Raw genomic sequence first — 256,802 nt, forward strand, 5'->3', positions numbered from 1 at the left:
CGCCGCACAACGGCCTGCAGCGTTCTTCATCTCCTTCACGACGTCTTGTCTGGATTGAAGTGAGTATTGCACATCATTAATGTGTCCCCACTTCTGTAATATTCTGCACCTTCTTGTACGTCAACTTGACGGTATTGTTTGTTTGTCGTTGTTGCGCTGTCTTGTGCACGTGGGCGTGTGTGTACCGTCTCCTGTACTATTGTCTGCATTGTACGGTCCCAGCGCCCAAGTCACCCCTCTTGTACCGTCTTGTTCTTGCTTTGTACCATTTTAGTGAGGGCATATGCAGCTAAAAGCTTCTACTAATAAGCCTGGACCACGTGCTGCCTTTACATGATTTTAGCCTGGATACTGCCCCTCTAAAATCCAGTGAAGTGAACCTTTGATTTAAAAAAAAGGGACAAAATAAATGTAATGATGCAGGAAAATGTTTAACCAACAGTGTATTGATCCTGCTGTGTCTCCTGACTCTGATTCTATTTCACTCTCTGCTATATATTTTCTTGAAACCTTTTCTCGTACCACATCTCTCTCGTGTTGCGTCTGACCTCTTGTCTCTCCACACGTCTTCATGCCAGCTTATCTATTTTTCTCTCCACGCATCTCTTGCTACTCCCACTCCATAGCGTCCCCCCCATACTATGTCCCCAAGCTCGATATGTATGGACAGTACATCCTGGGGAACAGAAATTGTTGCAACGACACGTGTGGGAATACAAGGGGGCACTTGTAGTGGGCAAAATGTAACATTTAATGAGTGGGATTTTTTTGGGGGGATCTAAAAATTAGGATGCTAGAAAAAATTGGTCTCTCCATTGCTCTCTTTCTTTGATTCCGTGTCTGAACATGTCTGTGACTCAAAGTAATGTCTCGCTCCGCCTCCTCTTCCTACCGCTCTCATGCTGCACAAGGTTGGGGTGCCATTGCACAAACACCGATTTTGTGTCTCGTTTTTTATCGTTTCTCACTCGGGTACCGTATAAAATTTTTAATGTTTGCTTCATTACCATACAAGTAACAGATTAGCCTACATTTTTACACGCGTTTGTACAAACCATATTTGTCATGCAATAGAAGATCCGTATCATGATATAAATAATAAGAGTTGTATCGATTACATTCGAAATATTTTGTTTACAACCTTTTGTCAACCCATTACCGGATGTAGATCTCTCGACAGTACGTCATATCGTCGACCGGTCCAAATATTTAGGATGGTATACGCTTTGTTTGGAGAGCAGATTGGATTGGGTAAAGCTGGACTTGATAATGAAAGGCAACACATTAATGTTCCAACAGAAGAACGTTTTTAATTAATCCATGTCACCTGCTGTGACATGGATCCGAAACAAGGACATTTTTACAAATTATAAAAAGTGTGAAAATACAAAGACGCGTGCTTGGAATTACACCGAGTGACACCAAGAACGACGGGCGAGAGAACATACACTAGTTGAACACGTCAGTCTGGGCTTGGGCACAAGACATCGCAAGAAGGGATCATGACCGATGGTCATGAATGACAGTGGCAGCAGGGGGGATGCAACGCATTTGAGAGGGCATCCACTATCCACCGGGGAAATGGAAATCGCGTCTTGTGCAGGTGCTCGCTGGATTGTTGCGTCACAGGATTGTGAGAGATGGCAACGGCTCTGGGACAGTTTTACTCCAGCAGTGGATAGATCATGTATGATGCCAATTATGTTTCAAACCTGTTGGCATTTAGGCACGGAGAAAAGCGCTCCAATTTTAGATCCCCCCCCCCTCCCCTGGAGTAGGAGAGCACCCATCATGTAGGTGAAGGATCTTGTACATCTCCAGCCTGTATTCTCTGGCTGTGCCAAATTTTGAAAGCAAATTTAAATGAAGGTGTTGTTTCTGCAGTAACTGGCAACGAGGTGATGACCATTGAGCTTGTTACTTGTGTGATACAGGTTACATCTTGAATGGCAGCCCGGGTTTCAAACCGAGGATCTTTGTGGGGCTGACTCATTAGTTTACAGCCAAACGCAACAAGCTATTGAAGAAGAATCTTAGCTGTAAAAGTTCCTGCTCGCCTTGCTCTCCCCACGCAAGAGCTAGCTCTGCTTCTCATTTTTGGCCTCTGCGGCTACGCTCAGCCGACTCAAATCCGCAGCCAGCTGGTCGCCCGCGCCCGCCACGGATTCCGAGGGTGTGGAGGTCGGCTCGGTGGGTGAGGCCGGCCCACAGGGGGGCTCCAGATAAACGCCACCGGCACAGCGCTTGCCCGAGACGGGGTCGACAATCGCGCCCAGCTTGAAGACGATCTCGGCGACCTCGTGGCACACGTGCTTCCCACGTCGCTCGGACAGAGCCTTGAGCAGCACCACGTCACCCACCATGCAGCGCTCCTCGGGGTCGTGCGCAAAGTACGTCTTGCGGCGGTTGAAGAACTGGCCAAAGGGGGTGAGAGAGAGAGATCGGCACGGTTGGCTACATACGGGGCGAAGGAACTTCCAGATACATAAATACAAGAAAAGCGGGCTTTGGCACAACACGCGCAAAAAGAGATCGTGACCGATGGTCAAGGATAACAGTGACAGCCGAGGGATGCAACACATTTAAGGGGACATCCACAATCAGCCGTACGGTCGGTGTCACCACACATCTGTTAATCCCTCACAGATGGCAATGCATGGTACGGTTGAGATCACAGCCGTCTTTGTAAGCATCTGTGCTTGATGTTTTCCACAGCAACAGCCACCACTAGGGCATGTCTAGCTGGAGATGGCTTGCTAATAAAAAATACATGCTTCAAAGTAAATTCGTTAAAAGCCCAACTTTAACGAACATATGGTAACAATGATACAATTTCAGTTACAATTAAAGCATTACAAACCCCAAGTAACACAATACTATAAAGACAATGGATTAGTTTTTGTTATGTTGCTATTGGAATAAGCATGCAATAGTTAGCACAGCTATTGCTCTTACCAGTTTATTGTGTCTTAAGACGAAATAAAGTTTTCCTGGATAAATCCATGACATGATTACTTTATCTTCCATAGCTCGTTAAGTGTCGTATGCAGCGGACTGAGTCTAAGAAACTTAACTGGTTAACAACATTGGCCCGTTTCACAAAACAGCTGAAGTTATTATATTGAACATGTACTACTTTAAACGACAAACGTGGAAAATGATACTCAAGGTGTTTTATGTAAACAGGCAAGAACCACGAGCCCTGTACATGTGAGTTGAAATGTACATGTTTAACGCAACTGTTTGGACCACGTTTGCAAACAATAGATTAGCTCCTTGAGGTGGGTTAACATTTGCAATAGAGTATTTTGAAAGCAGATTTTTGTTTAAATAATTTGAAGGCACCACAGTGTCAAGAGCAATTTCCACATAAGTTAATATTTACGGTTTCATCTTAGAAGGGGCATCGTTGTTGGTGCAGTATGCTGAAGTAGGCATGTAATGATGCATCGATGAAAACTGAATGCTACGCTAATATATGCATTTGCTTGTGCACGTGAGAATCAATTATTTACTATGCATGCGAATTATTAAATGACACGCTAATCTAAACATTTCTACTATTGAAGCCAACAACACTATATAAATGATAAGACAGCGTTATTACAATTGTAACCATAAAGAAACCCAACGAAAACTAATCGATTATTGGAACAAACCGCATATTAGCCGGGGAAACAAATGTGTGGATGAACAAGGTGAGTTTCCAAGGTTCTCCCCGCGTGCGGTGTTCGACTGCGGAAAGAGCTTTATAGCTCATCGGAATCCTTCAAGTATAAATATTCGGACTGAGCCACACTCACCTTGGTGAGGTATTTGTCCAACACCATCCTCGTGACCCGCACCTTGGCCGTTTTGGACATCTTTGTGCCGATCACCTTGCCGATGATCAACTTGGCGTGCACGTTCAGCACTTTCCTCACCACAGTCGACATCTGGCAAAGAGGAGCGATCAGACGAAGCTTAAGTGCTGATGGAGGGTCTCTTAAAACAACAAAGTTCCCTCCAATGTAGCCTTAACGGAATGTCGCGGCAAGCGCTGTTGGCGAGTAGCAACCTATGAAGGCCGGCACGGCACACGAAAGGGTGGGGTGACCAGCACCACGCCCGGCCGCCTTTATCTCCCCAGTGGCGATGGTTTACACATCGCACCAGGTACTTATGAGGCTGAGTCAACCTTGGGGAGGCCCAGGACCGGTACAGATAATCGTCACCGGTGTTGACCGTGAGCGGGAATCGAACTAGGGTCGCCGGAGTTCGTGGCGCGGCGCGCTTGACCACTTACGCTACCGCTTTGTTTAAAAAAACAACACACGGCCGGATGGCAAAAGCGGCGTGCGAGTTTGTCTCCTGGGTCAGCCGGCCTTTAACGCGCAGAGTCTAAGTATCCAATTTAATCACGGGGAGTTGAACCCAGATTCAAAAAAGGTGTCCGCTCAATGATGGGCCCGACATCCGAACCGCCCCGAGGTCACCCGGCAACCCACCACCACCTCCCTGTGCGATAGCTGAAAACGCATTTCTTTTAGAACTTATTTTTTGTTGTTGCGTTTAGTTTGTCCGCCCGTGCAACCTCCGATCAGCACGGTTGGCTACGTACGGTGCAAAAAGAAGTTCAACGTACACGTACGTCTCCCCCCTGGTCCAACTAAAAAAAAATCACTCCACGTGTCGCGAGCTCAACAAAACTATCAGACCCACTGACTGGCAAAGAGCTGTACGCGAGCAACCCTCTCTCTACCCCACCTAGGGGACCCGCTGCTTACGGATTTCTGCAGTGTAAGTAAGCAGTGCGTGTGGGTACACAGTGCGTCTGTGTGGGTGCGCGTTCTCCAAGTGACACTTGCACTGCAGTGCTGTATCCTGGGACGGCTGTTGCTGCTTATTAGAGTATACATTGCAGGGCATGTATACAAAGTATGCAAGTGCGCAGTGTATTGGAGTGTGTGAGCAGTAGAGAGCCTCCTCTAACGGCGAGTACCGTAACAGTGGTGTCGAATGGTGAGTGGTACTGCGCTATGCAGTGTGTGAATATGCAGTGCGCGAGTGGTACACGGGTGTTTGAACAGCGTTGAGTGGCAAGCGACGTGAGCAGTAGACGCCGCGAGTGGCACACGGCACGAGAGTGGCACACGGCACGAGAGTGGCACACGGCACGAGTGTGGCACACTCCGTGAGTGGTACACGCTGTGTTACACGGCACGAGTGTGGCACACTCCGTGAGTGGTACACGCTGTGTCACACGACACGAGTGTGGCACACTCCGTGAGTGGTACACGCTGTGTCACACGGCACGAGTGTGGCACACTCCGTGAGTGGTACACGCTGTGTTACACGACACGAGTGTGGCACACTCCGTGAGTGGTACACGCTGTGTCACACGGCACGAGTGTGGCACACTCTGTGAGTGGTACACGCTGTGTTACACGGCACGAGTGTGGCACACTCCGTGAGTGGTACACGCTGTGTCACACGGCACGAGTGTGGCACACTCTGTGAGTGGTACACGCTGTGTTACACGGCACGAGCGAGTGTGGTACACTCCGTGAGTGGTACACGGCGCGAGCGAGTGGCACACTCTGAGTGTCACACTGTCACACTGTGAGTGTCACACTGTGTCACATTGTGAGTGTCACACTGTGAGTGAGTGACACACTCCGTGAGTGAGTGCCACACTGAGTGAGTGTCACACTCCGTGAGTGAGTGAATGCCACACTCCGAGTGTCACACTCCGAGTGAGTGTCACACTCCGTGAGTGAATGCCACACTCCCGAGTGAGTGAGTGCCACACTCCGAGTGAGTGAATGCCACACTCCCGAGTGAGTGTCACAATCCCGAGTGAGTGCCACACGCCGAGTGTCACTATCCCGAGTGAGTGCCACACGCCGAGTGTCACAATCCCGAGTGAGTGCCACACGCCGAGTGTCACTATCCCGAGTGAGTGCCACACGCCGAGTGTCACAATCCCGAGTGAGTGCCACACTCCCGAGTGCCACACTCCCGAGTGAGCGTCACAATCCCGAGTGAGTGAGTGCCACACTCCCCGAGTGTCACACTCCCCGAGTGATTGAGTGTCACACACTGTGTGTCTGCGTTGTCTCTCACGCTGCTGCTGCTGCTGCCGTGGTCGGGGCACGCGCGAGGCAGCCACCAAGGTCGCCCCGTCGCCTTGTGATGACGTTCACGCGCCGCGACGGAAACCCCGCGGGGTCAAACCCTCGAGTTTACAAAACGCGAAAGGAGTTTACAGAAATATACAGTACACGTAAACTAAACGTGATAATAGGGGGTTTCCCGGCAACAAAACAGGTGTTCAGATGTTAAAACACCAAACTGAAACCTTTCACAAGGAATCATGTCTGCATTAACCACAATGCTTGTCAGAATGCAAACAAAAAACATACTCTGATAATATACGCATTGTCCTTGAAATTGATTGTACCACACCAGAGACAGCTTTCTTTTGAGCCTCGTCTCAAAGGGACTCTGTCGTCCCAACAGGTCTGTCCCTTTTACCTGAAGAAGGCCACTTGTGTTGTGGCCGAAACGTCGTGATAATTTTATTGTTTTATTTTATTTTATTCTCATTCTACGTGACTACCGAAAGAACCAAAGAAGATGAATCCTTGCAGTCACGAAAGCTTTAAATCGAAAAGATGAATATTGCTTGAGGTTTACAAAGATAATTATTTCATCAAAGCGTTGGGATGCGATGTCACGGACTGTTTTGTCACCTCTGAGATATACTACTAGCTTCAAGGCCTCGCTATTTGTTTCTTTTATATACTTTGCCGCTGACAAAAGATGCATGCTTTGCCATACACCTTTTACTGTGTATAAGCAGGCCTTGTCCCAAGGCTGCCTAGGGTCCTCTACATTGTGTTCAGTTGCAAAACTTTATAAAGTTTTTCCAACCTGGCCAGTTACCTTTTACGAGTGAATGCCGATCTGCAGTTTCTGTGATTCTGTATCTTTGGTCATTTTATAAACTTGAGTCTGACAAACATGGTACAATAATTAAACCGAGCTAGCTTTAAAGATGGGACTCCAAAGTTGTATTTAGCTGGGAATCTGGAAAGTCCAACGCACGATTCTAAACATTTCAGACATTATATTCTTGGTTCTTTCGGTAAAGTCACGTTGAAGGGAAACAATAAAATAATAAGATATATATAAAATGTTCTTGCCGTTGGTTTTCACACCTGATGATTACTGCTTGTGTTGCAATCGAAACGTCGTGAGAATTTTATTGTTTTACATATATTTAATTATTTTATTGTTTCCCTTCAACGTGACTTTACCGAAAGAGCCAAGAATATGAATCACTGCAGTCACGAAAGCTTTAAATCAAAATTTAGTTCAGACATTGTGCTAACTGAACACCAGAGTGTATTCTAGCCCCTAAATTTGGTAATAGAATACAACGCTTTGATCATGACTCATTGACTAACTTGCGTGCTCCCCAATGTCACTTTAATTGCCATGTGAATACTGTACATTACAACACCCTGAGTGTTGATGTGTGTGTGGCATTAGTTTATTGTTTAAACGCCGAACCCCAAATATACACGCACAGTATGAAAAATAAGAATAATTTTTACTCTTTCTGGCAATAAAACAGGTGTTAAGATTTGCAAACACCAAATAGAAACATTTTGCAAGGAATCAAGTCGGCATTAACCACACGTACTTGTGGCAACATGCTGCGATATCATCATTAGACCTCCTTTGCCAGTACCATAATGTAATAATAGGGTTTTCCCCTTTTTTCTGGCAACAAAACTGAAACCTTTTTACAAGGATTCATGTCTGCATTAACCACAATACCTGCAGTCAAAATGCAAAAAAAACATACTTTGATAATATATGCATTGTCCTTGAAACTGATTGGTCCACACCAAGGGACGGCTTTCTTTTGAGCCTCGACCCAAATTGGTGCTCGACCAGATGACGCCAAAAGGCGTCACACAGCTCAAAGACAATGCCACTATTAAAGTAATGAGGGCTCGGGGTGAGCATCTACATCATTAGATCTCCTTTGCCAGTACCAAAACATAATAAGGGTTTTCCCCTTTATTCTGGCAACAACACTGAAACCTTTTACAAGGATTCATGTCTGCATTAACCACAATACCTGCAGTCAAAATGCAAACAAAAAACATACTATGATGATAGATGTGGCATTGTCCTTTGAAACTGATTGGTCCACACCAAGGGACGGCTTTCTTTTGAGCCTCGACCCAAATTGGTGCTCGACCCTATTATTACATTTTGGTACTGGCAAAGGAGGTCTAATGATGTAGATGCTTACCCTGAGCCCTCACTACTTTGATAGTGGTATTGTCTTTGAGCTGTGTGACGCCTTCTGGCGTCTTGTGGTCGAGCACCAATTTGGGTCGAGGCTCAAGAGAAAGCCGTCCCTTGGTGTGGACCAATCAGTTTCAAGGACAATGCCACATATATTATCATAGTATGTTTTTTGTTTGCATTTTGACTGCAGGTATTGTGGTTAATGCAGTAAACATGAATCCTCGTAAAAAAAGGTTTCAGTTTTGTTGCCAGAAAAAAAGGGGAAAACCCCCTATTATTAGTGTTGCGATATATTCAGTCTTTGGAAACTGATTGGCGTACACCAGAGATAGGCTTCTTTAGGGCCCAGTCTCACAACCAGTGCCAGACCAGAGAACAACGCCAAAAGGCGAACAGTACAAAGACAATGCACGTGTCAGGGCATTTATTTATAGCTGCTTATGTGTCTGTCTATGCGTCTCCGTGTCTGTGTTTTGTCTCTCTCTCTCTCAAATTTAGCAATATTTGGAAGAACGTTAATCAACCAGGTAGGGTGTTGACTTATGTTAGCCGACTCTCTGTGTTGTTATTGCATTATATTTCTAAGTTTACTAGCTTTGTTTTCTCTTTCATTCGTACCTGATGATGATTGCTTGTGTTGCAATCGAAACGTCGTATGCTATTATTCAATTTTTTTTATTTCTACGTGACTTTACCGAAATAACCCAAAGAGTAATTCCTGCACCACGAAATCTCCAAATCAATGATTGCCCCTTTTACCAGTATGAAAAAATAATAGGTTTTTACCCTTTTCTGTAAATGCAACAGGTGTTAAAGATATCCGAACGCAAAATATAAACATTTTAGCAAAGGGAATTGCCAGAAAAGGGTAAAAAAAACCTATGCTTATATATTTTTATATTTTGATACCGGCAACGTGACACTGTATACGTCCTGTACTGTACTCGTTTTTAAAACGCCAAACCGCAGCGCGGAGCTGTCCTCGCGCGCCGCCGTAGAGGCGCGACCCCACCACCCACCAACAACCTTGTTTACTTTTTGTAACTTCACTCTTCGTCGCGTGGTGGTTAAAGCCCAAAGTAAACGAATTCTGGTTCGACTTTAAACCCCGGGTAAAGTCACGGCGGTAGGGCGCTGTAAGGAAAAACCCGCCGCGTTCCCTTCGCGATTCCCCTCAGGGTTTAAAATTGAAAAAAAAATGCGCGGGAAGCGTCACTGACGGTTTCGCGGCGCCCCCTCCCCCCCCCCCCGTGGCGCCCCTCCCCCCGTGGCGCCCCTCCCACCACGCGCATCCTGCCCGGAGAGTTTCGCGGCGCCCTCGCTTCCCTCTCCAACCCCCCCCTCTACGTTGGGATTCTCCGGTCCCATCCGCGTTCGGATTATAAGGCGCTGTAGAAAGTGGGACGCAAACCCCCCCACCCACCATCCACCCACCATTACACCCACCCACCATTACACCCACCATCCACCCACCCACCTGAGAACGTACGCTGAGGTGTCAGATACACTTACACAAAATCGCCGCACTCTGCACCGACTGTCGGATTATAAGGCGCATCTCCCAACCCTTCGATAATAAAACAAGACAATATTTGTATGGTGGTCCGGTGAATGCGTTGTTACCTGGGGGACGGTGGTGGGTTGTCGGGGGCGGTGGTGGGTGGGGGGGAGCGGCGGTGGATTGGGGGGGGGGCGGCGGTGGGCGGGGCCACGCGTTAGGCCCCTCCCTCTGCAGTGGCCCCGCCCCTCGTCGGCCTTGCCGCTCGCTGTTGAATCGATTCTCTAAAAAGCAACGAGGCGAGGAACTCGGAGACCAACAACAAAAACAACGACGACAACAACAACAACGTGGGGAGACGCATTACTGCCGTAGAGGGTGACGGCCGACAGTAACGCGGCGGCGGGGCTCAGGTGTCGTGAGGAGGAGGAGGAGGAGTAGACGACGATGTGTAGGAAGCGCCGAGGCGCGTACGGATTAAAAACAACCACGGGCCGTCATCATCCTCATGCCCAGGCGCTGAGACGCGGCGGCGTTTAAAGTTATCCCGTGGTTCTCGATCTCACCACCACCCCCTCCCTCCCTCTCCTCACCACTATTGTTGTTGTGACGACTACTACCACTACTATCCGCTCTTGCGTTATTGTCGGCCGCGTGCTCGCCGACAAGAAGATGTCCCTCATGTCGCTGAAGAAGAAGAAGAAGCAGCCCAAGACGTTCAACGTTCGCGTCAACACAATGGACGCCGACCTGGAGTTTGGTTGCGAGGTGCGCCGATCGCTCGGAGTTAACTCTTCGTGGGGAGGGGGGGGGGTAACCCGGTGTTTTACTATGGGGGGTAACCCGGTGTTTTACTATGCGGGGGGTAACCCGGTGTTTTACTATGCGGGGTAACCCGGTGTTTACTATGCGGGGTAACCCGGTGTTTACTATGGGGGGGTAACCCGGTGTTTACTATGCGGGGTAACCCGGTGTTTACTATGCGGGGTAACCCGGTGTTTTACTATGGGGGGTAACCCGGTGTTTACTATGCGGGGTAACCCGGTGTTTACTATGGGGGGTAACCCGGTGTTTACTATGCGGGGTAACCCGGTGTTTTACTATGCGGGGTAACCCGGTGTTTACTATGCGGGGTAACCCGGTGTTTTACTATGGGGGGGGTAACCCGGTGTTTTACTATGGGGGGTAACCCGGTGTTTACTATGCGGGGTAACCCGGTGTTTACTATGCGGGGTAACCCGGTGTTTACTATGCGGGGTAACCCGGTGTTTACTATGGGGGGTAACCCGGTGTTTACTATGGGGGGTAACCCGGTGTCTACTATGGGGGGTAACCCGGTGTTTACTATGGGGGGTAACCCGGTGTTTACTATGGGGGGTAACCCGGTGTTTACTATGGGGGGTAACCCGGTGTTTACTATGCGGGGTAACCCGGTGTTTTACTATGCGGGATAACCCGGTGTTTTACTATGCGGGGTAACCCGGTGTTTTACTATGCGGGGTAACCCGGTGTTTACTATGGGGGGGTTAACATTGCTTAACAACGGGTCTAACGCGGGATTTTACTCGGCATTACGCATGGTGTGGAACACACGAGGTTAACTTAGCCTTACGTAGGGTTAACACACTTGGGGTTAACTTAGCCTTACGTAGGGTTAACACACTTGGGGTTATCTTAGCCTTACGTAGGGTTAACATACACCGAAGTCATCTTAGCCTTACGTAGGGTTAACACACCAAGGTTATCTTAGCCTTACGGCACAGTTAACACACACCGAGGTTATTTTAGCCTCACGTAGGGTTAACACACACGGGGGTTATCTTCGCCTTACGTAGGGTTAACGCACCGGGGGTTATCATAGCCTTACGGCAGAGTTAACACACACAACTTTAACTTACCTTCAATTGGGATTATCTTAGCCTTACGTATGGTTAACACACACGGGGTTAACTTCGCCTTACGTAGGGTTAACACACACCGAGGTTATTTTAGCATCACGTAGGGTTAAGACACGGGGTTATCTTAGCCTCAGGGTTAACACACACACGGGGTTATCTTAGGCTTCCGTAGGGTTAACACACGGGGGTTAACTTGACCTAACGTAGGGTTAACACACACCGGGGGTTATCTTAGCCTTACGGCGGGGTTAACACACGGGGGTTAACTTCGCCTTATGTAGGGTTAACACTTACGGGGTTAACTTAGCCTTACGTAGGGTTAACACGCACCGGGGGTTATCTTAACCTTACGGCAGGGTTAACACACACGGGGTTAACTTCGCCTTACGGCAGGGTTAACACACACGTGGTTAACTTAGCCTTACGGCAGGGTTAACACACACACCGGGGTTAACTTAGCCTTACGGCAGGGTTAACACACACACCGGGGTTAACTTAGCCTTACGGCAGGGTTAACACACAACGTTAACTTACCTTCACTCGGGGTTATCTTAGCCTCACGTCGGGTTAACACACGCGGGGGTTATCTTAGCCTTACGGCAGGGTTAACAACACACACACACACGAGGTTAATTTAGCATAACGTCAGAGTTAACACACTTGTGCGCACACGTGGGTCTGTCTGCACAGGGAAGCTCGCTGTGTTAAAGACCACGTAGGAAGTTTAACAGGGGTCTCTCTCACGTTGTCTTTTGCCCATCAGTCCTGAATTAGTTGTTGGACTAACGCAGAGATGATTGGAATTGTCTGGATGTTCACAATACTTATGCCACGCGGCCTCACGTGGAAGGGCACACGAATGAACGTGGCTTAGTTTACTTTTTTAAAAACATTCTTAGTTTTCCATACTTTGATACTTGCAAAGAATAGGATCTCATTTTTTTTTATGGCTTTAGTTTGTGTGTCACACTCGCTGATAATGCGACCCTTAAACTGATGGAAGCCCTTAAAATTGCTTTGCTCGGGAACTGCTGGCGGGATGGGGCCTCGCTCCACTAGAGGGGTACTTGGTCTACTCTTCCACTGCACGGGGAGGGTCTCTGTCATTGTACGAATGCGTTACTGTATTCGATTTGGAGTTTGAAGCGGAATGACAGACCATTGCAGGAACGGAATAGCGGATATGATGAAGACAGACATCTTTCAACACATCAGTAGTAACATTACTTGAGTGTACGGTATTTAAAATACGTATTTTAATTCAGCAGACGCCTCATCCAGCTATCAATCACACCACACCGGTTTTTCGTACGGGTTCCTCTTCGGTCCGACCATGCTAGCAAAAAGCATAAGGTACTTACATTTATTGTGCGTCTTGTTTTAGTTTTCGCCCAAGTGGAATGACAGAACGTCTTTTGTTATCAATGTAATCATGACATTTGGAGTAATCTGTCGTTAAGAAGTTACATAGTGATAGAATACTTACTTACACAACACACCGATCTTAAATTTCACACTTAACTTGCAATTTAACAATCTTTGAAACAGCGTATTCAACCAAACCATGCGTTAATTGTGTTTTAACCGACCGTTTGTGTTGCTTTATATAGTTTCCAAATTTTGCTAAACCCTGTTTGATTTAGTGTGATGTTCCGTCTCTCTGTATCCCCTGGTATATCTGTGTTAATTCCCCCTACTTAAGATCTGTATATATCTGCGGTTATGTGTTTCCTCTACCTGATGATGATTGCTTGTGTTGCGATCGAAAGGTCGTATGCTATTATATAATTTTATTTTGTATTATTTCTACGTGACTTTACCGAAAAAAACAAAGAGTAAGTTACATAACACTCAACCTGGTTATTTCACTCATTTAATTAATTAACCTTTCTCCAAATTGCTTTGGGTTTTGATATTGTTGTCGTAGGCCAAGCCAGTTGGTGGTATTTTCATTGCCTCGACCCCACCACCACCGGGGGGAGGTTCAGGTGCGTGCCCCTAGGCTGGAGCGTTCAGGCAAAAGGGGAGGATGGGGGGGGGGTTTAAAAAAAAACGACACGGGCCGCGATTAATTTTAATGGCTCTCAAAAAAAAACGCGTTGCAAACAAGAAGCAGTGAAGAAGAATAAGTTTTGACTGCTGTGGCGTTACGTTTTAAGAAGGCAACCCAGGGTGCAGATGTAACCCCAACTTAACATAGCTGTCAACCCATAAGGTTTACCCCGTATTCTTGTACAGGTAAATCGGGTTTCCAGGTCTATGTACTATACGGCGTACAGCCGTTTCAATACGGGTTTTGTAGGAGGAACGTTGAGATTTATAAGGGCACGGGGGTGACCAATAACATGTGAATTGGTCTGTAATAAAGTAGGCACTGATTAGGGGTTGACGGGTATGATTTAACAAGCCGGGTGGATCATTTCAAACACACCGCTTGGCGCAGTTCGTCGTTGATGCAGGTTTTGTTGGCACGAATTTTTTGGCGGGGTATTGTAAGCTTTGGGTAGTTTTACATATTTGAGTACTGCCAATGAGGGCCTTTGATGCAAGCTTTTCAAAAATGAAGTTGATGGCAGTGGTTAGGTTAGGAATGGGGCCCCGTTTACCCTTAATCACGGGTGTCAAATATGGCGTAGCAATGTGGAGGCAGTAAGAGGGCTTTACTTGGCCAGTGATTTTTAGCTGGTTACACAAATATTAAGACATTTGCAAGTTGCGTTTTTTCATGGACTACATTAGAAGAACAGAGGTCGAATGTAGTGTTAAAATATGGACGTTTTCGGCAGGAGTAATATCTGTTACTATTAAAACCAGGGAGCCTAACTGTAACGACAATGTTCTTTCTTTGACAATATTTGCAGAGCATGAATTCAATATGAAGGATATTGTAAGAAACTTTAAATTTGGTTACAGAGTATCGCAAAGTTGTTGATCAGGAAAAGTAACAGTTGCAATGGGATGTGTAATGGAGGCCAGGTTACTGAGACTGGCATTGGATTTGACACACACGTTGTTGACCAAGGAGAACTTTAACCACATCTTGGGATAATGTAAGAGCAGACCTTGTTGGCCAGGTGTTGATATTGAAACAACTACAATATCTGTCTGAAGGAAACAAAAGGGAAAGTATAGTGACAGCAGTAGGATTGGTAATGATGACCGCTTGAATACTAAAAAGGGTTTGTCTTACACTTTAATAGGTTTTTTTTCCTAACTTCACTTTTGAACTGCAACAAAACAACAATTAATGCATTTTATTCATGCACATTTAGTATTTTTAACATAATGGAGAGAGCCCAGGGAAAGAACATACCCTTTGGTATGTTCGGCATTGTTCAACATTGTTGAAGAAGTCTCCGTCCTGTGTGACCAGGTTATGGAATTATGTGCGTTAGAAGGGATTCCAAATCCTCCGAAACATCGCTGTCTCTTGTAAAACGGCGGAGCTCAGGTTGTAAGTGACATGAGCATCAACCATTTAGGAAATCCACATCTGCTTCCTTCGATTCGCTCGTCTCAAGGTAGGATGAGTGGGGATCGAATGATCGGACGTACAGTTATGGAGACAAGAGATCCAGTGTGGGGAAAGAGTTGGGTATGCACGCCCTTGGTTTTAAGTGTGCGTAGTTTACCTTGCCGTTACATTTTTGCATGTCTGGGCAGGACTAAAAACGTGTTCATACGTTGGATGAATATTCTGATGGTTATTGTTGAAGGGGAACACTTGCCACTGCTAATTAATTCAGAATCAGAATATGTATTTATATTGGAGGAATCCGATGAGCAATAAAGCTCTCTTTCACGGATGTCCAGTTAGGTACTTTGCACTCCTATTGTACAAAATCACGATAGGAGTGCAAAGTACAAGAAAGGTAAATAAATCGCCCAAACAGATACAAATAAAACTAAACCATCCCCACCCAACCAGGCAAAGCCAACTGAGGTATTGACTTATTTTTCAGAAGTGACCTGGCGACAAATGATAGCTCAACAAAGTGGCTCATAATTTTGGACATTCATAGCACAAAAATAATCGTTTTTTACGCTTTCCAAAAACCAACCAATCTTGCTCTGATGTGGAGACTTTATTCCATTCCACGAAGATAATGTTTGTTGTCTGGGTCTTTGTTTAGTTGTAAACAATATAAACTATGATTGTTAAGCAACTTTACTCATCAAATGGTAAGAGTTAAATGTATAATGTGTTACCCTAAATAACCTGTTAACCCTGTGCCGCTGAACACCTAGTGCAAACAGATAGAAAGATCTTAAGCCACAGGAGGCAATATACAAAGTAGACTTTGTCAGCAGTTAATAGTTGAGCACAAGGGGACATGATGATGGCTGGTGAAATCCAAGTTAAAAACGAGGTGAAATAAAAGCGTCGTCTTGAGCAATCGTGCATTAGTCCTTAAAAAATAGTACATCCCAAGAAATAACCGCCGGTAACTAGTGTATACTGCAGCTAGAATAACGACCATGGATATCATGAGAGTGATTTCCCCCCTCTACCGTTCCAATTGCTGCTTTCTGCAGCTGTTGTGGGGAATAAACAGGTGTATTGCTGAGGCTGTGAACAGCAGCTCCCGTAGCCAGCCGGGAGGAGGAGGGGTGGTTTACAATGAGCTTTTAAAGCAGTTGCAGATTTTTTTTATATTTGCCGAAGCGGCTGGATTATCTTATGTGGTGGATGGGCGGCAGTATATATTACGCTGCCCATTGAGGTGCGCCTGACGTGTACCTTGGATAGAGGAGGCGCTCGGCCAGGAGAAACCCTCCTGTTTAGAGAGATGTTTCGAGTAGACGGGGGGGCAGGAGGAAGGAGAGGGGCGGCTGCCCTTTACTAGTGTAATATTTGTGACAAGGTACAACATTTGGCGATGATGAACATGGGGCCTTGAGAATTTAGAAGTGCCGTCTTGCATGTTGCATCTAGGCATACGGCCGAGCCCAATCCGTCATCTTTTGCCGCCCGCTTGTCCATGGATTATGGCGCTTGATGTTTTCCAAACGACTAATCGCCTCGGCGGAAGGTATATGACATTCGAACGAAATGTGATTTTTAAAATAACGAATGAAAAGTCCATCTCGACCCAGAGTTTCATTGCATCGGCAGCCTGTCTCTCAATGGCTGTGGGAATACATGCACCTTGCAAGCCAGGTTCCACTGTACTCGCCAGGGTAGGCCTCGTTATACCATAAGAGTTTATAAACATTTTAAAGAAATGCCATGCATATTCCTCGGGCAGTACTTTTGTACAGGTGATATCGGAGAGGAACTCTTTCGTTTTTTAAAGGAGGTGTCATCAAAATTGTGGTTATTGGGTGAGATTGAGAGACGATGCGGGTTGTGTTGGGAGGCCTGAAAATAATAGCCACACCCCAAGACGATGAACATTTTTGGCTGTCTGTTGAGAAACCACCAACAATCTCGTGAAATGTGACCAAGAGTCCCCTCAAATAATTAAAAACATTAAAAAGTTTGCATAACTCCATGGATTACACAGGATTATTTAAGCTGGATAACCCTAAGCCTGGGAGGTTAGCTGTTCACAGCCCCATGATGTCACCTAAAGCCCACATTTATTGCATAGCGTTTTCACACAAATGAGGTTAACAATATAACAGTTTTAACGGGTAACTTAGAAGAACATGTTTGTTCGTTTTATATGCATTGCCAATTTTTTTTAATCCCTTGTAAGCCTTATACCAAAGCATGTACAGACCTGTGGATTATTTTTCTATTTAACTTACAAACTGCTTTTATGTAAATGGAATATAAAAACATTCTCTCCTGCCAGATTGCACCATACTTGGAATGCTTTTTTTGGCATCAAATCAAGTAATTTATTGACCAGGTACTGTAAATAACTGGAAATAATGATGACATCTCATACTCATTTTAAAATAACGGCTGGTTTATACATAGCAATGAAATATAAGTGTTAAAAATGCGTATGTTTTACTATAAAAAAAATATGAAGCCTTCTCTCTTTACCTGCTTGTAACCCACTTTTTTAATATAACCGTGTTTTGTTACAGATTAAAATGAAGGGGAAGGATCTCTTTGACCTAGTGTGCCGCACCATTGGCCTGAGGGAAACTTGGTTCTTTGGCCTTTGCTTCATGGTTAAAGATACCCTCACGTGGCTGAAGATGGAAAAGAAGGTGAGGAATATGTGGGGTTTGTCTCGGACCATTGGTAGTAAAGTATACCTACAGCCAGCAACGTGCAGTTAAATTTGCATTCGGCACTCGGGTCTTCAAGTTGCCTAAGATGGTCCCATATATTTCTAGCCTTGCAAATCATTTGGGCTAGAACAATGAACTTATTCACATCGGTGTTTATAAATTAATGTATATGTAATGATACTATGTTCACATCACCCCTGAAATTACTAGACATGCTTACCATCCTCCACGATATAAAAAAGGCAACGATTTGTTTTATTGAATTGTGACCCTGCTTCACAACAGTTCATCTAATCATCGGTAGTGAATGTCTCCACCGCTACTAATCATACATTGCACAGTGGTCATAACGAATTACAGAGGTCTTTAATTTTCATGATGATGTGTCCATTATGCTCGCATAAATGATTTCGATTACAGAGTAATTCTAGAGTGATCTTTTATTTGCTGATGAGAACTATGTGCTCAACATCCTGAGATTGGATAAAAGTGATTGGTCCGATTGTTTTTTGATTGGGGTGTAATGACTTCTGTGCATTAAACTGCACTGGACCATTACCAGAGAGTGGCTTGTCACAATTATAATTCAGCTTGTTTCACGCATCGCCACATCCTCCCCATTTCTGCTCGCATTTTTCATCACGGTGCTTAATGTGGATTGTGCTGAAATATTTTTTTTTGAGATGAGGCAAGGGACTGGGGTGTTGCATTTGAAAACGCTTGAGAGTTTTTTTTTCTCACAGGAACTAAGTGATACACAGCCGTGTACAGATTGAGTCACTGATACATTGTGTTTGGTTGACATTTGCATGTTTTGCCATCTCATTTGCTGGACATAGTTAAACAGGAATGCCCGAGGTGGTTTGCGTGTATTGGGGGCCAGTGTTGGCCTGTTTAAAATGCAATCGCGATCCTCCGTTACCTTTTGTGTGGCATCCATCACAGGTTGTACAGTCGTTTGGATGAACACCCCGATGATCCAAAAACCAAGGTTCACATTGTTTTCATTTGTGTAGCCAATGCTGCTCAAGGTTGCCGGATAGGGTTTTTACTTATTTACGTTTTTACATATTGATGTACCAGCCCAATCGGAAAAATGATAGTGGATTTGTTTTGCAGTACAATATCCTTAATGTTTGCAATCGATGCAATGCTGGCATAGAAGTTTTAGTACGGTGATAAAGTATGAACAACCAATGTATGTCCTCTGACGATGATGATGACTTGTATAGCCAATGGATCAGGGTTTTTCCCACATTTACCAGTTTACTCCCATTCAAATGGAAGTTAACTTGTTCCATGTCAAACATGCCCCACTTGATGCGCCAAGCAAATCACGGCATCTGCGTTTATGGAGCTGATTCAAATTGATATCTCACTTACTTGGCCTATGTGTGCACGTGTGGGCCACATGCCGCAGACACGGCCGCGCGCACGAGTGGGAGTAAATTGGTAAACGTCTGGTATAGCGTGGTGGGTCGTGAGGACTAGAGTTTGGAAAACCCTGTTTTTGTTTCCTACTTTTCATGCATTGCGCATTGGGATCCTCGATGGAATGCTCATTATACATTTGAATAAAAAAATAGGGCTTTAATGAGATTCACTGCTGTCACCATGCAATGCTTTGGTGATTTCTAGACGGTGCATCCCTGCTGGCTTACTCTGCTGTGATGCATCTTGAGACACTTTTAAGAACATGTAAACATAGGAGTGTGACCTCAGGAGTGTCAAATGCGAGACTTGGAACATTTTAATTCGATATTAATCCAAAATAAAAGGATAGTATACTAATTGTGCATATAATAAAGCAGCGTTCTTGCACTATTTTCCAGGGGGGCCACGTAAAATTAACGTGTGCCGGTGTCATGACATCATAACGACTGTCCATACAATGACTAATCTGTATCTCTTTTTCTCCACATCTCTCATTACTTATTTATCTTCTTAATAAATATATATAGCTTCTCTACAGGTTTTCTATCCCTTACATCTCTTTCATCTTACTAATGTGTTTCCCTTTTTTTCCTTTCTCTGGGCCATAACTCGACGGGCCGCTTTTGGTTCGTGAGCCTGCTAGTTGAAGAAGCCTGTCATAAAATATGATGATCTGCCATGAAGTAACATGTCCGATATTTGAGTCAAATTTAACCCTTGTTTTAGGTGCATGCTTTTTTAATTCTATCCCTTGGACACGTCAACTTATTAATTTCTTATTTTGTGTCCAGCAGCAAACGATGCGGTGTTTTGTGACTGCCATTACCATGTACGGCACCTGCAGCAACAGTCGGTGGTGTGTGCGGCTGTGATTGGTGGTGGTGGCAGGTGCTGGAGCAGGAGGTTCCCAAGGAGGATCCCATCTGCTTCCAGTTCCTGGCTAAATTCTACCCAGAGTCTGTGGATGAGGAGCTGGTGCAGGAGATCACACAGCACCTCTTCTTCCTCCAGGTGTGTACTGTGCACCACAAAGTGAAAGGGGAGACGTGCTGTTTGAACTCCACGTCGTCGTTTAAGTGTTCAGTTTCTTGCACAGTCATTTAATTTTCTTGTTTGTTTTGACTCATTTGTTGTAGCCCTCCTTACAAAATAGACTTTATTTTGAAGTGCTCGCGCCTGCTTATAAATAAATTATAATCACTTATTGTGCCCGTGACGCAGTGGTTAGTGAACTACTATGGACACTGTAACCTGAGTTCAGTTACCAGCCATGTCTAATATCTGAACAATGAGTTATATCTAAACCAGTTTTGGCCCAGCGTTGTGAAGTATGGTTAAACAACCCCCAGATAATTGATATAGCTTAGGGAGGCCTTCATCCAGCAGTGGATTGACAAAGGGATCTAAATTATTTAAATAATATTTTATTGTATCATTTTATGCATCGAAGGCATAGTCTCCTTGAAGACAGATATTCGAGCGATTTTTACAGTGTGAAACTATATGCTACATACCTCAGCCATACATGTTATTGGCTGCCGAATATAATTTTCACGTGTTAACATTTTCCTAGGAGTGCTTCAAGATGCATCACAGCGGAGTGAGCGAGCAGGGATGCACTGTCTAAAAATCACCACAGCATTGCATGGTGACAGTGGTGAATCTCATTAAAGCCGTAATTTTTTTTTTCAAATGTATAATGCGAATTCCATCCGAGGATCCCAATGCGCAATGCTTGAAAAGCAGGAAACAAAAACATAGCCAGGGCAACTGACCAAGCTAAAGAGGGAAGGCCACTTTAAACAGATGGGTTGTCAAAGCAGACTTAAATATATCTCCCAATTCTGATTGCCTGATCTCAAGTGGCAAGGCATTCCATAGCTTGGGTGCCACGCAAACAAAAGGCCAATCACCAAAAGAGCGCCACCTAGACCTGGGAGTGCTGAGCAGTTGGAGGTCAGAAGATCTTCAGGTCCTAGATGGAATCTATAAATGTATTAGTTCCTGCAAGTAATTTAGAAATATTAAGTAGCCTTTTGGTATTATACTAACTTCTACTAACTTAACCAATATAAACTGAATTTCCTACATTTCAATTAAATTGACTGTTTCACACAGTATTTTAAGAATTAATTTATCCTTTGCCAGCATCCACTCTTTTTGTACATTGATACTGAGAGGCGTTGAGCGCCTGAAAAACTGTGATGTTCATTGGGGTGTCGTGAGAAATAATTCAGCATTTTGTATTCAAACCTTTTTTTGACAGGTGAAGAAAAAGATCCTGGATGAGGAGATATTTTGTTCACCTGAGGCATCTGTCCTTTTAGCTTCATATGCTGTACTGGCCAAGGTATTGTGTGTTATCAAGTTCATATCCAAACTGCGTACCAATGAAAATAGCTCGTTTTTTTACTGTTGTCCAAGCAGAAACTGCCACAGCTGCTTGAATGTAGTGAGGCAGAATGTCCGGAGTGATGTCACTGATAGAAGAACCACTTTGAGAATGTTCATTTGGCTAGACGCAGCATTATATTCAGCCACACTCTTGAGGGTTATAAATAGTGGCAGCTGATGCACACGCAACATAATTGGGTTTTTTCTCTCTCATACAGTAAAGCTATCTGCACAGCAGTTGAGTAGGTTCATTTGACCGGGCTGTTGGGAGAAATCTCTCTTAGTGGTTTATAAACAGAGTCGTTTGGTGGGGGTAACAGAAAAGTGATTTTCACCGGTTGCACATTGATTCTGGTTGCACGTAAGCCTTCGTGAAATAGAATTTGTTTGAAAGTGTTCTCCATATCATCTGTTTTGTTTTGCTTGCTGTCGTTACAGTATGGCGAATATGATCGGAGCTTGCACACTCCGGGTTTTTTGGCTCAAGATGAGCTACTGCCAAAAAAGGTTAGCGTGCATGGTGTACAAAATAAATATAATATATTCCATTAGATGTTTCATCCTTATTCGATTTCGCCTGAATGTATTCATGTGCATATGTAAGCTTGTCTTATGTGAGCAGTATTAAAGTCCAGCTCATATAAATACATCCATCGAAAATAATATTTTTCTAAACCAAGAAAAAATATATATAAGCTGCTGTCACCTCATTGCCGCTGATGTTGAGTTGGTAGTATTTGCTTATGGAACATTTGTCATTTTTATCTGTGAAGAAGCAATGTGCACCGTGCTCATTCTTCTAAAACGTTCTGTTGAGTGTTTTTTCATTGTGATTAAGTCGATCCATATCACATGAATGAGTAACAATTTTCAGGCAATGGTATTTTTTCACCTGTAGAATTTTTTTTTTTATGATTGGGAGAGGAACGGTCTCCTGTGTATTGCATTGGTTTTGCGTAGATGGCACGGGGTTGATTTTAACCAACAAAGTTTCATACGGGAAGATGGATAGTCTAGAGTTACATTATAGTGGTAATATATGTTGAATTCTGCCTTGAGAGTGAAAATAATGCATTACAGTTTGTGAATCGACTTCCATGCTTTTCTGTTGCTTCTTGAGTGCCTTTTTATTTCTATCAGGTTATCAACCAGTACCAGTTGACACAGCCCATGTGGGAAGAAAGAATTACAAACTGGTACAAAGGGCACCAGGGCATGACCAGGTACATTCATATGCAATATATATTAGCAACCCCAAATTAATCTCAGAATAAAAATCGTTAATGTTGGCGATTGAAACTGTTAAAGCATCATGTGGATAGCTCCGCTTGATAAGGAAATTGCAATGCATTATCGGGCCTACTGAGATTAATGTGTTTGAGACACGTTTTAAATACAATATTTTATAATGTAACTGGTAACATTAGAAACTGTAAGAGTTACATCACAACACATATGTAGCCTGCAGAGCGTAATGAAGTAGGGACTTGCGTAAAATGTGACTTACATGTGCTAATTTCCTCTAGTTATCTTCTTTGGTTCTTTCGGTAAAGTCACATAGAATGAGAATAAAATAATACATTAATAAAATAAAATAACACAATAAAATTCTCACGACGTTTCGGCCACAACACAAGTGGCCTTCTTCAGGTGAAAGGAACAGACCCTCAACTTCCTTTCACCTGAAGAGGGCCACTTGTGTTGTGGCCGAAACGTCGTGAGAATTTTATTGTGTAATTTTATTTTATTAATTTATTATTTTATTCTCCTTCTACGTGACTTTACCGAAAGAACCAAAGAAGATGAATCCTTGCAGTCACGAAAGCTTTAAATCGATTTTCCTCTAGTTAATTTATATGCCAATATATTCGCACTATTTTCCTATTCTTGCATGGTCATTTTAATTTTACAATATTGTTGAAATCGTACATTGCATTTGAAGCATTTTTTTTTATATAGAAATAGATCTCGGCACTTATAATGTGGGAAAAGTAATTGCTATATCGTATTAGTCGTGGGATTATATTTTAGTAATATTTATATTATTTTATTTGTATGCGTGTGATGTACGAATCATATTCTTGTTATTTTGTTTCTTTAGAGATGAAGCTGAAATGGAGTATCTTAAAATTGCCCAAGATCTCGAAATGTATGGAGTGAATTATTTCCCTATAAAGGTAAATGCGTTTTCCATGAAAGTAATTTGACATGGCATTAGCAATTTATCTTGACAGTGATTGCATTTGCTCCCACATTTGGATGAATGAAACTGTGCCTCGTGTGTTTCCTTGATATAGGACAAAAAAGGAGTTGATTTCTTGCTTGGGGTCGATGCCCTGGGCCTAAAGATCTTTGAACCCAATGACAAGTTGCAGGCGAAGAAGTCGTTTCCGTGGAGCGGAATCAAGAATGTGCAGTACAGTGACAAAGAGGTAGTGACACGTGCCCAGTGGGGGCACGTATTGGCTTGTGGAGAGCTTATCAGCATTTCTCACTGATGTGTCTATAAAGTGTGCCTATGAGGATGTGTGTCCACTTGATGTAAAGCTATAATAAGCTATTGTATTCAGAGACACTAACAGCATTACATTGTTATTTTAGCTCGCTTTTGGAATGGTCATGGGGGGGGGGGGGGGGTGTGGTGCGGAGTGCTTCACACATCGCAATACGAAACGGCCGACCTGAGTTTGATTTCTAGCCATGGCTATAATCAGTGGCGAATGATGTCGGAACAAATCCTGGGCACCCCACATCACCAACCTGCAATGGGCAGCATGCCCTCGTGGACCAGTACGGCATGGGGACGCCTTCAGCCCGAAATGGATTGTTTATTTATGTAATTGTCAAAAAGATACATTCAAGAAAAAATGGCATTTGCCAGTTTTTTTCTCCACAGTTATTGACCCAAAATGTTTTCTCACTTAATTTTTTCCAGTTTACCATTAAGCCTCTTGACAAGACAACCGAGGTCTTCAAATTTTACTCTTCAAAGCAGAGAGTAAACAAACTGGTAGGGGCTTCATTCACAACTTGGTTATCTTTTTTAACGATGTTAACGTGATTTTTTTTGTTTTATATATATTTTGTTATTCTGTTGTTTCTCTTCAACGTGACTTTACCGAAAAAACTAAGAATAAGATGTTAACGTGGTTATTAGACATGTAATGTTTCTACTTTGTGATTTGATGAATTGTCACGAATCGTGGGAAATTCATGATATTTTTTACTGTCTAATCTGCATTCTTTCTGATGTCTTCTACCTTGATTCATATTGACTGATTTACTCCGTTTGCGTAAATGTAACCGCGTATAATTTGAATCGTAATGACTTGATTTCTTAAATGCACAATTGATTTGGATGTCTTTTTGACCGTACGAACTGATTTTCAGTCAATAAATTGATCATTTGTTAATTAATTTAAGAGGTTGTGTGAACTGATGTACTAAGTTTAAATCGGAATTTCATTTCATTTAAAACCTTTAATGATCGTGACTTGAGTGAATTTGCTGATGTTAAATATAATGTTCTTATAATGAAAAATCAAACAACATTTGACACATGTATATTCGAGTCTTCTAAAAACTAGAAAAATCCCAAAAACCTTAATTTTTATTTGAGCCCCCAAAAATGACAGCCCGGAGTTTGGATGGTTTTAACTTTTAGGGCAAGTTCAAACTAAAGTTCAAAATGTATTTAAGTATTTTGCTAAATTATAATGTAGATCCTCATGCTTAAGGATCATACATGGGATGCTATAACCAATTGAAAGCAGGTGCAAAGCCCACAATTGGTTACAAGTATCATCATCACGACCCATGGGCAGATAGCTTGGAGGTTTCCACTTTCCTCTGTTTGTGCCAATATGCACATCTTTATGTCATCAAACCATGACATATTTTTTTCTTCAAAGACAATATAAACGTTTATACATATAGACACATTCTAGTTACATTTCAATAGCCTTAAATGTCTTATTCATAGATGCGTCAGTGTCGGGGATAGTTGAAAAACATTGAACATCCTTTTACTATAATTTAAAGCTCAAAGCTTGCGTTGGAAATGGTTTAATATAATGTGGAAGGCATTTGGTTGTATCCATCTGCTTATTTAGTTTATTTCCATGACTATATCTGAAATGTGAATTCCAGATCCTGCAGCTGTGTATTGGAAACCACGACATGTTCATGCGACGGAGAAAAGTAGATTCTATGGAGGTGCAACAAATGAAGGCTCATGCCAAAGAGGAGAAGGCACGAAAACAGGTATGGTTATAAGCCGGCTATGGATATTCATCACATGTCTTCCAGAACAAATCCTTGGCAAACGGTAACTTGGTTCCCAATCAGGTTTTAGCATTTGGCAGTACGCTGCATTGTATGGCGTGATATTTAGTTATGAAATAGATAAGGAAATTGAGCCTTATAGGTCAATAGCTCGTTTAATCCAGCTCATGAACAGCACATACTGCCTTTGTGAATCTACCGCCATTTGGCCAGATAACGCTGTGGTTAGAATGCACAATTGAAAGGCTGCGAGTTCAACTCTCAGTTTGGGGTGGGCTCAATCCATAACCCCTTGGGGTCAATAAAATAAGTATAATTTGGTGGAAATGTCAGTGGTTTTCCTTTGGATAAATTAACCTGTATACCTATTGCGCTGCATGATGGGAAGCAGAGGACAGTGCTCCCGCCTTCACCAATCCACCCTTACCAGTGTGGTAAAGTATGGTAAAATAACCCCCATACTGCGTGGCATCAGGAGGCTCTCATCGAGTGGTAGGTTGACAAATGGGCTGTATATGTACACCGAGGAATATAGAATATCCACCGCTGAATTAAGGGCGACCAGTGGAAATGAGCACCTTTCCAATGCTTGTTTGAGCAGGGAAACGCTCTCAGAGTAGCTTGTCGTTGAGTACGTTAAGAGTGGTTCCTAGTTTAAACCTGATGCACACAGTAAAGCATTTAAGTTGATGATTCTGTATTGAAAATTCCCTTTTTTGCCTTGGAGATTGTGACTGACATTGTGGATGTGATTGACGTTGTGTTTGTGTGCAGCTGGAGAGGCAGAAACTCGACAGGGAAAAACAACTGAGAGAGGATGCGGAGAGAGCCAAGGAGGATCTAGAGAGGCGGCTGTTCCAGATGCAGGACGAAGCTCGGCTGGCCAATGAAGCCCTCGTGAGTTTTCGGCAAATTACACGAGCATAGCTCTCTCCGGTCAATAAACAAGCATTTAACTCTTTCGCGTGTGCCTTGTTTCTCAGCTGCGCTCGGAAGACACAGCGGAGCTTTTGGCAGAGAAAGCTCAGATAGCAGAGGACGAGGCCAAACTGCTTGCTCAGAAGGCAGCCGAAGCCGAGCAAGAACTGGGACGCCTGCAGGTCTTCACGTTTGCATTCGTATTTAATTTTATTTTGATGTGGATATGTTACGAAGTAATCTTTGACTGCAGATGTTGTATGGCTTTGTTATTCGTCATGTTCATAGTTGCTTTTAAAAAAAAAAATATATGTATGTATGTTTGATTAGATAGTGCTTCGTGTATGCCCAAGCAAGTAATTGGAGCTAGAAACATAATTTCTGTCCCTGGGATGTAGGTGACTGCACTAAAGACAGAGGAGGAGCGACGACTCACGGAGCAGAATGCTCGTGAAACTGAGCGCATTGCTCTACAACTTGCCAAGCAGTCTGAACGCCGGTGCGTTGCCGTTTGCTAGTTTGGGTGTGTGTGTGTGTGAGAGTGATGACATTAATTTATGGTGTCCTCGTAAGCCATGATCAGTCCACTGCTGGATGAAGGCCTCCCAAAGCCGTCAGCGTCTCTCATGATGTAATTGTCCACCGAGCACCTGCACACGACCTGATTTCGTCCCCACCTCTCCACGATGGGACATCCTCAGGGGCGCGTCCCTCCCTTAGCTGCTGCGCCATCGTTATTACCGATTGGCCATCATCCCTTCTAGTGGTGTCTTACCCATGCACTTTTGTCTTAACAGAATAATGCGTTTATACTGGCTATTTTTACCAATCCACGTATTTCTCCCTGTTTTGGTGTAATTCCAGGTGTGAATCGACCCAATGCTTTGCACACTTCGCAGTTTTGTTCCATTGTTTTTGTAATGTCAATTTCTGATAAATATATGATAGCAATTAGTATCCATTAACAAGTTTCTAAAGCATTACAACCCACTCTTATCTCACGTGTGTCCCTGCGTCAAATATTTCCAACCGTTTAGTGAATTTGTCATGCATAATCTTTGATTAGCTAACTTGTATCCCAAATCTAATTTTGCGGTCTCTATTTGACTAAGTTCTGAACACATTTCAACAGGCATACATGTTATGAGCATGAATCTCCTTCATATGCCTACATTAGAACACTTTAATTGCAGAATTATCAATGTGTAGTAATTTAGAAACATGAAAAGTGCAATTTAAAACAATTTCACGCTAGCATTGGTGGTTTGTGAGACTTGCATGTGCTGGACGCGTTGATTTTTCCTTGGTTGTACGTGTGATTAGGCTGAAAGAGGCAGAGCAGTTGAAACAGGATTTGGAGGAGGCGAGGGAGTCTGAAAGGAGAGCCAAGCACAGAATCCAGGAGCTCTCTACACCCTCCTATCCAGTATGAATGTACAAACATTTGAGAGCCGTGTTTACTGCCTCCGTAAATTAAATTAAGAGTTGTAATATGCTCAGACTTGACATTGACACTCAATATACACTCTGTTCACTATGTATATATGTTGAACATCTTTTGCACCGTGCGTAGCCATACCGTGCTAATCGGAGGTTACGGGGGGAAGGACAGCCAACTAAACACAGAAAAGGAGTTCTCAAAGAAATGCATTTTCAATCTGAATGATTTAAAAGTGCAGAACTCCAGTGGCTTCCTAATATTGGAAGGAAGAGCGTTCCAGACGACCACAGAAGCGCATGCGAAAGCGCGCGATGCAGTGACCGTCTCCGTTCGATGGCCAGCCAAAAGCCACCGTGGTGCGCACACTCAATACTGAGCAGCGTCAAATTAAAACTATCCATAATATTATCCATACATTTTTTTTAACACTTCTGAGAATTTTCAACAATACCACAAGAAATGTGCCTCTGGGCTCTGGAGTTCACCTGGAAGAAGATTCCAGGCATGTGACAATGATGGCAAGCAAGTGGAGACTCGTGACTTTTTAAGCTATTAACATACATTTGTTATCATGTTACAGTGTATGATCCGTTCTTTTTTTCCATTAAAAACGATAGTCCCATATAAGTATTCATGTAAGTGTTAAAAAATGTTTGAAGCACCCTGTATATAACACATTTGAAAACATTTCCCCCCTCCCTTTCAGCAGATGCAGGGTGTGTATCCTCACCTAGCCGGTGCGGCAGTGGTATTGGGACCAGGGATGCCTGCCGCAGGCCTGGACAGTGAAGGCAGGCGGCTGTCGGTAGCCAGCGACTACAAGGACTCGGACATGAAGCGTCTCTCTATGGAGATTGAGCGGGAGAGGTGAGCATCACGTCATGTTTTCCCGCCATCGGTCACATTTGTGCTGAGTTTGTCCTTCCCCCGCACCTCCGATTAGCACGGTGGGCTACGTACAGTGTGAAAGAAGTTCACGCATATGGAGACTAATCCGCCTCCTACAAAATTGGCTGCAGTGGGATATATAAAATGGGTTTTAGGTATCAACGCATGCCCATCGAGGCCTATATCTGTTGGAAAAAAACTTCACAATTGAATACAGTTAAATCTATAAGCTGTGTTGCTAAATCACAACTGAGAATGATATTAAGACCAAAAGAGACATATGAATGGGTTATCGGAGTCAAGTTTCCTCTTGTCGCACTTGCTTCTAAATCTTCAAGCCAAATTTTGTTCAGGAAATATCCACATTTGTTAATATGATTTAATCTAAAAAATTATAATATACAAATGCAATGCAAACTGGAGGTTGTGTTAAAGCAGCATGGAACGTGCCATTCTTAGTGCTGTTTAGGCATTTAAGAGGGGCAGCTGCTCTCTTATAGTTTCCTGATTGTGTAGGATTTCAATAAAAGACTGTAATATGTGTGTGGCCAGGTTTGAGTACCAGGAGCGAAGCAAGAACCTGCAGGAGCAGCTGAAGGAGCTGAAGACTGAGATAGAAGCATTGAAGCTGGAAGAAAGTGAAAGCTTAGAGAGGGGAGAGCATCGTTACCACACACTTACTCGGGTGTGTACCATTAAAATTTTGTTTAGGTTGCCTTTTCTTGAACACATTCCTGCGGAAGGAGCTGGTAGGAACGTTGGGTTGCTCGGTCAATGGCCAGAGTTAACGGCGGCACCACGTGGTGTATTCCGCAAATATGCCCGACTGTGAGGGCGGGCACAAGCCGGCGTGAGTAGGTTAAACGTTGAGTTTTATAAGGGCACCACGGGGTGACCAGCCCCTCAACACCCAGCCCCACCCCTCCCACCCCCCGCCCCTCCCCACCCTCCCCACCCAGCCCCTCCCCACCCTCCCCACCCAGCCCCTCCCCTCCCTCCCCTCTCCACCCAGCCCCACCCCTCCCATTTTTGGATGCACGACGGATGGACGGACGGACACAATAATCCCCTGTGGGCTGGTGTAACCAGGAGGTTCCTACCAGTATAATTGTCGGAATTATGAATGTGTCGTAAACAAGCTCCTTGCGCATCTCTGCTGTATAACATGTGTTCTGCTTTCTTTGCAGATGTCGTTCCAGAATGCTCACAGTGCCGGCTTCTATGAGAGCCACTGACGGCGGCACAAGTTGGTGTCGAGCCCAGCGGATCTGGGTGTTGACATGCAATTGCGCCTGTCGTCAGCAGCTTATGGATTGGTCAGAAGAAAAGGAGACTACTAAACTGGAGTGTGGGCCTAAAGGTCATTTAATATGACCATTGTATTCGAAACTGTACGTGGTATATGTTGGTCTTGCACTACCTGTTCTTATATAATCCAACAATTTCTGGTTCATGTGTTATGGACATATGCCTTTTTAGCTCAGCACACATTGTTTGATATTATGGTACAAACTAGTGTTAATTATTATTTTGATACACATGCTCCTGGTTCCAGAAGGGGGGTCATGATATTGTTGTTCTTGAAAATACATGCCACATTAGTGTCTCGTGTTGAGATGTGGTTTGGATATGAAGCTGTGATACAGTTGTCCTTGAAATACCAGGCCAATTAATGAGTAGGATGCACTGGTTAAATCCATGAAGAGCAAATTTAGCCCATCTACAGCTTGAAATGTTATTTATATTACCTTTATATATTATGAAAGCCATATAATTTCTATTAAATATCTGTCACATTTTCCTTGAATTTATTTTTGTTTTGGCTGACAAAAATCTAGGTCACATTTAATGAAAAAAAATGTTGATAATACCACAGGAGCTTCATCGTGGGAACTTTTTGCCAGTATCAAAGTATGAAAAATAATAGGTTTTACCCTCTCTGGCAATAAAGTGGTTAAGATGTTCAGACACCCAATAGATACCTTTTTAAAGTATCGAAGACTGCATATATTATCCGAGTTTGTTTGCATGTTCACCACAAGTACGTGTGGTTAATGCAGACTTGCATCCTTTGGTGTTTGAACATCTTAACACCCGTTTTATTGCCAGAAAGGGTAAAACCTTGGTTTTTTCACTCACAAAGCTGGCAAAACCGTTCTTTCACAATTGTAAACAGGTTATTCTTAGCCATAGTATGATTGGCAAAAAAATCTCATTTGACCTGTGATGGAATGGCTTTTAATTATGTGGCCAAGGAAGAAATCAAAGAAGTAAAATTTTCCTTTTGATGTCGCAGCCTGTTTTACCTTTGAAAAAAATGTATGACGATACAAAGCACCACGTTGGAACGGCGTCATATTTGGGGTGGAGCACCCAGTTCCAACCTCACTCTAGTACTTGATTTATCGAATCCAACGTAGAACAGGTTGATCCAAGTCACTGATTCACTCCAGTCACTTGGTGGTAGTGTTCTTTTAATTTCTATCGCAACTACCATGGCTACTAGTCCCATGAATATGACTCATTGATTCCTCCACCCATGTTGAAGATTCGATCTACCTGGCTGTCTGGTCCACCTCGTCCATGCTGTGTTCAACCATCATATACTGCAGGTTAAAACATTTATTTTTGCTTTTTTTCTACACAAGTGGTTGACTTGGGAATTCCCTCTCATAGTCTTTTCCCCCCAAGTAATTTTAACCTTGCTCAATACAAGAAATGTATTGGGCATATCCTCCCAGGTTATTTCAAGGACACACTGTTTTGGAATTAAAGTACTGAAACAACAAAATGGTAATATAACTAATAGGCACTCACGTGCCTTGAGATACAAAATGTATTTAGACAGTTTATACTTCCAAATTTTATAGTGTTCTGTTACAAATGTTTTTAGAGAAAATGTGCATTTTAACTATACTATTATAACATTGGCTACACAAATCATCTGTAGGGAGCATCTGTACAGCCACTAAATCAATTTTGGATTTTATTAATCATTAGTCTGGACATGTTTGTACATTATTTTCATATGTATATAAAAGAAAGTGTAGGAAACGTTAGATTGAATATTAACAAAAATATTTTAAAAAGTAACATTGAAATTTGACAATTGATCCGATCCAATTTCACAAAATGCATATGTAGCATATTAACTTTGGGTCGAGTCGTGAATATGGTGGCCTTGATGTTATAAACATTGAGAATGAAAATATATCCATTGTCTGTTTTATAGAATATACCCTTGGATTTATTTTGATCACTAGTTCATTAGTGCCTGATATGAAAGTCCTATTATATTTTTTTCTTCTGGGTTCTTTCTGTAAAGTCACATAGAAAAAATAAAATCAAGTTATATTGTGCAACGGTTTACTAGCAGTATACTGTAATTTGTGTTATTGGAACTCATTGTTTTCTATCACGATTGCCACTGGCTACAAGGTATCACCTTTTCAATCTCATGTCATGGGTTTTTCTTACTTATCACTGATTTTACATGCTCATCAATGGCATTTTAGCTCACATGCATATCCGGCACTTGCTTGCATTGCTTAAGTAGCATTGCTTATTGTAACATAGGAGAATTATGTTGTTAAATGACACTACAATGGCAGACGAGTCGCCCTACACGTTCAAATAACTAAATGGATTATTTTGCAGACAAAAGACAACCATAAATGGGCTTTGTGAATCTGTGACAGCGTTGCATAAATACAACACACAACGGCTACAGCTTTTGGATTGGTGTGGCTTTTCAGCTGTATCTGGTGTATCCTTTGGTGTGTTTCCGGTCTATGGAAGTGTTTCTGCAGAGGTTAAGACCTCATTGCATTATAAAGTAAATAATAGCACATCTGTATTTGCTAAATTATACATAGCATTTTATTCATGGTTATAGTCCTGAAAAGTTTAACGAACTTGCATTGTCTAAAACGCGACATTAAACTTTCATGGTTTCATTGATATTAACCGTCAAAATTTAGCAACCTAAAAAAATATAGACAACTGTAAATCACACCCAGATACTGTAGCTTTTAAGTAAATGTAACACTAACTTCCCCTCATAAGACATTTCCATCATTTGGGGAAAATATGGTTACCTCTGATTCCCAAATAGATGAGCTGTTTTATGAATCAACTGAAAATGTGCAGCATATCGAATGGAAGTCTACATTTATACATTGTTCCTGCTTTTTTTTGCTTATTCTGACTAAAACAAAAGTAATCTACATACATCTATCTTTAATCTCATTGTTATAGGTGGTATACTGATAGATGTGCTTCAGGTCTTGCTTGTTGTTTGCGTTCAGAAACTACCAAAGGCCTTGGATGTTGCTGCTAGATTTCCCAAGGTTAGTCTAGGAAGCTTGTTCTCTTGTTGCAGTGCAGTGTGGTTAAGGTGTTCAGCCATATGCCAGAGTTCTCGCCTGCTTGAGAAAAATGCACCACCTTATAATTTTTAGAATAGATGCATTTTTTTGGCATAGCATAACAGTGTTACGTTATGGAACAGTCGTTTTAGTTTCCAGTGAGAGTTTCAAATCCGTAATTTTTCCGGGTGCACTGAACTCCCTCGTGAACCTTGCTCCAATTAATCTTGTCAAATGCATCCGGAACCAGAAACTATTACACCTGGTTTTTGCACATGAGATGATGTTTCATATTGTAGTGTTGAATGTACATAAAGCTGAAGTTGGCACTGCTTTGGAGAATGCATATTTGAATTTTAAAGCTGAAAACATCACTTGTTATGAGGTTTAAAAAAAAAAAACTTGCCTAATCCTTTCCATCGGAAGGGAAACTTTCAAGTATAATTATGGTGAAAGGATTACGTTATTTAGTGAGGTAGCAGTGTACTGTAAAATTAAACTAAATTCATTGATTTATCAACCAATAGTTTTAAAGTAAGTTATTAGTGGCAAGGTTTGATTTGACATTTACAAATAATGCTTTGCCATGTTTTGCTGCTATATGATATGGAAACAATAGGATCTGCTTTGATAAGATCTATAAATTTACCTTTACCTGGGGTCATTGCCAAATAACAGGTAGTGAATTGGCAAGGGAAACACTCGAATAGCATTGTCCTGATGCTTTAGAATTCGCATTAATGTAGAATTGTGATCGTTTTAAATGTAAGCATTTATATAATACAGATACTCACATTTTAAACATGCCGTGCCATATAGAGTATATTGCATATTTGTCATTGTGCATTTAAGAAATTGTGGGTTTTTGTAATTTGCAGAAGCCTAATGCATCGTCACAAATTGAATAATTGGAAAACACTTTTTTCTCATGTACAAATATTTACCTGTGAAAGACATTGTTGGTTAAACATGACGTTCCATTATGGATTTAAACAATATGTTGAACGTATGCATTTTTTTGCCGTAAATACAAATGAGATGCTTAGCTATTAATTGCTTTGTCTTGTATGCAAGAAATATGTCGTTCTGAAAGTGGAATGCAGCAAACGTCAGTCACTAATGATGGATGTTTATATGACTGCTTAATGATGCAGTTTGCAGCATATTCATCATTACAGAATTGTACTAACGTATATTCTTTGAGATCTTGGTGGATAATAAAGTAAACATTTACATGCACTAAAATTGATTTGGGTCTTTAAAAATGGTCAGTGTTTTAAACTCCATTTTTAAAGACTGTAAATATGAGTAATGGCATTCCTCCTGAATTACAATTGAATGCGCTGCAATTGCAAAATAATACAATCCGTTTTTTGTCATAAATATGAACTATTTCTCTAAATGGAAATGCTTAATAGACTTCATATGAAGTGTTTACAGATATTGGCAGGACAATCAAGTGGGAAATACATTTGGCCTGATTTACAATAACAGTTTCTTACAGTTGTGAAAACACCATAATGCGACAGAGCCTGTAAAAAATGTTAACAAAAATGTATTCATTAGAACCTGAACTTTTAAGTTTTGCAAATACTTTGTGGTAGGACTTATGGAATAGATTTGGGTCATGGTTTACGGAGCTGTTGCTGTATTACAATTTTACCAGTAGTTGCATCAACTGTAAGGTATAGGTTGAGTATGTGGACGATGCTCTGCATTTCATTTGTGGAGAACCTCAAACGTGCTCTGATCAAGCCTCCGATACGTACTGCCATTTTTGTACTTTTTAAAATAAAAAAACATTGTATAGAATGCTGTTGTTTCTCTCGTGTATATGTAGAACCGTTATGTATTACAGAATGGACCCAGTGTTACCTCTGCCTAATGGAGGGTGCACTTACCCACGCATCGGTGTCAATTTATTTCCAGCGCTCACTACAGTAATATACACATTGTCTTGAACTATACTTACTAAGGCACGTTACATATCACCGATTCATGTTTCTCAAGCTCGTCAAGAGATTGGTCTTCCTACAACGGGTGGAGGAACGCGCGCAGGATATCTAGAATAGATACCACTGAATCATCCTCACAGACGTTGACATGTGGGACTCGGGTGTAACACAGTCCTCTCTCTGAATTATCAATGCAGCACGTACCGGTGACAACTTGTTTTCATGGGCATGGTACACAGAGGACTGTCATCCCAGCTTAGCAAATGCCTTTTGTAAGACGGTGCACACGCTTGACTTTAGCCAAACATTTTTGTGCGCACCGGGAGACCGCGGAAAATTGACCTTTAAAGTGAAGTAAAAGCACCATTGTTCCATTGCATTGCACATTTGCAAAAACGCAATAACCATATCAATAGGTGATGCCTTATTTTGGAGCAGCTGAAATTGTATACGCCATCTGAACGAACTTTCTGTTTGTTAAAATACAGCTGCTTTATCTGTTCACTCGCATTTAATGTATGGTTGGGGCACACCGATTTACAAAACGTTAAGCGGCTTTACGGAACTGGTCTGTCTTGCGTTTTCAGGCACTGGTGCCTATATTGAGATCACCACAGCTTGCCACACCTCTCGTATCAATTTCAGGCCCTCTTGCTTTGTGCAGCCTCCGGATATTTTCTGTCAAGTGTGATGGACAAAGCGGTTCCTGTGCCCGACGACTGTCTGTCTTGTTTTGAACGGGGTTTAATTTCTCGCCCGTGGTTCGCTGGTCGACAGGCTGGGAGAGTAAGCCTACAGATAGGGCTAAGAGTAGCCGCAGGCAGAGAGAGAGAGAGATGGTGACAGAATATATTGATGAATAAATAAGCGTGATGTGAAGACCTTTGTGAGTGTATTTGATGAGACCGTTTGTAATGTCCTCCCAACTACTGTACCGTCACCATGCAATTTGTTTACATTTTATAACATTTTGTATAATCCTCTCCATTTCCTCAACTTTCTAAATCTAGTCTTTTTTTTATTCAGAAATTAAAGTACATGTATAGTTCAGTATTAACAACATGAAGGTGCAATTAACCTTATTTACTTATACATGCATTAAAAAAACACTTTTTAAATTAATTTTTTTGAAAATGCACTTTGGATTCGTTGAATGTAAAATAAAAATAAAAATTCAATTTTCTACCTACGTGACTTTACCGAAAGAACCAAAGAGTATGGATTCCAGCAGTCACGAAAGCTTCAAATAAAGATTGTAAAAGGTATCTTTTACGTTTTGCTTTGTTCATAACATGGCTTGACGCGTAAATAGGCAGAGGTCACCCGTGCCAACGTCGGCACCTTTAATCTCGCATCCGTGCCAGAGTTTTGTTTGGCAGTCGGCTCAACTGCATCGCTTTGTCGTCCGTCGAACGGACCGTGGAGGGAGTGCAAGGAGCGGAGGTCGCCATCGATCGCCGTGGACGTTGTTGGGGTGACCCCATTGGTGGTGTGGCGGCGGTGAAGGTAGGAGGGGAGGTGGATGTCTATTGTCACGGTGGTTGTTGTGAATCCATTGTTGGTTGTTGGGGTGGTGACCCCATTGGTGGTGTGGTGGAGGTGAAGGTAGGAGGGGAGGTTGATGTCTATTGTCACGGTGGTTGTTGTGAATCCATTGTTGGTTGTTGGGGTGGTGACCCCATTGGTGGTGTGGTGGAGGTGAAGGTAGGAGGGGAGGTCGATGTCTATTGTTACGGTGGTTGTTGTGAATCCATTGTTGGTTGTTGGGGTGGTGACCCCATTGGTGGTGTGGTGGAGGTGAAGGTAGGAGGGGAGGTCGATGTCTATTGTCACGGTGGTTGTTGTGAATCCATTGTTGGTTGTTGGGGTGACCCCATTGGTGGTGTGGTGGAGGTAACGGCAGAAGGGGAGGTCGATGTCTGTAGTCACGGTGGTTGTTGGGGTGACCCCATTGGTGGTGTTGTGGAGGTGACGGCAGAAGGGGAGGTCGATGTCTGTAGTCACGGTGGTTGTTGGGGTGACGAGGTCCATAGCCATGGTGATCGTCGTTGTTGTTGTTGGCGTGAATCCGTTGGTGTGGCCGAGGTGGTGGATGCCGGGGTGGAGGGTGGCGGACATTGCCTTGACAGGCGTCTCCACTCCCATCCATTCTCATTTTCTGCAAAAGTAAACACAAAAAACGTGTGCGTCGTTCAACCTTCCAAGTTACGAAACAGTCATCGTTTTAACATAAGCTGGTCTGTTTTTTTTTGTTTGTTAACGACGGCGGTAACGGCCAACAACTCGACTGGACTTACAATCAATCCAGAGCACCGCTGGCTAGATAGGGTTCGATTCGATCTCCGGGCGCGGCACTTCAACAAAATTTGCTACGGTCCTAGGAACATCCCTCGCTCGCCTCTGTCCACCCAGGTGGCAGGCCACGTGTGTGGGGTTTACGGCCCCCCTGTTGGGGCAAGTGCTGTTAGCGAGTAGCACCTATATTATTGGTTCTTTCGGTAATGTCACGTAGAAGGGAAGTAATAAAACAATAAAAAATAAAATTTTCACGACGTTTAGATTGCAACACAAGCAATCACCATCAGGTGTGAAAACCACAGCAAGACAATTTAAAACATTTTGAAAATTTCTTGTTGTGGTTTTCACATCTGATTATGATTGTTTGTGTTGCAATCGAAACGTCGTGATAATTGTATTGTTTTATTTTTATTATTTCCCTTCTACGTGACTTTACCGTAGAATCCCTGCAGCCACGAATGCTTTAAATCGAGTAGCACCTATTAAGGCCGGCATGGCACACGAGGGGGTGGGGGTGGCCAGCACCACGCCCGACCGCCTTTGTCTCCCCAGTGGAGATGTTTACTACAGACCGCACCAGGTACTCGTTTGAGGCTGAGTCGACCGAGGGGGGAGGCCCAGGACCCGTTCAATTAATCGTCACTGGTGTTGGGCGTGAGCGGGATTCGAACCGGGTTCGTAACGCAACGTAACTGGCCGCTGCACTACCGCTTCCCCAATGCGATTGTACGGGGGACCTTTGTCTTTGCTATACCCCTTACCTCTCTTCCACCGACACGTCCGGCCAGGGACTGTGGAGGAGTAGACCAAAGTAGCCCTCTTTACGGAGCTTTTCCCTCTCGTGGAAAGGGCCCTCTCTCTCTTACCGACGGCCGTTGCCTTTTAAACTGAACAAACGACGGCACGAAGATCCTCCGGGCAGCACGCGGTTATGGGGACCGTTGCCACCACCAAATGAACGGAGGATCGCCGTCACTTAATGTTCCGCTGGAAATCGACGGAGCGGTTTCCTCGCCCTTGTGAATTGGTCATTGATACACGGATCATGAAACAGATTATTGGGAATTGGTCATTGGTACACGGACCCTTAAACCGATTATTGGGAATTGACTTAAAGCTCTCGTGACTGCAGGATTGCATATTCTTTGGGTCTTTCGGTAAAGCTATGTGGCTTTACCGAAAGACACAAAGCATACGATTATTGGGAATTGGTCATTGGTACACGGACCCTTAAACCGATTATTGGGAATTGGTGGTTGATACACGGACCCTGAAACCGATTACCAATTTGCTGGGTATTGTTTAACAGGCCCAATGCACGGCAGTGGATCATTTATTATTTAAAAACGCCGGATAATCATGAAATCATTAATTGAAATACGTTATTTTTGCACAGTCTTGCATTACATTGTGTTTTTAGGTGTTGTTATATATATTTTTTTGTGTTTGAAGTTTGTATGCTATATGAAATTGGCATAAATAAACATACAAATAGGCAAAACTAAATATCCTACTTTTAAAAAGTCACGGTATTTACTGTGCCGTGCTTACCACTCAAATCTCGAAGACTCTGCATGGGGTGATGTATATACGTGCAGTATATTCATTGTGTAAGTCGTTGTATGCAGTGTGTAATGTACTGTCAATAATATTTGACACTGAAATCAAGGTGCCCATAGCCGGACTGGTTACAGCCCAATGGAGCGATTTTGCCGGTTTCGCCGGATCGGCCCGGGACCGCCGGATAAATGTTGGAAGCAGCCGGATAATCGACGATTATATTGTACACGTATGCAGTGCCGGATTAAGCTAGTGCGGGGCCTGTAGCATATGTTATAAAGGGGCCATAAATAAAAAAAAACATGTAAACATTAAAACACATTTTTAACTTGCATAGTAAAGTAATTGTATTTTTTCATTTGCAATACAGCCAGATAATACGACAAATCGCTAACCTTAAACACCAAGTCGTTCATAAAAGTTGAAGGCGGTATAGTACTATAGCAATAGAGCAAGTGCAGAATCACTGAACCGGAATTGATAGCTTGAAAGCATTTAGCGCGGGGCCCTTGAAAGTGCGGGCCCGTAGCTACATTGGTAAAAAGTAGCTACATATGTAGCTACTTTTGCTACAGGGATAATCCGGCACTGCGCTAATGTACATAGACAGCACTAAGCCAGCCCAGTAAAACACGACCAGTTGGTCTAACCTAGGTCCGTCCAGTGGTGCCAACCCACATGCCCACGTCGGCCCAACGTCGGGAGCCTCTACCGGGGAGGTGACCGATCGCTCTCGGAAGGTTGTAAGTTAAAATCCTGGTTTGTGGGTGTTTCCCCAGCTCATCATACGTCGATGCAATGACTCCCACGGTGCGGGGAAGTCACAATAGCCCACGTGTATGTGTGTTGAACTTCTTCCGCACCTATGGATAGATTCACCCCTTGGCACAGCAATGCGAATTTTTTTTTTTTACCCACTGGCTTAGGGCTGTAGACGGGAGATAAGCAGCATTTTGACAATGAGGCTATTTTAGTAACATTTCTTTGCAAACAATAATGCGGACTCAAACATCTGCTTCAATTAAAGTCTGACGTTTTGAGAAGTTGGACGATTATAATTTGCATGCAATGACGTGCGCTCGGGATGTAGGATTTGGTTGAACTAAGCACAGCACATGCAAAAAAAGGCCCCCCCAAAGGGGTTGAAACATCACCCAATGATACGCTCTCCAAATTTAAAGGGGGCGAAATGCTACCGTAGTCCGCAGGATTCGAACCTGTGCGGGGAGAACCACCAAATGGATTTCTAGTCCATCGCCTTAACCGTTCGGCCACGACTACCCACACTTTACATGATGTCTTCATAATACACACACTCAGATAGCTGTCAACCCATACGGGTTATACGTATTCTTGTAAAGACACGTTGAATTTTCAGGTCCAGACGGCGTACAGCCGTTTCGATACGGGCAAATACATGTTTTTGTCTATATTTGTGTTTCTCCCTTGTAATGGGACTTTGTAGGATGAACGTTGAGATTTATAAGGGCACTGGGTGACTAATACGTTCTGAATTGGTCTGTACTAAGGTAGGGTACTGATATGGGGTTGACAGGCATGCACTCACAAAAAGGCTTCTTGAACAGCACAACAGGAATCCCACTGCTGTGCATGTCATGATGGCATCACCATTCTTGCACACATTTTGCACACAGCCTTGTGATGACTATCATAATCAAGTGCCAGGATTGTGGCATTCAAATTTAAGGAACAAAGCACAAGATGTTTTTTTTTCCTTCCAATGTCATGTTTATTGGAAATCATCAGCACAGTCACTATTCTAGTCCATCGCCTTTACCGCTCGGCCACGACTACCCACACTTGACGTGATGTCTTCATAATACACACACTCACAAAAGGGTTTCTTAAATAGCACAACAGGAATTATTTTTGCTGTCCATGTCATGATGGCATCACCATTCTTGCACACATTTTGCACACAGCCTTGCGATGACTATCATAATCATTGTGCCAGGATTGGGGCATTTTAATTTAAGGAACAAAGTACGTTTGTTTTCTTCCAGTTTCATGTTTATTGGAGATCACCAACACAGAGCAGAGTCACAATTGTCTACTGCTGATGTTTGTGCCTGAGGGACTCATATTGCCCATAGTATGTTGGAGTTAAATGTTCGCATTTATAGTTAAAATAATTTGCATGTGTAAAAGACAACGATAGGCAAAACGCCATCGGTGCCACATTATTTGGTGATGCTGCTGCTGTTGCGATGGCAGTGGTGCGCAGGCGAAATAAAATAAATTCAACGTATTCGTCAATAACACATACACCATAGAGTAAGCCACCGTAGTCTGCGATAATACGAGGGAGGAATCGTAAACATACACAAACTCTCTCCTAAAGTCATATCCTGGCCAGCAGATCTCGATATTGGCATTCAGCTACTGAACACATTGCTGTCACAACACGCCAAGAACAGAATAGGTCAGGCTTGGAACAAACACGAGTCGTGGCTGAGTGCTGGATAATATTTGGCCTGGTGAAGGCCAATAATAAATAGGGAGATGTGACTTAAAGCATAATACAGGGGTGGTCCAGATGGCTTGTGACCCCCAATTAATTAACCCGCCCTAAAAAAAAATCCTTTGCTTATTAATTTCTAAACTTAAAAAGATGACGTTTTCCGAGAATTAAATTAAGGGTGGAGTGGGTCAGAAGACATCTGGGATCCACCCTGTACATTTGTCACACTTCGCCAAAGTGCAGCGCAGGGTCGTGGACAGCAGAGGACGGTACAGACCAAACAAAATAAAATCCACGCTCCCCACCGTCCACGGCTCTCGTCCTCGCCTCCTTCGCCAAGCCCCAAGCCCCGCCAACCAACAAGCGAGACGACGAAGTTGACGGTTCAATGTTACGACCCGCACGGCGTGGCTTGGATGGCCCTCATCCAGCAGTGGATCGATAACGGCGCTGTTGTGCAACAGGCCCAGTTGGCCAGGGGATCAGCTGGCAGATAGATCAGCTGGCAGCGCACGTGTCGCTTGGATGTTTATAACTGCGGCAAGGAGAAATCCGATGAGCTATAAAGCTCCCTTTTTGTTTGTTTGTTACCGATGTCCAGTTAAGTGGCGCGGTGGGTAAGAACAAGCAAAATCTCGATTTTTTTTAAGCTTTCGTGACTACAGGAATCCATTCTCTTTGGTTCTTTCGGTAAAGTCACGTAGGTTAGAAAAATAATTATTGATCACGACGTTCCGATCGCCACACAAGCAATCGTCCTCAGGTGTTACTTTATCGAAAGAACCAAAGAATATACAAGCAAAACTAAACTATATATATTTTTATTTAAAGCTTTCGTGAATGCAGGGATTCATATTCTTGGTTCTTTCGGTAAAGTCACGTAGAAGGAAAACAAAATAAAAATATGAAACAATAAAATTCTCACGACGTTTCGACCGCAACACAAGCAATCATCATCAGGTGTGAAAACCACAGCAAGAAAATTTGAATCTTTTTTCAAATTTTCTTTATTCAAAATTTCTTGTTGTGGTTTTCACACCTGATGATGATTGCTTGTGTTGCAGTCGAAACGTCGTAATAATTTAATTGTTTCATATTTTTATTATTTTATTTTTTCCCTTCTACGTGACTTTATCGAAAGAACCAAGAATATATTGTTTTATCTTACCACGTAGAAGGGAAATAATAATACAAATAAAACAATACAATTCTCACGACGTTTCGGCCACAACGCAAGCAGCCGTCCTCAGGTGAAGAACAGAGCTGAGGATGGCTGCTCGCGTTGTGGCCGAAACGTCGTGAGAATGTTAGTTTTATTTTTTATTATTTTATTATTTCTCTTCTACGTTACTTCACCGAAAGAACCAAGAATATAAATCCATGCAGTCACGAAAGCTTTAAATCGAAATTTAATTCATAATCTGATACCCGAAAGAATCCACAACGCGAAAACGCGGAACCACACTGAGTGGCCGTCGCCGCTCGCCGTACCGCCGCGACTACGGGAAGACGGCAGGGGCAAAATCTCCGCGTTTGTAAACTCGCGATCCTGCACGAGAGGGAACCCCCATTGGGTTTGATGGTCTAAGTCTCTAAGACGACGGTGGTGGTGGTGGTTGGTCATGTTGATGGTGATGGCGGTGATGATGCGTAAGGAGAACGTGCGTCTCGCTGTTCTCGTCGCCTCCTTTCACGCCGCCAGAGGCCAAGGCCACGGTGCGTTCTGCACACGTGCACGACACATCTCGATCTGTTATTTTATTTTATTGTTATTTTATTTTTTACCTACGTGACTTTACCCAGTAGAACCAAAGAGTACATCTCGATCTGTTCCATGTCATCTCTTTCAAACCTCCAAAGCCCCACCCACCGCCGCCTCCTCATCCTCTAGCTACTCATCTCTCCTAATTGTACACCGACATCTCATCAGCAGCTCCACTTTCACGGTCTCCCATCGATCCGCATCATCTCCTGTGATTTGCGATGAACACCTCCGCACCGAACATCTCCACCTCCCTTCCCGACTGCACAATCTCCCCCCCCCCCCACCCCTCATGTCTCCTCGAGTGTTTGATTTCTTCCGAGGCTCCTTAACGTGCCATTGTCATCTGTGAAATCGACTTTTTCTCAGTCTTTTGCATCGACAAAACATGCAGCTCTGTTGTCTCCTGCATCTCCGTCAAATTCCCATCAAATGTCAACTACCTCGCCCGGTGTACAAGACGTCGTGGGTTCGAACCCTGACGCCTGCTGCTGTATATTGGGAATGTGGGAATAGGATTTACCCTTTCTGGCAATAAAACAGGAGGTGTTAAGATGTTAAAACACCAAACTGAAACATTTGGCAAGGAATCATGTCTGCATTAACCCACACATTGTTATTATTTTATTGTCATGATTTTTTCTATCTACGTGACTTTACCGAATGAATCATAGAATATGAATTCCTGCAGTGACGAAAGTTTTAAGTCCAAATTTAACCACATATGCTTGTGGTGAACATTAAAAAAATCATTCTCTGGTAGGAAATGATGCATTGTCATGGGACCTCCTTTGCCAGTGCCAAAATATAAGAATAGTTTTTCCCATTTTTATCTGGCAACAAAACAGGTGTTAAGGTGTTAAAACACCAAACTGAAACCTTTTGCAATGAATCATGTCTGCATTAACCACATATACTTGTGGTGAAAATGCAAACAAAAAACATGCTCTGACAGTATATGCATTGTCTTTGAAATTGATTGGTCCACACCAGAGACAACTTTCTTTAGAGCCTAGTCTCAGTGTGAGACCAGAGGACGCCAAAAGGCGAACAGCACAAAGACAATGCCACTATCAGAGTAATGAGGGCTCGGGGTGAGCATCTACATCATGGGACCTCCTTTGCCAGTGTCAAACTTTAAGAATAGGTTTTTCCCCTTTTTTCTGGCAACACAACAGGTGTTCAGATGTTAAAACACCAAACTGAAACTTTTTGCAAGGAATCATGTCTCAACACGTCTGCAGTAACCACAGATACTTGTGGTGAAAATACAAACACAAAACATGCTCTGACAGTATATGCATTGTCTTTGAAACTGATTGGTCCACAAAGTCAATGCATATACTGTCAGAGCATGTTTTTTTGTTTGTATTTTCACCACAAGTATTTGTGGTTAATGCAGACATGATTCCTTGCAAAAGGTTTCAGTTTGGTGTTTTAACATCTTAACACCACCTGTTTTGTTGCGAGAAAAAAGGGGAAAACCTATTCTCATTTTGGCACTGGCAAAGGAGGTCCCATGATGGAGCTGCTCACCCCGAGCCCTCATTACTCTGATAGCGGCATTGTCTTTGTGCTGTTCGCCTTTTGGTGTCCTCTGGTCTGACACCTTTTGAGACGAGGCTCGAAAGAAAGCTGCCTCTGGTTTGGTGACCAATTAATTTCAAAGACAATGCATATACTGTCAGAGCATGTTTTTTGTTTGCATTTTCACCACAAGTATCTGTGGTTAATGCAGACATGATTTCTTGCAAAAGGTTTCTGTATGGTGTTTTAACATCTTAACACCTGTTTTATTGCCAGAAAGGGTAAAACCTATTATTATATTTTGATATACTTACAAGGGGGGTCCCATGATGTACATTTGGAGCTTGCGTGTCTATATCTATCTCCCCGTGTTCACGTGGATTTTTCTCCGGGTCCTCCGGTTTTTCCCCTCCACATTTGGAAACATGCATTTAAAGTATTAGGCTGCTAAAAATTTCGGCAAGATAAGCCTTTGACATGCATTCCATCATAATTTCCACTGCCAGGCACTCATCACTATATGTCATTGGAACCGTAAGAATCAGTAATATCACCATTATGATCTTGCCTCCTTGGGCTGCTAAAAATGAGTCCACCTGCTCAGGCTGGTCAGAAGTGAAGTTGTCCTATTGTTCAGTCGTCTCGTCTCTGCCACAAGAATGTGGAATTTCCACAATTGCCCCCCCCCCCCTCTCGGAGCTGTCAATAGAATTGAGTACAGTGTTGCGCCATATTTCTGTGAGCCACTGGGTGGCAGTCGCGAGTGACTGCGCCATTGGCATCACTCCATTGTTTGACTTTCGGATTTAAATGTACACGTGTCAAAGTTACCATCAATGACTTCTCCTGCCGCATCTCTCCCTTTACCACAGATAGAGTGCATGTAAAGATCTATAAGTGTTCTGATACTTGCATTGTATTTGCACTGTTTGCCTTTTGTCTTTCTATTGTATAAAACTGGTAAGACAAGGCCATAAAAAGGGAAGTATCTGGTGTAGACAATCAGTTCAAAGACAATGCATATATTATCAGAGATATTTGCATGTTTTGCCACAAGCATGTGCGGTTAATGCAGACTTGATGTCTTGAAAAAGGTATCTATTTGGTGTTTGAACATCTTATCGCATCTTTTATTACTAGAAAGGTTAAAACCTATAATTTTTCATCATTTTGGATACTGGCAAAATGTCCCATAGATATGGTAGTCCTTTTTCTGCACATATGTAAACCCAGGTTTCCCTTTAAAGTGATACTCCTGGTCGTAATGGATTCTTACTTGATTATAATTAAGATAATACATTTGTCAAATAATTCCTTAAAATGGATTACATTTTACAACAATTTGAGATATCATCAGCCATGAGATATCTACTGATAGCTGAAGGCTACCCCGTCCCATCACCATCCCCCATGGATTCCGGATATCCTCATGGCAGATGGTGTTTCCTTGTAAACGTCGACGCGAGCTGGACATTGCTGGTTGTGTTTGGTGATGACCTGTGTTGCTTGTAGCTGCAGGAGGAGCAGGTGAGCTTTGGGACGGGCTGGCGCTGTGGCTGGGCTCTGAGAGGCACTTGCGCTTCTGCCTCTGCTCCGTGCTGCTCGCCACCCTGGTGCTGTGCGCCGTGGTGCGGCACGTACAGGTGCGCACTGGCACGCACACACACACACACGCGCGCACACGCGCACACGCGCACAGCCGTTACTCTTCAGTGCCCACACTGTGGGTGGGAACCTTTTCCCTACTGAGGGCTGAATATGACTTTTATCTTTGGTAGACAGCCGCACGTTGGTTGACACTAAACTTTGATCACACGAGGACTGTACGCTTTGGCTGCATGCTCAGAACTACTTGCAAGAGAATAAGTGACTGAGGTTGCTCAAATTAGAAACACAGTATCGCCAGGTTATAAATATTTCCCCCTTAAGATCCAATTAGTGCATCTAACTAAGGTGTTTTCACTACTCTTTGGTCCTTTTGGTAAAGTCACGTAGGTAGAAAAAATAATAGATCACGACGTTGCGATCGCAACACAAGCAGTCGTCATCAGGTGAGACAACTACAGCAAGAAAACTGCTGAAGTAGCAGTTTTCGTCGTGACCTATTATTATTTTTCTGTCTACGTGACTTTACCGAAAGAGCCAAAGAGTGTGTTTTCAGCAGCCTGATGCTGTTAGGTCTGAGGCAGCTGAGAGGCAGCGAGGTGCGATTTGTCTCTGCAGAGGAAGCCGCAGGACACCGGGCCTTCGCCTGGGGCCACCGTCTCACCGAAAGTGGCCGTCGTGGGGAACGGCCACATCGCCACGGGTGGTCCAGATCCCCACAGCGGGCCTGTCCACGTCTACTTTGGCTCTCAAACAGGCACAGCCAAGGTACTTGCAGGGGGGCCCCCCGACAGCGCTGTGGCCAGAATCACAAGGGGAGGTGGGGGGGGGGGCAGGGTTTGATGGAGCTCCGTCCGTAGCCCTGTCTCCCCTTGAGCTCGTCGCTGTGCTGGATTGGGGTGAGCTTGGGTAAAGCCGTGACCTTGTGGAAGCGGCATGCGCAGATTAAACGCGTCTGGCATGAAATGTGGCTCCTGCTTACGCTGTGCGTGTCTCGCGTTGATCGTCCCTGAAAGCTTGAGCTCCTCCTCGGAGATGGACTGACTGCGTGTTCCCGTGCTGATTGTGCCTGTCTCTGACGCATCGATTTACCCAGCTGGCTGAGAATTATTTGTGTGTGAAATGACCAAAGAGCGTGGGCCGCTGTAAGAGAGGAGATGAAAGATATTTTTCACTAAGTGAAGTAAACATGTTGGTGTCATAGCCCAAACCCAAACTTATCAATTATTCACAGCTGCAAAGTGTTAAAAAAAAAACTTTCTTCCCCAAAAACCTCGCTGAACCACGACTTTCAAGAGAATCCTGCTGGGGATGTTTTTGGCAAGTTACGTGTCCAGAATTTGCATGTGCGAGGAAACTGGCAATTCTGGAGAAAAACCTCTACCTATATATTTTGGAGAACAAAAAAAAAATAATGACATGTAGGTCATTATTATTTGCTGTACTGCCACCAGTGGGTACCCTGCTGTCCCAACAGATTGATGCCTCCGACATGAACACTGTATGGTCCAGCTCATGTGCAACACTGGCACTGTCACTACATAACTTTGGTTGTGTCCCTTGAAAAGGCATTAAAGCTAGTGGGTTCTCACGTGCTCAAAGAACACGTATTGACTGGGTGCGTTGTGGCAGGTGGCAGCTGCACCGATATACAGATGGATAGGGGTGAATACAGTCAGCCAGTCAGGCAGATGAATGGAAATTATGCAGCCGTCGCCTGCTCACGAAGTGTTACTCGCGGCACCAATTAGGTCCCGTATTGACAGCGTTTCGGAACGCACCCTAATTCTGGAGGAGATTAAGTATTGATGAATCCGTTACGGTGAGTCAAGGCGCATGCTCGCTGCCACGCTCGGTGTGCGTCGGACGAGGCAGTTGGTGGCGCCCACCGATTACGGCCTAGATTTGATTGGCGCTGGGAGGTGACACCTTCACTTCAGATTTAGTTTGAGATTGCGACCCTAGTGTGGGCACAGAGGTCTATTGAGGTGACTTCAGAAGTAGTTCTGTGATGCCAACATTCAGGGCTGTTTGTTTTGACACCGGGCTGACTTGCGAGTATTCAGAATATTCGAATCGTGCTCGTGGTGACATGACACCAATAGCACAGTTGGAATACAGTCGTAGAAGAGGCAAGGCGAATGCTGCGGTGGTGGTGCACGCCTGTAATCTAGCACTGTGGAAGCGAGGGTTGGTTGATCGCACTAACGTCAAGCTCGCTTCCCATGGACGTCGAGGAGGTGTGGGGAGTGTCCTCGTTTAAACTAAAGCAGGTGAGAGCCCGGGTGACACAAGGATGAAGTGTATCTACATATGTTAAACTTCTTTCGCACCGTATGCAGCCAAACGTGCTAATCACATGTGCGGGAAGTGGACCCATTGGTGTCTCCAAACAATTGCTCTAAATGAATCACTGCTTCTAGAAAATAGGAAAGGCTCGCGTTGTGCAGCTGTTAGCACGACAGCAATGATAGGGCTGCGTACAAATGTAGTGACAAGGGAATAGTTATATATATACTTTTTGAAAACTAAGCTTCTCTCGATAACGACACACGAACTTAGTTACAGCCACTCTGGGTATTGTCCATTGCTTACTGCTTGCTTGCGCACGCATATCGATCCATTGACGCTCTTGGCATGGGGCACTGTTGGCAAGCACAAATACAGGGCAGTGGGCTGGCGATTTGTCAAAACACGGAACCGTTGGCAATATAATGACTGCAAATAAAATATTGCTTCAAGAAAATAAATGGATCCGTGTTGAACGGCAGTGAATAACAACGCACACACGTTTACTCAAAAGTGGTAATGCAAGGATGTGAACCTATAATATATCAGGTGTTGGTTGGCTCATTATCCTGGCGAAGGTAGTTTCTCTCTGAGCCCTTTGGTCATGTAATGTGGTTAGACGTCTCCTTAGAGGTGCCGATGCTTTTACCAACTAACAAACAACGGCCTGTTTCACCACGTCAAACATTTTGGTTCATCCGCCAATTTGGCCATCTGGACCAATGCATTCCAGTAGCGTGTCTTTAAAGCGGACACATGGTGGACTGTTTTTTTTTTACTTTCTGAGTTCCCATCAGTAGATTGTGACTTGTGTAACACATTGTTCTGGGTCACTTTATGTCATCGGCAAGAGCCCTACACAAACACCGTTCTGGTTTACAGTTATTTGCGCCGCACCTGTAGCTGACAGCAGAGGCACACTTGGTTAGCAATTGTAGACGATGTTTATATTAAGTGTAGCGGAATTTCTATGCTGATGATATTGCTGGCCAGGGGATTCTGTAAACGACTTGACTGCTTCTGCATAGTACTGAGCAAATATTTTTTCGTCACAATGTTTAATATTTTTTTTACCAAGCACTCAATCATGCTGCATTTGCGATGTTGTGGCCATAGGCCGCTTTGAGCGTTGAATGCGCGAGCCATGGCACGACCCGTTGTTTGACCTCAGCTATTCGAGCGATCGTATTATTGATTCAATGAAGCTGTAGAACGCATATCTGCTCATGCACACATAAATCATGTTTTCTCATGACAAATACCTGTGATCCTGTAGTCAATTCTTGAACACAGAGACCGGGTTTGATTGCTGGCCACGGCTAACTGAGAACCAGTCCCCAGGTCTCCCTTACTTAGGTCGAATCAGCTTCAAATAAGTTTTCGGCATGGTCTGTAAACATCAGCACCGGGGAGTAAAACGGTGGCTGGTAGTGGCACTGCCAATCTACCCCATCATGTGCCATGCTGGCCTTCATAGACACAGTACAATACTTGCTAACAGCAATCACTCGAAGCAGTCTGTGTGACTGTGCGGGGGGATCTTTGTGCTTGTGCGCTGGGACGCCGTGCGTGAATTCCGTTTTTGTAAATGTGTTTTTATTTCAGTCCCTTCTTGTTCCTTCCGGCGTCTTGTCTCATTCATCTCGTCTCCGCTGGCTGTTCTTGTCATTTAATGCGACGTCTCGCCTTCTTCATCCTGGCCTCTAACCCGTGTGTTTTGTTTTTTGCCGTGTGGCGTTAAACCGTGGCTCGGCACTGAAGGCTCGCTAATTCATAGGCCCCAGCTGTTAGGATGGGGACACTGTCAGCTTTCGCACAACTTCGGTATGTCATACATGCGAAGTGTTGCCCGTTTGCATTTGTTGTTAATTCGTCAGGGTTGACACACAGTTGATATTATTAGGATAATATCATGAGCCTCTGAAATATGATATTTTTTTTAAGTGCTGCGGACGGGGTCCTTACACTGAAGTACAGGTGTTGCCGTTCCTTTGGTGTCTCATTCCGTTTGTACTTTCTGAAATGCGTTTGACATACGGTGCTCAATTGAGTCTCTATTTTTTTAAAATGCCCACTCGTTTGCAATCCATTGACTGTTTAACTTAAAGTCGTGTTTTCATGGGTGTGTTTTCTTATTTTGATATTGTAAGTTATGATTTATGTGTTTAAATTACTTTATTGTGCAATACACCTAGGTTTATGATAACCTTACATAACTTGTTTGCATGTATCAACTCTCCGTTTTTTACTTCTATGGCCATCGTGGCCGGGTCGACCTTGTGAAAAGTAGGCTCAAGTTCTTATTTGGGAAAATGAATTCCTGGACCTTATGATGTTATTGATTGGGGTTGTTTTGTTCAGTCCACTGCCGACAGATTAGTGTCACTGCAGCAACATTTTGCTTAATATGCTTCGACATTTTAGATTTTTTTTCTTGGAAAAATAAAACCACCAATACTTTTATAGGGTTTATTATTTATTTTCAAATACACTTGTCCCCTATTGAGTGGTTAAATCAGAAGGACAAAAAAAGAGCAGGAGGAGGGAAGTGTGATATTGCAGTGCTGTAATTTGGACACAAAGAGTGTCCCCTGGTATTTTAAATGCTTCAGCGACAATGCGCGAGCTGTGATTTGTGCTGGCAGTGGTGTCTGCGATGTTTACTGTGAATAGACTCAGCCTGCACTTTTATAAAAGCACAGAGCAGCAGGCATTTACAAGAGCAGCTTTCAGTCACAGGCAGCAAGATCAGTGCGCGTAGACACGTGCGCGCGTAGGCACATGAACCCACGTTTGCATAGCCATGTGAACGCATGCGTGCGTAGCCACGTGAACCAATCGGAACTGTGGCGAAGGACAGCAAAGTAAACGTTAATCTGAGAATATGCAGTGCGTGCTACCGGTTCGTTTAGTAACTAATTGCCGTGTTTTGTTTACACGAGAAACCTTATGAATTGGCCATGTCGGGTGGTGGTGGGTAAACGACACATTTATATTTACGCGATCTAACAATGGAAAATCTACCTTTACTGTAAACTCTAAATCCTGCTCTGCTTTTCCCCACGTCCATAAATTAGTTGTGGGGGGGGCGCCTTCCGCTCCATTGCGCGGTGCAGGCTTGTGCGGGACCCGCCGACCCTGACGAATCGCGGTGATCCGGTGCGTTGATGCGAGACGATGGCTGAGCGCTGCTGCCACTAGCACATGGCACTCGTCCGTTGCGAACGTGTCTCCGCCTTGACTCGGCACTGCGGCCCTATTGATTATTGTTATTATTATTATCCACGTGTCTTTGATTATTGTTATTATTATTATCCACGTGTCAATATTCGCGTCATTTGAAAAGTGTGCACCGAGCAAGCGACGTGTGGTTTTACGCTTTGCAGGTGCCCCGGGGCGTACAGACCGAGGATTCTGGGATTGGAGGGTGAAGATGTGTCTGGAAACTGGGCAGCACGTTACCCGTGGGAGTCGTGGTGCAATTATAAGAAGCACTGTGCTATGAGTTTTTGGTGCTTTTGCAGCGATGTAATTGGGAAAGATGGGTCCGGGTTAAACTTTCCCTCAGCGAGATAACGTGACCATGATTGTGATTAAACTCTTTCCCAGCTCCACAATCGACACGTTCCACACTGCCACGTTGGCCTCACACTCTATCGATGTTGTGCGGTTTGCATTTGGAGTATGCAAATACATTTGAATGAAAATGGAAATGTCAACTTTAACGTAATTCTAAAGCATCTTTTAAAATGTTAGCAAAACTAATCCAAGCAGAGAAACGTAGCCACAACCAAATCCATGGTGTACTGGGTCCCACAAGCGAGTGCAACGCAGATGCTTTGTGTCTCTCCAATTAACCCTTTCCCATTGCGAGACATCTGCATGTTGCAACGTGGGTCCCGTTTACCACTGAATCTCGGAACGCGTAAGCGGTTAGTGTAACATTTCTTTAGAGAGGCACAGCGCCGCTGTTTTTAAAGACGTACTCACCGTAGAGAACTGTAGAGACACGACCGCACTCTGCTATAGCTGGTGCCAAACTGTGCCTCACGCCCTCCCTCATGGCCGTGTGGGAGCCTCGGTACCGATAAAGTTTCTTTGATTTTTTTCTTCCTTTTCCGTTCCGTTGATGTTCGCGTACGTCATCGGAACGGAATCGGAAGGGTTAACAATCCCGCAGAAGCGGATGGGCTGCAAGAGCTCTTTAAGGCCTCTCTCGACAGGTTCAGCACGCATGCGACGCGTCTGGTCGCGGTCGTGTTTACAGTTGTTTATTGACATGCCTGCTGGAGTTGTATTTTGTGATAGAATTCCCCGTGAATAGCCTTCATGCTTCAATTCGCGCGTTCCCCCCCCCCCATACCGCCAACCATCCCAATGTTTGTCACTTGTCTGTGAAATAAAGTTATTTTTCGTCTGCGAAATTGCATTGGATAATAAAGCGTTGATGGATAGCGATGACGGTGTGGTGGAGATGTGGAGTGTAATTGTGCTGCGTGCCGATGGGGGTCGCACGTGCTTCTTGCTGCCATTTATTTGGCTGCCTGCCACGTGTAGGTGCCTCATCACTCCACCTGGCAGCTTGTCTAGACGGTCGGCTGGCTAGTCGGTTGACTGGCTGGCTGGCAAGGCTTGCCGGGGAAAGTCATCTGTGTCTGTTGTTTGCCAATATGTGTCTGTGTCTCTTGCTGCTGCCGCCGTTACAAGTGAGCTTTTTTTCAGCATTATTATGGTAATTGCAAGGTAGCTTTAAACATTGATTGTATTTAAACAGTTTGGAAGCGGATAGTGAATATGGTGGTGAGGAAAAGGCTGTTATGTGGGTTGACTTAATGAGTGTGGTTATAATGCCTGTGGTTTAATCGCTGTTGTTTAATAGCTGTGCCCCTTAATGACGGTGTCGTTCAATCGCGATGTGGTTTAGCAACTGTGCCGTTTGATGAGTGCGCGGTGTAATGACTTGCGGCTTGACGGCCCTGTGGTTTAAGGCGGTGTGGCCAAGCCCTTTTGTCTCTGCTCCCCCCCCGTGCCCTCTTGTCTGCGCACTCAGAGGCTCGCCAAGCTGTTGGCTGAGGAGCTCGGCTGCCTGGGATTTACGAGTTCCGTCAGCGACCTGCGGAGCTTTGACCCCGAGGACAGCCTGTTGGAGGAGGTGCCCCAACATCGCTCCCAATATATCCGCCCTCCATATTATCCGCATCTCCGAGTCAGAATTAATATATTTCATAACTCAGAGTAAGAATATTGATTTATACAGGACGAATCCGATGAGCTATGAAGCTCTTTTTCACAGGTGTCCGGTAGGGGGCGGTTATGAACGTTAAGACAACAAACAATACAAAAACAGAGTTCTGCTAAATTTCAAGAAAGGTAAACAAAATCACCCCAACACATGCAAATAAAACTAAACCATCCCCATTCTACCAGGCAAAGCCCACTGAGGTATTAACTTATTTTTCAAAAGCGAACTGGCCACAAATGACAGCGCAACAAAGTTGCTTATCATTTTGACATGTATAGCAGCAAAATAATTTTAAAAAAACTCAAGACATTACCTCCCTCCCCCCCCGAAGTGTTGTCCTGATTGCTTTATTGCCATCATGAGACGAACGGTCGATCTGGAACTCTTGCAGAGCAGGGTGACTTTCTGTGTTAGACCACGGCCCGCAGAAGTGTGTATCGCAGACTTATCTCTTGAGATCCCTTCACGTGACCCTCTGGCCCACACAATGGGGAGTGCAGCACTTTCCACACAATCATTTCCTCTTGGCTGCTATAGATTTCCACGCGGTAAGCTACTTCGTTGAGCTAATTGTGGCCTTGTTGCTTTTGAAAAAGAACTATATAGCTCAGTAGGCCTTATCTAGTTAAGTAAAAAAATAGTTTAAATAGTAACCCAGAAGTAGTACTTATCTGCGGTGATCTGGAAGCACTGAAGTCATCCTTCTATCCACATTTAACCTGTACTGATGAAAAAATAAAAAACAACATTATTGGTACGTCTTCAGGTCTTTAGGTCGGAAAACATAACGAATGCTCCCACAAGGTTATGCGGGAGGGTGTGTGGCACAGTTTGGCACCAGATGTCATAGAGTGTGCGGTCGTGTCGCTACAGTTTTCTGCGGTGAATGCTATGCTATGTCTTTAAAAACAATGGCGCTATGCCTCTCCAAATAGAATTAACACCAACTGCTTGCACATTCGTCTCAGAACGGAAAAGGGTTAGGAGTGACCTTGAAGAGGTAGCTATTTTCCAGAGTGAGCTGCACTGACTAAACACTCTCGTCACATCACAATGGATAAGAGGAGTGTCATTGTCATTTGAATCTCAGGAAATTCTTAAAAGAGCCAAACGAATGTATCCCTATGGATAATGTACTGATGTATCCATATAGATAAGGATTAGCTGGAGAAACGTCCTTTAGCAGTGTGCATGGCTGCCTTTTAAGTAATAACGACTTGATGAGATGGGAGTGGACGATAAGGAGCAAATGTCACTCAAAGCCACACTCGAAACTTTCTGCTTGTACAATATAGACTGGTAGATGGAACATGACATTTTTTATTCCTTTATTACGTTGTTAATGTTTTTTTGACATTTTTCCTGGACTTTTAATTGGGATTAATAATTAGTAATGTGTTTATGAATAATTAACAACACATTGAGATAAAGTGCTTCTTTGCATCGTTAATAATGCAGTTTTAATTGCCTGATTAGTCATCACTTAATAATGAATAATCTTACTCGTGTTTGAGTTAAGTTTGTTGGAATGTTGGACTTTACAAAAAAACAATAGTGCTTGGGATAAGGCAGCCCAAACTTGGCGACGTCTGCATTTCCCAAGTCATATCGATGATAACATTATTTACTACTTCTTAAACTACTACTTTTTTAAACAGGTAAGGCCCACTGAGCTATATAGATTTTTGTCAGAAGCGATCTGGCTATCACAAATCATAGCGCAACCAAGTAGCTTATCACGTCAAAATTGAAAGCAGCCAAATACTTTAAACGCATTATGATTCTAAATGTGGAGGGAAAAACCGGCGGTCCCGGATAAAAATCAATGCGACCACGGGGAGAACATGCAAGCTCCAAATATACAGGCATCAGGTTCGGGATCGAACCCACAACCTGCTGTATACCAGGCGAGGTCGTTATTATCTTGGCACCACAGCGCCCACTCTCGCCACCGCAGTGTCCACTTCTGTGACATTTGCTGTACGTCCTTCACAGCACGTCAATACCAGCACTGTGTGACAGATGACAACCTAGCTGGCTAATTTGGCTTGGGCCTAGTTTACCTCTCTGTGGCGATATGTTATCTCCCTCGCCTGGTATGCAGGAGGTCGTGGGTTCAATTCCAACCCTGACAAAAATACTTTCTGCAAAGCACTATTTTAATCAGTAAAATAGCTATTTCATTTGAATCTCCCCCCCCCACCCCCCACTAAGAGCTCAGCCCCCACTTTTAATTTCTATAATGAAGTAAAACAATGTTGGTGCAAGGTAGAGCGGAATGCATTATAGTGATAGGCAGATTGTGTGCTAGCCCATTCTATTCAGTTTCTAAGATTTGTTTAAAATGTACGTAACATTTGACTGCGTTGTAATCCGCCCTCTCCCTTACCTCCGACGATTCGCATGGTTGGCTGCCCACGGTGCGTACAAGGCCACGCTACCGAACCGATTTAGATGCCATTCAGCGCGACTGCGGATGTGTAAGTGTGATTGGCGGAGGAAGGGGAGATGGTTGAGGGGTGGTGCGTGCCCCCCGCTCGTGTGTGCAGGCCGCTGGCGGTGCCGTGTGCGTGTTCGTGGTGTCGACGTACAGTGGGGGGGCGCCCCCCGAACCCGCCGCCTGGTTCTGCAAGTGGCTCGAGGAGGCGGCGAGCGACTTCCGCTACGGCAAGACGCACCTGCGGGGAGTCCGCTACGCCGTGTTCGGCCTCGGAGACTCCGTCTACCAGGAGCACTACAACACGGTGAACACTGCTGCACCGCCACTGCTGCTCCCCCCCCTTCTCCAACACAGCACCGCTCGTGACCACTCGTGTACTCCTCCTGTTCACAACCGCTGATAATATTTTCAAGGTGAGATCTCCTGACTGCCCATTGATGCACTTCCGCTTACCTCATGGGTCAGGTTCGTTTGTACACTGGAGCTGCCTTGAAAAAATTCATACTGCACGGCAGAGAGCTGGCTCCCCCTCTTGTCTCTCCGAAAAATAATTCGCCCGTTTCCTGTCGCCGTTGACACGAAACACGAATGCCAGAGAACCGGACACAAAGTACTGGCCCTCGCATCTTTATGCTCCGCATGTCTCCCGCACGGCCAAGAGGTTTAATTTACATTTACACGGAAAGCTTATTGGGCGTTCTATCATTTTTTCTAATTATGGCATCTATCATGCTGCAACACAAGCTGTCTGCAAGGAGGTGCTGCTTAGACTCGGGCTGTTTTACTAATGTAGCCCAGGTGGTTCGTGTGGCTGAGACCCCCTGTGTAAACATGGCCCTGTGCTCTTTAAATATGTTTCGGGGGTCATTAAATGTTATCTGCCGCTTGTAAAAGTGCATGCTGTGGCGAGATCAAAACACGGTCGTTTACTGTGGGCTGATGTGGACATTTGGAACAAAGACGACGTTGCCTGTTGCCTCTGTATGGACCGGTAAATTAATGCGCTCTGTCTCTGCAGCACATATCTGGTTAAGTGAAACTGCAAGAGCCAACGGATTGAGTTTAATCAAAGCTAATCAGCCAATTGATGTCCAGCAAATTATTTGGCGATGCTGTGTTTGGCAGTTGCTGCACAAGCTTGATTAGCAAAAACTTATCACGTCAATTAGTAACGCTACTTCATTCATAGCAAATTTTTTTACGCACCAACAAAGAAGGGGCCACTGCCTGAATCGTTGCCCCGTAGATGTTTTTTGTTTACTTATAAGGCCACAGTTTTGTTGATGAATGTGTTGGAGTTTTTAATTACTATTGAAGTCTGTTTACCCATGTGCCGAGTAGGGCTTTCCTTTCTTCAATCTACTCCCCAATCACATAAAGCGGGCACATTTGTGTGATTGTGCGCTAGAGGATTTCACTTCTTGCAATGTTTTTTTCTATTATATATTTCTCCACAACTTCTTTGCCCACCATCCCCCCCCCCCCCCCCCCAACATTTTTCATCATTGCCAGCCTCTCTTGCTGCCGAAATATGAATTTATGATTTCGCCATGTAGCCGATGGAATCTTTCAAAGAGTAACTTGAACGCTTAGTCTCAATGTAAAACATTAACCGTTTGACTAGGACGTCGTAGGAGGATTTCTGAGCTCCGGTTGCAAATGTCGCAAAGCAGCAGCATGGCCCCTGACACAAGGCCTTGAGGCTCCGCGAGATTGTCCCGCTTGCGGGACTGACCCCTGGGCATGTAGCGGCGTATCGATTCAGCAACTGCATGCGTGTAATTGTGCGTGTGAGGATCGCGATTATTTTGCGTTTCATGCAAATTGTTTGCGACGTTACGTGCAGGTTACTGAAGCGGACAAGACTGGACATCGGAGACAACGCAAAACAATAACTATACAAATCACACAACAAAGGATGGATTCATGAATCCTAGATTTAAAGCTTTCGTGACTGCAAATTAAGCAACCATTGGAAAGATTTTGATTTAAAGCTTTTGTGACTGCAGTAATTCATATTCTTAGCTCTTTCGGTAAAGTCACGTTGAAGGGAAACAATAAAATAATAAAATATATATAAAACAATAAAAACATTTCTCACGACGTTTCGACCGTTTGTGTTATGGTCGAAACGTCGTGAGAATTTTTAAATTGTTTTATATATATTTTATTATTTTATTGTTTCCCTTCAACGTGACTTTACCGAAAGAGCTAAGTATATACATTGGAAAGATGTTCTGAATCAAACCAAACATTAAACTAATTTTCAATGGTACAGTATATTTTTTCAAGTAGTGGTATCCCAAACTTTCGCAGCTGCTTAAATTCCCTTTTCACACCATCAATATGTAAACTCCCCCCTCCCCTCCCCCCCTCGCCAACCTGCACATGTTCATCCCCTCTACACCGTTCATCATGCTAAGTCCGCCAATTAAATGCTATTTTTTCATGCTAATTCCTTTGTCAAGGCGCTCTGTTTCCACTCACACAGCTTAAAGGTCACGGTCTGAGCTTGGCTGTGTTCACTCCAGCGCTGTCCTCTAGACAGTCTGGTCCCTTCACCTGATGAAGGCCACTTGTGTTGTGGCCAAAACGTCGTGATTTTTGTTGTTTTATTTTTTACCTACGTGACTTTACTGAATAGAACCAAAGAGTATGGATTCATGAATCGTGACCCCGAATAATGACAGTTTACCAAATCGCTTTGGGAGAATGCCACTTGTTAGATGTCTGGTAAATAAGGTTATTTATGATACATTTATTTATATCGACGTCCATATAGTCATCATTTATGGAGATATGTCGTCGGCGCGTTTGCTGTGTCTGATAACGGGCGCTCAACACAGATCCGTTCACTTTCGTTCATCAGTGGTTTCCTTATTGGCACTGTTTTAGTACTCGTCAGATTGTTGAGTCCCTGTCCGGATGGTGGATCGCGAGAAGCCTTCCACGCCGTAGCTCTCGCGTCTCCGGTATCTCGAGGCTACCGAGCAATCGCCCCCCGTGGGTTTCCCTTCTCGACGTCGCTCACCGAATCCGGCGCACGGCCCCCGCAGGTCGGCAAGAACGTGGACAAGTGGCTGTGGCAGCTGGGGGCTCGGCGCGTGCTGCCTCGTGGCGACGGCGACTTCAACGTGGTGCTTAGCCGGCACGGCAGCGCCGACGCCGACTTCGAGGCGTGGAAGGGCCACCTCGTGTGCCGCCTGCGGGCCCTGGCAGATCCGGGCACCGCCGCGGGGGCTGGGGTCGGCGGTCAGCAGCGTCAGCGCTCGGACAGCGAGGGGTCCTGTCGCGACGAGGTGGGACGTTTTTTTTTTTTTTCTGGTTGGACTACCCGTCCCGCTCAGCCCGCTGGCTTGTCTACACTCGCCACGCCGCCCGTGGCGTGGCGGGTGTAGGCTTAGGCGGGGTTGAACCCGGTTAGGGATGGGTGACCATCAGTGCTTGCCATGCGTTATGGGTGTGAGGTTGCGGGGCTGCCGGCAAATGGCAGTGCTGAGCACCTCCCCCTTTGTAGGTGTGTGTGTTCTTCCCCGAGTACTTCATTCATGGGAATGGCCAAAGTTGGCAATGCAGGACCCTCCGAAATGAGTCTTGACCCTCGAGTGGCACTTTCCTGGGTAAGAGTTGGCATAGGTAGGCAGGGGCGAGTCCATTCAGGAACTTGAGTGCAAATTTGAAATTTACCGGCAAATGGGGAATCTGGGAGGTGTTGTGCAGATGGTGGTATGAAGTCCTGCAGAGTTGAGTTTGTGGGAAGAGGACAAGAGCTTAGGATCAGTGACAATCACAATGTTTCACACACTTTTCCAGTGTAATGTCAGTTTAGGAGGTGCATGCTCAACCTGCAGTTTTTTGCCGAGAGTGGACATTTTGGCAATGAGGAGTGCTTCTGTTTGGTAGCTGGAGGAAGATAGAACCAATCCAAATGAGAACACTTCCAAGGCAGGATGTGGTAGTGGGCAGCGAGGTTGGGTTCAGCGACACAGATGGTGTCTACCAAAACTCAGGGACATCTTCGCTGTCACCCAGTGTTGGTACGCAGCGACATGTAGGATGTGAAAGAAGGTGGTACGTGTCGTCAGCGCAGTAACCAACTTTTAATTGATACATCAAAGATTTTCTTACTCTCTCTTTGTCTTGCCACAGGAGTAGCTTTGCATGACAGTTGACCTGCCGCTGCCACCCGTGAGGAATTTCCAAAGTGCTTTGCTTTAAAGTGGATGCCAAAGACTCAGCGGAATCATTCGTAGAAGCAGGCCACTGCCTGCCAGCGTCACTCCTACACGTCAAAACATTGGGGTCTTTTGGGGCCATTCCCTTGCGTGAAATGAGGCGCACCAAGTGGAGGTTTCTTTGCCGCACAGTGTGCACTCGAGCACGCAGCTGGGATAAGATCAGGGATAAAAGGCGCAAATTGTAAGAGAGTGGCAATGTCGCCTTGGCTAAGGGGAGGCGGATGTCGAGGGAATGTGGTTTTGTGAGCGCCTCGCCGCGGCCCTTCCAGGCCTCCGAGGAGTTTGAGACAACGAGCGAGGAGGAAGGGGGGACCGCGGACGCTGCTGACCTCGTCGACGTGGAAGACCTCGGGAGAATTGTGACGGAGGCCAGGAGGTCCCAGGTGAGGCCGGTTTTATCGTGCGTCTTGGTCAGCTGCTGCCTGCAGACAAACTTCTCTCTTCCAATCGTTTTTTTTTGTACTTCCACTGGGACTCACTGACCCGATAATGTGCATTTTTTCTCTTTGAACCATACCTAATGTTTTTCAGTTATTTAATTCGCAATGTTATCCCTCTTGCGATCTCGTACTCGTCATGAAACAGGGTACTAATCCGGGTCTCTTCTGGTGAACGGGTTGAGACCATCAACTCACTGCACTTGAGCAGCCGGTTTAATCACAGGCGGCTGCCAGGATTTGAACCCAGGATCTCAGCGGTCCTGGCTCCAGTGTCTCTGACCCCCGAGCCCCAACCGGTCACCTCTTCAAAACCGGACCACATTTATACATTAATCTTCCTTATATAAAGTTCCTTTTAAAACATTACATACAAACAGCAGAGAAGAAGGGAATGGCTTGTATGCACTGAGCATCTTTCCGAACTCGTGCATGGCTTCCATGGGTCTGTGTGACAAGCCGCCTAGCACGCGGCAGGGAATGTTACCACCTACTGCACCGGCCCCCCTGTTGCACGCCGTCGTGAGAGCTGTGAGGCAGCGTGCTGCCCCACGTTAAAGTATGAAAAACTATATATATTCTTGGTTCTTTCGGCAAAGTCACGTTGAAGGGAAACAATAAAATAATAAAGTATATATCTTCTTGGTTCTTTCGGTACAGTCACGTAGAATGGAAGTATTACTTTGTTTCCATTCTACGTGACTTTACCAAAACAGGTCCCTGCAGGGTGGGCTGGTAGGAACATTGGAATTTTGTGCAATTTTATTTTTACACCCCAACAGCACGAGATTTAACTTCGTTAAAGTATTGAAAGGGGACGGACGGACGGACGGACGAACACATTAATCTATTGCAGGCTGGTACACTCAGTTTACAACTTCGTTCCTACCAGTAAAAACCAAGAAGATGAATCCCTGCTGCAACGTGACTTTACCGAAAGAAGCAAGAGTATGAATCACTGCAGTCACGAAAGCTTTAAATCAAAACTTTATATATGTATAGTATTTTTCCAGGTTAGGACCACTGAGCTATGTAGCTCTTTTTCAGAAGCGACCTGGCCACAAATGATAGCTCGACGAAATGGCTTATCACGTGGAAAATTTCTAGCAGCCAAATATTCTAAACGCTTATTGCTCTTCTTTCAGTATGTATGTCTAGTGATGCCGATGCACTTTCTTGCCTTACTACGTGCCTTTATTTTGGACGCAACACTATTTTTAGGCCCAGGCTTCGGTTCTTGATGCTCGAATTTCGCCTTCTCTCCAAGCCGTCTCTTGCCCCGGTGCTCTCCCCTTTTATATTCCTCGAACCCCCCTTTCTCGAAGGTTCGCTCACCCCATTTCCCTCAGCCAATCCTCATCCTCCTTCCCTAACGGTTCCCAACCGTTACCCCGACAGTCCACCTTCGTTTTCCCGCCTTTTATCTTTGAATTTCTCTTCAAATCAGTTTTAATTCTCTGGTCTCCCTGCACCATTCAGAGGCCCCGGAACATACTTCCTGACTGTCCATTTAAGCACGTACCCCGTCAGGCAAGGGGTCTTATTGTTTTTGTCCTGACATATGTATGTTGAGGTTTTTTCGCACCGTACGTTGCCAACCGCGCTTATCGGAGGTGCAGGAGTGAAGGACAACAACCTAAACACAAACAGCAGTTCCGAGAAATTAGTTTGCAATTTTAAATTAGTTAAATTTTTAATTTACGTGCAAACCCTCCTTTGTCTTGGCTCCACGCCATTATTAAAAGGTGACGACGATCAATGCCGTGTATCTTCATGACAACCTGCAACTGTAAACTTGCATTAATTAACATGGAAGTGTCGATTTGTTGGCCGTTTAATTAATTAATATGCACCTCCAGGTGCTGCAAATTCACCTGAAACAGTCAGTGCCATGCTGGTTATTGAGCCGGCGGGAAGACACACGACCTCACGTAGATTTCGCTCGCAGGAGACATTTAAGCACAAGCATGCGAACAGGTTTTGTTGCGAGACAGTTAATTCTATCTCAACCTTTGCTTAACAGGCATAACATCCTCGCACATCTATAAAATCCCTCACTCATCATTCAAACGTTAAATTTGCCCGTTCATTTACCAGCGCTTAATTAACAATGCCGCTGACATTGTGGAGTTCGCAGCGTTAAGGAAAATAATCAGCTGGCCGCGATCCGTTGATTAAATGTTGGGATAGATATAACATTTGCATGACAGAAACAAAAGAGAGAGAGAGAGACAATGCACGAGCTGTCAAGTCTCCAGCGGGCTTCGTGAAACGTGCCCGGCCGGCGAGGCCGTGTGCCTCCCCGGTATCACCACGCTCGCACATTCATCACCCCCGCCATTCATCAGCGGCTTCACAGCAGCCCTCGCTGGGCACCTGAGACTGGCGCTTGGCCCTAGAAGTCGGTCCCGGACATGAACCGTCCTGTGGATCAGAGGTCAGAGCGCTGAGCGGGCACCTCTCGGAGCCTGGGTTGGAATCCGGGTAGCCACCGATGATTAAAGTGGATTCGCAAGTGTAGTGTTGGTCTCGGCCCGGTCACGAATGATTGTTTTTCACTTAATTTGGCTACATTCCAGCGGCGAGAATGTTAATTGTCGGATTGAATGTCCGCACGTAGCAAGTTCTGTGTGACCGATAGTCTGTAACGGATTAAAAAAGGCCACTTGAAGATATTTTAAAGAGAAATCCTGTAAATAAAAAAAAACAAATCTTCCCCTACACGGGGCACACTGCTCAGTGAAATTTCCAAATTGATTTTTCATCTCATTACATGATGCCAGTGAGAAAAATTAGTGTAAATTTGGGGCAATACACCCCACGTTTTTAAAGCCGCTCCAAAAACAGCAATTCTATTTAATTAATTGCTGTTACCCTGCAGCGCGCGAGCTGAACGAGCGACTCACGAGATTGAATTTAGGGAAACTGACAATTTTGCCCGTCGCGGGTAAAGTGTGATTGGCAGTGCCTGCCGTGTGCATGAGAATGAGCGCGTGGCCGTGTGCCTAGTTTTGAAAATGAATTTTGGGGCTGGGGTCGTGGGGACGCTCCCAGCTGGGCTTACATCGGATAGAATCCACTCGCTCTGCTTTGTCGAAATATCTTAAGTGGTTTGCTTTCATATAATCAGGACGAAACGGAATGAATGCCGGCCACACTGAAGGGTGTAGATAATATTAAAATAAAACTCTCACGACTTTCATCATTCACACAAAACATTAATGCTTTCATATTCTTAGCTCTTTTGGTAAAGTCACGTTGAAGGGAAACAATAAAATAATAAAATATATATAACGTGACTTTACCGAAAGAGCTAAGAATATGAATTACTGCAGTCATGAAAGCTTTAAATCAAAAATTCATGCTTTCCATGAGCATCATGAGCACTACCATAAACAGAAACAGATAGAATTATAAGGCAGTGCTAATGATGTATGCTGTTTTAATTATAATCTGCACTTGAGCACCCAGGCCCATGTAGTCCCTTTATAGGTTATTTTATTTGCTGTAGTCGGGTGATGTATGTACAGTATGTTGAACTTCTTTCGCACCGTACGTAGCCAATCACGCTAATCGGAGGTGCGGGAGAGTTTGGGTAGTGATCCTTCTGCCAAGTGCATGTAACGCCACTGCCAAAGCAGTTTCTTCTCTTTTTTATCTGTTTTCAGCTATCATTTCAGGCTAGTTTCAGTCGCAGTATGATTTCTAACAGTTGAGTTACATCGCATTGACGATCAGGCAGCTCGGCGTTAGAGTGAGCGGCTCGCAATCGGAGGGTTGGGAGTTCAACTCCTGGTTGGGGGTTGGCTCAGCTCATCATCCCTCCGGGGTTGATAAAATAGGTTGGGAAGTCAACACTGTTTTTCTTATTTACCAACTTACCCCTGCCATAGGAATATGGAATTTTTACCACTGGCCCAGGACTCTACACCAGAAATGATCACCGCCTCAGTGCTCATTTTAACGGGAAGTCGCTTTATATAGCGGTGCTGTTGTGCATTTGAAATAACAAATTAATTTAGTTTTCTCAGTGCGTCTCTCCGCGCTTATTCAAGAAACAAAACAAGAAACTTTTGATTGAGTTCGTCTTTGCTTGTTTCATTTCACTTACAGATTCAGTAACGTTCTTGTTCATTAACAGTCTATTTCAGCGCCGTAGGTGCGACCATTGATTTTTCAATTTAAACAGTCGAACCATTATAATTTACACTCATCAGTGTAGATCGTTACCCCATTGCATCCGTTCCTGGCTGCGGCGAAGCTCCAGTTTGTCGCAACTTCATGGAGGACGAGTTAATTTACTTGCCCCGCGTCATTCCAACGCGGGGCCAACACACTGACGATTCGGTAATGTTCGCTGCACGTTGAATCGAGATTGGCATGGGAGGGTGTACGAGCCAGAGCGTCATTGCAGCGAGCATCCTCTGGTCAGTCTCCAAAGTGTGAAGCTTGCCGATTTGACGGGGTTACTGTAGGCTATATATATTCTTGGTTCTTTCGGTAAAGTCATGTAAAAGGGAAACAATAAAATAGTAAAAATATAAAACACTACAAAACCCTCACGATGTTTCGACTGCAACACAAGCAATCATCATCACGTGTGAAAACCACAGCAAGAAAATTTGAAAAAAGTGGCGTTTTTTTTTAAACGTTAGCACCACGGAGAGCGATTTGGCAGTTATTCAGGTGGACGAGTCCATCTATGTTCGGAAAAGAGGAGGGGGGAGACGAAAATAATGGATGCGGTCTGAAAGCCACCGTAAGCGTGAACAATCAATTAAGACCCGAAATGGTTTATCAAATCCTTCCAATGATTGCTAAGCCAGAATCCATATTCTACTGTAGGCTAGTTTGTTTTTAGTTTTTTAGTGCTTATCCGTCGACTTAAACGTTTTATGAAAAAATTTAATCGACCAAAAGTGTTATCGTGAGCCCAGAAAAACATATATTTCATAAAAACCAGAGTAAAATCGGAAACATGACCCTCATATATATGTACATATGTTTCCAAATAAATGTGTTGAGGTCACAGTGAACGAGAAGGAAGGATGAATGAGCTACATGTGACAAATTCTGTATTGTAACAGGGTCCTCGAATTAAAGTTGTGGATTTGAAAAGTGCGCATCAATCGCAAGACATAACGGCCGATGGGCTGGCTGTTAAGGAGAAATTATTGCATTTTTTTTAAACTGTAAAGTCGGTCGTCTTGTTTGAACAAAAAAACACTGTCTTTATTGGAATAAGCCGAGCTATTTCTCTGACATGTTTTTGGAAATGCGTTGTGCGTTACCAACTTGGACAGCGCGTGAATTATGGCCGCTTGTTGCGGCGACTGCAGCATCGTGTAGCTGAGCCACAGGGAAGTGACATTGTGCAAGGTGCAGCCGGGTGCGATTTGTAGCCTCCATACCATAACACATTACACTAAGACGCGTCTTGTGATCTCCTGTCAGCTAACATTTGCCACTCCACGTGGCCTCGAATAAGCATCTCTGAGATGGTAGTGGCCCCTGTAAAATTTCTACATTGCAGTGGCCTTACAGAAAAAAAAAATATATTGGCAGAGGCCTTACAAATAAACCCCATATATTATTATTTATATTTGCTTCATATAACAAATCACTTTTGCCGGTGGAGGGACACAGCTGTGAGAGACGACTCCTGATCATGCTGATGAAATAGAGGAGAGCAGGATGGAGTACTTTGGAAAAAAGAGCCAAAATTTCTCATGAAGAGCAAATTACAGAGCGTCTTAACAGGAGAGTGCTTTTTCATGAATTCATATTTATAGCCCTAATAACACGACGATTGGAAATGTGGTGGCCGATGATGAGAAAAGTTAACGAGAACCGCAAACACAAATCCTGAGTGAGCAAGGACTCACACGTGAAATGACAAGAATTGTGGACCATGGTGAACAGGAGGGAGAAATCCGAGACATGTCACAACCGCTGTTCATAGAAATGAATGGGCATGTGCAGGGTGCGTCCTCTCGGAGAGATGACAACCTATGAACAAAATTACAGTGCCGGAATAACCCGTTGTCAGGTGCACAGCTGACAAAAGTGTTTTCTGAGGAGCTTAAGGACGAGTGTGTTTTTTCACAATTTATTTTCGGGCAGCGTGCGATTGTTATCTTCAAACCCCTGTGTGATTGCGTTTTCTCTGGGCGCTCTGGTTTCTGTCCACACGCAGAAATCCTCGGACACGGGAATTCAAATGTGTCATGAAGTAGTGCCCTTCTAGAAACGATTCTTTCATTTTCCTCTTTCTCCTCTGAACCCCCCTCCCACACCCCCTCTCCCTCCCCTCCCCTTCCCCCCGTGTAACATTTCCTGCTCGGTATAGCCCCTCTGCTTGATGGACGACACGGTCTGAGATCCGTGCCGGGCTCTGTCCTAGGCTGTCCGAGGTGGGGGTTTTAATCTACACGAATAAGGACAAATATTCCAAAATGACAGGCAACGCATGCCATCGCGGCGCTCCAGCAACATCGCGTTGCCATTGTGTTGGTCACAGTGAACGAGAAGGAAGGATGAATGAGCTACATGTGACAAATTCTGTGTTCTAACAGGGTCCTCGAATCACGGTGAAGTTGTGGATATGATAAGTGCGCATCAATCGCGAGACATCACGGCCGATGGGCTGGCTAATGATCTCGAGTCCAGAGTCTTTTCTCACGAACGAAACTTCCAAACTCCAAGTCGGGCAGGCCAAAACACACTGCGTAGGTGCGTCTTCTCGAGTCGCGTCTTCCTGAATCTCACCCTAGCCCATCGCACTCCCCCTTCCCGTTCATCACCCTTCCCCCGATGGCCATCTCCTCTCTCATTGAGTCGTCGCGCGCCGTTAGACGCTTTACGGCTGAATCGGGGCTCTGGGCGCCTGGCGAGCTCTGGCGCTTCTCTAATTCTTTCATCTTCATTAACTTCGTTTCATGTCCCGAAATGTAAGTTCACTTTTTTCTTGTTTCTTTTTCCATTTTATCATATTACTGTTATTGTGGTGTGTCTCTGACAGTCGGGTTCAGCGTTTCACGGAATAAAGTCAGCGCTCACTGATTCAATCCATACACTCGCTCACTGGGGGGGGGGGGGGGGGGGTAAAATAACTATCGCTACTTCCACGGTTATTGTTCCCGTGAACTTCACTCATTGAACCCTCCAGACAGTGTTGTTTCATCCATACACCACTGTGTTCAAACACCACCATCTTGCATGTCAAGCAGTGCTGATAGACAATCCCTCTTGCTGATAGACCATCCCTCTTGTTGATAGACAATCTCCCTTGCTGATAGACCATCTCCATTGCTCATAGACCATACCTCTTGCTGATAGGCAATCCCTCTTGCTGATAGACCATCCCTCTTGTTGATAGACAATCTCCCTTGCTGATAGACAATCCCTCTTGCTGATAGACAATCTCCCTTGTCGATAGACCATCTCCGTTACTGATAGGCAATCTCTCTTATTGTTAGCTCTTTCGGTAAAGTCACGTTAAAGGGAAACAATAAAATAATTTTTTTATTGTTTTTATTGTTTTATATATATTTTATTATTTTATTGTTTCCCTTCAACGTGACTTTACCGAAAGAGCTAAGAATATGAATTACTGCAGTCACGAAAGCTTTAAATCAAAATACAATCTCTCTTGTTGATAGACCATCTCCCTTACTGATAGACAATAATAATTCAAAAGTATCGTGTGTGCATTCCATCCTAGGATCCCAATGTGCAATGCATGAAAAGCAGGAAACAACCAGGGCAACCGACCAAACTAAAGAGAGAAGGCCACTTTAAAGGGATTGCTGATAGACAATCCCTCCTGCTGATAGACTATCCAACATGGCGATTAAAAAAAAAATCCTTGTTGCTGATAAAAAAAAAATATCCATCGTGCCGTTAGACAATCCCTCTTGTTGATGGACAAAATCTGATCAATCCCTCTTGCTTATACAACCCCCCGACCACCGCCTTTGCTGATAGTCGGCAGATTAGATGTGCAGATGGCACGTTTCCCCCTGCTGAGGAGGAAACGGGTTAAGCCGCGTTAACGGGAGTCTTTTGAAACGGCGCATTGAGTTGCGCGGCCCATCGGGCGGGAGGGGGGTGGTTCGTAATAAAACATTTTGCCCATTCTCTCGGCAATTTGGACTTAAAAAAAAAAATCACGGAGCTGTGTAATTTAATCAGAGGCAGAGGCGTTCACGTTCTTTTGTATCCTTCCTTTGTGCTGAGAGTAATTTGTGATATTTTAAGACCTGTCAGAAGAGCCATGTAGATGAGGACGATGTCAAGTTAGGTCACCTTAAAGCCGATATTTAATAGTTTGTTCTCTTGGTTTCCAAGTAAATAAGTGATCTCAACCTATTGAGTTAAAAGCGAAATGTGTGTGGTTTAGTGTTTGGTCTCCCTCTGTTACGTCCCCTTAATCAGAATGAGAACATTTATTTATACTGGAGGAATCCGATGCACTTTTGCACAGATGTTCTTTCCCAGCAGGGGCGGGTCAGAAAGTTACAACAGTACAATAACACGATATGAGTGCATAGTATAGGAATGGTCAGCAAATCACACACGCAAAATTATAAACATGTTGCAATCGAAACGTCGTGAGAATTGTATTGTTTTATTTTTTATTATTTTATTATTTCCCTTCTATGTGAAGGGAATGTAGCCCGCCATCCCAAACAGGACTCTCTTGAGGATGGGTTCTCGGAGACTTTGTTGAAGATTTCCTTATTTTTGGGCCACCAGTGCGAATATATATCCCCTCCGATCGCTTCTACCCTTTGACCTCATCGCATGACCTGCGGCTGCGGCTGCTGCAGGCTGGAGGAGCGGGCGATGTTGGGGTCGTTGCGAGCACGAGGAGGAGGAGGGTGGCCGCGGGCAAGGGAAGGGCGACTTCCACGGAGGAGCCGCGAGAGATGATCACCCCCGCGCTGCGGGAAGCCCTCACCAAGCAAGGTGAGGTCACGTGCGGCCACTCGCTCACTCGCTCACTCACTCACTCGCATGCTCGAGGAGAAGGGACTTGGTACTCTATACCAGCATCATCATGATCATTTGCATCAAATACATACTAATCATCATCATCATCAGTTGAAGCATCATCAGCAGCAGCAGCAATAGTATCATCATCGACACCAGTGTCATCAGCAGCGGCATCACACCAGGTAGGTAGAAGAGGCAAACGCACGTGGGACACGTTCTGCAGTCGTCTGGAATGCTCTTCCTTCCAGTATTAGGAAGCCACTGGAACTATGCACTGTTAAATGTAGATTGAAAACTCTCTAGAACGGATTAGTCAAAAATCTCTACAACTGCTTTTTGTGTTTAGTGTTGTTGTCCTTCCCCCGCACCTCCAAATTGCACGGTTGGCTGCGTACGCTGCGAAAAAAGTTCAGCGTACGGTACGTGCATGAGATTGCCAGCTCCCGCAAAGTGCCGAGGGTGTGAAGGGGGCTTGCTTCATGGGGGGGGGGGGGGAACTGTGCCAGGAGAGAGACTCCCTTCGTCGAACGCTCACGACGTCCGACGCGATCACCGTCGCCGTGCACGCGGATCGGAGGGGAAGGCGCTGCCACCGGAGCATGGCAGCACCCCGCCATTATTTGTCTGAAACGAGGGACGTGCGTCGAGCTGAGTCGCGCCTGAGCGTCAGCGCTGACGGCGCCATTTGCGTTGCCAATGCCCCCGCGCGGTTTGCTTCGGCGCGAGGTTGGGGGAGGGGGCGGTGGGCACTCGTCCCAGGACACATCACCGCGCGCGACGGGTCCCGTTTATTCGCTCGGTGGAATCGTTGGTGAGCGCGCAAGACGGCAGAATCCGTGCGGCGGGCGGCAGGCGGACGGGCAAATCATTTTGCCCGTTATAATGGTGCCAGTTTGGATTTGGTGGAAAATGCAATTTGATTTGAAATGCGGGACAATGAATGTTTTTTTTGGCGGCGCTACGGCAGTTTGGCGAATGAATGGGAGGGTGGCTGATAAAACACGAGATGTATTCTTCGCTTTGTATGCGGCAGTCAGCATTGTTGTGCACGTGCAGTGTTTTTGTCGTGCCCCTCCGTGTCTGCATTTGCCGCGCATACCATTTGTATGTTCCTGCTGCAGCTCCTGTTTCAGACTGTTAAAAAAAAAAACTCTTTTAGTCGCTTGGCAAGAAATGTAAGTCATTGCTAAGGGGCCGTCCGTAAATGACGTCACGCACCTCGGGGGAGGGGGGGGTGGGGGTTCAGACATTTGTGACGATGTGTGACGAGGGGGGGGGAGTGGTTTGAGAAATGTGCCGTCACATCAAAATGCGCAACTTTAAATAAATATAGACAACACGTTCTACTTAATTAAATAGACTTTTTAATAAATGTTTTCTCCTACAACATCAGAGTGCAGCGCCACATTAAGTACGCACTACAATGACAATAGTTTAAAGCGATTTGAAGCATGTTTTATTTTTTGGGGGGGGTGGGGGGGGGCAGAGCTTTGTGACGTCATATTTGAGGGGGGGGGTCTGACTTTTTGTGATGCCGTGTGACGAAGGGGGGGAGGGGGTAAAAAATCGTCCAAAATTGTGCGACGTCATTTATGGACGGCCCCTAATGGCAACACAAGCAGAAACATGTTAATACTATCAAGCGGTGGGGTTTGCAGTTCTGCTGTAACGATAGGCCTCCGTCCAGATGAGATCAATTGTCATGATTGGCTTATTTTGGTTGAAGAATCTTTTTTTTCTCAACACTGTGGTGCATCACAGCACTTGTAGTGGCTGCAGGGATCACGTGAACTAATTCCACACAACATATGAGAACTGAAAACAATTAATTCTCGCGCAAACGCCCGTTCGATGCATGTCCCGCGAGCAAATAAATAAATAGGTTTTATTCAATTAACCTGCTTGCAAAAGTCTGGAATTTTTTGATAAATTGTTTCCTCTCAAGCACAGTGATAAACCAAATTACAAGCAGGACCCTCGTGAATAATGTGTGCAGTATTGTAGATAGACTACAACAATAATTATTTATTCTAGATTTAAAGCTTCCGTGACTGCTAGGATCCATACTCTTTGGTTCTATTGGGTAAAGTCACGTAGGTGAAAATAAAATAACAAAAAATCACGACATTTCGGCCACAACACAAGCGGCCTTCATCAGGTGAAGGGACGAGACTGTCTGGAGGACAGCGCTGTCCTCCAGGCCACAACACAAGCGGCCTTCATCAGGTGAAGGGACGAGACTGTCTGGAGGACAGCGCTGTCCTCCAGACAGTCTCGTCCCTTCACCTGATGAAGGCCACAACACAAGCGGCCTTCATCAGGTGAAGGGACGAGACTGTCTGGAGGACAGCGCTGTCCTCCAGACAGTCTCGTCCCTTCACCTGATGAAGGCCGCTTGTGTTGTGGCCAAAATGTCGTGATTTTTTGTTATTTTATTTTCACCTACGTGACTTTACCCAATAGAACCAAAGAGTAACAATAATTATATTGTAAACAAGAGGTGCACGAGCCTGCAGGCCGTCATGAAGAGCATGTTCCTACGTGTCCACTCTGTGGCTTTTCCATTATCGTCATTATTGTCATTGCTGTGCTTGTTAACCCAGGGAAGTCTCATTGAGTCCCGAGGCTCTTCTTTCAAGAGGATCCTGCCACGTGTTCGCAATGGGTGGTGATGTTGCCGCTACGTGTAATCCCAATTAGCATTGGCACGCTTGGCTAATCCAAGTTACATTGTTCGTGTTTTGAACTGTGTGGAGGAAACCCATGCAGAACAGGGGTAGAGCATGCGCATTACACAGAGAAAGACACCCGAGTATGGACATCTGTGAAAAATTGCTTTATAGCTCATCGGATTTCTCCAGTATAAATATTCTGATTCTGAAACCCAGGCCCTCTTTGCTGTGAGGTACAAGTGTTACCGCTGCGCCGCCCTGCCGTCTGGAACGCCTCTTCCTTCCGATATTAGGAAGCCACTGGACCTATGCCATTAAAAAAAAAAACTAGATTGAAAACGATTTTCTTTCAAACCGCTTTTTGTGTTCAGTTTTGTTTTCCTTCCCCCGCACCTCCGATTAGCACGGTTGGATCCGTACGGCGCGAAAGAAACTCAACATACACGCACACCCAAATGGCGCTGACGTGTGGAGGAGCGGTCGATGAAACCCTTGCTCGGTGTTTGCAGGATACCGCCTCATCGGGACACACTCGGGCGTCAAGCTCTGTCGCTGGACCAAGGTACGATGACTCTTTCTGGTTGTGCGAAACTACCAATCAAGCCGGGAGTCCTTTGACCTTTGCTGCATTGTGCTGCTGCTATCTCATAGCACTTTTCACGCACGTGTCTCTTTACTCAAAATATGTACTTATATTCTTGGTTCTTTCGTTAAAGTCACGTAGAAGGGTTTTCACACATGATGATTATGATGATGATTGCTTGTGTTGCAGTCGAAACGTCGTGAGAATTTTATTATTTAATATTTGTATTATTTTATTGTATTGTTTCCCTTCTACGTGACTTTACCAAAAGAACCAAGAATATGAATCCCTGCAGTCACGAAAGCTTTAAATCAAAATTTACGTACTTATGTTGAACTTCTTTCACACCGTACGTAGCCAACTGTGCTGAATCGGAGGTGCCAAAATAAGTCCTGAGCCGGCACCATAGAGATTCTGGGTTCCAACCCAGGTAGTTCTAAAGCGTGGTGGCCACAAAGTCACCACACTTCAGAACTTTATTTACTGACTGTGCAGTAAAGTGTCGCATCCCAAATGTGTGAACGAATTCCTTTTATTTGGCTGTCATGCGTCGATTCATCTCTATTGCGGGGTTCTTAGGAGATGTTGTAACACTCTCTGTGTGTGGATAAGAGATCACTTTAAGGGATCCCAGGATTGGTTCAGTGATATCACCTTCCACAGGCTGTCCTCTTGATGCACCTGCTTTCTGAGGGTTCGGAATGAACATTTCTTTATTCAGTGCCTTGACATGAAAAGGACGATCGGAGTAAAATTGAGGGGAAAAAAACCCCGTGAAAAGAAGTAGTTCATTCATTCAACCATTCATTCATTCATGTGAACAATGAGGGTCAGAGTACTGTGACCCAGGTTCCATAAGTTGAATTGCACAGGGTTTTGTGTGGCTTTAGTCGATACGCGGGTTCATGCACCACCCCTCTGCGCGCAGCCCTGTCTCGCTCCTATCTGCCATGCGGGTGACATAACCCGCACGCTGTGCCACGGAATGGCCTTGGGAATTTTAACAATGAAACCTTAAATCTCAGTGCGGATTCGGTTCAGCTCGAGGCCCAGCAGATCCGCACTGTGTGCTATTGGCACCCCAAAGCACGGCCGCGTGTGTCGCCGCCGCTTGGTATGGGTCCAGCGCTGCCGATCGGCGTCCCCATAATTACGTTGAAGGAAAAATGTTGCATTCCGAGACGACCTTAATTGATTTTGCCATGTGTTAAAATGCTGTTGGCCGGGACGCAACTAAACGGGCGCCGCTCGCCGCGCTTCGGTTTTTTGGACTCCTTGCCGGATTACGGCCCTGTGTCACATAAAGCTGGCCTCCTAATGTGACGCGGGCCGGATTCCTGCTGCATTACGGCCGACGTCACATTAAGGTGTCAGCTTCGGGTCTGGCACCGTAATGAGTTTGACCGCCGCCCACGTTTGCGAGCATGGTGGCTCCGCTCGAAGCACACGTCTCGGAACGGAGCGACGAGAGCCGTGGCTCGCAGCCGATTACGGTGGGCGGGTGGCTATCCCGCTGCGTGTTTTAAAAAAAAATCCTTTTGAGTTTGACGTGGAAGTCACAGACGGGGCGGCCTTGACGATAACGTATTTGCGAGTAATTTTAAAACGTGAGTTATAGCAATGCCACCTTATGAATCATGTCCCAGAGCTTGTTACGTCCACTTTACACCTGACAATTCGCTTTGATAGTCACCTCAAACATTACCATATATACGACAGATATTCAAGTTAAATCAGCTGTTTTAAAACTTGCTAATTTAGCAATTCTAAACGCTGCTTTATGAAGCTGCCCGAATTTGTCTTAGAATGTCTGTCATGAGCACTGTGCTCCGACAAATATCTGCCCATGGTGGAAATTCCCCATTCCTGTGGCGGGGGGAGTGAGTTTATCCATAAGAGAACTGTGTCTTGGTTAGATGACCTTCATCAGTGGTCTCCTGACTCCAAAAATGTTGCCTTCTGTCTGTGAAGGTTACTCAACCGTTTCTCTACATCCGCACCAGCGAGCCCGCTCCCTTGCAGCCAGAAACATTGGTGATTTGAGTGTAGGCTCTGGTTCGGTGGCATTTCGCATCGTTATCTGTGATGAGTGTGCAGACCCAACATGTGCTTCTCATGAGAGCCCATTAACACGAACGAGGTCGTGGTAATTTAAGTCACACACGTTCACTCGGACCTCGCCATGCCGGCCTTGGACTCGAACGTCGGCATCATCCGTCAGAGCCGCCTGGCCCCTATTATATCTCCAGCGATAGTGGGGAATATCAAATCATCAATATTGATAGGCGCCCCTTAATTATTCCGCGGACACGCATGAACCCTCCTCGCTGTCGCCTCGTGACCCCCCGTTTGGCAACGTGTTTACGACAAAATTAATCTCGGCGCTGCCGTGAGGTCGTGGCGACCTTGCCGGGACATAATGGCGATGGTGAGGGGGGGGGGGTGGTTGATATTTAAGTGGCCGTAGGGAAAGGACCCCACTTTCATACACAATTGCGCCGGGTCAGTCGGTCGGGCAATTTTTGCTCCACATCCCGGCGTTAGGAGTTAACGTTATTTATTGCTTGGGAGGCTAATTTGTCCGCGACTCGTGAGACGTATTAATGTCCCCGAGTCTTATCGATATTGTCGGCCGTTTTATATCATATTCTTGCAGCCACATTGTCTTAGATTGTACGTTTACAAGGCTGGGGCATTTCCCGGCACCTGTTCCCTTTACGAGTCTGTTGTTTGTTTTGTGCTTTAGCTTTAATTTACGGAGTAGGATTTTACAGTTTGCTTCCCTATCAGATAATTGTCTTTTATTTAACGACATCGCAGCTGTTAGATATTTGATCGGTGAGGCGGCTGGTAGCTCAGGATGGATTACATTGAATCAGAATATTGATTTATACTGGAGGAATCCGATGAGCTGCCAAGCTCTCTTTTCACAGATGTCCAGTTGGGGCGGCGGCAGTGTCAGAACGTAAAAATAACAAAACAATACAAAAATGCGATCGGAGTGCAAAGTATAGGAACGGTAAACAAACCACTTAAAAAAAAGTCAACGCCCAAGTGCCGCTCCTTCTCATCTCTTTTTCAGAGCTCGAATCCAGTGGTGGAAGGGGGTTTGGTGTGAGTTTTTCCACGTGGTACTCATTTACAGTTGGCCTCTTAACGACTCACTACCCACGGTGGTTCGTCACGATTCAGGTTCACACGTTGATTCTAAGAACCCGTGTGGTTTTTTTTCCGTCTCATTTCGAAGTTTGGTTGATATTGCCTCTCGCTCTTTTTTTGTCTTGTTTCGGAAAGCGTTTTCTTTTCCTCACTCCCATTGGCCTAAAGACACATTTGCCTGTAATTTTTGTCACGCAATTTGCTTCAATCGTGAGATATGTTCAATTCTCGGGGGGGGTGGGGGGGGGGTGTGGAGACTGTGGCCATCGGGAGACTCTTTTGGTTGGTGTCAGGCGGTGGTGGTGGTGGTGGTGGATGCTGCCTTTGACTGCGTGAATGAGCTCAGCGGTGGACAGGCCGACACCCGGCCTCTCTGGCTGCTTTGGCTGGACGCACCATCGACAATTACCGAAAAAACGGAAGACGCATCTCGCACCGCCGCTCAGTCGCCCGGACTTCCGTACCAGTTGCGCAGCGTCGATGGAGCCCACGGCACCGTGTGATTAAATAAGTTGCCTGCCTCGTGTACTTCGGAAATAAATTGTTGAGCACTCGGCCGGTTATCTTGTGCATATGTATTCCCTGTTTAGCCGAGGCGTAGCTTGGCCGGGTGAGTGCGCATTAACGTTAATTCTCTCAGAGTCCGTGTAGGGCCGCATCAATTAGTCATGGCCGAATGGATTGCACGGATCTCACCTCAATTACCCTCTTTTCTCCAGCAAAGTAACTATTTACATTAATACATTTAATGTATTTCTCACTTTGAAAGGAACAAAAGGGCCATGTAACAACGCGAGGTGGGAGAGGTGGCACACTGCATTGGAGACGTGGAGATTCATGTTTGATCCTTGCTGCCTTTGCCAACCGGCACCAACCTTACACCCCAGCCGACTCCCATGACTGGGAGACGTGTCATGGGGGTCAGCCCTTTACTGCAATGGATTGACTTTGAACACGTACAATCTTATCTCATCGACATTTGTGTAACATCTAAACCGCGAACCCATCGCCAGATGCTGTGCAGAGCAGTGGGCATATTTGGAATGATAGACAAAGGCAGTGATAGGCAGAGGGGGGGGAAATAAAAGGAATGCCTTGAGCCTGGACTTGATCAGGAGCAGGGAGATGACAGCACGGGTGGTGGGAGAAACGGGAATTCGAGACAATGGGGGCAGCAGAGGAGAACTATCAACCTCCACTTAGTGTACGTTGACTGAAGGCTTCGACAGCTGCTCGAGTGGAGAATCTGCGGAGGGGAGAAAGTGAGGTGAGTGGGGAGAGGTGGCTAGAGGCATGAGGCATTGACCAGGCTGGTTGTAGTGTGCAGGGACGAGGGTGAATAGGCAGTGAGGGATGAGTGAGGTACGCGGAAGGTTCAACGATGGGAGGAAACTTCGTAGGTTGAACGATACGTTATACGTTAAGAAAAAAACGCCACTTTTTAAAAAAAAAATTCTTGCTGTGGTTTTCACACCTGATGGTGATTGCTTGTGTTGCAATCGATACGTCGTGAGAATTTAATTGTTTTATTTTTATTGCTTTATTATTTCCCTTCTACGTGACTTTACCGAAAGAACCAAGAATAGGTTGAACGATGTTGTTTATGGTGGCAGGTTAAGGGATGTCAAGGGTGGCTGATGAGATTAAAAGGACTGGCAAAGAGGAGGGAAAAGAGTTAGACAGCAGAATGCCATTCCTTATTTTCTTTTTCCTTTTCAGAGCAATTGCAGGGGAATTGTTCACATTTGGCAACTTAAGGAGTGAATAGGGCATGGTTAAAGATGATGGTGATGATCATGGTTGATGAGGCACAGTGAGTCATGTGAGACAAGAAAACCACTTCTGCACCACTCGAAACCGGCGAGCTATTTAAAACACCCTGGACACATTCGGGAACGCGCTCACGTCCCATTCACAGGGCTGTCCAACCCTGCGTTCGAGTCACGTGTGTACATACGTGTGTACGTACGTGTGTGTGTGTACGCGGCAGTTTAACCCAGAAAGACGCGGCTATTGGGCTTATTTTATCTGGAGCACGAGGATTAACTTTTATCTGGGAGATCGCTCGGGGTCTTTAATATCCACGGTGTAGACAGGACCTCGGTTTTAACATCTCGTAGGTGACCCCTGCAGCTGAGCATTAAAGGGATTTTTCAGTTCACGTGGAGAGCCAGGCAGGGGTCGTTCTAAGCCCGTGAGCTGGCCCTGTGTTCACAGGGAATCCTGTGGAGCGACTGATTGGGTCATCCAAAAAACATAAACAAAGAAACAACCGCTACATTCGAAGGCTGCAATGGCTGGCAATTACTCTATTCAAGTAGGTGCACTCCACCCTCCATACACTTCACTTTTATGCCGGATGAGTCGATAAAAAGAAGGAACATTCCCAGCGGGTCTCTAAAGCGCCTGGGCGGAGCCGTTAAGGCGAAATGAAATTGGTGGTGTTAATTGACGTGCGAGCGTGGCATGCGCGGCCTCTATCACCGCTTCAGCGCGTCGGAGCCAAACAAAAACAATTGGCGCGATTTTCCTTTTTTCCATTGTGTTCCTTCCACCAAATCTTTACGTTGGCATCGCAGAGGGTCCCCTTGAGGGTGTCGCCTGGGGCTGCAGACAGACAGACAGGGCGATGGGAAGTTGTGCGCTCAGAGGCCACGTTTGGAGATCGGCACCCCTGAAAGTCCCCCAGGTGCAGACTTGCGTAGGTAATTGCTTTAAAATGAAAGCACCATAGATTTTTTTTCATTCCAATTTTGGGAGGCCAAAAAAAAAAAGCTGGCTTTTCTGATCATAACGATGTGTCTTTCATTATAATCGTGCTAAATTAATCTTTCTTCCCATTCTTGAGCGTTATTATACTTAAATTTTGATTTAAAGCTTTCGTGACTGCAGTAATTCATATTCTTAGCTCTTTCGGTAAAGTCACGTTGAAGGGAAACAATAAAATAATAAAATATATAAAACAAACGTCGTGAGAATTTGTATTGTTATATATATATTTTATTATTTTATTGTTTCCCTTCAACGTGACTTTACCGAAAGAGCTAAGAATACGTTATTATACTTTGTGAGAGTCGCTAATTCAGTCGCTCGCTCCACGACCATGGCTGTGCATTGAAAACGACTTGGCAGCAGCAGCATTTAAACTGCTTAAACTCACACTCAAAGCTTCTTCTGCTGCACTACCACCTGCCACTGTGCAGGGTTGCTCCGGTGCATTTAAATGGTTACTTGGATTTAAAAAAAAGAAAAACATTTGTTGGCAATTTAACTTCCGATGTGAATTCCCTTGCTGGGATTTAAATAAGTGAAATGACCCCCACTCTGCAAATGTGGCACCGAGAAAGCCATCTGTGCACCAGCATGCAGGTCCAATCCAATAAATGTTACTCTCTGTGGCACCATTAGGAGGGGGGGCTCGAGTAATCGCATCACAGCCTCTGAGCAATGTATGCAGATACCAAAATAATTATGTGAACAGGTACACGGATTGTGCGAATCGCCCAAGAAGGGTGCAAACAATGAGACGGGAGTTGAAAGTGAAATAGCCGGCCAGAGACGTGGAAAGAGAGAAATGCGGTTGAGATGAGACAAAGATGAAAGGGAGATTAAAGTGCGTTTTATCCAGTAAAGCCTCACTGAGTATACAACAACTCTTTTAACTGGGTCCTGCATTAGGATGTTTGTCCATTTTCAGTCGCGAGTGTTTTTGGAAGGAAATGAAGAGTACCCGGAGAAAATCCATGCATACAAAGGGATGGCACTCTTGAGATCTGCCCGGACGAGTTACAAACCTCACTGTACTGTGAACTCGTGGCTTCTCTGGTTTTTGGGAGTCTTCGAGCACGTAATGACCCTGACTACGAAGCACTGGATTAGAGGTTTTCTTTTTGCAAGGTAGAGTGGCAGAACGGAAAGATGACACGCAGAGAAAGAGACGGTGCAGACATCGTGATGAAGAGGGTAGGTAGGTAGAGTGAGTGAGTTAAAATTGAGAACGCGAGAAAGAGGGAGGGAGAATGGGAGAGCAATCGCAATGTGTGCCTTGCGATGCGGGAGAGCCGCCCTGTCGCGCACGTACGCCGCCGTGCGCGTCGTATCGACGCGGTGCGTTGTGCGCGCGTCGATCTCCCGACTCTCGCCTTACGGAGGGAGCTCGTACGGCTCCGTCTTCGTGGCGCTCTCGGGCACCACGCCGTGGCTGATGGGGCCGTACTGCCCGTCTTCACTGAGAGTCACGTGTTTTGGCTTTTGTCGGAGGAGCCCAGAGGACCGTTCAATCGGGCTCGATGTTTCGGTGACATCGACGCAACAGAGAATGTTAGTTTATACGCACGCTCTTCATCTCGGCCCGCCCAGTGGTTGCGTGCGCACATTCTGTTAGGTCCGATGGCGGGTGGGTTGCCAGTGGAGGGGCACAACAAAGGTGGAGCCTCCGGACTCTATGCTGTTCTCTCGCTAGGGTTGAATAGCTGCTGCCGGCGGGGGTAAACGGCGGGGGGTGACAGGGTTTCTGTTGGCAGAAGCATGGAGACAGTGCAGGCAATACATTTGCTTTACCTCTGCAAAGTATCTGCTTGTAGAGGACCTCTGCTTGGGATGGATTGTCAATTCACAAGTAGGTTTTTCTGTATGGGCTGGCGGACGCCTGTGATCCGCGCCAACGTGGAGGCGGGGTAGGTGGATCGTGCAGAGATCGCGTCCATTGATTGTCGGGCTATGACTTGTGCAGCATCAAGATGCACTGTTGTGTGTTTTTGTGATGGTGTGTTTTAAAACGGTGCTTTGTTAACTTGGTGCACACTCTCGTGTATCCAGGCACCTTAACTCAGGGGCCGTGTGCACGCATCATCGTGCTGTGACTCGTGGGGCACAGCTATTACTCGAGCTGCTCCTGCCAATGCTGCTGCTGTTGATCCGTCGCCGCTGTTCCGCCGCTGTGCCGCCGTCGTCGCTGTGCTGTCACTAGCAGCTTAGAGGAACTCTAGGGGGCTTCTATTTTCACAGGGCCCAACATTAGTTTTTCTAAGCGTGGCTTAGCATGGCTTAGCAAAAATAATATTGGGCCTTGTGAATTATTTTTGCTAAGCGTGGCTTAGCAAAAAAAAAATATGGTTGACTCTCAGAGGCAGAATGCTAATAAAATATCAATTATCATTGTCAAAAAGGAGTCATTTAAATGCTACTTTTTACCGAATTCTCATTGTTTTCACGCTAAGCTGTCGTGTGAAGAATTTATAACGCTTATCCAAATGTTTAGTGAATTTTAAGGGAGCAATTTTGTTTCATTTTCTTACGTGCTATATTTTGACAATGGTGATAACTAATGGCTTTGATTTGGAGAGAATATTCCCATTGTTATTCATTTCTTTTTTATCTAAAATGTTTTATTTTATTTTAAAATGCAGGATCCTCACTAACAGATCAGTGCTTTGTTCATTTTCACAAATATCATCTTAGTTTAATTATACTGCGACTAAGGGTACATTAGCTTCTCATTATTTAACGAGACCTGCTTACTATCAAAACAATTATTTGGATTTAGACTATTTTAAATTGGTATCTACATTAAAACCCAATTGCTCGTGTTTTAATGTGGTTCATTTAACTAAAAATGGTAGCCTCTAAGAAGACATTCACAATAAAATACTGCATTAACCTTATCATACCATATTTCCGGAACGTGTAAAAAAAGTTGTTTTATCATAATACATAGCTTATTGTGATGTTACTACTTACTGCATTAGAGTGAAACATATTAGATTAATTTTAATTTGTTATGATCTGGATTGCCATGACAACGATCACTATGATCACATGACCCGGCGATGCAACGTGGGGAGCGGTAGTGTAGCGGTTAGCGTGCTGCTCTACAAACCCGGCGACACGAGTTCGATTCCCGCTCACCGCCAACACCAGTGACGATTATCTGAAACGGTCGTAGGCCTCCCCTAGGTCAACTCAGCCTCAAATGAGTATCTAGTGCGGTGTGTAAACTTCGCCGCCAGGAAGACAAAGGCGGCCGGGCTTGGTGCTAGCCACTCCACCCCCTCGTGTGCCGTGCCGGCCTTCATGGGTACTACTCGCTAACGTCACTTTCCCCAACAGTCTGTGAAAGGCTACACGGGGGATCTTTGTCTTTTGTCTGAACATGCAGTCCATGCTGCGGGGCCGTGGTGGCTGCTACAAGCACGCCTTCTACGGCATCGAGAGCCACCGGTGCATGGAGGCCACGCCAAGCCTGGCCTGCGCCAACAAGTGCATCTTCTGCTGGCGGTGAGCACACGGTGGCGCGCTTGCCAGCGAGCGCCCTGGCTTCCTCCCGCGCGCTCAACGCTCCCTCGCTCCCTCCCTCCTTGTTCGCTCGCCTCTCTCCCTCCCCTCCCTTCCCTCCCTCCCTCCTTGCTCCCTCCCTCCCCTCCCCTCCCTAACAAGGCCCATTGGGTGACCGAGCAGCTCAGAATCACAGAGCCAGTACCACACTGACATCCTGCAACATGTCTGCTGGAAATCTTGTTTGTTATTCTCATGGAACAAGTTAGAAGACAAAAGACAGATGTTACCAGACCGTCCAAAGGAGGCAAAAGAATAATAATTATTGATTGAATTGAATAATGACCATTCATCAAATCACCTGGGATGGGGGATGGGAAGGGAGTGCTTGCCCAGAGCGGAGGATCCGGAGGCCAGTGTGTGTGTATATAATGTGTGTGTGTACTGTGTGTGTTAAACGTGTATGGTTCTGGCCACCCACCCCCTCGTGTGCTGTGCCGGCCTTCATAGGTGCTCGCTAACAGCGCTTGCCCCCAACAGTCTGTCAAGGCTATACGGGGGATTTGTGTGTGCTATGTGTTCCATAGTTGGCACAGTCGGGGGTACAGCTGGTGCATCTACCAGTCACCTCAGTCAGCCAACCTATGGCACCTGCTGGGTCTGTCCCGAGACCTCCCGTCAGCGAGTGCACCTGGCCTGGCACAGGCTCCACGGCGCCTGTTCCAGGCCACTAACTGACGTCGCTTAGTGGCGAATGGCGAGTATTGGTGTTGCTATGTGTAACTGTGTGTGTGTGCTATGTGTTTGTGTGTGTAACCGTGTGTGTATGTGCGATACTGGCTGCAGGCACCACACGAACCCCGTGGGGACGGAGTGGCGCTGGAAGATGGATCCGCCCGAGCTCATTCTGCAGGAGGCGCTGGAGAACCACATGGCCATGATCCGCCAGTTCAAAGGTCCCACTAGGGCAGGGGTCGGCAGCAAAAATAAACAAGAAGAGATATTTTTTTAGAATTCGGTAAAAAAAAATGCCCTCAATATTTCAAGAGCCGCAATGCAACGCAAATACGAGGCGGTGGTCCTTAATAAATAACGTCACCAAGCAATCCTTAAAGAGCCAGATGAACTGGACTCCCATGGTAAACTGGACTCCCGTGGTAAACTGGACTCAAATGGTGAACTGGACTCCCGTGGTGAACTGGACTCCCGTGGTAAACTGAATTCCCATGGTGAACTGGACTCCCGTGGGAAACTGAATTCCCATGGTGAACTAGATTCCCGTGGTGAACTGAATTCCCATGGTGAACTGAATTCCCGTGGTAAACTGAATTCCCATGGTGAACTGGACTCCCGTGGTAAACTGAATTCCCATGGTGAACTGGACTCCCGTGGTAAACTGAATTCCCATGGTGAACTGGACTCCCGTGGTAAACCAGACTTCCATGGTAAACTGGACTCCCATGGTGAACTGGACTCCCATGGTAAACTGGACTCCCGTGGTAAACCGGACTCCCGTGGTGAACTGGACTCCCGTGGTAAACTGGACTCCCGTGGTAAACCGGACTCCCGTGGTAAACTGAATTCCCATGGTAAACTGGACTCCCATGGTGAACTGGACTCCCGTGGTGAACTGGACTCCCATGGTGAACCGGACTCCCATGGTAAACTGAATTCCCATGGTAAACTGGACTCCCATGGTGAACCGGACTCCCATGGTAAGCTGGACTCCCATGGTGAACTGGACTCCCATGGTAAACTGGACTCCCATGGTAAACTGGACTCCCGCGGTAAACCGTACTCCCGTGGTGAACTGGACTCCCGTGGTGAATTGAATTCCCATGGTGAACTGGACTCCCGTGGTGAACTGAATTCCCATGGTGAACTGGACTCCCGTGGTAAACCGGACTCCCGTGGTGAACTGAATTCCCGTGGTGAACTTGACTCCCGTGGTAAACTGGACTCCCATGGTAAACTAGACTCTCGTGGTAAACTGGACTCTCATGGTAAACTGGACTATCATGGTAAACTGGACTATCATGGTAAACTGGACTCCCATGGTGAACCGGACTCCCATGGTAAACTGGACTCCCGTGGTAAACTGGACTATCATGGTAAACTGGACTCCCATGGTAAACTGGACTCCCATGGTGAACCGGACTCCCATGGTAAACTGGACTCCCGTGGTAAACTGGACTCCCGTGGTAAACTGGACTCCCGTGGTAAACTGGACTCTCATGGTAAGCTGGACTCCCATGGTGAGCTGGACTCCCATGGTAAACTGGACTCCCATAGTGAACTGGACTCCCATGGTAAACCGGACTCCCGTGGTAAACTGGACTCTCGTGGTAAACTGGACTCTCATGGTAAACTGGACTCTCATGGTAAACTGGACTCTCATGGTAAACTGGACTCCCATGGTAAACCGGACTCCCGCGGTAAACCGGACTCCCGTGGTAAACTGGACTCCCGTGGTAAACCGGACTCCCGTGGTGAATTGAATTCCCGTGGTGAACTTGACTCCCGTGGTAAACTGGACTCCCATGGTAAACTAGACTCCCATGGTGAACTGGACTCCCATGGTAAACTGGACTCCCATGGTAAACCGGACTCCCATGGTAAACCGGACTCTCGTGGTAAACTGGACTCCCATGGTAAACCGGACTCCCATGGTGAACTGGACTCTCATGGTAAACTGGACTCCCATGGTAAACTGGACTCTCGCGGTAAACCGGACTCCCGTGGTAAACTGGACTCCCGTGGTAAACCGGACTCCCGTGGTGAACTGAATTCCCGTGGTGAACTTGACTCCCGTGGTAAACTGGACTCCCATGGTAAACTAGACTCCCATGGTGAACTGGACTCCCATGGTAAACTGGACTCCCATGGTAAACCGGACTCCCATGGTAAACCGGACTCCCATGGTAAACTGGACTCTCATGGTAAACTGGACTATCATGGTAAACTGGACTCCCATGGTAAACTGGACTCCCATGGTAAACCGGACTCCCATGGTGAACTGGACTCCCATGGTAAACTGGACTCCCATGGTAAACCGGACTCCCATGGTAAACTGGACTCCCGTGGTAAACTGGACTCCCATGGTAAACTGGACTCCCATGGTAAACCGGACTCCCATGGTAAACTGGACTCCCGTGGTAAACTGGACTCCCATGGTAAACCGGACTCCCATGGTGAACTGGACTCCCATGGTAAACTGGACTCCCATGGTAAACTGGACTCCCATGGTAAACCGGACTCCCATGGTAAACCGGACTCCCGCGGTAAACCGGACTCCCGTGGTGAACTGGACTCCCATGGTGAACTGGACTCCCATGGTGAACTGGACTCCCATGGTAAACCGGACTCCCATGGTGAACTGGACTCCCGCGGTAAACCGGACTCCCGTGGTGAACTGGACTCCCATTGTCAGGGTCGGCAACCAAAATAAACAAGAAGCGCCATTTTTTTCGAATTCGGTCCAAAAAAAAAAAAAACCCTCAATATTTCAAGAGTCGCAATGCAGCGTGAATTACGAGACGGTGGCCCTTCGTAAAAAAAACAAAAACGTCAAGAAGCAGTCCTTCAAAGAGCCGCATGCGTCTCCGGAGCCGCAGGCGGCCGACCCCTGCACTAGGGCAGCCGAGTTCTCATGCCAGTTTCAATGTCCTGCTGCGGGGCAGCACGAGTATTGGGTGAATGTATGTACGTTGAACTTCTTTCGCACCGTACGTAGCCAACCGTGCCTATCGGAGGTGCAAATCGGAGTATCAATGCCGGTTTAAAGAGCCTGATTGAATGATATATGAGGTTAGTGACACTTTCAGTTATTTTTCAATGGCGCGGTTTAAACTAAATAATGCAAACAGTGCTCGAAGAAGTCCTTCTCTTCCTACATTTAGGATATCGCCGCTGATTCCATCTTCTCCTGGACTTCTGCAATTATGCAGTGTGTCTCCTGCTGAAGTGGTTTTGCTCGTTAATATGTTTGGTAATCTCTCTTCTTTCACGATTACTTTGTGCCATTCTCATTTTGACCGGGTAGCTGAAGAGAAATTAAATTGGCGTAAAATTCAGTCATCATTTTGGAATTATTTCTCCATTTTTGTTCTTCAGCTGTTGTATTCGGCTCCTTCCTCCGGGAGGGGGGAATTTAAGAACCCGTCATTTCTCTTAGAAGTTCTTAGCCACTTTCGGTTGCGTTTCCTTGAATCGTTTCTAATTTACATGTGAGTCATTTTTCTTACGTCTGCGTGTTTGTGTGTGTATGCGTGTGCGCGGTTGTGTGTGCGTATGTACGCGTGTGAGCACGCGTGTTTGTCCGTGTGTGCGTCTGCGTGTTTGTGCATGCGCGTGTACGCGTGTGAGCACGCGTGTTTGTCCGTGTGCGCGTCTGCGTGTTTGTGTGTGCATCTTTGTGCGTGCATGTTGGTGCGTGTGCGGTTTGCCGCCGAGTTCAGGCGTGCCGGGCGTGAGGCCGGAGCGCTTTCAGGAGGGGCTGGTGGCGCAGCACTGCGCCCTCTCTCTCGTGGGCGAGCCCATCATGTACCCCGAGATCAACCGCTTCCTGCGACTGCTGCACCGCCGCGGCCTCTCCTCCTTCGTCGTCACCAACGCGCAGTTCCCCGACGAGATCCGGTGAGTTCCCCCCCCCCCCCCCCCCCCCATTCGTGTTCGCTCAGTCGCTCGCTCGCCCTGGCTTCTCACCTACGGAGGTGCGATGCGTCCACGCGTCGCTGCGTACCGCTGCCTGGGCCTGCGTTGGCCCGCGTTATCCTGATTGGTTCGTCAACACCCTGCCGCTTGGCCTCGGCCGGTGGCGCCATCCCACCACGGAGAACAGGCTCGTGGGAGGAAGCGAGCAACTGAGCGAAGTGTATGTAGTTAAGTTTCGTGCGTGCATTGTGCGAACGGCGCGTTTCGTTTTTTTGCAACGTGTGCATGCGTGCAGAGCGGGGGAAGCGTTGGAGTAGTGGATCGTGCGGTGATGCGGTCACTGTGAGCTTGCTCTTTGAATTTTTAGTTTTTTTAGTTTAATGCTTTATGATGTGTAACAAATAAATGACAACCCCTGTAATAAAAGTGTTACATTAGTTATTGCTGTTCACAATCCTGATGTTTTATAGCATAATGTGTAAAAAAAACACTTTTTTGTTCAAAGCGCCTCTGAAAATACTTAGAATAAAACATATCTTAGTTGCTACTGCCGTAGTATAAATTTACAGCTTGCTAGAATTTAGGATTTAAAAACCTAAAATATGACATAGCCGGTGTATTTTGTGGACGTAATTTATGGAAGGTGGATTTTGTTGGAGCTTAACGCATTCAACCCTTAAACTTAAGCCAGTGGACGGTGGGGAGGGCGGCTGCCTTACGCATCCTTCATCATTTTATTGGCTTGGTGTGTCTTGATGTTTTAAGCTCGTTATAAAATAATGCTCAAGTCGGTGCTAGCCTTCCCCTGAAAATGCAATGGCGGTGGAATGTTTTGTATGTGCAGCATATCACCTTGTCACTCGCAAAGTCGTTGCGTAAGCAAAGGAAATTGTGATGTAGTTTCAGCGCTTGCTTGTGTCGGTGCTGTGGTGTGCATACCAACGTCCGTGTGAACAAATGTGCCCCGTGATAGAAGTAGCAGGATCGCCCAGGGGACTAATGCCATGCGAGAACCGCTGACATCCTGGTTTTCCATCCATACAGCCACCCCATGATTAAGCCTCGGTTTTCAAGTATAGCGAGTCGGCGGTTTCAGCTTGAGCACCAATGACTACGCATAAAAATTAACCGTCAAATTATTTTGTTTTTGTTGCCGCTTAATTTTCTTAACCCTGCTCTGTAAATTTAATATTTCGTATTAATTGCCGTGTGACGAACACTCTTTGCAGGTGTCCCGAGAGTGCATAAAATATACCTTTGACACAGGGTATAGTGCACTGCTTACTGCGAGAGTTTGAGATGGATATCGATGCTTGCACACCGATTTGTGCGTTCGCTTGCTTCCGAGATGCCTTTGAACGACAGGGCCCAGCACGAACTGCAGGCCGACCTGCGACTCTCGCCTTGAAGTGTGTGAACATGCGTCGTGTACGCACAGGCTTAATGACCACTGATGTGGTGGTGCGTCGTCCATTCACCTTGCTGTGCAAGTGGGAGAAAAAATAAGAATGCTTGCGCTTGGAAGACACACGCCGACGCTTGTGCTGTGGCGGGCGCCAACCTTGCCGCCCCCGTTCCACCGCCCAGGACACTGGAGCCGGTGACGCAGCTGTACGTGAGCGTGGACGCTAGCACGCGCGAGAGCCTGCGCAGGATCGATCGCCCGCTCTTCAAGGACTTTTGGACACGCTTCCTGGACAGCTTGAGGGCCCTGTCCGAAAAGGTACCATTGGCTGTGGCACCGTTGTTAACTGTGTCGTTATGTTTATAAACGCACGGAACTTGGGCGAGTTTGTGTTTGCCGTGTGAGTGTGTGTGAGCTGTGTTGTTAGTCCTTGTGGGCCGCTTATTGTTTGTAAACCTCACTTTACTGCCACGTACCGTGAAGAGAATTCGATTGGGAGCCGAATTGGCTTGTATACATGTATACGTCCTCTGCTTGTTTTGGCTTGTATTGTGAGTATTTCCCATAACGCAGTGTGGTCTTAATACATTGTAATATTTAAGGTTAAAGTTGAATGGTCACAGCCATTATCGTTGATGCTACTGCATTTTACTGTCACGTCCTTTGCTCACGTATTGCAGTGAACTCATGGCCTGCAAGATCTACAGTACTTCAGTACTGTCATGACCATGAGGTTTTGCAGTGAGCCTACAGCTGATGATCCCTGGCCACTCGTTTGCTGTCACTGAGCATTGGTTATTCCCTGCACAGACAAAAAGCTCAGGATAAGCGCATGTTGGCTTTTAATTACATTTTTGGACACTTTTACTCCCAATTGTGCTGTTATATCATGATACGGAGTAACCATTCCGATCTCACCCAGAACGTTGCATCACCCGATGTAGGAGACATCGCAGGACTGTTTGTGAAATCCCTTCAACAGACCTCGACTGAGAAATATTTGCCGCAAGACGGTCAAACCAATATTTGTAATTCTCACAGCTGGAAATGATCCAAACGAAGTGAAAACAACATTTTTTGTTATATTCTAGTTATTTATTTATTTATTTGTATGGTCATTTGGTGGCTGGGCTGAGAGCGTCAACTCTCACTGTACTAGACAAGCTGGTTTCATCATGGGTGGCTGAAAAACCTACCCTGTGAATCCACGGTCTCAGTCGTGCTGGCTCATTGCTCTGACCCTTGAGCAAGTTGCAGGGTGGGGTCCCGTTCACCGCCGAATCTCGGAACGGGTGAGCGGCTCAGCGTTAATTTTGATTCATAGAGGCATAGCACCGCTGTTTTTAAAGACATTTTACTCACCGCAGAGAACTGTAGCGACACACAACCGCACCCTACGATAGCTGGCACCAAACTGCGCCACACGCCCTCCCGCATTGCCTTGTGGGAGCCTCGGTACTGAAAAAGTTACTTTCACACGTGCATCATCGTAACGAGTTTCCCTTGTTAAGATAAAAAAAAACTATTTTCCATGCCTACACTTTTATTTTCACTCTAAAAGTTGAAAATTAATTATTTCGAGCCCAGAATTAATAAAATTTGATGTGCTGCATATAGGTACGTGTGGGATTTTTCGCGTCATTTTCTTTTTTTGTCTCGTTTGAGGCAAAACAAAAATATCACCCCTGCGCTCAGTGCGACTGCACACGGGGGGTTTCGCCTGCCGAGCGTCGGTGCCGCCCCGTGCCTGCTCCGCGCTGTCACCACCGCGGCGCGTCACGTTCCGCACACAGCCATCTCTTCAGCCTAAACGGCCTCATAATTCCAGAACATTTGTCAGTGTCCCCGTGGGCAGCCCCTTGCCATACGTCAGAGGGCGGCTGACTTCGCGCGCACGTGCATGGCCGGCCGCTGCTACGATAATCATTAGTCGTGCATACGTTGACGGGTTGGGGACGAAGATAGATTTTCTTTTTCTGTCAGCGCTTAACGATCCCGTGTCTTGCGCTTGAATCAGTCGATGGTGCTTTGTAGCCCTTGGTCTTGATGGCTTTGGGGCTGGGATGCGTGGCCGGAATGCCATGACTTTTTTTTTTCTGTTACTTGCCCGTCTGTAACCGCATCGAGCAGCCCGTCACTTTACCGCCATCAGCATGTGGTTTCATCATGGGGAATTTTGATTTACATTAAGGTCAACTTCACGTGACAATGCGTTCACGCCACCACAGTGAAACTTAACGTTGCGGTCGCCAGGTGTGTCACGTGGTGTGTGCGATGACCTCCTGCCAGCGGATGTACACGTGGCCTTCAAGTGCACATAGCCTGGCACAAGCATCGTGGTGACATCACTGCCACTTAGTGGCGAATGGTGGTTGTTTTTGCGATGACCTCCAAGCCCTTGGATCTCCACCATTTGCTCCACCCTAACCCAGATTGGCAATCGGCCTGATCAGCGTTAACATTAAAAAGTTCACCAATTAAATGTGGCGACATGTTCACTTTTGACCCACTTGGCATCGCTTAAGTAAGGCTGAGGTGGACATTCCGTTATGTTGCGTGAGTTAAATTATCCAGTTTGAATCTTTGCTTAGCGAGTGTTCATGACTTGGTGCCAAATTTTATTTGTTTCCTTAAAGAGCCACAGGACGGCCATTTAAGTTGTATTTTCCAAGCGGCGGAGGAGGAGAGGTAACCAGCCAGGATTCTGACAGTTTGCCAACATTCTACTTTTGAGTTCAGAAAACCGCTTCAGAGTCATTGTGTCGACGCTGCTGCTGCATTGCTAAGCGAATGCGGGCTCACTTTTGACACGTTGATGTTACTTTAGACACTTTAGTAGATATGTTGACTTTAGACACGTAACTATTTACCAATACAGCACACTGGTGTGTTGGAGAGTACAACAAAGTATGTAAATGTTGTGGGTTTACTCTCCAACACACTGGTGTGCTGTACTAACAACGAATTGGCATGTTTTGTTTACTTAACCAAACCCTACTAATTGGCTGTATCGGGTAGTGCTGGGTTTAACGACACTTTTATATTTTCGCGATCTAACCCAAAAAAACTCTTATGGATATAATATTGGTCGCGAACGCCTACGTGTTATTTTTTATTTTACCAGGTAAAGCCCACTGAGCTACGTGGCTCTTTTTCAAAAGTGACCTGGCTATCACAAATGACGGCTCAACGAAGTGGCTTATCAAGTGGAAATTTATAGCAGCCAAATACTCTATAACGCACGTTTCTAAATGTGGAGGGAAAAACCGGAGGACCCGGAGAAAAATCCACACGACCACGGGGAGAACATGCAAAGTCCAAATATACTGCAGGCGTCAGGGTCGGTCCAAATTGGTAGGCAGCGCTCGCAGCGCCTCAACATCAGTCCATCCTGCGAGCTCACATATAGCAGCAAAACCGCCTTTGAAAGGTGGCCCAATCGCCCCCTGCGGCTGCAAACTCTCGTACAAACGGCAACCGCTTCTTGAGGGTGGGCATCTCCGCGCGCGCGAAGTCTGCGGCGAGTCAAATTTGGCGGGAGCGGTTTCCCGCCCAGCCGACAAAATGGCGGCCGCTCGCTCGGGCTGGGGCTCCGCCGTTTCCGGCGCTCGGCTAATGGTGGCGGCGGGGCTGTCCACTCGTCCTTCTCGAAGCACTACGTCTTCCTCCGCCTCCTCCACGTCCATCTCCGCCACCAGCGCTGCCGCCGCAGACAACAAGTCCGCGAGGCACACATTCCGTATGCGGCGTCTTCCTCCTGACGGCCGCAGCGTGGAGTCGCAGTTTTCCTCCCGCTGCTCCGCCGGGAGCGCCTCCTCGGGATTATTCTCCGGGGTCCCGGGTCCCAGGGTTGTCTGGGGAATCACCTCGCCGCTGTCTTCCTCGTCCGAAGACACTACGGTGTCTTCCTCCGCGTTAACATCGACTTTCTAATTTTAACTTTCCCTAATTTACTCTTTGGTTATTTCGGTAAAGCCTCGTAGAAAGAAAGTAAATTAAATAATATAATATGACATTTCGATTGCAACACAAGCAATCGTCATCAGAGTGTGTCTCTGTGTTGTCTCTCTCTCTCTGCTTGTGTTTCTCTCTTTGTCTCCGTGTCTGTGTTTTGTCTCTCTCAAATTTAGTTCTACCTGATGACGATTGCTTGCGTTGCAATCGAAACGTCGTATTCTATTATTGAATTTATTTTCTTTCTACATGGCTTTACCGAAAGAACCAAAGAGTAATTCCTGCAGTCACAAAAGCTTCAAATCAAGTTTTTCCCTAATTTTTATAATTTATTGTTAACACTTCTGGCACCAAATGTATTCAGTCACTTCTAATAGTAGTCGGCAACACACGTTTATTCGACACCTTTGGACACTGTTCACACATGGGATAACGATAAATGGGTCAGAACAGCCGGCACGCTGTCTGATCCATGACGCCGGAGATGAAGACATAGCACCTTGGGTTCCATTCCACCGACAGACAGCCCCTATCCAGCCTCAGGTCTTCGTCCTTCTCGCCCTCGGCTACGCCCCCTTCTGGAACCTGCCTGAAGTTTCTGGGCCACGTGCCACGTGTCCCCTGCCTGGCTCCGTCCTTGGCTACGCCCCCTTCTGGAACCTACCAGAAGGTTCTGGGCTATACCTCACATGTCCCCTCGGTCACCTTTGCCCCACATCCTTTACCCCGGCCTATCACGTGCTCCACCCCAGGCCGAGGGAGATTGACTGCAGGTATCGTGGTTAATGCAGACATGAATCCTTGTAAAAAGGTTTCAGTTTTGTTGCCAGAAAAAAGGGGAAAACCCCTATTATTATATTTTGGTACTGGCAAAGGAGGTCTAATGATGACTCGTATTATATTTTTATCCTGTTTGTTGGTGTAACGTTCTTATCCACCCCTACTGAACACCTGTGAAAAAAAGCTTCACAGTTAATCGTTTTCCTCCAGAATAAATGCTTATTCTGTTTCTGGTTAGTGCACCACAGCATAAAGTCTGCTGACTTGATCTCAGTTCACGGCTACGGCTAACATCAGTGGCAAGTGTTATCAAAATTTGACCTGGGCCTTCCCGAGGCCAACTCAGCTTTTATAAGAGGATGCGGTGTGGTGTGTCAACATCAGCACTGGAGAAACAAAGGCAGCTCCGTCTGGTGATGACTACACCACCTCCTCGTGAGCTGTGCCGGACTCAATAGTTGCTCGCTGAGAACACTTTCCCAAACACACTGCATGTGGCTACATGGGAGATCTTTGCCTCTGTGTGTGTGGTATTCTAAGCGGTGCGTGTAACGTTCAGTTTGTGTAACAGCTCACTGCGTGTAACAGCGTCAAATTCTAATTTTCTTAAATACTGCATAAAGGAACACACAGTTAAATATTACTATTGTAAAACCCATCCCGTAGCCTTCGCTCATCTGACGCCAACCTCCTGACTCTACCTCTCAGGACCAAGCGTCGAACCTGGGGCGACAGAGCCTTCTCTATAGCTGCCCCCTCACTTTGGAACTCTCTCCCAAAACAAATCCGTGACTGCACCGACCTTCCAGCGTTCAAATCATTGACTAAAACTCACCTTTTTAAAATTGCTTTTAATGTTTAGCTAAGTTTGATGTGTTTTTACCATTCGATGTTGTTTTTGCTGCTTTTATGATTTTATGTAAAGTGTCTTTGAGTATTCAGAAAAGCGCTCACAAAAAAGAATGTATTATTATTATTAAAACGGTCAGAGTTTAAATTGACAAGTTTTCTCGCGAGGATTGATGTAAACGCCACGTGTAAAATATTGATTGTTAAATTTACAATTTGAGTTTGTGGCGTTGGCAAAATGCATTTACAGTGTTTGGCTGATATAAATGTACACGTGATAAGCCACTTAGTTGAGCTATCATTTGTGGCCAGGTCGCGTCTGATAAAAATCTACATAGCTCAGTGGACATTACCTGGTTGAATAAAAAATAGTTTATAGTTTAGTTTCCTCGGCGACCTGCCTTATCCTCGACATCACAGGCACTTGCCACATGCTCTGCAGTTCGTGGCACGGTTTGGTCACTTAAGAATTGGCGCAATGATTCGTCCAATACAATCAATTCTCATGCCTACAATCAATATATGCATATATATGCGTGTATAATGTTATCATAATTTACAATGATACAAACACGATGCACGCTCATGTTACACTTAGGCTAATGGAACAACTGCATTGTGGAAATATGACAGAACAAGCAAAAAAACCAACGAATCTTCACGGTTTCATTGATCGCTTGGGAGTGAATTGTGGTGTTTGTAGTAATTGCCCACGAGATGATGTTCTGGTCATAAAAGCTATAGATGCACTGTGAATTTCGTAGTTGAGGATTTAAGACCGTGGACAAAAACTGCAAAAGTCCGACTTGACTGCAAGAGCGGTCGTTAAATGTGCCGCTCGCCACCGTTAAAATGAATCATTGTAAAAAATAGCGCGTTTTCTTGGATTTGATATTCAGTGCTGCAAAGAGCACTGTTGTGGTGTAACTGTTCTATTGCTCGAATTTGAATGAATGATGCACTTTAAAAAAAAAAAAGGTAGATTGGAATGCATGATGGAGCGCTGCTGTGAGACCGGAAGGTGTTTGGTCAAGGACGCTCGGATTAACGCCTCAGCTCTTTGCTCTGTACAGCGCCGTTTCGTCGGTGTCCTGGCCAAGCCCTGTTTTGTCCGGTGAGGTGCAATGACATCATGTGTGGCAAGGCGGTGCGGCCAGTGATACCAAAACGAGCATTTTATTGGGCTCCTTTCCTGAAGAGAATGTCCGTTAGACAGCAGCCCATCTGCCCGCAACGTTTTAACACCATGCGACTCCCCCCGCCGAGGTGTGGCTCAACGTGCCAGATTAATCACCTGCCCGTGTATTGCATTATCACCGCAGTCACCACTCCAGTAAACTATCCACAGCCCGTCAACTTTACTCCATTGTCAAGCACTCACCCTGCAACATGGATTATTTCCACTCGCCGTACTGGGCGCAAGCTGTCCTCATGAACGACGCAACATTTTATATTCTCCCTTCTGCTTGACCTTGAAACTCCCTCCCATCATCTTGTTTTCTCAGCAAATACGTTCGTTCTTAAGTGCTATATTATTATTATTTGTGGTGCTGTCCGTTGCTGGTCGCTTTGCGTTATGTGCCTTTAATCCTTTGCTCAGGAACTGCGATTAAAAAAACCCAATTTTTATTTTATTGATGCATTTCATTCCAGTCAACCCATACGGTTTACCCATATTCATGTGCAGGGAAATTGAGCAAACATTTTTTTGTGTCTATTTGTTTGTATTCCTCCCTTGTGATGGGACTTAGTAGGATCAACGTTGACATTTAAAAGGTGCACGGGGTTACCAATAAGGTCTGAATTGGTCTGTAATAAGGTAGGTACTGATAAGGGGTTGACAGGTATGGCATATGCAGCTGAACGGAGCTACCGATTATAACGATAGCGCATCAACACAGCGTGCGGGATTCTGTCCGGTAGCCACATTGCAGCGTTATTAAGCATTCGCACTCCCAACACCTTCCCCCCCCCAAAACTGTGTGCGTGGGGGTTAAACTAGATAGATGTTTCTGCACGAGGAATTGCAACAGATTTAAATGTTAGGATAGTCAATAAGGACAAGGAATTGACGAACCATTGAGTTAGCGATGTGGCGTATCGATAAAATGCTTTAAATCGTTAATAAATGCGTCCGTGAATGAATATACATCAATGGGTGGCACGGTGCCGGATAATCGATGAGCAACTTACAAGCTTGTAACATTTAAAAACGCCTTCCACTCAATCCTACGAATTGGTGTGCTTTGGGGGACGTGACGATTTGATTCACCAATACTTGGTCTTCCTCTTGTTTGTATCGTCTGGCCAGGTGTCTCAGCGGTAGAGAGAGAGAGCGGCTCGCAATTAGAAGGTTGCAAGAGTGCAAATCCTGGATTGGGGTTGACTCAGCCCATCATCGCTCAGGGGCCAATATGGATAGCCTCACCCATGCCATGAGAATGTGGAATTTCCACGACTGGCTCTGCAGAGCTTCTTCCTTTCGTACGGCTGATGTTGATGCAGCGCAACGACTACAATTTCACATTCAAGGTGGTTAAACCCAGAAAACCGCGTCAGGAGTAGCGGAGTGCATTGCTGTGATGTCGCCTTCGTTTTTGTGGATTGGGGCATTTGCGTCGTTATACGTTGAACGATCTGTTCTGGGTGGCCACAGTCACACACTGGAAAGTTTTCCATTTTTAATTTGTGCATCAGGTATCCGCATGTCCTGTAGAGCTCTAAACAGGTGATGAGCATCCGTAACTCAATGCTCATTTGAGCAAGAAATTACTTTGCCTTTCTTATATAATCTGTCTGGTACATTCTGTCTTGTCTGTGCCTGCTTATTTGTTTTATATGCTGGAAGGTACTTTACCACGTCACCGTCATGTATCGTAAAAAAGTCCATTCGGCGATTTTTATGAACGTGAAACTACATTTTGACGAAAAAAAAGAAGAAATTGTAGTTTTATATAGCGCCATTCGTGCATATTGCATCTCCCAATCGCTGAGGAACCACAGATGAGCTGGAAGGCAGCCAGGCAGTGAGCCGGTGCCAACAATTGTCCAAGCTCTGCAGCCCTCTATATATTAAGGTGTTTTCAACCAATTAATGAGCGCTTAAATATGTGGGAGTAAATCGGAGCACCTGGAGAAATCCACGCGTGCGAGAGAACAGCCCTCTATCCTGTACAGAAGGAGCAGATTATATTACTCAGCACTTTCTTGTGCAGCCTTTTCCTTGCGAGCCCAGGGTATGGCACCTCGGCACCCGCGGGAAGGGAGCTATCGCTACATTTGTGCGGCGATCCACCAACCCTCGTGTCTACGAGGGCTGGATTACAGGGCATGCGCCACCACCACCCCGGCTCTAAATGAATCTCCAAAATGACTGTTACCCACCCACCTACCTACGTGCCCTAAGTATTGCCGTTTAATGAACCTACCTTCCACGTGAGAATACCAGCAGCTGTAATTCCAAGCATCGTACGAGCGCCCAATTTCCGCCACGGCTGATTTGCCCGCGTGCAGGCGCCGAGGGCAAAGAGGCAAGCGTCCCTATCGCACAGCCTCTTGCCTGATGTAACAAAGACCGAGCGACGCCTTTGCCAGATTCCGCTGCGCCGTTATCGGGAAATGTTGTTTGCTATGCCGCTTCATTTTGTAGCACCGTAAATTTACCTGCCTCTCGCTCTGAAGAGGCGACGATGTTCGCCGTGTTCATTATTATTATCAGCATTATTGTTGTTGTTATCTCCGGGCCGGGGAAAACCCGTCGTTTGTATTCCCTGCCGCAGCTGAGCCAGCGTTTATCGTGGCCACAGGCTGTTTTGCGCACGGATAAACGGTTCGTTTTTTTTTGTTTGTTGTTGCTGATAATGTAACAGGTTAAGAAGATGTATTTTTTTTTTTAGCCCGTGTAGTCGTGGAAGTATACGTGCATTTGTGGGAGTACATGTGTATGTATGCGAACACGTGTGTGGATTGCCCCGGGCCTCGCACCCTGCCCCCCTCCCCCGCCAATGGACGGCCCTGCCCATGCGGGTGCCGGTCGTGACTGAAGTTTCCAACCAGAAACCCTCCACCGCAAACTGGACGACGATCAGTGTCTTGCACGCACAGCTCATCGCGTAGGCTTCCTCGCTCGCTCATCATCAAGGCAGGGCCTGAACAGCCGTTGCTGATTAGGCAACTGCCACTGGCGCATGGCGCCCCACTGGAAGGCACGAGGGCCAGAGACCTTCGTTAGATCGTTACGGTCAAAGGCGCTAATGCTGTGGTTTTTTATAATGACTAAGCAGACAATATCTGTGACTCCACTTAAAAAAAAAAGTATACTTTTTACACATCCCGTCAGCCACGCAGCCTTCTGAGAGTTCATCATTTCAGCAGCATTGTCGAGATGCGACACGCATCGCCGCATCAGCAGAGTCAGGCTTGCTTGAACCAACCAATGCTGGTGAGCTGCCAGATGTTTAAAATGGCAAGGACCCCCTTTGTTAGATATGGGTCATATTTAGACGCAGGACTGTATAATACATAGCACATAATCATTATTTCGTGGTTATTTAGACAAATTTACTTCCAACAACTGTCCCATGTCTTTGACGATGTCCACAGTGATACCATCTGGTCCAGCAGCTGCCACTCTCACCCCTCCCTTGCATCACACTCTTCATTATCCACCACAACGTCCCACTTCCTCTAGTCTCTCAAGCATCTCCCACCAAGAGCCACAACCTTTCTTGTATCTATGTACGTTGAAATTCTAACGCACCGTTCGGAGCCCTTGGCACGCCGCTCTCTGCGAGGGCGGCGCTGGCAGGCGTGCGATCAACGTTCGTGCCATGAGCATGCGCCATGGGGACGCATCGGCAATGTCCCCCGCGACACACACCCAGGGGGACTCCCCTTCTGTGGGGCGTTGTACCCTTTCTAATTTCGGCTGGCCTAATTGAGGCACAGACACATGTAAATAATCATCGCGCTGCAAGGGTTAATCTGCGTGGCAGACACTTTCCAGTCGTGGTATGTGGCTAAAACTCCATCTGCAGCTCGCTCCGAGATGCACAGAAAACAGTGAGGCTCATGGGTAGTCGGCAGGGGGAAGTAGAGTGGCAGGGGATGACACTATGTTGTACACAGTGCCTCCACGAAGAGCTGTCTCTGCATCACATTCCGTGACCCTCACGGAAATTGCTAAATATTAGCTTAACTATGGGACTGGTGGGCAGCGGCATGGACGCAAAGAAACAAGTTAATTTTTTTTTACCAAGGTACAAAACTGTATGTATTCAACCTATGTTTTCAAAGCTCTGACCGTTTTATAATGATTTTTCTCCCCTCACATCGCAAACAATCATGAATGGAAATGGCCAGACATCCCAATGAGGCAGGGCTTCTCCCTGAAAAGGGTTCTTGTGACCCTGGTGCGGCTTCCTGGGCAAATAAAGGCGATTAATATTAAGTTTGCAGTGGAGGTTTTTTGGTTTGAAATTTCCGTGAGGCAGACGGTGTCCAATTCATCTGTCGTGGCATCTCAGCCATTCCTCACCCTGAGCGGTACGGCTCGCTTCTGGAAATTTGAATACAGGCCGAGAGCCTGTCGCGTGAATTTATGATCACGCCACGGTGAATTGCGCTCTGACACTACTGCCCTATTTTTTTGGGAGTTGGGCAATACGTGCCCACGATTAACCCCCTGGCATTTCGGGCAAATGTTCACCCTTTGGCTGTTGAGTTTGACTCTCAATCACTCCTGCCTCTCTGTGACCCTCATTAATGGGTGGCCCTGGGCGGTGATAGATTTATTAGGCATTAAAAGGAAACGATGACTGTGGATTCGCGCAAAGCTTCCTCTGCATCGAAGACACCGCTCCTCATTGTTGATTGATTGGCTAAGGCAGAGCACTTTGGAGATTACATAATATTCCTCCAGTGGGGACAATCTCTGGAGGTCAACTGGTGTTGACTTTGTCCCTGTGAGGGATGATTGAGTGAGTCGACCCAGGAGAGAGTTTCAAACTTGTAAGCCTTTACTTGTGAGATGGGCACTCTGCCACAGGACCAGCAGTCATGTTCAAACACAAAGTTACATTTTGGTGTTCTTGCGCCAATGGTTAAAGCACATTTGTTTGCGGGCACTCCGTGCGGTCACACTGCTGGCGCATCTCTGGCCGTGTGGTACCTCCGATTAGCACGGTCGGTTGCATGCCGTGAGGAAGAAGTTCCTGCATACTCGCGCGGGCCCCCGACAGACGGCCGCTTTGTGACCGGGAGCAGCGGCGCTTGAGCCAAACCGTCGGGAGACAGCGGCACGTCGAGAGGACGGCGGACGGCCACTCCCGCGCGCTTGTCCTCAGAAGCACCGACGCTGCCTCCGGAGCGCCGCTCGTGAGTACAGGAAATAAATCATCGCCGCGTCAGAGAGCGCAGTTGCGCTCGCGACCGATGCAGCCACGGTCTCCTTCAGGTTCAGTGTGATGGCGAGCGGCGCTTAGAGCGAGGGCCCTCCCGAGGCCACGGCTCGTGTCACGGTGCCCGCTCACGTGTGCAGGAGGAGGAACGCCACTGGGGTTTAATTAAATGGGGGGCAGTAGATTTGCTTGGCTTTCAGGACGCAAATGAAAGAGGCTAAAAGCAATGCTTTTGGTAGCAAATTGTATCCGGTTAACGGGCACGTTTCAGCCATTCCAAAGGATTTGTTTGTAGTGTTTGAGAGGTTTTTTTTTGTCTGTTTGCTTTCCTATGATGAGAGCACCCTTTGATGACAACACCACATGAGCAGACCATGAAAGATTCCATTGATTTCTTGGCTCGTGTATTGGAACGGTTGTGAATGCACAACAAAGTGTGTTGCTGCTGTTTGTCGAGGGAATGAGGTGGTGGGGCGGGTTTAAAAAAAAAAACCTTGGCCCTTGCATGGCTCCTCTTGGCTGTATTGGACGGTCAGGTGCGCGTGCCTTGAATTGCATGCACGTGTGGACCCTTGGTGCCCTGCGTTTAAACTTTTTAGATGATTTTGGCCTTCATCTGGTAGGATGGGGATAGGTTAAGTTTTATTTGTATGTGTTTGGGTGATTTTTTTTTACCTTTCTTGAACTTTGCACTACTATATAATCTTGGTTCTTTCGCTAAAGTCACGTTGAAGGGAAACAATAAAATAATAATAATATATATATAAAACAATACAATTCTCACGACGTTTCGACTGCAACACAAGCAGTGACTTTACCGAAAGAGCCAAGATTATGAATCGCTGCAGTCGCGAAAGCTTTAAATCAAAACTGTGCACTACCATCATGTTTTTGTCCTGGTTGTTGTAACGTCCCTACCCTGCCCCGTACTGGACGTCTGTGAAAAAGAGCTTCATAGCTCATCGGATTCCTCCAGTGAAAATACATGTTCTGATTGTGATTTTGAACCAGCGAATGCCCCGCTCTGAGACGTAATGCCGCTAAGTGCCACAAACGCGACTCGCACAGTAAATGCTTTAAGGTGAGTGGGCTGTCTCGACAGTTGCTCTACGCTAGGGAGATTGGCAAGGTCACGCCGATTGTTTTGTGAAGCTGGCGAAAATTCACCCGTCGCCAACCGTGATCGTTTTTCACTGCTGCGTATCTTGTACGGCCTTCCATCTGATTGCTAGGAATGCATCTGCTGAGTTCATGGTATCATTGTACGTGTCTATTTTTCTCCAGGAAAGATAGCCTCGATGTGCGAGCGGCATTTAATAAAAGTGAGAAAAAAAACCGGATATTTTTTTTTCTTCTGGAGCACACGTCACACCGGCCTGCATCAAACAGGTGGTGGTACTTTAAGTTTGCCTGGGCCGGTGAGGGGGTGGGTGCGGCGGCGCGTTTTTGCCATGCGTTGCAGAGGTTCGCGGTTTGAACCCCCTGCGGCAGCCCTGGTTAATATTGCAGATGTATTAGCCGAAACAAAACAATCAATTCCGATCCGCTTCACGGTCGGCCTTCAAAGATCTGGCGACGCTATTCGAAAATGACTTTTTCGGCCATTGGGCGATGGCCCAAATTCTCCAAAATTCGTTGACTCAATTGTGACGACACATAGCGACATCGCCATCTACTGTGGAACGACTGCAGACCGTGTCTGTGAAACGTAGCACATTTGTGATAACCTGGCAGGATACCAATGGTGCAAATAAAAAAAAATGTGCCCGTGATTTGATTTCGTCGTTTGATTTAACACAGCTGTTTAACTGTCCTGGAGGGAGGGAAAGCGCCGAGGAGAAGGCCCATTACCCTAAACTTGAGCCAGACGTGCACACGCGTGTCTGCTATGAGGCGGCGTTGGTGACGACGATGACGACGGCGACGGTGATGAGGTGTTTTCTCTGCGTCCATGCCGCCGCCCGCTGGTTGCTTGGTTAATCCGAGCAATCCCCGTGAGAGTCACGGAATGTGACAGCAGAGGGAGATCCTGCGGAGAGCACATTTTGTGAGCCCCCCTTGTGTCGTTCTGGCGGCGAGCGCACATGGCATAGTTTAGAGTATTTGGCCGCTGCTCTAATTTTCCACGTGATAAGCCACTTCGTCGTGCTCATCATTCGCGATAGCCAGGTCGCTGCTGAAAAAGAGGTATGGAGCTAGGTGGGTGCCTTAACCTGGTTAAAAACAAATACATGTAAAAATGCGTTTAGGATGTGGCGAAAGCGGTGGAACCTGCGCGGCGCGAGCGTGAACGGCTCGTACCGTCGCAACCCAACAGTCAGATAGCTGCGCGAGAGCTGGCCAGGTGGCAGCAGCTGGCGTTTTTTTTTTTAAAAGAGCCTACCGCGAGCGGGCCCCCCCCCCCCGTTCCCGAGGGCCCCCCCCCCCCCAGCCCGCCGATTTTGTGGTCGGCTTGCGGCGCGTCACTGTTTCTGACGAGCACGTGTCGCCATCACGCGCGCACGGAGTCCCTGGTGAAGGGTACTCGTGCACCTGCTGCAGGGCGTACACACACGCATTTTGTTGCCAGGGGATATACGCGCGTCTCTTTTTTTTTGGGGGGGGGGTGGGTTTCGCTGCCCGTCGCTCCTTTTAATGTGTTGAGGTTTTTGTTGATCGTCTTGATTTTTTGTCGTTGCTTACCGTGTCTTTGGCCATGCACCGCTTTGATATTAATTTTTTGCGCTCTATTATTTTGCCTGCTTATTTCACTTATTGAGAGTATTTGGCTGCTGTAGATGTCCACATGATCAGCCACTTCGTTGGGCTATCATTCGAGGCCAGGTTGCTTCTGAAAAAGAGCTATATAGCTCTCTGTTAGGCCTTGCCTCGCAAAAATAACAATAGTTTAGTTTCTTGTTTTATTTACCACCTACCTACCTTCCTGCGTACAATATATCCGACGTACCTGCATCATGTAGGTAACTAATATACGAAGCGGAGACGTGCAGGCTCAGGAGATAAGTGGGCGCGTGAACCCATCTCCCTCGTCACCAGGTCTCTTCGTTAGATCTTTGAGCACCGAGGGGATGACTTTGCGTCCAACCGTTAGGAATGCTCCTGCATGAGGCTGGCTCTCCCGCACGATGCGAGAACGTCAACTCCGAAACTGTGATTGTCCGGCCCCTCGTTGTCCCTGTCCACCGGAGTCCCTGTGTTCGAGAACCTCGTGGAGTCGGCCCACAGGCTTCGTAGTCGCATACGATTGTCCGCTGATTGTCGAGACTTGGGGATGGGAAGGGAGCCAGTTTGAGGATTTTTTTCAGGGGTGACCCCCACCAGGGCTTGGAGCCGGAGGGCGGATTCTGCTAGGCGCTGTCTCGGCATGTGCTCCCACACTTGACTTAATCCATTTATGTTCCGTTTCTGTGGAAAAGTTTCACCGAGGCTTACAGTTTCTGCACAGCATGGTGCTGAGCGTGGCATTTGGCAAAATCATCATCATCATCGTGGGTCATGAACTATCCACTGCTAGATGATGGCCTCCCCAGCCCATCGCCACCTATGGTTTTCCCTGCGATGCAACGGTTCATCGGGCTTCTGCACATGAGCTGAATGCGTTGCTTCATCTCCACGGTGAATGTCTTCTCGGGCGTGGTCCCTCCTTTTGGCTGCCGCACGTCATTACGCTCGACCATCGGACGTGTTATTTTTCTTTAACCTGCGCATGCTCTCTAATCCACGTGCCTCCTCTTTGTACCTCCGTTTAATTCCCAGCATGCGTCTCCCCGTGTTTTCCTTTGGGCACGTGTCAGCATCGTTCCATTGCCTTTGTCAGAGTTTGTGTTTTATCACGCACGCATCATAGCAGGTCGAATTAATCGACCAAACAGTTTTTTTTAATGTATACGGTATTTGTGCTTTTCTTTTCACGATCAAATAACATTTTCCGAAATCACTCCATCTTGCCTTTTTTTTATTAGTAACTGTTCTAGGTGTACATTGCCCCGTTGTGTTCCTCATTTATCTTCAATTGTGCACGCAAATTTGTTACAAGCATTATTCTTGTTTTTCCTCATATTTCGCTTCAGGGGGTGTGATTCGTTTCAGCCCCTGGTTGTCCTACGTTCTCACCCTCCTCCAAATGCGCCCGACTGCCATGTAGATCATCATCATCATCATCATCGTCGTCGTCGATCTATTATTTAACGTTGTTGTTGATACTTGCAGTCCTGTCTTAGAGCACGCGTAAAGCAGGTTTGTACGTTTTCTCATGAGTGGCTCAACGTTGACAATACGTTCTCACCCTCCTCCAAACGCGCCTGACTGCTATGTAGATCATCATCGTCGTCGCTTTATTATTTAACGTTGTTGTTGATACTTGCAGTCCTGTCTTAGAGCACGCGTAAAGCAGGTTTTACGTTTTCTCATGAGTGGCTCAACGTTGACAATATTACAACGTTCGAGATAACAAAGGATGCTGCTAAGTTCACGGGTGGAGTGGTGGTATGGTGGGTCCACTGACCCGGTGTGTTGAGAAACCCTCTTGACTGACAGAGTGTGGGCAAGGCCTTCATCCAACAGTGGGCTAACAGAAGGCTGTGAGTTCGTCAATTTAACCAAGGCTCGTCAGCAGAACTAAACCACGTTTTGCATTTAACGTTGTCAAGAATGCAGAGCAGAATGACGAACATCTTACAGAAAAAAATAACAATAATCACGTAAATGTGACCTGGATCTCAGCTTAATCGGCGTACCTTTCAATGAACTAGCCTTTTACACCGACACAATGCAAAACACATCAAAAAGTTGATCGACGCGGCGTTTTGTCCGACGAGTTGACTTTTGGTAACGTTTTTTTGTGCAGATTGCGCTGGTGTGTGTGTGCGTGCGTGCACTCGTGGGAACTTGCCGATAAGCGCATCGGCACAGAGGCGTGCGTCGTGTGCCTCTTTACAGATACGCAGTGACGGGGTGAGTGCAATGTCATGGACAGTCATAAATGGAACAATTGGATGGATTTGACCACTGTATGGAATTTCATAAACGGATCGGTAATGTTTTCTAGAGCAGCAGGATGTATGAAGTTCAACATGCGTACAAACATGCGTACGGGAGCAACCGTGTGATAGACACGGACGTGGTCATGATTCGCATTGCGGGCAGCTCGCTGAAGCTGTTTTTTTTCTTGACTTCCTCGCGGCTGCTGTGTGTCGTGAGGAATTCACGGATACTGAATTCCTCCATCTCTGTTCGATCCTCGCAACGGCTTTTGGCTGGCCCTCGAACAAAGACGGTCACTGCGTTGCACGCTTTCAAATGCGCTTCTGCTTGCCGTCTGGAATGCCACTGGAGCTATGCGCTTTTAAATCTAAATTGAAAACTAATTTCTTTAGAACTGCATTTTGTGTTTAGTTTGATGTCCTTACAAGGATACCTCCGATTAGGGCGCTTGGTTCCGTACGGTGCGCAAGGAATACATGCATGCATTCAACCCCGTCATCCTAGGCAGGCCAGCTTTTAATCCAGCCTTTGGAACAGCATTTCAAAGCGGCGGTGTCTCATAACCACGTTCATTTGGTGTCTTTCATTTGCTGATTCATGAAGCCATTGCAAGATGCATTGCTGTTCAAATTAATCTAAAATAGTTTCCCCCCCCCCCCGCATGAAATAAAGAGGAGCCAGAGGCACAGACACGGATGATTAAACGCCTCCGAAAACCACTTGCGCTGTTGGGGATTTACTTTTGAATAATCCCCGCGTTTAGCTGTGAATGAGGAATGCTGGTGTCAGTGTAAACGATGCCGCGTGCAGACAGATTGCGACGCACTTGACACGGGCGGCAGATCCTTCCGTCGGAGGTGTGTCGGAAGAAGGTGACGGGGGGGGGGGGGGTGAAACCTTCGGCGTGCCAGTTGTGCCACTTTTCGAAGGACTCCGCTTCATTATGGGCACAAGGGACAGAGCACGTGGTCAAAAAATACCGCTTGGCGTAATAGACGCAAGAGGTTAGCAGCGTGTTTGAGAAGGGGGCATTAAACGCACGCGCAGATTCACACTCGTGAATCATAATGTATTTTTTTCAGAATCAGAATATGTATTTATACTGGAGGAATCCGATGAGCCATGAAGCTCTTTTTCATAAATGTCCAGTAGTGGTGGGGGGGGGGGGGGGGCAGAATATTACACCGAAAAATTCAAAAACACGATAGGAATGCAAAGTATAGGAAAGTATAGACACTACGGTTGGCTTAAGAAGTTCACCATACATATGTAATGACGACTTGACACACTTCTCTTGAGATGGCACACTTTATTGAAGACACTTTCACTTGATATCAGGCGGAAACCCCCCACTGCAACAGCCCTGAGTCTCCCGCGCATCTCCCTTATATACCAACACGAGGCCATGCCCCCCCCCCCTCTCTTCTCGATCATTCTAGCCGACTCTGGACGCTCGCTCCACCGGCAGACTCGACCGTCCTCTTCCGTCGCCTGACCACGCTCCCTTCTCGAACTTTCCCGTAGCCACCAGTCCCTTCGCACTCACAACTGATGCCCCCCCGTCATTACCTCCCGTGGCCACTTGTGCATTCGTACTGTAAGCTGACTTCCCTGTCATTACCTCCCGTGGCCACTAGTCCCCTCATACCGCACGCAGGCTCTGTTTTCATTACTGATACAAATCAATAAAAAATATACGAACAAAACTCAACTATATTTTTTATTTGACCAGGTAAAGGCCACTGAGCTGTTAGCTTCTTTGTCAGAAGTGACCTGGCCACATCATAGCTCAACTGGCGAAACGTCGTACTCGAATTGTAACTGTTGTGGGTTTACTCTTCAAAACGACGGTGTGCTGTACTAGTAACTAATTGGCTTGTTTTGTTTACGTGACAAACCTTACTAATTGGCTGTGTCGGGTGGGGGCTGGTTTAGCAATACACTTATATTTACGCGATCTAACCCAGAAAAAAAACCCTTATGGATAATATTGGTCGCGAAAGCCTACGTGTTAAACTGAAGTGGCTTATCATGCAGGAATGTATCGCGGCCAATTAATGTAAATAATTTAAATGCACGTTTTTCACACTGGTAACGTATATATGTAAACTGCGTGAGTCGATGCATGTCAAAAGTGGTCAATTAGACAATCGGGTAATTCATGAATATTGGGGGAATGGTGGCGCAGTGGTTAACTCACTGTGCCATCAACCGGGTGACCTGGATTAATTTCCCAGCTGTGGATAAACAATCGGTGGCAAGTGGTGTCTTAAACCTGTCCCGTTGTCTTTCGTAGATTGACTCAGTCTTAAATGAGTAACTGGTACTTACTCTTTGCTTCTATTGGGTAAAGTCACATAGGTGAAAATAAAATAACAAAAAATCACGACGTTTCGGCCACATCACAAGCGGCCTTCATTAGGTGAAGGGACGAGACTGTCTGGAGGACAGCGCTGGAGTGGAAGAAGCCACGCTTAGATCACGACCTTTAAGCTGTGTGAGAAGAAAAAGACCACGCGCCTTGACAAAGGAATTAGCATATAATTTAGCATTGAAATGGCTCATTGAAATAGCTAAGTTAAAGTATACACATCCGCAGAGGTACCCCTTGACAAAGGAATTAGCGCTGGTACTTGTCAGCCCCAGGGATACAAAGGTGGCCAAGCGTGGTGTAACCACACCACCTTCCCGTGCACAATTCTGACCATGATAGGTGCTCAATAGCAGCGCTGTCATCAACACTCTTCAGGACTGTATGGTGGGTATTTATGGACGTTGTCAAGGTCGTGTTAGATGTGACGTAAGAAACTATGGGTTGATTTCATTTCAAAGAGAGAATATCTGAAGCAGCCCTTGCAGCTCCCTCGCAGGGAGGTTTGCGTGAAAGCTGTCGAGGCCTTGCGACATTTATTGGCCTCACTGAAGAATGGACAGGCGCAGAAAGGATGATGCACGCTCTCCTCCGTGCGGGCGACGTATAAGGAATGAAAACTTTATCGAAACTGAACAACAAATGGCCACAGTCAGTCGCACTCATGCAATTACAGTCACATGACTCGACACTGCCCGCTCGGCGACTGTTAGCGTGCTCTCGTTGTGCTCACTTGAAGATTCTCAGTGGAGGAACGTGAGTCACTGAGAGCTGCTGATGCTGCTGCCGGGTTCCCTGGGTTCATGGTCAGTGCTACCCTCCTCTCGCCCAGCCGTATCTGCGTGTTTGCGGTTTTTGTGATCTTTTTTCGTAGTTTTTGATCGCTGCAGGAACACTAAGACCTGGTCAGGGGAGAAGGTTGGTTTACAGGGCTGTCTGGTTGTTTACTCACCACAGCTGTCTGTTGTTTACTCACCACACAGCTGTCTGGTGTTTACTCACCACAGCTGTCTGTTGTTTACTCACCACAGCTTCTGTTGTTTACTCACCACACAGCTGTCTGTTGTTTACTCACCACAGCTGTCTGTTGTTTACTCACCACACAGCTGTCTGTTGTTTACTCACCACAGCTGTCTGTTGTTTACTCACCACACAGCTGTCTGTTGTTTACTCACCACAGCTGTCTGTTGTTTACTCACCACACAGCTGTCTGTTGTTTACTCACCACAGCTGTCTGTTGTTTACTCACCACACAGCTGTCTGTTGTTTACACACCACACAGCTGTCTGTTGTTTACTCACCACACAGCTGTCTGTTGTTTACTCACCACAGCTGTCTGTTGTTTACTCACCACAGCTGTCTGTTGTTTACTCACCACACAGCTGTCTGTTGTTTACTCACCACAGCTGTCTGTTGTTTACTCACCACACAGCTGTCTGTTGTTTACTCACCACAGCTGTCTGTTGTTTACTCACCACACAGCTGTCTGTTGTTTACTCACCACAGCTGTCTGTTGTTTACTCACCACACAGCTGTCTGTTGTTTACTCACCACAGCTGTCTGTTGTTTACTCACCACACAGCTGTCTGTTGTTTACACACCACACAGCTGTCTGTTGTTTACTCACCACACAGCTGTCTGTTGTTTACACACCACACAGCTGTCTGTTGTTTACTCACCACAGCTGTCTGTTGTTTACTCACTACACAGCTATCTGTTGTTTACTCACCACACAGCTGTCTGTTGTTTACTCACCACAGCTGTCTGTTGTTTACTCACCACACAGCTGTCTGTTGTTTACTCACCACACAGCTGTCTGTTGTTTACTCACCACACAGCTGTCTGTTGTTTACTCACCACACAGCTGTCTGTTGTTTACTCACCACAGCTGTCTGTTGTTTACTCACCACACAGCTGTCTGTTGTTTACTCACCACAGCTGTCTGTTGTTTACTCACCACACAGCTGTCTGTTGTTTACACACCACACAGCTGTCTGTTGTTTACTCACCACACTGCTGTCTGTTGTTTACTCACCACAGCTGTCTGTTGTTTACTCACCACACAGCTGTCTGTTGTTTACTCACCACAGCTGTCTGTTGTTTACTCACCACACAGCTGTCTGTTGTTTACACACCACACAGCTGTCTGTTGTTTACTCACCACACTGCTGTCTGTTGTTTACTCACCACAGCTGTCTGTTGTTTACTCACCACACAGCTATCTGTTGTTTACTCACCACACAGCTGTCTGTTGTTTACTCACCACAGCTGTTTGTTGTTTACTCACCACACAGCTGTCTGTTGTTTACTCACCACACAGCTGTCTGTTGTTTACTCACCACACAGCTGTCTGTTGTTTACTCACCACACAGCTGTCTGTTGTTTACTCACCACACAGCTGTCTGTTGTTTACTCACCACAGCTGTCTGTTGTTTACTCACCACACAGCTGTCTGTTGTTTACTCACCACACAGCTGTCTGTTGTTTACTCACCACACAGCTGTCTGTTGTTTACTCACCACAGCTGTCTGTTGTTTACTCACCACACAGCTGTCTGTTGTTTACTCACCACACAGCTGTCTGTTGTTTACTCACCACAGCTGTCTGTTGTTTACTCACCACACAGCTGTCTGTTGTTTACACACCACACAGCTGTCTGTTGTTTACTCACCACACTGCTGTCTGTTGTTTACTCACCACAGCTGGCTGTTGTTTACTCACCATACAGCTATCTGTTGTTTACTCACCACACAGCTGTCTGTTGTTTACTCACCACAGCTGTTTGTTGTTTACTCACCACAGCTGTCTGTTGTTTACTCACCACACAGCTGTCTGTTGTTTACTCACCACACAGCTGTCTGTTGTTTACTCACCACACAGCTGTCTGTTGTTTACTCACCACACAGCTGTCTGTTGTTTACTCACCACAGCTGTCTGTTGTTTACTCACCACACAGCTGTCTGTTGTTTACTCACCACACAGCTGTCTGTTGTTTACTCACCACACAGCTGTCTGTTGTTTACTCACCACAGCTGTCTGTTGTTTACTCACCACACAGCTATCTGTTGTTTACTCACCACACAGCTGTCTGTTGTTTACTCACCACACAGCTGTCTGTTGTTTACTCACCACAGCTGTCTGTTGTTTACTCACCACAGCTGTCTGTTGTTTACTCACCACACAGCTGTCTGTTGTTTACTCACCACACAGCTATCTGTTGTTTACTCACCACACAGCTATCTGTTGTTTACTCACCACACAGCTATCTGTTTGTTTACTCACCACAGCTATCTGTTTGTTTACTCACCACACGGCTGTCTGGTTGCCGGTAGTAATATTCACATCGCATCGTGAATTGCCACTTTGGATTGCTTGCGACGCGAGCAGCCAGGATTACACATTTTGTCCTTCCTGGTACAGCAGCAATTCAAGGCCTTCTTCACACGCCATTGGAATAATCGAGCCAATAATCTACGCGGCCAATGATGATCACCACCTCCTGATAAGCGGATCACGCAGCATTAGAGCTGATCATTGCGGTATAATCTCCATAGCCCCAAAAATCGGGTGATGGACAACAAGCCTGTGCCTTGCCTCTATTGATTTATTTTCCGTTGAAGGTGTCAATTTTTTTGGAATTCTCTTAAGATCGATATACATACCAACAAGGAGCGATGAGCCGTTGGATTCAAGGTCCTTTTAAACTGTCCTTCCGCTCCTGACTCTTGCCACATTGGATGTCCACCATTGAGAGGGAAATGTCTTTTACAATGCGGAATGTAATGCAAATGACACTTTTCAGGAAAAAAAACAGCTCTTTTTATTTGCTCGAAGATGTCCTGCAATGTAGCATAAATGGCCACGAAGATAAATATTTTTTACTCTGCATAAAGTGATCATTAAAATGCTCTGCGACCATTGGAGGGACGTAACCGTGATGAATATGCAGATGAAAACAAACGGCAAAACAGGTTGACCAAAACACAGTTTGCGTCAACTTTTTCAAGCGTTTTTAACCTCAATTTATTCTTGAAACACACAACGGGTAGCTGGCATTGAATATAGCCACATTTGATTGACATGAAAGCACCAAACATGAAAAAAAAACACCTGTTGTAAATTATGCAGGTGAATGAAAAACATTTATAAACTGAGATTAAAATGTCGACTTTGAATGCACACAGGGCTGCTGCATGTGTGCACGCACAACTTAAACGTTTGGCCAAATCTGCCCCCGTCAAAACTGCGGCTTTGTGTGATCAGCCACCACGAGATACGCCCCACATGTTTGACCCGTCTGGATACAAAAAATTTTGAACGGGAGCAGCGTTTACGTAAGGACCGCCGTCGACACGCACGGTCGCCGAGCACACAAGCGAGAAGGCTTTCATTGACTGGGATCCCTGTTGCGCCATGCCGGGGAAGAGGGGGCGCTCGAGGGCAACCGAGCGTGTGTTGTGTGTGTCTGCCCATTCGTGTGTGCGCGTCTTGCGCGTGCGCGTCTGTGCACACGCGCAAGACGAATAGATGCGCGTGCATCTATTGGTACGCTGGTGGGAATATTTTTAGCCCGCGTGTGGCGAATTAAAATTGCCAGGTTTTTGGCGGAAAACCTGTGCGATGTTTGTCTGGTTCTATTTGCACACTTTTGCCTTTTAGCCCTGTGTAAGGGTTATGTGTGGTGGCCAACCCGATGTCTGTGTGTGTGTGGCAGCCTTAACGACTTAAACAAGCAGGGCCAAGTTTAAAAGTAGCGGAGCCACTGACAACCGACCTGATCGGTGACGCCACACACCAATCTGATTGGAAGCATTCAAATCAGACGGGTGCAAAGGGTAGAGGCGGGGAGGTAAAAATAACTAATAAGGGGTGGTTGAAAACTGGTGAAAAAAGGAGAAAGGGGATTGGAGGAAAGAGGAGAACCTGCGAGAAAAGCGAGGTACAGGATATATAAGGGGCTAGAGAGAGAGAGTTTGGGGCGCATTCTGGAGTGAAGCCTCTAATTGTAAGGTCTCTGTGTGTTTGCACATTATCTGCAAATAAACCATAAAGTTGAGCTATACTTTGTGATGCTTGGCTGGTTCTACCTCGTCCGAAGTCCTTTTCACCTGTACCTGCCAAAGTGCGCGTTCGTGTTAATTGACATGCAGTACCAAGCCGGGCCATTTACTATATGAATATAAGTGTGAATGGATGATAATGGCTGCCTTGGGTGCACTGTGCTGGGAGCCCTTCCCCTCTGCACTGTGCCCTGTGTGCACGTGCATGCCACTTTTCTCAGGGGGCGATTTAGTAAAAATTTTCAAGTCCATGGGCCTGAGTACAGAAAATGTCATGCGCATTAAACCCATCCCGACAAGCGATCTAGCGTAAGGCTCAGAAACCTGCGTAGATCGAGCCACAGAGTATTTGTGCGCATCCTCGCGAGATTGCAAAAATTGAGCACGCTCGTCAGTGGTTGCTAGGGATTACATCGTCACTCCTGCATTATTCAATCAGCTGCCAGGAAGAAAAGCCTCGTGCAACATGGCCACCATGGCGTCCCTTTTTTTCATAGCTCTTATTTGTATATTCGCACCTAGGACATCTCTTGGGCCGTCGTTGAACGTGAGTACCAAGCCCCATTAATGAATGCGTAGACTTTAAAAATCACTTTTTAAAGGTGTCCCGTTATCACGTTAATAGCCAAGAGTGCTTATATTTTTACCCACTGGCAACGAGCGCTGGTCCCGTTGGCGGTGGGGACAACGCGTGGCAGGGAGAGGACGCGCATGCGGAGATCCACCTGGTGGCTCCCTTCTTCTTCTATGGACTGCTCCTGCGGAGGAGTATTGCTCGTGGCCTGGCTTGGCACCGCACGGCCCCATTTTGTTGATCCGTTCCACTGCACGGTCCCGCGATGCCAGTCCTCAAAACGTCTCAGCCCGAGCCCGTTGCTTTTGTCCTCCTCGGTGAAAACCAGATTGCAAGGTCACACTCGGAGGACCCTCTTCTGAGAAAATCATCGGTCACACTCGTAGATCTTCTTTTTACTCTCCCCTTGGACGTCAAATATGTCCGTGTCCTCCTGTGAGCGCGTCCTTTCTCACTCTCTCATTCTGATTCTTTCCCCGATACATCGTTGATTCAACAAGGAAAACAAGTACGTTATATTTTGAAGTTACGTGTAGTTTTATTAAGCGTCTGCAAACGTTGCGGGGGGGGGGAGGGGAAGGCGATGACGAGGATCGTCCACGTGATGCGGAGATTCATAACGAGAGACCGGGTGAACAGCCGCCGCCGCCGCCGCCGCCGCGGGAATTGAGTGGAGAAAGCGAGTTGCTAGGGATAATATCGGCAGTCGCGCACGTTTTCCAAGCAGATAAAGAAATGCCGAGTTAATCTGGCAAAGTTTTACCGTCTCCCGCTTTAACAGCTGCCGCCGCTTCGTGTGGTCGGTTTGGGCCTGGATTTTTGAGCTGCCGCATAAAGCCGCAGCGCTGGATTATTGCTCGTATAGGCACTGTGCTTAATTGTGCCGCACGGATGGCCTTGCGTGTACATCAACAACCGCAAAAACTGTGGGAATGCAAAGACGATGTTTTTTTTTTTATCAATTCATGCCCAATGGACAAAACGCTTTGTAAATCTTTGATGCGGTGCGTAACTGCCGTATTCTCCACGGGCGGTCTACTTTTAGTTAACAGATGTATATAACCGCTTGCAATTAAACGTAATTAAAATCGTGGCACTTTTTTTTAATCACTTATTCTTCGTGAGCATTGCTGAGTGTGTGTGTGTGTGGGTTAATTTTGCACTTTGGTGTAAATGCGTACATTTACGGGGGCCCTGTTGTGGCTGATTTAGCAGATGGGAGAGATTCGTAGCCTTTTCTTGCTCGCGTCTGGTTTTGTCGACACGCATCACAAACACACGCACAGCAACAACCGCCATTCGCCACTAAGTGGCGGAAACATCACCGTGGCGCTTGTGCCAGGCTGTGTACACTTTGAGGCCACGTGAAGTGTTGAACACCTGCCGGCAGGAGGTCACGGGACAGACCCAGGTGCCATGGGTTGACTGACTGAGATGACTGGCCGATGCACCACCTGTGCCCCTTACTGTGCCAACTTTCTCCGATCCTTGTTGTGAGCGTCGCTCCTCCGCCCTCCGTTGCTGTTGCTGGAGGGCGACTGCCTCCAACTGCCCAGTTGCGTCCTTCATGTGCCTCCTCCACAGAGGCCGATCTTGACACCGCTGGTACCGGTCATCAGCAAGTCCACTCAGCTCACACACAGATACACACACTCATACATACGTACAGTGAGGGAAAAAAGTATTTGATCCCCTGCTGATTTTGTACGTTTGCCCACTGACAAAGAAATGATCAGTCTATAATTTTAATGGTAGGTTTATTTGGACAGTGAGAGACAGAATAACAACAACAAAATCCAGAAAAACGCATGTCAAAAATGTTATAAATTGATTTGCATTTTAATGAGGGAAATAAGTATTTGACCCCCTCTCAATCAGAAAGATTTCTGGCTTCCAGGTGTCTTTTATACAGGTAACGAGCTGAGATTAGGAGCACACTCTTAAAGGGAGTGCTCCTAATCTCAGCTTGTTACCTGTATAAAAGACACCTGTCCACAGAAGCAATTAATCAATCAGATTCCAAACTCTCCACCATGGCAAAGACCAAAGAGCTCTCCAAGGATGTCAGGGACAAGATTGTAGACCTACACAAGGCTGGAATGGGCTACAAGACCATTGCCAAGCAGCTTGGTGAGAAGGTGACAACAGTTGGTGCGATTATTCGCAAATGGAAGAAACACAAAAGAACCGTCAATCTGCCTCGGCCTGGGGCTCCATGCAAGATCTCACCTCGTGGAGTTGCAATGATCATGAGAACGGTGAGGAATCAGAACTACACGGGAGGATCTTGTAACATACTACGCCGTGAAGGACTGAAATCTTGCAGCGCCCGCAAGGTCCCCCTGCTCAAGAAAACACATATACATGCCCGTCTGAAGTTTGCCAATGATCATCTGAATGATCCAGAGGACAACTGGGTGAAAGTGTTGTGGTCAGATGAGACCAAAATGAAGCTCTTCGGCATCAACTCAACTCGCCGTGTTTGGAGGAGGAGGAATGCTGCCTATGACCCCAAGAACACCATGCCCACCGTCAAACATGGAGGTGGAAACATTATGCTTTGGGGGTGTTTTTCTGCTAAGGGGACAGGACAACTTCACCGCATCAAAGGGACGATGGACGGGGCCATGTACCGTCAAATCTTGGGTAAGAACCTCCTTCCCTCAGCCAGAGCATGGAAAATGGGTCGTGGATGGGTATTCCAGCATGACAATGACCCAAAACACACGGCCAAGGCAACAAAGGAGTGGCTCAAGAAGAAGCACATTAAGGTCCTGGAGTGGCCTAGCCAGTCTCCAGACCTTAATTCCATAGAAAATTTGTGGAGGGAGTTGAAGGTTCGAGTTGCCTAACGTCAGCCTCGAAACCTTAATGACTTGAGGAAGATCTGCAAAGAGGAGTGGGACAAAATCCCTCCTGAGATGTGTGCAAACCTGGTGGCCAACTACAAGAAACGTCTGACCTCTGTGATTGCCACAAGGGTTTTGCCACCAAGTACTAAGTCATGTTTTGCAGAGGGGTCAAATACTTTTTTCCCTCATTAAAATGCAAATCAATTTATAACATTTTTGACATGCGTTTTTCTGGATTTTGTTGTTGTTTTTCTGTCTCTCACTGTTCAAATAAACCTACCATTAAAATTATAGACTGATCATTTCTTTGTCAGTGGGCAAACGTACAAAATCAGCAGGGGATCAAATACTTTTTTTCCCTCACTGTACGTACATCACACATACACACGTAACACGTACCTAAACACTCACGTGCATGCATGTGTCTACATTTAATTTGTAACTCCACTGGCAGTATTCGCAAAAAAAAAAACAATATGACTAATGTGACAAGTAAAACTGGTAAAATTCGTTCGTGACTAAATGTTATATCTGAAACAGCCAATGTAAATTTGGATTGTAGTAAAACAGCATCAACAATTTCAGGCAATTCCACAAAATAAAATGTAAATTTGGTCACATGTGTAAGTGGCCAATGTGATGGGTAGTTGCCAGAGTGGTTTGTGCACATTATCAGTCAAAGCTACTCGGTAATTTCTTCCCTTTCACACCAGTGGTGAATGCTCTCTGACCCGGGTGTGGGTTTCCCTTAGGTTGGCTTGGTCTATAATGAGCACCTTGTATTGTGCGTGAATACCAGAGCTTGTTAGTAACCTTTTCACACTTTTACACAAGCAACGACATTTGCCCTAACACATATATAAATTGTGAAAGGTGACTGATTTAAATACAGTGTTTTCAATGGTCATTAAAGTTTATCTTGAACATATGGCTGTACGTTCAGCACTCATGAAGACATTTTAACTTCATAATCGTCATCTTCAGTCAACGGATATATGTCACCTGTCATCGATTATAATCCATCATCATATCCACTATTGAATAAAGGCCTTCCCATGACGTTGCCATCCATTATTAGGAAGCCACTGGAGCTCTTCAGTTTTAAGTCTAGATTGAAAACGAATATCTATAGAACTGCTTCTTGTGTTGAGTTTGTTCTCCTTCCCTCCCACACCTCCGATTAGCACGGTTGGCTATTTAACGGGCGAAAGAAGTTCAACGTACATTCTGAAAGAAGTTCAACATACGTACATCATGGCTCTCAGATGCCCACAATCAATTTTACTCCTTGCACCATCTCCACGATGGTCACCCTTGTCCATCATCCAACATCTCGATTCGAATTCAACAGCAGTTGTCTTAAGTTAGATCGGTTTTGTTTCAGAGATACTCTCAATTTGGTTGTTTAAGCTGGCAAGTAATGAACAGTTGTTAGTATCTAGCAGACGTTAGTATCTAACAGGTGTTATGTAAAACATCTACAACAACAGAAGTCCCCCAACCCTGGTCTCGGGTCCTGCCTCCCGAAACAGAAAACGTGGCCTCAGACTCAAACGGGCGCCACGGTGGCTAGGAGATGTTAACTACCTCGCCAGCTATACAGGAGAGCATGGGTTCGATCCCGATCCTGACGATGCCTGTTTATTTGGAGTTTGCAAGTTTCTCTCCCTGTGCTCGCGTGGATTTTTCTCCGGGCCCTCCGGTTTTCCCCCCTCCACATTTAGAATCAACAACGTGTATTTAGAGTATTTGGCTGCTATCAATTTCCACGTGATGATCCACTTTGTTCAGCTATCAGTTGTGGCCTGGTCGCTTCTGAAAAATAAGTTAATAGCTAAGTCGACTGTACCTGTTTAGTTTAATTTGCATATATATTTTAAGTGATTGTTTACCTTTCCGATGCTTTGCCCTCTTCTCGTGTTTGTGCAATGTTTTTGTCGGAACGTTGTGACCCATTGTGACTGGACATCTGTGAAGAAATAGCTTCACAGCTCATCGGATTCATCCAGTATAAATAAGTATTCTGACTACCGGCCATTATTCGTGGCGGTTGTGTCGGAGACCTCATCTTCCCACCTTCAAATCCCCATCACTGTTCGCGCAGCGGATTGGCTGTGGACGAGACGCAAGGGCGCCGTTGATTAAACTACGAACGGGCACGGTGGGGGGGGGGTGGGGGGGGAGCTGTGAGGAGCGAGCGGCTTGGGAAGAAGTTGGCGGGACGGTGCCGCGAGAACTGGGGCCGCGGGGTCCCCTCGTCGACACGGCGTGTTCTCACGATGGCAGGAGGGCATGGGCTTGGGGGGGGGGGGGGGGTGCACGTTTAACGAGCGGAAGTCTCCTCGGAGGGAAATAACCACGGCGGTGACGGATCATCGTCTCGCTCAGCCCTCGGATGGAAATTGCCCGATGAAACGTTACGGTTTTGACGGCTCGCACAAACAGCGGGTTGTTTGATTTAACTATTCGCGGCAAGGTTCTGCAGCGACACGAGGAAATAGTAAAGGTGTGAATGTGTACGGGCTTACTCGCGGCGGGGGACGGGTGCAGTTTCCAAAGTTGATGTCTTAGCTGAACGTCTTGGCAACATTGCGATCATGAAATTACGTGTTTTTTCATCTGTTCAGAGATTGTTTTACCGATATTAAACTCGGGTTCAGTTATGTTTAATTGACTATTGACGATGTGCACGGGGGGGGCGGGGGCGGGTGGGGGGGGCATCGTACGGTGCACAGCAAAAGGTCCCTGTGCAAAGAGAAAAACACTGCCTCTTTAAACACAAAATTCGAAAAGCACGCAGCGGCAAACATTTCAGAGACTCTTACATGATCGAGAGGTTTTCTTTGTTTCTCATCTTCATCCCATAACTTGAATTATATATTTTTATGAGCATGAAAGCCTGCCGCCGGTCAGGATGTGCGGGCTCTAAACGTCGCTCAGCGGACAGATTGCACTTCAACAAGATGTTGGCATCTTCATGAATAGATAACGCAACTGATTTTTGTGATCGCGGCACCTCTGAAAGAGCACAGTGGGAAATTTTGCGCGTGGCCAAAGGGGCTTTTAAACCTCGTGCATTGAAATGCTGACGCAAGACCGACCGATTCTCCGCCTGGTGTGAAACTCCACGCAGGACGCGCCGGTCGCGACGGGCAGCAGTGACGCCGTGCGTGTCGCCGTGCGTGTCGCCGTGCGTGTCGCCATGCGTTTCGCCGTGCGTGTCGCCGTGCGTGTCGCCGTGCGTGTCGCCATGCGTTTCGCCGTGCGTGTCGCCGTGCGTGTCGCCGTGTGTGTCGCCATGCGTGACGCCGTGCGTGTCGCCGTGCGTGTCGCCGTGCGTGTCGCCATGCGTGTCGCCGTGCGTGTCGCTGTGCGTGTCGCCGTGCGTTTCGCCGTGTGTGTCGCCATGCGTGTCGCCGTGCGTGCCCCTTTGCAGGGCCAGCGCACCGTGTACCGTCTCACGCTGGTGAAGGCGTGGAACGTGGAGGAGGTCACCGCGTACGCCAACCTGGTTGCTCTCGGAAATCCCGATTTCATCGAGGTCAAGGTGAGCTCTGCGTTCGGGCCACGAGTCCGCGTGCGTGAGAGACGACCCTTTTTCAGGAGACTACCGTGTAGGTTTTTCGCGGTTGTGCCGCGCGTCGATCTGCACGACGCCCCGACGTTTCGCTCACCAAGCGCGTGCCGGGAGCTTCCTCTTCCGCAACTGAAATTTTAAAGCCTCTCGGGACTCCTCAGATTTCGTTTTTGTTGCCTACGCCAGCCTGATGTTCCTCAAGGGTTTCGTTCCCGAAGAAGCTCCCGGCACACGGAGCGAAACGTCGGACATGGTGCCGAACAGCACTGTGGCTCAATGTGGCGGCGCATCGGAAAGCCGTCCGCCGGCGTGGCTTGCAAGGCGGCGGTGACTTTAGTCGCCGTTTTCCCACGCCGCGTGGAGCGTCCCCCCTGCCAGAACAAAGTGTGGGACATAGACGTTCTCCGTTAGGCATTTTATACACTCCAGGAGGATGATGGGTCATCCTGAGCCCTACCAGGAGTTGAACTCGCAAAACAAAAAAAACCTGAGTTGCGTGCCCTTGCCACCTGGTCAGATAGTGAAGACATTCAAGATGGTTAATGTGTAAAATGGTGAACACAACATGGTGCATAATAAATACCATTCGTCATTAATGGAAAAATACTGGGCGACAGTATCAGGCAATGGACCTTGTTCAGGGCGCTGGGAGGGCGCAGACACTTCATTGTTAAAGAACACACTTCACACCGTTGCGGCCCTAATAACAACTGGGAAATGTTACGTTTTAAAACTGAAAAATTGTACCCGTTGAAAATGTCCATTTGCGCAGGTCCCGCCACAATCTCTGCTCCAAAGAAGAGCCACCGCCCCGAGTGTCAGCCCGCCGGGTTCTTCTTTGCAGTTGTAATGCAATGCCATTGACAAACGTCGTGATTTATTTTGATGCGTTTACGATAAAAATTCAACCCGTTGAGGTTGAAAGATAAATACCGACGGAAACGCTTGCGCACTTACATGGACGCGTGGCGTCTGTTGCCAGCACGCACGCATCTATAGCCACAATTTCAAACGCGCGTGGCACAGACCCGCGCGCGGAATCTCGCTGGGTCCCGCGCACAGAATCTCGCTGGGTCCCACACGCGGAATCTCGCTGGGCCCCGCGCACAGAATCTCGCTGGGTCCCACACGCGGAATCTCGCTGGGCCCCGCGCGCGGAATCTCGCTGGGCCCCGCGCACAGAATCTCGCTGGGCCCCGCGTGCGGAATCTCGCTGGGCCCCGCGCACAGAATCTCGCTGGGCCCCGCGCACAGAATCTCGCTGGGCCCCGCGCGCGGAATCTCGCTGGGCCCCGCGCGCAGAATCTCGCTGGGCCCCGCGCGCGCTTTGCTCGCTCACCGACCGCGGCGCGCGCTGCCTCCGCCAGGGCGTGACGTACTGCGGTGAGAGCTCGGCCAGCAGCCTGACGATGGCGAACGTGCCGTGGCACGAGGAGGTGGTGGGCTTCGTGCGGCAGCTGGCCGCGATGCTGCCCGACTACGAGCTGGCGTGCGAGCACGAGCACTCCAACTGCCTCCTGCTGGCGCACAAGCGGGTACGTGCGCCGAGCGGCGTGTGTGGACCGGGCTGGGTTTTGTATGTGTGTGTGTGCGTGTACGTGCCTCACCGATAGTACGGACCCGGCGGCCCGAGTTCGATTCCTGCTCACGGTCAACGCCAGTGACGATTATCTGTACCAGTTCTGGGCCTCCGCTTGGTCGACTCAGCCTCAAATGAGTACCCGGTGCGGTGTGTAAACATCGCCAATGGGGAGACAATGGCGGCCGGGCGTGGTGCTGGTCACCCACCCCCTCGTGGGCTGTGCCGGCCTTCATAGGTGCTACTCGTTAACAGCACTTGCCCCAACAGTTTGGTAAGGCTACACGGGGGATCTTTGTCTTTGCCTCACCGATGTGCCATTGGGAGATGGGTACCACCGTGCCGGAGTGAAGTTGGTGGAAGCTGTGCTCCAGGCGAACAGCCGGGGGGAGTTGAAGTGGGACCTTCGGGAGGCTGAGTCTGCTGATCGCAGTGCCCCAGGTGGTTTTCTGCAGCCTCGGTCAAACGTTGGGGCGCGAACCCTTGGATGTGCCTTGATCATAGGGATTGTTTTTACCTTATTAAAATAAAGCCGTGTGTTTACCCATACGCCCATGCAGTATTGCCAGAACCAGTGGGATGTGCTCGTTGTTCCTACACCCCCGCAGGTTGTAATTGGGCATCTTCGTTTTGAATCAGCTGCAACCGGTGCAGGTACAGGAACGGGAAGGTCTGCAGAAAGTGTAAATGCAATAGTCTTAAGTGCATGCAATCGCGTTACAAGTGCATGCAAGAGAGTCGCGAGTAAGATTTTTTGAGAGACAGAGAGATTTATCTAATATTTGATCCAAGTTGCGAGTCGACGCTTACGAATAAGAGTGAGCAAAATACACCAACACGGAAATGGGACAAAAGCGCAATTTGTTTGAGTGTTTGGGACATCGCGCTCACGGGCGGGTCGTATGCACATTTTTGGGTGAGCGTCGAGCAGCGGCTCATTGCGTTGCGTCGCAGGCGGTGCCGTGCGGCCTGTGACGGGTAATGGGAGCGTAATGGCGTGCTCCAGTTGTTTTTCGTGCGGACTGAGCGGAGGGCTTGGGGGTCGGGTGACTTATCGGCAACTTTTGTTTAATTATTCCGGGTGATCCCCGCGTGCCTGTCACCGGCAATTTTTTGCACATCGCCACCATTCATCTGCGTGGGAATCCCGCCGGTTATTGCTCAAGTCTGCTGTGTGCCAGGTGCAACTTATTTACATGACGAATATCCGAAGGCAGAGAGACTCTCTTCGACAAATTCTCGAAACACTTTGAGACTTTCTGAAATAAGAGGGTTCTCATCATTGCAATTGGCAAACTAATGAGACTCCCATGCTTGCTTATATAGCAGAAACATTTTTCCAAAGCCGTAATTGTGCGGTGTGAAAGAAGTTCAACGTACACACGTACATACTAAATAGACGTACATTTTTACACACTTCATCTGTAGGATCTGCCAGAAGCATGGACGTGACAGGCACGTGTGTTGGCACCAATGACATTGGCTGCGATGACCCCTTGAACTGCCCACTTGACCCATCCGCGTGGAGGAATCACTACAACAAGGCGTGAGAATCGGAGCTCGTGTCGGCATTATTCCCTCGGACTCAACTATACCAGACGTCGACCACCGTGAACAGTGATCAGACGCGTGCACTGCTATTGGTAATGAATGAGAGACAGAATGCAACTGTGTTACCAATTAGTTGGGCGGGGGGTGTGGGGGGGAGCGGAGGGAGGGGTGGCTCAGCGAATCACCTTCTCTGTGGGCTCTTTGGACCAAAACACATTAGACCAATCTGATTGCTGTGGCTTGGCCCGGTAATTGCATTTTAACCCATTGAGCGATGAGACGTCGGTAATTGCATTTTAACCCATTGAGCGATGAGACGTCGTTTAACAAAGGGGGCTCTCGCGCCCGTGGTGTTGGTGGCTGTTTAGTCCTGCGGCCTCGTAACAAATTCCTCTTGCGAAAGCGGCGGAGTAGTGATTAAAGTATAAATGCCGGTCAATGACGAGAGGTTAGTTAATCTGCTCCTTCGAGTTGCAGTGTTTTTGCAAGGCTGAGGAGGAGAGTCCACCTGTGTTTTTTTGGTGTTTTTCTTGGGACGTGCAGATTAATTTTGAGAGCCATTTTAATGAGCGTCTGGCCAGTGGGAGGCAAGGCGATGTTACGGGGGGGACTAGGAGCTAGGGTGGGCCTTGGTGCGGGATGCCTGCTGCATGTCAAGTGTTCAGGCCTAGGAAATTTACATTTTCTCCCTGCTTTCTTCTGCCACAATGGTTTGATTGCATGGCTATTTAACGTCACGATGTTTTGACACAGATACCCTCTTTGAGTGTTACTTGTCCTTCCCGCGGCCTTATTACCTTACCGTTAACTGCGTGCGGGCTTTGATTGCTTTTCATTGCCTCGCGCTATCCCATAAGTGTGCTTGCACATTGAGAGTCAACCAAAACGTTTAATACTTAAACTCGGCACTCTTCAAAACCTGTCCATTGTAAATTTTCGTAGAGTGAATTTTAGAAAGAAGACATGTTAAATATTTAGTCGGCTCAATTTATTTGGGGACAAAGAGGTGACAGTCGTGGGTTTCCGATGTCATTTGTGGATTCAGCTTTCTTTACATCCTCGAGGTACAAACTTTTAAAGAGATATTTCAAAAAATGAGGCACAAAAAATCCCTAAAAAAAATGCAATAAATTTTTTTGCTTATAGACTTCACAATATGTTCTTGAAAAACTTCAGCTTTTCATTGTGTTGTTGTTGCTGCTCTGGAGACGGGGAGATCGCCGCGTTGATGGCATTCGTCGTGATTTCTTACTTAACAGAGTGGGCCGTATGAAGGCGCTCCTCACGGCCCACCCTAAATAGCATCCACTGCACAAACCATGGCAGATGTATTTAGTTTGTTTGTCTATTTATTTATTATTTCGTTTATTTATTTATTTGGTATAGCCCTGTGAGCCATTCGGCTCTTGAATCGGGTGCAACCGCAACAAACAAAAAACAAAAACACGAACAAGAAAACATCTTAAAGTGACTATGGTGACTGTGCAAACAGAAAATCCATGAAAAAACAGCAAAATATTCCTGAAAAAGCACCGTACACCAACGCTGTGTGCAAAAATCCCAGTGGGATGCAGGTCAAACAATAACAACAACCACAATAAAAACTTAGATTAAGGCCATCAGTCTAACTCCGTACTACAACAAAACAAACATGTCCAAACCAAAAAACGTTTTCGAAATCACCAAAAAATAAAGCCATAATTGCAATGTAACAGTGTGATCATAGGGACCAATGGAACATTTAAAACTCTCCAGTGGTGTGCGACTGTGGTCATCCAGAACAGACCGTACAACGTATAACGACGCAATCCCCGATCAACAAAACACGGAGAGAGGCATTGCACCGATGACAAATTCCGCTGCTCCTGACGCAGTTATATCTTGCTCGACCACCTGAATGTGAAGTTGTTGCTCTCCATCTGCGTCAGCCAAAATCTTCTAATTGAGTGTCCAAATCCTTCAGATTATGTTTATTTTGGATGTGTTGTGTTGGCAGAGGGCTTGGTGGATTGCCCTTACTGGGCTTATATGGCCCTCTACAAACCTGTGAACCACACCCTGATTGTTCACGTTATGATGGACAAACAGATTTTCCAGTATTCCACATTATGCTTTGCTGACTGAGGGAGATCGAGAGGGACATTTATTTTACCTCGTAACATTGCTGCAAGAAAAATTGTGAAATACTTAGTATTAATAATATAACATTTGTTGAATACATGAAATTTAGAGCGTGATATGAAACCTGCGTAAAAGCTCAGCGTAATTTTTTTGTTTTAAATGATCAACACAAAAGACATTTATATGACTTTCAGCACCTTCCCAACATCAGGTTGAAGCAAATGTTTTTCAACATCCTTTTTAAGAGCTTATGACGTCCCTCAATATTTGTTTGTAGTGATGCACGCACGCATTTGATTCCGTGATGCACACCTGGAGATTGTGGGCTTTTTGCTTTTTCAGGTTGTAACATCTGCCAATTTGCATTTATTTTACTCCATCGACTGAACCCCCCCCCCACCACCATATAAAGCCACTACATTTTCAGGGGATGGAGAATTTACAGGTTGCAGCAGCTATACATATATACAGTAGATATATATGAAAAAAAGTTGACGCTAAAATGACAATTACGAATGCGGTAATCAACGAGCGCTGATGAAGAAGCGCATCAGAATTATTTACGCGTGTTTTTCGTGTCCGTGGAGGGCGTGATGACACGGCATCATGAGCGTCTTTAGCCCTGCACGCTCAAGAGAAGGCAGCGGGTCCTCAATCAGGGCGTATGGTTCATAGGCCCGGGAGCGCTTTGGTCCGTGGAAGATTACTCTCGGTGTGTATCTGTTACAGAGTGTTTGCGCAGTTGCCTTATTGAATGAAATTAAATTACCAGAGCTTTTTCAACCGTCCATAAACCGTGATTCGTAATTGGTTTCTTTCGAGTTGGGCGATCGTGCGAAAAAAGGCGTGTCGTAAAACCCTCATCCACCCGACACAGACCATTGATAAAAGTGTCACGCGAATCAAGCGCCCCAAATGTATTACCGCTTCGACAGCACCACCGCTGTTGTGATGTATCCACCGAAGCCGATCCGCAGAGAGACACGCCGCAAGTTCTCTTATCTGCGAGTAATGCAAATCCATCGTGAGCGAAGCAACGGTTAACGTTGGCTACATAAGCCAACTAACACCATAAAACAGTGCGATTGCGTACTTAGCTAAATGCACCCGAACAAACATCGTTTGATTCCGTATTCACGCACTTCCATACGAGGGGAAAATCGTTTTTTGAGGGGGGTGGCGGAAGAGACGGGGAGCGTGTCAGCGACCGACTATGAAAACAGGATTTAACGTAAGTACCAAATCCCTGTTTGTCAGACTGAACAAACTCTTTACATTTTGAGTGGAAATCTCCAAACTCATACACTTTCTCCTCCGATTAGCACGGTTCAACGTTCCCGTATTCATATATTTCTTAATATCGTTCTTGAGGTACGTCTTCACTTGTATACAGCTACAAAAAAAAAGAAGGCAGCATGCGAGGCGGTAGTCAGGCCGACGTGATACGCTACGCATTGGGCAGTGTTCCTCTCTCTCGACAGTTTTAGCGCTGAAAATTCCACATTCCTGTGGCAGGAGGGAGTCTGTCAATAGGACAGTCACTTTCAACTTCACGCCAAGCAGCTGCATTGATTTTTATGTCCTCTGACAGAGTTATAGGCTGAGTGGATAGCGACTGGGAATTCAACTTACGACATTTGGCAGAGAGAAATTGTTCACGTGAGCTATTCTCTCTGTTGTTTATATAACGCAGCCTCCAGTGAAAGCCCAGCGCTGGGGGAAAAAAACCCTGGCATACATTCATAGTAATGAAGCGCACCACTCCAGAAACCACAACAACAACAACAACAACCTCCATTCGCCACTAAGTGGCGGTGACATCACCACGACGCTTGTGCCCAGGCCATGTGCACCTTGAGGCCACGTGAAGTGTCAAACGCCCGCTGGCAGGAGGAGGTCACGGGGCAGACCCAGGTGCCACGGGTCGACTGACTGAGATGACTGAGATGACTGGCTGATGCACCACCAGAAACCACACACACATACACACATGTGCGCGGGCGGGGGTGTATAAATGCAGCCCACAGTCCCTTTCGTTGGGTGGCTTCAACACCGCGCCTTGTTCGCACGCTCACTCGAGGGCGGTGCGTTCGTGCGATGATAACAGCACTGCGCCCCCTTCCCACCCACCACAAAACACCGAAGATCGATCACATTTTTTACGCGTGCGAACCTGTCGGCATCGCCGCGATGGAACGGGAGCTTACGCACGACCATGACGTGTGTTGTCTCATTTCTTAAGCTTCTTTGCTCTGTCTTTGTAAAAAAAATAATACATTAAATTCACGTCACGTGGCCAAAGTACAATTTGCGCTTACTCTGGGTGCAACGGCAGTTCAGTGGCGCTAAGCGGTGCGCTGTGAACTTGGTCACCCGAGTTTTGATTCACGGCTAGCATCAGTGGTGAGTGGTATCTGCACTGATCTTGGGCCCCCTTTCGTCAGCCCGCACCAACAAGCGTACGGCTGTGGTCAAGTAGCCGCCCCCCCCCCCACCCCCGTGACCTTGCACGGCTTGGGAAGGCCTTCATCCAATCGTGAATTGACAATGGGCTCTACATTATTTGTTAAAGGTACGTTGTACCTCACTTGGCCCCTTGCTTTACTCTGGATACTATATTCACTTATTTGTTCAATAATGTATTGATTTTAAAACATACTACTTTGTAGTTTCTCTCTCACTCGCCGGTAGAGTGTGTAGCTTGCAATCGTAAGATTGCAATAAGTGAAATCCCGGTCAGGGGTCGTCTCAGCTGTCCATCTCTGTGGGGGCCGCGAAAAATGAGTCATATTATTGTGGGGAACTCAACATTTTGTTGTCTTGTGGAATTCTGAATTTCCACCCATTGGCTCAGGTCTTTGAACATGACTGCACTTGAGCAGGACATCGTTTCACTGGGTGTTTTTAATTGTAGTTGGTCCAGCTCATATGTAACGGGGTACATTTGAATGTCAGACCATATTGTAGCTGAAAAGGCTCACGGGATCCTTGTGCTGGTCTTGTGAGATGAATAATTAATTAGTTCGTCTGGATATTCATTCACTTATTCATTGCTCTATCCTGCACATTCCTTTGGGAAACTTTCTTTCAGCAAGTTCCATAAAAAACGACTCCGTAACAATTCAGTCTGTAAAAAGGAGTGTAATTTAAGGGTGCACTAACAGGCAATTCAATCCCAACAGCAGTACAATGCATCCTGCAATTTTAACTATCAAGTGACATGGAATTGCTCGAAGTGCGCTAACCATAGCCATCAGCACACCAGTGCAGCACGATGCATCATCCATTGTATTGTGAAATCACGTCACGGTAATATTTTGCATTTCTTTCAAGAGGAACTACTGCAACAGTGGTCGTGGCTTTAATAAAATAGAGGCCATTGTGTGACCTGGTGGGAAGGGGGGGGGGTGCAATTGTCACGTCAGAACACAGAACTTCCAAAACGCATGGGTCTAGAATTGAGGACACTTCTGGAATCAGCTGCAGTTGAGAATGGGAGAGGAAATTAACGAGAAACGAGTACATCATTAAGTTTTGTCTGCTGACTAGAGTCTTTGTGCAATCTGATGGTGTTTGATGGGAATAATTAAAGCGGTGGGATCTGACAGCGTTTGGTAGCAGGGAAGGGAGGGATGCACTGGGTCACCATTAATCCGGCCGCGGTTTAAGGAAAACGTTGCTTACAGGCCATTTCCACAACTGATGTCTCAATAATATGCCCATGTACATTCTCCATTACCATTAAGGTATTTGGAAATGATACGAAGCTTGCTAGCAACAACAAAAAACCACCCCATAACATAGAGTCTAGGGATTTCATGTAAACGATTTGATTTGCTTAATTAAAAAAACGCTACATTCCTGGACTCTGGAAACTGAGGCGTCGAGTAGAATACAGTAATTGTCAGCGATAACACATGATTATAACAAGTAGGTTGCTTTAGCCTCAGCAAAGTGTTCACAGAGGTGGACCGCATTACATTGGATCATACAATTCTCGTTTGTGCTTGCAGTGCTAAGCAATCGACCTCAACACAGCCACAGCGGCCTGCTTGTTTGTGACAAGCGGCGATGAAAATCCGAGGACCTGAGCTCTCACTTTGCTTTGTGCCCGAAGGTGACAGACGACGCGGTGCAGCCCCCTCCTCCCTCCCCTTTTAGATGTCCGTATCGTTCTAAACATCCACTCAAGTGCCGTTTCCTGTGACCACTGGGAGGCGAGCTCTGCTGGCACACCAACTGCCCAACATCAGCAGCAGGGCCCTGGTTCGTCTCCCCATGCTCAACAAGGCATTCTTGTCACTCCATGGGCCATGGGCTTGGCCCATCTCTGCCCAGAGATTTGCGCCGATATTCGAGGCACAGCGGCACCAGCAGGGTAAACAACAACCTTGCCCCGTAATGTTATCCGAGCTGGGGTTTTTCCTCTTACCCCCCCCCCCAGTACCGTATAGAAAGCATCCGCAAAGCTGCAAGTCCGGTTCCTGGGTGTCCGAGATCAGATCACCACTCTATTCCTGAAGGATGGCGATAGGTGTGGCGAGCTGTTGATGCAGTTTCTATCACCTCAGCAACCCACAACCACCACTGTTCCTCGTGAATATAGGTCCATGTGTAATTACACATTTTTATTGTGGAGGCTAAATATAAATGGTATGATGTAATGTGGAAATAACACACAATTAAACGGTACATTAAATTCTGCTAAAATTATCCAACTTAAAAAGACTTAAAGTAACCTTTGCACCAATTCAATTCAGTTCTCAGGAACTTAATTTATCGTGAAAATGTCATATGACATTAAAGTGCAATGTGTGGATTCCTGTGTAAATGAATAATATTCCGTCTGGCATTGCAAATGTAAACATTCTTTTTTTATGAGCACACAATCAAACTGTAAAGCTATTGTCTGTGAACGTGTCGTTGTACATCTCTTCAACGATGACGCATATCTGCCTGCGCAAAGTGAACATCTTCAGTGGTTACTGCATGAAAATATTGCTGTATTTTCCATCAAGGTAAAAACGTTTAGCTCACGGTTTATAATATATATGTAGTTAACAGAATACAAAGGATGCTGCTTCGATGTAATGGCTAACAACACCCAGAGGTCACCGGAAAGCTCCGCTGGCGTGGCAGTTCAAACATTGGGGTAGGTTTCTTAAATCTCCGCTGCCTCTGGCCACCCTGCTGTACCCTGGGTTTACCACAGTGAGGTCGATCGCCAGGTCACGTTCGGTTGGGGGAAAGTGTGAATAACCTCCCCCGGCCCCCAGGACGTCTGGCCAGCGTAGGAGATTAGGCATAATTGGAATTCTAGGCTGCCCCTTTAGCAAAATTTGTAAGCAAAAATAACATTTTCACAATTGGCTGATGAGAACCGTGATTTGGTTTAAAAGAAAATTTGGCCAAAATGCTGAAATGTACTGCGCTTGTTGAATTAAAACGAGCGACCAGTGGCTCATCGCAGTTTATTTTGTAAGGCATTTTTTGTTTGTTAAATTCAACTCCTGAACAAAGAGCTATTAATCTCTCTGTGGAATAATTGTTTCGCTGGGAGTGCACATCTCTTCTGTGTATATATATTTTTAAATTCCTTGTCAAACAGGTATTGTGCATGCTGGGATGCCGGCACACATGCCGACTCCCACATAGGTTCTGGTTGTTTATGAGGCCAGGATTTTTATTTATTTGCATTTTTTTCTTGTCTATTTCTTGCGGCCCGTAACTTATTGTCCGCACAAGCCGAGACGGATGAGCCGTAAAACAAAAAAATAAAATCCTTTCCTGCGTGCGTCGCAGAACGGGGCAGCTTCCCCGCCCCCCCCTCCCGGAGGTTTTGGAGCCCCGTGTGGCTCTGGCTTCCGTTCTCATTTCAGTGCGAGCACCGCCACCGCCGTGACGGCTCCTTGCTCAAGGGCAGCGCTGGCAAAGCTGCGATTGCGGTGCAACTGCCAGGACGAGCCTCTCTCGCCGCGTGCGCTTGCATACAAAACGTGGGGAGCGGTAGCGCAGCGGTTAGCGCTACGCTACCGCTACGAACCCGGCGACCCGGGTTCAATTCCCACTCTCACGGCCAACACCCAGTGACGATTATCTCGAACCGGTGCTGGGCTTCCCCTCGGGGTCGGCTCAGCCTCGAATGAGTACCTGGTGCGGTGTGTAAATGTCGCCACTGGGGAGACAAAGGCGGCCGGGCGTGGTTGCTGACCACCCACCCCCTCGTGTGCCATTCCGGCCTTCATAGGTGCTCGCTAACAGCACTTGACCCAACAGTCTGTTAAGGCTACACGGGGAATCTTTGTCTTTGTTTTGCACACAAACAACTGAGCGCAGATGTGGCATTACAAGGGGGGGGGGGGGGGGGCGTGGATTATACAAGTATTTGCACCCACCTGCAAGTGGCTTACTGAATATGCATATTTACATGATGCATATTGTGTTGCTCTCTAAAGGAAGGCACTATAATGTGTAGCGTTCCAGGGTGGACAATTGTTGCGACCTCATTCATTCCCAGAGGCTCGGAATTGTTCAGTCGCGGGTTAGCGTGTTCCCTGTTTCCACATGCACAGTGCATTTACACAATGCCTGCGAGCGTAACATCAGCAGCCATGATCAATCCACTGCTGGATCAATGCTTCTCCAAGCCGCCGCCTCCACCTCTTATAATAATAATGAAAATGTATAAAGCGCCCCTTAAACAATCGTTCTCTGGGCACCGTGCATGGAAAGATGGAAATAGTTTAACAACAACTCGGGAAAGAAGAATATGTGAGAAAGACGTTTGAAATGAACTAAAGAGAGAGAGATATTTTACTGGTAGGAACGAAGTTGTAAACTGAGTGTACCAGTCTGCAATAGATTAATGTGTCCGTCCGTCCGTCCATCCCCTTTCAATACTTTAACGAAGTGAAATCTCGTGCTGTTGGGGTGTAAAAAATAAAATTGCGCAAAATTCCAATGTTCCTACCAGCCCACCCTGCAGGGACCTGTTAAATGGATAACGTTTTCAGTAGAGATTTGAAGATTTGTCCTGTCTCCTAAGTCCTAACCTCGAAGGGCTAGGAGTCAGGGTTTTCAAGTTTTAAGGAGTTATAGAGTTTAGGTGATCTTGCAGTGCAGCGATCCAATCCAGCTCCTGCGCGTGAACGGATTTCATCGCTCCATCTCCTCGGGTTCCAGCCCCCTAGCCGCCCCATTGGCTGCATTCAATTTTTCGGCTGCCACTCCATTTTAACACGTAGGCTTTCGCGACCAGTATTATTATTAACAGGTCCCTGCAGGGTGGGCTGGTAGAAATTTGCAAATGAGATAATGTGACTTCCAAATGTTGGGTGCAATAAGACATATGAAGTCTCTGCGCTGTCTATTGCTGATTTTACACCCAACAGCACGAGATTTCACTTCGTTAAAGTATTGAAAGGGGACGGATGGACGGACACATTAATCTATTGCAGGCTGGTACACTCAGTTTACAACTTCGTTCCTACCAGTATTATTCTTGACCATCGTCCGTCATCCGCCTCTAGAGACGTTTCCTGCCCATGCCCACTTAACTCAACAGTTTGGATGTCATTCACTGTTATGTAAGAAACTAGCTTGTTTGCCCGTCCAAGGACGGGTGTAATTTTGCAGTAAATCTGAAATATTCCTTTAGAAAAATTGTTCAGCTCATGATTATTAATGGAGGGGGGGGTTGCCCCATGTGGAGTGACGTCACCGCTAATGGTTATTGGGGAGGGGTGCGGCATATGGAGTGCACGACCTTCTTGTGCGTTAGTGTAAATTTCCACGCGGGCATGAATATTAATGGTGGGCCTCTTTATGCAGTGACGTCACGCATAGATGTAGCACTGTGCTGCGTAGATTTATTTTCTACCGTCACTTTCTGTAAAGAAACATCATATTTGAAGCGACTTTGCGTCATCTATTGTTTAATTCAGCTCGACCTTCCTCTGCGTTAGTGTAAAAATCCACCCACTCATGAATATTAATGAGGGGGGTGGCACTCATGTGGAGTGACGTCACGCGCGGGACGGACAGACATTTCTGGGTGATTATCGGAGGTAATAATTTCCATGCCATTTACAGGGACTCCTCTACTTACGAACGAGTTAAGTTCCAGAGGTCGTAAGTCGATTCCAAACACGTTGTATGAGCAGGAATTGAACTCGGGTCGTCGCTCTCTACAGTAATTACGCACGCACACATGGACACATGCATGCGCTGCCAAAATCAAACCTAAGAGCAATAATGCAATCTGGTGCATGTCTACAGATCTGCTTCCAAACGTACCTTTTACGTGAAATAGTCGCGTAGATAAATGCATCTAAATGCATCGAATTGAATGCAAGATAATGAGCGGTGATTTTTTTGTTTGTTTTTTGTTCCACGTATTTTATAATTAGCTCACGATGCAAATTTGCCCGGAGTGAATGCAGAATTTGTCCCAGCAATAATACCGCGGTGCAGCGCTGGGAATATTAATTTTTGCTTTGCGCGTGCACCCATCGTACGTAAATGTGAAGAGGAAAAAAAAACCCACGGCGTTTGTGAGTACGCGCTCGTGTGTACGCGCGCACGCACGCACGCACGAGCGCCTGACCCTCGGCGCGCGGCTCCACGTGGACGTGGAGCCGCGTGGACGCCCATCGCGACCGAGTGGCCGCCGCCTACCGCCGAGTCTTTGCACGCGCGCGTGCACGTGCGTGTGCGCGCGTGCGTGTGCGTGCTGCCGCGTGTTCCCGCGCGTGTCCCTCCCCTGCTGGATGCTGACGAGCGGTTTTGTTTTTGAAGGAGGCACATCGCGCCCGTCATGTTTCATTTGGTACCGACACCTCTAGCCGTTTCCTTCGAGGCGGGCAACTTTGCCGATTTCTTCCCCCGACTCCCGCGTAAAACGCAGCAGGCCTTCTGTCCGGCATGGGAATGATTAAAACGCGAAGAACCAGGTGCTAAACCGTAGGGGAATGTCCACCACCACCAACCCCCCCCACCTCCACCCACCCACCCCAACTCTTTTACACGCTCGGAGGGTAGAGAGAGAGAGTGTGTGTGTGTATTTGGTGATTTTTGTCATCTGCCAGTCATCTCAGCGAGTCAACCAATGGCACCTGCGGTCTCTCCCATGAACTCCTGCCCGCGAGTGTTCCACACTTCACGTTGCCTCAAGTCACCCGCCACTTCGGGACGGATGGCAGCCGTTGTTGGGTTTTTTTTTTGTCCCACTTAAATTATGCGGAATGACATTTTTTCGTCATCAAATATCGAGGGTTTCTTTTTTTTTTACTTTTGAGAGCCGCAGCCCAAGAGAATTTGAAATTTTAGTGAAAATCTTAGCTTTTCTTTTTTCAAAATTTTGATTCTACAAAAAAAGGAGCCACTGATATCAAACAGTTGATGAAGGTAGTGAGAACTGCTCAAATTGCACGCAGTGAAATAACTTAATGACATCGAGATAAATATTTTAAATTCAATGTCAGAGACCAAATTGGTGAAAATGTATTATTTGCGATCAAAGTAAAAAATATACAACTCAACGTAACATCTGAAATGGTTTAACATTTAAATAACTCTTAACCACCATAAATAACCACCATGATAGTAACGTAATGGCTGTACACAAATTAACTGCATTAGCTACTCCGTTATTAATGCCCGCATCCGTGCTCGTGATGTCAAGAAGAAAATATGTCAGCCATGAGCACAGTTGTTTGAATGAATATGTTTACTCTCTATCTGCCTTTGGTAAATTTTTACCTGCCTTTTTGGTCAATCCCCTGTGTAATCTCATTGCTGGCTCGGACGTAATTGTTCAGCAATGCTTGCTTGCTCGCCACACGAGTTAAAGTTCAGTGTTTTGCTCTCCTCGGCAAACTCGTCTCCCGATACAACCCCAAGCCAGCTTAAGAAATTACACATTCTGTGACACGGGGGGGGGGGGGGGGGTGGACAAATCTCTCCCTGGAATCATAGTTTGTTGTCTTCACCTAAAAAAAGTCTAAATCAAGTTTAAAGTGGATTCCCTCCAACCTGAGCTTGGAACCGCCCCTCAATTTTGGAGGCACTCGTCACCACTGAGGGCGGCCACTGGTGACTTCCCACAAAAGTCGTACTCACTGTGGTGATTGGCGCCTCTGCTGTAAAGACGTACAGGTGGAGTGCTGGTGTGCCGTGGTTAAGCGCCCCGCACGATGAACCCAACAACCTGAGTTTGATTCCTGGCCATGGCTGATATCGGTGGTCCTGTGGCCTTTATCTGCACCATCCCAGAAGAATATTTGCATTGTACACAACTTATATTGCCTTGCAGAGTACTTGCCAAACGTGGCTTTTAATTAGGATGCCCTGACTGTGTGCTTATTATGCTTTTTATTGTACTTTTAGTTGATTGTAATGTTATGTCCTTTTTTACGTATTAATCTTATTGCTGTTTTACATTGTCAGTCGCTTTAAATTTGGCTTGTAAAGTGCTTTGTGTTGCATTTTATGCACGATTTGTGCTATATAAGTAAAGTTTTATTCGATTTAATAATTATTCTGTGACTGAAGCTAAAGTTACGTTCCACTCACACTGGCCTTGATGAAGATGAGTATAAACTTTAGAGGATAGTCTGACTCGCAACAATGCAGAGCAAAACGGGTTAAAGCTGGAGAACAGCATGGGACACAATTTATTGTTTGGCTGCATCCCCGCCTGCCGCTTGGCCTTGGAGTGACCTTGAGGTAGTAAGCAGTGACAGCAGTGAGGGATGGGGGTACTGGGGGTGGGTGCGTAGGCTCATTGCCTTTACCCTTGAATCAGCTGCATTTATTGCTCGGCTAATAGCCATCGCGTCGCGCGTGCACGTGCGTGCGAGCGTACACGTGCGTGCGTGCGCGTGGAAGCGAACATGCTCCGCCATGACCCCAGTGACCCCGGCTTAATTTTACCGGCCCACAAAGTCACCCACGGAACTCCGTGTCCGCACGTGGCGTACGCCCCTTACCAAGGTCGCCCCGTCCCAAAAGTCACCACCTGTTGTAGGATTATGTCACAATCGGCGCTGGGGGTGACAAGAGTTGACCGAGCGCGCGGAACGGCCAGCTGCCGCTTCGTGCCGTGCCGGCCAAAATAGGCGCTCGCTCGCTAACATCACTTGCCCCCCCCCCCCGCAGTTGAACCACGTTCCAGGGGGTAGATGGTTGTCTTTTGCACGTAAGTGCACGCGTGTGCCTTTCGGCACAGCCCGCTGATTACCGCTTGCCTGCCTTGGCGTGTGCGGTAATGGCCGCACTTGGGTGTCTTTGGGCACTTGTCCACGGAAGAACTGTGCCCCAAAGGTCACCTGCACTCTCCGGAGTCCAGAGCACGCCGCTCTTAGAACTCATTCTGTTCTCTCCGACACGGTTTCTTCACCGCAGAGAGGATGTTACTTTATGCTCTTTTGTAAAGGCAGGGTTTCGCAACTGTTGTAAGGTTAATATTAAAAGTAGTTGCCGTTACGGTCTGTGTAGTCCATAATGTAATCTTCATTTATGTGCGCCCTACAATTCGGAAAATTAAATTGCTTTTCATGCTCATGATACGAACTGTATTTGTCGTAGATTTCTTTTCACCATGTACGCACATTTTTGGAACGTTAAACGCCAATGTTAAAATGTACGAGAGTAGAACGGATATCTACGAGACAGATAGCAGAGGCTCGCCAATCCAAACGAGACAAACAAGAATTTGGCTCTGGAATTGAATCACGGCCCCCAATTGAATCGCCGGCAATTCAGTTATATATTCTTGGTTCTTTCGGTAAAGTCACGTTGAAGGGAAACAATAAAATAATAAAATATATAAAAAATAAAATTCTCACGACGTTTCAACTGCAACACAAGCAGTCATCATCAGGTGTGAAAACCAACGGCAACAACATTTGAAAGAAGTGACGGTTCGTATTTATTTATTTATAAACGTTAGCGCCACGGATAGCGATTTGACAGTTTGTTTAGATGGGCGAGTCCATCTATGTTCGGAAAAGAGGAGGGGGGAGACGAAAAATTAATGTATGCTGTCTGAAAGCCACCGTAAGCGTGAGCAATCAATTAAGACCCGAAATGGTTTATCAAATCCTTCCAATGATTTCTAAGCCAGAATCCATCTTCTCGGTTGAAATTGTCTCTGTGTTTGTATATGTGGATAGCCTCATGAACGAATCTCTCATGGTAGCCAGATGGCTTGCAAAGAACCTCTGTCTTGGAGAAGTCAATGTCATGTGAGCCTACTGAATTATAACAGTGATCTGCCACGGCCGAGGTGTTGGTCCTACCGTGTTTAAGGTCTGCTTTGTGTTCACGAATGCGGTCTGAGACATGTCGTTTGGTTTCTCCAATGTAACTACTACCACAGAGGCAACTTAGTTTGTAGACACCAGGGTACTGTATGTCCGGAATCACATCTTTTACAGACGAAACCAGATCACGGATTTTATGTAATGTGTTGAAACGGACCTGGATCTTGTGTTTATTCAAGATTTTGGAGATTTTTTTTCAGTTACACGCCTGGTGCATGGACTGCACTTCCAAACTTCTGCGTCCTCAAAGTCAAGAAGCGTACCCGTCCGTCCACTGCGTGGGGTGTTATTCTCATGGGCTCTGCGGCATGAGCTTTCGTAGTGTGGATGGGTAACTAAAACACTCGGCAGGAAGCCTTTGTTACAGAACCCTGACCGTCACCTCTGATTGCAGTAGAGCGTGGCCCAGAGGTATGTTCACTCCTAGTTCATTACCATTGCCGTCATAATGAAACCTTTTAGATTTGCGTAGATGTTTTTTTGCAAAATGCGAGCGAAAGAGACAGTTGTAAAATGCAGCTCATCAGCTTACAATCAGGTTTTTGTTCGCCATCAGGATATATAGTAATAATTTATTGTCCTGTATGTGTATGCCACTACAAAGTCTATAAATGTGTTGTATACCACTGTCGAGTCTAAATGGTAGTAGTAGGTGAAATGATTAATTTGCAAATCGCCTCACGAAGGGCCTGAAGCGCAACATCTCAAATGCAGTTTGCGCTCTCTGAACAGAAAGATTCACCGTCTTGCACTGCAACTGGATTCGTCCTCCGCAGCAAAAAAACATGCTAATTGGGTTTTTTTCATCTTAGTATTTTATTAAGAAATGTCTCGCCCATGCTCAGCTGTCCCAAATCACTCCTGAGAATGGGCTCGATAACCTTTAGTGGCCAACTGCAAGAGAGGCGGACCGATAGCTATCATCAGGATTTAACAGCCACTCTTGTAGAGCCCACGCTATCTTAATAGCTCTGTAAAAAAATGTATTATTACGCGGGAAAAATTCCACGAAACCGAATTCAAAGAAGTGTATCACCTCGATCGTGCGCTCATAATTCTTTTTTTTGTATTTTGGTGGGATTTGTTTTTAATGATCAATTTCCAAGCAACTTCAACAAATAGGGGTGGGGGTCCGGGGGCGGTGGGGGATGGTAGAGTGGGGGATATGAAAACAATCACATTAGACACGTGACTATGAACAGAATCTTGATTTGAAGCTTTCGTGACTGCAGGAATCCATACTCTGGTTCTTTCGGTAAAATCACGAAGGTATAAAATAAAATAAATCACGACGTTTCGATCGCAACACAAGCGGTCGTCCTCAGGCGGATAAAATATAATACAGCAGTTCCAAATATGATCCAGCAGTTCCACTGCTGGATTATATTTTTTTCCGCCTGAGGACGACCGCTTTTGTTGCGATCGAAACGTCGCGATTTATTTTATTTTATACCTACGTGACTTAACCGAAAGAACCAAAGAGTATGAACAGAAGCACAATTCGTGGCGGCGAGGAATGGTTGCAGCGTTGTGGGTGGGTGGCGGTGGGGGTGGTGGTGGCGGTTGACGGAGCAAGTGATGAGACGTCGTGACGGGTGAGGAGCAGAACTAATGAAGGGGCGCGACTCGGGGTGATGGCCTCTGCTGCTTCGGCAGGGCCAGAGGGCGGGGCCCTTGCACGGCGACCCGTGTCGCGCGGATGAGCGGCCCCGGCTTGTGGGACGACAGTCACGGCTTCTCTGCCACTATTTTTAGCATCCTACCCATAGGCTTCAGAGAGAGAGAGTGAGTGAGTGAGACATGGGGGTTACATGGGTCCAGGAGATGAGACGTTGGAATCTTGTGGAGGAGCAAGGGGGGGGGGGGGGGGTGAATGTTTGTTGCTAAGGCTGTCCCTTCCCCATACTACCACTCACGGGTCTAGCATATTCATGAGCAGTTATAATGAATAATGCATATAATGTTAATAATTGGCCCAGATTCATGAGAATACAATTTGAATACATTCGTTTGTACTGGTTGATATCTACTTTCAATCTGATTGGTTGTTGCTGGTGAGGTCATGACACCTGTTTTAAGGAGCTGGGTGAGGCGATGCGGTTATTCCACTGTAGTGGATTTTATTGTGATCTACTCGAGCTTGTCCCGAAGATGCTTTGCGTCGTTCAAGTGAGACATCGCGCCTCATTGCTAAATATTGGTGTGAGAATTTATCCTTCAGCTTTCCAAGTGACCTGAAACAACAAATCCATTTTTTGACCGTGTTAAATGCGTTGTACACATGACACCGTTTAATTCGTTTGACTAGTGTGCCGAGAGTTGAGGCCAAGTGTTCAGAAGTACTCAAGCTTTACTCCGTTTGCCCTTTGTTGAATGTCCGCCCGGCGTGTGGTGCCATGCTGGGGGCTTCTCTGTATGAAAAACATTTCCCCATTAAAATACCGAGCACATGGCTGATGGTGATTACTGCTACATTGTGTGTATTGCAAAAACAAACTCCAACCCAGTATGTCCTGACCTTGTCCTAATGGTGAAAGCTATGGTGACTGCTTTGTGTTCACAAAATGGAATGCATATTTACGTGTTAAAAGGCACGATTAACATTTAAGTATTGTTTTTTGGTAGTAATGGTAGATGAGCATCTTTAGAGCAATGTAATAAATGCAGTGTAGTGTCATGTTTAATTAAATAAATGATCATCATAACAGTCTTTATCACTCTCGATCATACCACCATTCTCATATACATTATAATAATGTACCTCTGTTGACCATACCCATTCTCATCTATATATTATAAAGAGACCTATATTGTCACTCTCCAAGTCAGTTTGTCAGTCCCACCACTTGAGTAGTAATTGTTGTTGTGTGGTCAAGAAATGGCTTCTGTTGACTTATAGGGACCTTTGGTATTGATGATGAGCTATTTATGACTGATAATCTTTGACCTAGGTGAAAAAAAGAAAATATGGCAATGAAAATGTTGACTATCAGGGGCGGAGCCAGGATTTTGACTTTGGGGGGCTGACTTCAATATTCTGAGATATCCAGTGTATGTTTTCCAATGGGCGCCACAAATGTATAGAACACATTTTATTGGATTTGAACGCGGAGTTTATTAATAGGTCGGAGCCGCTGACGTGGCTAATAAGTTCCATAAGTTCGAAAGGCTGCCGCTCAAGCAGCCTGCAGGGCAGCACACAAGGTGGCAGCCTGCAGGGCAGCACAAGGTGGCAGCACAAGGTGGCAGCCTGCAGGGCAGCCGCACGAGGTGGCAGCACAAGGTGGCAGCCTGCAGGGCAGCACACAAGGTGGCAGCCTGCAGGGCAGCACACAAGGTGGCAGCCTGCAGGGCAGCACGTGGTGGCAGCCTGCAGGGTAGCACAAGGTGACAGCCTGCAGGGCAGCACAAGGTGGCAGCCTGCAGGGCAGCACAAGGTGGCAGCACAAGGTGGCAGCCTGCAGGGCAGCACGTGGTGGCAGCCTGCAGGGCAGCACAAGGTGGCAGCCTGCAGGGCAGCACAAGGTGGCAGCACAAGGTGGCAGCCTGCAGGGCAGCACAAGGTGGCAGCCTGCAGGGCAGCACAAGGTGACAGCCTGCAGGGCAGCACAAGGTGGCAGCCTGCAGGGCAGCATAAGGTGGCAGCACAAGGTGGCAGCCTGCAGGGCAGCACGTGGTGGCAGCCTGCAGGGTAGCACAAGGTGACAGCCTGCAGGGCAGCACACAAGGTGGCAGCCTGCATTTTGCAGCAGCCGGATATCCGGATATCCCGATTACCGACTTTCCCCTGTGGCTCCGCCTCTGTTGACTATGCCAGTCTTGCGGTTTTAAAAATGTTTGAACTCTCCTTCCATCTCCACATGTTACGAGTTGGGGGTTGGGAATAGTTTTTGTGAAATTACGAAACAGCCGACAGTGTCGTTGCGCCATACGTTACGATAATTAAAAAAAATATATATTTGAATTTTAAACCTGCATTTACTCGTAGCAAATTTGTCGAACCAAGTTAAGGTGCAGCGTAAGCTCTAATAATAGTGTTGTTGTTGCACTTCTAATCCAGGCTCGGGTAAAATCCAAACCCAAAGGGTATGGAACGAAGCGGCTTCTCCCCTCTGCTGTCAGAGTCCCAGCGCAGGCCGTGGCCAACAGGATTTTCGAGAAGCCAGATTTGAGTTGAAGAGAGGGCTTTGCGAGCAAGAGCCGGGAATGAGCTGCTGGACGCGGAGACCAAAGTCTGAAACAGGCGCTTGAAGTCCGCACCTAAAAATCTCACGGCAGGGAGAAACATTGCACTTTGAACTAAAACTGAACTGAACAATTTTTTTTTAAATATATTTTACCACATAAGGCTCACTGAGCTATGTGTAGCTCTTTTTCAGACGCGATCTCGCTATATCACGAATGATAGCCCAACGAAGTGGGCTTATCATCACGTGGAAATTTGTTGCAGCCGAATACTCAAAACGCACGACGTTGATTCTAAATGTGGAGAGAAAATCCGGAGAAACTGGAAAAAATTCCACGCGACCACAGGGAGAGAGAGAGAGACATGCAAACTCCAAATATACAGCAGGCGTCAGGGTCAAGATCGAACCCATGACGCTCCTGTATACCAGGCGAGGGAGTTAACATCTCGCCACCATGGCGCCCACTGGAGGACCCATCGGGGAAGCGCCGGGCACAAGAAACGGCAATCATTCACGCAAATGAATAGGAATATATGGCAGGCACGTGACCTTCTTTAACCAAATCCATAAGTGTGCCTTCGTGAGACGAACGATAAAAGAAGTCTGCGCAGTCTGTGTGCCTGTCCCCGTGCGTGTTATTACCTGGCTGACCTTCAGAGTCCTGTGCGCTACAGGACGCTCACCCAAACGTATGTTACATGCTGCGTGAAGTCATTTTTATTTAATGCATCTTGAATGTATGAGTTCTCTGTCCTATCTGTAATGGAATATGACCCAGTGTCACTGCCAGGGGGCATGCAAATAAATGACATGGTGTGGATCCCAGTTGTGCTTCCTGGGAAAATATATATATTTTAAACACGGCAGCTTTAATAAATGCATAAATATTGTAGTTGCATGTATAATAAATAAGCACCCTAAATACACAGTTGGGTACGCGTGTCAGGCATAGAGACGATGACATCTGATGTTACAGAGCGCGTAAATGCAACGAAAGATCTCAGGATGTTGTGCGGGAGTCGGGGCACATCCGATGTAGCATGAGGTGAATGAACGATGAGAAGCGGCACGTGACCAAAGATGAGAAGAGAGGGTGCGTTATGATTGACGATGGTGATGATGATGTTGTGAAGGTATGTGTCGTGCACATCATGAACGTAGCTCAATGTGCGCTCACTAACATAGGCATGTAAACAAGTTTACGTATATAAATGTAATATCTAGAAATTAGGTTTTGTACCTTTGGTAAAAACTTGTTTTTTCATCCGCTGTCTTTTTTTTACCACATACAGTAGAACTCCTCGTAACGACGGCAATTGGTTCCACGAAATCGTTCGTTAAGTGATTTGGTTGTTAAGCGAGTCTAGGAAATACACGATAGCATCGGAAGTTACCCTTTTTAACCCAAAAAACGTACTTATCATATTTAAACAATGGATATTAATACATAAAGATACTGACAACATTAAAACACATAATATTAAAATAAACGTGGTTATTAAATGCATTAATTAATATTTACTATACCTACAACAGCCAGTCGGTAACAGGGGAATGGTCGGTAAGCGAACACATTGGGCTCTATGGAGGCCCTACATTACACTATACACTACACTACTATACACTACTCTACTATACACTACACTATACACTACTATACACTCCACTACTATACACTACACTTTACACTACTGTACACTACTATACACTACACTATACACTACACATTGGGCTCTATGGAAGCCGATTGTTAAGCGATTAGTTGTTAACAGGGGTGGTCGTTAAGAGGGGTTCTGCTGTACACATTAGCAACCCGTCATTCTATTCTATTCTTGCATAGGCCAATATTTTAAGGAGCTCATTGCCAATGGTGAGGTCTGCTGGCCACGACGAGAGGGCTTTGAGAGTGAGAGTTCGTGTAGCTTAGCTAATCCTGCTCCGCCGAAGGAGCGCAGACCACAGTGGTTAACTATATGGTCCATAGTTTGGATTGCATGGCAACAGTCGCACTGTCGCTTGTCTTTAGTTGTCTAATTTTGAAGGCCTAAACCGCTTGCTATCTTCCCATCTCTTATTCGTTGTATTTTCCCACGATGTCATCCCGACTGCGCTATCAGCGTCAGCTCATGACACGGAGAGTCAGCTCAGAGAGAAGCGGAGGCGATCCCTCTCCTTCCGCGGCTGAGAGTTCATATTCAATGCATTAGAATGAAACTGACGTTTTAAAAATAAAGTATGCACATTGTTACTGGGTTTTTTTCCTCTTCCTAACTCAACATGAGCCCGGCACGGGGCACAAACCGTTGACGACGCAGGGAAGGGGGGGCCACAGAAACTCCGCGGACAAACGCCCCAGGGCTCAGTGCCCCTGAGTTTAAGGAAGTGGGGGGGGGGAGGAGAAATTGGGCTCGCTGCCCTACCCTGGTGGGGACTGGCGAGTGGGAGCACTCGAGTTTATATGGGGAGGGAAGGATGAAGGGGGGTGGGATAACAAAAGTAATGGGATGCAGGGAACGGGGAGGGGGAAATTTGTCATTCTTAAACCTGGAATTTAAGCAAATTAATCTCAGTCCATTTGAGAGCCCGGTTTTATAACAGGAGGCTCCCTAGATTCGAACCCAGCGTCTCAGCAGAATTGGTTCATCACGCTGTCCTTTTGAACTACCCCGGCCACCTCTTCCACTTTGCTTTTGTTTGGTGTTCCTGATCTGCGTGTGTTCTCTGATCCATTTGTTGTCCCCCTTGTCGTCTCTCAGTGTCATTCCAAGCATGCACATCCTCATGCTTCTTTGCATCCTTTTAAACTTTTGTTCCATTTGCTTTGTTAGTGTCCATCTTTCAGATTCTTCATTCTTTTGCAGGTAATACGCACTGATCGAAAGTATTCTGTCCTGCACATCATAAGGAAATCCAATCAAAAATGGTTAAATTGAGAAAACTGCAAAGATGTGCCCATCTTCATGAGTCAACTTTGTGATGTAGAGTAATAAAAATTCCTTTTTTATATCCTGAATTTATTTAACCTATTGTTAACTGTAAATATTCAAAGGTGTTCATTAACTACGTCATAAATGCTTTGTATTCAAGTTATCCAATTTATTTCATGAAGATGTTTTCTTTATTACCCCCTCCCAAGACACGAGCATACTTTATCAATGTCACATGGATATTTATTATTCATTAGTGATGAACTTATAGATTTTGAAAGGTTTTGCTATTCAATTTAAATACGTAATTCGTGGCCCTTTGACATTTGTTGGAGGCGCAGAGCGCCCCTAAACTTTTGCTAAGCACCTTATACAATGCTTACAGTCTCAGCACACCCATGCACACCCTCCCAATCCCACGCACACCCACACACACTCACGCACACTCTCCCAAACCCACGCTCACCCACGCACACCCTTCCAAACCCACGCCCACCCACACACACTCACACACACCCTCCCAAACCCATGCACACCCTCGCAAACCCATGCACACCCTCGCAAACCCACGCACACCCACGCACACACACCCTCCCAAACCCACGCACACCCTCCCAAACTCACGCACACCCTCGCAAACTCACGCACACCCTCACACACTCACGCACACTCTCGTACATCCACGCACACCCATGCACACCCTCCCAAACCCACGCACACCCTCCCAAACACACACAACCCACACACACTCTCTCAAACCCACACACAACCCACACACACTCTCCCAAACCCACACACACCCATGCACACGCTCCCAAACCCACGCACAACCACGCACACTCTCACTAACCCACGCACAGCCTCCCAAACCCACACACACCCCTAAAACCCACCGACACTGCTAATTAGAGGAAAGGGAGGAGAGGCGGGACAAGAGGGGGCGCCACGGTGGCAAGATGTTCTCTCGCTCGCCTGGTTGTGGGGTCGGTCTCGACTCTGACGCCTGCTGTATATTTTGAGTTTGTGTGTTCGCTCTTTCCCCGTGGTCGCGTGGATTTTTCTCCGGGTCCTCCGTTTTTTTCCTCCACATTTAGAATCAACATCACGTGTTTAGAGTATTTGGCTGCTATAAATTTCCACGTAAATAAGCCACTTCGTTGAGCTGTCATTTGTGGCCAGGTCGCTGCTGAAAAATAGCTTTGTTGCTCAGGGGGCTTTACCTGGTAAAATAAATAAAAAACATTGTTCCGTTTAGTTTTATCGTTTAGAGACAAGAGCTCTGTCCACCACTCCGCCCGAACCTCTGAAACATCTCACACCTTCCCATACCGAAATCCCCTCGTCTGGCCCGAATTAAATACGTAAGTAATTTGAACAATTTGATGCAAATAAGAATATCCAATGCAAAGCTCTTGAGCAATATCATGGGCAGAGCTAAATGGAAGAACATTCACGATCACCAAACATCTTTGAGAAAGGACACGGCACAGAGAGAGAGAGGCAAACTTACAAACATTTCATATTTTTGTTCAGTTGTTGCTACTGTATACAGTATTTAGTTTTAGCCTCGTGCGTTACTGAAATGAAACGATGCAACCAACGAATGGGTTCATTTATTGAGTGATGCACTCCAATGCATCGTCACAGCTCGAGTGAGTTTAACCCCACGTGTTTGTCTTGTGCAAAGTTGTTCGGGAAACACAGCAGAGTGTAATGCATCGTAAGTCGATGCGCGGGAAGAAACACTACCCCTTTGCGTTTTCGCGCTGTGTCCTAATTATAAGTGCCATATATTTAGGCTCAAACGTACACGCAGAGTTTACACCCACGGTAGCCTCCTGGAGGTTTATTTACACCGCACCGCGAATCGGGACCCTTTGGCGCATTGGTGGGGATGGCATACCAATCGCCATGGCACATACAGACAGCGCAGCCTGGCGTAGATTATGACATTAACGTAACCAGGTGAAATGTAGCAGGAACGGCACATCGTCAGTAAAATCGGCCGTGCGCATTCCGTGCGGCTCAAGCCCGCCCAGCTTGTACTCTATTACTATTTACTATTTTTTTTATCTTGCCAATTGAGGCCCACTGGGCTGTGTAGCTATTTTTCAGAAGTGGCTTATCATGTGGAAAATGTATAGCAGTCAAATACTCGAAATGCATGTTTTTTTAAATGTAGAGGGAATAAAAAACGGAGGACCCGGAGAAAAATCCACGCAACCACGGGGAGAAAATGCAAACTCCAAATATACAACAGGCGTCAGGGTCGGAATCAAACCCGCGACCTGCATACCAGGCAAGGGAACTAACATCTCACCACCACGGCACTCCGATATGGCCCGTGCACGACTGCCCGCGTGGACTTCTGTGGTTCACGTGAAAAAACGTACCAGCACAGTCTGTGTGAATGCCCTCGCCCATCTGGGTCTTTTATGTCTCCTGATTAAACGTTTTGTGCATTTGAAGTTTTGCATATCTCACAGTTACGCCCCACCTTTGGCGAGCCTGTATGATTGATGGTAGTTTTAACGTGAACTTCTCACATCAGAGAAGCATAATTAATTTGTACCGTCTGTTCTCACGGGTTGGTTTTTGTTATTTTATCTTAATTAAACCTTTCACACATATGTGATACATGGGTAAGTGGGTCTCACCTATGACCAAATCGCCCTCAATGTGCCAGATTTCATCAGCTCTTGGAAGCTAAACAGTCTTAAGCCTATTCTTGGTTCTAGATTTAAAGCTTTCATGACTGCAAGGATCCATACTCTTTGGTTCTATTCGGTAAAGTCACGTAGGTTGTTTTATTTTTTACCGACGTGACTCTACCGAATAGAACCAAAGAGTATCTATTCTTGGTTCTTTCGGTAAAGTCACGTAGAAGGGAAACGATAAAATAATAAAAATATAAAACATTTTAATAATGAAAATATAAAACATTTTTATTATTTTATTGTTTCCCTTCTACGTGACTTTACCGAAAGAACCAAGAATATGAATCCCTGCAGTCACGAAAGCTTTAAATCAAAAGTCTTAAGCCTGGTTATTAATTGGATGGGAGGATTTCCTATGAGTGGCATGAGGATTCTCACCTTGGAGCCAGCAGCTCTCATCCGTGGAGAGGCTCGAGTTCCTCTTCACACAATGTATCATTCCTACATCATGCCTCATCTATATTTCATTCTGTTCATTTTCCAACTTATTTGGCCGAGGGACAATTCTCCTAACACAAGGCAGGGTTGTTGTTGTTTACTTTGACACGTGAACAAGTCGCTGTCATTATTAAAGCTTTATTTTCAAATTCTCCTTCGTTTGCCGGGGCAATCTGCACTTGTGCATCATGCAGCAATTGCACGGTGGAATACTCCTGAAAGTGACCTTACGGCGTCCTTATTTTCCATCTAACAAATGACGGTCTCCTAAATGTGATCATCAGAGGTGACCGCGAGGTTCAACTCCACTTGTGAGCAGAATGGAGTATGAATGGAATAAATGTGCAATGCCAAATATACCCCCGCACCTCCGATAAGCACAGTTGGCTACGTACGGTGCGAAAGAAGTTCAACATACAGATAGTCCTGAGAATGGTAGGCGGTATGATTTCTTTTTTGCGTATACAAACGTGTTCCCTGTGAACGAGCGGCCCTTTTGGTTTCCAGTCATCAAAGCAAATCTGTTGACTTATGTGAGTAGTGCGAATTACTTGAGCACGGGAAGTCTGTTCTCTTTCCATAATTTTAGGTGGCATTCTACGCACTGTTGGTTTCACGTAAAAAAAAAAAATGTTTCCCTGAACACAAAAGTGTGGCCTGGAAGCAGAGAAATACTGCAGCACTCGGCATTGGAACGCGTTTTGGCCTCGTGCGCAGCCAAATGTACTGAGACACTAGGTCAGTGATCCTTGTGCATGTGTTGGGCTGAACAAGAACAGGATAACTTTGGAGCAAGTTGGCCCACGAGGCAATGGCATCGTTCTCATCATTCACTTACTGCGGCAAAGAATTCCGCATGAACGGCGTGTAACTTGTCACCAGGACCGTCCAGCTCTGTGCCAACGCTGCTGGGCAATGCCTCCTTTACTGGTCCACATGTGAAGCAACGATGAAACAGGCCTGATAAAAAAAAAAAACATGTGTATATGTAGAAATAATTCCACGGCGAGTGAGATTCTGCCTCTTGTCAGGCAGGAGAATCGCCGGATGAGCGGGACACTCAATTTTTCTCTGCGCCGGTTGGAAACAACTTCCATCACATTCAGTATTTTTTCTCCTCCGAGTAACTGCACTCTCACGTCGCGAGCTGCCGTGGCTTGGTGTGGTGAGCACAACAGGACTCCGCAATCCAGGGTCGCCGGTTCGATTCCATCTTTCTACGTGGTAGTTAGAAAGAATTGGCAACCCCCCGGTCCCCCCAACGCCTGCCTCTGCGACTGTCCAACCAGCAGCAGTATAAATGGGTTCGGCAGCATTGGTATAGATTGGCAGTCTGCATGTGGTGGGGTAAAGTGTGGGTATGCCCGCCTCTCCTACACGTCTGGTTAACGTGCAAGAGCAGACCGGATACTCAGTAGAGTTCGCTCCAGTAGAGGCCCTCTGCCAGCAGTGGTGTTGGCAAGCTATTTCAGCGCCGCACCTTTACCTTACACTTCCATTCCGTTCTGCTTAAAGTATTGCTTTTCGGGAGATACATTCCATCGTATATATTTCTCTCACGTATATACATCTAATATGTAAAAGTAGGTGTGGCATGATTGGGTAAAGTCACGTAGGTGAAAATAAAATAACAAAAAATCACGACGTTTCGGCCACAACACAAGCGGCCTTCATCAGGTGAAGGGACGAGACTGTCTGGAGGACAGCGCTGGAGTGGAAGAAGCCACGCTTAGATCACGACCTTTAAGCTGTGTGAGAAGAAAAAGACCACGCGCCTTGACAAAGGAATTAGCATATAATTTAGCATTGAAATGGCTCATTGAAATAGCTAAGTTAAAGTATACACATCCGCAGAGGTACCCCTTGACAAAGAAATTAGCATCGAATTTAGCATTGAAATAGCTGAGTGATTAGCTTGTAACTGGTCACAGAAATAGCTGTGTTAAAGTTAGAGCATATACATTCACCGAGGCACCTAGTACTTGTGTTGTGGCCGAAACGTCGTGATTTTTTGTTATTTTATTTTCACCTACGTGACTTTACCCAATAGAACCAAAGAGTATGGATCCTAGCAGTCACGAAAGCTTTAAATCTAGAATTGTGGCATGATTGTCGATTGCACGGTGCACTTGTGTTTCTGTCAACTTTGCTATTTGAAACATTTCCATCATGCAAAGTCCTTTTATACAAAGAAATATGAAATCGCCCTTCTCAGAGCTTTTGTTACATTTTAAATGCATAAGAGCACCACTCACGGGGTACTGCATCTCCTCAAACTGCAGGCATAACATGCAAATGGCCTGCACTTACATTTAAATGGCACTCAATTTCACGAACAATTTAAACTGTAATGAGAACTACGAATAAACTAATAAACTGTGAACGTGTTTGTTTACTTTTACAACGTATTGGGCGGATACACATCGTGCATCACTTTGAAAGTAAAATGTGACTTTAGGTTGCCAAACGGGCAGCTCTTTACACTTAGCAGCACAGCTTCAGATATTTAACGTTCCAAGTGTCGCCGATTGAGCACGGCGGTCGGTTGCCTTCATTTACCACGAGGTGCATCGTGAGAGAGGTGCGCATTGTAACAATTAATACGTTGGTCTTGCAACCCCTTGCCGTCATGTTCGCGATGTGGTGACACGCTAAGGAGTGTTGGGAGTGAAACAGTGTTTAAACCAGGCCAGAGATTATGCACAACCCGACCAGGCCATGCCCTTGGCCCCCCAGTTGTCAAAACATTGCTCCCTGGACAGAAGCTCCCTTTCACTTTGCTGTCCGGGTCTTGAGCTGCCTCCCTGATGCACACTGTCAGCGAGATCACTGATTCTGAGTCTTCGGGCCTTCAAATGCCGAGCTCACACGTGGACGTCTCCTAACTTCACCACACGCCTTTTAGGGGACTGAGTGTTTGAGCTGCGGTGAACCAATGATCGTGCTGATTAGATGTACTAATGTGTGATATGCCTGTTGTTCGCAATTGCACCCAATAAAAAAAAGAGCCCACTGAGACTTAACAGTCTCTTTTACAAATAAGATCTTGGTGAAGAGCCACAATACCGAATCATTGCAAAATGTAAAAGGGTGCGATATAGATACAGTGTATCCATGTCTGAAAAGCATAACAGTGGAGGGAAAATATTTCGAATATATTTGGAATATAGTAGATTTCAGCTAACGCACTCGGGTATTGGATTTTGATGAACGCAATCAACCGTTTGATCTGAACATCTGATGCTGTGCTCAGGCTATGTACCCAAGCGGAGACTTTTCGCTCCTTTGCCCAAGGGCCCGGTGGATTGTTACGTTTCAACCACGTCAAGCGTCGAGCGTAGAATTAATGAGCCTATCAAAATTATTCACCACGCAGTTAATCTATCGTTCCACGCGCAACCACGCACATCCAACAAGGGGTTGTCCCATCGAATATGTACGCTTGCAATGAAGGCTACCCTCTGGATTGACGGAAAAAACTCGAAATCAATTAGTGCAACTGCATTGTGGGGGAAAAAAAACACGGCACTCGCCCAATTTAGTTGCCGGCGCCGGAGTTTTTTCCCATTTTGTTCATGAAAAAGTACGGAACACCACAAGGGCTGCCAGTGCTTTGTGAATCCATTGAACGGTCAACATGTGAGGCTTGCCGTATTGGCACACTCCTCGTTGCTTGCTCTTGGACTGGTGTTTTCTACCAAAGCATTATTTGGGATATCAGACGGCCTTTGATTGTACATTGTACGGAGTTCCAAAAAAAAAAGTACAGCCATCGTGTGTGCCGAGCACTGTTTACTCACGTATGTGTTTAAAAATAGTTTATGAACAAATAAGTAGGATGTGAACATTGACGTGAAGATGGATCGAAGGCTTTAAAGTGTTGCACAAGTAAGCACGGAAAGGTGCACGCTTAAAATTAAAGAGAGCCGACAAGAGGGGACACGGGGATAAGACAACCGTATTGGCTATTAGGGCAAAGCAAAGTGGGCTTGGGCAGGACGCGTCGTGGCTAGGAGCGACGGTGCCTGGGCCAAAGGAGGGAATGCACCGCGGAGATTGAGCTACGATTCAGCTCGAGCGCAGGAGCGAGCTGGAGTGAGGCGTTGGATCACAAGACAGCGACGGTGGCCTTTAAGAGACCTCCATCCGGTGGAGGTTGGGTTACTAAAAAAATGCAGGTTAAATAAGAGAAGACGATGCATTTCATTCGTTCGTAAAGTGTAAAACATATCATTTACCGAACAATAATTTGTATTTCAGAAACTGCACCTGAAAATGCGAATTGTTTCAAGCAATATGGATACATGACTGCCGATTTTATATTGCTACTGCTACTACTAGTGCTATCGTTACCCATAAACATTGTCACTGCAAAACTAATTAAAGATTTGAAGTTTTCGTGACTGCAAGGATCCATATTCTTTGGTTCTTTCGGTAAAGCCACGTAGGTAATAACTAAATAAATTAAATAAAATAGAACAAAAATGAAAACAACTAAATTAAATCACGACGTTTCGGAGGCAACACAAGCTTCCTTCATCAGGTGTAAAAAAGCACAGCAAAATCACTGCAGTAGTTTTGCTGCAGTAATTTTGCTGTGCTTTTTACACCTGATGAAGGAAGCTTGTGTTGCCTCCGAAACGTCGTGATTTAATTTCGTTGTTTTAATTTGTTGTTTTATTAAATGTATTTATTTATTACCTACGTGACTTTACCGAAGAATCAAAGAGTACTGCAAAACTAATTGTGAAAAAATTCGCATATTTTGACGACCTTGAGAATAAACACGCACACCCCTAATCAGCTTTGTTTATTATCCTTGGGTATCAAATGCAAATTTATTATTTACAAAAAAAATCCAGCAATGACCGTACAGGGACTTCTCTAATTACGAACATTCGACTTACAAACTTTCACAGATATGAACAAACCTGTCCGTATGTCCAGTTGCAGCTGTTCACAATGCTATTGCCTGTTACAAGTTGATGTATGAAGAGAAGAAGAGAGCAACTGTCCAGACATCTCTTGGCATGTTTTTAAAGATAGTAGAGAGGAAACACAAGCACCAAAGGGAATTAGCATCTACATCTGCTGAACATACAGAACCAGTGGCACCTATATCTGCTGAACATGAACCAGTGGCATCTACATTTGCTGAATATGAAGAATCAGTGGCATCTTACAACTGCAACACGTGGACAACTGCAACACGTGGACTAGTGGCATCTACATCTGCTGAACATGAAGAATCAGTGGCATCTACATCTGCTGAACATGAAGAATCAGTGGGATCTACATCTGCAGAACGTAAATATCTAATGGCATTTACATCTGCAGAACGTGAAGAATCAGTGGCATCTACATCTGCAGAACATGAAGAATCAGTGGCATCTACATCTGCTGAACATGAAGAACCAGTGGCATCTACATCTGCAGAACATGAAGAACCAGTGGCATCTACATCTGCAGAACATGAAGAACCAGTGGCATCTACATCTGCAGAACATGAAGAAACAGTGGCATCTACGTCTACAGGAGATTATACAACTTTTAAAGCCATTCCCCGTGTTTAATGTACACTCTACAACATGTTTGGAATCGACAGAAGTACAGTTGGACTTACGAACAGTAACCTCTGGAACCTAACTCGCTTGCGAGTAGAGGAGTCCCCGTCGTGTGTGCTTTACAAAATGGATGTGTCTGGTGCCCTTTCAAAGTACATCACGGTGGACAGCCCTCTATAACCACAGTGACAAAAACGGCATGCCATGAGTGAATTGGGCACCAAAAGTTACGCCCTCGGTGCTCAGGTGAGAGCCCCGCGTGCGACTTGCTGGGTCCCCCTTCGTTTCACTCTCAGCGCTCAATGAGGAATCTGGAGTGAAGGCGTCGCCACTTTTGGCTGTGAACCCACGTGCAGACGTGTCCCGTACAGCGTAACCTGGTCGGGTCAAGGGGTGCTTTGACAACCCATTTCTTTAAAGTGGCCTTCCCTGTTTAGTTTGGTCGGTTGCCCTGGTTCTGTTTTTGTTTCCTGCTTTTAATGCGCTGCACATTGGAATCCTAGGATGGAATGCGCGTTATACATTTGAATTATTATTGCGCTGTTTGGCCCTGGTGGTGGAAATTCTACATTGCCATGGCTTTTGCTCGGTCGAATCAATGGGGTGACCACTGTTGCCCTCTCGTAAGTGACACTCGTTTTGTGACACTAATGTTTTGTATTAATCTCTGAGGGATGATGAGCTCAGTTGAACCCTAACTATGATATGAACTCGGAAATTTCTCGTTAAGAGTCAAGCACGATAACCACAGCAACAGTCGGCTGGATAATTGCCGTGTGAAGCCTCAAAATAAATAGGCCACACTGCTTGCAACACTAGGAGTCGAGTGGGTTAGGTTTGCTGAAACCGTTCACTGGGCAGTTGTCCGAATGCACAGACGGGGTTTGTCAAACAAAGGTTGTGTGGAAGTTGAAAAGTCAGCACACTGCTCATGTGGGACGTACGTAATGCTACAGGAAGCAACAACGAATTATGTTCATTGATGTGTTCAATGTTTTTGTTGTTATTTTAATTAAGTCTACAATCACTTCACCCTAAATATGCCACAGTTGTGTTGGATCTCAGGCTGAGCAGGATTTGAGCCTGGTTAGTGCTTGCACGGGTGACCACCAATGCATACGAGGTGTTATAGGCATGAGATTTAGTCAGTAGACTATTCCGTGAAATTGGCTGTATCTGTAGATTGAAACTGTATGTGCAAAGCTTTGAGTGTTACCCCGTCTGGGTAGTCCCGGTTTTCTCCCACATGCCGGTCATAAATTAAATTGACCAAACATCCCAAATGCAGGATGTCTTAAGAGTATTGAGATTCAGTGAGGCTTTCCTGTGGAAATTTATCATTCTCGACCCTGAGGAAAATTTCCACGTGTTACTAATAAATACCACACAGTGATCCGATTATTGCTGCAAAAGGGCCACTGCAAAGTCAGAAACATGCAGGAGACGTACAGTCAATGAAGGGGCCTGCTGAGTAGCAGAAATTTTAGTTTACATTTTTGTGCCAATTCTCATTGGCTAAGCCAGCAAGGTTGAGAATTTCTACTGGCCTCTTTGTCACATTACAGCTGGACCAATGAAAACCTCCAATATTAGAACGCTGACCTTTGAGGGTGACCATTCGTAGGTTCTCCATGAAATTCGTGGCCTTTTATTTATTTTAATATCATTTTATGGTATTTCTACATACGTGACTTTACCGAAAAAACCAATGAGTAATTTTATGCAGTCACGAAAGCTTTAATTCTTTATTTACGGCAAAATACATGAGGACAATATATAAAAACAAGCTTCACATTACATTTTTATTTAAAGCTTTCGTGACTGCAGGGATTCATATTCTTGGTTCTTTCGGTAAAGTCACGTAGAAGGGAAACAATAAAATAAAAAATATATAAAACAATAAAATTCTCACGACGTTTCGACTGCAACACAAGCAATCATATTCTTGGTTCTTTCGGTAAAGTCACATAGAAGGGAAACAATAAAATAATAAAAATGTGAGAATTTTATTGTTTTATATTTTTATTATTTTAATTATTTTATTGTTTCCCTTCTACGTGACTTTACCGAAAGAACCAAGAATATGAATCCCTGCAGTCACAAAAGCTTTAAATAAAAAAAATACAAGCAATCATCATCAGGTTTGAAACCCACAGCAAGAAAATTTGAAAAAAGTAGCGTTTTTTTAACGTTAGCACCACGGAGAGCGATTTGACAGTTTGTTCAGATGGACGAGTCCATCTATGTTCGGAAAAGAGGAGGGGGGAGACGAAAATAATGGATGCGGTCTGAAAGCCACCGTAAGCGTGAACAATTGATTAAGACCTGAAATGGTTGATCAAATCCTTCCAATGATTGCTAAGCCAGAATCCATCTTCTCGGTTGAAATTGTCTCTGTGTTTGTATATGTGGATAGCCTCATGAACGAATCTTTGCAAGCCATCTGGCTACCATGAAAGATTCGTTCATGAGGCTATCCACATATACAAACACAGAGACAATTTAAACCGAGAAGATGGATTCTGGCTCAGCAAACATTGGAAGGATTTGATAAACCATTTCGGGTCTTAATTGATTGTTCATGCTTACGGTGACTTTCAGACCGCATCCATTATTTTCGTCTCCCCCCTCCTCTTTTCCGAACATAGATGGACTCGTCCATCTGAATATCTGCCAAATCGCTCTCCGTGGTGCTAACGTTAAAAAATGCCACTCTTTTCAAATTTTCTTGCTGTGGTTTTCACACCTGATGATGATTCCTTGTGTTGCAGTCGAAACGTCGTGAGAATTTTATTGTTTTATATTTTTATTATTTTATTGTTTCCCTTCTATGTGACTTTACCGAAAGAACCAAGAATAAGCTTCATATTCTTTATATAAATGAACTGCTCTCCAGCGCCTGACCCACGATCGGAGTCCCGCCCTCTCAATGCTAACCGACCAATGGCCATCGGCAGAGTGTACGCCAGGCTTGGTTAAACACATTCATGATAGCAGTTTGGATTTAGACAATGGCAAAACAATTATACGTAAGGAAAGAGCTCGCTAAGAATATGCGCCCTCAACCCGTAGTCATTTTATCTGCAGACATTTCTACAGCCAATCCCGAGACCTTTAATTCCTGCCTTTCCATGCGCCAGAATTATCGGGTTACCTGTTAGTTCAGGAGGTCTTCATGATGTGTATGCTGTGTCCTGGTCTGCAGAGAATGTTAAGTGGCCACTCTGTCTTTGTAAACGTAGGTGGACTCATCGCCTCTCTCACAGGGAGTGGCCAAGAAAGTTAGGAGGGGTCAGGTGGAGGGGATTAGTCGTCGTCTCTCTATAAAGACAGAGACAGTAAAGAGTGGCTACTAAATTTGTATTCCCTGCAGGAGAGGTCAGCCACGTGCACCATGAAGCCCCGAATGGTTATCTCGAGAGAACTGCACGAGTGGACTGGCAGGAATTACGGGTCCTGGAATTGACACATTGGCATGGCTGAGGCTGCGACCCCATTGCTTATTATAATAACTCGGTGCAAGATGTCTAATTCAATGCGTATTCATCAAACGCCACCTAACATTGTGCAATGCATGTCTTGAGATACGCACGCATGCATAAGACAAAGTAATGTATAGCCCTTTTGTCATTGTACTGCTGGATGAAGGCTTTAACGGATGGGATTGGGCCTGGATCCTCGGGATTGGCTGTCGAAACACGAGGCTCAGTATGGTACTTTCTGATCGGTCATCTGTCCGACCGTGTTATCAATTGATGTCGGATCAAGAGTGTGCGGTTGCTGCGTAGACGCCCACGTACATTGACACACTGCTGCGTAGACGCGCACGTACATTGACACACTGCTGCGTAGACGCGCACGTACATTGACACACTGCTGCGTAGACGCGCACGTACATTGACACACTGCTGCGTAGACGCGCACGTACATTGACACACTGCTGCGTAGACGCACACGTACATTGACACACTGGTGGCACGCTGCTGCTGCGAGTTTCCCTCAAGTTGTTGAAAGCAAAACTGCGCACCGCCCATCCCCCTGTTGGCGAGGCGCCATTGATTATGCTCATTATCATGAACTGCAGACGATAAATGTCTCTTTTTTTTGTGACGTCTGTGGCCCTGCGTCCGCGCGCAGCGCCAGGGGAACTGATGCGCTGGGTTTATGTGGCCAATGATTTCACGTTACCTGAGGGAGAGAGGCTATTTATATCACCGCGGCAGAGGCCCGGCTCGCACGTGGAAATGTGCCCTGCGCTGGAGACGCGCCGTGAGGCCATGCGAGCAACGCATTGGCTGGGGACATTCTCCCTCCTTTCGCTTAAATTTAATTAGGTTAATTTTACAGAGAGAACAAGCCGTCTGATTTGTTTAATAATGGAAAAAACTGTACTCGCGTAGAACGTCTTACGTAAATTGTTGTTATTATTGTTAGACTCATGTATACAAAATACATTTTGACTTACATAACACCAAATTCACGTGTGGGGAATGATGGCGTAGCTTTCAGCACACGGAGCAGTGAACCCTTTGACCTGAGCTCAATTAGTGACCACGGTTAAAACCAGCGATATCTTACCAGTCCTAGGCCATCTCGTCATCTTACCTACACTGACCACGGTGGTGAGGTATGGTCAGACAACTCCCAGGACCAATCCCATATGTGTAAGTCTTCATCCAGCAGTACATTGGCAAAAGGGCTGTAAATGACTATTTATTATGCATGCGTATCTCGAGACATGCATTGCTTTATGTTAAGTGGCGTTTGATGAATATACATTGGACATCTTGCACCGCGTTGTTATCATAAGCAATGGGGTTACATGCTCAGCCGTGCCAATCTCGCGATGGTAACTGAAAATGTATTTAACAATGTAAATTATAAATCCCAATAATAAGAATATACTGTCTTCTTGGTTCTTTCGGTAAAGTCACGTAGATTGGAAATAAAATGATAAAAATATAAAACATAATAAAATAAATATGTTTTATTTTTATTATTTTATTTCCATTCTATGTGACTTCACCGAAAGAACCAAGAAGACGAATCCCTGCAGTCACGAAAGCTTTAAATCGAAGAATATACTGCTTTATCCTAAAGGTGTTTATGTTTGTGCCAACCTTATTGTATGTCCGCTTGTCATGCTAGAACTGCACCTAGATGTACCTCTCGGTTTTTTGGCTATGTAAAATAAAAACATTTTTATAACCTCCTGCATGAATGCATGCACACACACAGAATAATCATTTTCCCAATGTGTAGGGGCAGAGAAACTAATATCACAATACACAGTGTTATGTACAGTCTATAAAATACCTCACCATACATTTTTCTGAAGAGTCAATCCCCCCATACAGGGGCTTACAGCTGTGGATGCCCCAAGGTGACTTGGGCCCATTCCTCAGCCTAGTCTGCGGCTGGGAACGTCTCCTGGTGTAACCTCTACCCACAGTGTGACCCCTCGTGGCCCTCAACCATCTCAGCGATGATCTTTACCTCCCTGCCCCGCTTCAACCAAACGGGTTGCGCTACCCAGCTTGTGTGGTATCCATGGCGTAATTAACTTTGCGAGAAAATTGAATTCACCGTCGTTTGTTTAACCGGGTCAAGGAGTGTGTCTTTTGTAATGGAAGCCTCCTAGACCATGGTTGCATGTGAGCGGCTATTAATTTAATACATTTCTGCGGCTGGTAATGTTCAAAATATTGTAGTCGGGTGGTGCAACGGTTAGAGTGTGCAGCTCACTGTTGGATGCTTGTGGGTTTCAAATTCCGGTCAGGTTATCAGCTCAATCCTTCATCCCTCTGGGGTTGGCAAAAAAGGATTGAGTACAACTCTATGGGAAGTCAACAGTGGCTGTTCTCTGTTGGACTGCCCGTCGCGATGGCGACAGGCCCAACTCCCAACGCCTCCCCGGAGAGAGTGGCCAGCAGAGCCGTCGTGTGGGCCACCAAAAACGGCGATGTACCACCGAAGACGAGTGACGGTGAGCGGGCCGAAAGGACATGGGGTGGTACTGGGTCCAATCCAGCACACCTCTCTGATCCTGCATGGGAGCGTAGAATGTTGACGACTGGCTCACCGGTTGGGGGGGGGCGGGGGGTAGACAGGAGACGCGCACATGCCGCAACAGGAAACCGACTCTCCGGCTTTGCGACTCGCGAGATGTTCCACGCAGTGGGTTGCACCGCCTGGGCCGAGGAACCGCGCGAGAGAGAGAGAGTGGACGCGGGTGCCTTTGTGAATATCTGCGGAAATCATCACAAAGCGGTGGGATTTAAAAAAAAAACAGGCAGACGTTGGTGCTCGGCAAGCACGCCGAGGTACCAGTCTCCTCGGCGCTGACGTGCTATTTAACCCTTCTCTGTTACGGCTCTGACGGTGCTGTTTTGTTGCTGGCCGTTTGACGTTTTGGGCTTTTGAATAAACCGCGGCTTCAGGAAGCGTGTTAAAGATTTTTTTTTTACCCCAACACCTCTAGTGTAATTAATTAATTTATCCCGAATACGTATTAAGTGTTCTCTCAAAATTAATCCTTAAGTGCCGAATATAAGGGTATAAATATGGCTTTGTGTGTGCAAAAAATTCCATTTACAAGTACGGTCCTGTAGAAACGCTACAGAATCGGATTAGCGCTGCCATGTGTACATTGCACGTGTGCACGAACGCCCTTCCATTCACACGTAATGTTGTAATCATACACACCTATCACACTATTTTCTTTTGTACAGTCGGAGTACAAAGGTATTTCTAATTCTGCGCTGGCATGTATAGTGGTGGTGCAGTAAGGAAAAGCCAGATACAAAATACAGATTCGTTTTTGTACAGATGCAGTATTCAAATACACAACCGTTAAACTGTGAACACGGATGAAAGGGGGGTGGGGGGAAATGCGATTGTGTATTCACGTAATTAATGTATGAACGACACTTGTTTGTTCATTGCTGTACACTAATTTAAATGAGCAGCTGGAAAAAAAAAACCCAAAAGAAGGCCGTGATGAATGCATGCGTGATATAATGATGCCTGGGCCTGCCGTTTCGTAATTGAGTCAATGATGTGATCAATAGGTACAAGAGTAAATCAGTTTGTGGCCATTGTTGTCATTGTTGATTTTGATCATCTTATTTTCCACTGCAACGTGTTGTTAAAAACACAAAAGATAGATAACAAAGAGAATTGCATCAATATAAATGTTGTAAAATCATTGATGCCGAAGCTTGCACGTTGCACATTCTGGGTTGGCCTGGTGCATTGCTTCAGAAGCCATGAAGATGAAGCTTATGGTGCCTCGTGAATGGATTAAAACACAAAGCTAACATGAACCCAAATGCATGAGAAATCAACAGCAGTGCCATGTTTGTTACTGCCACTCATCTCTCAAGCATTGGCTTTCATCCACTCTATTTATACTCACAGAGTCTCTATAAATAGTGGAGCAGAGTTAACGCCGTAAGCGCGGTAGTAAGAGCTTCCGTAGCACGGCAGGACTATGAAAAGAAGCGGCCCGAATATTCTGTCGTTGGTGACGTTTTTCGCCACAAATCTGCTGCGGGCCGTGCGTGACAGTGTCGCGTATGCCGTCAGCTTTCTCCCACGATGGTTGAGTTGGGTTTTGAGCCGATGCCAGACGGTGGCGGGCGAGAAGCCGTCTCACGTGCCCGAGCGCAGCGCGCTGCGTCTCGACACTAAAGTCTACGCGTCCGACGATGACGACACGGCGGGGGATGGCTTGGACTTGGTCGACATCCTGGCTTCCCGCCAGCGTTTCAGGCTGCGCAGGGACAGGCTGTGCGAGCATAGCGAGTACTTCAGGGCCCTGTTCAGGTCCCGCATGCAAGAGAACGAGGAGAGGACGGTGGACCTCACCTCTGTGCCCTGCGAGATCCTCGAGCCCATCCTGGACTTCGTGCACGACGGCCGCTTGGTGCTGCTGACGCCCGACATCGTGTGCGAGTGCATCGAGACGGCAAACTACCTGGTCATGCCCGGGTTTCTGAAGGAGTGCGGCGCATACGCACGCGGAATTCTCGACCGGCGGAACTGCTGGTCCTTCCTGGAGTTTGCCGAGTCGATCGCTTGCGAGGAAGCCCTGGCAGCTGCCTACTCGTATTTGAGCAGCAACTTTCTTGAGCTGGGCAACATCGGCAAGCGCCTCCCGCCCGAGAAGGTGGAGAAGATCCGAAGGCTGCGGACTGAAGGCGCCAGGCACCTCTGCGTCTTGAAAAAGGAGTGCACCGTTCCCGCCCACCTGGCAAACGGAAGCGGCAGGTGCATTTACCATCTGAGTGTGAGGGCTGATGGGGACGAGGCCTCAAGAGGTGGCCGCTTCTGGGATGCCGGCGGCACGCAGACGAACGCGTTCGGCGACGGTGCGGCCGCCGCGGGCGATGGCGGCGGCCGCAGCAGCAGGGCATGGCTGCGCCGAAGTGAGCTGCCCTTCGCCTCTGACAAGTGGAATTTCAGCACAGCGGTCCTGGACAACTACCTCTACATCATCGGGGGCCACAGGCACTGCCGGGGGGGCAGCTCCCGCTCCGAGTTCCGCTCGCTGGCCTATCGCTACAACCCCTTGACGGACACCTGGGCCGAGGTGGCGTGCATGCGCAAGCGGCGGCGGCGCTTCAGCCTGGCCGTGGCGCGGGGCTTCCTGTTCGCGCTCGGCGGCTGGTACCTGGACGCGCTGACGTCGCCGGACGCGCGCACCCATGTCTACTCGGCCGTGGAGCGCTACGACCCCGCGAGCGACACGTGGACGTTCGTGTCGTCGCTGCCCTTCACCGACTTCACCTTCTCGATGACGATGACGCACGACGTGCCGCTCGTGGCCACGCTGCGGGACGACGTCTACGCCATCGGCAACATCGCCCGCACGGGCGAGAAGCTGCTGCTGCGCTACGAGGTGGCGCGCGACCGCTGGAGCGAGGTGCTGCCCACGCTGACGCGCGCCGCCGTCGACCTGCCGGCGCTCTACTGCATGGTGGCGGCCGAGCGGCTCTACGTGCTGGGCTGCAACAACGCCAGCAGCGTGCTGCTCAGCTTCTCGCCTCAAGAGGGCCGATGGAGCAGGCCCGCGCTGCTCCCCAAGCTGTGCCTGGTGGGGCAGGGGGCAGCCGTGGTCGCGGGGGCCGATGGGAGCGGCGGTCCGACGGCCATCGCCATGCCCGCCCCCGAGCAGAACTGCGCCGTGGTGTTGGAGCTGGAAACAGGCGCCGTGCAGCTGCTGCCGGAGCTTCCCTTCCCCCCGTCGCACGAGGCCATCTTCACCCTACACTTCCCGGCGTAGTGGCCAGGTCGAGGACATCGGCGTGGACGGCCGCGTTTTGGCTTGAAGAGAGTAGCGGGATGTGGGGACGCGCGAACGAATACTGCTTATCGGCAGGCCACCGGCTGCCCTAAACGTGTTTCCTCGTTGGCCCTGATTGTAATTAGGGAAACGTGCTTCCACCTCGTTGGGTCCAGCCGAAATATCTTCCCGGTCAAAACAGCGATGCAGTCGCACTCATCTGGGTTTCTCCGGTGATTCTCGCGGCAGCTTTTGGCTGGCCATCGAGCAAAGAAGTCACGGCATCGCGCGCTTTCAGATGCGCTTCTGCGGCCTTCTGGAATGTTCTTCCTCCGCGATATAGAGAAGCCGCTGGAGCTATGCGCTCTTAAATCCTTGAGAACTCATTGGTTTAGAACTGTTAAGCTTCTTGTCCTTCCCCCGCACCTCCAATTAGCACAGTTGGCTACATACGGCGCAAAATAAGTTCTGTGTACGTACATAGTTTACTGCCGCTTAGCCTGTGGTAGAAAAATCCACATTTACATGGCAGAGGCAATCGTGGACTTTCCACGTGCGAACAGTGCTTCAGCTGCCCCCCCCCCCCCCACTCTCTGACACGCTTTAGTTTTAAAACAGTTCGGTGTGGGAAGCAGTGGTTGCAGTGGTTAGACTTTGGGTGAAGGCACGTGTCTCCGCGTATGTATGTCAAATTTATTTCGCACCGTACGTAGCCAACCGTGCTCATCGTCAGTGCGGGTGAAGGACAACCAACTAAACACGAAAAGCAGTTCTGAAGAAATGAGTTTTCAATCGAGATTTAAAAGTGCATTCTTAGTATCGGAAGGAGAAGAGCGTTCCAGACGGCCACAGGAGCGCATCTGAAAGCGCCGCGCGATGCGGTGACCACCGTCTTTGCTCGATGGCTGGCAGCCAAAAGCCCCTTGCTGTGAGGACGACTACCGGAGTTTGCGTGATGATAGTATATGCTCCTTGCCGAGATCAGCGAGGTACTGTCGATCATTTGTGGCAAGCACTTTGTGTGTAATTAGCGCGACCTTATAACGTATCAGTGTACCAGTGACCTGAGTTCAATTCCTAACCACAGCTAACATCAGTGGCGAATTATGTCTGATTCCCCCCCCCCCCCGCCTTCACCAACCTGGACTGACCAGCATGGTGAAGTGTGGTCATACAACACCCATGACTGACACAGTATGGTGGGGGGGGGGGGAGACTTCATCCTGCAGTGGATTGATAAAAATGGCAGTAAATTATGATTTACTTTTTTAAACTTTTATTTTAAAATGTAGTTTTTTGTCTGCCAACAGCCTCTCAAGTTGCACACAATGCCCATCAAGTGGAAACATTTAACACGTTATATTTGGCACTACCAAAGTGTGTATATATACTATTTGTGTGAGTACTGTGTGTTTGGCTTTCGTATGTTTGAGTAGTCTAGCAGGTTAACGCTGTTGACCTATGAGTGTTTTTTGAAGCGTGAATGGTTCAGTTACGAAAAAAATAGCCGATCATCATCCGTGATCTAGCCACTGCTAGTTGAAGGTCACCCCGAGCCCGTCACCATCTCACATGGACCTGCAATGCAACAATCCATCTAGCTCCGACACACGAGCTGATTTCATTGCTCCATCTCTGCGGTGGATGGAATCTCTCGGGTGTATTCTCTCCTTTGGCTGCCACTCCCTGGTTAGTCTCAACCACCGGTCACCACTCCTTCTCGTGAGTCACGTGTCCTGCCCAAATCCACTTCACTTTTACTTCACGGTCAAAAAAACATTGTTCTCCAATCCGCGGCGTCCTCTTCCTATTAGCCAGGTGCGATTCCAAGCGTTACGCCTCTCCGTGCGCCTCCGTGACCGTCTCGTCGTTTACATTTCTCTGGCAATTGCCATGTTTCTGATCCGTATGTCATTTTAGGTAACATGCACTAATTAAACGGTCCTATTTGGGCACACTTTTACCTTGCTTTTCATTCTTACGCTCATTTATCACAAAGCGCTCCCAACATGATGCCAGTCTGCCTTGTGATTGTGTGCTTGTGTGGTCACGTAGACGGCGTACAATTAATTACCCAAACCATCGTTTATCCGCGCGCCCTTAGCGTTGGCAGAGGGCGACACAAGATTCCCGCGCTCGCCCGTGCGCTGCCCTCGGGCCACAAGGGGCAGCATTGAATGAAATGAGCCCATAATGCATGCACGGTGGCACTTTTCATATCTGCAGCTGTTCCCGATTGCCGCCACGCTGTTCTGCTGTAACACGGGGCACACATCTATAAACAAAAATCGTGTTACATGGCGTTATTAGAGCACACTGTTCTGCAAAGTGCCACATCGTTTATGTTCATGTTTCACGTCTCCCACCGTGCTTTCCTCGCATTTCTTTGCACTTTTTATTGCGTGCCATCAAACCTTTATATCTGCTTTTTTTTTGCTTTATAATGTGATCTTAATGTCCAACGACATTCTTTTCCCGTGTAACACCGTGTACTGCACTCACCTGGCATCAAGCCGTGTATTCAATATAGATGTTGCCATGTTCCTGTTTTATATCTCGTTTCACGTCTTGTAAATCAAGAGTTTTGTGTCTACATTTCTGAGTGCAGAGAAAATAAATGAAATGATTCTAACGCGCACGTTACTCCGTGTGCTTGCATGGGCGGCACCGCACTCGCAACGTAACTTCACGCACGCACGCGCGAGCCCCCATGAACGAAGTAATAATAATGAGTGTTCAGCCCTTTGTCAACCCACTGCTTGAACGCAGTGGAGGGCCCAGGGGCTGTGCTCTGAAATCACTCGCCACCGATGTTGGCCGTGGTTGGGAATCGAACTCTGCTCGCCGGGTTCACCTCGCCACTGGCTCCACCGCCCCGATTTATTGAGTGAAGCAAATAAATGGCGTGGCTTTTCCTGAGAAATCTCGAGTCTTTTTGTTTTTTTCCACTCTGAATTATATTCCACCTCTGCTGTTAAGAGACGGATTAATTCGTGACGTAAACATTGCATCAATGTATAATTCCCTGAAGGGTAGAGCCCCATTGTACACCGACCACAGCCGTGGGTGACGCAGCCAGCAATGTTACTTAGAGAGGTAGCTGTACCTTCAAAAGGGTATTTTTATACGTTGATGCCCACTGTATAACCGACTTTTACATTTACGTAACAAACTAAAAATAAGCATACAATACGCCTCCACATATCTGTCTCCTCCACGTGAAAATACAAAACAGTTTATTTTTTTTAACTTTTAAACGAATCCCATCAGCCATACAGCCTTCTTGAAAGTGCATCATTTAGGCGGCATCTTTGTTTAACGCAGGGCATCTCAGCATTGGTTTTGATACTCATTGTCTCCTCAGCAGAGTCAGCCCAAGTGACTCAAAACTGTCACTCTCCCATAAGAAATGAAGCCCAGTAAGCGCTGGGCCTCTTGACCCACGACACATTACATGTGTGTGTCACGAGGCACTGCATGATTGCTGGCGTGCTTCCCGTACACAAATGGGTCGTAATCCGACAAGCATCGTTGTGTCTAAAGCGAAATTCTCGTCCCGGGTGTATTCGGAGTGTATTTGTAGCTGACAGGAGGAGGGAAAAGAACAACCTTGTTGAATCAGTGCCACAGGAATCAATCAAGCCCGACGCCCAGATAGATTGAAGATGCATTAGACTGCGGGCCACGTAGAGCGTGTCATCTATTATAAAAGCCCGGCGTTCCGTTGTGTCCGTCAACTATATTATAAGAGCCTTTCGGAACGCCTGAATTAAAAAAAGTTATAGGAAGTGGACACCGCCCCCAACCAGATGTGGGGGTAAAAAGTTGATCCAACAGGCTTACAACAATTGTCAACCCCCCACCTCCCCGAAAAAGATAAATGTATTTTGTAGTCATATATACTGTACCTCGACACCCTACATACATAGAGTCAGTAGTATCTACTATAGAGTCATATATACCTACATAACCTACATACATAGAGTCAGTAGTATCTATTATAGAGTCATATATACCTACACACCCTACATACAATAGAGTCAGTAGTATCTACTCTAGAGTCATATATACCTACACACCCTACATACAATAGAGTCAGTAGTATCTACTCTAGAGTCATATATACCTACACATCCTACATACAATAGAGTCAGTAGTATCTATTATAGAGTCATATATACCTAAACACCCTACATACAATAGACTCAGTAGTATCTACTCTAGAGTAATATATACCTACACACCCTACATACAATAGAGTCAGTAGTATCTACTCTAGAGTCATATATACCTACACACCCTACATACAATAGAGTCAGTAGTATCTACTCTAGAGTCATATATACCTACACATCCTACATACAATAGAGTCAGTAGTATCTATTATAGAGTCATATATACCTAAACACCCTACATACAATAGAGTCAGTAGTATCTGCACACATGGTGGGGGGGGGGGGAAGAGGACATCAGTGGGGGTAACGGGCGAGGCGCAAAGTGCCGAGAAGCCCTCCGCAGTAGTCCATGAAATCTGTCCTGTATTTTTTTCTACTACCATCAATGCAATGAATCTTCAAGTTGTTATTTACAGGGTACCTATCTTGGTCTGTTCACGGTGAGCTTTTATATTCCGCTGCTTGTATCGCGATGTCCGAAGGCCTGTTTGTCATCGGGACAACCCTTGCCTCTGGCTGCCGGCCCCGTGTCAAGGCCGGAGCAAAGCAACCGAGTTCACCCGTAACTTTCGCTTCCAGTTCGGTGGGCATCGTCGATTGACGGATCGTGAGGGCGCGGGGCTTGGTGGGAGCGGGTTGCCGGTCCTCTCCGTGGTCTTTGTGTCGCGCTTGTCCCGTGTGGCCTGGTTGAAGTCCGGTAGCGGAGACTGTCGGGGGAGTTTTGTTTTGCCTAGCGTCTTGATTTTGTAAAGTTTGGTTTGATACCCCTGCCATTTGTAATGAACACAAGAGGTAAGTTAGAATCTTCTAAACTGAACTTGAACTGATTACAAACTTTTTTTTTTCAATAATCAACACGAAGGAGACTACATTAAAACGAAACTCATTTGTATTTTACCAGGTAAGGCCCACTGAGCTATATAGATATTTTTCAGAAGTGACCTTGCCACAAATGGTTACTCAACGAAATGGCCTTATCGCGTGGAAATTTATAGCAGCCAAATACTCTGAATGCGTGATGTTTCTAAATGTGAAGGGGAAAACTGGAAGGACCCGGAGAAAAAATCCACGCAACCACGGGAAGAACACGCAAACTCCCAATATACAGCAGCAGGCGTCAGGGCCGAGATCGAACCCACGACCTCCTGTACACCAGGCGAGGCAGTTAACATCCCACAAAACACATAACCTTGGTGTGGTTTGCCTAATTTAATAATAATGGTGATACTAATTTCTTGAGTTCATGTAGAACCTTTCACCCGAAGGTCCCAAAGTGTTTACCATCAGCGAAGACATCATCATCATCATCAACAATAAAAATGTAATACAGATCAAGAGCAACTAATTATAATAAGAATAAGTATAATTCCTTGAACAAGAATTGCGAATTATATACCCAGGAAAGCCTCATTGAGTGTTCATATTTTCCGTCAGGAATCCTGCATTGAGATATTTTGCCATTACCATTAACGAGTGTTTGGCTTTTGGCAGCAAACTCAAGACTCTGTCTAGATAGATTGGGCGAAATAGATTGCTATAGTGCAATCTGGTCATTTTGCAGCACAAGCCCACAATAACAATCATGAAGACCCGTTCTGTAGTGCCGGAACTTGGCGAGCCATTACAAGGGCGATGAATACCTGGCAAGCCCATGTGGTCGCCTATCCATGTAATTTAACTAACCAGTTTCAAACCCTCCTTATCTGCTGAGATCTGATGACATCTGCCGCATGCTGGGTGTTTTTTTTGGTCACCAGACATTTTTTTTGGTGTTGGTAGCAATTTTTTTCCGGCAAAAAAATAATAATATTCCGGAGAAAAAAGAGCGTACTCGCCAACGCATAGCTTGTGCCCCGTGAAGTCGCTTGCCCTACTTGCATTCGTCTCTCCGCATAATGGACTCGACGCCCGAAACATTCATAACAATTGGAGCTATGACAGTTTGCATTAACAAAACGAAGTTGCCTTGCAAACATGTGCACTGGGGCGCATCGTACATTGGGCAGCTATGCGCGTTTTTATTTTTGTTTTGTTATTTACGTACACGGGTGTGTGTACATAGATATGTATGTTACTTGAAAAAGACCAGGACTGGGTTTCAATCTGAGTAATGGATTGCGTAGCCGCTGTGGCTCCTGCATTGGGAGATGGCTGGGTTTTGAGATGCGCTGCCGACAGACTGACGATTCACTGCCGCGCTTGCCTTGCGGGTAATTCTTTGCGATGTCAACTCTGCTTATTGTGATGCCGTTTTGAACCCCCGGCACTGTGATACAGGGCGCGCTGCAGTGCAGGGAGTGTTCTCTTGGCAGCCTCGGCGTTTAACCTGCAGTTGCACGTGAGAGTGGCCGTCTCTGTACAATGTGCTTTAGAAAGTTTATGGCCTCACCGTGCGTGATAGTCAACGCTATGGATTAATTTTGATGTAAACAAAAATAATGAGGTGTCTGTAGTAAAACAAGGATTCCCTTTATAGCCTGAACAGACCGTTGGGGCAAGCGCTGTTAGCGAGCACCTACGAAGGCCGGCACAGCACACGAGGGGGTGGGTGGCCAGCACCACGCCCGCCCGCCTTTGTCTCCTAAGTGGCGATGTTTTACACACAGCACCGGGTACTCATTTGAGGCTGAGTCGACCTTGGGGAGACCCAAGACCGGTTCAGATAATCGTCACTGGTGTTGGCCGTGATCGGGAATTGAACTCGGGTTGCCTGGTTCGTAGCAATTGAGAAGTTCCGCCTGACAACTTTTACCAGAATAAATTGGCAATAGTAGCCCCCTGGTGCTCGCCGGCAAATTCAAATGAGCGAGAGAGCGGTATGCAACATTATTGGGCACTGGACTGAGACACAAAAGTGATTAGGGGTGGCTTTTGTAATTGCAGATGACATGTGCGCTAATTATTCTATTAAAGTTGAAGGAAAGCTTAATTTTAACGAGAGGCCGTTGCTGGGCTGTTGCCTGACCTGTTCTGACCTGCCATTTGTGATGCCTTTGGATGACTGTGAAGAAAAGTAAAGAGGGCTTGGGCCGGACGAATGGCGGAGCCAGGATTTTCAGGTAGGGGGGGGGGCAACCCCTCAAGCAATGAAAATGATAGAGGAGTTGTTAGTAAGTGTGGACTTGTCCCTTGCTTTTTATTCGACGCGATGGCGCAGCCATCGATCGAGGGTCGAATTCGAACCGTGTGTGATCGGCATCGCGCTCGCTGAAGGTGTCGATGCCTTCAGGGAAGTCGTGTACTCTGTAGACGCAACTGCGCACACTTCTGTGAGTCACTTATAACTGCTTTGCCGTTACTTATTGCCAATTATGGACTCAGACTATTGTCCTATCATCTCATAGAGTCCCTGGCACGTAATAATAATATGCTACACGGTGGCAGTGGGGGTCGAAAAATGCCGATTTATTACTAATAAACCCCAATGATCCGATCAAAATGAGGGATTTCGATCGGATCATTGGGGGGGCACGTGCCACCCCACCCCCCCCCCCCAGTGGGCAGGACACTTCAGTCGAGGGCACCGCGGTAGCGAACCCAAGACCTTGTCTGGTAGCTCGTGGGTTCGATCCCGACCCTGATGCCTGTTGGGAGTTTGCATGCTTCTCCCCCCCGTGGTCGTGTGGATTTTTCACGCGGGTCCTCCGTTTTTTTTTCTTCCACATTGAGAGAGACAACGTGTGTTTAGATGAATTTGGCTGCTGTAAATGTCCACGTGATGAGTCACTTTGCGACTTTGTGACTTCTCACGCGGCCGATCATCTGTGGCCAGGTCGCTTCTGACAAAGTGCTACGTCACTCAGTGGTGCCTTAACTGATAAAATAAGAATAGTTTATGTTCTTAGCTCTTTCGGTAAAGCCACGTGTGTCGACACACCTGATGATGACCGTTTGTGTTGTGGCCGAAACGCCGTGAGAATTTTTATTGTTTTATATATTTTATTATTTTATTGTTTCCCTTCAACGTGACTTTACCGAGAGAGCCAAGAATATGAATTACTGCAGTCACGAAAGCTTTAAATCAAAAAGAATAGTTTAGTCTCGAGGGATTATGACGGCTGGTGGATAAGGCTGCTACCGGAGTGGCAGCCAAAGGAGGGCATGCACCCCAGAGGAAGTCCACTGGGGAGAGATGGAGTGATGAAATCAGCTCATGTGCACGTGTAGGTGGATTACTACATTGCAGTGATGTGAGAGATAGTGACACCCTGGGAGGACCTTCCTCCAGCAGTCGATTGATCATGGCTGATGACGATACCTTCGAAAAAACTATATAATGATAGATATTGATATATATGGCAATACCTTGATAAAAGTAAAATGAACATTACAATTAATAAAAAAAACAATGTTGCAATTAACTTAATGTCACATCCGAGTTTATAATGGACTACAGTCAAGGTCGCGTTTTTAAGTCGATGTTAAAAAGAGTCTTGTCTTTTATTGCACGTTCACACGGAGTAATTTAGCCACTTAGAAATGTAAACATCTGCCACTTTTTGTTGAAGCACACTTTGGATGAGTTGCCCCCTTAGGTCGCTCATACGCCAAAAGGTGTCATCAGCTGGGCTGTAGCAAGGTGGGCCACATGCCTACGTTTCAAGAGTTAAGTCTCGGCCAACGTCACCGTCCGCTAGAAGTGGAGCCGTCCTTGAGAAGCTCTAATCGGGAACGTCTCTCGTGGGGAGAGGCGGAGGATCAGACCAAACGGTTCCCACAACTTTCCCAACTCACAGCCCATCCGAGTAGCCGAATCGTTTTCTGGGACCCGTTGCCCAGTGACAGGGTGCGTGAAAAACATCGGTGACCGCCAGTGACTCCAAAGTCAGGAGGAGGAGGAGGCGCAAGTACTGTGCGACAAACCCTTTGCCGACAAACGGGGTAATCTTACAGCATCGTGGAAGTCTCGTTTCGTCCGCAAACAAAGGTGCACCATCAGAGGAGCCTACCTCTGTGTGAAGGCCCACAGGGGTGATGGTGTTACAGAGCGTGTATTTTACCGCTTTACGATAGAGACGACCGACAGACATAAAACAAGTAGGGTGCTTTGGCGAACGTTTCGGTCCCGGCACGCTTCACTCGCTCTGTCACTGTGCTTTTCGTTCTGTGAGCCGCCTCGACAACCGTAGTTTGGGACCCCGCTGGGTTAGATGATCAGATGTTTGAAGTGAAGGAGTGCTGAGCCTGGCCGAGCACTTGGATAAGTGACCACCAGGGCATGCCAAGTATTGCAGGTGCAGCAATGCGAGTGGGCCAGGGGATGGCAGTACTCAGTGTGATCTCCTCGTATGAGAGTGGGTTACCTAGATTTCCTTGTTTGGCACCGGTTATTTTCTCCCACCATGGTGACGACATGTGATCTTCCTCGCCTGGTATACAGGAAGTCGTGGGTTCGATCCCGACCACGACGATGCCTGTATATAGAGAGTTTGTGTGGTCTCTCTCCCTGTGGTCACGTGAAATATTTCTCCGGGTCCTCCGGTTTTTCCCATTTAGAATCAACGTGCGTTTAGAGTATTTGGCTGATATAAATTTCCACATGACCAGCCACTTATTTGAGCCAGGTCGCTACTGAAAAAAAGCTATACAGCTCACTGGGCCTTACCCTACCTGGTAAAATAAAAATAGTTTCGTTTGTAGTTTCATGCTCGGGCCTCACTTTAGGTGGGAAAAAGCAGCCCCAACACGTGGCCCCGACACATGCCATTACTGCTAAGTGAACCGAGAGCTTGGATAATTACCCAATATAATTATAGTAATTGCGGTGTTGTTGTGGTGGTGGTTAAATTATCTTTGTGTTTCTGCTCGTGTTCACTGTTGCTCTGTTGAACTGTAACTGCAGTGTATTGTCGTGGCAATTATTTTCCACAGTGGGTTATGATTCTGGTCGTTGTTGCCATGTTGAATCGTGGTTGCAGTGGTTATTGGTTTTATTTTGCGGTGAGCTGTGGATCCGGTGTTGCCGTGGTGGTTTGTACGATGTAGTTGGGACGAGAGCCGCTGTTGCCCCTCTGGTTAGCCCTGGTCCTGGGCATTGTAGCTGCTATGGGATTGGTGGATTATTGTTGTTATCGCGGTTGTGGTAATTGTCGCTGGTGGTGCGCCGTGCTTGTAGGTTGCCGTGGTGGTTGTTAGAGGGGTAATTGTTAGTGCGCAACGCGTGGAGTCAATTAGATCTTCGTTTACAGCGGGATGACCAGAGCCGGTGCTAGGGTACACGGCGAATTGTGGGGCGACTGCCCCGGGCCCCGCGCTTTGGGGGGGCCCCCGCACTTTTACGTCACGGTGTCATCAGATGTAATACTTCCGGTTTAGTTTGAAGGCGTTTAGAGGCCCACACGGTGTGGGATTTGCCCTGGACCCCACGCTCCTCACCCCTATGGGACAGCCCTGGGAATGGCTCTTACTATTTCTACTTGATTCGTATTCCGCAGTTAATTACCTGAGAGGAAAACATCAATAATTGATGAACCCTATTGACGTAGTGAGACAATGAGACGTAATAATTAGAGTAAGGCATAGTGAATGCATGACTTTTGAAATAGTTTGTTTGATTTTGGAGTGAATAACAACCTGAGAAAATTATTGGACGATTATTGTTAAATTGGAACTTTTTCCAGTGCCCCTATTGTATTCGCTCTCAGATGTAAATTTACTTCTCGTAAAGAAAATTAAAAATAGAAAATAAAAATATGCGCTACAATAGCTTGTCTGCCCTGGCTATTGCAGTGGTCAATTTTACCGGTTTGCCAGGTCCACTACAAATGGCGCATAACAGTTGAGATTTGCATTGTGGTGAGGGCATTGTAGTCAATAAATAAGCACCCCGTGAAATTATGAACACAGTGGCTCAGTGGAGCAGATCTGGTTTCCAGGCATCTTGCTTTGAATGATGTCGCTAAATCTCTCCATGCATCATCCGCGCGCCCGCCGATTTGCCTTGCAGCGTGCGTGCAAGGATGGGAGCCGTGAACTGCCTTCGAGAAGGGGAACGTCTCCAGGAAGCGTGCATGGAGTCACGGCGCTCATTATTGAGTGGCGTTTTCTTGAAAAAAATGTTGCATTAAAAAATGCTAATTTTCACGTGCAGATGGGCCTGGCGGAGGTGTAAACGATGTTGCATTGTGTATGGGGCATCTGCCCCCACTTCAAACTGCACTTTGATGATGACCCACAGCATTACTGGGCAGACAGCTGTAATTTACTGCACCGGCGCATGGCACTCTGTGTGCGGCTACTTGGATGTTTGACAACAACAATAAACTCGGGTAAGACGTCTGCCCAGCTCTTTGTGACTCCCCGATCACAGGACTCTCCTGGAAGCCACCAGCAGACAGACAGGGAGCTCCCAGTTGAGCCTCCAGCTGGTTAATTGGCAGTGCAGCAAGTGGGTTTGTAAACCCATCTGTGCGGACTTTTGAACATCACCAACTCGTACGTGTGGGATTTATCCCCGTCCTGTCCTCTGAAATTCCACGCACACCAGAATGCTCAAATGGAATTGGCCAAACATCCTAATGTGGAACCCCTTCATTTAAAGAGTCTTGAGACTCAGATAAAACAAAAAGCCCCAATAATATTGGACCGTGCCAATTTGCTATGAATCCTGCAAACCCGAGTTCCATTCCCAGCCACGGCTAATATCAGTGGTGAATGATCATCTGAACTGGTGCCGGTCCCCCTCCACCCCCCCCCACCAACTTCAAACAGCTGCCATAACTGGCACTACAGAGCGGAGGGCATTCATCCAGCAGTGGATTGACAAAGGGCTGTAAGTGATTATTTGCTACCCGTTTTGCAGCTAGGTGAGTCTACGTAATTCTGTGTAAAAGCCGCACCTGAGACAGATTCGTGTTTAGCATTCGTTCTTTTGTTTTTCTTTCCCAGCGAGGCTTTAATTGCGTGAGAAAATCAGCGTCCAAACGGCGGCCGCGGTAGCGGTCACGGCGGCGAGTAGCGAACGCCCCCGCCGTGACCGCATCGACGCGGAACGGGTAGCGTGCACCCAGCAGGCATCGACGGCATGCGCCGCGCTGCAACTTCCGGCGTGCGCCGCGCTGGAACTACCAGCGCGTGCCCCGCAGCTCACGGTCAGCGAGGGACGTCGGTGCTTCTCGCAGCTCGATCAAGCCGCCGCACCGCTCAAAAGTTTACGCGGGCCCGCTTCCTCTGCCGAGACGCACGCCCAAGTTGTTGCGTTACCATTAAACGCGCACACAGGCGAGGAGGCGGACGGCAGCACCTAATTAGTAACGATGCATTGATTTTGAAATTAATATCCGCTCTCTCATGCGTCATGCCGTACGCGTGAGAAACGTGTCTTTCCGATCCCGATATGTTGTACGCGCTGGATTCACGTGACCCCAGGCGTGTTACATTAATCAGTTTTTTTTTAATGTTATAGATTCTTGAACCAAAACTGCGACTCTCGATTCGTGTCGTCAAATCGCGAGGGAGGTGGAACGTCCCGTTGCCTGCTAACTGGGTTCTCATTTAAGGCTGCATTGACCCCCACTGGAAGCCCACATTGTGTGTACTTTTAATTCGATTCATGTTCGTCGTGTCATCTCGAGGTTGCTTGTTTCAGGCCGAGTTGACCTCAGAGAGTCCCTGTCACGAGCACAGAAGCTGATTGCGGAAAGCAGGGTAAGCTGGCACGTAATACCGGTTTTCCCACCAAAACGTTGCTGCCATCTTGATGACCGTGAGCCCACCCTTCAGGCCGTGGTCTCAAGGGTGGTGCGGCTACGAACGTTGGCAAACACAAATATCGTTGAGGACCCGACCGTGGATAGTGCCGCGATTCTCTCTCTCGACGGCTGTGGAGCCCTCGGATGCAGCACGGGACGACGAGGCGTACCGCGTTGTTCCCGAAATGGAAAATCAAAGATTCACCAATCTGGAAACCGTGGTAAAGCCCAAACCATCAAACGCATCACCGACGAGTACGCCATCCATGCACAACTGCGGCGGTTTCGCTGCAATCCATACAGCGTCTGCTGCCGCCTTGGATCTGTTGAAGGGTCTTAACATTCAACGATGACATCGTCTATACAAACTGTTACTTACATGCCATACGAACGAAGAAGACGCCTTTAAATGTCATCTTCTGTTCACAGTGACAGGATACAGTTGGGTTGTAACGCACTGTAATCACTATTTGGTAATGTTATTGGTAAATTTTTGCACTTTCTGGATGTGTATATGATCTCCCTGCGCTTGCATGAAAGGCTCCATAGAGCGATAATTGGCCGAGAATGCGTTGCTCCAGATTGTCCCTAGCTCATGTCCGTTGTTGTTAGCTTAGCTGGCAATTGATAACAAAAAGAACGAAGTGTTGGATCATCGAGCGGCTTCGGGTAAAAGTGGCTCATTTAATTTGTTCCACAACAAAATGGGCACCGTTTGTTGTTTGCAGAGCAGAAGCATTTTGCCTGGCACCACGATCATAGGCGGAGTTTGACTTCTATATTTGGGGGGGGGGGGCAAGGGTTCGCTTTGTCCCTCACATTAGGAATCGCGGGAGCATATAATTAATGTATTCATGATGTTAATTGTAACCGACAGAAAATAAATTAATGAAGGTGCCCAGTTTGGGAGGGGCATTGCCTCCCCCCCCCCTCCGTGCCCGCCCCCCCCCCCCAAAAAAAACTCCGTGCATGAATGACCACCATTCATTGGGCACCCACATTCAGTCACTACAAGGACAGGGCACTTGCTTGGGTGACCTCATCGATGTGATGTTGAAAATCTGCTGTGGCCTCACATACTGGGCATGGCAGCGAGTGTCCAGAGCAGCGGTGCTTGACCCTTACTGTGCAGCCTGCACCCCCCCCCCCCCTCCTTCAGGGGGTGCGTGCATCCCAAGTTAAGAACCACCGGTCTAGAGCAATCGGGGGCGGTCGTTTTTTTTTTTGTAAGCTCTGCTCAGCACGGTTGGCCACGTACGGCCTCGAAATAAGTTCGGAGAATCGTGCCCCTTTTATTTATCCGGGAAAAAAGCCTCGCTTCACTACAGTTCTCCATCTCTCAATCTCTCCGGAGGGTCCCTGCATTGGGATGATTGGCCAATTAACGAGTGGGGTTTTTTTTTGCACGTGGGACAAAAAGGCAGATTGCCCGGAGAGAAAGTCAGAAAAAAAGCCCCACACGTGCAAAAGGGGTAACGCTGAAAAGTCCGTACAGACGGGTTCACGATCCCCCAACTTGCCGTGATGGTCTGGAGATAACAGTACAACTCACATCAGCTGTGAGCGATATCTGAATTGTTGCTAGGCTCCTTTCACGAATCTCCCCCCCCCACCACCCCACTAATCAGAGTGGTGAAGTATGGTAAATCAACCCCCACAATCTACAAGACACGAAGGGCAGCCTTCATTGAGCGAGCGATACATTAGTATTTTTCAGCGTTTAAACCGGTGCACGGCAGATGTCTTTTTTTGAGCGTGACACCGCTCCTTCATGATTCATTCACCTTCCGACCCGATCTCTCGTACCTTCACGCGGCAGCAATCGTCCATTGACTCCTGCACGCTCTCACTTCTCTCATCCACTCGTTTATTCAATCTTGCACTCATTCACCCCTCGTTCTTTGCTGTTGTTTTACTCTCTTCGTACCCACATCTATTCTCACCGTAATAAAAACAATTATTCTGCTCGTTCAATCCCGAATAGACTTCCCTTTTACCTTTCCTACATCTCACGTCCTGTGGGTAACCATCAAATTGGAAATGTTTGCATGGCAAACAAATATGAAGCAATTAAGTCTTTAAAACCCCCCCAAAACAACTAATTGTTACGACTTTGCACGGAGGTGTTTGCTAATTTTCACATGAATCAGAATCAGGCTGTCGTATTAGTGTCCTTAATGGCTAATTAAAGAGACCTCGCGTGAAATATTGTGACTAAGTTGTGCGGTTGGTACACCGACACGCGGACACGCCAGCGACTCCCCCCTGGCACCAGAGTCACGTCGCGAGATTGATGCATTCACAGCTTCATTCGTTTATCTCTGTCAAAACATCACATTCAGCGCGGTTGTTGTACGTGAAGGGTGCTTGGTGACACGGGTTTGTGCGTCTGCGTTTATGTCTGTGCGCGTGTGCGCGTGTGCATGCGGCGAGCGGCAGTTCAAATCCCGCTCATGGTGAACATCAGTGACGATTATTGAACCGGTCCTTGGCCTCCCCTAGGTCGACTCAGCCTCAAATAAGTACCTGGTGCAGTGCGTAGTAAACATCGCCACTGGGGAGACAAACGCGGCCGGGCGTGGTGCTGGCCACCCACCCCCTCGTGTGCCGTGCCGGCCTTCATAGGTGCTCGCTAACAGCACTTGCCCCAACAGTCTACGAAGTCTATACAGAGGATCTTTGTTGTGTGTCTGTATGTATATGCGGAGCGGTAGCGTAGTGGTCAGCGCACTGCACTACGAACCCGGCGACCTGCGTTCCCATTCTTGCTCACGGCCACTACCAGTGGCAAATATCTGAACCGGTTCTGCGCCTTCCCGAGTTCAACTCAGCCTTAAATTAGGACCCGATGTCGTGTGTAAAAATCATTGCCACTGCGGAGACAAAGGCGGCCGAGCGTGGTTGTTGGCGACCCACCCCTCCCCCCCCTGCGTGCCACGTTTGCCTTTACAGGCGCTAGCTAACAGCACTTCCCCCAATAGTCAATTGAGGCTATGGGTCGGGGGGGGGGGGGTCATTGTCTCTGTGTCCGCATGTGTACGTGTAATCCGGTAGCTCTCAGGTCCCTGGTATAAATTACTCGTGAACACGAGCGACGATAGCGGTAACTGAAGCAGACTTGCATTGCAGCGGAGGTTGCCGTTCTAGCCGACGATGTGACGGCGCTGCTGTGGTCAAAGAGCACGGTCGTTACCGCGCACGTTGAGATCCCGGATGGAGATCGACACAATCATGACTTTGGGTTCGACGATTTGTATTGCCACTTCGTGCGAGGTGACCAGGAAACCCGCGAAGTGGGGATTGCAGCGATTCACTCCTGCAGACAAAAATAAAAATGTCAACCAATCATCGCAATCCCGGGTTCGCAAGCAAAATCGATCCAATTATCGCAACGGCGTGAATTCGCGTTTCTTTGTTTCGGTCTCGTTTGTAGTGTTGTTTGCTCCCGTTGGTCCACAAATAATTTTCGTAAATTGCAAATAATCGTGCGATTTGATCCAGGTAGAACGAGCATAAGCATCAATTTCGCTTGGTGGATCGATTCATCCTGGCAGGTCGATTGTGAAGACACTTGTTCAAACCTTGGGGTATGTGGAATGTCCACCACTACACTGGGACCGTCAGTGGAGGTGAGCTCTGCCTCATTCATGCCAGGAGACACCTTGACTTGAATTATAGGCAGAGCCGTTCGCATCTAGGCTGTGTCACATTGGGGCTGTGTTGAGACCTGTCGCGTTGAGGCCTTGTCACATTGAGAACGTGTCACGTTGAGATTGTGTCACGGTGAGATTGTGTCACTTTGAGAACGTGTCACGTAGAGATTGTGTCACGGTGAGGTTGTGTCACGTTGAGAACGTGTCACATTGAGTCTGCGTCACATAGAGGCTGCGTCACATCGAGGCTGCGTCACATCGAGGCTGCGTCACATCGAGGCTGCGTCACATCGAGGCTGCGTCACATCGAGGCTGTGTCACATCGAGGCTGCGTCACATCGAGGCTGCGTTTTATTGGGGCTGTGTTGAGACCGTGTCACGTTGAGGCCGTGTCACATTGAGAACGTGTCACGTTGAGATTGTGTCACATTGAGATTGTGTCACATTGAGAACGTGTCACTTTGAGATTGTGTCACATTGAGAATGTATCACATTGAGAACGTGTCACATTGAGAACGTGTCACGTTGCGACTGTGTCACATTGAGAACGTGTCACGTTGAGAACGTGTCACATTGAGAACGTGTCACATTGAGATTGTGTCACATTGAGAACGTGTCACGTTGAGAACGTGTCACGTTGAGAACGTGTCACGTTGAGATTGTGTCACATTGAGAATGTGTCACATTGAGATCGTGTCACATTGAGAACGTGTCACATTGAGATTGTGTCACATTGAGAATGTATCACATTGAGATCGTGTCACATTGAGAATGTATCACATTGAGATCGTGTCACATTGAGAACGTGTCACATTGAGAACGTGTCACGTTGAGAACGTGTCACATTGAGATTGTGTCACATTGAGAACGTGTCACATTGAGATTGTGTCACATTGAGATTGTGTCACATTGAGAACGTGTCACATTGAGAACGTGTCACGTTGAGAACGTGTCACATTGAGAACGTGTCACGTTGAGAACGTGTCACGTTGAGAACGTGTCACATTGAGATTGTGTCACATTGAGAACGTGTCACATTGAGATTGTGTCACGTTGCGACTGTGTCACATTGAGAACGTGTCACATTGAGATTGTCTCACATTGAGAACGTGTCACATTGAGAACGTGTCACGTTGCGACTGTGTCACATTGAGAACGTGTCACATTGAGATTGTGTCACATTGAGAACGTGTCACGTTGAGAACGTGTCACGTTGAGAACGTGTCACGTTGCGACTGTGTCACATTGAGAACGTGTCACATTGAGATTGTGTCACATTGAGATTGTGTCACATTGAGAACGTGTCACATTGAGAACGTGTCACGTTGAGAACGTGTCACATTGAGAACGTGTCACGTTGAGAACGTGTCACGTTGAGAACGTGTCACATTGAGATTGTGTCACATTGAGAACGTGTCACATTGAGATTGTGTCACGTTGCGACTGTGTCACATTGAGAACGTGTCACATTGAGATTGTCTCACATTGAGAACGTGTCACATTGAGAACGTGTCACGTTGAGAACGTGTCACGTTGAGATTGCGTCACGTTGAGGCCGTGTCACCGCGCTCTCCCCCCAGTTCAAGCGCCACGGCGAGTGGTGGACGTGGATCAACTACACGCGCTTCCAGGAGCTGGCGCGCGCGCACGCCGAGAGCGGGGGCGCCGCCCCCTTCACGGCGGACGACTACGCGGCACGCACCCCGCGCTGGGCCCTCTTCGGCTCCAGGGAGCGGGGCTTCGACCCGGCCGACACGCGATTCTTCCGCAAGAACCGCCCCAAGGACATCTCCGGCTGCTGAGCTCGGGGAGGGAGGGGAGCGGCATGGGCCGCCACCCCCCCCACCCCTGCCACCCCCCCGTGGGGTATCCAACCCTGGGTGGGCACGCACTCCCACGTGGTTCCTGATGGGATTGACCGTGGGGGGAGGGGGGGCAGGAGGAGGATCGGGACGAGTTGAGGAGAGGTTCCGAACGTGAGGAGGTTGCCGAGTAACCTTCACGGAAGTGACGCCGTCCTGGATGTCGGGGAGTTACACTGTCTCGTCTTAGCCTCTTCGTTTTTGTATCTTTCTGCTCATGGTGATTTTAATGGTTTGTTAAAAAAAAATTCAAATGGTCATAATTCTGTAATGCAGTATGATGTGTTAATGCAAGGATATGTCTCCTTGTAGATGACAACTGGACAATTGTGTACTCTTAAATTGATTGAAGGGTTTCCCAAATAACCAACTACACACAGCCTTACTATAGACACACTCAATCCCACTCAACAACCTACAGACCCACTTTAATACCGACACTTAACAGCACACAGACTCACTGAACTATCCACAGACCGACTCGAGGACCATTTATAAACCAACTCATCTAACCAGCCATCGACTTACCCACCAATCCAATCATTGTCTCGCCTAAACACCCAACCATCTACCTTTGCACCCAGCCACCAATCTACCTATTTACCAGTGTCAGTCAAGTGTTGCGAATTTGTTACACAAATACGGTCATATTAATGCAAAATTATGGCTGTTTTGTGCTGTATACAACTTGTTTTTTCACGACAAAGCGCCTATAATTGTTACTGTAAGCAAATGCTGTGAGACACACTTTAGTCTTTCAATCCTCAAATGTCATTGTCCATCTCTCAAATACACTACAAAAACTCCCAACAGGAGACCTGATGCAGAGAATGTTTAAAAAAATATATATATACATATTACATTTCGCACTGACGGCATGCATCTGAGTTCTTCTCCATCGGTGTAAGTGGGATGTGCCTGGGCAGCTGTCCAGCGTAAGTATTGGCTGGGCATCGCGACCTGGGGGAGTGTAGTGGTGGTGGTGGTGATGGAGGTGGTGGTGATGGAGGTGGTGGTGATGGAGGTGGTGGTGGTGATGGAGGTGATGGAGGTGGTGGTGGTGATGGAGGTGGTGGTGGTGGTGATGGAGGTTGTGGTGGTGCGGTTTGACCGATTGTAGTGCAAGCACCACCGGGTGGTGGTGGGGGGGGGGGGGGTCCAGGATGTGGTGGGGGGGGGGTCCAGGATGTGGTGGCAGGGGGAGAGAGAGGTTGGAGGAGGAGGGGGGTTGTTGGTTTGTCAGACAGCCGCAGAGGAAAAATCGCACCCCGACCTCCCTTCCACGCCATTCTCCCCCTCCCTCCGCCCCCTGCTCGCAACTGCAGACACGCGGAGTGTCGGCCGCAGCTTGTGGATGGATTCATCCATGAATGAAATTGCCGCGCTCATCGCCACCTCCACAAACAAAGACAAGGCCCCCCCCCCCCCCCCATGTAGCCTTAACAGACTGTTGGGGCAAGTGCTGTTAGCGAGCAGCACCTATGAAGGCCGGAACTGCACACGAGGGGGGTGAGTGGCCAACACCACGCCCGGTCGCCTTTGTTTCCCCGCACCCCACCAAGACCCCACACCACCGCACCACTCCACAGACCCCGCAGGGCTCCCGCCACACAAAACGTCACAGGAGCCGGCAGACGTGAACTTTCAAATGACATTGGTGTGGTGTTTTAAAAATATATATTTATATATACTTTGTAACTTCTACTTCAAGGTCGGGCTGAACGATTTGGGGAAAATATCTAAATGCGATTTTTCTGATATATTGCGATTTGATTTGCAATAAAAAAAATTAAAGTCAAGCTTCAGTTCAATATTCACTGTGTAATAGATTTAAAACATGTGATGGAGCATTACCACGTGATACCATCAAAATATGAACTGCTCTATATATTCTAATTCAAGGATGAGAACTTAAAAGATATGAATTTCTTCCAATATGCATTTATAAAAAATGTTAAATTGAAATAGAACAATCAAACAGAGAACAATCGTTAAGTTAAATAAAGTTATAATAAAAAATAAAACAATTCCAATAAGAAAGTAATAGGACTTTTCAAATCGCAAAAAGTCGCGGCTTTTGCGATTTGCTAAACGCATTGTTTCAAATTTCGATTTGAAATCCATGTATCGTTCAGCCGTACTTCAGGGGCAAAAAAAATAACACGCCACCGCAAGTGTCTCAGAATATAAATGTGAATCAAAGGTCACCGGTGTTGGTGCCGATACAAATCGTGGCCAGGTTGGGTTTGCCTGTTGTTTTTAATCCTTTTATGTTTTTTTTTTTACCTCTCAAATTAAATAATATTGTTGGTGCTTTTGTTTCCTTTTTGTTTTTAGTCGGCGTTGGAAGAGACCGCGCACGTTGATGAACGCGCCCCGTGGCTCTTCCACGCACCGCGTTACTTACTGCGTGCGCCGGTCTCTCGTGTGTGTTTTGTGTTTGTTTGTGTACACTCTGAAGCAAGATGTTGCCACGGCCGTTTATTCTAACCCGATGAAGAAAGTAAAAAAACAACACAATTGCTCAAGCTTGCTTTCTCTGTATTACACTTAAGAATTTGTGTTGAATGGCTAACATTAATAAGCCATCTTTCTATACGTCCCTGCCAACCTTAGCCGTTCACGACCTGCACTCGTACGCTACTATGACAAAGACAAAGATCCCCCGTATAGCCTGTAACAGACTGTTGGGGCAAGTGCTGTTAGTGCGTAGCACTAACGAGGTGGGTGGCCACAGCACCACACCCGGACGCCTTTGTCTCCCCAGTGGCGATGATTTTTAAACACTGCGCCAGGTTCTCATTTGAGGTTGAGTGGACCTAGAGGACGCCCAGCGCCGGTCCAGATAAAATCGTCACCGGTGTTGGCCGTGAGCGAGACTCGAATGTGGGTCGCTGGGTTCGTAGCGCAGCGCAGCGCTAACCCGCTCCACAACCGCTCCTCAACTATGAGGGCCCTCCCAACACACACCAAAGTGCATTTGCCGAGGAGTTGAGACGGATACATCTTGTCCGGGCACAAAGGACACGTGCAGCCGCGTGTCATCCGAATCGCGGTGAAAACAATTTCAATCCATTCCGCCTGTCCACGAAAAGTGGAATAATTTGCAGCTGGTGGGAGGGGTGTGTGTGTGTGAAAGTGTGATGGGCGAGGCGAAGGTGGACACGAGACCCACAAAGCCTTTTATCTCGTATGTTAAAACAAAAATCAACCCATAAACAACAGCTATCAAGATATCAAGCGCTCCGTGAGACAATTTTACATCAAGCCTCTTATCTTTACGAGCCGTCGCATCGACGCTCCCGTTTTTGTTCTTGTTTCCCGCACACTCCCGCTGCAAAGCCGTTCTGCGTTCGTCCACGCAGATTCCCCTTGAGCGGGCGAGGGGATTCGAGCTTCAATTCACGGGGGGCCCCCGTCGTCTGTCTGATGCGTCTTGTCCTCCCGTGGCGACGACGCCGCCGCCCCCGTAACACCGGCACGAGTCGGACGCGCCTCTCTTGGGCGTACCGAAGATAAGCAAAGACGTCTCTCCCCCTTCCTCCCCCTTGTCAACGAAGGATCTACCCTAAAGCCGTAGCCACCGTCGATTTCATTATCGTTGCACGAAGAAGTCCTCCCCCCACCTCTTTTGCACGCGAGACGGTCGCATCGGGGTTTGACGCGCGAGCGGCGTGAGTCCTCAGCGGGCAGTGTCCTCCCCTTCGACTGCCACTGTTTACCAATCTTTTGACACCGCCACCAACCACCAGCACCGCTTGCCACGCCACAACAACCCCCCCCCCCCCCAGTGCCGGATTAAGCTCGTGCGGGGCCTGTAGCATATGTTATAAAAGGGTCCTAAATGAAAAAAACACATGAATATTAAAACACATTTTGAACTGGTATAGTAAAGAAATTGTATTTTTTCATTTGCTATACAGCCAGATAATGCGACAAATCGCTAACCTTAAACACCCAGTCGTTCATAAAAGTTGAAGGTGGTATAGTACTATAGTAATAGAGCAAGTGCAGAATCGCTGAACCGGAATTGATAGCTTAAAAGCATTTAGCGCGGGGCCCTTGAAAGTGCAGGGGCCGTAGCTACATATGTAGCTACTTTTGCTACGAGGATAATCCGGCACTGGCAGTAATCCCGCTTGGTATAAACGGGTGGACTGTGAGGTGCCATTAATAAGAACGCGAATACCAATCGGTGGAAGCGTTGCGGCTCGCGCTGTCTCCCAGAGTGCTCAAATGATAACAGCTGTGCGGCGCCGTTATGGAACGCCTGTATCTCCCGAAGAGTTCATCATTCCCAATTCCTCACCATCACAACAACCTCCATCCTCATCATCAAATCTTCATCATCAAAGGTAAAAAAAAAAATTTAAACCCACGTTGTTCTTTATAATGTATTTTCTTACATTTGTAGTAATTGTTATTAAACATTTACCATTCGCCCCCTGTGTTCACTCGTGACATAGGGGGACCGTACCCCAATTTTTTTTTTCCAGTGAAACGAAGATTCGACTTTGGCGGATTCTGCAAGAAAATAAAACCTCGCGGAGAGAGGAGAGGGTTAACTGTACAAGCTTCTGGGCCGCCTGTTAATGGGTGATAATTGGTGATTCGATTGAAAAGGTCAGTACGACACTTAGAGAATTGGGTTAAATCGCAGATAGCTTCCCAGATTTAGGTAGCTTTTGCTCGGTGCTCTGACACAAATATCCCCCCCCCCACTCACCACCACCCCTAAAGGCAATGTTAATTATAAAATGATCACATCCTTAATGTATCCGGGGTGTCTCAGGGATCAGATCACTTAGCCGTCACTGTTGAAGTCCTGCGTTCGCATACCTGTCAACCCATACGGTTTACCCCCGTATTCGTGTACAAGGAAATTGCGTTTTCAAGTCCATACGGCGTACAGCCGTTTCAATACGGGCAAAATATATATAATTTGCTTAATAGAATTTTGTCTGTTTGTGCTTCTAAATTGTGATGTGACTTTGTAGGATGAACGCTGAGATTGATAAGGGCACGGGGTGACCAATAAGGTCTGAATTGGTCTGTAATAAAGTAGGCACTGATAAGAGGTTGAGAGCTATGGGTTTGAATCTGTGGTAGCTACCTGGGATTTAAAGCCAGAATTTCATTCATCCGGAAATGATGGTTTAATTTTGGCCACCAATGACTTGCACATTAGACCAACACACAGAACATACTTGCACATGTACCTCGCTTTTACTGGCACCTCATGCTCCCACATTACATGTGCTCTGTATTGTTTCAATTTGCATTTAAATCACTATTCAAATGAAATATAGAGCTTACTTGCACACATATCTAACTTTTATCGAGCGCCTCTTTACTCTCATATTTGCACCGTATTATTACATCCGTGTTTTGTTTAAGACCGTTAAATACTTTGTTAATTGTGCAATAATCCTTTAGGGAACGCGTACTCTGTCCCTGCCATATCGACTTTTGTGTCTGTTGTTGCTGCTGCAGTGCATTACACCACAGACCCCCAGTGTAAAATAGCTAGGAAAACTAAACAAACGGGACCATCCTGTGTGATTAATCAAATAAACCCAAACTCATTCAACATGATTTTCACTTAAATTTGGTGAAACGCCTGATCTGATCATGAGCGAACAAAATCCTTGTACTGCTATGCAATTGATATTTCTCTGGAGCTCGGCATGGGGAAAATAGTGAGCCTGGCAAGTGTGTGGCAGAATAAGCTCAGTGGAATGGATCTCAGAAACAGTTATGTCACGTCTACTTACGCGAGCCAAAGTTCAGAGTGGACACTTCATCTCAACATACGACATTTTTTTACGAAGTCTTTTAAGAGCCTGCGGCTGGCGCACATTAACGGGTGTTTTTTTGGGGAGCTATGACAAACAACCACGAAGGTTCCTCCCGCCCCAAAGACACCCGCAGCCAGGTGGCTTTGTTGGTAACCGGAATGTGGAGGCAAAATGTACAACACCGGTGCTGTTTCGGGCTCTCATCTCCCAGACCAGTTCTCCTGGGGAGCTGTCCGGAATGTTTGTTTTTGTTTCTGCCATCTGGTGGAGTGAGCGAGCTCGGATGAAGCCACTCGGGTTTAGTTGTCCCCAATTAAACCTTGCGGCACGTGCCTCGCTTGAAACTGACAATCTCGATGCCGAGCGTCGCCCACCACTCCACCCCGACTCCCCCCCCCCCCACTACCACTCCCCGTCCCCACCACTCCCCACACCACCACTCCCCCACACCACCACTCTCCACCACTCTCCACCACCACTCCCCCCACCACCATTCCCCCCCTACTCACCCCACCACTCCCCCCACCACTCCCCCGCACCACCACTCCCCCCGCACCACTCCCCGCCCCCCCCACCACTCCCCACCACCACTCCCCCCACACCACTCCTCCCCACCACTCCTCCCCACCACTCCCCCCCCACCACTCCCCCCGCACCACTCCCCCCACCACTCCCCCCCGCACCACTCCCCGCCCCCCTCCCCCACCAGTTGCTAACAAACTGCAGCCTCCACCTGCAGTTGCCGCGCCGATCGCAGGCACTTGTGAACTTTGACCTGCACGGCGCGTAATCAGGGGAGAGGGGTGGATGCTTCGGTGGGCTGGTACACGGGGCTCCTTTAAACGCACGAAGGGCACGGGGGGGGGTAGAAGGTTGTACCGTACGCCTATGCTCCGGCACACTTAACATCCCAAAGGCGCTCCACCCCCCCCCACACCCCCCAAGTCAAGTGAGAGAGAGTTTCCACGTTCTGCAACTTCACCAGACGCTTCGGCGAAACGCCACGAGCCCACTCGGTGCACATAATGTGGCGCGCTCTTGGAAACAACGGACGAATGCGGACAGCCCCCGAGATATTTGTCTGCAGTGTTCCACTTCTGTGACCAACATTTGCGGAAGTCTCTTTTTTTTCCTGCATTTCTTTTTTTTTCTTTCTTGTTGCGTTTCATATATAGAGAGAGAGGGCCCCCAGGTATTGTACACATGTGCACATTTAAACATTTTTAACTCTCTCTCTCTGTTCGAAAAGTGAAAATATGAAGTTCTATATTTTAATTTTGATTTAAAGCTTTCGTGACTGCAGGGATTCATATTCTTGGTTCTTTCGGTAAAGTCACGTAGAAGGGAAACAATAAAATAATAAAAATATAAAACAATAAAATTATCACGACGTTTCGACTGCAACACAAGCAATCATCCGTAGAGAAAATCTGATTATTGCACTCGAGTGCTAAAGAGAGACAGAAATCTCATGGGGGATGAAACTCAAACCGAATGCGAAGTTTGGTTTAATCCAGGGATTTTTTTAAAGGTTTTTTTTTTAATCCGAGGAATGAAAATTGAGCTCCCTATTGCATGGAGATTTGTTGGGCTGAGGATCACAGAGGGGAGAGTTTCCAGGGTGGTGTCGGTGCCACTTTGCGTCGGATACACGTTCACTGGCGTTGCCGTAAATATGGGAAGAGCTGAAACAAAACCTCAACATCATTCACTCTGCTGGCGGTATTTGTCTTTTTTTAAATTGCTTTATATGTTTGCAAATCGTTGCAAACCATAACTTTTGTGGCCTTCCAGGAGTAATGTGCTACGGGATGTTCCCCCCATCCCCCCCCCCCCGTCAATTCTGGATAGGAAATGATTTGGTGGTTAAGACGACTTGTTTCCGTGTGTGCGTTCGATCGTGCGCGTGTGATTTTGTGCATGCGGGCTACTCAGTCAGTCAACCCATGGCACCTGGGTCTGTCTCGTGACCTCCTGTCAGCGGGCGTTCGACACTTCACGTGGCTATAAGTGCACCTAGTCTGGCACAAGCGCCGTGGGGACGTGACTTCCACTTAGTGGCGAATGGCGGTTGCTGTTGCTGTTGTTGTTGTTGCGGCTACATTTTGACAGCCATTGAGGCTTGAAAAACTACTCTGGGAGTGTTTGAGCACATACACAAATCAATGGATAGATCGAAAATGTAATTGTGATGATAACAATGATGAATGTAATAGTTTCTACACATTACTGGAGAAACATAGTTCACGTATTGTAAATTAGTAATTGCACACTTGTTCGGCCTTTGACTCTCACGTTTGACGCTCATGTTCGAAATGTCACTCGCGGTTTCATTTTTCCACCTCCGTAACATTGCCCGGTTACCATCTTCGTTTTCCTGTGTCTCTTGCCGAAACACCGGTTCGTGTCTTTGTTGTCAATCAGAGTCGATCACTGGAATGCATCACTTCCTGTTGCTTCTACGAATGTAATTAACCGATTAAACAATGTGCGCAGAACTCAGGGCTGCTCGGGGGTCAACAAGAACCCAATCCTTTAACTCCTGCGCTTCTGGCATCTTTGCATTGGTTGTCCATGAGATATAGGATTTGTTTTTAGATTATTGTACTCGCATAAAGGCCCCTTGTATGTTTTCCTGCTATGCACCGGCACTTCCCCTTCGTTCGTCAGACTCTGCTGGACTTTTACTGGTCCTTAAAACGGACTTTGTTCCATTGGTGGACAATGCACATTCTGTTCCTCTGCTCCAAGACTGGAATCTTTGCCCGAAACTATCAGAGACTCGGATACCGTCGGTATCTTTATATCTCATCATCAAATAAATTTGAAATAACTGAACATTTTGTAATTATTCTTTTTGCTCTGGAGTCGTCGTTTTTTTGTTTGCTGCAATTTTATTTTGTCTTAGATTGTAGAGATTTTTGAGACGCGTGATTTTGTGAAGTGAACTATACAAAATAAATCTTGCTATTAATTCTCAAACAAGAATATTATTAGCGACACAGAAGAACATACATTTATATTTTGTGTATTTTACCAGATCAGACCCACCGAGATATATAGCTCTTTCTCATTAGCGACCTGGCCACAAATGACACCTCCTCGAAGCGGTTACATCATGTATAAATGTATAACAGCCAAATCATCTAAACGCACGTTTCTAAATGTGGAGGGAAACCCCAGTTGACCAGGAGAAAAAAATCCACGCGACAACGAGGAGAGAGAGAGAGAGAACACGCAAACTCCAAATATACAGCAGCAGCAGCAGGTGTCAGGGTTGTGATCGAACCCACGACCTCAGGGCGTGCTAGTAAACATCCCCTAGCCATCGCGCGCGCGCGAGAGAGAGAGACCACACCAGAGGCGACCAACACCCCGCCAATTACTGGTAATGGCGAAGAGAAGCGAGCCACCTAGCACAGGAGGCAGCTCCGTGTCCGGCTCGGGGCACAGCAGCATCCGCCTTGAACTTTCAGCCAGCCCCCCCCACCCCCCCACTTCGCCTGCCAATATCTGTCACACAATCCATGTAAATGCCCCGCTCCCTCCACGGATCACGGTTTACTGCCGCCGCGTGAGGGCATCGAAAGCCGACACCCACTTCAGAGGGAGGCTTCTTCGCTCCGGTGCCGCATTTTTTTTTTAATCTCGCTCCAAAAAAAAAGTTGGAAATGGAAAGGACAAAAGAAAAAGGGATTTGAGTCGGTGGAGGGGAAATGTTTTTTGAAAAGTTCTGCGGCGAAACGGGGCAGCACGCGTCACCCTTTCAAGGCTGCCGCCGTCCGCGAGCCCTCGTTTAAGTGCCAAAGTCAAACAGTCGCGTTTAAATATTCTTGGTTCTTTCGGTAAAGTCACGTGGATATAAAAAAATAAAATAAAAAAATTGTAACAATATCACCTGATGACGATTGCTTGTGTTGCGATCGAAACGTCGTGATATTGTTATTATTTCTATTTTCATTATTTTTTTTCTATCTACGTGGCTTTACCGAAAGAACCAAGAATATGAATCCCCGCAGTCACGAGAGCTTTCAATCAAAATTTAGTCGCCTTTAAGTTGCATTCACCGTTGTCCGCAAGGCTCGCCGTCAGTCAGCACTGACGTGCCCGCAACGAGCAACGGGGATTGCTCGACGGCGGTTGGTTGCACCCGGCAAGCGAAGGACGCTCCTCCGCATCGCCCCCGTGGACATGAGACGCGCCGAAAGCTCCTTCGTGACATTTGCCGAGAGGCAGCATCAAGAGCGGACCTCACGCGAGTGGACCTCACGCGAGTGGACCTCACGCGAGTGGACCTCACGCGAGCGGACCCTCACGCGAGCGGGACCTCACGCGCGTTAGAATGAGATGTGTTTACAACAAGATGGCCCAAACTTGACTTAAAGCTTTCGTGACTGCAGGAATTCATATTCTTTGGGACTTTCGGTAAAGCCACGTAGATAGAATTTTTTTTTTATAAAAATAGAAATAATAACAATATCACGACGTTTCGATCGCAACACAAGCAATCGTCATCAGGTGATATTGTTATTATTTTTTTTTAGTATTTTTTCTATCTACGTGGCTTTACCGAAAGACCCAACGAATATGGCCCAAACTCCCCATCGCCTATCCCCGCCCTCTCTCTCTCTCTTCTTACATTCATGACACTACGTTTGTGATTGTTATTTAGCATATTTACCGGAACCTAAGGAGCCTAACGGTCATATTAAATGTATAATTTCATTTCACATGCTAAGTACAGTATACTGTGTAATGTCCACAATGGAGGTTTTTGGGTGAGATCGCGTATATATAAATATATAAATGTGCCGTCAAACCCACCACCACCGGAAACAGCAAATTAGAGAGCAAAACCACAGCATAGTAACGAATTGGCATGTTTTCTTTACGTGACAAATCTTACTGATTGGCTGTGTCGGGTGGTGGTGGGTTAAACGACACATGTTGGTCGCGAAAGCCTACGCGTTAAACAAACTGTGTAACATATTCTTGGTTCTTTCGGTAAAGTCACGTAGAATGGAAATAATAAAATAATACAAATAAAACAATACAATTATCACGACGTTTCGACTGCAACACAAGCAATCATCATCAGGTGTGAAAACCACAGCAAGAAAATTTTCTTTTATTTTCGTATTATTTTATTATTTCCCTTCTACGTGGTGACTTTACCGAAAGAACCAAGAATATGAATCCCTGCAGTCACGAAAGCTTGAAATCGAAATTTAAACTGTGTAACGTTATGTTTTTCAGAATAACGTTGCCTCTTTTATGCTGCTATTTTTTTTTGCAACAAGAATTGCACTATATCTGTGGTCACGTTGCCATCACCTCTAATCAATACAAAATATATATCTTGACAACCAAGATATACATTTTTTTTAAATTAAGCATTCAAACGCCACCATCCTCTCTAAAGTGCTGTACCCATTGATCAAAGCTCGCAGACGTATTTCGACAGCGTTTTGTAAAAAAAAAAATCTACGAGTCATTATTTTCTTTTTTATCTACCAGTCATTATCTCATGCCTGTTATTCACTCCCCGTCGTCGTGAACTTCACTCTGTTTCCAAGGCACACCCCCCACAAAGTCATTCAAAAACAAAATACCCTCGAGGGGGTGGGGGGGGGGATGACCCCTACACGCTTGAAGCCCTCCCCAATGCTTGCAACCTTGTGACCTCGGGGCCCGGTCCCACAGAAGCTACGCGAGGGACGTTGCATGTCAGCCCCTGCAGTCCTCTTCTCATCAGATGAGAGAGCTACGTGAATGATTGCGATTGATGATTACGTGCCGCTGTTACATTTCCACGTAATCGTCATCTCGCCACGCGGCGCCCCCGATGTTTCCTCCCCTCGACCGGTGCGCAGGAGGTTTGTAGGTTCGATGCCGACCCCGACGCCTGTTGTGTATGTGGAGTTTGCGTGTCTCTCTCTCTCTCTCTCCTCGTGGTTGCGTGGATTTTTCCCTCCGCTTCTTCCGGATTTTCCACCTCCACATTTAGAAACGTGCGTTTAGAGTTTTTGGCTGCTGCTTTAAATTTCCACGCGATGATGAGAGGCCACTTCGTTGAGCTGTCATTTGTGTGGCCAGGTCGCTTCTGGTAAAAAATGTAATAAAAAGTCAATAGTTACGTTTGTGCCCTCCCTGTACCTGGCAATTTAAGTTTGATAATTATCAGCGACGGCACACATCACTGCCGAGTGGTACCCGAATCTGTTGTGGACCTCTCCTAGGTTGACTTGGCTTTAAATCTATAAACGGTTCCCCCTGCACATCGCTTAAACATGTGCCAAGCTGTTCTCAATGTGGCACATCCATCGCTCACCGACAAAGACGGATTTCTTAAATGAAATTAATTTATCGCGTTGCATCTTCCCGCAACGTACTCTTTCGAGCAAATCTGAATAAGTTCCTTTCAACTTCACTTTGGATTATTGCGAGAATTATTTTTAAAGCGTCATGTTGCGTTTCAATTTTTTTTGTTATTGTATTATTATTTGTGTTACGTCGCGCTCATGATTGACGTCGCTGAAGTGGGGGTGGGGGGGTGTAGCTCTCTAGGGACATTCGTTGCAGGATGGAGACAGAATCGTCGCACCTCTGATACGGCGGCCTTCCGTCCAGGTGCTCGGTACAGCTAAGACGTGGATTATTTTTCGTTTTCTCTACTCGCCCCCCCCCCCCTTCACTGGGACAAACTCCCCCCCCAACCCCCCTCCACATTAAGCGGTCACCTTCGCTCACTCGTTCCAGCTCCCCACTCAAAATTCACTTACTGTCCCCAAACTCACCCCACAACCCCCCTAAATCTCCTCCCGCTAACCGCCACTGTTACTGTCCCCTCTTCATATTCTCATTGTATGGCTTTCACTCATTCCCCATCCATGCAATCATTCATCATCATATTCTCATTCATCATTCTCATTTTCTCATTCAATCATTCATCATATTCTCATTGTATGGCTTTCACTCATTCCCTGTTCATTCAATCATTCATCATCATATTCTAATTGTATGGCTTTCACTCATTTCCCATTCATTTAATAATTCATCATATTCTCATTCATCATTCTCACATTCTCATTCAATCATTCATCATATTCTCATTATATGGCGTTCACTCATTCCCCATTCATTCAATCCTTCATCATCATTTACTCTAATCAATTTCCCTTTCACCGAATCCACGCATCATCATCACCATCATCACAGATGTGCCCACATTGTTTCCTCTCATCTATTGCATTCACCTCGTCTCCACCGTGACAAATACACGTCGCTGTTGCTGTTGTACCGTCTGTTAATTCGTTATAAAGTGCCCTGGTTAAGGCGCTACATACATTTATTGAAGATAAGACAAGATTATGTTTATGGTTAATCCTTCCGTTGCATCCTATGAAATCCTTCATGTATTTCCAACGTTAACTGTAACTTTTATCCCTATCCCACGGTCTTATCTCGTCCTCTAATCTTGATGCCGTTGCCTGCAGGCTCATCATAGACTCCTGTCCGCCGCGTCTATCCCGCACCTTGAGATGCCCGCGGCCTTCCGATATATTTTGATTTCCCGCAGGGAACAGAGCTTTATGTTTTTTTTTGACTCGTGCCCTTGTCTTATAGTTTCTCCAGAAATAGTGTCGACGAAAGTGTGGAGCAGTTTATCATCGGAGCTTTCACTTTATCTCAACTCGCGCACGTGCACATTACTCATTCTCCGTCTCTGCTCGGCGGAGACCCGTTCGCCCAGTTGATACCACTCACAAGTACAGATTGCCCTTTGGAATACAAGGAGTTGCAAAGCGCACCGATAATCATGACGGAGTCAAAAGTGTCCACAGAGCAGGGGGCATCGTCAAGCGTCACAATCTGCCGGAGGCGCTTAGGGGCCGTCCATAAATGACGTCACGCGATTTTGGACGATTTTTGACCTCCCCTCCCCTCGTCACACCCCTCAATTATGACGTCACAAAGCTCTGCCCCCCCCCCCAAAAAAATATAAAACATGCTTCAAATCGCTTTAAACTATTGTCATTGTAGTGCGTATTTAATGTGGCGCTGCACTCTGATGTTGTAGAAGACATTTATTAAAAAGTAGATTTAATTAAGAATAACGTGTTGTCTATATTTATTTAAAGTTGCGCATTTTGATGTGACGTCACATTTCTCAACCCCCCCCTCCCCTCGTCACACATCGTCACAAATGTCTGACACCCCCCCCCCACCCCACCTCTAGGTGCGTGACGTCATTTATGGACGGCCCCTTACCAGCAAGTGCTGCACCGCAGTCCCTGTGCCCAATCCGTTGATGAAATTGTCGAAGCTCGCGACTTGGGTGGCCAATTCGCATCACCTGCGGCCTCGCGGACACGGAATGCGGCTTTGCCAAAGTGTGCCACGCGCAGTGGAAATTGCCAATTGAAGATCCCCGTGTGATAACATTTCCGGGAACATCATCGCAACGCACACCGGCCTTGTCTCGGCTTGCAGCTCACGTACGCCCCACGGGGGAGGGGGGGGGGGGTTACATTACATTCGTACACGTATTTGTGCTCCATAAAAAAAAGGCATTAAAGAATTTAAGTGGTTTACACAAGTTCTGAGCTAACAGAAAAAAAAAACAAAAGTATCCTATTGATTATTTTTCATTGAACATTTTGACATATGCCAGAACGTCCCACCGAGGGCGCATTTCACCAGAACGGCGTAGGGGGGGGGGAAGGTGGGACACGTACGTGCCTGCCGCGCGAAATGAACCACAACAACTCGCTGATCTCCGTCCAAGGAGCATAAACCATCATCACGCCTGCTTCATTCAACCTCTCTGCAGCGGCAGCGGCGGCGGCTTTTGGCTGCTCGGCCATCCTACAAAGACGATCGCATCGCGCGCTTCCAGATGCGCTTCCGCGGCCATGTGGACCGCTCTTCCTTTCCGATATTAGGAAGTCACCGGAGCTGTGCGCTTACAAAATTTTTTTTGTTTTGTTTCTATTGAAAACACATTTCTTTAGAGCGGTTTATTTGCGTCCATTTTTGACTTAAAACTCTGCGCCACTGCAAGGAATTCCTATTCTGTTGTTCTTTCGGTATGGTCACGTAGGTATAAAAAAAAAATGAAAATAAAAACTCACGACGTTTCGAGCGCAACACAAGCGGCGGTCGTCATCAGGCGGAGGGAAAAGGGGGTTGTTAAGCCTCTAAATGGAACTGTTTATAAAGGTTTAAAAAGGGCGTAGCTCAAGTGTAAGAAGGAGTCGGGGACAAGAGCCGTAGAGCAGCATGGACGTACGATTCTAGCTCGTCCATTTTAAACCTTTATAAACAGTTGCATTTAGAGGCTTAACCCAAACTTTTCTCTCCACCTGGTTTTTATTTTCTTCTGTCTACGTGACTTTACCGAAAGAACCAAAGAATATAGTTTGAGTTTGTTGTCCTTTCCCCGCACCTCCGATTAGCACGGTTGGCTTACGTACGGTGCGAAAGAAGTTCAACGTACATGCATACATGCCGGCACGTCGATTAAATGGATTCACACACAAAACCTCGAAATATGTTTTATTTTAAAGTTGCGATCAAATTACCCATTGCTCAGATTCACTCCGCGGACAATGGTTGGCTACGCAATAATTATTCACTCATCAGCTAAAATACATGATAACGCCGCAAGTTACACGCATCGGTCGTGTGAGAAGTCATTGCTCACTGTTTATGAAAGCGCCGTGCGAGCGAGCCGAGCGAGCCGAGCGATAATCTCGGCGTCTTCATGCGCCAATGGCGTGAAACGAGACATTTGAAGACGCCACAATTGCAAGGAGAGATGCAAAACCGTTCTCTGTTCTCTCGAACGAGCGACAGGAATCGCCGGGGAATAGAAGGGCGAATTTGTTACTCCGGCGGGTTCGCGCGCCGAGAGGGTCTGGCGCTGGAGAGGTGAAGAGCTGAGCTCGGCAGCAATGAAAAGGGGGCTCGTTGAGTGACTTGGAAATTCCCACCCTGGCAAGGGGAAGAAGGGGGGACTTCTTGGCCAGTCTCGCACGCACGATGAAGCCGAGCCAAAACTCTGCTGTTCCGTCAAGTTGCTTCAACTGCTAAAACAACTTTTAGAGGCGATGCCTTCAAGGCTAAAAAGCTCATTGTGAGCGCTGGAAAACTGCCGCTGTTATGCTTGATCCAAACGTTTTCTGCAGAGCTTTTTAGAAATATGTATATATAATGGATTTCCACTATTGTTGCCATTACATCGCTTTTTTATTGTGTACGGTAATGATACTATCATGGGTCTACATTAATGTACATGATTAATATAGCGTTGATTTAAAATAGTTTTTTCTGCACTAAGAACTACACATCAACCTGCACCCATATTCCCAGTCACTTCTCTTTCACTGCCGTGTCCACGTACAATTTGAGTGAGTAAGAACGCGTTTACTTCTTGGGAGTCCCCAGTGACAGCTTCGCAATCTTCGATGTGAGTTGCATGCCCTGTTCGGTGGCTCTCCGTCTACTTGGTGAGACACGGCCATAGAAGATGTAGGCCAATCGGTTTCAAAGCCAATGCATACATTATCGAAGCATGTTGGTTTGCATTTTTTTTTTTACCACAAGCATGTGCGGCTAATGCAGACTTGATGCCTCCCGATGGGTGTCTTATCGTGGTGTTTGAACATCTCAACATCCGTATTATTTCCGTAAAGGGGTACAGCCAATTATTTTTTATCACAATTTTTGACACCGGCAATAAAGGGTCCCGTAGATATCTACTTTGTATCTGGCAATGTCCGTCTGGTTCTGACAATGTCCGTCCAGTGCTCGCCGAGCGGCATTAGCTTCCAGTTGCCAGACGCATACATGATAATGTCGCGCTCATCACACACAAAGTGCGTGCCACAAATGCATCAGGATACCTCGCTGATCCCGTCGAGGAGGCATAAACCATCATCACGCAAACTCCGGTCATCCTTGCAGCAGCGACTTTTGGCTAAACCATCGAGCAAAGACGGCCACTTTCAGATGCGCTTCTGCGGCCGTCTGGAACGCTCTTCCTTCCGATATTAGGAAGCCACTGGAGCTGTGCACTTTTAAACGCAGATTGACAAAACTCATTTCTTTAGAACTGCTTTTTGTGTTTCGTTTGTTGTCCTTCCCCGCGCACCTCCGATGAGTGCAGTTGGCTGCGTATGGTGCGGAAGAAGCTCAACATGCAACTACACTCGTATCAGTGATCATCCAAAGCACTCGTGTTTTTTTGTTTTACCCAACCGCTACACAGTTACATTGCAGTTGTCCTCGTGCTGTCAGGACACGAGACAAAAAAAACTCTCCGTTCGAAACTCTTACAGTGGAGCAGTGCACCACTGTTGTGTCAGAACGTCGGTCCCCCCCGGAAGGAGGTGTCACGAGTCCTTCCTTAATGGGTCTCAAAATATGTACCCGTATGAGGAAGGAAAACAGTCACGTGCAACACATTCGCTTCACCGATTGAAGGCATCTGTTGGAGGGACACGAAGCGGAGAACACTTCGCATTCGTTGCGTGTTTCTGGGGCAGTTATTGAAGGTGGGTCGGGATCAAAATGACGAACTAAAAATGCAAAACGAGGACAGGTCGGAGGTTCCATTGCAAAACTGATTTTTTTTTTTAAACCTGAGATTTTTTTTTTGCTCTACGCAATAACAAAGGGCCCGATGCAGAATGTTGGGCGACAAAGAACAACCGCACGCGAATATCCGCCAGGCGCCATGTACCTGACGCGTCGTGGTTGATGGGAAGGGTGGGTCGGAGGGGGGGGACAGACAAAACGGGGAAGGGGATTCGGGTGGGATGCAGAACTGAATTAAATAATGAAAAGCTACGCATCAATGTGCCAAAAAAACCCCCACCCAGGCTTCAATCAGAGCGTATTACCCGCTACATGGACACCGACGAAGAACATGGCATAAAAATATTTTTTAAAAAGTGCACAAAGGAGGAGCATGGAGAGATTTCGCTTCGTATTAAACGCTCACGAGAGAGCAAAAGGGGCAACACTTGGGTCAGGGACAAATTCGCAATGCGGGGGACGTGCGTGAGCTTGTAAAGACGATTGCCGATGGATGCGACTGGTGATGGAATGGCAACCGGAGGACGGAACGCATCCCAAGGGACGACCGCTGTGGAGATGGAGTGGCGAGATCGGTTCGTTATGCAGGATTGCGATGGATGGTAAAACAGCAGTGGACCATATGGGATGGCGACGGTATGGGGAGGACGTCATCCAGCGGTGGATAGGCAATGCCTGATAATTGCATGACAAATCTATTTGACTAGGAATTTACTGATAACTCCCAATAAAATTGAGGTTAGCGACAAGAACACCCACATTATCTGGGAGGGTTGACAGCACAAGTAGGTCAGTGTTAGCTGTCAAAATTGCTGCCCCAAATTATCCAAAAATAGCACCTCTCTGGGAATGCTGCAGGTTGGCATGGGAGATGAACAGCAATGCGACAGAATAGAGTTAAAATAAAGATTGTTTTTTTAGCCACCAAATCTTATCCTTTTTTACTGTAATTTTCTTTGTGATGCAACACAACCCAATATATGAATACTGTATAACTACATAACGTAAATATATTATTTACTTATTTATAGGACTCTTTTTTAGGAGGGTCCTGCATAGGATGTTTTATTTGACAATGTTTTCAGCCAATTAATGATGAGTGGAAACCAGAGTACCTGGAGAAAATCCACGTGGTCGAGGTTTTGTGTGTGTGTGTGTGCGGAATGTGACACCACCTAACAAACGAGCGTGCCAAATGTTTTTTTGTCACAAACCGATCTCATGCATCTGGGACAAATTTATTTTGCAGAAAACCCAGGCCAGTTTGAGAATTCTGCAACGAATTCGCCGTAATTTTGGAGTCCAGTCATTCTGCTTGTAAAGTTGCCTCCAAGTGCCCTTGAACAAGAGTCAGAGAAGGCACCGCTGCCCGAGTTATCCACACATTGCATTTTAAGCATTGCATAATTACATGTGCGTTCCTCTCCATTCATCACAACAGGGACAACGAAGTCACCTTAATTACAGCCACTCCCCTTTGCGTGGCAAGCGGAATTGACCTCTCTTCACAGAGGTGACATTAACAATCCAATTACTGACAGCGAGAGCTGCATATTTGTTGAAAAAAAATAAGTAACTGTGTGTTTTTCGTTGTTGTTGTTGTTGTTCAATCTGGGAAGGCGTTAGCGGGATACTGCGCGTGACCCGCGAATGCGTGGCGGGTGTTGACAGTTTGAGGATGTTGCTGCAGGTTTCACTCAAACTCTCTCGAAGGTCTGGCTTCCACAGCCCTCTTTCTCCAAGTCAGAAAAGTCAAAACACCCACGGGGAGGAATTGCTCATCTCGAGGCGTTAACGATCTTCCCCCACCCCCACCCAACCAATCCCCAGAGATTTTGATGAATGGTCATGACCACGTTTTGATTAAGGAACTGATGCCTTCGACACGTGGTCCCATAGGTAACAACTACTAGCGGCCATGGCAGGGCTCACGGGAAGCCACAGAGGCAGTTGGGGTGGGGGGTGGGGTCCCAAAATGTTAGGCATTTTTAATAGGGCCCTATTTTAATATAACTAAAAAATAATACTCTTTGGTTATTTCGGTAAAGTCACGTAGGTATAAAATAAAATCAATCACGACGTTTCGGGCGCAACACAAGCGTCCATCATCAGGTGAGCTTGGACGCTTGTGTTGTGCCCGAAACGTCGTGATTTATTTAATTTTCTACCTACGTGACTTTACCGAAAGAACCAAAGAGTATGGATTCCTGCAGTCACGAAAACTTCATATCAAGATTTAAAAAAAATCACTGTATTTTCTGTCGTAAATATCAAATACAATTCTGGGTCTAAACGGGGGAAGAACAATTTCCCCCATCACCCCCCCCCCCACCCCTCGCTGGATCCACCACTGCACGAGCCCATTACACATCAAAAAAATTAATTGGCGGACAATATTTCCTTCACATTTGTCTCCTTGCTTATTTTGTTATTTACATTCTCCACAACGGCACGAATGATTACGTTGAGTTATCCATTACATATAACAACAGAATAAAAAAACAAAAAACGCTGAATCCTACGCTCGAGATTCAATGCAGGCATCGTGAGCTTAATGATCGATACTGATCAATTGACGAATGCATCGTTCCACAACACTGCTCACCTCCACTGGCAGCGCCGAGTCAGCGGCTAAGTAGACCGACAAGAATTTGAACAGACTGCAAGTTAAAAACTATTTTTTTTATTATACCAGGTAAGGCCCACTGAGCTGTATAGCTCTTTTTTAGAAGCCGCCTGGCCACAAATGATAGCTCAACGAAGAACAGCAGCTTATCAGGCGGAAATTTATAACAGCCAAAAAACTCTAAAAGCGTGGTGTTGATTCCAAATGTGGAGGGAAAAACCGGAGGACCCGGAGAAAAATCCACACGACCATGGAGAGAGAGACACGCACACCCCAAATATACCGCAGGCGTCAGGGTCGGGGATCGAACCCACGACCTCCTGTAGACCAGGCGAGGTAGTTAACATCTCCTAAGCACCGTAATGATGATGAGAGGCAGAGAGAAAGACACGCAAACTCCAAATATAAAGCATCGTCAGAGTCGGGAATCGAACCCACGACCTCCTGTATACCAGGCGAGGTAGTTAACATCTCCTAAGCACCGTAATGATGATGAGAGGCAGAGAGAAAGACACGCAAACTCCAAATATAAAGCATCGTCAGAGTCGGAAATCGAACCCACGACCTCCTGTATACCAGGCGAGGTAGTTAATATCTCCTAACCACCGTGATAATGATGAGAGGCATAGAGAGAGATACGCAAACTCCAAATATGCAGGAAACATTGTCAGGGTCAGGGATATAACCCACGACCTCCTGTATACCAGGCGAGGTAGTTAACATCTCCTAACTATCGTGATGATGATGAGAGCCATAGAGAGAGACACGCACACCCCAAATATACCGCAGGCGTCAGGGTCGGGGATCGAACCCACGACCTCCTGTATACCAGGCGAGGTAGTTAACATCTCGCCACTGCTCACCGTTAGACCGTTTTCGTTTCCCTCTCCGACACGGGCCGACAACATTAACTCCGCACCCAACTCTTCGCAAAATCCTACCGCGGTACGTTTCCAATATTGTTCGGTGCATTGTACTGTTGCACACTCGAAATGAAGGACGTGGGCAGGTGCTCCAAATCGAGAGCAAGCACATTTATTGTGGTTAATCTGTAAGATGCAACAGCACGTGTGTCACACACAGCAATTATTCAACCGAGTCGCCATTAACCACGTGACTGGTGTACAAGTGCGGTTAATCAATAACCCTGCCAGCCCCCTACAGGCCCAACTCCACGTTACCGCATGCTGCTGTACACACGTGCATCGATGTACTGCACAGCACATCAGGACTTTCACAGAACCACACTTTACTCCCTTGCTGCACAATGAAATAATTAAAAGAGTGATCCAATTCCTAATGTGCCACACTACTATTAATGTGTATAAATATATATTTCAAAAAATACTCAAGTTGCGTGTCCTCGCTATTTGCGAATAGGTGTTGCAACAATTTTCTCCCCAAACGATTTGATAAATTGTCATTGTTGGGTGCATTCCAGCACCGCGTGTGGCTGCAGGGGATTAATTCGGCACCACTGCAACATTTGCCAATTAAACAAATCCATTCTCACACTTTCGACGCGTTTAATGTGGAAAGTAAAGAATCAATTTTAATTGACGGCCTGAATGAGCAAAAATGATGCGGTGTTATTTTGGTAAAAACATTTAAACGACACGCTGCTGCTGCTGCTGTTGTTATTGCGTTGAGCGATTATTATTATTATTTACAGCCTTCCTTTGTTCATACTCCATCGAGTACGCAAATGTGTTGACATTACGCAATAACCCGTCCAACCATTCGTAAAAGAAAGACCACATTCTCCGCGATTCGCGCAGAGGTACGGGGTGGCATTGGAACCTGCAAAACAAACTCACCATGAACTGAGGCCTCCCGATTCCCACCGGATCTCAGACGCCACAGCTAAAGCATTGGTCACGGTGCAGTGTCGTGGCCCCGATGTGTCTCGGCGAGCGGTGGCGCAGTGGTTGAGTCCTTCGGCAGAGTTCTGGCCAAAGGTGCTGAGCGATATTCGATTCGCTCCCTGGGCCCCCTCGCTCTGACCAACACGGCAATCAGTTTAAAGTATGAATCAAACGACCATCGTGAGCAACAAGGCGTGGGGCAGGCTTGCGTCGAGCAGTGGATTGACGATTGGAGTTTGTAAATGATTACACTACGCCCTGTTCAATTTTAAATTGGGGCGATGTTAACTACCTCGCCTGGTAGACAGGAGATCGTGGGTTCGATCACAATCCTGACGATGCCTGCTGTATATTTGGAGTTTGCGTGTCTCTCTCCCCGTGGTCGCGTGGATTTTTCTCCGGGTCCTCCTGTTTTCCCCCCTACAACATTGGAATGAACACCACGCTTTTAAAGTATTTGGCTGCTATAAATGCCCCACATGAAGATAAGCCACTTTGTGGCCAGGTCGCATCTGAAAAAGAGCTACATAGCTCGGTGGGCCTTATCCGGTCAAATACATAGTAAAATAAATAGTCAACAAAAAATGTACTGCATTATTTGGTTGTAAGACGTGGAAAGGCGAGGTATAATGCCTGGAGTTGGACGAGACTTGCTCTTCAGAACTTGCACTCAACTAAGGTGAGTTTTATTCAGTACAGCATACTGTAGCAAAGAGATCGAATGCCCAAATACAACTCAGCACATAGCTGAGTCCCCGCTTCTGTCAGGCGGCCACATTTGCTCAAATGTATTTTTCTGGAGATTAAAGACAAGAGGATAGCAGTGTAGTTCTTAAGGAACTTTTGATGGGTTTTTTTTTTTGCACAGACACACAAATGACCATGCGCCTTTTACAAATGCGTGCGTCTCGTTTGAAACGTTTTGTTCGATGGGCAGAACATTCCTTTACAATTTATAATGGCCAAAAAGCTACATTATTTGTAATTATGTTTCGGGGTAATTTAATTAAGTGATTCGTTCATTGTTTCTTTTTTAAAGGGCATGTACTGTACCGTGGAGTACAATGCAGCAATCACTTTGCCAGCGTGTTGCAAACATTGTGAACGTATCTCCAGCACGTAATGAGTTCGGTAGCTAATAAATAAATAACCCCACGCTGCACTTTAAGTATTTTGAGTCATCCACCCAAACGCACTGTAGTTTGATATTTTTAGAACCTTGTAAAACGATACACATACGTTGGTTCTTCGTGTACCCTTGCTTGTAAACGAAGATCATTATTGCAGGCCTAGCTTGAGTTAATTGAGTTAATTGCAAGCGATGATGATTTAAACGTTCGGCTGGCCTCCTTTCCAACAACAACAACATTAACATCTATTATATGAGAAATCAACGACATGCACGACATATTCTTGGTTCTTTCGTAAAGTCACGTAATAATAAAAAATATATAATAAATATATTTTTATTATTTTATTGTTTCCCTTCTGCGTGACTTTACCGAAAGAACCAAGAATATGAATTCCTGCAGTCACGAAAGCTTTAAATCAAGACATGCACGACTTTAAGAGCAACGCTATAATATATCACGACGCACAATAATTTGACGTATCAACAACAATAATTGCAGGATTCGCCATTTGTAGCTGTGGATCGAGCGAGCGCCCTTATGAATGCACATCGAACTCTTGAATATCTATCAGGTAGTTGTGCATGCTGGTTCTCGTCTGATCTTTGGCCCATGGATTTGTTGATATACAACACAAGGCTTGTGACAATTCAGCGTTTTGATTTTAGAACATCGTATAACAAAGCATCGTCTCACGTTTGCCATCTCGCTTATTTTGCCTCCGGGTTATTCTGCGTTTGTTTGTTACACTTTCGTCCACTCTAATCGCCGAAATGTAACAGCGTGCAATTGAACAGACATTTCAAATCGTCGATTGTCACGCGCACGACTCCAGACGCGCGTTATTAGTGCATAGATGGATTTGCATCGACGGGTCGTTGCGCGCTTTTACTGCACAGGGAGAGGCGGGGATGTCGGTCTACGTAGAGTCTACGTAGAGACTCCCGTCTCTCCACGTCTCGCAGACATTCATCGAAGGTCAGTCAACAAGTCACCGTCTCTGTTACAAAAGAGCACGCAGGCGTTAGCTCTTCTCCATGCTACTTCTATCTAGAGGTGACAATTCAACATTAGCTCTGGCAGGAAGCAGTGCATGCACAAGATTATCACGATTTGTGCCCCACAAATGTGTCTTTATTTCATCAACCTACGGTGATGCGAGGATGATGGGACGATAGACCCCCAACTGGGTTTTGAATTTCATCCTCCACACGACCACACTGGCTTGAGCGCTCTAATCGCAAGCACAACCTGACTACGTAATACATACGGTACAGCATGTACGTAAAAGACAACACCGTACAAGTGTGTATGAGACATTTGGAAAAGGACACTGAAGTTGTACGTTGAAAAAACGCACGCGAAGATGAACGTTATACATGGTACAAAAGCTCTCAGCATTACCCAGACCGCCAACTCAAAAGGAACTGAACGTGCGGCCATCTTATCGTCTGGACCACCGACTCAAAAGAGACAGCTGCATTTTTTGAGTGCCAAACAGTGATTTAATTCACCGTGAAGAGGCTGCCAAAACGCAACGGGAAGTCTCTGTGCGTCCTGTCTGCCTATTTATTCATATAAAAAAATGTGTCCATTCTGCTGGTCAGTGTGGGCGTTTCTCTCATAAACAACCGGACAACAGCGCGCTTAACCACGTGCCGTGGTTTATTGAATCACGCGAGAGTCCAGGGACGCAACGAGCCTCTCCTCTGTCGGGGGAGACTTGAGTGAAATCCATTGACCGTTGCTCCGCCGCGAGTTACGGCCTGCTGAGTGGCGCGTTGATGAGTCGCACGTTCGCCCCTCGTGTGGGGCTAATGTCGCTCGTCATCGCCGACAATTAGCAGCTCCATTCGAGACGCAGGCACCTCCCGCGTTAATGCCCCCTTGAGACCCCCCCCCGCAACCCCAGGATCCAGGATACACCCCGGCGGCGATGAATGGAAATAGCTCCACGGCACCTTCAGAGCGCAGTCAAACTCTGCCGCCGCTGTCGAGGGGACTGGCCCGGCGATGCAGCCCGCCTGGCAGAGGCGGCTGCGGGTTGCAGGACGCGGGGCACGAGCTGGTGGCCAGGGGGGGAAAGGGTGGACGACGTCGCGAGGGTGGTCGACGTTGTCCGAGGCTTGCACATTGAGACCTCTTGTTGTTCGGCAATAACGACGACGATGATGGTAGTAGTGGTGGTGGTGGCCACACGGTTTAATTTTTCCACCTGGAATATTTTCCGTTTTTTCGTTGTTGCACTGGAGTAGGCACGTGACTCGTAGCCACTGAGCCTGTTAAATAGTTTTCTTTTTGCATTACCGGTAATCGAATGAAAAACAAAACGATAAGGAATTGGTCGCCAGTTTTTTTTTGCCGCTAATATAGAAACGTCTAAAGCAATAAGCGTAGCATGATTTACCTGTTGAGCTGCTATGGTGGATAATGGTTATAACCATTATGATAATCATCAGCAGACTTGGATCTGCAATCCAGCGGTCGCTGCCGGCACGATTCCATCTCCCGGCACACGCAGTGGAAACAATGGGGGAAAAAAAACAATGGGAAAAAAACAATGGAAAACAATGAAAAAAACAATGCGAAAAAAACAATGGGAAAAAAAACAATGGGCTCGTTTCTTAAATCCCTCCCTACCCCTATCCAACCGGCAGTATAAATGGGTTCCCCACAGTGAGTCGATCGGCGGGTTGGTCACGTGCGGTGGGGTAAAGTGCATGGGTAAGGGAACGTCCACCTCTTCCAAGACGTCTGGTCGACGTGGACGAGTCGATCAAGTTGCCCTCTGGAGCTCCGTCTATCCCTGGTGTGACCAAGCAAGCAATTGCAGGGCTGCACCTTTACCCTTGAACTGAGAATGCATTTGCAGGGTGCTTCAAAACATTTTTGTTAACACGTATATGGGACTATCGCTGTTAACGGGAAAAGAACGGATAATACAGCTCTGACATGATAACAAATCTTGATCTGAAGCTTTCGAGACTGCAGGAATCCATACTCTTTGGTTCTTTCGGTAAAGTCACGTAGGTTGCTTGTGTTGCGATCGTAAAGTCGTGATCTATAATGTTTTCTACCTACGTGACTTTACCGAAAGAACCAAAGAGAATGATAACAAATGCAAATGTTAATGGGTTCAAAAAGTCAAAGAGTCTCCCGCTTGTTCGCCATCGTTGTCAACGCGTTGCCTGGAATCGTCTCCAGGTGGTCTCCAGAGGCCCGGATGCACACTTCTCGTGGTGTTGTTGCAATTGTCGGAAGCGTTAACATTGTTTTGAAGCACCCCGTATTACAAAAATTGCCAGAAAGGTTGTAAGGCGACACGCGGACTAATCTCCATCAGCCCCTCCTGAATGGAATAGCGTTTCCCCCTCACAAGCGTGTGTGCCCCGGTTTCCTTCCACACGTGGACGCACTCACGAAGTGGCCGATCACACCTTAATATATGTGTAGGACCGCAGAGCTTGAGGAGGAATTTGGCACTGGCCTCGCGGACTGGCTTCCTTCCCCGCTTTGCCTGCTGGTTCCCGGTGACCCCGAGTCGTTCCTCTCTTCACGAGAGCGAGCGAAAGCTTTGCGGCGTGTAACGAAGTATTTATTTATTTCTCTGCCAGATGTCCCTTTTGTAACTTTTGGGTAAAAAATTTTTTTTAGTTTAAGACCCGGCCTATTCATTGGCACACGTAAAAAAAAAAACACGAAATAATCGCGAGCGTCATTGTGGGGAACACGAGCAACACATTCAATAACCAGGCAATGTTCCCTCCACTCAAACTCAATGAGTAAATACCGGCAGCCTCACTTCCACATCCCAGCAGCCACACGACCCCTCTGGGAGCGCATAACTTAGCAACAATTGGCTCGATGCAAGCGAGCTCTGGACCCGCCTCGGCATTTAAAAACCAATCGCGGGTGGACTTGCCAGAAAAGCACCGTCTCTACCAGACATGGGCCCGAGTTTGACACACACACACAACAACAACACAACAAAACTATTGTGTTACAGGGCCTTAATTAAAGTTTCACCCAGACCTTAATTAAAGTTCCACCCACGCCTCACCAACCTCCACCCATGGGGCATAAGCGCAAAGCCCCCTATGTGCCTGCGGGGTGGAGCAAACCCATGCACCACATCCGAGAAGTCTTCCCAATCCACAAACACAGCGGTGGTCTACCCACCCTCAACACGCACAGGACCAGAAGCAACCGCTTGCCTGAGGGACTTTGCGTTCGCTAAATAAATAAAATAATCAGTAGATCGAACTGTCTCAGTTGACCCAATGGGTTCACGTCTCTCCAAGTCCTCCCCCCGGTTGCCCTTGTCCACCCAGCAGTGTCAACGGGTTTCACTACAGCTCGCCGATCGGCGGTGGGTCAGGTGTGGTGTGGTAAAGTGTCACTTGCTCCCACCTGCTGCTGTCAGAGATGTCCGGTCAGCGTGGAGGAGTAGGCCAAAATAGCCCCTATATAGCGAGGCGCTCTCCAGCTCCCCCCCCCCCCTCCCCCAGTGGAGGTCTCTCTGCCAGCAGTGGTGGGAGCAAGCATTTGCAGGGGCTGCACCTTTACCTGTCTATGTACAATCTGTCGATTGTTGCAGAGTAATAACACCGCCGAGGCAGGAATGGAACTGCCACTGGAGTTGGACTCAGCGTTGACGTTAATTTGGTGAATCACGGCCTCAGGTTGAGGAGGCTAAAAAACACCCCACCGCTGTGGGTGTTGCAGTCCGAGGTGGTAATTGCGTGCGGGTGGAGTCCACGTAGTCGCTGTAATACCGTGGTGAGTGGCTTCATCGTCAGTTCTTCTCCAGTCGGCGGGCGCGCGTACCCAGTCGATCGTCGTCAGCTGCTGCTTCCCAAGTTTCAATCGTCGATGGATCCAACGTGCACGTGGTCGCCTGGAACTGTCCGACGGTGGAAGTGTCCTTTGTCTGCATTCTCAACCTGCAGGCATGGTCTTCAACGGGACGTGGTTCTGATCACTTGACCACCGCTCCTATATGAGTGAATGCCTCAACGTTTATCGAGAGAGAAAGGGTGGGGGAGGGGGGGGGATAAAATAAACCAAAGTATGTCTGCCTTTCATGCGGAGTCTTTGGTTTGCTTAAGCTCGTCTTTACTTTGTTAGAATTATTAAAGTGCAGTTACAGTTGTATGTTCGTACAATGTGTGCAGGGTGCTGCGATACTTGAAAAAGGCACTTAACAAATATTTAACTGAAATCAATACTATGGTTAATATGAAATGTTATTCAATAGTATTACACAAGCTGTGCACGGGATGTATTTAATGCTTTTTTAATGTGCCCGTTTGACAACTGAATAATCTAATTTATATTGAAATAGTGCCTTCACTCGCGGCGCTTGACTTAGCTTAGGAAACGGTGACAGAATGGAATGATTCCGGTGGCAGGGTCGCACTACAAGGTATCGAGGAATGGGTGACAGCGATAGAGGGGCCATTAGGAAGTACTCAAGGTCAGGGGGAGGGAGATGAAGGGGTGGGAAGGGGGCGAGAGGAGGGATGAGAATGGGCAACAGAGAAGAGGTGAGGCTTGACGAGAGGGACGGAAGGAGGTGAATGAGGGGGACTGCTGAATTTACAGGAGCAGTGTATGGGCAGTGCTGAGTCTATGGGTAGTGCTGAGTCTATGGGCAGTGTTGAGTCTATGGCCAGTGTTGAGTCCATGGGCAGTGTTGAGTCTATGGGCAGTGTTGAGTCTATGGGCAGTGTTGAATCTATGGGTTGTGTTAAGTCTATGGGCAGTGTTGAGTCTATGGGCAGTGTTGAGTCTATGGGCAGTGCTGAGTCTATGGGCAGTGCTGAGTCTATGGGTAGTATTGAGTCGATGGGCAGTGCTGAGTCTATGGGCAGTTCTAGATTTAAAGCTTTCGTGACTGCAAGGATCCATACTCTTTGGTTCTATTCGGTAAAGTCACGTAGGTAAAAAATAAAACAACAAAAATCACGACGTTTCGGCCACAACACAAGCGGCCTTCATCAGGTGAAGGGACCAGACTGTCTCGAGGACAGCGCTGGAGTGAACACAGCCACGCTCAGACCGCGACCTTCAAGCTGTGTGCGAGGAAACAAGGTGCCTTGACAAAGGAATTAGTATAAAAAATAGCATTTGATTGGCCGACTTAGCATGATGAACGGTGTAGAGGTGGTGTACATGCGGGTGAACATGCCGGTTGGCGAGGGGGGGAGGGGGAGTTTACCTATTGATGGTGTGAAAAGGGAATTTTTTAGAGCTGCGAAAGTTTGGGGTACCACTAGAAAAATATACTGTACCATTGAAAATTAGTTTAATGTTTAGTTCGATTTAGAACATCTTTCCAATGGTTGCTTAATTTGAAACCATCTTCTCGGTTGAAATTGTGTCTGTGTTTGTGGATCTGAATTGCCTCGTGAACAAATCTCAGATAAAAACCCGTGGGTTTTGCAAAGAACCTTGGTATCGGAGAAAATGATATCGTGATCACCCACAACGTTGTAACAGTGATCAGCTACGGTTTCAAATCTGATTTGTGCTCGCGAATTCGGTCAGAGACATGTCGCTTTGTCTCCCCGATATAACAATCACCGCAGGTACAACTCAATTTGTAAACCCCGGGGTACTGTAAGTCAGGAATGACATCCTTCACGGATGGGATCAGATCACGAATTATGTGTACTGTATTGAACCGGACCTGGATCTTGTGTTTGTTTAGAATTTTGGAAATATTTTTAGTAACGCCTGCTATATATGGTAGAGTGATGGTTTTGACCGGATTATCAAGTGGTTGTTTCTGTATGGAGGGAGAAACAGCTTGGCGGATGGTACGGTCAGAGTATCCATTCCTTTTGAGGGCCAGGTGTACATGTTTTAATTCACTGGTCAGGTGGTGTTGGTCCGAAATGCAATGAGCCCTCTCATCAAAACTTTATACCATGGGCAGTGCTGAGTCTATGGGCAGTGTTGAGTCGAGTCTATGGGCAGTGTTGAGTCTATGGGCAGTGTTGAGTACATGGGCAGTGTTGAGTCTATGGGTAGTGTTGAGTCTATGGGTAGTGTTGAGTCTATGGGCAGTGCTGAGTCTATGGGCAGTGCTGAGTCTATGGGCGGTGTTCAGTCTATGGGTAGTGTTGAGTCTATGGGCAGTGTTTAGTCTATGGTGCAGTGTTGAGTCTATGGGCAGTGTAGAGTCTATGGGCAGTGCTGAGTCTATGGGTAGTGTTGAGTCTATGAGCAGTGTTGAGTCTATGGGCAGTGTTGAGTCTATGGGTAGTGATGAGTCTATGGGTAGTGTTGAGTCTATGGGTTGTGTTGAGTCTATGGGCAGGTCTATGGGCAGTGTTAAATCTATGGGCAGTGCTGAGTCTATGGGCAGTGCCTAGTCTATGGGTAGTGTTGAGTCTATGGGCAGTGTTGAGTCTATGGGCAGTGTTGAGTCTATGGGTAGTGTTGAGTCTATGGGCAGTGCTGAGTCTATGGGCAGTGCTTAGTCTATGGGTAGTGTTGAGTCTATGGACAGTGTTGAGTCTATGGGTAGTGTTGAGTCTATGGGCAGTGTTGAGTCTATGGGTAGTGTTGAGTCTATGGGTAGTGTTGAGTCTATGGGCAGTGTTTAGTCTATGGTGCAGTGTTGAGTCCATGGGCAGTGTTGAGTCCATGGGCAGTGTTGAGTCTACGGGCAGTGTTGAGTCTATGGGCAGTGTTGAGTCTATGGGCAGTGTTGAGTCTATGGGCAGTGTTGAGTCTATGGGCAGTGCTGAGTCTATGGGCAGTGCTGAGTCTATGGGTAGTGTTGAGTCTATGGGCATTGTTGAGTCTATGGGCAGTGTTGTGTATATGGGAAGTGTTGAGTCTATGGGCAGTGCTGAGTCTATGGGCAGTGCTGAGTCTATGGGCAGTGTTGAGTATATTGGCAGTGTTGAGTCTATGGGCAGTGTTGAGTCTATGGGCAGTGTTGAGTCTATGGGCAGTGCTGAGTCTATGGGCAGTGCTGAGTCTATGGGTAGTGTTGAGTCTACGGGCAGTGCTGAGTCTATGGGCGGTGTTGAGTCTATCGGTAGTGTTGAGTCTATGGGCAGTGTTGAGTCTATGGGCAGTGCTGAATCTATGGGCAGTGCTGAGTCTATGGGCAGTGTTGAGTCTTTGGGCAGTGCTGAGTCTATGGGCAGTGTTGAGTCTATGGGCAGTGCTGAGTCTATGGGCAGTGCTGAGTCTATGGGCAGTGCTGAGTCTATGGGCAGTGTTGAGTATATGGGCAGTGTTGAGTCTATGGGCAGTGTTGAGTCTATGGGCAGTGTTGAGTCTATGGGCAGTGTTGAGTCTACGGGGAGTGCTGAGTCTATGGGCGGTGTTGAGTCTATCGGTAGTGTTGAGTCTATGGGCAGTGTTGAGTCTATGGGCAGTGCTGAATCTATGGGCAGTGCTGAGTCTATGGGCAGTGTTGAGTCTTTGGGCAGTGCTGAGTCTATAGGCAGTGTTGAGTCTATGGGCAGTGCTGAGTCTATGGGCAGTGCTGAGTCTATGGGCAGTGTTGAGTATAAAGGCAGTGTTGAGTCTATGGGCAGTGTTGAGTCTATGGGCAGTGTTGAGTCTATGGGCAGTGTTGAGTCTATGGGCAGTGTTGAGTCTTTGGGCAGTGCTGAGTCTATGGGCAGTGCTGAGTCTATGGGTAGTGTTGAGTCTATGGGCAGTGTTGAGTCTATGGGCAATGTTGAGTATATGGGCAGTGTTGAGTCTATGGGCAGTGCTGAGTCTATGGGCGGTGTTGAGTCTATCGGTAGTGTTGAGTCTATGGGCAGTGTTGAGTCTATGGGCAGTGTTGTGTATATGGGAAGTGTTGAGTCTATAGGCAGTGCTGAGTCTATGGGCAGTGCTGAGTCTATGGGCAGTGTTGAGTATATTGGCAGTGTTGAGTCTATGGGCAGTGTTGAGTCTATGGGCAGTTTTGAGTCTATGGGCAGTGCTGAATCTATGGGCAGTGCTGAGTCTATGGGCAGTGCTGAGTCTATGGGCAGTGATGAGTCTATGGGCAGTGTTGAGTATATGGGCAGTGCTGAGTCTATGGTCAGTGTTGATTCTATGGGCAGTGTTGAGTATTTGGGCAGTGTTGAGTCTATGGGCAGTGTTGAGTCTCTGGGCAGTGCTGAGTCTATGGGCAGTGTTGAGTCTATGGGCAGTGTTGAGTATATGGGCAGTGTTGAGTCTATGAGCAGTGTTGAGTCTATGGGCAGTGCTGAATATATGGGCAGTGCTGAGTCTATGGGCAGTGCTGAGTCCATGGGCAGTGTTGAGTCTATGGGCAGTGTTGAGTCTATGGGCAGTGTTGAGTCTATGGGCAGTGTTGAGTCTATGGGCAGTGTTGAGTCTATGGGCAGTGCTGAGTCTATGGGCAGTGCTGAGTCTATGGGTAGTGTTGAGTCTATGGGCAGTGTTGAGTCTATGGATAGTGTTGAGTCTATGGGCAGTATTGAGTCTATGGGCAGTGTTGAGTCTATGGGCAGTGCTGAGTCTATGGGCAGTGTTGAGTCTATGGGCAGTGTTGAGTCTATGGGCAGTGTTGAGTCTATGGGTAGTGCTGAGTCTATGAGCAGTGCTGAGTCTATGGGTAGCGTTGAGTCTATGGGCAGTGTTGAGTCTATGGGCAGTGTTGAGTCTATGGGCAGTGTTGAGTCTATGGGCAATGCTGAGTCTATGAGCAGTGCTGAGTCTATGGGCAGTGTTGAGTCTATGGGCAGTGTTGAGTATATGGGCAGTGCTGAGTCTAAGGGCAGTGTTGAGTCTATGGGCAGTGTTGAGTATATGGGCAGTGTTGAGTCTATGGGCAGTGTTGAGTCTATGGGCAGTGTTGAGTCTATGGGCAGTGTTGAGTCTATGGATAGTGTTGAGTCTATGGGCAGTGCTGAGTCTATGGGCAGTGTTGAGTCTATGGGCAGTGTTGAGTATATGGGCAGTGTTGAGTCTATGGGCAGTGTTGAGTCTATGGGCAGTGTTGAGTCTATGGGCAGTGCTGAGTCTATGGGCAGTGCTGAGACTATGGGTAGTGTTGAGTCTATGGGCAGTGTTGAGTCTATGGATAGTGTTGAGTCTATGGGCAGTATTGAGTCTATGGGCAGTGTTGAGTCTATGGGCAGTGCTGAGTCTATGGGCAGTGTTGAGTCTATGGGCAGTGTTGAGTCTATGGGCAGTGTTGAGTCTATGGGTAGTGCTGAGTCTATGAGCAGTGTTGAGTCTATGGGTAGTGTTGAGTCTATGGGCAGTGTTGAGTCTATGGGCAGTGTTGAGTCTATGGGTAGTGTTGAGTCTATGGGCAGTGTTGAGTCTATGGGCAGTGTTGAGTCTATGGGCAGTGTTGAGTCTATGGGCAATGCTGAGTCTATGAGCAGTGCTGAGTCTATGGGCAGTGTTGAGTCTATGGGCAGTGTTGAGTATATGGGCAGTGCTGAGTCTAAGGGCAGTGTTGAGTCTATGGGCAGTGTTGAGTATATAGGCAGTGTTGAGTCTATGGGCAGTGTTGAGTCTATGGGCAGTGTTGAGTCTATGGGCAGTGTTGAGTCTATGGATAGTGTTGAGTCTATGGGCAATGCTGAGTCTATGGGCAGTGTTGAGTCTAGGGGCAGTGTTGAGTATATGGGCAGTGTTGAGTCTATGGGCAGTGTTGAGTCTATGGGCAGTGTTGAGTCTATGGGCAGTGCTGAATCTATGGGTAGTGTTGAGTCTATGGGCAGTGCTGAGTCTATGGGCGGTGTTGAATCTATGGGTAGTGTTGAGTCTATGGGCAGTGTTGAGTCTATGGGCAGTGCTGAATCTCAACACTGCCCATAGACTCAACACTGCCCATAGACTCAGCACTGCCCATAGACTCAGTGCTGCCCATATACTCAACACTGCCCATAGACGCAACACTGCTCATAGACTCAACACTGCCCATATAATCAACACTGCCCATAGACTCAACACTGCCCATAGACTCAACACTGCCCATATACTCAACACTGCCCATAGACTCAACACTACCCATAGACTCAACACTACCCATAGACTCAACACTGCCCATAGACTCAACACTGCCCATAGACTCAACACTGCCGATAAACTCAGCACTGCCGATAGACTCAACACTACCCATAGACTCAACACTGCCCATAGACTCAACACTGCCCATAGACTCAACACTGCCCATAGACTCAGCACTGCCCATAGATTCAGCACTGCCCATAGACTCAACACTGCCCATAGACTCAACACTGCCCATAGACTCAACACTGCCCATATACTCAACACTGCCCATAGACTCAACACTGCCCATATACTCAACACTGCCCATAGACTCAACACTGCCCATAAACTCAGCACTGCCGATAGACTCAACACTACCCATAGACTCAACACTGCCCATAGACTCAACACTGCCCATATACTCAACACTGCCAATAGACTCAACACTGCCCATAGACTCAGGACTGCCCATAGACTCAACACTGCCCGTAGACTCAACACTGCCCATAGACTCAACGCTGCCCAATAGACTCAACACTGCCCAAAGACTCAGCACTGCCCATAGACTCAGCACTGCCCATAGACTCAACACTACCCATAGACTCAGCACTGCCCATAGACTCAGCACTGCCCATATACTCAACACTGCCCATAGACTCAACACCGCCCATAGACTCAGCACTGCTCATAGACTCAGCACTGCCCATAGATTCAGCACTGCCCATAGACTCAACACTGCCGATAGACTCAACACTGCCCATAGACTCAACACTGCCCATAGACTCAATACTGCCCATAGGCTCAACACTGCCCATATACTCAACACTGCCCATAGACTCAGCACTGCCCATAGACTCAGCACTGCCCATAGACTCAACACTGCCCATTTATTCAAATGGACGAGTCCATCTATGTTCGGAAAAGAGGAGGGGGGAGACGAAAATAATGCATGCGGTCTGAAAGCCACCGTAAGCGTGAACAATCAATTAAGACCCGAAATGGTTTATCAAATCATTGCAATGAATGCTAAGCCATAATCCATCTTCTCGGTTGAAATTGTCTCTGTGTTTGTATATGGGGATAGCCTCATGAACGAATCTCTCATGGTAGCCAGATGGCTTGCAAAGAACCTCTGCTTTGGAGAAGTCAATGTCATGTGAGCCTACTGAATTATAACATTGATCTGCCACGGCCGAGGTGTTGGTCCTACCGTGTTTTAGGTCTGCTTTGTGTTCACGAATGCGGTCCGAGACATGTCGTTTGGTTTCTCCAATGTAACTACTACCACAGAGGCAACTTAGTTTGTAGACGCCAGGGTACTGTATGTCCGGAAAAAAGCCACTTTTTTCAAATTTTCTTGCTGTGGTTTTCACACCTGATGATAATTGCTTGTGTTGCAGTCGAAACGTCGTGATAATTTTATTGTTTTATATTTTTATTATTGTATTGTTTCCCTTCTACGTGACTTACCAAAACAACCAAGACTATGATCCCTGCACTCACGAAAGCTTTAAATCAAAACTCCCCAAAGACTCAAGAATGCCCATATACTCAACATTGCCCATAGACTCAACACTTCCCATAGACTCAGCACTGCTCATAGACTCAGCACTGCCCATAGACTCAACACTGCCCATAGACTCAACACTGCCCATAGACTCAACACTGCCCATATACTCAACACTGCCCATAGACTCAACACTACCCATAGACTCAACACTGCCCATAGACTCAACACTGCCCATAGACTCAACACTGCCCATAGACTCAACACTGCCCATATACTCAACACTGCCCATAGACTCAACACTGCCCATATACTCAACACTGCCAATAGACTCAACACTACCCATAGACTCAACACTGCCCATAGACTCAACACTGCCCGTAGACTCAACACTGCCCATAGACTCAACGCTGCCCAATAGACTCAACACTGCCCATAGACTCAGCACTGCCCATAGACTCAGCACTGCCCAAAGACTCAACACTGCCCATAGACTCAACACTGCCCATAGACTCAACACTGCCCATAGACTCAGCACTGCCCATAGACTCAACACTGCCCATAGACTCAGCACTGCCCATATGCTCAACACTGCCCATAGACTCAACACTGCCCATAGACTCAGCACTGCCCATAGACTCAGCACTGCCCATAGATTCAGCACTGCCCATAGACTCAACACTGCCCATAGACTCAACACTGCCCATAGACTCAACACTGCCCATATACTCAACACTTCCCATAGACTCAACACTGCCCATAGACTCAGCACTGCCCATAGACTCAACACTGCCCATAGACTCAACACTGCCCAAATACTCAACACTGCCCATAGACTCAGCACTGCCCATAGACTCAACAGTGCCCATAGACTCAACACTGCCCATAGACTCAGCACTGCCCATAGACTCAACACTGCCCATAGACTCAACACTGCCCATAGACTCAACACTGCCCATAGACTCAACACTGCCCATCTACTCAACACTGCCCATAGATTCAGCACTGCCCATAGACTCAACACTGCCCATAGACTCAACACTGCCCATAGAATCAACACTGCCCATAGACTCAGCACTGCCCATAGACTCAACACTGGCCATAGACTCAGCACTGCCCATAGACTCAGCACTGCCCATAGACTCAACACTGCCCATAGACTCAGCACTGCCCATAGACTCAACACTGCCCATAGACTCAACACTGCCCAAATACTCAACACTGCCCATAGACTCAACACAGCCCATAGACTCAGCACTGCCCATATGCTCAACACTGCCCATAGACTCAACACTGCCGATAGACTCAGCACTGCCCATAGACTCAGCACTGCCCATAGATTCAGCACTGCCCATAGACTCAACACTGCCCATAGATTCAACACTACCCATAGATTCAACACCGCCCATAGACTCAGCACTGCCCATAGACTCAACACTACCCATAGACTCAGCACTGCCCATAGACTCAGCACTGCCCATATACTCAACACTGCCCATAGACTCAACACCGCCCATGGACTCAGCACTGCTCATAGACTCAGCACTGCCCATAGATTCAGCACTGCCCATAGACTCAACACTGCCGATAGACTCAACACTGCCCATAGACTCAACACTGCCCATAGACTCAATACTGCCCATAGGCTCAACACTGCCCATATACTCAACACTGCCCATAGACTCAGCACTGCCCATAGACTCAGCACTGCCCATAGACTCAACACTGCCCATTTATTCAAATGGACGAGTCCATCTATGTTCGGAAAAGAGGAGGGGGGAGACGAAAATAATGCATGCGGTCTGAAAGCCACCGTAAGCGTGAACAATCAATTAAGACCCGAAATGGTTTATCAAATCATTGCAATGAATGCTAAGCCATAATCCATCTTCTCGGTTGAAATTGTCTCTGTGTTTGTATATGGGGATAGCCTCATGAACGAATCTCTCATGGTAGCCAGATGGCTTGCAAAGAACCTCTGCTTTGGAGAAGTCAATGTCATGTGAGCCTACTGAATTATAACATTGATCTGCCACGGCCGAGGTGTTGGTCCTACCGTGTTTTAGGTCTGCTTTGTGTTCACGAATGCGGTCCGAGACATGTCGTTTGGTTTCTCCAATGTAACTACTACCACAGAGGCAACTTAGTTTGTAGACGCCAGGGTACTGTATGTCCGGAAAAAAGCCACTTTTTTCAAATTTTCTTGCTGTGGTTTTCACACCTGATGATAATTGCTTGTGTTGCAGTCGAAACGTCGTGAGAATTTAATTGTTTTATATTTTTATTATTGTATTGTTTCCCTTCTACGTGACTTACCAAAAGAACCAAGACTATGATCCCTGCACTCACGAAAGCTTTAAATCAAAACTGCCCAAAGACTCAAGAATGCCCATATACTCAACATTGCCCATAGACTCAACACTTCCCATAGACTCAGCACTGCTCATAGACTCAGCACTGCCCATAGACTCAACACTGCCCATAGGCTCAACACTGCCCATAGACTCAACACTGCCCATATACTCAACACTGCCCATAGACTCAACACTACCCATAGACTCAACACTGCCCATAGACTCAACACTGCCCATAGACTCAATACTGCCCATAGGCTCAACACTGCCCATATACTCAACACTGCCCATAGACTCAGCACTGCCCATAGACTCAGCACTGCCCATAGACTCAACACTGCCCATTTATTCAAATGGACGAGTCCATCTATGTTCGGAAAAGAGGAGGGGGGAGACGAAAATAATGCATGCGGTCTGAAAGCCACCGTAAGCGTGAACAATCAATTAAGACCCGAAATGGTTTATCAAATCATTGCAATGAATGCTAAGCCATAATCCATCTTCTCGGTTGAAATTGTCTCTGTGTTTGTATATGGGGATAGCCTCATGAACGAATCTCTCATGGTAGCCAGATGGCTTGCAAAGAACCTCTGCTTTGGAGAAGTCAATGTCATGTGAGCCTACTGAATTATAACATTGATCTGCCACGGCCGAGGTGTTGGTCCTACCGTGTTTTAGGTCTGCTTTGTGTTCACGAATGCGGTCCGAGACATGTCGTTTGGTTTCTCCTATGTAACTACTACCACAGAGGCAACTTAGTTTGTAGACGCCAGGGTACTGTATGTCCGGAAAAAAGCCACTTTTTTCAAATTTTCTTGCTGTGGTTTTCACACCTGATGATAATTGCTTGTGTTGCAGTCGAAACGTCGTGAGAATTTAATTGTTTTATATTTTTATTATTGTATTGTTTCCCTTCTACGTGACTTACCAAAATAACCAAGACTATGATCCCTGCACTCACGAAAGCTTTAAATCAAAACTGCCCAAAGACTCAAGAATGCCCATATACTCAACATTGCCCATAGACTCAACACTTCCCATAGACTCAGCACTGCTCATAGACTCAGCACTGCCCATAGACTCAACACTGCCCATAGGCTCAACACTGCCCATAGACTCAACACTGCCCATATACTCAACACTGCCCATAGACTCAACACTACCCATAGACTCAACACTGCCCATAGACTCAACACTGCCCATAGACTCAACACTGCCCATAGACTCAACACTGCCCATATACTCAACACTGCCCATAGACTCAACACTGCCCATATACTCAACACTGCCAATAGACTCAACACTACCCATAGACTCAACACTGCCCGTAGACTCAACACTGCCCGTAGACTCAACACTGCCCAATAGACTCAACGCTGCCCAATAGACTCAACACTGCCCATAGACTCAGCACTGCCCATAGACTCAGCACTGCCCAAAGACTCAACACTGCCCATAGACTCAACACTGCCCATAGACTCAACACTGCCCATAGACTCAGCACTGCCCATAGACTCAACACTGCCCATAGACTCAACACTTCCCATAGACTCAACACTGCCCATAGACTCAACACTGCCCATAGACTCAACACTGCCCATAGACTCAACACTGCCCATCTACTCAACACTGCCCATAGACTCAACACTGCCCATAGACTCAGCACTGCCCATATACTCAACACTGCCCATAGACTCAACACTGCCCATAGACTCAGCACTGCCCATAGACTCAGCACTGCCCATAGATTCTGCACTGCCCATAGACTCAACACTGCCCATAGACTCAACACTGCCCATAGACTCAACACTGCCCATATACTCAACACTGCCCATAGACTCAACACTGCCCATAGACTCAGCACTGCCCATAGACTCAACACTGGCCATAGACTCAACACTGTCCAAATACTCAACACTGCCCATAGACTCAACATTGCGCATAGACTCAGCACTGCCCATAGACTCAACACTGCCCATAGACTCAACACTGCCCATAGACTCAGCACTGCCCATAGACTCAACACTGCCCATAGACTCAACACTGCCAATAGACTCAACACTGCCCATAGACTCAACACTGCCCATAGACTCAACACTGCCCATAGACTCAACACTGCCCATCTACTCAACACTGCCCATAGATTCAGCACTTCCCATAGACTCAACAGTGCCCATAGACTCAACACTGCCCATAGACTCAACACTGCCCATAGACTCAGCACTGCCCATAGACTCAACACTGCCCAAATACTCAACACTGCCCATAGACTCGGCACTGCCCATATGCTCAACACTGCCCATAGACTCAACATTGCCGATAGACTCAGCACTGCCCATAGACTCAGCACTGCCCATAGATTCAGCACTGCCCATAGACTCAACACTGCCCATAGACTCAACACTGCCCATAGACTCAACACTGCCCATAGACTCAGCACTGCCCATATACTCAACACTGCCCATAGACTCAACACTGCCCATAGACTCAGCACTGCCCATAGACTCAGCACTGCCCATAGAATCTGCACTGCCCATAGACTCAACACTGCCCATAGACTCAACACTGCCCATAGACTCAACACTGCCCATATACTCAACACTGCCCATAGACTCAACACTGCCCATAGACTCAGCACTGCCCATAGACTCAACACTGGCCATAGACTCAACACTGTCCAAATACTCAACACTGCCCATAGACTCAACATTGCGCATAGACTCAGCACTGCCCATAGACTCAACACTGCCCATAGACTCAACACTGCCCATAGACTCAGCACTGCCCATAGACTCAACACTGCCCATAGACTCAACACTGCCAATAGACTCAATACTGCCCATAGACTCAACACTGCCCATAGACTCAACACTGCCCATAGACTCAACACTGCCCATCTACTCAACACTGCCCATAGATTCAGCACTGCCCATAGACTCAACAGTGCCCATAGACTCAACACTGCCCATAGACTCAACACTGCCCATAGACTCAGCACTGCCCATAGACTCAACACTGCCCAAATACTCAACACTGCCCATAGACTCAACACAGCCCATAGACTCGGCACTGCCCTTATGCTCAACACTGCCCATAGACTCAACATTGCCGATAGACTCAGCACTGCCCATAGACTCAGCACTGCCCATAGATTCAGCACTGCCCATAGACTCAACACTGCCCATAGACTCAACACTACCCATAGATTCAACACCGCCCATCTACTCAACACTGCCCATAGACTCAACACTGCCCATAGACTCAGCACTGACCATATACTCAACACTGCCCATAGACTCAACACTGCCCATAGACTCAGCACTGCCCATAGACTCAGCACTGCCCATAGATTCAGCACTGCCCATAGACTCAACACTGCCCATAGACTCAACACTGCCCATAGACTCAACACTGCCCATATACTCAACACTGCCCATAGACTCAACACTGCCCATAGACTCAGCACTGCCCAGAGACTCAACACTGCCAATAGACTCAACACTGCCCAAATACTCAACACTGCCCATAGACTCAACACTGCCCATAGACTCAACACTGCCCATAGACTCAACACTGCCCATAGACTCAACACTGCCCATAGACTCAGCACTGCCCATAGACTCAACACTGCCCATAGACTCAACACTGCCCATAGACTCAACACTGCCCATAGACTCAACACAGCCCATAGACTCAGCACTGCCCATATGCTCAACACTGCCCATAGATTCAGCACTGCCCATAGACTCAACACTGCCCATAGACTCAACACTGCCCATAGACTCAACACTGCCCATAGACTCAGCACTGCCCATAGACTCAACACTGGCCATAGACTCAGCACTACCCATAGACTCAGCACTGCCCATAGAATCAACACTACCCATAGACTCAGCACTGCCCATAGACTCAGCACTGCCCATAGACTCAGCACTGCCCATATACTCAACACTGCCCATAGACTCAACACTGCCCATAGACTCAGCACTCCTCATAGACTCAGCACTGCCCATAGATTCAGCACTGCCCATAGACTCAACACTGCCGATAGACTCAACACTGCCCATAGACTCAACACTGCCCATATACTCAATACTGCCCATAGACTCAACACTGCCCATATACTCAACACTGCCCATAGACTCAGCACTGCCCATAGACTCAACACTGCCCATAGACTCAACACAGCCCATAGACTCAGCACTGCCCATATGCTCAACACTGCCCATAGATTCAGCACTGCCCATAGACTCAACACTGCCCATAGACTCAACACTGCCCATAGACTCAACACTGCCCATAGACTCAGCACTGCCCATAGACTCAACACTGGCCATAGACTCAGCACTACCCATAGACTCAGCACTGCCCATAGACTCAACACTGCCCATATACTCAACACTGCCCATAGACTCAACACTGCCCATAGACTCAACACTGCCCATATAATCAACACTGCCCATAGACTCAACACTGCCCATAGACTCATCACTGCCCATATACTCAACACTGCCCATAGACTCAACACTACCCATAGACTCAACACTACCCATAGACTCAACACTGCCCATAGACTCAACACTGCCCATAGACTCAGCACTGCCCATAGACTCAACACTGCCCATAGATTCAAATGGACGAGTCCATCTATGTTCGGAAAAGAGGAGGGGGGAGACGAAAATAATGCATGCGGTCTGAAAGCCACCGTACGCGTGAACAATCAATTAAGACCCGAAATAGTTTATCAAATCATTGCAATGAATGCTAAGCCATAATCCATCTTCTCGGTTGAAATTGTCTCTGTGTTTGTATATGTGGATAGCCTCATGAACGAATCTCTCATGGTAGCCAGATGGCTTGCAAAGAACCTCTGTCTTGGAGAAGTCAATGTCATGTGAGCCTACTGAATTATAACAGTGATCTGCCACGGCCGAGGTGTTGGTCCTACCGTGTTTTAGGTCTGCTTTGTGTTCACGAATGCGGTCCGAGACATGTCGTTTGGTTTCTCCTATGTAACTACTACCACAGAGGCAACTTAGTTTGTAGACGCCAGGGTACTGTATGTCCGGAAAAAAGCCACTTTTTTCAAATTTTCTTGCTGTGGTTTTCACACCTGATGATAATTGCTTGTGTTGCAGTCGAAACGTCGTGATAATTTTATTGTTTTATATGTTTTATTATAGTATTGTTTCCCTTCTACGTGACTTACCGAAAGAACCAAGAATATGATCCCTGCACTCACGAAAGCTTTAAATCAAAACTGCCCAAAGACTCAACACTGCACATATACTCAACATTGCCCATAGGCTCAACACTACCCATAGACTCAGCACTGCTCATAGACTCAGCACTGCCCATAGATTCAACACTGCCCATAGACTCAACACTGCATAATAGACTCAACACTGCCCATAGACTCAGCACTGCCCATAGACTCAGCACTGCCCATAGATTCAGCACTGCCCATAGACTCAACACTGCCCATAGACTCAACACTGCCCATAGACTCAACACTGCCCATAGACTCAACACTGCCCATAGACTCAACACTGCCCATAGACTCAACACTGCCCATAGACTCAACACTGCCCATAGACTCAACACTGCCCATCTACTCAACACTGCTCATAGACTCAACACTGCCCATAGACTCAGCACTGCCCATATACTCAACACTGCCCATAGATTCAGCACTGCCCATAGACTCAACACTGCCCATAGACTCAGCACTGCCCAAAGATTCAGCACTGCCCATAGACTCAACACTGCCCATAGACTCAACACTGCCCATAGACTCAACACTGCCCATATATTCTTAGTTTTTTCGGTAAAGTCACGTTGAAGAGAAACAACAAAATAACAAAATATATATAAAACAATAAAAAAATTCTCACGACGTTTCGACCATAACTCAAACGGTCATCATCAGGTGTGTCGGTTTGCATAAATGTATTTTGAAAACGGCATATTTATTTATTTATTTATAAAAAATAACGTTTGCGTCACGCGCAACGATTGGCAGTTTGCCAGGACTAGTCCATCTATTTTTTGAAAAGAGGAGGGGGGAGACGAAATTTGTTTTTATGTATGCTGTCTGAAAGCCACTGTAAGCGTGAACAATCAATCAAGAACTGAAATGATTTATCAAATCTTTCCAATGATTGCTAAGATAGAATCCATCTTCTCGGTTGAAATTGTCTCTGTGTTTGTATATGTGGATAGCCTCATGAACGAATCTCTCATGGTAGCCAGATGGCTTGCAAAGAACCTCTGTCTTGGAGAAGTCAATGTCATGTGAGCCTACTGAATTATAACAGTGATCTGCCACGGCCGAGATGTTGGTCCTACCGTGTTTTAGGTCTGCTTTGTGTTCACGAATGCGGTCCGAGACATGTCGTTTGGTTTCTCCAATGTAACTACTACCACAGAGGCAACTTAGTTTGTAGACGCCAGGGTACTGTATGTCCGGAAAAAAAAGTCACTTTTTTATAATTTTCTTGCTGTGGTTTTCACACCTGATGATGATTGCTTGTGTTGCAGTCGAAACGTCGTGAGAATTGTATTGTTTTATATTTTTATTATTGTATTGTTTCCCTTCTACGTGACTTACCGAAAGAACCAAGACTATGATCCCTGCACTCACGAAAGCTTTAAATCAAAACTGAGTCTATGGGCAGTGTTGAGTCTATGGGCAGTGTTGAGTCTATGGGCAGTGTTGAGTATATGGGCAGTGCTGAGTCTATGGGCAGTGTTGAGTCTTTGGGCAGTGTTGAGTCTATGGGCAGTGTTGAGTCTATGGGCAGTGTTGAGTCTATGGGCAGTGCTGAATCTATGGGCAGTGATGAGTCTATGGGCAGTGTTGAGTCTATGGGCAGTGCTGAGTCTATGGGCGGTGTTGAGTCTATGGGTAGTGTTGAGTCTATGGGCAGTGCTGAATCTATGGGCAGTGCTGAGTCTATGGGCAGTGCTGAGTCTATGGGCAGTGTTGAGTCTATCGGCAGCGTTGAGCATATGGGAAATGCTGAGTCTATGGGCAGTGTTGACTTTATGGGCAGTGTTGAGTATTTGGGCAGTGTTGAGTCTATGGGCAGTGTTGAGTCTATGGGCAGTGCTGAGTCTATGGGCAGTGTTGAGTCTATGGGCAGTGTTGAGTATATGGGCAGTGTTGAGTCTATGGGCAGTGTTGAGTCTATGGGCAGTGTTGAGTCTATGGGCAGTGCTGAATCTATGGGCAGTGCTGAGTCTATGGGCAGTGTTGAGTCTATGGGCAGTGCTGAATCTATGGGCAGTGTTGAGTATATGGGCATTGCTGAGTCTATGGGCAGTGTTGAGTCTATGGGCAGTGTTGAGTAGATGGGCAGTGTTGAGTCTATGCGCAGTGTTGAGTCTATGGGCAGTGTTGAGTCTATGGGCAGTGTTGAGTCTATGGGCAGTGTTGAGTCTATGGGCAGTGCTGAGTCTTTGGGCAGTGTTGAGTCTATGGGCAGTGTTGAGTCTATGGGCAGTGTTGAGTCTATGGGCAGTGCTGAATCTATGGGCAGTGCTGAGTCTATGGGCAGTGCTGAGTCTATGGGCAGTGTTGAGTCTATTGGGCAGTGTTGAGTCTATGGGCAGTGTTGAGTCTATGGACAGTGCTGAGTCTATCAGCAGTGCTGAGTCTATGGGTAGTGTTGAGCCTATGGGCAATGTTGAGTATATGTGCAGTGTTGAGTCTTTGGGCAGTTTTGATTTAAAGCTTTCGTGAGTGCAGGGATCATATTCTTGGTTCTTTCGGTAAGTCACGTAGAAGGGAAACAATACTATAATAAAACATATAAAACAATAAAATTCTCACGACGTTTCGACTGCAACACAAGCAATTATCATCAGGTGTGAAAACCACAGCAAGAAAATTTGAAAAAAAGTGGCTTTTTTTCCGGACATACAGTACCCTGGCGTCTACAAACTAAGTTGCGTCTGTGGTAGTAGTTACATTGGAGAAACCAAACGACGTCTCGGACCGCATTCGTGAACACAAAGCAGACCTAAAACACGGTAGGACCAACACCTCGGCCGTGGCAGATCACTGTTATAATTCAGTAGGCTCACATGACATTGACTTCTCCAAGACAGAGGTTCTTTGCAAGCCATCTGGTTACCATGAGAGATTCGTTCATGAGGCTATCTACATATACAAACACAGAGACAATTTCAACCGAGAAGATGGATTATGGCTTAGCATTCATTGCAATGATTTGATAAACCATTTCGGGTCTTAATTGATTGTTCACGCTTACGGTGGCTTTCAGACCGCATGCATTATTTTCGTCTCCCCCCTCCTCTTTTCCGAACATAGATGGACTCGTCCATTTGAATCTATGGGCAGTGTTGAGTCTATGGGCAGTGTTGAGTCTATGGGCAGTGCTGAGTCTATGGGCAGTGTTGAGTATATGGGCAGTGTTGAGTCTATGGGCAGTATTGAGTCTATGGGCAGTGTTGAGTCTATGGGCAGTGTTGAGTCTATCGGCAGTGTTGAGTCTATGGGCAGTGCTGAATCTATGGGCAGTGCTGAGTCTATGAGCAGTGCTGAGTCTATGGGCAGTGTTGAGTCTATGGGCAGTGTTGAATATATGGGCAGTGCTGAGTCTATGGGCAGTGCTGAGTCTATGGGCAGTGCTGAGTCTATGGGTAGTGTTGAGTCTATGGGCAGTGCTGAGTCTATGGGCGGTGGTGAATCTATGGGTAGTGTTGAGTCCATGGGCAGTGTTGAGTCTATGGGCAGTGCTGAATCTCAACACTGCCCATAGACTCAACACTGCCCATAGACTCAGCACTGCCCATAGACTCAGCACTACCCATAGACTCAACACTGCCCATATACTCAACACTGCTCATAGACTCAACACTGCCCATAGACTCAACACTGCCCATATAATCAACACTGCCCATAGACTCAACACTGCCCATAGACTCAACACTGCCCATATACTCAACACTGCCCATAGACTCAACACTACCCATAGACTCAACACTGCCCATAGACTCAACACTGCCCATAGACTCAACACTGCCCATAGACTCAACACTGTCCATAGACTCAACACTGCCCATAAACTCAGCACTGCCTATAGACTCAACACTACCTATAGACTCAACACTGCCCATAGACTCAACACTGCCCATATACTCAACACTGCCCATAGACTCAACACTGCCCATAGACTCAGGACTGCCCATAGACTCAACACTGCCCGTAGACTCAACACTGCCGATAGACTCAACACTGCCCATAGACTCAACACTGCCCATAGACTCAACACTGCCCAATAGACTCAACACTTCCCATAGACTCAGCACTGCCCATAGACTCAGCACTGCCCATAGACTCAACACTGCCCATAGACTCAACACTGCCCATAGACTCAACACTGCCCATAGACTCAGCACTGCCCATAGACTCAACACTGCCCATAGACTCAACACTGCCCATAGACTCAACACTGCCCATAGACTCAACACTGCCCATAGACTCAACACTGCCCATCTACTCAACACTGCCCATAGACTCAACACTGCCCATAGACTCAGCACTGCCCATATACTCAACACTGCCCATAGACTCAACACTGCCATAGACTCAGCACTGCCCATAGACTCAGCACTGCCCATAGATTCAGCACTGCCCATAGACTCAACACTGCCCATAGACTCAACACTGCCCATAGACTCAACACTGCCCATAGACTCAACACTGCCCAATAGACTCAACACTGCCCATAGACTCAGCACTGCCCATAGACTCAGCACTGCCCATAGACTCAACACTGCCCATAGACTCAACACTGCCCATAGACTCAACAATGCCCATAGACTCAGCACTGCCCATAGACTCAACACTGCCCATAGACTCAACACTGCCCATAGACTCAACACTGCCCATCTACTCAACACTGCCCATAGACTCAACACTGCCCATAGACTCAGCACTGCCCATATACTCAACACTGCCCATAGACTCAACACTGCCATAGACTCAGCACTGCCCATAGACTCAGCACTGCCCATAGATTCAGCACTGCCCATAGACTCAACACTGCCCATAGACTCAACACTGCCCATAGACTCAACACTGCCATATACTCAACACTGCCCATAGACTCAACACTGCCCTTAGACTCAGCACTGCCCATAGACTCAACACTGCCCATAGACTCAACACTGCCTAAATACTCAACACTGCCAATAGACTCAACACTGCCCATAGACTCAGCACTGCCCATAGACTCAACACTGCCCATAGACTCAACACTGCCCATAGACTCAGCACTGCCCATAGACTCAACACTACCCATAGACTCAGCACTGCCCATAGACTCAACACTGCCCATAGACTCAACACTGCCCAGAGACTCAACACTGCCCATAGACTCAACACTGCCCATCTACTCAACACTGCCCATAGATTCAGCACTGCCCATAGACTCAACACTGCCCATAGACTCAACACTGCCCATAGACTCAACACTGCCCATAGACTCAGCACTGCCCATAGATTCAGCACTGCCCATAGACTCAACACTGCCCATAGACTCAACACTGCCCATAGACTCAACACTGCCCATATACTCAACACTGCCCATAGACTCAACACTGCCCTTAGACTCAGCACTGCCCATAGACTCAACACTGCCCATAGACTCAACACTGCCCAAATACTCAACACTGCCAATAGACTCAACACTGCCCATAGACTCAGCACTGCCCATAGACTCAGCACTGCCCATAGACTCAACACTGCCCAAATACTCAACACTGCCCATAGACTCAACACAGCCCATAGACTCGGCACTGCCCATATGCTCAACACTGCCCATAGACTCAACATTGCCGATAGACTCAGCACTGCCCATAGACTCAGCACTGCCCATAGATTCAGCACTGCCCATAGACTCAACACTGCCCATAGACTCAACACTGCCCATAGACTCAACACTGCCCATAGACTCAGCACTGCCCATATACTCAACACTGCCCATAGACTCAACACTGCCCATAGACTCAGCACTGCCCATAGACTCAGCACTGCCCATAGAATCTGCACTGCCCATAGACTCAACACTGCCCATAGACTCAACACTGCCCAGAGACTCAACACTGCCCATATACTCAACACTGCCCATAGACTCAACACTGCCCATAGACTCAGCACTGCCCATAGACTCAACACTGGCCATAGACTCAACACTGTCCAAATACTCAACACTGCCCATAGACTCAACATTGCGCATAGACTCAGCACTGCCCATAGACTCAACACTGCCCATAGACTCAACACTGCCCATAGACTCAGCACTGCCCATAGACTCAACACTGCCCATAGACTCAACACTGCCAATAGACTCAACACTGCCCATAGACTCAACACTGCCCATAGACTCAACACTGCCCATAGACTCAACACTGCCCATCTACTCAACACTGCCCATAGATTCAGCACTGCCCATAGACTCAACAGTGCCCATAGACTCAACACTGCCCATAGACTCAACACTGCCCATAGACTCAGCACTGCCCATAGACTCAACACTGCCCAAATACTCAACACTGCCCATAGACTCAACACAGCCCATAGACTCGGCACTGCCCTTATGCTCAACACTGCCCATAGACTCAACATTGCCGATAGACTCAGCACTGCCCATAGACTCAGCACTGCCCATAGATTCAGCACTGCCCATAGACTCAACACTGCCCATAGACTCAACACTACCCATAGATTCAACACCGCCCATCTACTCAACACTGCCCATAGACTCAACACTGCCCATAGACTCAGCACTGACCATATACTCAACACTGCCCATAGACTCAACACTGCCCATAGACTCAGCACTGCCCATAGACTCAGCACTGCCCATAGATTCAGCACTGCCCATAGACTCAACACTGCCCATAGACTCAACACTGCCCATAGACTCAACACTGCCCATATACTCAACACTGCCCATAGACTCAACACTGCCCATAGACTCAGCACTGCCCAGAGACTCAACACTGCCAATAGACTCAACACTGCCCAAATACTCAACACTGCCCATAGACTCAACACTGCCCATAGACTCAACACTGCCCATAGACTCAACACTGCCCATAGACTCAGCACTGTCCATAGACTCAACACTGCCCATAGACTCAACACTGCCCATAGACTCAACACTGCCCATAGACTCAACACAGCCCATAGACTCAGCACTGCCCATATGCTCAACACTGCCCATAGATTCAGCACTGCCCATAGACTCAACACTGCCCATAGACTCAACACTGCCCATAGACTCAACACTGCCCATAGACTCAGCACTGCCCATAGACTCAACACTGGCCATAGACTCAGCACTACCCATAGACTCAGCACTGCCCATAGACTCAACACTACCCATAAACTCAGCACTGCCCATAGACTCAGCACTGCCCATAGACTCAGCACTGCCCATATACTCAACACTGCCCATAGACTCAACACTGCCCATAGACTCAGCACTCCTCATAGACTCAGCACTGCCCATAGATTCAGCACTGCCCATAGACTCAACACTGCCGATAGACTCAACACTGCCCATAGACTCAACACTGCCCATAGACTCAATACTGCCCATAGACTCAACACTGCCCATATACTCAACACTGCTCATAGACTCAGCACTGCCCATAGACTCAACACTGCCCATAGACTCAACACAGCCCATAGACTCAGCACTGCCCATATGCTCAACACTGCCCATAGATTCAGCACTGCCCATAGACTCAACACTGCCCATAGACTCAACACTGCCCATAGACTCAACACTGGCCATAGACTCAGCACTACCCATAGACTCAGCACTGCCCATAGACTCAACACTGCCCATATACTCAACACTGCCCATAGACTCAACACTGCCCATAGACTCAACACTGCCCATATAATCAACACTGCCCATAGACTCAACACTGCCCATAGACTCAGCACTGCCCATATACTCAACACTGCCCATAGACTCAACACTACCCATAGACTCAACACTACCCATAGACTCAACACTGCCCATAGACTCAACACTGCCCATAGACTCAGCACTGCCCATAGACTCAACACTGCCCATAGATTCAAATGGACGAGTCCATCTATGTTCGGAAAAGAGGAGGGGGGAGACGAAAATAATGCATGCGGTCTGAAAGCCACCGTACGCGTGAACAATCAATTAAGACCCGAAATAGTTTATCAAATCATTGCAATGAATGCTAAGCCATAATCCATCTTCTCGGTTGAAATTGTCTCTGTGTTTGTATATGTGGATAGCCTCATGAACGAATCTCTCATGGTAGCCAGATGGCTTGCAAAGAACCTCTGTCTTGGAGAAGTCAATGTCATGTGAGCCTACTGAATTATAACAGTGATCTGCCACGGCCGAGGTGTTGGTCCTACCGTGTTTTAGGTCTGCTTTGTGTTCACGAATGCGGTCCGAGACATGTCGTTTGGTTTCTCCTATGTAACTACTACCACAGAGGCAACTTAGTTTGTAGACGCCAGGGTACTGTATGTCCGGAAAAAACCCACTTTTTTTCAAATTTTCTTGCTGTGGTTTTCACACCTGATGATAATTGCTTGTGTTGCAGTCGAAACGTCGTGATAATTTTATTGTTTTATATGTTTTATTATAGTATTGTTTCCCTTCTACGTGACTTACCGAAAGAACCAAGAATATGATCCCTGCACTCACGAAAGCTTTAAATCAAAACTGCCCAAAGACTCAACACTGCACATATACTCAACATTGCCCATAGGCTCAACACTACCCATAGACTCAGCACTGCTCATAGACTCAGCACTGCCCATAGACTCAACACTGCCCATAGACTCAACACTGCATAATAGACTCAACACTGCCCATAGACTCAGCACTGCCCATAGACTCAGCACTGCCCATAGATTCAGCACTGCCCATAGACTCAACACTGCCCATAGACTCAACACTGCCCATAGACTCAACACTGCCCATAGACTCAACACTGCCCATAGACTCAACACTGCCCATAGACTCAACACTGCCCATAGACTCAACACTGCCCATAGACTCAACACTGCCCATCTACTCAACACTGCTCATAGACTCAACACTGCCCATAGACTCAGCACTGCCCATATACTCAACACTGCCCATAGATTCAGCACTGCCCATAGACTCAACACTGCCCATAGACTCAGCACTGCCCAAAGATTCAGCACTGCCCATAGACTCAACACTGCCCATAGACTCAACACTGCCCATAGACTCAACACTGCCCATATATTCTTAGTTTTTTCGGTAAAGTCACGTTGAAGAGAAACAACAAAATAACAAAATATATATAAAACAATAAAAAAATTCTCACGACGTTTCGACCATAACTCAAACGGTCATCATCAGGTGTGTCGGTTTGCATAAATTTATTTTGAAAACGGCATATTTATTTATTTATTTATAAAAAATAACGTTTGCGTCACGCGCAACGATTGGCAGTTTGCCAGGACTAGTCCATCTATTTTTTGAAAAGAGGAGGGGGGAGACGAAATTTGTTTTTATGTATGCTGTCTGAAAGCCACTGTAAGCGTGAACAATCAATCAAGAACTGAAATGATTTATCAAATCTTTCCAATGATTGCTAAGATAGAATCCATCTTCTCGGTTGAAATTGTCTCTGTGTTTGTATATGTGGATAGCCTCATGAACGAATCTCTCATGGTAGCCAGATGGCTTGCAAAGAACCTCTGTCTTTGAGAAGTCAATGTCATGTGAGCCTACTGAATTATAACAGTGATCTGCCACGGCCGAGATGTTGGTCCTACCGTGTTTTAGGTCTGCTTTGTGTTCACGAATGCGGTCCGAGACATGTCGTTTGGTTTCTCCAATGTAACTACTACCACAGAGGCAACTTAGTTTGTAGACGCCAGGGTACTGTATGTCCGGAAAAAAAAGTCACTTTTTTATAATTTTCTTGCTGTGGTTTTCACACCTGATGATGATTGCTTGTGTTGCAGTCGAAACGTCGTGAGAATTGTATTGTTTTATATTTTTATTATTGTATTGTTTCCCTTCTACGTGACTTACCGAAAGAACCAAGACTATGATCCCTGCACTCACGAAAGCTTTAAATCAAAACTGAGTCTATGGGCAGTGTTGAGTCTATGGGCAGTGTTGAGTCTATGGGCAGTGTTGAGTATATGGGCAGTGCTGAGTCTATGGGCAGTGTTGAGTCTTTGGGCAGTGTTGAGTCTATGGGCAGTGTTGAGTCTATGGGCAGTGTTGAGTCTATGGGCAGTGCTGAATCTATGGGCAGTGATGAGTCTATGGGCAGTGTTGAGTCTATGGGCAGTGCTGAGTCTATGGGCGGTGTTGAGTCTATGGGTAGTGTTGAGTCTATGGGCAGTGCTGAATCTATGGGCAGTGCTGAGTCTATGGGCAGTGCTGAGTCTATGGGCAGTGTTGAGTCTATCGGCAGCGTTGAGCATATGGGAAATGCTGAGTCTATGGGCAGTGTTGACTTTATGGGCAGTGTTGAGTATTTGGGCAGTGTTGAGTCTATGGGCAGTGTTGAGTCTATGGGCAGTGCTGAGTCTATGGGCAGTGTTGAGTCTATGGGCAGTGTTGAGTATATGGGCAGTGTTGAGTCTATGGGCAGTGTTGAGTCTATGGGCAGTGTTGAGTCTATGGGCAGTGCTGAATCTATGGGCAGTGCTGAGTCTATGGGCAGTGTTGAGTCTATGGGCAGTGCTGAATCTATGGGCAGTGTTGAGTATATGGGCATTGCTGAGTCTATGGGCAGTGTTGAGTCTATGGGCAGTGTTGAGTAGATGGGCAGTGTTGAGTCTATGCGCAGTGTTGAGTCTATGGGCAGTGTTGAGTCTATGGGCAGTGTTGAGTCTATGGGCAGTGTTGAGTCTATGGGCAGTGTTGAGTCTATGGGCAGTGCTGAGTCTTTGGGCAGTGTTGAGTCTATGGGCAGTGTTGAGTCTATGGGCAGTGTTGAGTCTATGGGCAGTGCTGAGTCTATGGGCAGTGCTGAGTCTATGGGCAGTGTTGAGTCTATTGGGCAGTGTTGAGTCTATGGGCAGTGTTGAGTCTATGGACAGTGCTGAGTCTATCAGCAGTGCTGAGTCTATGGGTAGTGTTGAGCCTATGGGCAATGTTGAGTATATGTGCAGTGTTGAGTCTTTGGGCAGTTTTGATTTAAAGCTTTCGTGAGTGCAGGGATCATATTCTTGGTTCTTTCGGTAAGTCACGTAGAAGGGAAACAATACTATAATAAAACATATAAAACAATAAAATTCTCACGACGTTTCGACTGCAACACAAGCAATTATCATCAGGTGTGAAAACCACAGCAAGAAAATTTGAAAAAAAGTGGCTTTTTTTCCGGACATACAGTACCCTGGCGTCTACAAACTAAGTTGCGTCTGTGGTAGTAGTTACATTGGAGAAACCAAACGACGTCTCGGACCGCATTCGTGAACACAAAGCAGACCTAAAACACGGTAGGACCAACACCTCGGCCGTGGCAGATCACTGTTATAATTCAGTAGGCTCACATGACATTGACTTCTCCAAGACAGAGGTTCTTTGCAAGCCATCTGGTTACCATGAGAGATTCGTTCATGAGGCTATCCACATATACAAACACAGAGACAATTTCAACCGAGAAGATGGATTATGGCTTAGCATTCATTGCAATGATTTGATAAACCATTTCGGGTCTTAATTGATTGTTCACGCTTACGGTGGCTTTCAGACCGCATGCATTATTTTCGTCTCCCCCCTCCTCTTTTCCGAACATAGATGGACTCGTCCATTTGAATCTATGGGCAGTGTTGAGTCTATGGGCAGTGTTGAGTCTATGGGCAGTGCTGAGTCTATGGGCAGTGTTGAGTATATGGGCAGTGTTGAGTCTATGGGCAGTATTGAGTCTATGGGCAGTGTTGAGTCTATGGGCAGTGTTGAGTCTATCGGCAGTGTTGAGTCTATGGGCAGTGCTGAATCTATGGGCAGTGCTGAGTCTATGAGCAGTGCTGAGTCTATGGGCAGTGTTGAGTCTATGGGCAGTGTTGAGTATATGGGCAGTGCTGAGTCTATGGTCAGTGCTGAGTCTATGGGCAGTGCTGAGTCTATGGGTAGTGTTGAGTCTATGGGCAGTGCTGAGTCTATGGGCGGTGGTGAATCTATGGGTAGTGTTGAGTCCATGGGCAGTGTTGAGTCTATGGGCAGTGCTGAATCTCAACACTGCCCATAGACTCAACACTGCCCATAGACTCAGCACTGCCCATAGACTCAGCACTACCCATAGACTCAACACTGCCCATATACTCAACACTGCTCATAGACTCAACACTGCCCATAGACTCAACACTGCCCATATAATCAACACTGCCCATAGACTCAACACTGCCCATAGACTCAACACTGCCCATATACTCAACACTGCCCATAGACTCAACACTACCCATAGACTCAACACTGCCCATAGACTCAACACTGCCCATAGACTCAACACTGCCCATAGACTCAACACTGTCCATAGACTCAACACTGCCCATAAACTCAGCACTGCCTATAGACTCAACACTACCCATAGACTCAACACTGCCCATAGACTCAACACTGCCCATATACTCAACACTGCCCATAGACTCAACACTGCCCATAGACTCAGGACTGCCCATAGACTCAACACTGCCCGTAGACTCAACACTGCCGATAGACTCAACACTGCCCATAGACTCAACACTGCCCATAGACTCAACACTGCCCAATAGACTCAACACTTCCCATAGACTCAGCACTGCCCATAGACTCAGCACTGCCCATAGACTCAACACTGCCCATAGACTCAACACTGCCCATAGACTCAACACTGCCCATAGACTCAGCACTGCCCATAGACTCAACACTGCCCATAGACTCAACACTGCCCATAGACTCAACACTGCCCATAGACTCAACACTGCCCATAGACTCAACACTGCCCATCTACTCAACACTGCCCATAGACTCAACACTGCCCATAGACTCAGCACTGCCCATATACTCAACACTGCCCATAGACTCAACACTGCCATAGACTCAGCACTGCCCATAGACTCAGCACTGCCCATAGATTCAGCACTGCCCATAGACTCAACACTGCCCATAGACTCAACACTGCCCATAGACTCAACACTGCCCATAGACTCAACACTGCCCAATAGACTCAACACTGCCCATAGACTCAGCACTGCCCATAGACTCAGCACTGCCCATAGACTCAACACTGCCCATAGACTCAACACTGCCCATAGACTCAACAATGCCCATAGACTCAGCACTGCCCATAGACTCAACACTGCCCATAGACTCAACACTGCCCATAGACTCAACACTGCCCATAGACTCAACACTGCCCATAGACTCAGCACTGCCCATATACTCAACACTGCCCATAGACTCAACACTGCCATAGACTCAGCACTGCCCATAGACTCAGCACTGCCCATAGATTCAGCACTGCCCATAGACTCAACACTGCCCATAGACTCAACACTGCCCATAGACTCAACACTGCCATATACTCAACACTGCCCATAGACTCAACACTGCCCTTAGACTCAGCACTGCCCATAGACTCAACACTGCCCATAGACTCAACACTGCCTAAATACTCAACACTGCCAATAGACTCAACACTGCCCATAGACTCAGCACTGCCCATAGACTCAACACTGCCCATAGACTCAACACTGCCCATAGACTCAGCACTGCCCATAGACTCAACATTACCCATAGACTCAGCACTGCCCATAGACTCAACACTGCCCATAGACTCAACACTGCCCAGAGACTCAACACTGCCCATAGACTCAACACTGCCCATCTACTCAACACTGCCCATAGATTCAGCACTGCCCATAGACTCAACACTGCCCATAGACTCAACACTGCCCATAGACTCAACACTGCCCATAGACTCAGCACTGCCCATAGATTCAGCACTGCCCATAGACTCAACACTGCCCATAGACTCAACACTGCCCATAGACTCAACACTGCCCATATACTCAACACTGCCCATAGACTCAACACTGCCCTTAGACTCAGCACTGCCCATAGACTCAACACTGCCCATAGACTCAACACTGCCCAAATACTCAACACTGCCAATAGACTCAACACTGCCCATAGACTCAGCACTGCCCATAGACTCAACACTGCCCATAGACTCAACACTGCCCATAGACTCAGCACTGCCCATAGACTCAACACTACCCATAGACTCAGCACTGCCCATAGACTCAACACTGCCCATAGACTCAACACTGCCCAGAGACTCAACACTGCCCATAGAGTCAACACTGCCCATCTACTCAACACTGCCCATAGATTCAGCACTGCGCATAGACTCAACACTGCCCATAGACTCAACACTGCCCATAGACTCAACACTGCCCATAGACTCAGCACTGCCCATAGACTCAACACTGCCCATAGACTCAGCACTGTCCATAGACTCAACACTGCCCATAGACTCAACACTGCCCAAATACTCAACACTGCCCATAGACTCAACACAGCCCATAGACTCAGCACTGCCCATAGACTCAGGACTGCCCATAGATTCAGCACTGCCCATAGATTCAGCACTGCCCATAGACTCAACATTGCCCATAGGCTCAACACTGCTCATAGACTCAGCACTGCCCATAGACTCGACACTGCCCAATAGACTCAACACTGCCCAATAGACTCAACACTGCCCATAGATTCAGCACTGCCCATAGTCTATGGGCAGTGTTGAGTCTATGGGCAGTGTTGAGTATATGGGCAATGTTGAGTCTATGGGCAGTGTTGAGTCTATGGGCAGTGTTGAGTCTATCGGCAGTGTTGAGTCTATGGGCAGTGCTGAATCTATGGGCAGTGCTGAGTCTATGAGCAGTGCTGAGTCTATGGGCAGTGTTGAGTCTATGGGCAGTGTTGAGTATATGGGCAGTGCTGAGTCAATGGGCAGTGCTGAGTCTATGGGCAGTGCTGAGTCTATGGGTAGTGTTGAGTCTATGGGCAGTGCTGAGTCTATGGGCGGTGTTGAATCTATGGGTAGTGTTGAGTCTATGGGCAGTGTTGAGTCTATGGGCAGTGCTGAATCTATGGGCAGCGCTGAGTCTATGGGCAGTGCTGAGTCTATCGGCAGTGTTGAGTCTATGGGCAGTGTTGAGCATATGGGCAGTGCTGAGTCTATGGGCTGTGTTGAGTCTATGGGCAGTGTTGAGTATTTGGGCAGTGTTGAGTCTATGGGCAGTGTTGAGTCTATGGGCAGTGCTGAGTCTATGGGCAGTGTTGAGTCTATGGGCAGTGCTGAGTCTATGGGCAGTGTTGAGTCTATGGGCAGTGTTGAGTCTATGGGCAGTGCTGAATCTATGGGCAGTGTTGAGTAGATGGGCAGTGTTGAGTCTATGGGCAGTGTTGAGTCTATGGGCAGTGTTGAGTCTGTGGGCAGTGTTGAGTCTATGGGCAGTGTTGAGTCTATGGGCAGTGTTGAGTCTATGGGCAGTGCTGAGTCTATGGGCAGTGTTGAGTCTATGGGAAGTGTTGAGTATTTGGGCAGTGTTGAGTCTATGGGCAGTGCTGAGTCTATGGGCAGTGCTGAGTCTATGAGCAGTGCTGAGTCTATGGGCAGTGTTGAGTCTATGGGCAGTGTTGAGTATATGGGCAGTGCTGAGTCTATGGGCAGTGCTGAGTCTATGGGCAGTGCTGAGTCTATGGGTAGTGTTGAGTCTATGGGCAGTGCTGAGTCTATGGGCGGTGTTGAATCTATGGGTAGTGTTGAGTCTATGGGCAGTGTTGAGTCTATGGGCAGTGCTGAATCTATGGGCAGTGCTGAGTCTATGGGCAGTGCTGAGTCTATCGGCAGTGTTGAGTCTATGGGCAGTGTTGAGCATATGGGCAGTGCTGAGTCTATGGGCTGTGTTGAGTCTATGGGCAGTGTTGAGTATTTGGGCAGTGTTGAGTCTATGGGCAGTGTTGAGTCTATGGGCAGTGCTGAGTCTATGGGCAGTGTTGAGTCTATGGGCAGTGCTGAGTCTATGGGCAGTGTTGAGTCTATGGGCAGTGTTGAGTCTATGGGCAGTGCTGAATCTATGGGCAGTGTTGAGTAGATGGGCAGTGTTGAGTCTATGGGCAGTGTTGAGTCTATGGGCAGTGTTGAGTCTGTGGGCAGTGTTGAGTCTATGGGCAGTGTTGAGTCTATGGGCAGTGTTGAGTCTATGGGCAGTGCTGAGTCTATGTGCAGTGTTGAGTCTATGGGCAGTGTTGAGTATTTGGGCAGTGTTGAGTCTATGGGCAGTGTTGAGTCTATGGGCAGTGCTGAGTCTATGAGCAGTGTTGAGTCTATGGGTAGTGTTGAGTATATGGGCAGTGTTGAGTCTATGGGCAGTGTTGAGTCTATGGGCAGTGTTGAGTCTATGGGCAGTGCTGAATCTATGGGCAGTGCTGAGTCTATGGGCAGTGCTGAATCTATGGGCAGTGCTGAGTCTATGGGCAGTGCTGAGTCTATGGGCAGTGTTGAGTCTATGGGCAGTGTTGAGTATATGGGCAGTGCTGAGTCTATGGGCAGTGTTGAGTCTATGGGCAGTGTTGAGTAGATGGGCAGTGTTGAGTCTATGGGCAGTGTTGAGTCTATGGGCAGTGCTGTTTCTATGGGCAGTGCTGAGTCTATGGGCAGTGCTGAATCTATGGGCAGTGCTGAGTCTATGGGCAGTGCTGAGTCTATGGGCAGTGTTGAGTCTATGGGCAGTGTTGAGTATATGGGCAGTGCTGAGTCTATGGGCAGTGTTGAGTCTATGGGCAGTGTTGAGTAGATGGGCAGTGTTGAGTCTATGGGCAGTGTTGAGTCTATGGGCAGTGTTGAGTCTATGGGCAGTGTTGAGTCGATGGGCAGTGTTGAGTCTATGGGCAGTGTTGAGTCTATGGGCAGTGTTGAGTAGATGGGCAGTGTTGAGTCTATGGGCAGTGTTGAGTCTATGGGCAGTGTTGAGTAGATGGGCAGTGTTGAGTCTATGGGCAGTGTTGAGTCTATGGGCAGTGTTGAGTCTATGGGCAGTGTTGAGTCGATGGGCAGTGTTGAGTCTATGGGCAGTGTTGAGTCTATGGGCAGTGTTGAGTAGATGGGCAGTGTTGAGTCTATGGGCAGTGTTGAGTCTATGGGCAGTGTTGAGTCTATGGGCAGTGTTGAGTCTATGGGCAGTGCTGAATCTATGGGCAGTGTTGAGTAGATGGGCAGTGTTGAGTCTATGGGCAGTGTTGAGTCTATGGGCAGTGTTGAGTCTGTGGGCAGTGTTGAGTCTATGGGCAGTGTTGAGTCTATGGGCAGTGTTGAGTCTATGGGCAGTGCTGAGTCTATGGGCAGTGTTGAGTCTATGGGCAGTGTTGAGTATTTGGGCAGTGTTGAGTCTATGGGCAGTGCTGAGTCTATGGGCAGTGCTGAGTCTATGAGCAGTGCTGAGTCTATGGGCAGTGTTGAGTCTATGGGCAGTGTTGAGTATATGGGCAGTGCTGAGTCTATGGGCAGTGCTGAGTCTATGGGCAGTGTTGAGTAGATGGGCAGTGTTGAGTCTATGGGCAGTGTTGAGTCTATGGGCAGTGTTGAGTCTGTGGGCAGTGTTGAGTCTATGGGCAGTGTTGAGTCTATGGGCAGTGTTGAGTCTATGGGCAGTGCTGAGTCTATGGGCAGTGTTGAGTCTATGGGAAGTGTTGAGTATTTGGGCAGTGTTGAGTCTATGGGCAGTGCTGAGTCTATGGGCAGTGCTGAGTCTATGAGCAGTGCTGAGTCTATGGGCAGTGTTGAGTCTATGGGCAGTGTTGAGTATATGGGCAGTGCTGAGTCTATGGGCAGTGCTGAGTCTATGGGCAGTGCTGAGTCTATGGGTAGTGTTGAGTCTATGGGCAGTGCTGAGTCTATGGGCGGTGTTGAATCTATGGGTAGTGTTGAGTCTATGGGCAGTGTTGAGTCTATGGGCAGTGCTGAATCTATGGGCAGTGCTGAGTCTATGGGCAGTGCTGAGTCTATCGGCAGTGTTGAGTCTATGGGCAGTGTTGAGCATATGGGCAGTGCTGAGTCTATGGGCTGTGTTGAGTCTATGGGCAGTGTTGAGTATTTGGGCAGTGTTGAGTCTATGGGCAGTGTTGAGTCTATGGGCAGTGCTGAGTCTATGGGCAGTGTTGAGTCTATGGGCAGTGCTGAGTCTATGGGCAGTGTTGAGTCTATGGGCAGTGTTGAGTCTATGGGCAGTGCTGAATCTATGGGCAGTGTTGAGTAGATGGGCAGTGTTGAGTCTATGGGCAGTGTTGAGTCTATGGGCAGTGTTGAGTCTGTGGGCAGTGTTGAGTCTATGGGCAGTGTTGAGTCTATGGGCAGTGTTGAGTCTATGGGCAGTGCTGAGTCTATGTGCAGTGTTGAGTCTATGGGCAGTGTTGAGTATTTGGGCAGTGTTGAGTCTATGGGCAGTGTTGAGTCTATGGGCAGTGCTGAGTCTATGAGCAGTGTTGAGTCTATGGGTAGTGTTGAGTATATGGGCAGTGTTGAGTCTATGGGCAGTGTTGAGTCTATGGGCAGTGTTGAGTCTATGGGCAGTGCTGAATCTATGGGCAGTGCTGAGTCTATGGGCAGTGCTGAATCTATGGGCAGTGCTGAGTCTATGGGCAGTGCTGAGTCTATGGGCAGTGTTGAGTCTATGGGCAGTGTTGAGTATATGGGCAGTGCTGAGTCTATGGGCAGTGTTGAGTCTATGGGCAGTGTTGAGTAGATGGGCAGTGTTGAGTCTATGGGCAGTGTTGAGTCTATGGGCAGTGCTGTTTCTATGGGCAGTGCTGAGTCTATGGGCAGTGCTGAATCTATGGGCAGTGCTGAGTCTATGGGCAGTGCTGAGTCTATGGGCAGTGTTGAGTCTATGGGCAGTGTTGAGTATATGGGCAGTGCTGAGTCTATGGGCAGTGTTGAGTCTATGGGCAGTGTTGAGTAGATGGGCAGTGTTGAGTCTATGGGCAGTGTTGAGTCTATGGGCAGTGTTGAGTCTATGGGCAGTGTTGAGTCGATGGGCAGTGTTGAGTCTATGGGCAGTGTTGAGTCTATGGGCAGTGTTGAGTAGATGGGCAGTGTTGAGTCTATGGGCAGTGTTGAGTCTATGGGCAGTGTTGAGTAGATGGGCAGTGTTGAGTCTATGGGCAGTGTTGAGTCTATGGGCAGTGTTGAGTCTATGGGCAGTGTTGAGTCGATGGGCAGTGTTGAGTCTATGGGCAGTGTTGAGTCTATGGGCAGTGTTGAGTAGATGGGCAGTGTTGAGTCTATGGGCAGTGTTGAGTCTATGGGCAGTGTTGAGTCTATGGGCAGTGTTGAGTCTATGGGCAGTGCTGAATCTATGGGCAGTGTTGAGTAGATGGGCAGTGTTGAGTCTATGGGCAGTGTTGAGTCTATGGGCAGTGTTGAGTCTGTGGGCAGTGTTGAGTCTATGGGCAGTGTTGAGTCTATGGGCAGTGTTGAGTCTATGGGCAGTGCTGAGTCTATGGGCAGTGTTGAGTCTATGGGCAGTGTTGAGTATTTGGGCAGTGTTGAGTCTATGGGCAGTGCTGAGTCTATGGGCAGTGCTGAGTCTATGAGCAGTGCTGAGTCTATGGGCAGTGTTGAGTCTATGGGCAGTGTTGAGTATATGGGCAGTGCTGAGTCTATGGGCAGTGCTGAGTCTATGGGCAGTGCTGAGTCTATGGGTAGTGTTGAGTCTATGGGCATTGCTGAGTCTATGGGCGGTGTTGAATCTATGGGTAGTGTTGAGTCTATGGGCAGTGTTGAGTCTATGGGCAGTGCTGAATCTATGGGCAGTGCTGAGTCTATGGGCAGTGCTGAGTCTATCGGCAGTGTTGAGTCTATGGGCAGTGTTGAGCATATGGGCAGTGCTGAGTCTATGGGCTGTGTTGAGTCTATGGGCAGTGTTGAGTATTTGGGCAGTGTTGAGTCTATGGGCAGTGTTGAGTCTATGGGCAGTGCTGAGTCTATGGGCAGTGTTGAGTCTATGGGCAGTGCTGAGTCTATGGGCAGTGTTGAGTCTATGGGCAGTGTTGAGTCTATGGGCAGTGCTGAATCTATGGGCAGTGTTGAGTAGATGGGCAGTGTTGAGTCTATGGGCAGTGTTGAGTCTATGGGCAGTGTTGAGTCTGTGGGCAGTGTTGAGTCTATGGGCAGTGTTGAGTCTATGGGCAGTGTTGAGTCTATGGGCAGTGCTGAGTCTATGGGCAGTGTTGAGTCTATGGGCAGTGTTGAGTATTTGGGCAGTGTTGAGTCTATGGGCAGTGTTGAGTCTATGGGCAGTGCTGAGTCTATGGGCAGTGTTGAGTCTATGGGTAGTGTTGAGTATATGGGCAGTGTTGAGTCTATGGGCAGTGTTGAGTCTATGGGCAGTGTTGAGTCTATGGGCAGTGCTGAATCTATGGGCAGTGCTGAGTCTATGGGCAGTGCTGAATCTATGGGCAGTGCTGAGTCTATGGGCAGTGCTGAGTCTATGGGCAGTGTTGAGTCTATGGGCAGTGCTGAATCTATGGGCAGTGCTGAGTCTATGGGCAGTGCTGAGTCTATCGACAGTGTTGAGTCTATGGGCAGTGTTGAGCATATGGGCAGTGCTGAGTCTATGGGCTGTGTTGAGTCTATGGGCAGTGTTGAGTATTTGGGCAGTGTTGAGTCTATGGGCAGTGTTGAGTCTATGGACAGTGCTGAGTCTATGGGCAGTGTTGAGTCTATGGGCAGTGCTTAGTCTATGGGCAGTGTTGAGTCTATGGGCAGTGTTGATTCTATGGGCAGTGTTGAGTCTATGGGCAGTGCTGAATCTATGGGCAGTGTTGAGTAGATGGGCAGTGTTGAGTCTGTGGGCAGTGTTGAGTCTATGGGCAGTGTTGAGTCTATGGGCAGTGTTGAGTCTATGGGCAGTCCTGAGTCTATGGGCAGTGTTGAGTCTATGAGCAGTGCTGAGTCTATGGGCAGTGTTGAGTAAATGGGCAGTGTTGAGTCTATGGGCAGTGTTGAGTCTATGGGCAGTGTTGAGTCTGTGGGCAGTGTTGAGTCTATGGGCAGTGTTGAGTCTATGGGCAGTGTTGAGTCTATGGGCAGTGCTGAGTCTATGGGCAGTGTTGAGTCTATGGGCAGTGTTGAGTCTATGGGCAGTGCTGAGTCTATGGGCAGTGTTGCGTCTATGGGCAGTGTTGAGTCTGTGGGCAGTGTTGAGTCTATGGGCAGTGTTGAGTCTATGGGCAGTGCTGAGTCTATGGGCAGTGTTGAGTCTATGGGCAGTGTTGAGTATATGGGCAGTGTTGAGTCTATGGGCAGTGTTGAGTCTATGGGCAGTGTTGAGTCTATGGGCAGTGCTGAGTCTATGGGCAGTGCTGAGTCTATGGGCAGTGCTGAGTCTATGGGTAGTGTTGAGTCTATGGGCAGTGCTGAGTCTATGGGCGGTGTTGAATCTATGGGTAGTGTTGAGTCTATGGGCAGTGTTGAGTCTATGGGCAGTGCTGAATCTATGGGCAGTGCTGAGTCTATGGGCAGTGCTGAGTCTATCGGCAGTGTTGAGTCTATGGGCAGTGTTGAGCATATGGGCAGTGCTGAGTCTATGGGCTGTGTTGAGTCTATGGGCAGTGTTGAGTATTTGGGCAGTGTTGAGTCTATGGGCAGTGTTGAGTCTATGGGCAGTGCTGAGTCTATGGGCAGTGTTGAGTCTATGGGCAGTGCTGAGTCTATGGGCAGTGTTGAGTCTATGGGCAGTGTTGAGTCTATGGGCAGTGTTGAGTAGATGGGCAGTGTTGAGTCTATGGGCAGCGTTGAGTCTATGGGCAGTGTTGAGTCTGTGGGCAGTGTTGAGTCTATGGGCAGTGCTGAGTCTATGGGCAGTGTTGAGTCTATGGGCAGTGTTGAGTCTACGGGCAGTGTTGAGTCTATGGGCAGTCCTGAGTCTATGGGCAGTGTTGAGTCTATGGGCAGTGTTGAGTATATGGGCAGTGTTGAGTCTATGGGCAGTGTTGAGTCTATGGGTAGTGTTGAGTTTATAGGCAGTGCTGAGTTTATGGGCAGTGTTGAGTCTATGGGGAGTGTTGAGTATATGGGCAGTGTTGAGTCTATGGGCAGTGTTAAGTCTATGGGCAGTGTTGAGTCTATGGGCAGTGTTGAGTCTATGGGTAGTGTTGAGTCTATGGGTAGTGTTGAGTCTATGGGCAGTGTTGAGTATATGGGCAGTGTTGAGTCTATGGGCAGTGCTGAGTCTATGGGCAGTGTTGAGTCTATGGGCAGTGCTGAGTCTATGGGCAGTGTTGAGTCTATGGGCAGTGTTGAGTCTATGGGCAGTGCTGAATCTATGGGCAGTGTTGAGTAGATGGGCAGTGTTGAGTCTATGGGCAGTGTTGAGTCTATGGGCAGTGTTGAGTCTGTGGGCAGTGTTGAGTCTATGGGCAGTGTTGAGTCTATGGGCAGTGTTGAGTCTATGGGCAGTGCTGAGTCTATGGGCAGTGTTGAGTCTATGGGAAGTGTTGAGTATTTGGGCAGTGTTGAGTCTATGGGCAGTGCTGAGTCTATGGGCAGTGCTGAGTCTATGAGCAGTGCTGAGTCTATGGGCAGTGTTGAGTCTATGGGCAGTGTTGAGTATATGGGCAGTGCTGAGTCTATGGGCAGTGCTGAGTCTATGGGCAGTGCTGAGTCTATGGGTAGTGTTGAGTCTATGGGCAGTGCTGAGTCTATGGGCGGTGTTGAATCTATGGGTAGTGTTGAGTCTATGGGCAGTGTTGAGTCTATGGGCAGTGCTGAATCTATGGGCAGTGCTGAGTCTATGGGCAGTGCTGAGTCTATCGGCAGTGTTGAGTCTATGGGCAGTGTTGAGCATATGGGCAGTGCTGAGTCTATGGGCTGTGTTGAGTCTATGGGCAGTGTTGAGTATTTGGGCAGTGTTGAGTCTATGGGCAGTGTTGAGTCTATGGGCAGTGCTGAGTCTATGGGCAGTGTTGAGTCTATGGGCAGTGCTGAGTCTATGGGCAGTGTTGAGTCTATGGGCAGTGTTGAGTCTATGGGCAGTGCTGAATCTATGGGCAGTGTTGAGTAGATGGGCAGTGTTGAGTCTATGGGCAGTGTTGAGTCTATGGGCAGTGTTGAGTCTGTGGGCAGTGTTGAGTCTATGGGCAGTGTTGAGTCTATGGGCAGTGTTGAGTCTATGGGCAGTGCTGAGTCTATGGGCAGTGTTGAGTCTATGGGCAGTGTTGAGTATTTGGGCAGTGTTGAGTCTATGGGCAGTGTTGAGTCTATGGGCAGTGCTGAGTCTATGAGCAGTGTTGAGTCTATGGGTAGTGTTGAGTATATGGGCAGTGTTGAGTCTATGGGCAGTGTTGAGTCTATGGGCAGTGTTGAGTCTATGGGCAGTGCTGAATCTATGGGCAGTGCTGAGTCTATGGGCAGTGCTTAATCAATGGGCAGTGCTGAGTCTATGGGCAGTGCTGAGTCTATGGGCAGTGTTGAGTCTATGGGCAGTGTTGAGTATATGGGCAGTGCTGAGTCTATGGGCAGTGTTGAGTCTATGGGCAGTGTTGAGTAGATGGGCAGTGTTGAGTCTATGGGCAGTGTTGAGTCTATGGGCAGTGCTGTTTCTATGGGCAGTGCTGAGTCTATGGGCAGTGCTGAATCTATGGGCAGTGCTGAGTCTATGGGCAGTGCTGAGTCTATGGGCAGTGTTGAGTCTATGGGCAGTGTTGAGTATATGGGCAGTGCTGAGTCTATGGGCAGTGTTGAGTCTATGGGCAGTGTTGAGTAGATGGGCAGTGTTGAGTCTATGGGCAGTGTTGAGTCTATGGGCAGTGTTGAGTCTATGGGCAGTGTTGAGTCGATGGGCAGTGTTGAGTCTATGGGCAGTGTTGAGTCTATGGGCAGTGTTGAGTAGATGGGCAGTGTTGAGTCTATGGGCAGTGTTGAGTCTATGGGCAGTGTTGAGTCTATGGGCAGTGTTGAGTCTATGGGCAGTGCTGAATCTATGGGCAGTGCTGAGTCTATGGGCAGTGCTGAGTCTATCGACAGTGTTGAGTCTATGGGCAGTGTTGAGCATATGGGCAGTGCTGAGTCTATGGGCTGTGTTGAGTCTATGGGCAGTGTTGAGTATTTGGGCAGTGTTGAGTCTATGGGCAGTGTTGAGTCTATGGACAGTGCTGAGTCTATGGGCAGTGTTGAGTCTATGGGCAGTGCTTAGTCTATGGGCAGTGTTGAGTCTATGGGCAGTGTTGATTCTATGGGCAGTGTTGAGTCTATGGGCAGTGCTGAATCTATGGGCAGTGTTGAGTAGATGGGCAGTGTTGAGTCTGTGGGCAGTGTTGAGTCTATGGGCAGTGTTGAGTCTATGGGCAGTGTTGAGTCTATGGGCAGTCCTGAGTCTATGGGCAGTGTTGAGTCTATGAGCAGTGCTGAGTCTATGGGCAGTGTTGAGTAAATGGGCAGTGTTGAGTCTATGGGCAGTGTTGAGTCTATGGGCAGTGTTGAGTCTGTGGGCAGTGTTGAGTCTATGGGCAGTGTTGAGTCTATGGGCAGTGTTGAGTCTATGGGCAGTGCTGAGTCTATGGGCAGTGTTGAGTCTATGGGCAGTGTTGAGTCTATGGGCAGTGCTGAGTCTATGGGCAGTGTTGCGTCTATGGGCAGTGTTGAGTCTGTGGGCAGTGTTGAGTCTATGGGCAGTGTTGAGTCTATGGGCAGTGCTGAGTCTATGGGCAGTGTTGAGTCTATGGGCAGTGTTGAGTATATGGGCAGTGTTGAGTCTATGGGCAGTGTTGAGTCTATGGGCAGTGTTGAGTCTATGGGCAGTGCTGAGTCTATGGGCAGTGCTGAGTCTATGGGCAGTGCTGAGTCTATGGGTAGTGTTGAGTCTATGGGCAGTGCTGAGTCTATGGGCGGTGTTGAATCTATGGGTAGTGTTGAGTCTATGGGCAGTGTTGAGTCTATGGGCAGTGCTGAATCTATGGGCAGTGCTGAGTCTATGGGCAGTGCTGAGTCTATCGGCAGTGTTGAGTCTATGGGCAGTGTTGAGCATATGGGCAGTGCTGAGTCTATGGGCTGTGTTGAGTCTATGGGCAGTGTTGAGTATTTGGGCAGTGTTGAGTCTATGGGCAGTGTTGAGTCTATGGGCAGTGCTGAGTCTATGGGCAGTGTTGAGTCTATGGGCAGTGCTGAGTCTATGGGCAGTGTTGAGTCTATGGGCAGTGTTGAGTCTATGGGCAGTGTTGAGTCTATGGGCAGTGTTGAGTAGATGGGCAGTGTTGAGTCTATGGGCAGCGTTGAGTCTATGGGCAGTGTTGAGTCTGTGGGCAGTGTTGAGTCTATGGGCAGTGCTGAGTCTATGGGCAGTGTTGAGTCTATGGGCAGTGTTGAGTCTACGGGCAGTGTTGAGTCTATGGGCAGTCCTGAGTCTATGGGCAGTGTTGAGTCTATGGGCAGTGTTGAGTATATGGGCAGTGTTGAGTCTATGGGCAGTGTTGAGTCTATGGGTAGTGTTGAGTTTATAGGCAGTGCTGAGTTTATGGGCAGTGTTGAGTCTATGGGGAGTGTTGAGTATATGGGCAGTGTTGAGTCTATGGGCAGTGTTAAGTCTATGGGCAGTGTTGAGTCTATGGGCAGTGTTGAGTCTATGGGTAGTGTTGAGTCTATGGGTAGTGTTGAGTCTATGGGCAGTGTTGAGTATATGGGCAGTGTTGAGTCTATGGGCAGTGTTGAGTCTATGGGCAGTGTTGATTATATGGGCAGTGTTGAGTCTATGGGCACTGTTGAGTCTATGGGCAGTGTTGAGTATATGGGCAGTGTTGAGTCTATGGGCAGTGCTGAGTCTATGGGCAGTGCTGAGTCTATGGGCAGTGTTGAGTCTATGGGCAGTGTTGAGATTCAGCACTGCCCATAGACTCAACACTGCCCATAGACTCAACACTGCCCATAGACTCAGCACTGCTCATAGACTCAGTACTGCCCATAGATTCAGCACTGCCCATAGACTCAACACTGCCGATAGACTCAACACTGCCCATAGACTCAACTGCCCATAGACTCAATACTGCCCATAGACTCAACACTGCCCATATACTCAACACTGCCCATAGACTCAGCACTGCCCATAGACTCAGCACTGCCCATCGACTCAACGCTGCCCATAGATTCAAATGGACGAGTCCATCTATGTTCGGAAAAGAGGAGGGGGGAGACGAAAATAATGCATGATGTCTGAAAGCCACCGTACGCGTGAACAATCAATTAAGACCCGAAATGGTTTATCAAATCATTGCAATGAATGCTAAGCCATAATCCATCTTCTCGGTTGAAATTGTCTCTGTGTTTGTATATGTGGATAGCCTCATGAACGAATCTCTCATGGTAGCCAGATGGCTTGCAAAGAACCTCTGTCTTGGAGAAGTCAATGTCATGTGAGCCTACTGAATTATAACAGTGATCTGCCACGGCCGAGGTGTTGGTCCTACCGTGTTTTAGGTCTGCTTTGTGTTCACGAATGCGGTCCGAGACATGTCGTTTGGTTTCTCCTATGTAACTACTACCACAGAGGCAACTTAGTTTGTAGACGCCAGGGTACTGTATGTCCGGAAAAAAAGCCACTTTTTTCAAATGTCCTTGCTGTGGTTTTCACACCTGATGATAATTGCTTGTGTTGCAGTCGAAACGTCGTGAGAATTTTATTGTTTTATGTGTTTTATTATAGTATTGTTTCCCTTCTACGTGACTTACCGAAAGAACCAAGAATATGATCCCTGCACTCACGAAAGCTTTAAATCAAAACTGCCCAAAGACTCAACACTGCACATATACTCAACATTGCCCATAGGCTCAACACTACCCATAGACTCAGCACTGCTCATAGACTCAGCACTGCCCACAGACTCAACACTGCCCATAGACTCAACACTGCCCAATAGACTCAACACTGCCCATAGACTCAGCACTGCCCATAGACTCAGCACTGCCCATAGATTCAGCACTGCCCATATACTCAACACTGCCCAAAGACTCAACACTGCCCATAGACTCAACACTGCCCATAGACTCAGCACTGCCCATAGACTCAACACTGCCCATAGACTCAACACTGCCCATAGACTCAACACTGCCCATAGACTCAACACTGCCCATCTACTCAACACTGCCCATACACTCAACACTGCCCATAGACTCAGCACTGCCCATATACTCATCACTGCCCATAGACTCAACACTGCCCATAGACTCAGCACTGCCCATAGACTCAGCACTGCCCATAGATTCAGCACTGTCCATAGTCTATGGGCAGCGTTTTGAAACACGGCAAAACGAATTCCTCTGCCGTAGCTGATCACTGTTACAACGCTGTGGGGGATCACGATATAATTTTTTCCGATACCAAGGTTCTTTGCAAACCCACGGGCTTTTATCAGAGATTTGTTCATGAAGCAATTCAGATCTACAAACACAGACACAATTTCAACCGAGTGGATGGTTTCAAATTAAGCAACCATTGGAAAGATGTTCTAAATCGAACTAAACATTAAACTAATTTCAATGGTACAGTATATTTTTCGAGTAGTGGTACCCCAAACTTTCGCAGCTCTTATAAATTCCCATTTTCACACCATCAATAGGTAAAATCCCCCTCCCCCTTTCCCCCTCCCCCCCTCGCCAAACTGCAAGTCCACCGGCACGTACACCACCTCTTTGCTCGCACACAGGTCCGATGTCTGAGCGTGGTTGTGTTTCACTAAATTCTCCTGTTTGATGAGTACTAGGTGCCTCGGTGAATGTATATACTCTGACTTTAACATAGCTATTTCTGTGACCAGTTACTAGCTAATCACTAAGCTATTTAAATGCTAAATTCGATGCTAATTCCTTTGTCAAGGGGCACCTCTGCGGATGTGTATGCTTTAACTTAGCTATTTCAATGAGCCATTTCAATGCTAAATTATATGCTAATTCCTTTGTCAAAGCCCGTGGTCTTCTTCTTCTTCTCACACAGCTTAAAGGTCGTGATCTAAGCGTGGCTTCTTCCACTCCAGCGCTGTCCTCCAGACAGGCTCGTCCCTTCACCTGATGAAGGCCGCTTGTGTTGTGGCCGAAACGTCGTGATTATTGTTGTTTTATTATTTACCTACGTGACTTTACCGAATAGAACCAAAGAGTATATGGGCAGTGTTGAGTCTTTGGGCAGTTTTGATTTAAAGCTTTCGTGAGTGCAGGGATCATATTCTTGGTTCTTTCGGTAAGTCACGTAGAAGGGAAACAATACAATAATAAAAAAATAAAACAATAAAATTCTCACGACGTTTCGACTGCAACACAAGCAATCATCATCAGGTGTGAAAACCACAGCAAGAACATTTGAAAAAAGTGGCTTTTTTTCCGGACATACAGTACCCTGGCGTCTACAAACTAAGTTGCCTCTGTGGTAGTAGTTATATTGGAGAAACTAAACGACATGTCTCGGACCGCATTCGTGAACACAAAGCAGACCTAAAACACGGTAGGACCAACACCTCGGCCATGGCAGATCACTGTTATAATTCAGTAGGCTCACATGACATTGACTTCTCCAAAACAGAGGTTCTTTGCAAGCCATCTGGCTACCATGAGAGATTCGTTCATGAGGCTATCCACATATACAAACACAGAGACAATTTCAACCGAGAAGATGGATTATGGCTTAGCATTCATTGCAATGATTTGATAAACCATTTCGGGTCTTAATTGATTGTTCACGCTTACGGTGGCTTTCAGACCGCATGCATTATTTTCGTCTCCCCCCTCCTCTTTTCCGAACATAGATGGACTCGTCCTTTTGAATCTATGGGCAGTGTTGAGTCTATGGGCAGTGCTGAGTCTATGGGCAGTGCTGAGTCTATGGGCAGTGTTGAGTATATGGGCAGTGTTGAGTCTATGGGCAGTATTGAGTCTATGGGCAGTGTTGAGTCTGTGGGCAGTGTTGAGTCTATCGGCAGTGTTGAGTCTATCGGCAGTGTTGAGTCTATGGGCAGTCCTGAGTCTATGGGGAGTGTTGAGTATATGGTCAGTGTTGAGTCTATGGGTAGTGTTGTGTCTATGGGTAGTGTTGAGTCTATAGGCAGTGCTGAGTCTATGGGCAGTGTTGAGTCTATGGGCAGTGTTGAGTCTATGGGCAGTGTTGAGTCTATGGGGAGTGTTGAGTCTATGGGTAGTGTTGAGTCTATGGGTAGTGTTGAGTCTATGGGTAGTGTTGAGTCTATAGGCAGTACTGATTCATGTAGAGGGGACGTTTATTCCAGTGGCGGGGTGCGAGGCGGGGGGGAGATCTAAAACGAGATTGTGCACAGGGAGAAGGAGGGAGATGATTGGGAACAACAAGGACAAGAGGAAGGGACATGGAAGGTAATGACAGAGGCGGGATGAGGTGGGGCAAGGCCATGGAGAGATTTAATAACGAGCGTCAGAATTTCTGGCGAACGCGGAGCAGGGCATCCTGGGAAGGGAAGAGAGCTGACGGATCGCTATCCTTCACTGGTTCTCCTGATGCCTCATTTATGCACTGCACCGACCGGCTCTGACCAACACGGTTGAAGTTAGGACAAGCTGTGGTCCTACACATACAGAAGGGGTCTTTATCCATCTGCGGATTGACTGTACATTATGGTTCGACACAGTAGTTTGATCTAGCCTCAATCAGAAAGCGGCGAGGTCACATCCGAGTCAACAGCCAACTCAGCCCATCACCTCTCATCGTCATTAAAATGGCTACCACTTTGTGGGACGGTCATCGATGGATGGACACGTGTCTCGATTGGGGGCCCAACTCTTTGGTGCCACAAGAATGTCAACCACTGTCTCAGGCTGGCCGGAGAGATAAGTACAACCCAGCACTCGCAGGAACATGGAGACGCCTCCTCACTCGAATATGTTGGTTTTATAATCATCCAAATAACAGAGATAGCTATAGGAGCTGTGCAAGAATGATAGGGTTAGCTGATTTAATATTTCACAGTCATCAATTCTGACGTTTTTTTCCCCCCAAAGCAATGTTTTTTTTCAAACGTCACAAAAAGTATGGGTTTTACAAATAGAGATGGCGAGGTCTGTGAGTGGGTGATATTTGGGTCTTAAGGGCTCTAGGGTGGCGAGATGTTAACCCCTTCGCCTGGTATACAGGCGAAGGAGTGTTGTGGCCGAAACATCGTGATTTTTGTTTTATTTTTTATCTACGTGACTTTGCCGAACAGAACCAAAGAGTATGGTATACAGGAGGTCGTGAGTTCGAATTTGCGTGTCCTCCCCGTGGTCGCGTGGATTTTTTTCTCCGGGTCCTCCGGGTTTTCCATCCACATTCATGAGCACGCCTCTGGATATATTTGGCTGCTGTACATTTCCACACGAAAAGTCACTTCGTTGGGCTATTACTTGTGGCCAGATCGTTTCTGAAAAAGAGCTATATAGTCAGTGGGCCCGACCTGGTAAAATAAAAAAAAATGTTAGTTACAATAGTTAACTGTTTAACATGTGCCCTGAACCCGGAAATTTATACTGTTAGGAACCTCCTGGTTACACCAGCCCACAGGGGATTATTGTGTCTGTCCGTCGTGCATCCAAAAATGGGAGGGGTGGGGCTGGGTGGAGACGGGAGGGTGGGGAGTGGCTGGGAGGGGAGGGAGGGGCTGGGTGGGGAGGGTGGGGAGGGGAGAGGCTGGGTGGGGAGAGTGGGGAGGGGCTGGGTGGGGAGGGTGGGGTTGGATGGGGAGGGGCTGGGTGGGGAGGGGAGGGTGGGGAGGGGCTGGGTAGGGAGGGGAGGGTGGGGAAGGGCTGGGTGGGGAGGGGCTGGGTGGGGAGGGGTGGGGCTGGGTAAGGAGGGGCTGGTCACCCCGTGGTGCCCTTATAAAACTCAACGTTTAACCTACTCACGCCAGCTTGTGCCCGCCCTCACAGTCGGGCATATTTGCGGAATACACCACGTGGTGCCGCCGTTGACCCTGGGCACTGACCGAGCAACCCAACGTTCCTACCAGCTCCCTCCGCAGGAATGTGTTGTTCGATTAACAAATAAGGGGAGCAGGTCCATTGTAATTTAGGGCATCACTCTTTATGAATACGAGAACATTTAGGGCCCTCAGAGGGTGCAGGCTGGCTTTTTGAACCATTCAAGCTCATTGTGTCTAATTTATTGGGGGTGTTTTTTGTGACTATTTATTGTAACCCTTGAAATGCCGGTAAATGCGTTTCAGCAGGCAATGCGAATTACACGTGCAAACTAATTTGACGTGTACATTTAGTGCATCGCAGTTGCATACGTAAAACGTAGCGAAGCATAAAACAACAAATCAATTTAAATATTACGTGAAAGGGGATTTTTTTTTTAAATAATATAATTGTTCTAACTAGATTCGAAGGTTTCGTGACTGCAGGAATTACTCTTTGGTTCTTTCGGTAAAGTCACGTAGAGAATAAAATCAAACAATAATGGAATACCACGTTTCGATTGCAACACATGCAACCGTCATCATGCAAGAATGAAATGAGAAACAAACATAGTCATAGACTAGGCTCTAAGAAAAGCTGTCTCGGGTGTGGACCAATCAAATTCAAGGACAGTGCATATTATTATCAGAGTTGTCTTTTTTGTTTGCATTTTGACTGCTTGTGTTGTGGTTATTGCAAACATGATGCCTTGAATAAAGGTGTTAGTTTTTGTGCCAGTTAAAAGGGTAAAACCTATTCCTAAACATAGTCAACTTAGAAACACAATGCAACACAACACAGGGAGCCGGCCAACACAACAACCAACACCCCTCCTGGTTGACAACGCTCCTCCAAAGAATGACAAACAGAAAGACAGCGCCACTATGATTTGTTCTCTTCCGCAAGACAACCCGTGTCGTTCTACATGTCACGGCGAATTCGTCCGGCCTGGAAGTAGAAAATCATTCTAAGCGTCGGTAAGACACAATGTGTTAAAAGGAGTATGTTTTAGCAGAATAGGTTTTGCCCCTTTTTTTTGTTGCCAGAAAAAAGTGGAAAACATATTCTCATATTTTGGTACTGGCATTTAAGATTACCCTTGAATAATTGGAACGGTGTATGACGAACAGCCCACAAATTACGCGGCTGTCTTTAGCATCGTTGCTGGAGGAAATAGTTAAATCCCTGGCAGTGTACGTGATGAGGTGGTTAATTCAAAACCACCTTATTGTGCTGTCA

The 256,802-nt window shown here is 46.8% G+C and overlaps 4 protein-coding genes, 1 long non-coding RNA gene and 1 other non-coding gene across 14 annotated transcripts; 3 read left to right on the top strand and 3 right to left on the bottom strand.

The window, feature by feature from the left end:
- Nucleotides 1-973: 973 nt before the first annotated feature.
- MRPS17 (mitochondrial ribosomal protein S17) lies at nucleotides 974-9,809 on the bottom strand. Of its 3 annotated transcripts, none has more exons than XM_032967670.2 (3): nucleotides 9,788-9,809; nucleotides 3,804-3,935; nucleotides 974-2,414 (listed from the first exon to the last, which is right to left on the bottom strand). In XM_032967670.2, exons 2-3 carry the CDS (start codon nucleotides 3,933-3,935, stop codon nucleotides 2,079-2,081), a joined length of 468 nt encoding a protein of 155 aa, XP_032823561.1. In that variant the 5' UTR covers nucleotides 9,788-9,809; the 3' UTR covers nucleotides 974-2,078. The 3 variants fall into 3 exon arrangements, with proteins under 3 accessions (XP_032823561.1, XP_032823559.1, XP_032823557.1); XM_032967668.2 differs by lacking the exon at nucleotides 9,788-9,809 and adding an exon at nucleotides 6,083-7,759; XM_032967666.2 differs by lacking the exon at nucleotides 9,788-9,809 and adding an exon at nucleotides 6,106-7,754.
- A 223-nt stretch (nucleotides 9,810-10,032) lies between these two features.
- Nucleotides 10,033-34,055, top strand: NF2 (NF2, moesin-ezrin-radixin like (MERLIN) tumor suppressor). 3 transcript variants are annotated; one of them, XM_032967664.2, is made up of 17 exons: nucleotides 10,033-10,576; nucleotides 17,749-17,874; nucleotides 20,221-20,343; nucleotides 21,599-21,682; nucleotides 22,165-22,233; nucleotides 22,867-22,949; nucleotides 23,828-23,903; nucleotides 24,024-24,158; nucleotides 24,662-24,736; nucleotides 25,876-25,989; nucleotides 26,785-26,907; nucleotides 26,994-27,110; nucleotides 27,327-27,427; nucleotides 28,252-28,354; nucleotides 29,079-29,236; nucleotides 29,810-29,942; nucleotides 30,445-34,055. In XM_032967664.2, exons 1-17 carry the CDS (start codon nucleotides 10,481-10,483, stop codon nucleotides 30,490-30,492), a joined length of 1,764 nt encoding a protein of 587 aa, XP_032823555.1. In that variant the 5' UTR covers nucleotides 10,033-10,480; the 3' UTR covers nucleotides 30,493-34,055. The 3 variants fall into 3 exon arrangements, with proteins under 3 accessions (XP_032823555.1, XP_032823554.1, XP_032823556.1); XM_032967663.2 differs by having other exon boundaries at nucleotides 10,034-10,576; nucleotides 29,076-29,236; XM_032967665.2 differs by having other exon boundaries at nucleotides 10,034-10,576; nucleotides 29,076-29,236; nucleotides 30,457-34,055.
- Nucleotides 32,159-38,953, bottom strand: LOC142930380 (uncharacterized). The gene is made up of 2 exons (XR_012946342.1): nucleotides 38,639-38,953; nucleotides 32,159-37,737 (listed from the first exon to the last, which is right to left on the bottom strand). It is a non-coding gene; the product is annotated as an uncharacterized LOC142930380 (long non-coding RNA).
- A 1,680-nt stretch (nucleotides 38,954-40,633) lies between these two features.
- On the bottom strand, nucleotides 40,634-40,718 carry TRNAS-AGA (transfer RNA serine (anticodon AGA)). The gene has a single exon. It is a non-coding gene; the product is annotated as a tRNA-Ser (tRNA).
- Nucleotides 40,719-43,292: 2,574 nt separating this feature from the next.
- Nucleotides 43,293-182,545, top strand: TYW1B (tRNA-yW synthesizing protein 1 homolog B). 5 transcript variants are annotated; one of them, XM_076072640.1, is made up of 16 exons: nucleotides 43,298-43,635; nucleotides 46,727-46,851; nucleotides 47,432-47,581; nucleotides 54,153-54,254; nucleotides 56,894-57,088; nucleotides 59,841-60,083; nucleotides 61,292-61,405; nucleotides 70,291-70,429; nucleotides 73,638-73,690; nucleotides 83,028-83,146; nucleotides 83,990-84,099; nucleotides 87,601-87,778; nucleotides 89,384-89,519; nucleotides 120,459-120,569; nucleotides 121,967-122,134; nucleotides 181,391-182,545. In XM_076072640.1, the coding sequence occupies exons 1-16, from the start codon at nucleotides 43,542-43,544 to the stop codon at nucleotides 181,610-181,612; spliced, it is 2,259 nt and encodes a 752-aa protein (XP_075928755.1). In that variant the 5' UTR covers nucleotides 43,298-43,541; the 3' UTR covers nucleotides 181,613-182,545. The 5 variants fall into 5 exon arrangements, with proteins under 5 accessions (XP_075928757.1, XP_075928755.1, XP_075928754.1 ...); XM_076072639.1 differs by having other exon boundaries at nucleotides 43,301-43,635; nucleotides 46,721-46,851; XM_076072641.1 differs by lacking the exon at nucleotides 181,391-182,545 and adding an exon at nucleotides 123,607-123,851 and having other exon boundaries at nucleotides 43,301-43,635; nucleotides 46,721-46,851.
- On the top strand, nucleotides 153,026-177,092 carry LOC116950146 (kelch-like protein 30). Its single transcript, XM_076072644.1, has one exon. It carries the CDS (start codon nucleotides 161,499-161,501, stop codon nucleotides 163,290-163,292), a length of 1,794 nt encoding a protein of 597 aa, XP_075928759.1. The 5' UTR covers nucleotides 153,026-161,498; the 3' UTR covers nucleotides 163,293-177,092.
- Nucleotides 182,546-256,802: the final 74,257 nt, after the last annotated feature.

Source organism: Petromyzon marinus, chromosome 38, assembly GCF_048934315.1.
Source record: "Petromyzon marinus isolate PM22_M1 ecotype Great Lakes invasive population chromosome 38, UKy_Petmar_22M1.pri1.0, whole genome shotgun sequence".
NCBI lineage: Eukaryota > Metazoa > Chordata > Hyperoartia > Petromyzontiformes > Petromyzontidae > Petromyzon > Petromyzon marinus.

Excerpts from the sequence above, each read along its gene's own strand:
- NF2 (XM_032967663.2), top strand. The coding sequence starts at position 10,481 with ATGTCCCTCATGTCGCTGAAGAAGAAGAAGAAGCAGCCCAAGACGTTC. Across the intron at positions 27,428-28,251 it reads GCCAAGCAGTCTGAACGCCG|GCTGAAAGAGGCAGAGCAGT; the intron begins GTGCGTTGCCGT and ends ACGTGTGATTAG. Across the intron at positions 28,355-29,075 it reads TCTCTACACCCTCCTATCCA|CAGATGCAGGGTGTGTATCC; the intron begins GTATGAATGTAC and ends CCTCCCTTTCAG.
- TYW1B (XM_076072639.1), top strand. The coding sequence starts at position 43,542 with ATGTTGATGGTGATGGCGGTGATGATGCGTAAGGAGAACGTGCGTCTC. Across the intron at positions 57,089-59,840 it reads ACCAGGAGCACTACAACACG|GTCGGCAAGAACGTGGACAA; the intron begins GTGAACACTGCT and ends CGGCCCCCGCAG. Across the intron at positions 83,147-83,989 it reads AAGTGCATCTTCTGCTGGCG|GCACCACACGAACCCCGTGG; the intron begins GTGAGCACACGG and ends TACTGGCTGCAG.
- LOC116950146 (XM_076072644.1), top strand. The coding sequence starts at position 161,499 with ATGAAAAGAAGCGGCCCGAATATTCTGTCGTTGGTGACGTTTTTCGCC.
- MRPS17 (XM_032967670.2), bottom strand. The coding sequence starts at position 3,935 with ATGTCGACTGTGGTGAGGAAAGTGCTGAACGTGCACGCCAAGTTGATC. Across the intron at positions 2,415-3,803 it reads TGGACAAATACCTCACCAAG|TTCTTCAACCGCCGCAAGAC; the intron begins GTGAGTGTGGCT and ends CCCTTTGGCCAG.